The 244,737-nt window shown below is 34.6% G+C and overlaps 1 protein-coding gene across 4 annotated transcripts; it reads right to left on the bottom strand.

The window, feature by feature from the left end:
• Positions 1-14,631: 14,631 nt before the first annotated feature.
• CDH10 (cadherin 10) lies at positions 14,632-174,067 on the bottom strand. Of its 4 annotated transcripts, none has more exons than XM_009449368.5 (12): positions 173,902-174,067; positions 121,948-122,301; positions 65,329-65,623; positions 63,649-63,768; positions 63,061-63,228; positions 39,267-39,454; positions 37,502-37,755; positions 33,042-33,178; positions 26,340-26,461; positions 20,348-20,456; positions 19,109-19,360; positions 14,632-15,684 (listed from the first exon to the last, which is right to left on the bottom strand). In XM_009449368.5, the coding sequence occupies exons 2-12, from the start codon at positions 122,176-122,178 to the stop codon at positions 15,194-15,196; spliced, it is 2,367 nt and encodes a 788-aa protein (XP_009447643.1). In that variant the 5' UTR covers positions 122,179-122,301; positions 173,902-174,067; the 3' UTR covers positions 14,632-15,193. The 4 variants fall into 4 exon arrangements, with proteins under 4 accessions (XP_009447643.1, XP_009447644.1, XP_063667444.1 ...); XM_009449369.5 differs by having other exon boundaries at positions 14,632-15,678; XM_063811374.1 differs by lacking the exon at positions 33,042-33,178.
• Between the last annotated feature and the right edge of the window lie 70,670 nt (positions 174,068-244,737).

Raw genomic sequence — 244,737 nt, 5'->3', positions numbered from 1 at the left:
TGATGTCCCTTATGTTTTCATTAATTTGGAGAAGAACCTTTGTGTTTATCTTGATTTTTCTTGCTTTTTCAACAAAATTAAAAGACGTATACTAAGAAACATATCAAGGTACAAAATTAATTGTGTTCAGCATTCTATATTAGTAATTTACAGGAGCATCAATTTTATACATATGGGAGTTAAGGCATTATAAGATAATCTTTAAATAATAATTCTCTTTGTCAATAAAAACACACAAAAATTAAGTTTCACTTTTTCTTATTTCTGCCTCAAAAATAAAATTTATAAAAGAGTGCGTTGAGCGTGTGTTTTTTTCTATCTAGTCATCTACATGCTGTCTGCTCAGACTATCACTTTTAGGAAGATGATGTAAGAAAATTCAATATAGAGCTGGCATAATTGTGCATAGCTGCTGTCAAGAATTCCTAGGCAGAGACTGTCAACTTAAAAGGTTACTGTGACATTTCTAGAATATGTTTTTTCAAATATGAATGAAACATGTTGCCTTTTTGGTTGAGGGTAGGGAAGGCATGGAACCTGACATTTTTCACACTGCCAAAATTAGAAAACAAAGTATTGCAATGCCAAGATTAATCAATCACTCAACAAATATTTATGTGAAACCTATTTAGGTGCCCAATACACTGCTGGAACCCACTTTTTATCAGGTTTAAGTGTTTAATCAAATGTAACCTAAAAATCAAGGAGCTGCTTTCCTCTAAATTATATAGTCTTGCCAAGAGAATGTAACATTCATACACTGAAACTACTAAAGTACCTATATCCTTCTAGAAGAATATTTTTTATGCTCACATTAATAAAAATGCAGTCAAATTCAAGCTATAATAAAGCTTAACTCTTTGAAGAAACAGAAATATAAAATTTAATTATGTTGTTAAGATGTTAAATAATAATTATTTGCAGTGCTAGTTTTACTCTTGTAAAAGAAGTGTAGGATGATATGCCAGAAGTAGAATCAATGACTAGATTTGGCAGTCTTTTACAAAGATGCATTGATATTAGCAAAATCATTTAGGAAAGTTTCACTTAAACTATATTAGTAGTGAGAATAATGGAAACAAAGGTAAACTGTAAACTATAACACTGAAATGAATTTTACACATTGGAAAAAGCTCATTTAGAGTCCTTTTGATTGTAAAAGGAGACAGGCAGAGATCATGGCAAGAGTCTCAGATATACTTCTAAATATTTCACATCATGTGGGAGGTTTCTTCAGATAAATCTGGGGCTGGAGTTGCTGTGCTGTTCTTCCTGTGGAGTTGTAAATGTCATGTTCCAAATTCAGGAGAATTCCACAGCTGGAATTTTTTTTTAACCAACTGTCTACCAGTTTTCTATTATGTGCTTGTTAATCTTTAATCCTTTCCTATCTAAATCCTCTAATTTAATAAAGAATTGTACATTGTGCTGCTTTATATACCCTTTTAAAATAATATCATTTTTAATGAGCAAAAAATAAGCTTGAACAAATTATCTTTATTTGCCTTTTCCTTGTTTGTTTTCTGCCCTAATTACATTTATGAAGTATATTTTTTCCTTCTGTTTGATTAGTTAGTTGCCAAATCTGAAAATGAATTAGTGTAAGTAGTTCAGCTTGGAGGTAAGTAGTATATTTGTAGCCTTAAAGAATTAATAAGATTCTCAAGAGAACCATATACAAATTGCAATATGTATAATAAACATTGGAATGAAGTGAAATAAAGTTTTGTTGATATATACTTTTGTAACTATTGACAAATATATACATATATCAGATATATGTGGATACACATAGTTTATATGTATTTATAAACTGTATTGTGTATTATAAACTGTATTGTGTATTATAAACTGTATTATATATGTATTGTGTGTGTGAGTATATATGTACATATACACACATACTTTTATTATTATATCTATAGTTTGTATACAGTTTTGCTGATTTAAAATGAGGTGGTAGTTAAAGTCTATATTTTATTTTTTATAGTCATCTTTGTACCTTTGCCTCTAAGCATCTTTGCTCATTGTTTTCCATTCTCTCCACTCATTTTATTGATCTTGTTGTGGGTTCTCGATTCAAGTTAGTCTCTAAAGTTTATGGCTAGGAACATTTCAAGGTTTTCTTTGCAATTAACAGCATGGCAGTATCAGCAAGGGAAACTTGTTACAAGTAATCAGGAAAATACAAAATTAACCCTTTATACTTAATAATTATGGCCTGAAACAAACAAAGAATATGCAAAGCAAATAAACTCAAAAATTGAACTTGTCAACCAAAAAGTGAATGAGACAGAGCTCAATTCATTAAAGGCTTATTTTGCCAAAGTTGAGGGTACATCTGGAAAAAAGAAAGAAAAGTCACAGTAAGATCTGCAACCTGCGCTTTTTCCAAAAAGAGTTTTGGGAACTTCAATATTTAAAGGGAAAAGAGTAAACAGGAGGGGAAGGAAAAAAAGGAGGATGAGTAGGCAATCTGTTTGGGAACAGAAAGGAGGCAGTTTTTGCATGACTCAGTTCCCAAGCTTAACTTTCGTTTTGGCATAGGGAGTTTGGAGTCCAAAGGTTCTATTTTTCTTATACATTTCCCCCATTTTCTTCAAAATCTTTCAGAGAAAGTATTGGTCTGTATGAATTGGATAACTTTTTGCCTCCTTAAAAAACTTGAGGTTCCTGGGCCTGTCAGAAAGTGGCATTCTTAATAGGATGTGACATTCTTTACAGGATCCCTGTAAAAAACCTGCATAGACAAGGTACAAAAACAGTATTTCAAAGGGGATTTTGTCAGCCCTGTAATGTTAATCTCAATTCCACAAAGCAGTTGGTTCATACCTAAAGTATGTCATTCCAGTTAAAGCCTTGGTATAATAACTAGTGTCTCCAATTGTGTTCTATTACAAAAGGAAACAGATTCTTATTGAACTTATGCAAATACCTATATTGCTGTAAATTAAGAATACTCACAAATAGTTTCCAAATTCTGGATAAATCAGATAGATAGAAAGAAATATGTTTCAAAATTTACTCACAAGGGTATACTTTACTCAATTGTTACAAGCTATACCTTGCTCAAAAGAAAAAAAAACTTTTATTGACTCTCAGAAACAAAACAAAAAGAATCAGCAATGTTCCAAACAAAAATAAAGTCATAAAAATTATTTCATTCCTCTACTAGTTCAGTCTCATAAAATTAACTCATTCCACTTGACAGTGGTTAGTAATTCTTATGAATATATGAGCTCTTCAGTGAGAGTCCTGGAAGTATTTTCTCTAGTCTAATGGCACAATCTCTAAGATTATCCAACACCTGCACTTAAGAGCACCCATCAGAGTCCTTTATAGAAATTTCCTTTGAGAAATAGGTTTTGCATTATAACTGATGATTAACTGCTTTTGAGAAGGATCAAAATAAAATAATAATTGTCTGTGGATGACACGAAAATGTTAAACACCGTTTCATATTTAACAATGCTTTCTGTATGATTTTATTATATCAAATAATCTGAACATGTCTCTTTTGGACTTCAAGTGTCCTAACATCTAAAAAAGTTAATGAGATCAATAAGACTGAATTTAGGACATAAAATTTTGACTTTGGAGTTTTTCAAGTATCAAAGGTTTCAAATTCTTGATATTACAAAATGGGATAACAGGTCTCTATAAAAGTAAGTCATTTGACTAGCCAAAATGATAAAGATTTTAAAAAGAAAATCTACTCTTTGATAGGGAGGAGACTCATTCCCAAACAATAAGATAAAATAAAGATGGCATAATGCCTACTTAATCTGTTCCTTTTTCTTTCCCCTTTTTTGTAGTTTACTCAAAAGGTAAACAAAAATATGTTATTATCTGTTTATACTACACAAAAATCTTGTTCAAAAGAGAAAATTTTATTTTTACATAGTGTATTCTTAACATTAGAGGCAATTTTAAATAAAATCTTATAAACATATCCACCTAATCTCAGTTTGACCATAAGGTAAGATTTCAATAAACCATAATGTTTTACAATTGTTTTTCACATTCTTTCTTTTCCAACTTTCTATATCCATTCAGTTTTAGCTACCATTCTTTTTCATTTTTTCAATTTGAGTAAAACCTCAAAACTAGGTAAAATTATTCCCTTTAACAAAAAACGAGTTTCCATGCCTTCCTATTACCTTTTTACCAAAAACACATTCTATTTTCCGTTACATTTTACATATAAAATTGTTTCACTAATATTTAATTGTTTTAATAAGATATATTATTTGTAATGTTAACTCTTAGTAACTCTTATTTTTAGGGAGAGGCCTAGGAACCAAGGGGATTTATTTATTTACTTACTTACTTACTTATTTTGAGACAGAGTCTCAGTCCATTATCCAGGCTAGAGTCCAATGGTGCAATCTCTGCTCATTGCAACCTCTGCCTCCTGGGTTCCAGCTATTCTTGTGCCTTAGCCTCCCGAGTAGCTGGAATTACAGGTACACACCACCATGGTTGACTCATTTTTGTATTTTAAGTAGAGACAGGGTTTCTTCATGTTGGCCAGGCTGGTCTGGAACTCCTGATCTCAAGTGATCTACCCGTCTCGGCCTCTCAAACTGCTGGGATTACAGGTATGAACCACCATGCCCAGAAGTAAGGGATTTTAAATATGTACCAGATTCAGAGTAAGCCCACGACAAAGGACAATGCATAAAGCTAGGCTTTTTCGTGGCCCCAAAGGCTCAAATCTAAATACATAAATTTGTAGAGAAGTTAAGCAAGGATCAAAAGTATTACAGAAGCCAAGTTTTAAACCTTAAAATATCTAACAGAAACAGTATCTGAACTGCAAATTTTGAAGACATTTCTATTTTACTTTACAAATAATTTCAAAACTGTCTTTATTTACTAATGATTACTAAAGTCATATGAACTGAAAGGCATTTGAGTTAAAGTTTCTATTTTTTGATATGAGATTTGATTTAAGTGCTTACTTTTTCTTTAGGCCAATTAGTTAGAACTTTCAAATATGTTTGTGAAACATCACATACACGTGACACATATAAACACATAGACATACAGACCACACAAACAAAAGCAGTTTTTCTAGATTTATAAGATTCTTCATTTGCAAGTTTTAAATAAGAATTTTTTCATTCGTTCTTCCAATTATCTGCTTTACTGCCCTAGTCAATTGTTAGCCAGGCCACCCTAAATTTGCATGTCTAAAGACACAACACCTATGTGAAACAAGATAGAGAATTTACATCTCATAGTACAGACAGAACTAGAGAATTTAAGCTTTTCAAAAGAATTTTGGGTGTGTTAGAGGAAGATTAATAAATGGATGCCAAGGTAATATAAAATTACTTAAATTTATCATCAGATTTTATAAGAAAGCCAATTTTATTTAGATAGGGACTTTTAATTTAGTTTTGATCTTTTAAATGGAACATTAAACTCAAGGCAGGGCCCACCATGAGTATTGGATTTTGACGAAGGAAGAAACGCCATGGGGACTGGGCCACATAACAGTTTCACAGTGAATTTCGCTACAAGGAAATTCCTCCAAAGCTGGTGGGCAACCAGATGCCAATCAGCCCACTCTGTGATCAGCCCATTCCCTTGTCATTATATACACCAAAGCCAAATTTTTTACAATACAAAGTAATTTCTTGTACCCCCAAAAGCCAAAAAGATAAGGTTACGCAATCCAAAAAAAAGCAGAAGTTTGGATTTGAAAGGACTCTGTTCATTCCAACTCTTGGGATTCCCTGAGTTAAAAAAAAAAACAGCAATTTCTCTAAAAAAAGTAATCTGCAGTGCCTTTTCTGTTTTTTCTTAAGGAGGGAGAGGGGGTTAGCGTGGAGGTTAGAAGTCCCAGGCTGTTAAATTTTTTCTTTTTGTCCCCTTATGTTGTACCAAGGGTTGCAAGAGAAAGGACGGGCCTATATAAATAAATAGGGAAACAGAGGGAGCTCATGTGGCTGGCAGAGGTTTAAGAGAGAAATTTAGTTGACTGAGAGCTTCACAGAGAGAGCAAATAGAGGTCTTATAACTACATATATATTCATATATAATCTAAATGTCAGTTTTTATTGTCGACTTTTGACGATAGAGCTCTTAAAAATCCTTTCAAATTTCTTATTACTAGATTTTAGATAGAACAGTTCATATTTCTAATATTTCTGGCTTTTGAACTGCTTTAACAAAAAGTATCCTCCCAAGTACCTTAACCAAGGATATGACTTAACCTTGGACACACAAAGTGTCTCCAAAGAGGTGACAAGCAGTTTTTTTTACAAAATCCAGAATCACCCAAAAGATAGCTCAGAGAAGGACAGCGTCACTAGCTATAAATGAGGTATAACCCACACTTCTGTCCAGCCATACTCTCTGGGGTCTTCGTTTCTTGGATGACCTTCCACTCCAAAGGCCCAAAACTCTGTGAGCTTCCTGCAGATAGAAGAAGGCAGGAAATCAAAGGCTGTTCAAGGAAGGGGGAAAGATCAACAGTAAATTGGTACCCCAAAAGTCACAGAAATAAACTAAGAGATGCTGGTTCACTGACCAGCAATCAAATCCTTGCCATAGCAGTGAAAGTGCAGAATTGAATTTTAGCTATTGTGCCATAAGGTTAAGTGGCCCTTGTTCCCTGACCAGATAGCAAACCTAAGCCATGGTGGGAATTTTAACTGTTTAGATCAGATTTTTTTTTCTCTCTCTTAATTTAGCCAAGAGAATTTTTAAGGCTGGCCATGGCACTATTATATGTCCTTTTGAAATTTGATCTTTTCATTAATTATGTAGAATAATAGATCTCTATAATCTTTCAGTTAGTAGCACACAGAGAGAAAGGCTGGGAAGGCAGATTCGTTATATAAAGAAAAACCCTCAGGTAGTCAATTTTTTTAATCTTTCTTAACTGGCCAGGGTTTTTTAGAGGTGGAACTTAACTTTATACAGCTATGAGGGTTTCACTTGACATTAGAGGGAGCCAGGACGTGGTTAAATCTAAGGGAAGATAGACTAAAATTTACAAAAGAAAGAAAAAAAAAGGCCCAGTGGGGTGGCTCACACCTGTAATCCCAGCATTTTGGGAGGCTGAGGTGAGTGGATCACCTGAGGTCAGGAGTTCGACACTATCCTGGCCCACATAGTGAAACTCCATCTCTAATAAAAATACACAAAAAATTAGCCGGATGTGGTGGTGCATGCCTGTAGTCCCAGCTACTTGGGAGGCTGAGGCAGGAGAATCCTTTGAACCCAGGAGGCGGAGGTTGCAGCAAGCCAAGATTGCACCACTGCACTCCGGCCTGGATGACAGAGGGAGATTCTGTCTCAAAAAAACAAACAAACAAACAACAAACAAACAAACAAAAACAAAAAACAAAAAAACAGAAAAAAGGCAGTCACACAATTTACATAAAGTCAAGATCTCTGAGCATAAAAAGAAGTGATAGCTGACAGAACTTGACCTTTAGCTACCAAACCCCAAAATGAAGCCCCAAACCACTTACCTGGAGATGGAGCCCAAGTGGAAGCCTACTCTTGGCCATCACAGAAGCAGAAAACTCCCAGAAGAGGAGCTCAGCAGCAGAATAAACCTCAGATCTCAACCAAAAATTATTGGGAGATCAGGGATCTCTGGAGGGAGAAGCTCCCACACTTCAGCAAATCAAGTCATCTGTCAGGACAATAAGAGCTCCAGCTAGTAGCAGGGCCCTGATAGGGGAGCTGCTGTAGACCGAGGTCTAAACTTCACACTCCTTTCACAGAATGCCTTCATGGCTACCAAAATGTAACCCAACGAAAGAGTGACTGACACAGATCTCAATTGATTAGAGGTTTATCTTGCCAAGGTTGAGGATGCGTCTGGGAAATAGAAACCCAAGTCACAGTAGGACCTGTGACCAGCACTTTTTCCGAAGAAAGTTTTGAGAATTTCAATATTTAAAGGGGAAAGAGTGAGCAGGAGGGAAGCTCAGTAAATTAGCACTCAGTGAGTCTACTTTTTTTTTTTTTTTTTTGAGATAGAGTCTTGCTCTGTCACCCAGGCTGGAGTGCAGTGGCACAATCTCGGCTCACTATGACCTCCACTTCCTGGGTTCAAGCGATTCTGCTGCCTCAGCTGCCTGAGTAGCTGGGATTACAGGAGTGCCCCACCATGCCCAGCTAATTTTTGTATTTTTAGTAGACATGGGGTTTCGCCATGTTGTCCAGGCTGGACTCAAATTCCTGACCTCAGGTGATGCCACCCGCCTCAGCCTCCCAAAGTGCTGGGATACAGGTGTGAGCCAACCACCGCACCTGGTGGAGTCTACTTTTTACATGAGAAAATAAAGGAGTAGAAGGAAAAGTGAATTATGCATTCCTCTTGTGCTCAGTAAATCTGTTTTACTTAATATTAAATTTTAGTATTACCTAATTTAAGCATGTGGAATTATAGCTATCTGTTTGGGAACAAAAGAAAGTCAGTGATTCAGTTCCCAAGGTTAACTTTGCTTTTGGCATAGGGAGTTTGGGGTCCTAGGATTCTAATTTTCTTTCACAAACATTTTGGAGAGGGAGTTTGAGTTCTTAAATCTCTGGTCATCTGTTCCATTTCATCATTCTCTTTCATAACAATCTTCCTCAAAACCTTGCCTGAGTGACATTCCTCTTATTTTCCCTTTTCATAGTCTTTGAATATGAAGTTCCCCAAAACTGTGACTCAGACTTCATCTACATTAGAACAGAATCTGAAAGAGTAGTCATTCTCTGACACTAATACTTATTTTATGTTAAATCCTACTATCATTATCACTGGCACTTTGCAAAAGTTCCAAATATATTTGCAATGTAACTTCACTTTTTCTCAGATTCTTTTAAGGTTTATTTCTAATTTCTTAGAGTAATTAACCAAAATAATTACTGGCTATCATTTATTCTTAAAATGGTGGGCAAGCACTGTTGTATTTTGGGGAAAAAAATCAGTTGTCTTTGTAAGAGTTAAAGAGGAAAGGAAAATGAAACGCGGCTGGCAGTTAAAGACAGGTTTTCTTTAGTTAAAACCTGAGAGGCACTCCTGGCTGATTTCGGTCAGGTGCGCTTTCTCTTATAGACTAAGAGTATATATTGGTTTTAGGGTGAGGGGGCTTATCACAAGCTTGGAATATTTATATGTGTGGAGAAGTTTTTGACAGGATTGGAATCTCTCTGGGAGGAGGGGAGGTTATTTTGGGGCAGGCATCTTTCCGGCCTGGAGTGGGGTTATCTCAGGGCTAGCATGTCTCTGGTTGAGGAGGAGTTTGGAATGTTTTTGGTTGGAGATGTTATTTGTGGTTTATGGTCATGCTGACCTTAGCCATTAGGCTGATGCCCTTTGGTTTTAGGTGGCTTTTTATTAAGGTGAACTTTAGAATCAGGGGCTTGTCCAAGATGGCAATCCTCCTGCCCTGTCAGTCATAAAATGAACAAACAAATCACTAAGGCACCTCCTATAACTTTAAGTAGTTCACTAACTAAAGGAGGAGGCAGAAATATTGCATACATATAATATGTTTATTGCCTAAAGTTCAGCATAATATGTGATAAATTTAATAGTAAAGTATTTGTTAATTCTTCCAACAAATGTTTTTGAGCTCCTAGACAGATAGACATCATTCTATGTATTTGGTCATCATAGTGACCAAATTTACAATTAATGACATACTGTCATGAATTTTACATTCTGTCTGAGGGAGACAAAAAGTAATCGGTGTAAACAAGTAAGTTACATAACATATTGAAAAGGTGGTAGCATTGAGGAGAAAACAAATGCAATGTAAAGGAGGGACTAGGGAAATGCTATAGTTTTAAGAGTGGATAGGATAGACCTCAAATCAAAAGCAGCATTTGATCAATTGATCAAGAACTTGAGCTAGCTAGGGAGACCAGCTACAGGAAGAAGGAATGGTCAGTGTGAACACAGGAAGGCAGGAAAAAACAGTACCAAAAAGAGACCAGAGCGAAGTTAATAAATGGGAAAACAGCAGAAGAGAGGTCAAAGGGGTATGGAGAGGCTTTTGGCCATTATAAGGAGGTAGTTTTCTACTCTGACTAAAATGACAAATGACTAAACAGTTTAAAAGAAGGAAATGACCACATAGACAATTTATTTTGAAAAGATTTTTCTGACCACAATGCTGACAGTTGAGTGTAAATGGGGCAGGATGGAAAGCTATGAGTTAGGAAGCTAATTGTTCGTAATAATTGAGGAAGAAGGTATTGGTGGCGATCAGAAATAGAAACGGTGAGAAGTTGTGGGACAATGTGTGTTTTAAAAAGAAAACTAATCTTTTTGGAGGTGAGATTTGCAAGAAGCAGTATACAGGGCGACTCGAAAGTCACGGGCCTGAGCACTTCACTGGGGGGAAAGCGTTGCCAATCAGTGCTGAAGCAGATTGCAGGTGAAGCAAGTTTGGCATGTATTGGTGGGGAAATGTGTGGTACTCTTCTGGATATGTCAAGTATAAGGTGTTACTATTAGGTAGTAGTTATCTTTGGAATTTCAGGAGAAATTCAGACTTAAATAATAAATTATCTGGTCACAAGTTTTAAAATGACAATTCAAATCCTCATAGCAATGAGAGAAAAAAAACTTGAGGGAAAATATTGTTCTATAATAGGATTTCGGAATTGAGCCTCTAGGTGAGAGGGTGCAGTTAAGTATTTGACAATGAGAAATATGCCTTTTTTTTTTTTTGCTTTGAAGATTACTAACCTATTTTTTGGTTTTTGCTTTTATTTTTTTTCTTTTCTTTCATTTTTATGAAAATAGATGGGTAAGCAAAATGCAAAATTGTATTGCAGACAAGGAGAGAAGTTTGAAGACTGTCACACTGACAGTGAAAAATATAAAGGGCTCAACTGCAAGGAGAGCATCTTCACGTTAATACCACAGTAGTTTGCAGCTCTATTTATTTGTAAATCTTGTATGCTATGGGGATATTAATACATTGGAGAACTTATTGTAAAGATTAAGGGCAATCTACTTTAAGTGTATGGCAAAAAACTGACACAGTGGTGCTTAATGATTGTAACTGAAAAATTTATTTTAAAACAAGAATGGCAGTAAATTAAAGCATATTTATTTTGGGAGATTCTATAGTAAATGACGTGATAGGTATGGAAGATAAAGAAGGCCTCAAGTCTAGCTTGAACAGCCATAATTGATGGTGAGGCCATTGGAGAATGACAATAGGAAACATTTAGAAAATGTGTTGGGGAGATGTAATGAAATTATTTAGCATTATGAGTGACTATAACGTGCCAGAGACTGAGCACTGAGAATATAATGGAAGGAAAGACAGACTCTGTCCTTGAATTAAAGGAGCCCACAACATTTTTTATTAAATTCTTACTTTTCATTTTGTATGCCATTTAGTTATTTTGGGGCATATATGTAACACTGGTTATACCAGAATTGACTAGAGGCAGAGTCCATAATTCAGTCATTGCTTTTGTATCCTTGTACAAAATAATTATATGTTCTGTATAATTCAGTTCTTGCAAATTTATAAACTTTATCTCCTTTTACTGTTCACCAAAATCTATGAGGCAAATATCAAACATGATTAGTAATCAACTTCTGAATGAATGTAAGGATCACACCATCCTTCCATTCCTTCATTCATCTATTTGAGCACAAATGACCTATAATGAGTAAGGGATTTTGAAAAGTGACTCTATTTTCTTGTTAATAGCTATGTTAAGCTGAAATTTTTAATAAAGACATATGAATATGAGTGTGTATATGTGTATTTGTAAATGAAAACATAAAAGGAATAGTTTCCTTGAATATTATATGGAGTCTAACAGTCATGTTTTATATGTACATACATGTATATATAACATAGACATAAATTATATATAGACACTTAGGTAGCTATATTGATAAATGAATACAGATATATAGATATCCTTAACTTAAAAAACCTGAATGTTAGGGTTTTATAATTTTAGAAGGTCCTAGACGTCTAATTACTCACACTTAATTCATGTCTACCGATAAATATCTGCAATTCTTGAGGTTGTGTAATAGTATCTACTTCATATATGGTGAAATCTCAGCCTGAGTATGTATGTATCATTGCATACATTTTCTTTCGTATTTTGTTGATAGTAGAACCAATGAGAATTGATCAACTTAGTCACCATTTCTAATGATCAAAAGATTTATAAATCAACTTTTATTAGCTTAAGTTATGAAAAAAGAAGAGCAAAATGGTTTATTTGCTGTTTAGAAAAGTAAACAATAGGGCATAGCATGGTGGCTCACGCCTGTAATCCAAGCATTCTGGGAGGCCGAGGTACGTGGATCACTTGAATCCAGGAGTTTGAGACAAACCTGGGCAACATGGCGAAACCTCTATAGAATATAAAATAAAATAAAAAATAAAATAAGACAAAATAAAATAAAATAAAATAAAAAATTAGCCAGGGATGATGGTATACACTTGTAGTGCCAGCTATTGAGAGGCTAAGGTGGGAGGGCTGCTTAAGCTTGGGAGGTAGAGGCTGCAGTGAGCAGTGATCAAACCATTGCACTCCAGCATGGGCAAAAGAAAGAGTGAGACCCTGTCTGAAAGAAAAAAAAAAAAAAAAAGAAAAGAAAAAGAAAAATTAATAATGGTAAAAGTTAGATATTGTGTTAACTATTTTGCAATTTTTTTCATTTAATAGAAAAATCATGCAGTAATATAATGATCTATGATTTATTACATCTCTAGTGTTTAAAACATCCCTTGATTTTATAATAGCTGCTCAAAAAATATTTGACGAATGAAGGTGTAAGTAGATGAATAAAAGAAAAGCCCACATTTGTTCAATGAAATGAATGATACGAAGAGAGGGTTGTCCCAGTCCCCACACAAAAGAGATTTGGGGCGTAGAACAATCTATATATTGGGCATTCCTTTCTCTCCTTTGGGAGAGCACAATGGCAGTGAAATTACTGAGAGAGTTTTAGCAGGTAATTATAGGCATACATTTTACATTTCAGGATCACCAATTAATTTTTAACTTATCACCTTCTGTATCAACAAATAAGATAGCTGTTACTGAATAATTTCTGTGCAATATAGGCTTTATAGTGAAAAAGAAGCCTGTTACTAAATCTCCCTAAAGAGAATTATTGGAAACCTGGATTGGATGATGTTAAACATTAGTCCTTTAATTTAATAAAAACCAGAATGACACAATAAATGATAGCAAGTTCATGTTACTTTAAAATTACATAAATGAGGAAAATTAAAATTATTCAAATAAGAATTCCAATCATTAACATCAAGTATTAAAACAACCAATGCTATAAATTTTAAAACTAGTTTTAATCAAATATATATTTTGAATCATATCTAATGTAAAATTCTTACAATTTGTACTTTTTTAATTTTTCCATTGTTAGCTGATTTTGTTTTTAATGAGTAGTCCTTTTAGGATATTGAGGATTTTCTCTCCTTTTAGTTAAACATATATGATCAAACTTTTTTTGTTCCTTAAACTTTGTCCTTTTGACACCTAGCCTTCAGTAAAAATGAATGGGTTCTTGGAAAAGAGGAAATCTGCCAAATCATGTTATCGTTTAGTCTTGTCACATGACTATATTTTTAACTAGAATATATATTGTTTTCCTTTTATAATCAGGCTAACATGCAAACAAGAATATCTGTGTTCAGAGTGATGTGGGCCCTTTCAGTCTGGAAGTTGGGAAAATATCATCACTTAATAAGATTGAAATAATTCTACATTAAGGACATGTCAGTATTGCACCTTGATTCAATCCAAAAGCACAGCATTTTCACTAAGTAGAGAGCACACTGATCTTTGGTATTATTTACAATATACTCAGCAGGGAACGTGGCTTCCTAGTCTATGCCCAACAAAATGTTCCTTTTATAAATAAATCCTGTTGTGGATGTTGAGAAATAAGGAATCAGTTAGTGTCAGCTAACTTTCATGATTCTTAGGAACTCTGGATAATTAGCTGCCAGTGTTTCAATTTTTTAATTTTTATTTTCTTGCCTTCTATGGAATCATTGACAGGAAAGCAGGCTTTGTTACAAAAAAATGTATCATGCGTTTTAAAATCTTGATATAATTGTAAAGCTGTGTCTTAATGGAATATTCTGCATTATTACTGTCATTAGTAGGCATTTTCAAAGTCACCACGGGAGGTAAGTATATTTTCCATTAAAGGATTCTTTTAGTCTGAAATCTGCCTGAACTATTATTCTCCATAAACGTCAATGGCATGAATGCCATAAAAAATGAGAAAATGTTTTATTCTTTCAGGTATGATTTTAGTGAATATAAACAAAATGAAATTACTGCATTGCTGGTGTCTTGAGATATTTAGCATAAGGATGGCCATGTTTTAAGTTTGTTTAAATGGCAAATTTTTATGTGTTTTATAAATGACTATTACTTTGTATATGAAGAGTTTTCCACATATCACAGCATATCAAGACTCCCTGGAAAAATAATTCTTGCTTAAATCATATTAATTTGGTTAGCACTTTCAATACTAATGATAATGGCATTGTGTTCTTACCTGTATGTAAGGTAATTTTGTATCAAGATATTTAGTTCAGGGAGAAAGTCTTCCATCCTAGGGAAAAAAAGAAGCTACAGGCAAAGTAGTTGTAAAAACTGGTTTATTTTTTAAAAATAAATACAAAAATATAAATATAAAACATTAGCAGATAGAATTTGATGAAATGAAATTGCACAAATGTCTGTATACCAGGTTGCATATCACACCTACTAACATCACATGTACATTTTTGTTTTTTTAATTTAATGTACAGAACAGGATATACTGTAAAATTTTTCTTCACCTTTTTAAAAGCTTCATTTGCAAGGGCAGGACATGTATCTAACAGAAGCGGCTTGTTTGTGAAGTTGCTTAAGGGAGAACTATCCTGTTCATGTTTCTGAAATTATCTTTTATTTACTAAGATGGACAACACTGTATTTCCATAGCTTTGGCTCTTGGAAGTGATTAAATAAAATGTCATATATATTCCATGAGACATCCTACAGGAAAGAATTAATGTAATTAATGAACAAATTAAGAAGTAAATGAGAAAAAAAATTGTGCTGACTGGCAGGAAAATGCTCCTGAATATCAAATATTGTGAAGTGGAGACAGCATGGGTAGAGTTACTTTCTCTTGTTTGAATAGAACATATATCCTACGTTAAGAGTCTTTGTCACTTTCCCCACCACCATACATTTCTGCTAGCTTATTAAACCGAGGGCCCCATTCTCGGAGGTAATCGTAGTTTTGGTCTCCTTCAGTAGTACCTGATTCTAATGAACTCAGAGATTCAGCAATGGAATCATTTCCTTCATAGGCATAGGTTGCAAGTGAGTCGTAGGGGGGTGCGGTGGGGTCAAGATCATGCTCTTTTAGCCTTTCATTAATGAAATCCCGGACGTCCGTGTTATCTGGAGCTGTAGGAGTCCTCCGAGGAATAAATAACGTTTCTGGAATAATATCTCGCCGGAGCTTTTTTTCCTCAATGGCTGCAGGATTCCTCAGGGTGCCGATATCAAAGGCCTGGGTGTCCTCCTCTCCACCACCCTCATCGTTATAGCTCACAATGTTGTCTCTGATATCTTCTTTTGACAAGATCAGAGGCTCTTTTTTTCGCTGTCTTTTCAGAGCTGCAAACAGTACTACTATAACTTGAAAAAAGACAAGAAGATACATTAGACGTCCGTTCAAAACACTATAAATAACGAGTGGAAATACTATAAAAGAGTTTAAGTTACTCAGGCTTTCTATAACAGCTTAGACTTTCAGATTAATTTTGTGCTTCCCACAGTTTGGGAGAGGTGTCAGGGGAGACGCTGAAGGGTTTAGCAAGGGTGGGTGGTGTTTAAGATCAGTGTTTCTAATTTATTTTTAAAACAACGTAAAATATTCCTTAAATATAGTGACTTACACTTTATTTTCCTAGGAACCATTTAGTTCCTCATTGTACAGATAATATTTATCTTCTGCATTAAATAAGGAACATAAGACACTATATAAAATTTGTGTGTATAAATCTACACAAATTGAATTCAGCTTCAAGTACGACAATTTAAAAGGACAACACGATGCTTACTTTTTTCAAAGTCTTTACACCATAGCAAAAAGCAACATCCTTCACAACATACTGAGTACTGACTTCTGTTAAACAGCTTTGCTGATGAACTTACATATTTTTGTTACTTTATTAAAAGAATGCTGTAATTATTGGAAAAAAAGATCATTTAGAGTTAGATGAATTTAGAAATTTCTAAAGTTTCCATGAAAATATATACCTTGCATGAGACCCCCCCAAAAAATTGTTAGGTTATAAGATGGCAAGGAGTAAATTTCTCAAATTGCAACACTGAACTAACTCCCCCCAAAAATGTATGAATCTTGGCTAGATTCGTAAAAGAAAAGTGCATTGCTCAAAAAGGACATTTTCCCACTTCAATGAGAGACAATATTCATAATCAAAACAGTGGTAATAGCATAAATGATAAGAGAAAGTTAATATCAAATTCTTCTGATTGCATTAGAGTTTCTTACCCTTACTCATTATTCCCAAACATTTTGATCCTCAACCTTTAAAAGGATTTGAGGGAAAAAGTGTGAACTCAATTAGATAAGATAAGGATGGGAAGACTCTTACTGGATATATATACATATATATATGAAAAAATATTGATACAAGTATTTATTTAGCTTCTTAGAACACATATTTAAAGAGTATGGAATTAATTACATTATTATATGAAGGGGTATTACGTTATGTTTTCTTTTTTATTAACATGGAATGCACAGACTAGTTTGTCTTCAACCTGTGAGATAAGGCAAACAATTAACCTTTTTAATGTCATGAAAAAGAAAGTTTTAGCCATTGATAAGTGTTCTTGCCCAAGTAATTAAAAAGCAAATAGGCAGAACTTTTTAAAAAGTGTATTATTCAAGCTTTTAAGAAAATATGACATTTTATTTTGCCTAAATTCATATATTTATGCACATGAAAATGTGTAAAGATTTTAAATCTCAGATTATTTATCATCAACCAAATGACTTTGCCCAGCAAAAACTTTCTAACGTTGAGGATAATGACAACTTATTACAATTCGCTCCAAGTCCAAGTTCATTTCCCTCTTTTTTGAATGAATGTTTTTTGATTAGGGTAACAGAAATACTCACAAAAAATAGGTTTGAACTAACAAAACTAGAGAGAATGCTTAATCTGATTTTAATTCAAAAGCAGTTAAAAGCAGTCTGCTCCTGACTATAAAATGAATTATCATTGTTTGGGGGGAAAGTAAACCAGGTAAAAATCTATTTTAATACGATTTTAGTGAATATGTAAGATAGTGAGGCCTCCATCCAGCCATAATAAAAGTGGAAATACAGATTTCACTGGGAATCTCTGTATACACTGACTAATAGCAAGGTACCTTAACTCAACCACTCAGAAATTGGGTGACCTTGGAATATGTTCTGAATATTTTGAATTTTCAGTTTCATTATGCATAAAATGAAAATAATAACACCATACATGCCAGACATTTTTTTGTCAAGTGAAAAAGGTTGTCATGGCAAAGTGCCAATGACAGAGTCTGAAACAAGTAAACACGTACTAAAAACTTACTACCATTAATATTATTCTTACTAGAGACTTTCATTTTAATTACATATTTCAATAGAACAAGTTTTCTATATGATTTAAAGTATAATCCCCCAAATAAATATTTATATTATTCATATTTGCAATTGTGGATTCAACTATTGTAAAGCACATTTATTAACTTTTCCTCAATGTTTGTTGTACTAATGGTAAGTCAGATTATAAAAATAAAATTATACCAAATTCTCATTCTATGAAATAAAATGAGGTATATATTTTTTGTAGTAAAGAGAAAAGTTTTGTTCTGGATTTTATTTCATAGTAACAAATTATAAAATGTATATTTTTTAATACGCACGTTCTCATTTCCTGAACTACATAAAAATCTAATCCTGAATTATTCAGTTCATCCATTTAATGATTTATCTGTCATAAGTAATTTACCTTTCTGTTATTTAAACACACAGTGAAAGTGCATAAATGCTATGAAAAAAGTAGAAAAATGGAAACATCTATAGAATGAAGTAGACATAATTAAGTCAAATAAAGAACGTGGAAATATTTTTAATCCTTTTTTTTGTTGTTGCAGGCCTTAACTTCATATAAAAACGTGCTCTTTTTACAATCATAAAAATATTGCTACAATTTAATATTGTCTACATTATTTTAAAATTTAAAATGAATGCTAAAGTTGTATTTAACTTTATTTTGTGTATATGAAAAGTTAGCAATTATTGAATACAGGAATGCCGATGGGAAGTGCTTCTATGTCAAGTTTTTGAATTGTTATTCTAACGAATGTTATCAACTTAACCTTTGTCTTTGTTGTTTTTAGTCGTATTGAGATTGATTAATGTCCACCTTACAGAGTTGGGGTTTGAGACCCCACTATTATCTTCCATCTCTTCCAACTCCTACTTGATTCCTGCATGGAGGATGTTTCAGAAGAACCATTGCCCCAGACTCTGTTACTACACCATTCAGGAGGAAAATAATGGGCCAGCAATAAAATAATTGGGGTCCTGGCCACTGATGCGTCTCCTTTCATTTGTTCACTGGACCTAGGTTCCGAAGATCTCTTAATTCCATTAGAACATTCAGCACGGCTACCAAGAATTTTGTCTCTCAAATTTCCAAGCTCCTACACATGCCATTCTGCATTCATTGTTCTTGCCTTTTCCTTTGTTTACTGCATTGCGGTGAAAGACAGTTGTTGTTTTCTCTAAATATTTTGATTCACATTGGAATGAATTCTAGGCCCCATTAGGTAAAGTTCCGCTATTACTACAACTATAACAAAAATTCTTTATATATTCGTATATATTCCGATCAAATAAAATATTTTAATATAAGGAATATCACAAAGTTAATTTATGTCTATCTTAAAATTTGGGGTGGTTTTGGGGGAGGGATTTTAATAGCCACAATTCTTCAAAATCATACTAAAGAGCCTAGAAAATGCTCCCATTGTTTTTAAGGTTTCTTACCCAGTAGAATGATGATGCAGAGGAGGATGGCGATCAAGGCCCCGGTGCTGAGGCCGGCAGGGAGGAGCAGGGCTTCAGCACTGCAGGATTGCATGTTGCCTTGGCTGTCACAAGCACACACTCGAATGGTCAGTGTGCCTGTGCTGCTCTGAATTGGGTAATCATTGTCTGATATCACCACAGGCAAGAGATAGGTACTGATTTCATGTCTATTGAATCCATTTTTTCTGGTTAAGATTCTGGCAGTATTATCTAAAACAAAATTTAAAATATTACAAATGGTTTGGGATAGTAAATTTTTCCCAATGTGATAACCAAGGTTTAACATATAAATAAAAACATATTTATGTAAAATATAAAATTGATATACATTTTCCTAAAAAATAAGTACAATGTAATTAATATATAGATAAGACAAATAATTAGTTTGAGAAATATACTATAAATTGTTTATTTATTAGGTTTTCATGTAATTCCTCAGTACTGTTTTCAAAGTGGTACATTTTTATAAGTGAATCATTTACCAAGATTACAGATGATAACAACTGGCTTTTCTCTTTTCAAAAAACCTATTTTGCATACCAAGAGAAAAACGATACTAAATGTGTTTTTTAATTTATGTGCATCTGTGCGTGTGTGCTTACACGCATACACAACACACACCAATCCAATACTCATGAAGAAAATGGATTAGGTAAATTTCACGCATTGTTGCATGTTTTAAATCAATAACAAAGTACAAGAAGGTTTTTTAACCTTCAAGAGGCATGCGTCTTGCCATTACAACAGTACCTTTGTAACAATGCCTTGGTACTGAATCACCTCACAGGCTACTTCTCATTCTTTTCACTTCCTTATGTATATTTGGCTTTGGTGAATCTGCTGCTGCTAAATCTCACTGAAATCTGCTTAAGAGTCTCACTGAATCATTCATTTTTCTACCCTATGTGTCCTATATTATTGTTGTAAGAATTATCTCCAGCCGTTCTAATCTTGTCAAGACACAATCATTTTTTAACATCCATAAAGAGACCTCTTTCAGATATTTTATTATTTTAAAATTGAAGACAGTACACATTGCCAAAGATGGGTTTACTAAATATATCAAATACTTGATTAAAACAAAATTGTATAACTCAGATCAATAAATTGATATGGCATATATATTGCAATGGTTACACTCGGGAAATTTCCTGTTAATATCATCATAAGTCATAGTGAACAAGTTTTAAAATTTACCTTCATTATCCTGTACTGTGAAGTTTGGATTGACAGCAGCTAAACTGAAAAAAAATTTCTGTCCACCTAAAGGGTCATCTTTGTCTACTGCACTTATAGTCTGTATTAGCTGCAGAAAAAGAAAAATATATCTCATCAATATATCTCTTATCCATGGGTATAATCTGCACTTAAGATCTTCATTTTGTCTAAAGTTGTTCAAAATAATTGACTTTTTATTTTTTTAATAAATAAATAAATAAATAAATTTTAAAAAACCATGTTATAGGGTTTGAAGAAAAAAAAAAAAAAGAAATAAAAGGCTTGTTCCATGGATGTGATTTTTATTTTCATAGCCTATCCTTTAAAGATAATTTTAGTATTCTATTATTTATAATTACATGAAGCACTACTTTTATGGTAGAAAAAGAAATATGTGCTATTTAAAAACATATAGGTAGAAGTAGATATTGATTTGAGATTGTAGAGTTAACATTTCATTATAAACATGTTACTGTTTCTGTGTGAGAGTCATTGTTTCTTCTGATTTTACTTGCTTGTAATAAAGAAACTTTTGGTCCCTAAAACAAACAAACAAACAAACAAAACAAAACAAAACAAAAAAAATAATTGACTTTTATTTCATGTGACTGTATCCTTGAGTTAATCCATCTTTTTTTATTACTTTGATTTTAATAATCTCTCCCTCTCTCATCTCTATCTCTTTTGGATCATACCCTTTACTTCAAAATGGTAAATAAAAAATATATTATTTAGGGTTTTATTAATTTAGATATAAAACTTAAAATGAGATTATTTTATATGCATTTACACACTGATCTGGAAGAGTTTTTCTAATGTCAGAAAAATTTAGGAAATTATTGTCACTATGCTTTGTTTTTCCCCAAAAATAAAATGAAAAATGGTCGAGGAATGTAGAGATTTTATAGGTAATGTTATATATTACTTTTTAACAGAGTCTTAAACATTATTAGAAACCTTGACAGTCAAAGTTCAATTAACTTACACTTTCAATAAAATTGTATTTTAAAAATTCAGCATATATAATATGTGTGAATTATTTTAAAAGGGTAAACTCTGATTGATTTTATGGTAGGAGAAAACATAAGACGCGATATGGTAGCAAAGTAGACAATTTAGCCCCTGATATATAATCAGATCACTGCTTTGGACATATGATATGATTAACTAATATACAAATATGTATGTATGATGTACATATATGTAATAGGTAGGTTTTATTGCACCTATATTCCTTTTGTTCCTTAACTTATATTTATAATACAATTTGGATATTTTTTACATATTTTAATTTTGAAGACGGCCTCAAAAGTTGTTAAATATGTACACTGATGCCTACATAGTCAAATTTATGCTTAACTAAGAGCAATACACTTTTTACTGCGTTAACTCAATGTTGTGTGGATGTTGGATGAAAATATTTGTTGTTGATGTTTTGTTGGTTTAACAAGTGATTTCAAGTTAAAAACATTATGTCAAAAATTACAAGAAATAAAGAAATTATTACAACTATCTGTATTAGATTACTTTTCTTTTAAAATGTCTTAGAGCAATGAAAATGTGATATATTTGTGGTAGTAGCCTATTTAATTACAACCCTAACCATTTATTTCAAAAGGATACAAGAAATATAATTGGACGAAAGATTTATATTTATTGCCTAGAAATAGGCTGCAAGAAAAACATCATTTAAAACTTCGAATTATTTAAAAAGTACATTTTAAAAACATAGCAACATAATTATTTGACTAAATTTTAATTGTAACTTAAAATTAAATATAAGCAAGAATTATAAAAAAGCAAGAATATAAATCTATTAAAATTAATAAAGTCAAAATATTGTTAACTAATATTACTTAAGATGTGTCAATTCAGTGATAAAACATTTCTTGACTGATTTCTTATCTGTCAAATGTATTCTTAAGGATTTCATTTTCAAATAATGATTTATAAGAATATATTGAAGAGGAAAAAATGACATAAATGGAATAACATCAAAAAAGACAGTAGACTACTAGAAATCCTTAGTCATTAAGATTAATATTTTAACATTCACATACAGACACAAAAAGTGACAGAAATGTAAAAATAGGGCTAATGGCCTTTGAAAATGGAAACTCAAATGTTTCAAAATAAATATACATTTCCAACTGTATATTTTCCCTCAAAATAAATTTACAAAGTATAATTTCAATTTATTTTTTACGGATCAAAATAATGCAGTTCAAAAAACAAATGGTGACATCTTTACATATATCTATAAGAAATTTTAAAAATTAACATTAAAATCTTTAATTAAAATGTGTTATTTTAATCAAATATTATAGCACTATTGATTTAAAGATCAGTAGTTAATTTATACATTTTGAATATCATAAAAGGGGTAAGCCAAACTCATAGAGATGACACAAACAAAATAGAATCATGTGTTGCATAATCTATATTACATTACAGTATATTTTTATGACCTTAAGACTTCGCTACTGCAGATGGAGGCACTTACATCCTTTACAAGATAATAGGTTTTTTTTTTCTTTAAGACATTACTTCTAGTGTTCAATTTCTTCATATCCTGAATTTACCTCTCAATCTAGTCTTCCTTTCCATTTTCAACCATATATTAAAAATCACAGTGCTTTTGTTTTGGTAAATGTGCCATAAAGACTGGTAACAGATATCAGAACTTGGCAACAAGGAGGTAAAATTATTTTCCCTGGCTCTTTCTATAAGCATCCACTGTTTTGTTTTTGTCCTGGAGACAAACTCATTTTGGTCCATTTCCAATAAAAAAGTTTGCCATAATTAGGAAACAAACAAACAAAAACTAGTGATTTCCAGTACTCATTTTGAGCATATGAAGAAAAGTGCACAGAAAAGTCATTTACATTTTATCTCCTTAGCAACAATATAATTGATTTCTGTTTTCACTGGGCTGTTCTAAAATAATCTTAAATCAACTTGAGGAATGTTTCAGTGATCATATTATTACAGTATCTGGAACCATGAATGGGTTTTAAGATATTTAAAGTTAGAAAACTGGTTAAGTTTTCATATGTTTTAGCTTTTTCTATGGGAAGCCTTGGAGTTTCCGTTAATGAGAACATTTCCTTTGTGCTAGTAAAATGCACCCTTTTGGCCAGGCGCCGTGGCTCACGCCTGTAATCTCAGCATTTTGGGAGGTCAAGGTGGGCGGATCACAAGGTCAGGAAATCGAGACCATCCTGGCCAACATGGTGAAACCCTGCCTCTACTAAAATACAAAAAATCAGGCAGGCGTGGTGGTGCGCACCTGCAGTCCCAGCTACTTGGGAGGCCGAGGCAGGAGAATCACTTGAACCGAACCCAGGAGGCGGAGGTTGCAGTGAGCCGAGATCACGCCACTCACTGCACTCCAGCCTGGCAACAGGGAGACTCTTCCTCAAACCAAAAAAAAGAAAAAAGAAAAAAGAAAGAAAAAGAAAAAAAAAGCACCCTTGAACCCTTTTCAGTTGTTAGGGAAGTAATAAGCATAGAATTGATTTCTATTTTCACTGGGCTATTCTGAAATAATCTTAAGGAATGCTTCAGTGATCATATTATTATGGTGTCTGGAACAATGAATGGGTTTTAAGATATTTAAAGTGACAAAACTGGTTAAGTTTTCATATGTTTTAGCTTTTTCTATGGAAAATATGTAATGGGATATTTTTGGTTTCTTAAAGGCTTAGTTGCCATTTGGTTTCATATTTGTTGTTAGTTGGCATGTGGTTTGATAAGTCATTTAGATACTATTGAAGGGAAATATAAGCAGCATATACAGATTTCCTTGGGAAATCTGTGGTATTAAATTCTTTCCATGAAGATTAAAATTATTAAAATGTATTTTATTTACTTAAAATATATTTTATTGACTCCAGGAGTAGGCATGAATGAGACAAGATAGAATGAAAAATAGAAACAGCTAGCCCTCTGTCCTGTCTTTTGCTGAGGTCCTCTGACTCTCTCTGAGATGGAAAACGTGAAGGGTCAAGCAGCCTAGTTCATGCACACGAGGGGACTACTAATATTACATCAGTTAAAAGTTGCAACATTTCCAAGGAGAAATTCTACCCTTAGATCAGAAAATAGGCAAGAGCAGGGAATGGTCATTAGTTTTATTTGTCACCTCATTTTGTCCACAACCAAATGAATGGATAATTGTCCATGTCGGTGTTCTAAGTGCTACTCTTAAAGAGCAGTTAATTCAGAGGAGTGTTGGGTGGACTGAGATATACCATAAGTAACTAAAGCACACCTAGGAACCCTGACATTCTTCTGCTTTCCTAGGAGAAGGAGAGTCAGAGCTAACAAATTAATTTTAAAAACGCTCTGAACAAGAATTTTATCAAATTACCACTTTGATTTTGCCTGCTAGGATGTCATAACCTAGAATCTCATCCCTTAATATATAACAGTTTAGTTTAACCGAGGCATTTTTCAGCCTATGAGACCAAAGTGACATCTAACAAACTGGTCTTATTAGAATTTGCCTGTATGGGAGGCTATTGCACAGGCAGTCAATTCAACAAAAAATATTAATCATCCTCTTCCTATCAGGTGGGTCAAGATAGGCTAATTCCCTTTTTATTGAAATCATCTTTTGATTATTTTCCTTCAATACGCCAGCTGTTTTATAATGTCCAAAAGGTATGGAGACGTTGTGAGCCAGTTATAGTGAAAAAGAAAATAGACAGAAGGAAAATAAACAAACATACTTTCTATTTTGTATATTTTGAATACATTTGTAAATCAGTATTTATAATGACTTGAGTGCTCTGAAAAGATATCTTTTGAAAATCAAATAGAATAACCATAGAGGGAGCAATGTATGCAGCAGTAGCAAAGTGGGTAATTTATCTCTTAGAGAAAAGACTTCAGCTTATATCATGCTGAGCCTGCCAAGCAGAGGACGATTTGGAATGGTATTTTTGGGGCGTGCACTGTTTCATTAAGTAGTAAGTGGGAAGCAACTAAGTCATTTAAATATTCCAAATTAAACATTTCTATAACATTTTCAAGTTAAAAAAATGAATCAAATTGCAGCAATTTTACCATATTCAAACAACAGACAGGCTATTGAATTCTTGTTAGAATCTTCAAAAGGAAGAATTTGAATTATTCCACAATATAATTTGCATAAAAATGTAACAATGACATTGATGTTTATAAAGAGTATCAAATAATGTCAAAACATAATACAATTTCGTGATGGTTCCTTTTTTTAAATAAAACACATTTGATTCCCAATTATTATTTATACCACGCAGCTTCCTTCTGTGAAGATAGCACTCAAACCAATTAAGAGCATTCTCTTTCAGCCACATACACTGGAGCTTTTCAATCAACAAAATGAGTCCACTGAGGAAAAGACTTACAGAATTATAAACAAAGCTGATGCAGAAAAAATGTTTTAAAGTACTAAAACCAAGTCATTAAGCACTTCATATGCTGCTGTAATGATGAAATGCAATATGTAAGTCTAAGGAGGAAATTCTGCTGCCCTGATGCAAAACCGTATCTGCACACATCAGAAAAGTGATTAAATATTCTGCTGCTCCCATACATTTGTCTCTTGTTTTCCACAGCATTCGTCTCTCATCCCTCTAGCAGGTACCAGTATTTATTTAATGACACAGCAGGCGGTCTTAGGGGTTTGCTTGTCTTTGTTTTTGAAAATTTTGAAAGTAGTTATTTTTTCTTATGCTTCAACTTTTGTGGCAACAATAAAATTTTATTCACGCATTAGAACTTTACGAAGGAAATATGAAACCTGGTATATGGTTTTAAAAATATTTTCACCTTTAAAAACATCAGTTATGGTTTTTAAAAATTATATTGGGACTCTATATGAGTGTTTCCATCTCTGTGTATTCTTTCCTCTCAGGATTTTGAAAAGAAAATATTTTGCATACAGTTAAAATCTTTCCAGAGTTTTAATCCCATAGGGGCTTACCTGCCCTGGTCTGGCATTTTCACATACAAAAGTGTCATAGAACACAGCAAACTGTGGGGCATTGTCATTAACATCCAAAATTCTCACAAAAACAGCCACGCGTGTTGTCTCTTTGGGATTGTCTAGAAAAGGGGAAGAAAAATATTGTTTAGGAAGATAAATTTGTGCATCAAATTTAATTTATATAGGCATCTTGTGGATATGAAGTGCTCACATACAAATAAGCATTGCAATCATTCTACTAACATAATGAGCAAATGCAATAAAGAAAATTACTGCAGAGCCTAATTAAGTAGTCATGAATTCAGTTATTATTGGGCACAAGGGTACTATTATTATTTTGGAAAATCATGTTAAAAGTACAAGCCAGTATAATTGAGTTCACACTATATTTGTGTCCTTATTGTCCAAATATATAAAATAAGAACACTTACTTATTAAATCCTTGTTATACTTCATTATAATTATATCATTTAATTTTTAACTTTTTTTGGATGAATAAATAGTTTTTTTGTTTGTTTTTGTTTTGTTTTGTTTTTTTGAGCAGCAGCAAGATTTATTGCGAAGAGCAAAAGAACAAAGCTTCCACAGCGTGGAAGGGGACCTGAGCGGGTTGCCCGAAGAAATAGTTTTAAATAAATTGGTAACTTATCTAAGGTCCTTCGCTCATAAGTGGTAACTGTTATAAAACCTATGTCTGTGACTACTTTTATCACCAAAATGTATTTCAACAACTGCTGTCAAATTTCTGTTTGAAAATTTTATTATATGGCTACTTATTTTACAAACTAGTTGGGAAATTTATGATGAAATATGAAGATTCAAATATTTTATTAATATAGTTATTGCTGGTACCATCTCAACATTCTAGCTCAATTTTGCATTACAATCTATTGTCACAAATTAGCTCAGTAGTAAGAAATAGCATACTAATCATACCTTTTGCTATAAATGCTGAAATCAACAGCATCAAAGTTCTCACATAAAGAGATGCATTTCTGGCTGGGCACGATGGCTCATGGCTGTAATCCCAGCATTTTGGGAGACTGAGGCAGGTGCATCACTTGAGGTCAGGAGTTCGAGACCAGCCTGGCCAACATGGTGAAACCCTATCTCTATTAAAAAATACAAAAAATAGCCAGGTGTTGTGGCAAGAGCCTGTAATCCCAGCTACTTGGGAGGCTGAGGCAGGAGAATCACTTGAACCCAGGAGGCGGAAGTTGCAGTGAGCTGAGATCGTGCCACTGCATTCCAGCATGGGCGACAGAATGAGATTCCATCTCAGAAAAAAAAAAAGATGGATTTTCAAACTTGTTTTGATATGTAAATTAATAAAAATATAAATACCACTTTATTTAGCTTAGCTTTGAGTAACAACCCTGTATTGGTTATAATTGCATTTTTCTTATTATAGATTTTTCTAGGCACTTATGCTAGCTGAGAGTATGTTTACATTTTAAATTCAGTTTATATTCATCAGATTTTATGATATCAATATCTCAGTCTTTGGATACAGTTAAACTTCTGTGTACATTTTGGAAAAGTAAAGCTGAAGAGCAATATAATGCAATAAAGACTATAATTAGCTGAAAACAAAACAAAACAATAGCAGAATAGCTAGGGGACAGCAGCAACCTTATTAAATGGTCTCAACCAACATGGGCTGTGGATATCGTTTTGCCTTGTAAAATGTATCTGACGTCTTAAGGTAATCTAAATAATTTTCAGATACAAAGGTAAAATATATTGTCACATACAAATAGGAAGTATATTACTACTAAAAATAATTTATATCCCCTTGTTCTCTCCATATAATTGAATGTTACTCCAATATTAAAATCAGCACTTTAAAAAATGATATGTAAGAACAGACTGCTTAGCAGGGATATATTTACAAGGCTGAGCGAGAATAAAGAAAGGCAGACAGAATCGAAGTGTATTTATCACTTTTTGCAAGAGAAAATTTAAAATGCATCCTTTCTTCACCAATCCTTTTAAGTCTTACTGCAGTCTTCTGAACCCACATGGATTCAGTCGTCAGGTTCTAACTTCTTATTTGCTAATATGTTGTTGCATATTATCCACTTGTTCGTGTACCACGAGGTTTAGCGTTCAGGCCCTGGGGTCTAACATAGCTGCTGCTTTGATTGCCAAGTTCACCACTCATTTGTTATGTTACTTTGGCCAATTTACTCCACATATTCAATGTCTTGGTTTACTCAATATAAATCAAAGTAGAACCTCTAATCTCACAGTTACTTGTAAAATTAGGAGTTAATGCGTGAAAATTTCTTATGAAAGTATCAGTTTAATGATCAGGACACAATATGCGTTGACTATAATCATTACCATCATCTTTATTATCATTATTATATCTTCTTCACTTTCTTATATTACTTAAAAACTTATGCTTTCTTCACATAAAGTATTCACCTAATAAAAATACATTAATTAGCCTTTCTACCATTCAAGTGAGTCTGAAGAGGTGTGCATTTGAGAAGAAGTGGAGAGAGGAGGAAAAAAAAAAAAAAAAGGAGAAAAATGCTATCTCATTATTTTCTGCTTCCTCTATGCCAGACCATTTGCTAATACCCAGAGCCATGGGGTTCTCTACAAATGCACCTTTTGCTATCTACTTGTTGCTATGGAGAAAAGTGGGAAGGTATGCTTCTTCCATATTTTCTGGAATGTGCTCTTTAACCTAATTATATAGTGAGTGGACATAAGCAAAATATTTCCTTTCAATATAAAGTCTTGACATAAAAATAACCCTTGTTGGTAACAATTCACTTTCTAATGATGCCACAGAGACAGGAGAGACAAAACTTTCATAACTAAAAAATTCCGTCGTCAGCCCCTTCCCTAACACAATATAGAGATTCTCCAGGGTCTTTACAAATAACTCAAGGCTCTTAAAATCAAAAGCTAAATCCACAGGGATGAATGTGCTTTGTAAAGCATCGAGCCTGGAGCCACCTATTCAAAAAACAGTGCTTACACTAATCTTTTTTGCTGGCAGATGCTGTCGCTTATGTATAAATAAGAGTATAAAGTGTTTCAAGGAAGAATCAAACTGAATAGCAGCTGGCATATATTTACCACCTGAGTTTCTCTCAAAGTTCTTCAGGGAAACACTACTATAGCAAGAAGGTATCAGCAATAAAGGATCTTAAAATGTATGTCCTAAGGTGAAGCCATGACGATGCATCCACGGGCCTTTTCATGCCTCCACACAGAGAAATTTTAAATCATTATCTAGAAATCACAGACATTAGAAAAAATATAACTGTTTTACCTGCTTTGGGTAAGAATTCTATGAATAAGAACTACGGTGTGGATAATAGAGTTCTTTAGTCATAAACTTAGTTCTATTGTCCACAGAATGTATTGCAATGATTATAGTCAAATTTTCAGATGTAGTGAGAGGAGCTCTTTGGTTTCTATAACAAATATGCCCTAAAATCCCAAGTTTATTATTAAGTCATTGATTGTGACCTTAATTTTAGATGTTTTATTCTCCACATGGCCTTTTTTTTTTTTTTTTTAGAGGGAATCTCACTCTGTCGCCCTGGCTGCAGTGTAGTGGCGCAATCTCCACTCACCGCAAGCTCCGCCTCCAGGTTCACGCCATTCTCCTACCTCAGCCTCCCGGTAAGCTGGGACTACAGGTGCCCGCCACTACGTCCGGCTCATTTTTTTGTACTTTTTTAGTAGAGACGGGGTTTCACGGTGTTAGCCAGGATGGTCTCGATCACCTGATCTCGTGATCCGCCCGCCTTGGCCTCCCAAAGTGCTGGGATTACAGGCGTGAGCTACCGCGCCTGGCTTCCACATAGCATTTTAAAATATTTTTGAAGAAGAAAAAGAGGAGTTATTCCGTGATATGATGCACTAAATAATTACCTGGAGTGGTGCCTGCCATATGATGTGATATATTTGTATGTATGGAATGTAGAATTAAATGATTAGAAGCAAGGCCTTAAAACATATTGGTAAGAAGTACATTTGAACGTCATTGTGTCCTGCTCGGGGCGTGATGTATGACACACTGACTGTAAAGTCAGTGTTTAAAGTCTAGTAGAAAAAATTCCTTGTATGCTGTTTCCCTCTCATCCTCGTTGCATTTAATGCCCAGAACAGAATAATGGGATCCTGGCTGTTTGTGGTTTGGCAGGTAGGCATTTTTGGCAGTTGTTCTACAGATTGATTTTATTTGAGGACAAAAAAAAGATTCAGTCCTTTAAAAAAAGAAGTAATTGGCTTAGCTTTTTACAGAACTGTAATTACTTCAACTAGCTTTAGAAGTTAAATCTCACAAAATATCTGTAAGGGAAAATGCAATTCCTTGTTCACTAGGCTTGAATAAGGATATTGAATCAATCAGAGAGCACAATCATGATTCCGAAATGACCAGATTGGATCATGTTAGGTACATCTAACTATGGGGATGTGGATACAGATAGAAATAAAAGCTTTCCTTAAAAGAAAAACTTGGAAATATTTAGTTAGCCTTAAAATCAAAAGCTAAATCCACAGGGTATTGAGCTTTTATATGCCATATATAGCAATTATATGGAGAGAACAAGGGGATATAAATAGATATTTATATCTCACTATGAAAAAAATGGATCATTTGAAATTAATCTGTATTTCAGGGGCAGAGGTAAGAAAGACACTAAATCTATTACTTTGTCCTGAAGCTTTTAGTTCATTGCTGATGATCTGTCTAGCCTAATTCAATTGTTCTGGGACAGTTGGTGATTCGGCCCCATCCAATGCTTTGCCTTCCAAAGCCTGTAGTGGTTACTTCAAATAAATAACTTGACCTTGATACGTGTTTGTGGATTCAGCTTAGTAATACAGATCTAAAATTTATGGGCTTAATTTTTAAAAACGATTCTGTCCCTAATTAATGCTTATTTTAAAACGGGTCAAGAGTTGCTCTACACCACATACATCACAACATGGGAATTAGAAAATTTGAACAGGTTTGCATGTACATGTGCTGGCAGGGCTGGCTTCATGGGCATGCGACCCAAGCAGTTCCACAGGGCCTTACCCTTAAAAGAGACTCTTGCATGTTTTAATGCTCCATCTCACATTTCTTAATTTACTTTTAACAAGCACCTGACATTTTCATTGTACAATAGGCCCCATGAATTGTCCTAGTATGGGCAAGAACTTTCATTACTAGAGACAAATGTGGTTTGAATCCATCAGGTTTTAGTGAATAAAATTTTGTAAATTAGCTATGGAATCAAGTAATGAATCTAGAAATGACATGGTTTCAAATCTCAGTTGTGCTACCTCTGACATTATAACTTTGGACTAGTTACTGAAGTTCCCAGAGCCTTAGTACCTTCTCTGTTAAATGAGGTTAATAAAAATATTAGAAGAAAATAAATTCTTTTTTTTAGAATGACACCTGGCATATATGATTAAATGTGAACTCTGATTAACAATATATTCCTGGGATTCCTCATCTGTAAAAGAGAAGTAGTAATATCTACCTACAGGCTTGTTCATAAGATTAAATGGTATCATATGCAACCAGCATTTAGCATAGATCCTAATTATTAGTGTGCAAGTGACAAATTTAATATTTTTAATTTTTCCACAAATGATAATATCTTTAGTCTATAATTCAAGCTCATTTTTATTAGTTAATATTAAATATACATTTATATATATGGAAAGGTGGCAAAATATGCCATTTTGGCATAAAGATTATTTTGAGTTAAAGGTACTCAAAAAAAAAAAAACGAAAAGCAGCAGATGTAAGAAGGGTGCTCTGCTCCTCCCCTTTTCTTCCTGAAAGCAGGAGATAAAACCCCCATATAGAAGATGTCCTCTCTATACCAGAAGAAAAGTAACATTCTTATCATCAAAAATGGGAAGTGAGGCCAAGAAAATGCCATACAAATGATTCAGATTTTGTTAACAAATTTTTATCTTCATTTATGCTCTCCATATACATTTAATTACTTTTTCACTATTGCCTTTGTCATCCTAGTATAAAAACATTGCAGTTTTGCCACTTCATTGGGTCTTTCTTTATGAGAGCTCCTGTGTCATGTAAAATTTATATTAAATGCTTTTCTCCTATTAATCTGTTTTTTTTTTTTTTTTTTCAGATGGAGTCTCGCTCTGTCGCCTGGGCTGGAGTGCAGTGGCGTGATCTCAGCTCACTGCAACCTCGGCCTCCCGGGTTCACGCCATTCTCCTGCCTCAGCCTCCTGAGTAGCTGGGACTACAGGCACCCGCCACCATGCCTGGCTAATTTTTTGTATTTTAGTAGTAGAGACGGGGTTTCACTGTGTTAGCCAGGATGGTCTGGATCTCCTGACCTCGTGATCCGCCCACCTCAGCCTCCCAAAGTGCTGGGATTACAGGCGTGAGCCACCGTGCCCGGCCTGTTAATCTGTTTTATGTCAATGTTATTATGAGGCTCAGCCAAAAACTCCCAAGAAGGCAGAAATAAAATTTTTGCATCTTCTACCAATATGTATAGGTATCCCTCTATGTATTGATGTAGGAAATATTGAAAAAAAGTGTAAGTGCTGAGAAAATTAAAATTCATCTGTCCAATGACAATGAATTATTTTTAATGTAAAATAAAACCTATAAAATATGTTAAACTACATAAAATATATAAACATAAACATATCTAGATATATGTTAGATACATAAAATTCATCTTACTGATTTCAGCAGCAATAACAGTAAGATTATGCCACTGAGATAGTTCACGGTCAAGAGGTTTTGATGTATAAAGAGATCCATTTCCTGAATGAATGTTAAAGATTCTGTCAAGGTCAGTATGGCGATCCAAGGAAAATCTGAACATGGAGGGCAAGAAAAAATACATGGCAGCATTATTAATAGTTTGCAGGAAAAAATAGTGAAATGCAAACCCACACATATCACTGATAATTACATGAAAGAACACAGTGCTTATCTGGAATGTAGATTGTTTGAATGACTTTTCCTAGTTGCACACACACATTCTCCTCAAGGCATAAATTGGCACTGCTCTGCATTTCAATGCTATTCTTCTGAATCCTTGTGTTATTTAAATTATTGTCTATTGTCATATTCATTCAACTGACTTTGATATATTTGGTCACAAAACAGTTGGAATTACAGACAGTTATATTGCCAACTGACTTTATTTAGTTATTGGAAGTTCTGCTGAAGAATAATACAAAGATTTATTGCAAAAGATTATTCCCAGAAGCTATGTGTTGTTCTTAGAAAATTGGAGACAATGTTAGTTTCATCAAAGTAATAGACTATCAACTTATTATGGTGTTTAGCAGCTTCATGATATAACACCCACGTAGCTTCAGTTTCCTAGCCATGTGTATCATTATTACACATATTGCTTTTAACTTGAGATATTTTAAAAATAGAAAAGTCTGGATGGCCGGGCACAGGGGCTCACGCCTGTAATCCCAGCACCTTGGGAGGCCCAGGCGGGAGGATCATGAGGTCAGGAGTTCAAGAGCAGCCTGACCGATATGGTGAAATTTCGTCTCTATTAAAAATACAAAAATTAGCTGGGTGTGGTGGCACGTGCCTGTAGTCCCAGCTACTCAGAAGGATGAAGCAGGAGAATTGCTTGAACCCAGAGGCGGAGGTTGCAGTGAGCCAAGATTGCATGCCACTGCACTCCGCCTGGGAAACACAGCAAGACTCCGTCAAAAAAAAAAAAAAAAAAAAAAAAGGAAAAGAAAAGAAAAGTAGTTTGGGATAAGAGTTTTTAATATATCTGTGTTTTTAATATATCTGTATCAAATAAAGTCTATATGCATTTGAAAAACAACAGCAAACTGTCCTGCAACTTGATTGCCAGCATGGTGTGCTGGGCATGATTTTAAAGCCTAAAACTAGATTAACATTCTGGTTGATGTAGTTTAAATAGATCCCATTATCTTTATCAAACTACATATCTAACATTCATATATTAAGAAAATCATTGTGTCTCTCCACTTGGAATAATTATTTTATTACCGAAAGATCTAACATAAATTTCACCTCTTCCCTGTAGCCTCTCATGATGATGTAAAGTGGAAGCATTTGTCTCCTTCACTCATAAAGCAGACTTTACCACCATCTTTCCATTTACCACATTGTATTAGGAATGAATTTCATCTCACATCTCAAACAGACAATAAAACATGAAAACACCAAGCCTCAAACTCTACTAGTCACTCAATGAGTATTATTTGATTCTCATCCTGAGTCTTCTTTTCTAACAGACTAAGAACTCCTTGAGAAACATGTTAATATCTGATATGGTGATCCACAAATATTTGTTAAATGAAAGAAAGAATGACCTAATTAATTGGCATTTTGGCAAATAATAAGGTTCCTTACTTCTGTAGAAATATGACATAAAGTTGAAAAATATAAATCAATAAAAGCATCTGCTGTCATGCATCACTGATTTTGCTAAATCCATTTCATGTGTGTTCTTTCTGAATTACTTCTTGTAGTTCAGAATGAAGAAGTAATGACAAAATTTTGAACATTATGTGGCATTATCTTGCAGATACACAGAGATCACAGCTCTTTTTCAAATATGATTCAAAGTATATAGTTTGCAATTCTGCATTGGAAAGTTATGTGTGTTAACTTTCATTTTCCTTTCTAAAATAATTTCCAGAACACACATTTTAAGAAAATCCCTTTGATTACTGTATTAACATTTACAAGATATGACACAATTTATAGCATGTCAAGTATGATCCTTCCCCGAACAACATATTGCATTAGTAAGGCTATTCTATTTTTTTAATATATATATTCTAACCAAAGAGTGACATCCAAGAATTTTCATTAAATTTTCTACATCAAATTAGTATAAAGTCAAAGTATACAGCAACTTAATGGCATACCCTCAGTCATTGATAAGCAAGGGAGCTATTATTTTTGCTATAATATGTATAATATTATACCTAAGAGTATAATATACATATACATAATATAATATACATAATAGGAATATAATATGTATAATAATATACACAAGATGATTCTTTCCTCCTAGTCTTTAGACTTGCATCCTCATTAACTATTTTATTTTAAATATCCACAGATATATTTTGACATACAATAATTATATGTCCATAGGAGGATTTAAATTCTATTTCATTGTGTGGAGAAATATCTTGGTATTACAATTTAAGTATGCCACTTGATATACATTTAGATAACAATATTATATTTTATTTTGTAAAGTCTATTTTAAAATCTGAAACACAGAAGACAGCCTGCTAAACCTTAGAATCTCTACCAAGAAAATGCTTGGTAAATATTTAATGAAGAAAATTAGGCCTGTGTATTGGCTATATAAAACTTTCAAAGGAAAAAGAAAAAAAAATACAAGGAATGCAGCAATACAGATGTTGGTAAATGAATTGGGGAAGAGGCATTTATGGGAAAATCATGCTGGCATGTACAGGTTTCTTCTGCCAATATGTAACCTGTGATGCTGTGTGTGAATATAAGAAAACATATTTATGTGAAATTATAGAAATAAAAAGTAACATAGGTATTCATAAAATACATGATTTCACTTGAAGATATCGCAGACCCTATAGAATTTTTAACTGGTTGAAGTCATATGGCATATAAAATTAGAAGTTTCCTGCATGTGCTGTGGCATATGTAGGAGAAAGATAAGAGTGCACTCAGAAAGTGAACAATAACCATCTGCACTCATACTTGACTGGTTCACATAGAAAATGAGCAAGGAAAATTAGCCTGCAGAGATTTAGAAAACAAATGAAATCCAAAATACGAAATGGATTAATGGATTATAGTAAGTGTTCATTTTCATGCTGAATAGTATATGTCAATATGTGTATTTCTTTAAAGTAATAGAACAAGTGTCATTGAAACATTGATTATTTTTCATTTTCAGTTTATTACATCTCATCTGTTTTTAAGCTGTCATAAGAAGGAAAACAAGAATTGAAAAGACTCATCTTTCTAGAATGTTCTCATATTTTTTGAAAAAGGCAGAATAAATAAATAAAGCAGAATCCTCTCAACTTTGATGGCTGTGCATTAGGGGAGTTTCTAAAATCATAATATAACCCACATTGCAGCATTGCAATTACTTTTTTCTTTTTTTACAAAGACAGGGTGTTGCTTTGTCACTGGAGAGCAGTGGTGTGAATGAAGGTCATGGCAGCCTTGACCTCCTGGGCTCAAGTGATCCTCCTGTCTTAACCTCCTGAGTAGATGGGACTATAAGTGTGCACCACCATGCCCGGCTAATTTTTAAATTTTTTATAGAGACAGGGTCTCAGTATGTTCCCCAGGCTAGTTTCGAACCCCTGAGCTTAAGCAATATGTCCAACATGGCTTCCCAAAGTGCTGAGATTACAGGTGTGAACCAGCACATCCAGCCTACTTTATAACTTTAAAACTTCTCTCATTCAACCTTACATTTTATTTAATAACTTGAAAGCACAAATAAAGTAGTTTGGTTGCATGTAAACGCAGAGTTGACATAGCACCCTGGATCTGTACTAGGGATCAGAACAATGAACACCGTAAGGAGACAGGCAGGTGTAACAAGCAAGGTTTCAGTCTAAAGGGCATGATGAAAATAAGAAAACCATGAAGCTTGTGCATGCCCTGCCCCAAAAACATTCAGAGGCAATTTACTAGAAATGCCTGTGCTCACCATATTTGTATACAACTTATGGAACGACTCTTGTATCTTTCATCGCATTAAATGTTTTAAATAGAATTTCTTGATCTGTATATGTATTTCAACTGCTTTTTTTTTCATTTTAAACAACATTTTGTTTTCCTTTTTCCTTTTTTTTTTTTTTTTTTTGAGACAGATTCATCTCTGTCGCCCAGGCTGGAATGCAATGGCACGATCTTGGCTCACTGCAACCTCCGCCTCCCGGGTTCAAGTGATTCTCCTGCCTCAGCCTCCCGAGTAGCTGGGATTACAGGCACGTGCCACCAAGACCGGCTAATTTTTTGTATCTTTAGTAGAGACGGGGTTTCACCATGTTGGCCAGGCTGGTCTCGAACTCCTGACCTCGTGATCCACCCGCCTCGGCCTCCCAAAGTGCTGGGATTACAGGCGTGAGCCACCGAGCCCGGCTGTTTTCATTTTTAAAAGGCACACTTACCTAATGGGGCTGGAAATAGAATCTGGGTCCCTTGCCATTACAGTACCAATGATTGTGCCCACTTCAATATCTTCATGAACTTCAAACAGATAGGAGGACCTACTAAAAACAGGAGGTTCATCCACATCTTCTATAGAGATTTTCACTATGGTAGTATCTTTAAATGGTCCTAGGTAATAAAAACGGGGATCTACATGGGTGTTTTCTGCTTCAACTTTCAGAGTATAAAGTCTTCGGCTCTCATAGTCGAGTGGCTGTATAAAAAAATAAATCATCAAATTAGAGTGAGGGAAATTGGATGATATGCTCCCACCCAGTTACAATATGATTTTTAAGTTGTGGTTGAGTTCTCTTACATAGTTCATTAATTATAAATAAAAAAGACTGACACAAATAATATAATCTTCATGTTTCATTTACAATTCAACTTTTACTTTTTATGCATTCAATTAGTAAAACTTCGGAACATAGGAAATTGAGACTTTAAATCTTGGAAAAATTGGGATGGAAGCGGAAACCTATTTTAAAGGTGGTACCATTATAAAAAATTGGCTAATGGATGTTGCATGTGTTTGCGTGTGAATGTGCACGTGCAAAGGTGTTAGCTACTGCTAAATTTTTCTAAGTAAATACATGCAGTGATCTTTTTACATCTATGCTGTGATGTTTCCATTCAATGTAATGGGCTTATGATATTATAAAAACATTATGAAATCTTGGAGACTAATATACAACTTTCAAGTTATGTCCAATATTCAAGATAAGAAAAACCTTCTGTTTTTCTAATAAGAAAAAATTGATAGTAATTTGGTAAATAGGTTACATGTTGAAACAAAATGCCTTAAATATTCATATAGTTTAACTGTTAGAAGTATAAAATCAACTATTTTCTATCCCACCTATTCTGAAATGTATGTTTTGTTAACAGATAAATGATATTATTAGTTCAGATTCCCTCGACCTTTTATTTTTGTTTCAAAAAGAACAAGATTCTATTTGTATTACTGCTGCTGTCTGGTCTGAAAAATGACAAGACAGCTGCTTTCCCATTTGCTAGTCACTGTCCATTTAATAACAGTTGGTTTTGTACTTTGTACCTTGCAAAAGTATCTCAGGATAGTTTAATTATTAACTAATGCTTGTGTAGTTACTCTATGTATGGCATTTCATTAGGACCTAAAGTTTAATGTGCCTTATTTTTTTCTCATAATGATGGCACTTATGCTACAATAACAAACAGGTTACCTTTAGATTGTATCACTGAGCATATGTTAGCAGAAAAGTTTAATTTATATAGCAGAAGGGAAAATGTGAACAATTAAATTATGTTCCAATCCATGCTGTCTCTTCTATTAGTAACTCTAATTATTGCTTCATCATCTGGATAGATGGCATTGGACTTTTTATACCTCCAACTGGGATGATATATTGCCATTATTAGGTATTAACTACACAATTTAAAATAAAACAATGTGATTATGATGGGCTTTTATTAATGTGGCTTAGAAATATGATCACACATATATTAACTTGCCTTTTATATTTTCTAAAGTTTCAGGTTTCCTGTCTCAATCAACCAAAACATGTGGTCAAAATTTTCAAGGAGCTCTTTGGCTTTATGTCTTTCTTATGTATGCACAGTATAAATTACATTGTTGGAAAATTAGAGTAGTATTTCCCAATGGATCATTCATGATCGAAGAGTATATAATGCAATCCCTACTCCTGAAACACACAGATGCTTATTTATATGGATGCTGTGCACCTTTTTCACAGTTATGATGCCTTCCTGTGTGTCCTTCTCAGTCACGATGTCAAACATATCAGTACCGTCACCATCAATAATTCGGTATTCTACTTCAGCATTTTTCCCAGTGTCAGCATCAGTTGCTTTGACACTTCCAATGGCTGTGCCAACTGGGGAGGATTCAAGAACTCGAAGATGAATAGTGTCTGTAAAGTATAAAGAAAAGAAGAGAGAGACAGAGAGAGAGAGAGAGAGAGAGAGAGAGAGAGAGAGATTTCTCAATAGAATAGCCAAAAGCAAAACATGTATGACGCAATATAATAGATCTTAAACTCTAAATCAGATGTTGACAAATGATGAATACACATAATATGGATAACATTAAGGTCTAGGAACTTCCGGGGCTTTTGTCTGCGCATACTATGAATAGTAAGAAACAAATCCTAACAGTAGGACAAATTCTGGTTTAAAAATGAGTATGTTCATAAAAAGAAATGAGTTCATATCTTTCGCAGGAACATGGATAGAGGTAGAGGCCATTATCCTTAACACACTAATGCAGGAACAGAAAATCAAATGTCACATGTTATCACTCATAAATGGGAGCTAAATGATGAGAACTCATGGACACAAAGAGGAACAACAGACACTGGGGCCTACTTGAGGCTGGAGGGTGGGAGGAGGGAGAGGAACAGAAAAACAATAATTGCTGGGTACTAGGCCTATTATCTGGTCTATGAAATATATATCTGTACAACAAACCCCCGTGACACAAGTTTACCTATGTAACAAACCTGCACATATACCCCTGAAACTAAAATAAAAGTTAAAAAATATTAGCATGTTGTCTCTTTATTTTATTTTATTATCTTTTGAGATGGGTGTCTTGCTATGTTGCCCAGGCTGGTCTGAGCTCAAGCTATCTTCCCATCTTAATCTCTGGGATAGTTGGGATTAGAGATGCAAGCCACGCACCAACCAAGCGTGTACTTTTTCATTGCATAGATCTGCTTTGAGGGCACATATGTATTTATGTGTGTTTACACAATCACAACAAACCACAGGACATACACTGAATGTTTCTGTGTAGTTGTTTTTACTATGCTATATTTAGTTATTTACTACTCATACTTATTTCAACTGCATGGCAGAACATTACAAAATCCAATGAAATCAGCCATAATGGGTAGGAATCCTATTTCTACTTGTGACAGCAGGAACAAAGGACAGTCTGTGGAAAAAATATAAAGATGCCCTTCACAGTGTCAGAGTGAAAACACTCAATACTGACAAACTCCCCTTCATTCCAGAGAAACACAAAAATTCATGTTTTTGGTGTACCTAGATGTGCTTCCAGCATGAACAACCTCTACTGCTAATGAGATTTATGTTTCAGCACCTGATCATAAACTACATATTTCTGATGGATTAATCGACCTCAAGTACACTCTGATTATAGCACCTTCTTGCTCATAAACCTTAAGTAATTCTCCTTAATATACATAATAAAGTCCAGACCTCTTAGCTTGTCACAGTCTTGCCTGAATATGTCTCTCCTATATCATTTTGCATTTAGTCACTTCCATGAAAGATATGGACCAAACTGGGCTTTTCAAAGTTTTCTAGGCAAAACTTAATTTCCTATATTACTATTTCTTCTTTCTTTCTCTCTTTCTTTTCTTTCTTTGTTTCTTTTCTTTTTTTTTTCTTGATGGATTCTCAGTCACTCAGGCTGGAGTGCTGGAGTGCAGTGACATGATCTTGGCTCACTGCACCCTCACCTCCCGGGTTCAAGTGATCCTCGTGCCTCAGCCTCCTGAGTAGATGGGACTATAGGCACCTGGCACCACACCAGGCTAATTTTTATATTTTTAGTAGAGACCAGATTTTACCATATTAGTCAGGCTGGTCTCGAATTCCTGACCTCCGGCGATCCTCTCACCTCAACCTCCCAAAGTGCTGGGATTACAGGCATGAGCCACTGTGCCCAGCCCCTATATCACTATTTCTATATTTCTCTCACATAAAATTCCTTCCCCTTATCCTCATGTTATCGTAATGCAGTTTACCAAATCTGAGAAAATGGCACTGTTCAAAGCTGACTGTTTGTTGGGCTATGCCAAGCCAAGGAGAGAGGCTTCAGAAAAAATGAGCCAGCAGACACCTTGTTCTCAGGATTCTAGTCCCTAGAATTGGGAGAAAATACATTTGTGTGGTTTAAGCCACCCATTCTGTAAGACTTTGTTGTGGCAGCCCTAACAAATGACTACAGGCATATACATACGCTACATGTTGGAAGTCATTTCCTAAGAGGCATCATTAAAACTCAGTTTCCATCACACTGCAGTTGGTCCCTTAGCCTGTATCCTTCATTTTTTTTAATCTCCGGTAACACACCACTGAAAGCAACTCTCAACTCATTACTTTGCTACCATCTTATTGGTTCTCTTTGCCTTTGCTGATTCTTCTTGGAACACCTGTCCCCTGGATATTCTGATGGCTCCCCTGTTCTCTTCCTTCAGTTGTCTGCTCTATGGGGACCTCCTCAAGAGCTTTCACTAATAGCTTAACTGAAAATAGCCTTATCAAAAGTAGTGCTCACAATCACTTCTCCTATCATCCGTCATCACCAGGCATTCTATTATCTACTTACTTATTTGTATGGAACATAAGAATGTAACAGAAAACAGGCACTTAGCATTTTTATCTAAGAGTTCATCTGAGTGTAGTAGCCACCATATCATTATTTGTATATTATTTTATACAATAAAATAAATTATTTGTGTATTGTACATTGTATAGAAGCTTCCTACCTAGTCTACTAGCTCCTATGCTTGGCCAAATCAAATCAATTCACACACACTCTTAGTCCACATTGTAGCCATATTGCCCCTTAAAAACATTCATATTATCAAGCTTTACTCAGGGTTTCAAAATGCTTTGATTGTTCCCATTATACTTAAAAGAAAATATCCACAGACTGACCCGTCATAATTTAGATCCTCTGTCCTGTCAGTTTCTCTCAAATTAATACTATCCAATTATCTTGGTCTCTTTTAGCTTTGTCACACAAACTTTTCCTACCTCAACATTTTTTCCTTCCTTATGAAAGATTTTCAACACAACTCTGCCTGATAACCACATCCTCTTTTAATATAGTTCACTATAATTCTACCACAGCACATCATAAATTCTAACCTGTTGATTGCAAGAACTCTCTTTAAAAAATTAAATTTTATACAAGTGGCACTTCAATAAATGAATTTATTACTCCTTAGCAAAGGTGACCTTTCTAAAATACAAAAATGATATCACTGCCCCAATGAAAGCACTTATTGTTGATGTTAAGTGTTTAATTTCAATTGGTGTATAAAGTCTTATAAAATTTGATTTCTGCTAAAATCTTCATTATTACTAGTATCTATTCTCAAAGCTAGAGCAAATAGGAAATGCAGCCACAATATTTTTTCAATTAATGAGTTTTCAATTAAAAATTTTAAATATAAGGAATATTTAACAAAACAAACACAAATATATGGATGGTTAGATTGAGATATATATATAACTTGAATAAATCATTTAGAGAGTACAGATTCTTTTAGAGCTGGCATGAAACATTTAATCCAATCTAACCAAATACTAAGTTATTACACAAGTTTAAATACATTTTAATAAACCACATTCTACTAAATATTCTGACCATGCCACAATTAAGTTAAAGGTTAACACAGAAAAGATAAACTCAAATCCTTGTATTCCTGAATATTTTAAAAGAATAAAATTAAAAATAACAGATAGTATCAAGATTGTGACAATTAGAAAATATTACCAACACTTATGTGCTAATAAAATTGAGTACTTAGCCTTAGTGGAAAATTCGTAAAAATAATTAAAAATATACCAAAATCTACAAAAGAGAAAATCAAGTATGATTTAAAATATTCTACCCTTCCAAATCCAAAGAGTTCACTCAAACAGTTTTCAAGGAACATTTATGGAAAAGAAAATTCCAGTCTTATGCAAAGTGTTCTTGAAGAAAGAAAAGTGGGGCTCCTATCATAATTCATGAGAATGGTATTACCCTGATATAAAACCAGACAGGAGAAGAAGAGTCCAGTAGACATATAGTGTGGTCAAAATTCAGGCTGTACCACATGGAAATGTATAATATTTAGTAAGTTCATTTAAAAATGTTTCCGTTTACAATCACTTATGTAAAGTTTAGTTTATTACAAACACTATTCTAATCATTTTACTACTAATTAAATTCCTGACTTTGTTCAAATTTCATCTTGCCATTAAAGTCATTCTTTTCTGGAGATCTCACTTTGCATTTGACTGTCATGTCTCCTCACTCTCCTGCAATCTGTGAGAATTCTTTAATCTCTGTCTTTCATGACTGATATGGTTTGGCTGTGTCCCTGCCCAAATCTCATCTTGAATTGTAGCTCCCACAATTCCCACGTGTCATGGGAGGGACCTGGTGGGAGGTAATTGGATCATGGGAGCGGGTCTTTCCAATCCTGTTCTGGTGAGAGTGAGTAAGTCTCATGAGATCTGATGGTTTTATAAAGGGGAGTTCCCCTGAGCAATCTCTTTTGCCTGCAGCCATGTAAGATGTCCCTTGCTCTTCCGCCATGACTATGAGGCCTTCCCAGCCATGCGTAACTGTGAGTCAATTAAACCTCTTTCCTTTATAAATTACCCAGTCTTGGGTATGTCTTTATTAGCAGCATGAAAACAGACTAATACAATGACCCTGACACTTTTAAAGAATACTTGTCAAGTTACTGTGCAGAATCTCTTTCAAGGAGGGCCTGTCTGATATGTTCTTGTCATTAGATTAAAGTTATGCATTTTTGTCAAGACTATCACTGAATCAGTCTGTTCGTAGTGTATTATATCATAGCAGGGAGTATCCGATGTCAATATGTCTTAGGACTGATGATCTTAAGTCAATTAGGTGTTTCTACCAGTTTTCTCGTTTGTTAAGTTACCATTTTTTTCTTCATAATTAATATATATCTTGGTGAAGATATTTTGAGTGTATGCAAATATCCCATTTCTCCTAAAAAAAAATGCCCACTAATTTTAGCATCAATCAGTGATCTTGCTGGCAACAATTAATACCGCCATTTACTAATAGTGATTTTCAGTTTTTTTCATTCAGTTCCACGTTTATTATTTGAAATTCTTCTACAAGGAAAAGCTGCCCCTTCTCTCTCATTTATTTTTACTTATGCTTTTATTTATTTAGATCAGTATAGATTCAAAAACATTTATTTTATTTTATATTATTTATTAGAATCTAATAATATGGTTATTTATTGTTTTCTGCAAATCCTTCTAGATTCAGCCATTGGATGATTTTTTTAGGTTGGCTCTGGTGCCTTTCAACATGTCTTCATCATTCCTTCAGCAAGTTTCCTTAATTTCTGGCATCACAGAATGTTCCAAGTTCATCTTATATTTTTTGTGCCTAAGCCCTCAAATCAAACAAGTTTCCATATATGCCTGGTTGCTTCTGCTTGAGAAAGAACCATAATTGTTTCATATAGTACAGTATTAAAAATTAAAAAAATATATAACTCTTGCTTCATAATGTGTAAATATGTCAAAATATGTACATGAAAGTAATTTGTATTTGAAATAAATCTAATTATGTATTGAATATAAAAATCTAAATAACAGCAAGTTATTGTTAACATGTTAATTGACTTTCATTTTAGAAATCAACATATCTGCATCCTTGAAAAGGAATTTTGAAATCTATGATTTTTAATATTAGTATTTAAGACTTTTCAGCAAAAGAAAAAATTCTCTACAAGAATAAAATGAAAGTATTTACATAGAAACACTATAACATTAGAACTGATTATGCATGCTTTTTGTAAATTTATATTTGTAAAGTAGTTGCACATTTTTGTTTAATCATTATTGCTCAAAAAGGTCTACAATTTCATTTCTTGGCGTGAAACACAATTCTAATGCCCAAACACTGGTCAGTAATACCACTGTTTTCACATTGATATAAACTAAATTTTCTTAGAGATTTGCTGTTTCTAAGTCTGAAGAATTGAAGGGAACGTGGGAATAGGATTTCTTCTTGAGACCAAAATTAAGTGAGATATCAAAGATTAATGGGATCACAGAAACATACAAAGAAACCAACTGTTGCCTCCACTGCCCAACATTTAGAAAATTTGATAATCAATAGGAGAATAATAATTCAGGTGATTAAAATACATTGAATCATATTTGTTTTTTGACAATGCAAGCTAAATAATTCAGTTCAATATCTTAGTGACAAACAATTAATATTTGTGGATTATATGTAAAGATAAAGATAGTTGCATGAAGGTAGTAAAAAAAACTCAAGTCCAAATTGAAGGGAAATGAGAGCCTAGAGAAGTAAGTGAAAAGCTAAAAGTTTTTTTGGCCTGGGGATATTTGCCATTTTCACAACATTTATCTTTATTTTTATGGCCTCTTGAAGCAAGGAGGGGATAGACCAAAATCTAGGTTATCTACAAGGTTATTTACCGAAGCCGCAGATAGACTCCACAACAAACTAAACCTAACGAGATTTGCACTAGGTTTAAGGGCGATCCAGATGTAAGCCACCCTTGACAACATTTTAGATTTCATAGTGTAGGCTCAGATAACCCTGGTAATATCTATTTTTACAGACACAGACAGCTTTAACTGCTAGGGGAGAGGGTGACACTGTGGTATCCACAATGGATTGGGATGAAGGATCACAAAGCAGTCTAAAATTACTTGAGGGAGATTCTGTGTACAGACAAGAAAACCTCTATGCTTGTCCTAACTAAGAGGACGTTTCCTGGCTGCTTTTCCACATATCTTTTTCTCTCAAGTGTCTTTTGCAAAAGTGAGGCACATTAATATCTCTGAAACGTTTATTATATAGCTCAGTGAGAGTATAGTTGTAAACATTTAGCTCATAAAGCCAAAAAGGAATGAAAAATGATGGCATTAGTTACCCTAAAATATAGAACAACACATCAAACGCATGTTAGAGACAGAGACAGATATATATACACACACATATATATACACATATACACATATTCACATATATATATGCACACACATAAATATATTTATATATACATGCATATACATAAATACACGTAAATATATGAGTGTATATATACATATGTGGATATATAATGGACAGTTTTACCAAGCTAATAAATCTTTAATATTTTAATGGAATACCTTATTCACCATCTTTAGTAAAAATAAACTTTTGAAATTTTCCACTGAGGGCAAATTCAGCCCTGCCACAATGTTGCAGGTTTTCCTGCCTCGAAGATCACAAGATCTCCCCTTTCAATGAATATCATGTTTTTTTCCCTGTTCTCTGCATGTCTCAACATAATGCTTGCACTCAAAAATATTAAGTCATATCTGTATATTAATAAAGTTATTTTATTGCAAAAGGCAGCTTTGACCTACATCAGACAAGGATTACAGTGAGATGGTAATTTCTAAGTTTATCTTGCAAGGGACTAATTTTGATTTTTTGACATGTGCACTTTTTTTTTTTTTTTTTTTTTTTTTGAGACAGAGTCTTGCTTGGTCACCCAGGCTGGACTGCAGTGGTGCGATCTTGGCTCACTGCAACCTCCACCTCCTGGGTTCAAGTGATTCTCACGTGTCAGCCTCCTGAGTAGCTGGGATTACAGTTGTGCACCACTATGCCTGGCTAATTTTTGTATTTTTAGTATAGATAGGTTTTTGCCATGTTACCCAGGCTGGTCTCAAATTCCTGGCCTCAAGAGATCCACCTGCCTCAGCCTCCCAAAATGCTGGTATTACAGGCATGAGCTACTGTGCCCAGCCCACATGCAAAATTTGAGTTAAAAATTCTCAGTCTGCATCTTTTTTGGTTTTCACCAGCAATCCTAAATTTATAAAATAATTTTTAGCAAAAGTTTAGTTTATAAAACAATATAGATCAATATTTTAATGATCTTCAGTTAGAAAGGGATTTCTAAAACAGCAAAACAAAATTTAAAAAGGTTGATAAATCAGTCTATACTCAAACTAAAACCTTCTATAAAATAAAGACAATGTGCAGAAAGTTAATCATTTTACAAATAAAGAGAAGAAGATAGTTTCAGCACACATACTTACAAATACAGTATGTTTAAAGATCCCTAAGAAAAGGCAGAATAACCTAGTAGAGAAATTAGTCAAGGATGTTGACAGAAAACAATTTACAGTGGAGGAAACATGAAAGATCAATAAACAGAGACAACTATCCTAAAATTAAACCAGGCAAATGCAAATTAAAGCCAAGATGTGATACCATTTTATACTTATGAAATTAATAAAAGTTAAGTCTGACAATCCCAAGTGTTAAAAGTATGTGGTAGAATAGAAACTATTAAGTAGAATTGATGGATGTTATATTTGACACAATGACTTTGGGAAATGTAATTCCCTAGAGCTGCTGTAACATAGTAACAAAAACTAGGTGGCCAATAACTGTAGAAACATACTGTCTGAAAGTTCTGGAGGATACAAGTCTGATTAGGACATACTCTTAGAGAATCTTCCCTTGCTGCTTGCTACTGGAATTTGCTAGAAAGTCTTGGTGCCCCCCAGCTTGTAGCTGTATCACTACCATTGCATACCATCTCCCCCCTGTGTGTTCACTTGGCCTCCCCTATTTCTGTGTCTTAATTGCTCCTTTTCATAAATATACCATTCATATTGGATTACGGCTTTAACTCTAATAACCTCATTTTAAACTATTTTCTCTATTTCCAAATAAGCTCAAATTCTGCGGTACTGGAGGTCAGTAATTTGACATATATGTAGACATAGGTCATACAGAATTATTGTTTGTAAAATGAAAAAAAGGAAGTAAACCAAAGTGTCAAACAGCATGAGAACAGATGAATAAATCATTGTATAATCACACATCTCAACGTAATACAAAAGCAAAAAATGTGAGCTATACTTATATGGAAAAATATGGGTAAATCTTGGGAACATATTACTGAGTGAAAAAAAGCAAGTTTCAGAAAATGATGTATAGTGTGATACTATCTTTATAAACCTCAAACAAGAAGAGGTCAATATATTTTTTAAGAATACATACATTCTACTATGAATATATATACACACAGTTATATACACATACACCTCCCCAACTCCGTCCCTTTCTGTATCTATCAGTCTCAATGATCAGATACTATCACACGGTAATTAACTCTGGACTATCTAAAAAGAGAGGATGATGTATGTACATGTAAAGTATTCTTAAAATCTTTGTAATGTAATTTTTCAGGTGGTGCTACTTATAGTCTTTTGTATTTATTAAATACGACTAGAAAATTTAAAACAAACAAACACATATACAACACAAATCACTTTTTTTGTTGTTGTTTTTTTTGAGATGGCATCTCACTCTGTCATCCAGGCTGGAGTGCAGTGGAGCCATCTCAGCTTGCTGCAGCCACCACCTCCCAGGTTCAAGCAATTCTCCCATCTCAGTCTCCCAAATAGCTGGGATTACAGGCGTGTGCCATTTCACTCGGCAAATTTTTTTTTTTTTTTGTATTTTTAGTAGAAATGGGGTTTCATCATATTGGCTAGGCTCCTGACCTCAGGTGATCCACTGGATTCGGCCTCCCAAAGCACAGGGATTACAGGCATGAGCCACCGTGCCCGGCCACAAATAATTTTCAAGTTGAGAATTTAAAGTATGGGTAGCATTCCTGGCACTCAACAGAAGCAAACACAGCTCTGCTATATAAGATTTAACAGGAAAACAAAAAACAGAAAAGCAACAAAAACTCAAACATACAAAACACCCCCAAAACAAAACAACCACTAGCTGAATCCGATCAACAAAATGGCTAATGTTGCAGTCATCAGATGCAGAACAGTCCATATACAAACTCACGTTAAATATGTTTAAAGAAGTAAAAGTTGGCCGGGTGTGGTGGCTCATGCCTATAATCCCAGCACTCTGAGAGGCCGAGGTGGGCGGATCACCTGAGGTCAGGAGTTTGAGACCAGCCTGACCAACATGGAGAAACTCTGTCTTTACTAAAAATGCAAAATTAGCCGGGCGTGGTGGTGCATGCTTGCATGCCTGACTAACATGGAGAAACCTCCTTACAAAATTAGCTGGGCACGGTAGCACATGCCTGTAATCCCAGCTACTCGGAAGGCTGAGGGAGGAGAAGAGAATCGCTTGAACCTGGGAGGCGGAGGTTGCGGTGAGCTGAGATAGTGCCATTGCACTCGAGCCTGGGCAACAAGAGTGAAACTCTGTCTCAAAAAAAAGAAAAAAAAATTAAAAGTTAGCATAAAAACATGACTAGACTATAACTCTAAAAAATAACTCAGCATATTTGATATTAAACCAAACTATTAAACTAAACATAACTGAATATTAAAAACATAATCATTGAAGTTAAGAAAATAATGGATGGGTTAAAAAGATTAACATCATCCAACAAGAAAATAAATGAGCTGGAGGAAAAAAGGAAGGATGTAAATGTATTTAACAACTGCTAAGTAGGCCGTGCCAGGTGGCTCACGCCTATAATCCCAGCACTTTGGGAGGCTGAGGCGGGCGGATCACAAGGTCAGGAGTTTGAGACCAGCCTGGCCAATATGGTGAAACCCCGTCTCTACTAAAAATACAAAAATTAGCCTGGTATGGTGGCAGGCGCCTGTAGTCCCAGCTACTCAGGAAGCTGAGACAGGAGAATCATTTGAACCCAGGAGGCAGGAGTTGCAGTGAGCCGCAATTGTGCCACTGCACTCCAGTGGGCTACAGAGCGAGACTCTGTCCCAAAAACAAACCAAAAAAAAAAAAACAAAACAAAACAAAACAAAAAACTAATATGTAATTGTGAGTGTTAAAAAAAAGATTAAAATGTCACTGACATTTCAACAGCAACTCCTGATCCCACAAATTATTGAACAATATTATCAAAATTCTATGGTAACATTATTTTGAACCTTGAATGCTCACTTTAACCACCACATTAATTAAGTGTGATAACTCAATGAAGATGGTTTTAGATTCGGCATAGTCCCTTTGGATCTTTTCAAGGAACCTAGTAAAGAAAGCGTTCTAGGAACATAAGGGACTAAATCAAGTTTTAGGAATGCATGAGATCCAGAAAGTTCGAATCCAAAGCAAGAAAGTAAAATAAAATAAAATAAAATAAAAAAGTCTGGGATGACAGGCGTTCCTGACTATGAAGATTAGCCAGCCTGTGCTGGAACCAGAATACTGAGGGCTCTAAGATTGCATCTTCAGGTCTGCCAAATTGAAGCAAATGCTATAGGGCTGCTCACTAACAAATTTTCAGCAGCTGCCCACACAACACATCAAAAACACAAGCCTGTAATATCTTGGAAAACATAACCCTGCTAAAAAAGATCTAAAAGATTCATCAGTTGAAAATAATTACTTAGGAAATAAAATGTCTGCCTTTTTTCTCTTTGACCTTTGGGAGCAATGGTATGCTCTGTTATAAATTTTAGCACATGAGACCTAAATTTTACAGTTAACAGTACAGCATTTTTGAAAATTACACTAAAAAATCAGTTTGTGTCTTAAACAATAAAAAAATTTTGATACATTTAGTGCTGTAGTGAGAGTGCTCGTAGGACAGAAAGCCAAAGAAGGAGGTTGACAATGGTGAATATTAAAACAAAATAAAGGCACACGCAGAGGAAACCTTTCATAGCATGGCATTTAAATATGCAAAGATAACTAATACAGAAAACGGGGATGGGGGCAGGAAGGGAGGGTGGGGAGTGAAATTATATTTGGGGAGAACAGAATGATGGGTAACTGATGTCCATTTTCATCAATCATAAAAGCAAGTCAATGAGTAATGTATAAAAATATCTCAACAAATAACAAGAAGATATTAGTTAGAAAATTGTAGCTTAATCCTAGATGAACTAAAAAGAGTAATAAAGTTGTTATCTGTGAGAATTAGAGCTATAGATGAGAATGGAATGGACGGCTTATTTTATATATGTATATATACACACACATAGGCATACATACATGCATTTAATACTCTAGTAAAAATTGTTTTTAAAAATTAAAAAATTTCCTAATGATAGAAGAAATAATCAGTTTATGATAAAAAATTACCATATCAATGTTCTCTCCCAAAAGAGACAAAACAAAAGAAAAAAACATTCCTTTGTTCCATTAATTTTACTTTCATATGGAATTCATTGTGAATATTATCTCTGGAAATTTGTTCTCAAACATTTTATTTTTAGTTTGACTTCTTTGTGATTGTTTGATTTGTATTCTTAGGCACATGCTTAGAATCTGAAAATATGTCTGCTTTAAACTTGCCATTATAGTTCTGGTCAAATATCCCAAAATTATTTATTACTGTATTTTATTTTTCGATTGGTGCAGAGACAATATTTGTTACAAGGTGTATTTCATGTTTATGAGAGTTAGTGTTTTTCATGTTAATTTTTACTACTTTCAAGACTTAAATGGGAAAGTGATCATGCTCCACTGTTTCACATTAAAATGAATCTAAATTTTTTAAAATTTTACTGATGATACAATATAACTATATTGATGATCTATCAGTTCTTTTCCACAGTAATTTGTCTGAAGAAATATAGATGGGTTGTGTGTGTGTGCATGAATGCACATACGTACATTAATTTTTTTCTAAAGCACACATGCATATAAACACATTTATTTTTCCCTAAAACAAAAATTGATTATATGGCAACATCAGTAATTAATTCATTCAACAAATTTATATTCAGTTCCCTACATACAGAAGTTAATCGTGCTTTCTCTGGAATTATGTTTATGCTCAGAAATCATTTTTAGGACAAGATTTATTGGGTCTATTTCAAAATTGAAAAGTGAATTTCTATATTTTAAATGTATGAAACAGTGATTCATTCACACTTTCTAATTTATTTCTAAGATGAGTCTGTTGAATAGAAGTATCCTACTTTGTCAAGCAAACTGAAATTACTAATTGAGAACCAGCATGCTCTTCCTCCAAGGGTGTTTGCCATTTCGGGCAAGGAGTAGGCAGAGAACTAGAAAGCAGGCATAGATTGTTTATGCATACACTGACAAAGGCAAATGAGTGCTTAAGTTTCATTTCTCCTTAAAGACACCTATTTGCATGCTCCTTATTTTTTATCTTACAGTGATGAAGCTTTAATTATGTGGTACGCTTTCCTATCAATTCTAATTTATAGTTGTTTTAAATTCATTTCCAGGTGTCAGATTGAATCATCTGCTCCCCTTTTAATGTTTAGGCAGATAAAGATTTCTTCCTGGTGGGTACATTCTTAGTATGGTTACCCATTTAAGTGCAAAGGCATGAATGTGAGAAGGAGAGAGGTAATTGCCATTTCTATATCACATAAATAAAGTCGTATTGAAAAAGTAAAAATCTAGAAGGTAACATCGCAAAGAAAGCTTCCTAAGGACTGAGCAAAATGTGGGGCTACATAAATAAGTGCACTTTCATCCTGATACTGACAACCTCACACAACATCTGCACTGGCAGTTATTAATGATTTCAAACAATTTTGATGCATTTATGGTTTTTCGCTATTTGAGGCTGATATTCCTGGTCACTTCTTCTACCAAAATTTGATCAATAGGACCTTTGCACTTGAATATTTAAAATACTGCCAATTTGTGTACAAGAGTTAAAAATAATTGACAGCTCACGTGAGTAAGCGACTTTGGAGGAAAGATATAATAGGTGATTTAAGAGATGTGACATAGTGACTTCCTTAAGAACAACAAAATGATGCCAGAAATCAACTGGGAGGGCGACAAAGGCAAACTGCTTACCTCTAGATTTTGAGTTTAGCGACAAACAGCTGCTGTTTCTTTTTGTTGATAAAAACCAATAAAGTTCAAAGAGATATAATGTGTCCTCATCCTTTATTCTCTACCCTCATTGCTACTCACATTTACATTAAAATTCTACTTTTCCAGAGTTGAGATGAAAAAGGCATCATATATATGAATCAACAAAATAATTTAACTTTAGCTTAATTTTTTTATTTGCTTTGTGTATAATCATATTGTAACATCGCTATGCTGCATGATAATCTCGAACAATACTTGCTTTAAGAAAAATGTCATAATTATGCACGTTTATAAACCATTCCACTGTATAATGCTTAAAAGATGTTTTTTAATGAGCTTAAGAGGAAGAAATTAAAAACAAGATAAAGCTCCTTGGAGGGAACTGCAGAGTAGTTAAGGAAATTATGCAATGCTAAATGGGCATTTAGGAGAAAGCAGAGGAGAGCTGAAAGTCACACCAGAGACTGAGAAACTACTGAGGCTTTTGAATTGAAGATTCTTACCAGAGGAAAGAGAGAAACCCAAATTTGTGAGCACTGGAGATACGATCATCAACTCAGCTTTGGGCATTTAAGTTAAATTAGAGCAAAACGAGATGCTGTACCATGTCTTAGTTTCCTGTTCAAGCTACTGAAGAAAGTAACTTGACAAAGCTTTCAGCGAAGCTGCCATGGATCCCCAGAGTCCTGGAAATCTGTTTTGCTACATTTCTCAAAAATGGTCTCCAAGTTAATTGGCATCAATAGATAATACACAATGGCAATGTGTATAAACAATAAAAGCATATAGGATTCAGGGAGGTTAAGACAAACTTTAAATTAATCACTCATAAATATATTGTCCTAGGTATTCTTTACAATGGATCTCACCTGAAATTGTAAGTGTACTAAAAACTCTGCAACAACAGCTTTAATTGTGTCTAAACAGGTTTGCATAACTGGTTTTACATCTATATTTCTAAATTTATACCTACTGAGGGATACTGTCCGAGTTGTCCTAGAGGACATCATGATACAGAAGGAGTGTAAATCCCATTATGTAAGATGCCAAGTAGTTCGGTCTAAGGCAACTTTCCACTGGACTAACTGGAATGTTCCAAGTAGGTTTTTGTATAATTTCCACATACATGATTTCTCTTAGAGAATTACACAGTTCATCACAGACGGAAAATGTGTATTTCTCCTGGTTCTGTCATGCTAAACGTTTAGCCTGGCTGATATTTTACATGTCTATTTTCACTAATATCTCGTTTGCACACATCAGATTCACATGCTGTATTTCACTAGCTACTAGATAGCACTGTCTTTCTGCAGGGATCTCAATTCAAAATGCTCAAGTCCAATTGAAATCCCTGTCCCTCTCTTCAACTAAACACTTCCGGTAGAAAGCTTGAAAGTACCTTTTCATTGATATTTTACCTTTTAACCCTCAAACCTTTTATCGACTTAGTTACTAAATTGTCTTAAATGTATCTCAAATTCCTCTTCTCTTCAGCATTAGTTCAGACTGCAGCAACTCTTGCTGTTCCTATCCAGCAATGTGCTTCATTGCTATCAAAATAATTGGTCAAAACAAAGAACTGTGCCTGATGCTGTCCGAAAAAAGATCTCTTAAATAATCTATGCAGCATTTTATCTTTTTATTCAACCCTTTCATGATGCTAACAATGTCTTATCTCATAATCTCACCTCTCACAATCCCTGATTTAAACCAAATTACACACATTTCACTGAAGTCTGTTTTTATTCATTTTATCCCCTTTAACAACAATAACCACCAAAAATGTTCCTTCCCTCATTGCCCCTTATTTTTTTGCCTGGAAAATTCTTATTCATTTTAGAAGTAGTTTTAAAGAATGTTCTTTTTCATGATTCCCTTATGTCTAAAATATTTAATTATTCAGACAATCATAATTATGGCACTAATCTTATTGCATTACTCTCCAGTTATATGTGTGTACACATTTATGTTTTGTGTATATATGTATAAGTATATATAATCATATATATTTTGTGTATATATGATGAATATAAGTATATATAGTCATATATACTTATATAATTAAATACATATAGTCTTACATATACTTATATAAATATAGTCTTATATATATTTATATAATTAAATATACAGTCTTATATATATTTATATAATCAAATATACTTATATTTATACATATATACACAAAACATAAACATGTACACACATATTATATATATTTATATTTATACATACATACACAAAACAAAATATATAGAGTCATGTTTCACTTAACAGGGATACGTTCTGAGAAATGCATTGTTAGGTAATTTTGTTGCACAAACATCACAGAGTGTACTTACACAAACCTAGATGGTATCGCTTTCTACACAACTAGGCTATATGGTACAGCCTACTGCTCCTAGGCTACAAACCTGTACAGCATGTTGCTGTATTGAATACTGCAGGCAATTGTAACACAATGGTATTTGTGTGTCTAAACATAGCTAAACACAGTAAAAAATAAGTATTGGTATTCTAATCTTACGAGACCACCATCACAATAGGTGGTCCGTCATTGACTGAAATGTCACTATGGAGTGCATGACTGTATAGTTACAAAAGCAAGCAAGAAAAAGTGAGAGAGACAATGAGTAAAAGAGAAACTGAAATGAAAAAAAGTAAATGTGTGTATGTGTGTGTGTACGTGTGTCTGTGTGTATCAGAGACAGAGAGAGAGATTGTGTCTGTTTATCCTACCAAAATGCAAATTAGTTGTGAATGTATCCTGTAGGTAATTTCCTACTTTAAGACAATTACAGTTCATTTTTATTTCTTAGCACAGTTCTTGGCACATAGTAGGGCTTCAGTCAATGTTTAATACATCAATGAATGCTTTAATAACATAATTTCTTTGTAACTCCTTCAAACTATAGGCATTGGGAACATGAGGGAAAATCTGACAGAAGTTGAGGATATTTTGGTGGTCACAGTAAAAAATCACACTGTATCTAATGAACATAAATCGTAGAACAGTGCTTTTGCATGTAAGTAGGTTCATTTTTTTTTTCTAGATAATAAAACAGGGAAAAAGAGACATTTTTAATTTTATTCCCTTCTTTCTCATGCTGAAGCATCTTCCTTGGGGCATACCTGACAGTTGCTCTAGTTGAAAAGTGCTTGATAATTTTAAAATATGCAAATCAGCCTGGGGCCTACATTACCTTGGGATCCCCAGTAGAGGAGAGGTTGACTCTATTTACAAAGTGAAAATCAGCACTTATTAAATCAAATCTCTCTTGTACCAGGCAGGGATTATGATAGTCTCACAGCTCACTGAACGTACGTGTCTTAAATCCCTATGTATATCATATAGACATTTCCTTGAAAGACCTTGTCTCATGCAAACTTGTTTATCTGCCCAGGCAGTATAAGGATCCCAGAAAAGAGGTCAGTCGTGTTTGGTCCTTGGATATTGCAAAAGCACCAAGCAATAAAAGTATGATTTACCTGTCTCTGTATCAACATGCATACACATTTTAAGAATTCATGTGTCCTGCCTGAATTTTGCCCTATAATCTATGTAAAAGTAGTGAACTACAGAATTAACTAAAGTGGGATGCATCAAGGAAGATTAAATTTTTGATGTGCCAATATCTTTCTAGGTGTAGTGCTTTGAAGCACAGGCTTAAAAGCCGAATAACCTGGATCCGTAACCTGCTTCTTATTTATTTCATGAACAAGTGACTTTACATTTACATGATTCTGTATTTTTAACTAATGAAAAGGGGTAGATTTATGTTTGTGCAAAAGTAATCGCAGTTTTTGCTATTAATGGAAAAATTACTTTTGCACCCACCTAATACATTGTCTATCTCATACGGATGATGTAAAGATTGAGTTTATATTTGCACAATATTTTACAGTAGTATTTAGTACATGCTATATCAATGCCTAATACTATTATTTTTACACTGTTGCTGTTTTATTTACTTGGGCAAACCAGATAATCCTTTTTTAAGTAATTTAATGAGATAAAGTCAGTAGCCCTACAATGGCATTCAGACAAAACAAACAAACAAGCATGCATAGGCATGACATCTCTTTTGGGTTCCGCATAATTCTGGAATTGTTTACAGTTGCTTCTGAATTGGTTGTAGTTGTGTATAATCTTTAGTGTTAATTTGATGGGAAATATAATGAATTGATGTTGAAATTCTCAGGAAGTAAGATCTTCCTTCAGTTTATTTGTATACTCAAAGTCTTCCATCACCTATAATTTATCTTAATAAAAACTGTCCTTTAAGTGGGGAAATTTTTTATTAATTTTCACAACTAACATTAACCAAATGATGAAAAACTGCTTATATTTGTCACTATTCTCAATAATCCATGGGAAATATACAGTAGACAACAATAAATTCACTCTTTTGCGTGCATTTAGGATTCATCTGGATGCTTACATAATAAATATCATATCAAATCTCACTTAATTTGACATTGATTATCTATATACATAATACCCTGCATACATATGAGAGAGTCACTCAATCATACAGTGACCTTTTGCTTGGAGTTTGTAAGGATTTTTTCTCCCTCATAAAGTCTCAGCAAAGCTGACACTACATAAATGTACATGTTATTGGTCCATGACTTCTATTTGTCAACCTAAATTGTGTGCAATAATGTCTGAGTCAGTGAGTGTACAGAAGCATGATTCTATAAAAGCCAGGTTTCTCAGGAGCTCATACCCATTGTTAAGTGGAATTTGAAAACAATCTGCTTTCCTTGACTTTTGTCCCTGTGATGGGATGTATGGAAAAGCACCTACCTGTGAATAAAAGGCTCTATTTTTACTTTTTTTTTTTTTGAACTAGTATCTAGTCCTAGGCACCAACCAGTTGGCTGGGACCCTGACCACCTGCTTAATTGCTTTTGCAAACTCTTTATCTCTAGGCCTTGACCTTCTTCTCTGGTGCCTTTTTTTTTTTTCCTTGAATAGATTTGAGAGTCTTTTCAAATAGACATTCTCTGGAGTGTTAAGGCAAAGATGGAATTAGCCAGGCCTCAGTACATTAGATGTCCCTTAATCACTAACTATGGACAGACGAAAATAAATATTGTAACATTTTCTCAGGGATACTTTTTGTAAAACCTTTTGGAAACAAATACTGTTGTCCCAGTTGGTTTTGTCAAGCCCTACAATGATCAGGTTTCAGTAATGTAATCTTTTCATAGACCTTTCCAATGATCAGTTTTCACAATTTTACATAATTTTATGATTTTCTATTTTTTATGATTTTAGAGAAAGAAGGAAAAGGGGTAAACAGGACTAAAAATATTCAAGTGAAAATACCAGGCAGATAGATTTAAAGTATGGAAGTATAATATTTTTCTAACATTAGCAAAATGAAACAGAAAAAAATAAGGATTATTGAATGTTTGGTTGGAGAGCAGGAAAATTTGCTCTGGAATCCTCCTCAATGGAACTGTTATTGGTACATATGAAGTAAGTGCATTTATTTTGTATACATTTTAATATTTAGAGCAAAAGAGTAGAAAATACTTTCAGATATCAGGATTTAGGTATTAGATATTAGGATTTTAGATATCAGTTTTAAGGTGCATCCCTACCTTCTAAGCCATGGACTCATTTTTAGAATTATACTAATGTGCATATGTTAATGTTCACATATTTATATACTTTAAAAACCATGAGACTATAAAGATAACTTAGATCAGGCACACAGTTATGATTTTGTTAGTGGCAATGATGATTTATAATTATCAATGTTCCCCTGAGCGTAAAGCCCTCTAAACTCATCTCCCATCAACCTCCTCATTCTTTGGAATGTTCCAGCCACAGGAGGTTTCAGTTGTGGATAGACTCCCTTCAATTTCCAACCTCAGGATTTCCCACATGCTGATCTTTTTGCTTAGTGGATTTCTCCCTCTATTGGTGGCTAGATCCACTCTATATTGCAGTGTTCAGGTGAAATATCACCTTTTGAATGACAGCTTCTATTAGCCTTCCCCCTTCCCCAGTCACCAAATCCTGCTTACATTGGAATTGTCTCACATGTTATTCTTTTTATACAGGTCTGAACCAACCCCTTGCCAGTCAATGATGCTTTTACTTATGTATGATTTGTCTCCCCTGCTTTAATGAAAGGCAATAGGGATACAAACCAGGGCTTTTTGTTGCTATTTTGACAAACACCATATACTTGTACTTAGTTTCTAAAATGGCTGTATTAGTCTATTCTCACACTGCTGATAAAGACATACCCAAGACTGGGTAATTTATAAAGGAAAGACGTTTAATTGACTCACAGCTCCACATGGCTGGGGAGGCCTCACAAACGTGGTGTAAGGTGAATGAGGAGCAAAGTCACGTCTTACATGGCAGCAGGAAAGATAGCTTGTATAGAGGAACTCCCAATTATAACACCATCGGATCTCATGAGACTTATTCACTATCACAAGAATAGCACAGGAAAGACCACCCCCGTGATTCAGTTACCTCCCACTGGTCCCTCCCATGACACGTGGGAATTATGGGAGCTACGATTCAAGATGAGATTGGGGTGGGAACACAGCCAAACCATATCAATGGCATTTGGTGCAAGGGTGATCTCAATAAATATTTTTAAATCAATGAATTTGTGATGTACTTGAATTGCCTCTCATATGACATCAAAATTTCTCACTTAGATGCTACGGGATATTGGGCCAGATAACTCTTTGTCATTAAAATTGTAAGGATGCTTAGAAGCAGCCCTAGCTTCCACCCATTAGATTCCAGTAGTACTTGGCAGTTGACATAATCAAAAACGTCTTGGGACATTGCCAAATGTCCAGGGCCATGGCTAGGGAGGGCAAAATTATCACTGAATGAGAAACATGGTTATAAATCCACACAATAAAATAAATGAAAAAAATAAAGCAAGATATCTGAGTTTTCATTTGTCTCTGTCTCCTCCAAATGACTGAGATTGTTGATATAGCATACAGGGAAATAATGAATTTGGATCAGCCAACCTAAAGGAAAGTTTGAGTTGTGACCTAACTTTTATAATATTGAATAATAATAATAATAATGGTAATAGAGCACTAGCATTAGTCAACATTATTGGATGCATAAATACACTAAATGCCAGCCACTGAGTCCATGCTTCCTAGATATTAAATTATTTAGTCTTAGATTACTCCACAAAGAAGAGACTGCTATCCAGTGTTACTGATGACAATGAAAAATAGATGGTCAGTAACTGACCCAGGTGAAAAACCTACTGAGTGAAAATTATTGGGACTCACACAGGATGACTGCAGGGCCTGCTGCTGAGCTATCCAATATGGCAGCCACTAGCCAAGCCACTAACCATCATATAGCTATGACTACAAATGTAGTTTTTGAAATGAGATTTGATGTAAGTTGAAAATACTTGATAACTTGATATAAGCTTAAGAATTAGAGAAAAAAATTTAAAATATTTGAGTATGTTTTATATTGATGACATATTCAAAGGGTAATGTTGGGTTAAAGAAAAACATATAATTCAAATAAATGTCTCTTGCTTTTTGGAAACTTTTCCTATGTGGCTTTATCATTTCTATCCTAAGCCTCCTTTTCTTCTATACATTGGGTATAATAATAGTAATGGTGTCTATAGATTAGTTGTGAGGTTTCAATGATATGCTACATATGAAAGGCTTCATGAACTGCAGAACTCCCTCCAAAGATTGTCTATTTATTTAAATAATATTCAATATGAAATACAATTTTCCAGATGTTATATGATTTAGACAATCAAATAACATTCTAATTCTCATGAATGTGTGTTCCCAAAGGTCAGATAAGGTTGTAAATATTCATAACAAAAAAGATAACTTAGAAAATAAAAATCCATAAATTATGTTTCCATCTATAATTTAAAAATAATGGGACAGTTCAAGATCAGCCTGGGCAACATGGCGAAACCTTGTCTCTATTAAAATTACAAAAATTAGTTGGGCATGGTGGTATGAACCTGTAATCCTAGCTACTCATGAGGCTGAGGCAGGAGAATCACTTGAACCCGGGAGGTAGAGGTTGCAGTGAGCCAAGATCGCACCACTGCACTCCAGCCTGTGCCACAGAGTGAGACTCACTCTCAATAATAATAATAATAATAATAATAATAGTCATAATAATAATGAGACAAGATATGGGATGATCTAAAATCCTCTAAATGTATTGTACTATACATTCGGAGTTGGAGGTAGATTTAATTTACTTATTGAATGTGTCATTTGTAAATGGACTGTATTTTAGACACATGTGTATATATATTCCTGAAAATGTAAAATATAAGACTACTCCCAAAGGAAATTTATTACTGATAAAATACTTTTTTTCTCCAGTAATAGTTTTGCTCATTGTGGATTATGCAATTAATTAGTTATGGTTTATTGTGCTGAATTTGCATGTTCATTCTCCCGGTAAAAGGCTCGAACTAAGAGGTGATCAAAAATACATGTAAAATGTGAAATTTAAATTTTAAACAGCACACATCTTTAAACTTGTTCTAAGAAATATGCAGGATTATTATTGGTTTTATTTTTCTTACCAATATTAAAGGTAACCTGGAGCTGAAACCTAATTAATTGAAAAAAGCATAAGCACATGCCTTGCCCTATGAGTTCTGGAGCCCCAGCACCACAGCAGCAGACCTGATGGGCATACGTTAAATATCTTATCAAACAACTGTCACAAATATATAGGTACATGATTAGTCTGCTCAAGAAAATTCTATATGAATTTTGAAATCTTTCCAAATACATGCTTTTAAACAATTTAATTTGAATCATGTACTATTAATAATGAAAGTTAGGTAAAAATAGTACAGAAAAGAGAAAAAATGCTTTTAAAGAGTCAAAACAATGCTGTTAATTCTTAGACAGTAATTCCTCTGAGCAACGGCCTTTAATATAAAGATAAATATTACAAAAAAAGCTACTGCCTTTAAATTTTAATACTTTATCACAAGGTATTTAAAGTAAATTACAAACTAAAATGGGAGGGGGACCAATTCAGAGGTTAATATTCAGCATATACTGGAAATTCAGGACATAGGCTGTAGTCGAATATTTTTTTGTGTGTCACATTTCTAATGGCCCTAATTTCTATCTTTAAATACAGGATCTTTTAGCAAAGCAAAAAATTGGGAGTGTCCATTGAGACTTGATACCATCCTCTTTAGTATGCGAGCAGACATGTAATCTACCAAATTTGTACAAGAAAGAAGAATAAATGCATGTGTTTCTATGGTCAGGAGCTAAAGGTTCTTAACCTATTCCTAATCTATTTTAAGAATTTGAGAGGTCAGTTCAAAATAGATCTATGCATAGATCAGGAATACAAAATGTTATACTAAGGTTATCACTCCACACATAATAACATTAAATGCAAGTCAGATAGTTTTCGGAGGTTCTCGATCTACAGTGCTTTCTGGCTTAGTTCTTATAATTTGTCAAATTAGATTTTTTGTCGAAAAAAATTGTCCTCAATTTAGGATCCCCTTTATTTAATTTGAAACAGAAACAAACACATTTATTGTAAAATTATGCCTTTGTTTTCTAATAAACATTGTTTCCTTTTGTTAGCTGAAAGAAACAGTTCTTAAACTACAATTACAGATGCCAGGCTCACATATGAAGAGGTTTGGGATCATAGGTCTTCCTGTCTCTGAGTGAAATATGCTTGTAATATTCAATTTTATCTTTTAATAACAGTGAGTTCATCAGCATGTACACCTTTTGTTTACTTTTGTATCACATTTTCAATATGTTTTAAATTAAATGAATGACAATTGCTTTTTCTTTTCTTTTTTTTTCTTTGTCTGTCTTTTTTTACTCTAAATCTTTTGCCCGGCAGAATGACCATGAAAGGGTGCTTACTCTGGGGGAAACGTGGTGGGTTGTCATTGACATCTGTCAGCGTGATGTTCACAGTGGTTGTCCCCGATAAGCCTCCCATCTGGCCACCCATGTCTTTGGCCTGGATGACCACTTGGTATTGCTCTCTGTTTTCTCTGTTCATGTTCGGTAAAGCAGTCCTGATGATACCTTGAGAAAATATAAAAACTTCCATTATCTTCACTGAAATCTCCATTGTTATTTTATTAAGTCCACAAAAAGTATTTTTAAGCTAGTGACTTTTTGAAAGACACGTTTTGATACTCGTTTTTATTGTCTAGAAATTATAAAAGTGATTCTGCGGAAATATCATTTGTATTGTGTTACCCTTTCCTAGCAATACCACATGTGCTTAGAGTGGCCTATGCCTATATGTTCAAATATCTAAACAGAGGTTTCCATTAGTTCACTCTATCATTTAACTTTGAGTTCTTATATCTTTAAGTGTTGCATCATCACTCATCTGTGAGTATTAATGTTAAGGTTTTGTTCTTATTCTCCCTTGGTCTTTCTACTGATAAAGGTCATAAAGATGATCAAATGAACAAACAGCAGTTCATGATTCCTGACCTGTTTCAGGCTCCACAGAGAAATAGGGCTGCCCTTGAAGTATGCTGTAAATGACTCTGGCGCTGTTCCCGTATGAAGGGTCATCGGCATCTGTAGCTGTGACTTGCACCACAGAAGTACCTGAAGTATCCAAATTCAGCTTAGTTCTGCACAGTACCAGAAGGAGGAGCAAAAGCACTGGTTTTCATTGAAGACTTGAATGATTTCTGGCTTTAATAATGACCTCTTAAAGAAACTTTCATATATGATTTGGATGAATATGTATATACATTGTGTTATTACAGGTAAACTCTGAGTTCAAATACATAATATTTATTTAGTCAACATGTCTGTTTTTATGCATGCAATAAATAATTCTAGTGTATCAGAATATAATAAATACAGTCACTTTACAAATGCTCGAGTTGGATACTGAAATTCATTTTCACATAATAGATTTGTTTTGCGTAAAGGGCATATCTAATCACACAGGAGTAAGTATGTTCTTCTTCCCCCTCTCCACTAATTAACTCTAAAAATAATTAACATCTGCTCTAGAATACAATTTTATGAATAGATTAAATTCTAAATTTAGAAACAATTCAACATGATCCCAAGTTCCATGAACTACTAAAATCTATTTAATAAAGTTCAAGATATTTAAAAGGATTTTATAGTGAGATGACTGCCAAAAGTTCTTGGGATTTAATGAAGTAAATATTAAATAACAATCCCAGAACAATGCTTTTGAGAAATGTAGAGTCTGAAAATGTGCAATTATAACTGTTACAAGTAAAAAAAGCTTTAAATTTGTTTAATCAGTTTAAACAACTTCACACATATTTGAAAAGTGTCTATTTTCCTACCAAATCCAAAAATATGACTCTAAAAATGTTATCACTGTTCTCTGATGCTTTTCATTGCCTGTCATTCTATATGTAATTTAAAAAATTAATGCAGTTTTAATTTTCTTGGCCTACAGATACATCTCCCATTTATGTACATTGAAAAGATAAATTCTACTTTCTTGAATGTTATATTTCTACCTTTTTTCATGCCTTATGTTTTACAGGTTCCACAATCTAACTTGGTAATTCTGTATCAGTATGTATTTAACCATAGGTTTTCAACTGGTTTTTTTTGAAAGTAAGATTTCAAAGAATTTTAAAGATACCATCAGAGTTTTATACATAATAATTATAATGATAGGATTTTTTAATGATGTTTAATAAAAAAATTCTAATCAATTTCCTCAATTGAAATATGTAGATAGTACATATTCCAGACAAAATTTTTCGGTAAATTATGACTAGAGTATATGTGAAGATTATATAACCTCTATGGTATTCTAAATGTATTTATATTATATTTGGGATCAGAAATTTATACAACTTTTATCTGAATCCAAGGGACAAAAAAAATTATTTTCACAATTTTCTACTGAAGTTGAATGATATTTTCTTGATTTTTGAGGAGAGTGTCTACCTATATGTATTATAAAGATTCACAAATCCGTAGGAAGTGCAAATTGCATTGATCTTTTTTTTTTTCTCATTGTCTCCTAAAAGAAAAAATAAATAAATATGTACTCATGGTAGCAAATCAAAGAGGATTTCAATTAATTGATTATACTATTATAAGAATTTCTTGATTTTTAAAACACTTTTTGAATACCATCATAAACGTTGTAAATGAACTTACCTACAACAGACATTTCGGGAACACTAGCTGTATAGATTTCTTCTGGGAACGTTGGCTCATTGTCATTGATATCATGAATTTTGATCACAAACTCTGACTCTGGCTCTACTGGCCTCAGAGTTCTTCTGTTAATAGCTTGTGCGCGTAGAGTATAAAAGGCCTTTTCCTCCCTATCAATTCGCCTTGTGGCATGAATATCACCTGTTTTTTCATCAATAATAAAAAGAGTACCAGCTCCATCTCCAGATAAGATATATTTGAGTGATCCATCTCCTTTATCTTGGTCTGAATGTAGCTAGGGGAAATAAAAAAAGAGTATATCCATGATCATGTATAAAGGTGCACGATGCTGAAAGAATTCGCAGAAGGTCTTTCACATCTCATCACTGAGCAACGGGGTCGGCTATCCTACTTCTTGAAATGAGAGTTGAATAAGTTTGATCACACGCATTTATACACTTTAAAGAATATGAATAGCCTTTTATATATCAGGATACTTTTTATTCTAAATGAAAAAAATGTAATAAAATTAAACCAAGCTCCTGTCTTTGCTTGGTAAATATTCATTTTTATGGGCAAATAAATTCTGTCCCAGATATATCAATCTTGATAGGTGGGTGTAAACATTGCTCTCTCATCTCTTTCTGTGAATGAAAGATTATTTTATTCTTAAATGGTGCAAAAAAAATCTGCTATAAACTTGTTATCAGCTATCATATTTTTGTTGATGAATTAGTAATGTCTTAAGAACTGTAAGACAAGCAAAGCTGTAGGAGACAAAGTTCTTACTTTAAAAACAACATACATTATTTTTTGGTTTATACAATAGACAGTGATTACCCCCAAATATTTGTAGTACTCAGAGCAGATAGATATCTACATAACACATGTCTGTAAATTTTAAAGTTATAAATAAAATTAATGAACTATAAAATAAAATATGTTCTAGCCTCCTACCTTGTCAAATCTACCTTTTTAAAAACCTACAAGGACAAATTCTGTGCAGGAACAAGGCAATACAAGGCCTGTGTCTTGCTCCTTTTCCTGAGCCTATAACATAACCACACTGAAGCTTTGAGAATCACTTCATCACATCAAGTGGTGTGCTTTGCATGCCTTCATGTGGATATCTCAGCCCAATGTACACACCATCCTAGTGCAAATGCCAGTCCAGGAGTTCATGTGTCATGAACAAATTCCATCTAGGTTATTTTTCAACAGATGCCCTTAAGGCTAGCCAACAGGCTTAGGAGTATATATACTACTGTACTAGTGACTGAGTCTAACCTTTAGGCAATTAACTTAAAGAAGAGCCTCTTGTAAAACCTAGAAGCAAGCTCCGGAATGTTTGGGCAGGAAATAATGGGCCCCAATGACCTTGAGAATTCTGGAAATGGACAGGCAGTTGCCAGATGGGTATACCTCCTGCCCCATATAGAATTCTTACTCTGAAAAGTAAAGCGTGGCCACAGGAAGAACAGATCTTGGCTTTGAGAAACATAAGAAGTGTAAGGTTTTTTTTTCAGTGATACCACCCTACCAATAAACATTTTTACATGCTAGAATCACAGTTTTATTATGTGCAATGAGATTATGCTTCAACAAATTTTTATGTTGTTACATGTTTGATAAGAAATATTTTTAAAACTGTAGATCTTAATTTCTACAAAAATATTTATTATAACAGACATCATTATAGACATGTTTTATGTTTTAATATTTACATAAAATCTAGACATAAATCAGAATAGGCACACTGATCTACAGCCTACAGAATTAAGAATTTGAGACAATAATCTTCAATTATATGAAAAAATACAGAGTTACATATTTATCTAAATAAGTTTCATTTTTGCTCTTTACTTACACCAACACTCATTTTCATCTAATTAAGTGTAGAATTTTAAACTAATTACGTCCTATTTAAGAAGACTTTTGTTTATTTAATTGAAAGGTTCTTTTTTACTTATGAGAACTTATTTCAATGAACTTGCCCCTGAAAACATTTTTATGTAGACACCAAAAATATTTAAAATAAATACAATTTTATGTGTATTTATCTTTAATGCATGCTATTACTTGTTATCACTGGGTCTATAAAAGCAGTCTATTTTTTGGTTAATGGAAGTACTAATTAGCACCTAGGCATCAACTCTGGATAAAACTACATTTCTGGATAAACTACTTATTAATACAGACATAATAGATTAAGAAAACCCCAAATGGACATATACTTTGGAGAAAAAGATAAAGAAGTCAGGTAACAAATAGTTTCTTACTACATTTTTAGCTATTCATAAACAATAATGTAAGGTTGAGAAACTCAGGAAATAACTCCTTTTAACTAAAAAGCTTTCCGAAGTAACATGTGACTTTTATCCAGGAAACCACTCTTAAAAAAAGTCACAAGACTGATGCTTTACAGGAACTGAAAATGTACAGAGTTGCTGGGAAACTTTCCAATTATATGCATGTGCAACACAGTGGCAATTTTCCAAGTTACAGATTTAAGCACTGCATATCTCTTGTTCTATCTGAGAATTAAAATAATTCAAGAAAAATTATTGATATTATCACTAATTTGATGAGCTGTTATGGTTTACAGTAGACAGTTATATTTATTCTCTATGCATTCAATAATTTTAATTGAGAAATATTTGCTTATTCTCCTAAGAATTGTGTACTTCTTAATCCAAATCAACAATTCCAGTCAGTTTCTGTGGAAGATCCAAACATTTTGTGAAATGGAAATTCACAAGACACCCCTAAAAAAGCCCCCAGGAATCAATCAGGATTTGTTAAGCTTAAAATACCTAAATTATCAAAGAAGGAGTAGAGGTTTGAACCTGGGAAATTTTTATATGTTATTAATTTTGCATTTTAGAAAGAACACTGCATAAATATAGAATATAGATTTGGAATGAAGAAGGATCTAAGGCAAGATAGAGGTCATTAAAACTGTTTCTCCTATTCTAATCAGTTAGACATGCAAAAAAGCTGCTAAGATGGTGAGATTTTAATTTTTAGAAAGCTCAGTTTTGGAATATAAATCACAGCAGGATTTATTATCTTCACTTATACTACAGAGAGTGAAAATTAAATCTTATAATTGGACCACATACTGTGGGAGTTTCTGTTGGATTAGAAAATTGAACATGGTAGTAGGGAATCAAAGAGATGGAGTTTGCAAGTAGACTGTGGTTTTGAGAATCAGAAAATGAAAGGATTTCTACCTTCACCAATGGGAATATAATTAAGAGAAGCAAATTACAACTAAGAATTTATACAGTTTGATCCTAAGATGACAGAATTACTATACGATTTACTTGAACCACTAGAGCTTGTACTAATGATAATGTATATTTAAAAAGTCACAGAGGGAAACAAATGATCACTAGCACTAGAATAAAGGGCAAAAAGGACTGTATTTGAGGGCATGACATTAGCCTATGTTTAATGAAAGATGGTCTTTGAAAACATATTTGATACATGGACAAGTAAAGAAACTACAGGAGATATTCACTGTAATAATGAGATTATGTGGATAATCTCATTGTACATAAAACTGTGATCCTGGCATGTAAAAATGTTTATTGGTAGGGTGATACAACTAAAAAAAAACCTTACACGTCTTATGTTTTGCAAAGTCAAGACCTGTTCTTCCTGTGGCCAAGCTTTACTTTTCAGAGTAAATAAAGGAGGCAGAAAGATGAATTTCCAGATCTCCTGAGACTTGGGGAATAGCTCCTCTTCTAGATGAAACTGATGGGATACAGGAACTAAGTAATAACAGGTCTATTGATATTGATGATTTCCTAACAGTTACAGAAACAGACCAAAGGACAAAGTTCTTGAGTTATAGTCCCCTTCCTAAGCTTCCCATCTTCTTTTTAAATTTCTCTTTATTTTTTTTAATTATCTCTTATTCTGCATACTTTTTCAACAGTTGTTCTGGTATTACCACCTTCCCTCATTCTTTGCGCGTCTGTGGCACAATTTTACTTCCTATTCCAATTCATTTACTGAGTAATGATCAGACAAGGGTTAGTCTTTATAACTGCAGCTTTCTCATGACTCTTCTTTTTTGTTTTGGATATCAGGTAACAATACTTGGATTTAAAAAACAAACATTTTATTGAACGAAAGAGTTTACATTGCTGAGAAGTTGGGATCAATGGGTCACACGCCAAAAAACTTAAAGCATCTACTTTGAAAGATATGACTTATATATTGATTTGTGTTTTACTATTTTATTATGTGAGACATTAAGTTTTCTTTAAACATAAAAAAATTAGATTATTGTGGTTTTAGTTCCTCAGTAACACCTGTTCTTCAGTGTGAAACATTTGTGTCACACATTTTTAAAAAGAATTTTATGTTAATACTGACCTTTTCTTTCCTTGAGAAAAGCCTATTAAAAATTCACAACCTGCTGTGTTCCTTGTAAATTCACAACCAGATAAAGGACATGGCAAGATACATGACAACTAATGAAAATAGAACAACTGGTACTGCACTGCACATTTAAAAGTCATTTTCCCATTGTTTAACTTTTTTATTCAGACATTTAATTGTAATACATTATTACATTTGTTTATATTGAGTAATTTTAATATTTACAACTAAACGATAGATTGAATTTAAAGAAAAATTTAAACAAATTTTTCAATGAATGCCCGGTCACTTGAAATGTGTCAGATTTCTGCTAATTTTATAACATTTCTTGTAAAACATCTTTGTATAAAATGAAATTTATAAGTTAAAGCGGTCTTGCAGCCTATCTAGTTTAAGATCATTTTTTAAAAATTATTTTTAAAGAGGAGGAAAAGAATATCCAATCAATTGTTTATCCAGTGGAAATGAAATAAGCTTACACTTAAGTATATGGACAATGTTGGTAAAACATTTTAGTTTTTATCTGTTCAGTTTGCTATAGCAAACTACAATCATGTGCCACATGAAAACATTTCAATGACAGATTGCATAGACAACAGCAGTCCCATAAGTTTATGATACTGTATTTTTACTGTACATTTTCTATGTTTAGATATACAAAGACTTATCATTGTGTTATAATTGCCCACAGTACTCAGTAAAATAACATGCTGCACAGGTTTGTAACCTAGGAGCAATAGGCCCTACCATATAGCCTAGGTTTGTAGAAGGTTATACCATCTAAGATTGTGTGAGTACATTCTACAATGTTTGCACAATGACAAAATTGCCTAATGATGCATTTCTCAGAAGTTGAAGCTATGCATGATTGGACCACAGACTGGGTGGCTTATAAGCAACAGAAATATACTTCTCACTGTTCTGGAGACTGGGAAGTCCAAGACCAAGGTGCCAACAGATTCGATGTCTGGTAAGGGCCCTCTTTCTGGTTTATAGATGATACCTTCTGGCTGTGTCTTCACATGGCAGAAGGGCAAAAGGTCTTCATTGAGGATCTCTTGCTGGAGCACTAATGCTATTCATGAGATTTCCACCTTCACACCTAAGCGCCTCACAAAGGCCCCACCTCCTAAAACCATCACCTTAGGAGTTAGGATTTCAACATATAAATCTTGGCAGCGAGGCCACAAATATTCACACCATAGCAAACCTTTAACTCTTAATATAAATTCATTTTTAAGTTACATTAAATGAAGAAATATTACCAAAAAAAATCAATCTACAAAGTACAGGAAATTTCAGTAATTTGTTACCAAAAGGATAACAGATAAAATATTTTACTTTTATTTTCACCATTGGCTAGAATAAAGAAAAAATTTTAAATAGTGAAAAAACCATATCTATCAAGAGGCACTTATATTGCTTATATTATTGTGAGATTATTTCTCATTCAGAATATTGATACCATTTTAGATATTGGTAATTGTTGGTATTTGGTTTCATTCCAAAAACTGGAAAAGTAGAGATAATTAGAATTATATTTGTAGCACTACATTAGAATTATGTTTGTAATAGTTAGACTAGTTTTTAGAAAGATAAATTTCGATGAATGAATCACAAGGATTATAACATTCAGTATCTGAGTCAAACAATTTATGCTAAGTTTTTACATACATTAACCTGAAAATAACGAAATTATTGAATAGATTTTTCAATTTACAGTGATAATTTGTGCCTGATTTTCTTTCAAACAGCCAAGGTATTTTACATTTGTTGAAAAAAATGTAGAATGTGGCAAATATGCCAACCTCTCCTGGTGGTATCATTAGTATTCTGCTCTAATTGCTCCAGTTGATAAACATAATATTAAATGGAAAATAAAACACTGAATCAAATAACTTTAAATTTGCACCCAACAACAACAACAAAAAAAAACACAGGTGAAAAATTGTCCGGTATCAGAAAGCAGCTGAAAGCATGTCAAAGCCAGCAAACACAATCTGGTCAGAAATAAATAAATAGTTACTCATGTTGTTGGGGCTGAAGAAAAATGAGGAGAATGGGAGAAAACCTTGAATTAGATGGAGTATGGGAAGATTACAGAGTAATGCTGGCAATATAGTCCTCCAAGTATAGTTTGCTCCCTCCAGAGCACTGTTTCAATATTAATGTACATAAAAAAAGACCAATTTCATGAATCTCAATAAAAAAATTCTTCCTTCAAAAGTGGAAGGCCGGGTGTGGTGGCTCACGCCTGTAATCCCAGCACTTTGGGAGGCCGAGGAAGGCGGATCACGAGGTCAACAGATTGAGACCATCCTGGGCAACATGGTGAAACCCCATCTCTACTAAAAATACAAAAATTAGCTGGGCATGGTGGTGCATGTCTGTAGTCCCAGCTACGTGGGAGGTTAAGGCAGGAGAATCTCTTGAACTGGGGAGGTGGAGGTTGCAGTGAGCCAAGATCACGCCACTGCACTCCAGCCTGGAGACAGGGCAAGACTCTGTCTCAACAACAACAACAAAAATGGAAATGGAGAGGGCAAATAAAGCTTAACAATGAAATATATTATAAAAACAACTATAATAATTTGCCCATATATATGATTTAAATGGATAAGTACTTTTCTGAATAATTTCTTTTGGGCACCAGAGGCAAGTTTTGAAGATTTAAATGATGGGTGGGCACATATAGCTGCATAAATTAGTTCTTGGCAAAGAAGTTAAGTGCTTCATTCTTCACATTTGACAGGGTTCCCCAGAGATTTCCTCCAAGAGGGAAAACGTCAATAGGATCTGGATTAAATAACTAGGGATTCCTCTTTCCCATTTAGTCTTCCAAGTCTGCAGCCTATTGAAAGTTGGCCTTATGCTTGTGGCCACTTCTGACTAAAGTGTCCAATCTGGGATGGTCCTGGAGATGTAGGAGCTCTCTTTGAAGTCAACTTGAATTACTCAAGAACCTACAAGAGATCAGACTTCTTCACGAGAATGCTATATAATTCTAGAAAGCAGGTCCTGCTAAAAATGTTGCCATGTCACTTCTTGAAGCATTTCAACTAGGATATATTTATTTGCTAGCATTGGAAAGATATTAAGATTACACTAAAGGCATTTATTTATTTTAGAAACACACTTTCACAGGCATTATCTACTTCCAAGGCCAGAAATTTAAAAAATATATTTACAGGCATTAACTGCTTCAAAGGTCAACAATTTAAGTACATAAGTTAAGGAACCCTCCTTCTAAGTTCTTAAGTGGTATATAAAACACAAAATAGACACATTATTTCTCATGTATTAGCTTATCACTTGTAAAGAGAGTTATTGAGAAAATGATTTAGAGAAAGTTCATATTATTTTAGAAGCCAGGACTCTTCTTATATTTTTGAAGATCACTGAATTATGAAAATTATCTCCTTGTGGTCTGAAAATGACATTGAACGTTTTTACACCTTATTTTTTCCCCACAACTTGGAGAAGTCTTCTTAAGCATCTTGGATTTACAATATAGGGATATATGTACACAGGTGTCTAGAAAGTTGTTAAGTAAATTCACAACATTTAAAAGCAAGAGATTCACTTAAAAGAAGATCACAGAAAAATTAATAGGGAAATATAACTTCTTTGCTATGAGCGATACAAATAGCTGAGAATCATTCTTTCCTCCTTTTCACCAAGAAAGGCATAATGACAGAGAATTTTAAACGCAGGTGAGGGCTCCGTGTAAGTATTCACTAAGGAGTCTTTCAGGCCTGGCATGTGGCTCACACCTATAATCTCAGTGCTTTGGGAAGCCAAGGCAGAAGGATCTTTTGAGGCCAGGAGATCAAGACCAGTCTAGGCAACACAGACTCCTCTCTACATTTTTTTTTCTTTTAATTAGCCAGGCATGGTGGCATGCCTGTAGTCCCAACTACTTGGGACTCAACTGGGACTCATAGGCAGGATTGCTCGAGCCCGTGCATGCAAGGTTACAGTGAGGTATGATCCTGCCATGACATTCTGGGAGACAGAGTAGAACTCTGTCTTCAAAAAAAATAAAAAAAGGAAATATTTCTGTAACTGATGGAATGAAACTAAAGAAGTGATAGAAATTCAAAGGGTGGTATGTTCGGACTTTAAAAGTTTGGAGACTTTGCTACAGAGACAATATTTGAAGGTCTGTGCCTCTAAGCCTTCTAAAGGTGCTTTTATTTTTCAGAAGGTATAGGGTGACAAATACCTGACTGGATTCCTGAAGGAGAAGGACTAGGCAGCAGACTATGGTCTCGAGGGACTATGGTCAAAGAGAGGAAAGAGATAAACGAAGTTGGATCTTTACATTTATTTGATTTTTGAGACACAAACTAAAATGAGCATTTTTTAAAAAGGCTATGGATGGTATCCTTGAAAAAACTTGTGTGTGTGTGTGTGTACAAAATACACAAACAATGCTAACACAGTATCAGGGGGTACAAAGATCCTCTGAAATATAGCCAAGCAACCCTAAATTAAAATAAAAATAAGATTCTTGTTCTAGGTTAACTTTCTGTGTTTTCCCCAATAAAAAAGAATTAAGAAATCAAGATCAACACTCTCACAAGGAAAAGGGATTGCTCGATTGACTGAGAGATATTCATATCTTCATCAGATGAATATACCTATCCCCAAACATATCAATGTCATGACCCTGTGATTTGCGTCCTCCCTCATGACATTGATTTATCCACCCTAAAAATTCGTACTCATCTATAAAGATCCTATTTATCCAATTATACTTTTTACGTGTGTGTGTATATGTGTATACAATAGTATACAAAATTAAATATTTAAATTGCTTATGTATATATGTACATATAACTGAGCATGTAAGTGGGTATACATATATAATTTGTGTGCACAAATATATATACATATAAACTCTTATAACACCTGTAACAATTTTGAACTATTATTTTTGTAATTTTTTCTGAAACTAAAAGTATAGTTATTTGAAAATAAGGACCAAGTTTTCTACTCTTGTGGACTCCAAACTTTTCACAGCACATAGTACATTTTCCTTTTATCTATTTTATTTATTTATAAAAGAAAATGGACATCAGAGCCAGATGTCAAACAAATAAATAAAAAAGATGAGCAATGATTTTGGAAAGCCTGAATATTTTAAATGAAGTGAAAGAGAGCCAGAAGTTCATAATGAAACATGGGGTCAACAATTACTCTAGGTTAAAAGTATAAATCTGCACAAAGAAAATTTTAGCCTTCAAACTGAAAAAGATTGGGCTGTAAGATATACAGGACTTCCAGTTAACTATGAAATTAGATCAGTGGACTATGATATATACATGGATTACCAGAGGACGATTTAAAATTTTTAGTGAACTGCTAATAATATAAATGCTAATCCAAATTTGCGTTTGAAACTGTAAGTTAGATCATTGTAAACATCTGTAATTTATCTTAAGTGTAGGATGAGGTAGGTAAGCAACAGCAGGCCAACGTTCCCACTGTCATCATGTAGAACAGCTAAATAAATCACAGAAAATCATATTGCCAGGGCCAAATTGCTATGTAAACAAGAACTGAATAAACTGAAACCTGAGAGTAGAGAATTGTACAGATGTGAGCTGATGACTGGCAGCTGCTTTTTCCCGAGGGAATTTGCCAATTCTTGGCCAGGGGCTTGAAGGTGAGTATCTGTAACTGGCCAAGGAAAGGGCACTTCTAGGAGAAAAAAAAATAAGAGTTTTTATGGTACTGGAGTAAAAATATTGGTAAACTGAAGGTCTTCAAGCACATTGCCAGTCTTCCCCAAAAGACTTTTGTTGAATAGAGTCTGCAGGAGGCTAAAGGGCAAGGCTGAAAGCTTCTGAAAGCTGTAATATAATTACCCACATTTCCAGAGACTTGTGGTTCTTAGATTCAATTTTTTTTTTTTAAGTAAAGAGGTGAAAGTTGGAAGTCCTCCAGAGATTATGGAATTGAACTTGAGGATTTACAGAGACTTATTTTTTAACCTAAGGGCATTCAACAATTCTCAGTGCCTCTAGATACTAAACATACACACTTGGTCCCTTGACAAATGGCCATCGCTCAGGAGAAGAGAAAGTAGAAGATACACTGCTCTTCATGTCAAGCTTAAGTGGCAAAACACACAGACAAATTCCTCCTGGTGACTTCTGACAATTGTTGAAGAAGCGTAAAGCAAACAAATGTTAAGAAATTGGGTCATGCAATTGTCAGGGTTGGCAAGTCCAAAATCTACAGGGAAGGGCAGCAGATTCAAAATTCATGTAAGCGTTGATATTCCAGTCTTGAATCAGAAATCCACAGACTAGGCCACCACATGGGAACCTCAGCAGGGTTTCTTTTCTCTTTTTTTTTTTTGAGACTGAATCTTGCCCTGTCACCTAGGCTGGAGTGCAGTGGTGTGATTTCGGCTCACTGCAACCTCCACCTCCCAGCTTCAAGCGATTCTCCTGCCTCAGCCTCCTGAGTAGCTGGGATTACAGGCACCTGCCACCATGCCCCATGTATTTTTAGTAGAGATGGGGGTTCACCATGTTGGCCAGGCTGGTCTTCAAACTCCTGACCTTGGGGGATACACCTGCCTTGGCCTCCCAAAATGCTGGGATTACAGGCTTGAGCCACTGAGCCCAGCCAAGGGAACCTCAGCAGAGCTTCTATGCTATAGTCTTGAGATAGAATTCCCAGTCCTCCTCTTTTTTTTTTTTTTTTTTTTTTTTTTAGGAAACCTCAATCCTTGCTCTTAAGGCCTTCAACTTATTTGATGGGGCCCAATGGTATTATGGAGAGTAATCTGCTCTATTTGTTTACTGATTATAAATGTTAAGCAGATCTAAAAAATACCTTCATAGCCACAATGAGACTAGTTTGATCAACTGTGTACCACATCTTAGCCAACTTAACATATAAAATTAATAATCAGAGTGATAAGCAAATAAATAATCTGATAAACAAAAAGAAAACTTTCCAGTAAAAAATACCTCACTCTGGAGTCTTTGTGTTCTTTATACATATTGTTTGGTTAAAAATAAATTTTACTATACATGCAAAAAAGCACAATTAGGGGATTAATATACAAGAATAAAAGTAGAGATAGAGAGAAACCATATTTGAATAACAGATTTAGCAAACAAGGCTGAAAAATAGCTATATTTAATATATTTAAAAATGTAAAACAGGTGGAAAAATAGATAATAATTGAGATAAAATGAATCAAAAGAGCATTCTGAAACTGAAAATACAATATCTGACATTCATAAATCAACAGAGAGGTTTTACAGCAAATTGGATACAGAAAAATGTAAGTTTAATCTTTCAGAGGCCAAAACAAAAATTCCCAGGTGAAGTCGTATATATAGAATATACACAAACTGAAAGATGCAGAAAACAAAAATATGAAAATGAAAATTACATAAGGTCATTGAATGCTCGTGAAGCACAATCAAAAGTTGCAAGACATGAAATCAGATTTCTAGAAGGAGAAAGAGTAAGAACGAAGTAGAAGTTGTATTCCAAGAGGAAATAGGTAAGAAATTTTTAAAAACTGGTGAAAGATTACAGCCTACACATTCAATAAAATGGAAGAACTCCCAAAAGGATAAATGAGAAGAAAATCACACCTAACCCAGTCATACTCAAAATTTTAAATACTCAGAACATAGAGAAAACTATGAAAGTACCTAGGAGAAAGACACATTAATGTCAAAGCAGCAAACGTGGGTAATAGTTGGTGTTTCAGTAAAAATAACAGAAGCCAATACCAATGGAATGACTTTTTTTTTTTTTGAGACAAAGTCTGGATCTTGTCTCCCAGGCTGAAGTGCAATGGCACAATCTTGGCTCATTGCAACCTCCGCCTCCTGGGTTAAAGCGATTCTCCTGCCTCAGCCTCCCGAGTAGCTGGGATTATAGGCGCCTGCCACAATGCCCTGCTAATTTTTGTGTTTTTAGTAGAGACGAGGTTTCACCATGTTGGCCAGGCTGGTCTCAAACTCCTGACCTCAGGTGAGCTGCTCGCCTCAGCCTCCCAAAGTGCTGAGATTACAGGCGTGAGCCACCGCACCCAACCTGGAATGACATCTTAAAGCATTGATTAAAAAAATAACTAGCAGTATAACATTCTATATTGTATCAAAATAGGTTTCAAAGAAAGGTGAAATAAGTATATTTCTGGACAAAAACCAGGGAATTTATCCCAACAGGCATTCAGTAAAAGAAATATTAAACTGGTATTTTCAGGCCTAAGGAAAATGATCCCAGATAAAATCGCTGAAGAGAATGAAGAATACCAGAACAGCAAATATGTGGTAAATATAAATAATTGCTGAATATACAAAACAATAATAGTCATGTCTTTGGATATAGAAATAAAGTACATGAAAATAATACATAGAAGAAAAGGGGGCAAATGTTTAAAGTATTCTAAATTTCAACCAGTTTGTGAAAATACATTGAATTGTACAGTTTTTGACATGCATATTTTTCAGTATAATTCTTCTTCAATACAAAGTTACCATCTTTCATGTCTTTCCACTTTCCATTTGACCCCACCACCTTCACCCACCATCAACATCCAGGCTTATACATCTGGTTATAAATCTAAAAAAAAATTATGTATTCTGCCAAAATGGAATGTAAAGAAAACTACATAGAATAAGAAAACAAAACAAGGAAATACTAGGATTCCATAAAAGTCAATATTTTTCCAAATTTATATCAGATATTTTTTACCTTAAGATATAAAATTAAAATGAACTGTAATTCATTCAATTGAAATCTTCTCTATCTTTTTCTCCCTTTCTTAGATCTTTATACAACCTCCATCCTGAGGCTGGTGTGCATCTTTTTCATTCATATTTTATATTTTTACAATTTGGGTAAGAATACTTGTCCTTAACAGAATGCATCATTTCCATCCTCCCCACAAATCAGTCCTTCTCATTTTACTAACCTGCATGATAATCAAGCCAATTTTTCTAAATAAAAACCTAGGAGTCATTGAGTTTTTCTCCAACTTTACTCATTTATTCCATAAGAAAATCCCTTCTGACTTCTAATGTATCTCCAATTCCTTCTCACTGCCTCTGCTGTTCCCATTACAACACAAATCGTCCTAAGCCATCACCTCAGCTCTCATTTAGTCCTAAGCTTCTTTTTCCGTCATTCTATGGCTACTCTCTACCCAGTAGTGAGAATGATGATTTTTAAATGCAAAACTATGCATGGCACTCCTCTGCTCAAAACCCACCAATGGCTTCCCATCACATTACAATACAATCTAAACCCCTTAGCCCAATTTACAACATCCATATGATGTAAGCTCCTGCCTGTCACTTTGGCCTCATCCTTTTCCCTTCTTAAGCCATGTAAGCCTAAACTGGCCTTTCTGTTTCTTAAATATGCTACATTTATTTCTACCTCAGCCTTTTGCATTTGCTATTCCATGGAATGAGACTCACTCCCTCACTTATAATTTTATAGACTATTCAGCATTCCTCTTTAGTACGTTTACATTTTATTATTCCCTCGTTTCACTTGCTCTGACACATTCTTTTCAATTTGTAACAGATACTTTATATATTCTGATTTAACAATTGGGTAATATATTACTACAAATATCTTCTTCAAGTTTGAGGTATTTCTTTTAACATTGGTAACAGTTCATTTTGTACTAGAGAAATGTTTAATTTTAATATAGTCAAATTTATCAAGCATTCATTTTATGGTTACTCCTCTTTGTATCTTACTCAAAAATTATTTTTCTAAGCCAGTGTCATCAATATGGTCTCACAGTCTCTTCACTTTTATATTTTTAAAGCTTTTCTTTTGAAATTTCATTCACTTTCACCATGCAGATTTGTGTTTGTGTGAACATGTGTGTGGTGTGAGCAAAGATCTATATTTAAATAAGAATTTTCTAGAGATATTCATTTAGTCATTGATTTTTAATTCCAATTTTGTAATGGAAATATGTCTGGTATGCCCATCATCTGCTTTAGAACCTTCTATCTGTTCCATTTATCTATTGGCACCAGTATTACACTAACAACATACTCTTAGTTTCTTAAGCTTTACAACTATTACTGATATCTATCCAAATAAACATACTTCCTTATCCATCTTTTAGAAAAATCATCTTAGGGTTCTTGGTCTTTATGAAATGGATTTTTATTTATTTATTTTCCATTTTTGACATGGATTTTCTACATGGATTTTTAACATCAGTATGTTATCTTCTATTAAAAACAAAGCAAAATAATAAACAAAAACAAAGTATTCTTGCAAAATATTTGATTGGGATTGCAATGAATTTACATGAAACATATAAGTGCTTCTTGGTCTCAAATATACATATATCTCCATTTATTTAGGACATCTTAATGTCTTTCACTACAATTTTACCTTTTTGTTTGGATATGTAGCTGACTTTTGCCATACGAATTTAGCTTTCTAGAGATATTGTGCTATTGTGAGTGAGATTTCTTAATGTATTCTTTTTATGAGAATAGTCACTTCTAGTGTGCAAAACTATTATGTATTCCAGTAAATTGAATAAAGGTCATTATATATGCATATTAACTTCAATATAATAATTATAATCAATATAATAAATAAGTTTTCATTAAATGCCTTTGTATAATTTATAATTTTCTTGTGAGTTTTTCCTATAATCTGATAGAAATAGCTCACTACAGTATGTTGTTAGTAATTTTTTGCCTATTATCATATTGTTAATCTTCTTTTTCTGTTAATGTTTGATTGGTGCATCATTTTCCATTCATTAATTTCAAACTCTGTCAATGCAGATTTCCTTGTTAATATAGGCAATAATAGGTTGACTCTATAATACATAGAACTGATATTAGTTCTATTTCTCCACCCCTCAATGATTAATTTTCCTTTAAATTCAATATTTTTGTCACCACTATTATTGCCTTCTTTCCTCATAGCTACTAATTGTCTAAATTCTTATTTTTCTGTGCTCCCTTTTATTTTTTTAACTGAATCACAAATTCTTCCATAACTTCTTAAATTTCCTCATCAATCTCCTGAGGATAAATGGGTTTCATCTTGTTGGAGATAAGATAAATCTCCCAGAGCCTTCTGACAGATTCCAAAAGGGACTATTTGTGATTCAAACTTTGTTCAGAGCTGTCATCCTGTAATATTTCTTCACCAGCATCTTTGGCCTCTCAAATCTCCCATGTTTTCCTCTTTTTTGTGTTTATTCTTTGATTTTAATGTGACAACAAAATGCTGGATGTACATGGACTCTCTTGTTGGGCAAGACAGACAAGACCGAATATTATTTTTTTGGAGAATATTGAACCGACCATTTCATTAACTTCTTCTTCTTAATATTGCTATCAAGAAATATGTAGTCATTCTGATCTCTGATCTTTGTATAAGAGCCACGGATTTATTTCTTTCAGAAGCTTGTAGAGAAGCTTTTGTTGGTCCCTATTCCTGAAACTTTCTGGTATTGTTCCTCGGTGTGTGTATGTATTTATCAAAATTGCAGAAATGCTCAACAGGCCCTTTCAGTCTGCAGTCGCATGCCATTCTCTTCTGGGACAGTCTATAAATTGTTCATTGTCCCTCTGCTCCATTTTTCTTGCTCAGTCATTTTGGAATTCCTATTTATTAGATATTCGTCCTCCTGGCTTTTCCCTTTAATTTCACTGTCCCTGGCTCCTACTTTCCATCTCTTTGTCTTCTTGCTTTACTTCGTAGAGCATTTTCCTGTTATTCTCCAAGCCCTCTATTGAAATTTTTATGATTTGTACAAAATTTTAATTTCCAAAGACAATTTTTATTCTATGTGAATTCATGTTTTGTATTATATATGTAGCATATAATGTTTTCCACGGGTGGCTACAATGATACCTTCCACCCATATCTTCTTTCAGTAACTTGCCATTCCATAATCAAGAGGAAAAAGTCTATACCCCTCCTACTGAATCCCCATCAAGATGTGGAATCTAATTCCTCTTCCCTTGAATATTTTGTAATGGAGAGAACGTAAGTAGCTAAGGTGATACTGCAACATTTTTGAGGTTGGGTGGGGCAAGGTGAAGAAAGATGCCTCTGCCTTTGGAACTTGAACACTTGTACTACCACTCCCTGAGTTACCATGGACGCTATCCAGTTGTCTGGCTGCTACCAGAATTTCAGGAGCTCCTACTGGGCTGTGCAGAAACCACATGGGAAAGCCATTGGACCACATAAGGACAGAGTGAGAGTGAGAGCAGGCGTGAAAGAGCAAGACACAGAGAGAGAGAGAGAGAGAGAGAGAGAGACAGAGAGAGAGACAAGGGGGGGTGGGGGAGAGAGAGAGAGAGAGAGAGAGAGAGAAATTAAATCAGCCCTCAGGAACTCTAGCCCCTCACCTACCATTTGACTGCAACTTCGTAAGTAACTCTAAGTAAAGAAACACCCAGCCAAATCCTTTCCAAGGTCCTGAAACCCAGGAATCATGGCAGATAAAATTATTATTGTTGTGCTACATTATTAAATTTTGCAATGTTAGGCAGCAATGGCTAATTAGAAATGTAATTTATTATTATTTTATGAGTATAATGTATATAAAATTACATTGCATAATATCTTGCATGCCTGTGAAACTTGGTGCTTCCTTTGAGATTTTATTTTCTCTGCATATTCTCTAACTTTTCAAGTTGTTCTTTCTCCCTATTCGTGTGTGTGTGTGTGTGTGTGTGTGTGTGTGTGCGCGCACGTGATTTTTCTTGATGGCTTTCCTCAAATGTCTTGACTGATAATTCAACTAGTTATATATCCTATGATCCTAATATTTTTTTCTCAGAAAATTTTAGAAACTCTGTCCTTTTCTTCTAGTATCCAATATTGCTGTTGGAAAGTCTAGTCAAATCTGATTTTCATTTAATTATGGTAAAAAAGAGACTATTCTGAGAATGTGTAAAAGATCTTGTCCTTGTGGTTTTAAAATCTCATAATAATAATTATAGAAATTGCACTCTTCCTTTCACGTGGTAATATATCATCAAGTAACTTTAATCTGACCATTAATGTTTTGGAAACATTATTGTCCAACATTATGTCTTTGAAAAATATTACGTAAATTAATATTTTATCTTTGCATTTTCTAATCTTTATTTGCTTCTTGCTCTCTCTTTACATTTTATATTACAGATTTATTAGACCTCAATTAATCCCTATTTTTCCCAGAACCTCCTTTAACATTTTCTTTGATTATTTATTTTTGGAATATAATTTTTGCTTGCTTCAAATAACTCTTTTTTATAAGAATGTACTGTACTTTTTCTAGTCCCTTGAAAGATATGATTTAATTTTTCTAATGTTCTTTACTCTTCTCTGACTTATTTCTTGGTTCCCCAGAGAGTGATGCTCTATTTACTAAATGAGGTTTTTTTGTGCCACTGGATTTCCTAAAGTATCAGTGATATTTTATTATTCTTTTCTAATTTTGCAAAAGTTTCATTAGAGGCTTATGTGACTTTTCTCTTTCCTTACAAGCCTGACCATTAAATGAACACAAAGACTACAAGCTATACATATAGGACTGTCAAGCAGTTCCCAAGCAGTAGCATGGTAGCAGCTGCCAGTCTGGTTTATCACACTTCCTTAGATGTGGCCACTAAAGACACAATGAGCTCAAACAGATGTAGACATTAATTACTCTGTCGGCAGAGCAGGCAGCATAAGTTTCATGCTAGTATCAGTTTCTCTTGCCCCCTCGTTCATGGGGGTGATGTGGCATCACAACTCACTGATCATATAGTGGGTCAGTATCACAGCGGAAAGACAATGAGCCCAGGAAACCGTCAAGAGAACCTGTAGCTTAATCTATTTACCTGGAATGTATGCAAACTTCATCAGAAATGAGAGAGACAGAGATTATCATCTATCCTCAAATATCACTTGGGAGTGAGCTATTTTATTATTCTGAAATATAAATGAATCTAAGTGGATTAGCTTTCAATCTCTAGAAGTGAAAAAAAAGTGAGAAATCTATAAGCAACTGTCTTCTAGCAAGGTTAACAAACGTCTATTGGGATTGGAGAATTCTAATACAGACAGCCCATGAAAAAACATGAAGACAACGAGCTGCCATCTTTACTATACCTCAAAGATAATAAGCTTGATGCTAGGTAGAGATATCCAATTTGGAAACCACAATCACTTCTAGGAGAAACCTTATTGGATGTTTTGCTTATGTTATTAGCAGAGGTGGGTGTAAAGGCAAGAGGAGAAGCCAATCAATATAACTCATTGTTGAGAAGAAACTTAAAACAAAAATAGTGCAAATTTAAGGTAAAAATTAAACCCACTTCTATCTCAGCTTTCTTCTACATTACTAATCATTAGTGTTTATGTCTGCTCTCGTAGTTAGTATAGCCATTATGGAAACCCAATCCACTTTTAATTTATAAGTGTTGTTGATTTGATGTATCATCAGGTTGTTCCTTGTGCTTCTAATCTATACTTAATTCATTTTTTCTTTAGCTAGGAAAGCAAATAAGAGTGGGCTACAATGTTGAAGGAAGCTTAACTTTAAAAAACATGCAATTTTACTGATTCAAAATGAATTGTAGTCTCTAATTGCTTTAAGAATAATTGTGTTTGATTTATATAAATAAATAAAATGTAACTGTGAAGATTGGGTTAATTTGTATATTTTCTGTAGAATCTCAAAATTCCAAAAATATTTTAAGCATTTTTACCTGTTATTTTATATGATTAGCTCTGCAAGCCTTCTTTAATAATATTTAATTAAAATCAAAGTTATAATGAGCTCCATCCTTACTAAAAAATATCCTAAAAGTGTTACTACTACTAAAAATTAAACATCTTTCTTGGTTAAACTAACCATTAAATAGTTATTGTTTGGATGATTCTTAAAAACTTAATGACTAGAGAATTATAAGTAATAGAATTAAAATATTTACACAATTTAATAAAATATTTAATATAGCTGTATTAAAAAATCAGTCCATTTTGTATGCCTTTCATTCTATATATAATAAAGTTAATTGAGCATAATTTATTCTTCATAATTCTGTGATATTATTACACATTCAATTGGTTTCTAGAGATGTACACAAAAAGTATTTCTCTATATATTCCCAATTACTTCAAATTTTTTAAACCAAATAAAATTTAATCTGGAGTTTTTTTCATATTTTTCTTTAAAAAAGTACAGAAAGAAAACATATTGGAAGGTATTCTTTTCAACTTGCCTAGACAAACTCATTTGATGTGCTCAAAGTCTCTAAAAAATATTTGTGTGTATTGTAGTGGTCATGTGGGAGTGGGGTGGAATGATGGTGAATGGCTTTCTGTATATTCAGGATATACTATTAGTATATTCTGTAACTTTAAATAAAGATCAGAATAGAATTATTAACATCAGTTTTTTTAAATTACTTACTATAATTTAGATTATTTCTATCACTGATACCTTCCAGATAATTTTTTAATTTGAAATTTTCTGGGTTTTTTTGTATTACTTGTATTTTACTTTTGTTGCCAACTAAAAAAGGTGTGATTTTTTTCTTTCTACCAATTTAATGTCCCTAATTTACAGAATCATTCTTGTTTCCCTTTATGTAATTTTCAACTTATATCCATTTCATTTTTAGTAAAACAGAATCAATTGCTGACTGAAAAAAAAAACTCAATACATTTACATATAATTTCATGATTAATTTCATTTGTGATCCTCAGCCTCCTTCACATAACAATAAAGATAACACCATTAAAATTCCACAACTTAATCTCATTTTTTAGCTAAGCTGTTTGCTTGCATCCTTTAGTCTTGTCAAAGGAAAAGAAAATGAGATGAATTCATGATGCTTATTTCTAGTCAGTTTATAAAAGAAAAAAAATAATAAAAGCCTGAGGTTACCAGTAAGCATCTGTGTCTAATATAAGAATAAATAACTACTTCAGCTTCTGCAGCAACTGATTGTATTACGATGTTCCAATAAAACCCTCCCTGCTGAATCTAACAATTACTTAAAAATTAGTATAGTCACTAAAGAAAATAAGATGAATGGAATGGATTAAAGAGGCAACTAATGATGCATAGCAGTTTTCTCAAGCAAGAACCAAATTTAATTGTTTTTAATCCCTTTGAGAAAGCATTACAGCAGTTTTATATTTGGCTTAAAACTTTCAACCACCCCCAGAATTCAAATTTTTAGAAACAAGAGGCAAAGCATGAAAATAAAATAATTTTTTGACTATTAGAATTCCAAGTGATATTAAGTAAAATAAACAGGAAAAAGGGGAAAAAGACAAAATATATTTTGAGAATGTAGAATAATAAGTACAAGGTTAACCACAGATCACTTAAGTGTTGGAAGTCTTAAATCCTCTGTAGGACTTTCTGTAAATAATGTTGAGAATTATTTGTGTTTGGGGGCAAACTTTCTGTAATGGAGGCTGTTTAATGCTATGTTAGAGCATTTCATCATTTCAGAATATTTTGTTATATAGAAACTATATCTTTGTTTTAAGATCTCATTATTATAAACTATGACCAGGATTCTGAATTTTCCACGACATTCACAATTTCAAATATTTCCCCAGACTATAATTTGGGCTTAGCAAGCAATGACACTATGGCAAAGGAATTACAAGAAATTAAATAATAGTAACTATTCAAATGAAAATCTTTTTTAAAAATTGTAGTCTATATTTAAAATACATTTATTTAACAATCAAAATGTATTTTAAATAAGTAAAAATAATTTTAGACGGCCATACTTTATATAGAATACTGAATTCAACTTCCAAAGGATGTAAGTATATACTTGAAGATATAATAAAATACACATCAAGGAGATGAATCTAATCAAGGAAAAAAGTCAGTCAAGAAATGAAGATATCTGCATATAAGTCAAAAGAGAAAAAAGAAACAGAGAAACATTTTTAAATATTGTAAGATACATCTATATTATTACCATTTATATCAGTTTGGTTCAAGCAACGTTTACAAAGCTTGTGCAATATGTTAGAATCAGGACGTTTAATCATAAAGTCTTAGTTTTTGCTTTGCTGTGGCCTGCCAATATAAACTTCAACATATATTAGTTATTCAAATATTCCATTTCAAGATCCAGATTTTTCTGTCATTAAATTAGTTCTATCTCATTCAGCATCCCCCTTTCATTTTCAATTATTTTAGAGATTTTAGAAATCTCATCTCTTAAAAGCAGTTGCTTGGGGTGATGTCATGGGGAGGTCTGTCTAGTTTGAATTATTTGTTTTAACTTGTCTTTCTAGTAGAATAATTCTTCTAATAAAAATAGACATTGGATCCCTTATTTTGTTTTATTATTGTACACAAATAAATATGCTGTCAGGAAATAGGTATTATAGGAATTATTTTTGTTTGTTTAGTATAAATAAATTACTAAATAAAATAGGCTGTTAACATTTTACTCCTTGTGCAAATCATTTCCATAAATCTGTTTTAGTCAAGTTGTATCAGGCAGCCAATTTTAGCAATAAATAAGCCCTTGTTGGAATTTACTACTTGGTTCTGACATTGTTCAGCTACAAATATGTGTAAACAAATGTATATCTGGGCACATAAGAGAAACATTCACAACAAATTATCTTTTTAATCCAACTGAATGCATAGCTACAATATTCATAAATTTATCTTAGATTAATATCCAATCAACAACACTTCCTTCAAACATTTCACTACTGAACTGATTCACACTGCAGTACTTTATGCTGAGATCTCTGTATATGGGAAGAGAAAATTGAAAATGTTTTTGGTCAACTGAAAACATGGGAAAAAAGAGAAAAATAGATTTGTTCTGATATTGTGAAATTGTGGTTAAAATATTACCACAACTGATGAGTCTGCATGATAATGAAACAGGTGACAACAATAATTCATAAGTTTTTAATTATAGGACTGATTGAAAATGATGCTTTGAAAGAAAAGGCCAAGTTTCATACAAAGTAAATGTTAAAGTCTAGTTCAAAATTACTATCAAAAATGCAAGTGAACATTTTCATTTGGAATCATTGAACTGATTAAAATGCAAATGCCCCTATCAGTTTCTTTATTTTATGAGCCAGATTTGGGTTGCTATATGGCTTTTGGCCAGAAGACAAATGAAATGTGGTCATACTTTCTGTGTTTTAAAGTGTGACTTTATACTATTTTGCTTTCATATCACTGCTCTTAAATAACTTACCAGTTTTCATTATTTTGTCTCCAAATTTGTGAACACCTGACTATTTGTGTCTTTCCTTTAACTTTTTAATTTAACATGTTGGCTGATTTCACTTCAGTAATCCACGATCCCAGATGCTCAACTTAAAGTGAGATTTCTTCTTTTTTATTCTCCAGAGTAAGTTTAAATAAGATGATAATGTTTCATTTGGAAATATTTGCAATTGTGTGTGTGTGTGTGTGTATGTGTGTGTGTGTGTGTGTGTGTGTGTGTGTGTTTCAACATTCTACACATTTCCTCTGGCTTGCATGCTTCCTGCATATTAAACAGATCTGTAGGGAAATATGTTGGGAAAGAAGCCCAACCACCAACCCACCAAGGCACATGGCCAACATGTAATTACAACTTACACTGACTTCCACTTCTTACTATTTCCTTTAGATTTTTCTTTTCATTTATATAATTAAAACTGCATTGAATTAAATATGCTTTTTGATAGAAACTATTGTGTTTTTTCATTGAGGTGTGCCCTAAGTTTGAATAATGCTGGGCATTTGAATAAAACTTGATAGATTTTAAAGGATTTGCATATTTATTACCTAATTTTGATTCTCAAATTACAGCTTGTATAAATAGAGACTATTATTTTATTTAAAACTATAAAAACTGAGACTGTAGGAGATTACATCATGTTTTCAAGGAATCTTGGCTGCTAATCCATGCTGGAGTTGAAACTCCAGGGTTCTTTTCTCTATAAATGGTTGTCAGTGTATTTTTAGACCAAAGCAACTTCAGCCTTTAAAATGTATTGCTGATAGATAGATGTATTCAATCAGAAACCTGTCCACAAAAATAAAATAAAGTTGTTACTCTGTGGTGTTTTACATATATTTACTAATATGCTTTTTTTTACTATAGTGAAATAATCCAAATTTCCTGATTATATAATACTAGACTTGAATTCTAGCTGTGTAATTTATTAGCTAAATTGATAGATATTATAGGCCACTTCCCTAAGCTTCAGTTTCCTCTTATTAAAATAGGAATGACAATCGTTGTCTTGCAATAGTGTTGAGTAGATTGGAAATTCAGTATTTAAAGTGCCTAGCAATAGCTGGCACACACTATGCTCTCAATAAGCGGTAACCAGTATTAAATTAATTATTTTATGTTTAGAAGTACTACAAATATTTTATTTTTAAAAAGAAAGTGCTAATATTATGTCAACATATGTGTAGTAAAAATGAGTGGAACAGAATATGTTTGGGGTTAAAAAGAGTAATCTCTGGAGGACTAACAAAAATTTCATATCCTATACTAGTCATTGCAAATATATGTATTTGGTATTAATTTGAGTTTATTTCATAATCAAGACAAATAAAATTAAAAATAATTATATGAGAAAATTGTGAGGATACACTTCAGTGAGAAGAGGCAAAAGACAATACTGGATCAGTTTCTAGCAATGTTACAGTAAATTTACTCTGAACTTAATTTAAGGGTAATTTGCCTGGCAATTAGCTCAAAGTGAGCCATCGTTTGTGACCCTACTGCATTTTTCAGTTCCCCTTTCCCTCCCTGTAGTAATTCTACAAGGCATATACCAACTTACAGTCATCCCTTCTCTCCCACAATTAGGTTAAAATGAAAGAATTAGAACAAAAGCTATAAAGTGTCTCAAAACTACCCACGTTAAGATTAAATGCAGATTATTTGGAATAATGGAAAATTAAAGCAAAGTAAAACCACAGCATAAGACAACCAACAGTAAGATCAGTTCATCTCTAGGAAATCCTGAAGAAGCTCAAGCTTGGAGCAACAAAACATAATTTTGTAAATAAACCGCAGGACACTTATCACAGTAATTAATTAAAGATTGGGATTCAGAACATTAAGAGAGGCCAGGCTTATGTTTTCCCACTATGAACCATGCACAGAAACTTAAAAAATAAAAACAAAAACAAACAAAAAACATATGTGATCAAGAATTTAGTCAAATTTGATTGGAGTCTTTCTTGGTAGGCCCAATAAATGGTTTGTTATTGTTGTTTCTAATTTGCTGGATGCATATAATAAAATACTGTGCAACAGTTAGATGCAATAATATAGATGTAGAAGTTATGATACTATAAATCTTTAATATATATATTGTTAAGAAAAATGAGAAAATAGAAAAAATGAGAAACAATGAAACTGCATTCATGTAAATTTAAAAATACACTGCTAAAACTATATTCACAATTTTTGTCACCATGCCATATTCAAATTATACATCCATAATTTAAAACATTCTTCTTAAAGAGATTTAAACAGACTTAAATATGTCAAGAAGTATTATCTCCCCCTCCTGTACTTATGAGTGTATTTTTTCCTTCTTTTATTTTTATCAGCACTGTTGATAGAGAATTACAGAGTCTAATGGTGTTTCAAATTTAATTTCACTCAACTACTCTGTTTTTAGTTTTGATCAAACTGGAAACCAAAGAAATTAAATGATTTTCCTATAATCATACTGATATTTAGAGGGAGAGCATAAATTCAACTTGTCTTATGATATACCCTACGGAAAAAAAAATCTACAAGACTATTTGACTGTATTTTATCTTATTATTTCACTATAAGCCACTGTAAAACTTGATTGTCTATTTATTCTACAAAAATTTCTGTAGTTAATATCATATGTGATGTAGAAAGACAAAAAATAATTCCCTGTAAGTTAAACAGAGAGAGAACATCTATTCTCACTCTTTCCACGTAACCTAACACTAGAGATCCTAACCACTGGGATTAGTAAATAGAAATACAATCACAGGTGTGCTAATTGGAGATGGAAAAAAAAACCTTTTTTTAAGAAAACTTTGAAACACTTACAAACTTATAGAAAGGTAAAACTAATGTATAAATAACTTATTTTTTCCTCAACCATTTGACAGCAAGTTGTCAACTTGATGAATGACCATTGCTGAGCAATTCAGTTGGCATTTCTTACAAAAGGATATTCTTACCCGATCTCAAATCCTCTATGAGCATTGCTAATGTAATATTAATTTGTTATCATAATCCAATTACCATATTCCATTTAAACTTCACCAGTTGTTCCAATAATATCTTGTGTGGTACAAATAACCACCTCAAATCATATGCTACATTTAGTTGTCTTGACTTTCAGCATCTTTGAGGCTGGAAGAGTATCAGTCCTTCCTCAACTTGAAGATTTAGGCGACTGCAATAATTACAGATGAGTTGTACTGTTGTATCTACCTCAGTTTAGGTTTGATGTTTCCTCATGTTTATATTTGGGTTAGGCATTTAGAGCAGGATTATCACAGAAACGGTGCTATGTTCTTTCTGTATCCTGTTGAGAGGTGCGTTTCCACTTATGCCTTTACAGACAGTGATATTCAATTTGGTTGACTAAGTCCTCCACTAGAAAGATTTACATTTTCCCTTCATAATTAATACACCTTTTATAGAAGCTTAAAAAAAAAAAAACTATGTAAATAGCCGGACGCGGTGGCTCACGCCTGTAATCCCAGCACTTTGGCAGGTCGAGGTGGGCGGATCACGAGGTCAGGAGATGGAGACCATCCTGTAACACGGTGAAACCCCGTCTCTACTAAAAAAAAAAAAAAAAAAAAAAAAAAAAAAATTAGCCGGCGTGGTGGCGGGCAGGCGCCTGTGGTCCCAGCTACTCCGGAGGCTGAGGCAGGAGAAAGGCCTGAACCTGGGAGGCGGAGCTTGCAGTGAGCCGAGATCGTGCCACTGCACTCCAGCCTGGGCGACAGAGCGAGACTCCGCGCCCCCCACAAAAAAAAAAAAAAGAAAGAAAGAGAAAAAAAAACTATGTAAATATCCCACTCTTCATAAAATGTTCTAATCAATCAATTAATAAATTATATCTGTATAGAATAATGGTTTTCTATCTTCTCCAATGGGTTGTAACCCATCACTAATATTTATTTTTATGTTCAAATCATATTAATCTGCTTCTGAATACTTTAGACAGGTTCCATTTATTCTTTGAGCACTTACTTGCTTTTCGGCCCAAGAAGGGTTGAGTTTATCTTGTACATACAGTGGACCACCAGTGAAATCATCTATATCTCAAAAGATCTCTGGTTCCTCTTAGTCAAAAATGATATTTAGAAACAAATATCTCTGTAATATGTGTATTCATTGCTATTGGGACACTGCTTTCCCCAGACCCTCTTCATTGGACACAACAAAGAAATATTTGTACACACGCATACTATATGTAGATATATTTCTTTTTGTTGTTGTTGAGATAGCTCTGAATGTAGGTTGTACCAAAATGTCGAATGCTTTATCTGGACCTACTTTTGTGAAGAAAAGTAGAGAATACTAATTGGCATATAGAAACATTACTGGTGGTGGCATTCGTCCTTCTTACAGGGTCTACATGGTGTGTTTTCAGTTCAGTGAAGGCTGAATAATTAATCTTTACAAAGGAATCACTTCTATAATGAAGTCAAGAAGATTTTTCCTCTTCATAATGGTAGAAGTCAGATCCTGGCATGGCATTCTTGGGTTCCGTGCTGCTGATGGAGCTGAAACCTCTGCCCCTACAGGGGTTGTTAAAAGCGAGCAAGTCCCCCACGGCCCCCTCCAGGACATTTTCATATCAATCTGAATAAATATGTTTAAAACATGAATTCACATCAGTATTTCTAATTGCTATCCAATAGCACAAAAGTGATTCTAATTTTCTTCCTTTTCTTATTTGCAACTTTCTTCTATCAGAGAAAGAATACTTGTTACAATGATCCTATATGTATTAACTTATTAGATCAATCCTCCTGCATGTAACAAATCTCCCATGTCTTCCACCTCTCTCAGGATACTTCATCTAGTAATTCCTGCCCAGGCTCTGAAACCTCATGCTGGACCCTCCTGTGCAAGGCTGCCCTGCTCATTCTGCTCTCATCTGATCCTCTCACTGGGCCAGTCCATTGAGTATATGCCCACCATACCCTTTTCTGACTCTGAATGCCCTCACCAGTCCAAATCCCTGTACAGTAAATTTCCTTACCTCTCCTGACTCTCTACATCAGCTCCCATCTCTAAGAATGCCTCCTTTACCCTAATTTAGTTCTGAAACCCCATTCTATGCAATAGGGTCCTTTTCAACCTGGAAAGTGGATGTATAGGTTAATCTTCTTCAATAGAACTGAATTGTTTAGGAAAGAAGAGAAGAAAAAGGGAGGAGGAAAGAAAGAGATGCAAAATTGTCTTTATTCAGACAACATGATGATGTGTGTACAAAATCCTAAGAAATCTGTATTTTAAAAAACTTCTATAGTTGCTAAATAAATTAAGATCACAGTACACAGAGTCAAAATAAATACAAAATATAAATTTCTATGTACTAACATTATATTCTTGGAAACTGAACTCTAACATACCATGCCTTTTACAATAGCACAGAGAACATAAAACACTGATGATAAATGTAACAGGATAATATGTAAAATCTCTACACTAAAATCTGTACAAAATTGTTGAATGAAAGAAGTGCAAAATCAATGGAAAGATATAACATCTTCATAGATAAGAAGACTCAATGTTAAAATTTATTATGGACTAGATGTTTTTGACCCCCATCAAATTTAAATGTTAAAGCCCTAATTCCCAGAATAATTAGATTTGGAGATAGGTCCTCTAAGGAAGTAATTGAGGTTAAATGAGGTCCTAAGAGTGGGACCCTGATCCTATAAGATTAGTATCTTTATAACAAGACAGGGAGAACTCTCGCTCTCTGTCTCTATCTCTCTCTTACACACACACACACACACACACACACACACACACCTTGGAAAGGATATGGGAGGACATAGCAAGAAGGCAACCATCTGCAAGTCAGGAAGACAGCACTCATCAAAAACAATCCTGGGGCACCTTGATCTGGAACTATTAGCCTCCAGAACAATGAGAAAATAAATTTCTCATTTAAGTGACTCAATCTATGGGATTTTGTTATGGCAGCCCAAGCAGACTAATACAAAGTACTAGTTCTGTCCAACTTGGTTTACAGATCCAATAAGATTCAAATAACATCATAGTTTTTTGTTTTGTTTTGTTTTTGAGACAGAGTCTCACCCTCTTGCCCAGGCTGGAGTGGAGTGGTGCGATTTCAGCTCACTGCAATCTCTGTCTTTCGGGTTAAAGTCATTCTCATGCCTCAGCCTACCGAGCACCTGGGATTACAGACATGCACCACCACACCTGGCTAATTTTGTATTTTTAGTAGAGGCAGGATTTCACCATGTTGGCCAGGCTGATCTCGAACTCCTGACCTCAAGTGATCTATCTGTCTTGGCCTCCCAAAGTGCTGGGAGTACTGGAGTGAGCCACCGCTCCCGGCCCCTAGCATGTTTTAAATATATTTTTGGTAAAGGTAAAATGTATGTGAAAATGCAAAAGATATAGAATTATTTTTAAAATACTTGGACAATAAAACACAGTTGGTGCCTTACTTTTGAAGCTACAGTAATTAAGATAATGTGTTATTGGCCTAGCTATATATATAGAATAACCGAACAGAATTGTTCATTCATAATTAGACCCCAAAGTATATAGTCAGTCGACTTTTGTCCAAGGTATGAGAACATTTCAATAAGGACAGGAAAGTTGTTTTCACAAATTATGCTAGAACAACTGGTTCTGTATATGGGAAACAAACAAATAAAAAAATCACCTACTTATATATTATTATGCTATATACAAAAATATATTTACGTTCTAATGAAAATCTAAAACTATGTATTTTCTAGAAGCCAATACAGAAGAATAACCTTATGATCTTAAGGTAATAAAGGATTTGTTAGAGAGGACCCAAAAAGCACTAACTATAAAAAAATAATAAAATGGACTGCACTAAAATTAAAACTTCTCCTCAATGTAAAGAAAATGAATGAGCAAGTCAGAGACTGGGGGTAAAATCATTTAGAATGCCTACATATTTGGTAAATATCTTATATCCAGAATATATAAACTCTTATAACCCAATTATAAAATCGCAACTGTCCAATAAAATATTTGGGCAAACCTCAGAAACATCTTGAATAAACTGATATATACAAATAGCCATTAAGCCATTTTATTAAGCCATATTAAGGATGCTCAACATCCTTAGTCATCAGAGAAACGCAAATAAAAACTACATTACACTGCTATTATATACCTTTTAGAATGACTCATTGAAAGACTCTAACAACACCAATATTATCTAGGACACTGACTAATAGGAATTCTCATGTACTAATTGTGACAGTGTAAATTTTTACATATATCCACCTGAGAAAATGAGAATGTTCTCATTAAGTTAACACATCCCTAGGCCATGACCCAGAACTCCATTTCTACACATCTGGAAAAAAAAAAAAGAAACTGTATGTGCACAAAAGGACCCAAAATGCCCATTAACAGGAAACGAGATACACAAACTATGATATACTAATATTGTGGAAGAGCACTCACTCAGCAATAAACAGGAATGAACCACTGATTAAAATAATAGCATACAAGATCCTCAAAAAATACGCTGAGAAAAAGAAGCTGGATATGTAAGAGTATATGCTCCAAAGGTCCATTTAAATAAAATTTTAAATGAAAGAATATTAATTCCTGTTCAATGAAATCAGAAAGGTGGTTGCCTATTGAAATAGGAAATGGACTGGGAAGACACAGAGGGAAATTTCAGGGTAATGAAAATGATTTGTATTTTCATGTAATTGCAAATGTATATGTATTTGTCAAAACTCATCAAAGTACACTCCATGTCAGTGTACTTTGCTATATGTAAATTATACTTCAAAAATGTAATAAAGTACTTCTCATAAGGACATTTAGAGAGAAAATTTAAATAAGCAAATAAGTAGTATCCCTTCTTCCTATAACTATGTATGCATTTTTTTCTTTCTTTCCCTTTTGTCAGCAGTGTTGATATAAAAATGTACACTTCAATGATGTCTCAAATTTAGTCTCACCCAAAAAATTCAATTTTTAATCATGATCAAAACAGGAATGCAAGAAATTAAATGATTTTCCCATAATTTTATAGAGAGTAGCAGAGGGTGAAACTGAGGGTTCATGATCTATTCTCCAGAAAAATATCCACAAGACTGTTTGCCTGAATTATTTTGAGTTTTTAATGTAAGTAGCTTCAAAACTTTAAGAGTCTTGTTATAAAAATAAACAAAAAACATAGGATAGAAACCAGAGAGAAAATATTAATATGTTGGAAATATGACATCCATAAAGAAATATTGGGCATGGAGAACATATTCTTAATTTACATAAAAAGTAAAATTATTCAAAACTAAAGAATTTTAAGCAGGCAGCACAATTAAAAAAAGATCAAAGAAATGTAATAGATATTTCTCCAAAGAAGACATCCAAATGGCCAGTAAGTACATAAAAAGATACTCAATATCACCAGTCATTAGGGAAATGCAAATCAAACCACAATGAAACATCATCTCATACCCATAAGGATAGTTATTTCAACAACAAAAACCAGAAAACAAGTGTTGTCAAGAATCAGGTGAAATTGGAACCCTTGTGCATTGCTGGTGGGAATACAGAATGGTTCAACTGCTGTGGAAAACAATATGATACTTCACATAGGTAATTCACATAGAATTACCACATGATCCAGTAATTCCACTTTTGGGTATATACACAAGAGATTGAAAGCAGGAATTTGAGCAGATATTTGTATAGCAATGTTCATACCAGCATTATTCACTATAGCCAAAAGGTGGAAACAATCCAGATGTTGATCAACAGATGAATGGATAAAGAAAATATGGTATATACACAATACAACATGATTCAGACTAAAAGAAAGGATTTCTTGTCCAGGAGCGGTGGTTCACACCTGTAATCCCAGCACTTTGGGAGGCTAAGGTGGGTGGATCACGAGGTCAGGAGTTCAAAACTAGCCTGGCCAAGATAATGAAACCCTGTCTCTACTAAAAATTCAAAAATTAGCTGTCCGTGGTGGCAGGCACCTGTAATCCCAGCTACTCGGGAGGCTGAGGCAGGAGAATGGCATGAACACAAGAGGCAGAGCTTGCATTGAGCCGAGATCGCATCACTGCACTCCAGCCTGGGCAACAGAGCGAGACTCTGTCTCAAAAAAAAAAAGAGAAAGGGTTCCTGAGACATGCTACAACGTGAATAAATCTTGAAAACATATAATTCCACTTATATGAATTACTTAGAATAAGCAAATTTATAGAGACAGAAAATAGCATAGTGGTTACTATGGGTGAGGGAGATAAAGGGGAGTTATTGTTTAATTTGTACAGTGTCCATTTGAAATGATAAAAATATTCTAGATAGTAGTGATGTTTGCACAATGCTGTAAATTAATAAACTGTACACTTAAAAATGGTTAAAAGGTACATATTATGCTGTGGTTGTGTATATTTTTTACAATAATAAAATAAAAAAATCATAGGAATTTTAGTAGCATATTGATTTAATAAACTTGATTTATAATGCCTTTTTCTACATATGCTAAAATAAATGCTACATATGTATGCGTGTGAAAAACTCATTGAAATATTTTGAAAATAATTTTCATAAAAATAATGGGTTTTCCTCCAAATCAGTAATTTCCAAAATAATCTGTAAAAATTTATTTAAAAATTACTGCATACTTTTTCTTCAAAATAATTTATTTTTAAAATAAAATTTTAGCAGACAACATTTCTGATATATACACTTTTTTCAAATCTTTTTCCTTATTGGGGAGATTCACTGTCATCAGTGTGCATCTTAATGTGAACAAATGTGTGCTTTTTTTTTTTTATTGATGGAGTCTTGCTCTGTCGCCCAGGCTGGAGTGCAGTGGCGTGATCTTTGTTCACTGCAACCTCTGCCTCCTGCCTTCAAGAAATTCTGCTGTCTCAGCCTCCCGAGTTGCATGGGACGACAGGCGCATGCCACGACGCCCGGCTAATTTTTTTGTATTTTTAGTAGAGACGGGGTTTCACCATATTGGACGGGCTGTTCTCGAACTCCTAACCTCAGATGATCTGCCCGCCTCAGCCTCTCAAAGTCCTGGTATTACAGGCGTGAGCCACTGCGCCCGGCCAACAAGTGTGTGTTTTCTATGAGATTTGTTTTTGTCTGAAATTGATCCAATTTTCTGTTAAATTGGGAATCACCCTCTTAGAGATATTAATTTGTAGAAACTTTTGCATACGATTTTAACACCAGTAAAGTATTTCTATTCAACTTTGTTTTAACTGAAACAATAAGTTAAAGACAAGAAGAAACAGTAAGTCAAACAATAAGACAAAAATAATCATCTTGTTTGTGCATAGATTTACTAGCCTCAGTTCTGCCTTCAAGGATAGAGCGTTACTACAGTTGTACGAAATCCCTTTCAAGGATGCTTCACAGAGATGCCTAGCTCCGTTAGTGTGGGATAGAAGTGGAAGGTAAGGGCCTGGCCGTTTCAGTTCAAAGAGGGACAATTCTGGTAGGATATTTAAGCTCTAGAGACCCCAGAAGGTAGGTGGAGGCTGTAGAGATTGCATCACTGCCCAACTGTTGACGTTATCAAACTCCTATCCACAGATGTTTATACAAAGAGCATTCCCGAATATATATTCTGATAGGCTATATCCTGCAACACCCATACTCAAAATGTACACTGCTTATTACCTTACTGTAAAATATATATATGTGTGTGTATATATATATACTAGAATAAAATGGCCTCTGCATTTCTATCTAATCAAATCTTTAAAACTGTCTCTATGAAATATACAGAAAATGTCTGCTTATGATAGTTTTGTACTTCACATTTTTTATCTAATTTGCTTTGGAAGCTTTCAAATTTTACCTCATAGAAATAAGCTCGTTTTGAGAATGATTTGAAATATTTTTTGTTTTTTCAAAAAAAAATTATAACCCGGCTAGACTCACTTCAGTGTGTAGTGTGAATGTACTACGACCTCTGGTTTTGAAGTCCTGCTGGCTTATTATCTATTTTAATAAAGACTTGTTCCTGATGACGTGTTTTAAAATTTGGTCTGGATAAAGTAGAGGAATGGTGTCCATCAGCCCATTCTTTCATTTAGAGGTTTCATATTCTTCACAATGGAATTTTCTGTCAGTGAAGAGCAAATTTAAGAGTTTTACGGAGAACCAATATTTTCTTTTCATGGAATCTCTGACAACCAGCATCTCAGTAATCTGAGGACTGTATACATGGGGTAAATATATTAATAATTCATATGCTTCAGTGCATTTTAATAGTTATGTTCACGATGAGCCTTGAAGATTGTAGAGATAAAGGGCAAAACATTTTTAAGAAGTTGGAAAAAATTTAAGAAAAAAGCAGGATGTGAGAAATAATAGGGACAACTTCAATTAAGCTAAGAAAAGACTGATTAATGCTACAAGCCACAGGGGTCAACAGTAAGAAAATGCCTCAGAGAAAGGAATAACTGAGGGGTTATATGACAAGAAAATAAATTAATTTGAGTCAGATGTCAGGAAAGCATTATTACCCAGTCTGGAGTCAAGGTCAATGTAAGAACAACAAAGCAATTCAGAAGAAATTTTATATTGGCCATGAGAGCTAAATTTAAGACACTGACTAGAATGGAGCAGCAGGAAGGCAAAAAGTGGAGGAGATTTACTAAGCATTTATAATATGCTAGACAGAAAACCTACATAAGGTAGTCCATACATTATTACATTCAATTCTATAATAGCAATAGTTCTATGAAAAAAAGTAATGCTATGTGTCAATGAGCTGGCAAATCTTTAACAACTAGCTCTCTGGGAGCAGAAATCCTGACTCGTAGTGTTTGCCAATTTCTGTGGTATAAACACTGCACCATACCCGATTTAAAACTACCCCCATGACCTCAGCTGGGCATGTAAAAATCCTAAAAAATTAACAATAGACTCTTGCAAGTAAGCATGAGCCAGCTCCAGCACACCACACCATTGCTATGTATGTTTTACAAATGAAAACACTGCTACAAATAAAAAAAAAAATCGACAGAAGGGTGGACTCAAATTTATGTAAAATTTTTCTGGTTTAAAATCCACGTTTTTACTAATCTACTATTCAGGAAACAAACAAATAAACAAACAAAAACAAAATTTGTTGTCTAGATTTCTTTTGTGAAGTCTATATTATCTTGGAGCTCTGTCTGAAGAAGAAATCAAAATTAACTTGGAACTTACAAGGACCCGGGAAAGCCAAGGAGCAGAGCTAGATGAGTGAAGTCTGCCATCTTCTGGGAATGCGGAATGACACCTTTGAACCATGCCTTTCAACTTCCAGGTAAAGAAGTAGCAATGCACAGAGAGAATTTCCCACTTCCTTTTTAAAACAGACTAAAGGAATTCGCAGATCTAGAAGGAAAAATGCCAGCACCTTCTTTGAAGAAACCAAGAGATAGCCGGAAGCTATCTGCGTGCTGTAAATTTTAAAATATCAGGAGAAAAAGACACGGGGAGAGGATTTCTGGACCTGAGGATCTTAAAAAAAGAAAAGCTGACAGAATTCAGTTTGACAAAACAATTAATATTAAATGCCCCTCCCCCCCAAAAAATCAACACTATCTTATTTAGAAAAAAGAGAAAGGTTATATTGGCTGATGGCAGGGGCATAGTGGATCAGTTCTGGCAGAAAAATAGCAAGGTAAAATGAATCAAAGAGTAGAATCGTATTTTCAGGAAGCCATGTATGTATGAGACTAAAAGAGGAGAAAATTTACAGTATAAGTAGTCTTAGAGCCACCAATTTCAGCTGACAATAAAGAAGAAAGCAAGCACACATAAATCTTGTGTCTTTCTCACACCATATTCACATAGACAGAGAATTCCTCACTCTTGCCTGTGCCTCACATATGATCTGTAAAAAACTGGGACAGAAAAGCTTTACTTTATTCAGTCATAAGGACCTGGTCAGAATCTGTATAATTGTACTTAGAAAAAGAAAAAACAAAAAAGGAGAAGACGAGAAGACAGAACAAAAAGACGTACACAAAAAAATAAAAAATAAAGATCACCAGAAAATAATGATAAAACAAATATAAATTGATTTCCAAAAGTAACAAGAACATGTGCTTTTATCTAACAAGACTCCAAATATTGATATGAGTTCATAGAAGATAGTGCAATAAAATAAAAGATACTGCAATACAATGAAAGATAAATATATAAATAGAGCTCGGGAAAAAATTTGAAGAGTTAAAAAATAGTGACAGAAATAAAGACATGATTGTAAACAGTTAAAAAGACGTAGAAATTGTTGTAAACATAGTAAATGAAAGAGAATACAAGACGAAGAAATCAAGCAAAGGGAATTATAAAAATAGAGTAAAAAGATTTAGAGAGAAAAATGAAGCAATGAAAGGAGTTGTTTCCAAGAGTACCAGAATAATGAGGAAAGAAAGTTTAAAGACAAAAGCAGGCCGGGCGCGGTGGCTCACGTCTGTAATCCCAGCACTTTGGGAGGCCGAGGCAGGCGGATCACGAGGTCAGGAGATTGAGACCATCCTGGCTAACACGGTGAAACCCCGACTCTACTAAAAATACAGAAAATTAGCCGAGCGTGGTGGCGGGCACCTGTAGTCCCAGCTACTCGGGAGGCTGAGGCAGGAGAATGGCGTGAACCCGGGAGGCGGAGCTTGCAGTGAGCGGAGATCGCGCCACTGCAGTCCAGCCTGGGCGACAGAGCGAGACTCCATCTCAAAAAAAAAAAAAAAAAAAGAAAGAAACAGCCATTCATATAACAACACAGTTCAATTTTCAATTATCATAATATATATATTTATATCTTGTATATATTCATATATTTACTTAATTTTTATCGCATTAAATATTTATAACCATTTTCATATTATATATATTTATATTTATATATATTTCACATTATATAAAAAATATATAGATTTTTGAGACGGATTCTCTCTCTGTCGCCCAGGCTGGAGTGCAGTGGCGCGATCTCCACTCACTGCAAGCTCTGCCTCCCGGGTTCACGCCATTCTCCTGCCTCAACCTCCCGAGTAGCTGGGACTACAGGCGCCTGCCACCACACCCGGCTAATTTTTTTGTATTTTTAGTAGAGACGGGGTTTCACCATGTTAGCCAGAATGGTCTCGATCTCCTGACCTCGTGATCCGCCCGCCTCGGCCTCTCCAAAGTGCTGGGATTACAGGCGTGAGCCACTGCGCCCGGCCTATCATAGTATATTAACTTGAGTAATTGCATGCTAGCTTTGCAGTCCTCAAGCCACTACATAAATAACAGTGATTATGATTAGTGACCAAATATGTCACTTTTTTCAAAATCCATCAGTGATTGATCACTGCGTATCTATTATTCAATTCATTTACAGATACTTAAATGTGTAGTTGCATTGTCTGGTTGGTTCTCAGTGATAAACTCACATGACATTTTACAAAAATGGATAATTGGAAGAGGATATTGGCCAAAATAGATGAAAGTGTAGCAAACCAAATATGACATTCTTGCAAGTAAAATTCGAATCAAACACAAGTGCAGCTGTAGAACAAATTACAACCACGGGAATATTGACAGTGTCACTACTTGAGATCTGATGCCACTCCAGATCTGATGCCAACTGAACAGTGAACAAGATATTGACATATTGAATAATGTGGATGTAAAGAAAAGAATGAAATGTCACAAAGGAAGTAACGCCAGAACAAAATATCCTATTGAAGGAACTTCAGAGATGTTTGACAACAAACTCAGAAAGGAGTATGACAATTTGCTAAGGCAAAAAGCAGATGCATAAAACATGATACTCTACATCATGTTTTATGATGAGAAGAAGGCAAGCACTATTTAAACTATGCTTAAGTTTTGTTTTTATTTTTGCTCTTGTCTTGAAACAGGGTATCTGTTTGTCGCCCAGGCTGGAATGCAGCTCAAGTGATTCTCCCACCTCAGTCTCCCAAACAGACTACAAGCTACACACCAATAGCACCAGATATTTCTCACTTCTCCTTCCCCTTCCCCCTCCCCTTCCCCTTGCCTTTCCCTTCTTTCCTTCTTCCCTTCCCTCCTCCTCCTCATCCTCTTCCCTCCCTCCCTCTTTCCTCTTCCCTCCCTTCCTTCCTTCCTTCTTTCCTTCTTTCCTTTCTCTCTTTTGTAGATACAAGTTCTGACAACATTGCCAGGCTGGTCTTAAAATCCTGGGCTCAAGAAATCCTCCTGCCTTGATTTCCCAAGATGTTGGGATTACAGGCATAAACCACCAGGCCCAGCCAAGTTTCTTTTTTCTTTTTTAATAAAGAAACAAAACACTTTAATCCTCAATATTTCTACTGTGTCAAATTATAGCATACTCAATAATAGTTGCTTAATATGTTTTTTCATTTTCTATACATTTATGACCAATAGTAGAAGAGTTTTAGAGCTTTGACTAAAAAATTTAAAGGTAGTAGAGCACTTGTGATTTTCTCAATTAATTATTAAGATATATCACTTTGCATGGGTTTCAGTGTGCACAGACGTTCTATGGTCTCGCACTGCCATACAAAAAGAGGACTTTCTGTAGTAGAATTCCTGAAGAAACCACTAAGAAGGGATCAACAAACTACTTTTTTTGTAAAGAGGAAGATAGTAAATATTTTAGATTTTGAAGCCCACATATATCAATATCATCTTTCTCTTTTCTTTTCTAACCCTGCCAAATAAGATGCAAAAATCATTCTTAGATCAAGGGCCTTCTAGATTTAGCCCACTAGTCATAGGTCACCAACTTCCGAACTAACATAACAAAATAAAGACTTAGAGTTAATGGGCAAATACTAAGATATTATTTTTTAAATTTAATTAGTTCAAAAGATGATAGGAAAAAAAAAACAGAGAACAAAAGTAGATGGTACAAATAGAAAACAAATAGATTGTAAATTCAAACGTAACCCATGAAAGATACCTTAAATGTAAATAGTACAAATACTTCAATATATTATTTAGAAATGAAGTTAATCACCATTACACAAGTCTGTTTTCAGGTAAATTTTTCATGGTCACTCAAACGGATCTGAGACAAGGAGGTTAATTTCACATTCAAAATGTCTCCTGCTGGTCCAGCACCAGTACCATGGCTCATGCCTATAATCCCAGCACTTTGAGAGGCTGAGGCAGGCGGATCACCTGAGGTCAGGAGCTCCAGACCAGCTTGGCCAACATGGCAAAAACCCCTCTCTACTAAAAATATAAAAATTAGCCACGCATGGTGGCATACACCTGTAATCTTAGCTACTCAGGAGGCTGAGGCATGAGAATCGCTTGAACCCGGGAGGCAGAGGTTGCAGAGAGCTGTGGTCACGCCACTGCACTCCAGCCTGGGCAACAACAACAACAAAAAAAAAAAAAAGAAAAAAAAGAAAAAAAAGAAAAGTCTCCTGCATCCTCAGTCTGTAATTTTAGAGTAGTTTATTGTTTCCATCTTTTACGAATTACGTTAAGATACTTTACCTAAATATCAACTTAATGCTTAATGAACACTTGGCTCTATTATATTGCTTTAAAATGTTTGGGTTTCTGTTAAAATATAATATTTTTGAAAGCCAGAAGTAGATACCACTGGTCATAGCATTTCCTCAGCATCTAGCTGAGGTTCTCAAATAAACATTTTTATTGAATGAGTGAATAAATAAATATAAATGAACAAACATACGTTCACTTAAATGTAAGGAGTGCCTGCTTTACTTTTTGTAACATTGTTTCCAGTGATGGAAATATTCCTTTCCAATAGTATTTCCATGTGCTTTTATATTCTTTATATTTAAATACCTGTGCAAGTTTTATAGTGTGTTTAGATATCTTAATGTTTAGCCATTATTCTGTTCTTGAGAGTTTGAATAGGTTTCTATTGTATATTTTATAAATAGCACTTCTATAAACATTTTTTTTCTCTTTGGAATTAACTTCCAAAATGTTCAAAATGCTATTATTGGATCAAATATATAAAAACTTACTGTTTGTTACCTATTGTCTGAAATATTGACTCCTGCTGATTTGAATTAACCCAAAGAGCTATCATTCCTGCATATCGGTTTCCTACAAACCTGCCAATAACATTTTTACGTATTTTTATAACTTTAATTATTTTAGGGCATTTATTTTTCTCATGTGGAGAGACAATTTGACTTTTCTATGTGATAATCTCTCATCTGTATTTCTTCAATTTTATCAGCTATAAACCAAAATTAAATTTCCTTATTGCTAGTGACAATAGCAATTAAGGTGAGGGTGACTTTTCCATTACTGAGTTGTTCCTGATGTGTATTACGTTGATATCTCATAATACTTTATATCACCTTTTAGCATTTATTTTATTATTTTAGATTGTTTTTTCAACTTAGAGCCACGTGCTTTAGAAGATTATTATGTAACTTGACTTAAATTCTGGTAGGTTAAACCTCTTCACCATCTTTTTCTTTGAAAAATGTCTTCTTGAAATGTCTTATTCGATCACTGGGCTAGAAAATACAAGAAGAGACTGAGACATCTTGCAGTGCTCAAAATAAGAAAGTAAAAGTGCTCAAAACCCAAAACGATAGGGCAGAGTTCCCAATGGCCAAAGCTGGATCAATCTGAGTAACAAAGTCAGTCAAATAGTATTAGATTATAACCTAAAGCAAAAAGTAAATATCCAGGTGTAAATGTGAATATAAATAAATTACTAAATAAATAAATGAACAGGGGAGAAGAGACAAATATCCTACACAAGAATTTCAGGTAATTTTGTAAATCTACCCTTCAAAAAGTTAGAGAAAAATTGGCAGTCCCTTAAGAGTGGACTATGCTTAGTGACTAGTTTCCAAAAGGACAGTATAGAAAGCAGCATGCCAGTGGAGACCTTACCTAGGTTTCAAGGTTAACATGATCACTAATGAGCAATATTGAAAACATCTGTCCATGCCATGATATGATGTGCTGAGAATGGCATTTTTACCTCAGTGGTCTTCCTCCCAAAGCCCACAACCACAGTCTGTCCATTAGCTAAAATATTTTAAAAAAACCCAAACTGAGAGATATTCTACAAAACACTCTAGTACACCTCAATGTCAAAGTGATTTAAAAAAAAAAAAAAAAAACTGTGAAGCTTCCACAGCATAAAAGAATTTAAGGATACATGATGGCTAAATGCACTATAGTTTTCTGGTGGAATTCTAGAGGTGAGAAAGGTCATTAGGGAAGAAACATGAAAATCTGAATAAACCACAGAATTTATTTAATAACAATGTATACCTATTGGCTGATTATTTGTGACAAAAGTACTAAAGTAACTGAAAATGATCGCAAGAGGGGAAGTGAGTTGTGGGATATACAGGACCTTCATACTATCCTGTAACTTTTCTACAAACCTGAAAGTATCATAAAATATAGTTGTTCATTAATACGTTTTTCAAAATTTTAATTGCATAGATTTTCCATCACTCTTTATTACAACAATATTCATCTCATTTCCTTGCCTGCATACATGCAAGAAGATATGACAGTAAAATAAACTCTGGCAGGAAATATTAGATAAACCAACTGATCTGTTAATGTTTCTCTTTCACTACCTATAGTAAATAATTAAGAATATAGAATTTATAAGTCAAACATCATAATATTCTTATCAGGTATATGTCTGGTTTAGAAATTGATTTAATTTATGAATTTCCTAGATTTAGATTTCTTCCAACTCCTAAATTAATTCTAAACCTGTATTCTGTTGAGAGAATCTAAGCTGTCACCTTGTTCCTGAGGCTATAGGACGGCCATGCTCCTCTCATATATGTTATAAAAATTGAAGTCCTTACAATATAACAAGACCATTTTTACTGGGCCCCACACAAATAATAAGGACTGAAATCTTTGTTCAGTGTTGTTAAAGAGCACAATGATCAACACGGTCACAATCTACTAAATAACTAAATGTCATTAGAAGCCAATTCCATATGCTAACCCATACTGTCACTATTCTTCAGCATTGAAGAGCCTGACCTTCACTTGTAATGTCTCTATGAGGAAATGTGTAATGGAGATGACAAATACCTGCCTCACCCCACCACAGTGCTGGTGAGGAGAGGACACTTTCCATTGTCCCTTCAGAGGGAGCAGAAGAGTGAAGCTCAACAAATGGGGCAGCAGCTAGATCTTTCATAAAATAGGTGTCCAAAATGAGAAGATTTCCTTAATGCCAATGAATACATTGTAACCAAGAAAATGGTTTTCACAAGCTTTATTATTTTTTGCCTAAGTTGGGTAACATGGAACTGACTCAGAAATGTTCATAGAGTTCACCCTTTTAAGCTAAAAAGTAATTACATGTTTTTAGCAAGTCCTGTCTTCAGCAGTTGGTTTATTGAAAGAAGCATCTTCATCTTCTTCATCTAGCTGTAGATGACCAGAAGACACATGGATTCTGGCCATGGAGACTTTATGCCTTTGCCATACAAACAGTAATAGTCTGGTTTAAGAATCTCTGCTTCAGAATCACTGGATTCACCAGCTACATATCTTTCTGCTATACTCTGATCCATTAGAACTGCTGGAAACTCTTGCTCTGCAAATATATATGCATTACTGTTTTGTTTGTCAAAATCAGTATTTAATAAGTGCTAAAAATGAGGTTTACTAAAACTAAGGCTAGAAACAAGGAGAATTCAAGTATCTCTATAACCATTGAAGAAAACAAATCAGTAGCTCATTTTTTTCTACAACAAAACTGTGGCATTATAGGATATCTTTAATGAATTCTGTCTACCATTCATGAAAGCAATAATTCCATCTCACAGAAATTATTTAAGACAATGGAAAACATGTTGATACTGCCTACCTGATTTTATGTGGCTAATATAAGTTTGCCATCTAAATCCAACAAAAAGAGTTAAAGAAAATGCATTTTACAGGGAAATATCTTGCATAAAAAATGAAAAAATTTATAAAACTCAAAAATTTTAAACAAGCAAATGGAAGATAATAATTTTAAAAAGTTATAATTACCAATATTGACTTCTTCCAGATCTTCAAATTTGGTTCAAATGAGAAATATTATTTAAGGTAATCACTCAGGTTAATTTACTAAAGGGGAAATAAACAGGTCAATAGAGTTATAAATATATATGAAAAGATTTCATATTCATTTATGAGTAAAAAGAAGACACTATGATTAAAAGGCAATTCCTTCTTCTGCTAAAGGTATCTTTAAAAACAACCTTAAGATACTTTATAATTAATAGTAAAATGGTAAACATTTTCTCTGAAATCAGGAACAAAATAAGAATTCTCCCTATCATATTTTTATTCGATATTGTATTAGATTCTTTATTCATGCAGAAAGACAAGGAAAATAAAAAAAAATGTATATATAAATATACATCTATGTATATAGATATATATTTTTTCTTGATTACACTAACACTGTTCCCTGCCAGATACTGCTGCACGTATTTGCTCCTTTCTAGCAAGACTTTCTAAAGTTTGCTCACATGTGCTTTCTCCACTTTTTCTCGCTGTATGCCCTTTTAAATCCACTGCAAAAAGAATGCTGGACTCACTACATCATGAAATTACAAGCATCAAGCACACTTATAACCTCATGGAAACCAAAGTTAACAGTCAATTCAAACCTCTCCTCATTCTTGACTTAGCAGCAGCTTTTGACAAGGTTGACACATTCTCTTCTCCTTACATTTTCTTTGTCTTCTAAGAGGTTTTCCTGCAGCTCAAGAAATATTTATTCTCAGTTTCATTCATTGTTTTTTCTTCTCTCTCTCTCTACCATACACATGTCTCAATGAGGGTTTGCCCCTGAAAATGGACCTAGTTCTTCTCTCACTACACTCACATTTTTTACATATTATCTAGTCCCATGACATTAAATACCATACAGAAGGTAATTACTGCTAAGAGGTTCCAATTTACAATTCAAAACTTCATGTATCTTACTCTATGTAAAGCTGAAATCTGTTTTTTTCTCCCTAATGCTCTAAAGCTTCAAATAAAAGCAGATTTATAGTCTCCAGTTGCTAAGGCTAATCTTTGACTTAGGAGTCATCCTTAACAACACTCCCAAAAACTCCATATATAATACTTGAGAAATTTCTGTTGTATCAACTTTAAAGCCAGAAGACAGAGTGAAAATTCTATTTTTTTAACTTTTATTTTAAGTTCAGAGGTACCTGTGCAGGTTTGTTATATAGGTAAACCCATGTCATGGGGGTTTGTTATACAGATTATTATATAGACTATATATAATTTTTGAGTTTTATAAAATTATTCATTTTTATACAAGATATTTCCCTGTTAAATACCTTTTGTTTAACTATTTTTATTGGATTTAGATGGCAAAGTTATATTAACCATATAAAATCAGATAGGCAGTATCAACATGTTTTCCATTCTCTTAAATAATTTGTGTGAGATGGAATTATTGCTTCCATGAATGGTTAGAAGAATTTACTAAAGATATTCTATGATACCTTAGTTTTGTTGTAGAAAAAAATGAGTTACTGGTTTGTTATACAGATTATTTCATCACCCAGGTATTAAGCCGAGTATCCATTAGTTAAAACTTAGTATAATATCAACCTTCTGCTAAAAATTCTACAGTATCTTCCCATGTAACATAGAGTAAAAGTCAGAATTTATATAAGACCCTACATATTAGTTTCCTATTCCTATTGTAAGAAATAACCACAAACCCAATGAATTGAAACAACACAAATTAATTTTCTTATAGCTGTTAAATGTCAGAAGTCTAAAACCAAGGAGATGATAGGGTTGCATTCCTTCTGGAAGCTTCAAAGGAGACTCTGCTTCCTTGCCTTTTCTAGCTGTCTGCATTCTGTGGCTTGTGTCCCCTTCCTTCATCTCCAAAGTGCATCATTTCAACCTCTACTTCCATTGTCACATCTCTTTTTTCTAAAATTGACTCTCTTGCTTCACTCTTAACAGAGACCCATGAGTTATGTTGGGATCATTCATGTAACCCAGGATACTTGCTTCACATCAAGATTCTTAATTTGATCACATTTGCATAGTCTCTTCAGACATTTGAAGTGACATGCTCACAGTTGTGAGGATTAGGGTGTGGCCATCCTTGGGGGCCATTATTCAGTCTACCACACCCTAGGGATTCTGGGCACCCCCCGACCCGTTACCTCTTTTCCTACCTCTTCTCCTACCACTTTCCTCTTGCTTCCTTTGCTTCAGCTACAGTTGACCCATTGCTTTCCTCAAATATTCACTAGAACCTCTCAATTTAAAGCATTTGCAGTAATTATTTCTTCTTCATGAAAATAGTAACCCCTTGATAACTGCTGGTCTCATTCACTTCCTTCCAGTCCTTTGCTCAAATATCACCTTCTCCGTGAGGAAGCATTGATCACCATGACCTGTTCTGCCCTATTCCCAATATTCCTTATCTTGCTACATCTCTTCTTTTCTGATTGCACTTACATTTGTAACAACTATAAGAATAATATGTCTCACGTTTATTTTGAATTTCCTGTATTTCTCACTAAAAATGCAAGCTTCGTGAGGACAGGATGGTTGCCTTCCATGCAGTGATGTGACTGAGTGACCTAGAGATTGCCCAGAAAATACTTGGTGTTCCACGCCTGTTATGAATTTGTGAATGAAGCAATCCACAAGAAAACAATAGACATCCTGAAGAAACTATTGGTAAAACACTTGAAAAACTTCAATACGTGGTTATAATCATCCAGAAGAAGTGTCAAAGTAACCGAAACTTGAACTGTTTACTAAATTCTAGAACAGATAACCCAGGATGGAACCCTTAAAAATTGTGTTTATTTCATTATCTGCTTGGATTTATTTTTGGTAACACAAAAAGTAAATGTTTTGATCTAAAAAAACTTAATTACAAAGATGGAAGATTACTGATATTGAGAAAAATGAGAATAAAAAAGATATTTTTAAAATTCTAAAAATAAGAAGTTAAGATGTTGACATCAAATAACAGGAACTCATTCACTGCTGGTGGAAGTTTTACTGGTTACAACTTAGGAAGTACTATGACAACTTCTGAAAAGATTAAAGCTAGGTTCATACTATAGAACAGCAATTTTACTTCAGATTATATACTAATGTATATGAGTATCAGGATACATGTACAGAAATGATCGTAGGAGCATTGTTGGTAACAGTCAAAACTAGGGGAAGAGGCCACTCCATATATACATTGATATTGCATAACATATCCATTGATATGTGATCCATATTAATAGGATTGTACTGAATTCAAATACGTTTATGTAGAAAGATACGCTACACAACAATATTTGGCAAAAGAAGAAAGACAAAAGATTATCTGAACTATGATTACGCTTAAATTTCAAAAATAGCCAAAATTCTAGTATTTTATTTAGAAATACCTATATAGACATTCAAACTATAAAGAAAAACAGACACTATTATCACAAAATAAAGCTTAATAGCACCTCTTGGAAGGAAAAATGGTGTTGCTATTAATACACCACAAAGAGGGATTCCTGGGGGGCTAGAAATTTTCCATTTCCTGGCCTGGTAAGAGGACACATCCATTGATTTGTATTTATTTGTTAAAGTGTATACATGTTTTATGTAAATTGAAATATGCATTATTTAAAACATTTTTAAAACATAAAGGTCAATTAATAAAGACAGACTGTGGATCAAAAAAAAACACTACCATGTCAATAGAAAGATTGACAAAGGATCTGAACACATTTGCAAAATGCAAAATGCTTCAAACACATAGATGCTCATTCTCACTTAGCATGAACAATAAAATGTCACTCGTAAATCTTTTCACTTATAAACCAAAATAAATAAAAATGATAATGGTGATACAGTGATTTGCTACAGTTGTGGAAAAATAGTTACATTCCTAGTCATTGGTTTAGGTTGAAACAACCTCAATGGAGAGTAATATAAAATCCCTATCAAAGTTTAAAACTTTTCAAGACTATGCTTCAGCATTTCTACTTGTAGTCATATTTCCTAAAGATATAACTCTGTGTCAAAGAGCACCTGTCATATTGCTATATTAGTAATTTTTTTTAAAAAAACTAAACGTCCTTTAAAAATGTTAAAACAATTACAGTGCACCCATTAGAAAGAATATTATTCAGCTACTCAAAAAGAGAAAAACATCTTTATGTACTGTAATGCAGTGAGTCCCAGGTTACATTTTTTAGTTAAAAAAAAAAAACAAAAGCAGATTCCATTAACATCTCACATCTCATAAAGTACACTGCCATGTTTCCAAAAAAAAGATAACACACGTCTTTACATGTTTCTCTTGGAATATGTAACAAAAAACTGGAAATATATATTTTTTTAAAGAAGAAAACTAGGGATATCTGAGGATCAAGATGAGAATCTTAGTTTTAACTGTATACCTTTTCTGTATAAAGTGCATGCATCATCAATTCCAAATATAAATTAAATAATAAACACATAATGGCTATGAAAATTAATTGGATTTTTCTGTGAAATAGTCAAAATAGCTCTATTACATATGCAATCTTAGTTTTGTATTTAACTAGAAAAAAATCTGCTAATTTATTAATCAGTGCACTACTTAAAAATATAACTGTTTTGATGTGGTAATATATATTAATAAATGTAAGAATATTCTTTTTTTTTTTTTTTTTTTTTTTGAGACGGAGTCTCACTTTGTTGCCTAGGCTGGAGTGCAGTGGCGCAGTCTCCACTCACTGCAATCTCCGCCTCCCGGCTTCAAGCAATTTTCTGCCTCAGCCTCCCGAATAGCTGGGATTACAGGCACGTGCCACCAAGCCCAGCTAATTTTTGTATTTTTAGTAGAGATGGGGTTTCCTCATCTTGGCCAGGCTGGTCTTGAACTCCTGACCTCGTGATCCACCTGCCTCGGCCCCCCAAAGTGCTGGGATTACAGGTGTGAGCCACCGTGCCCGGCCAAGAATATTCTTAATAATGGTGAATGAGGTATAATGTTGATTCTAATCCTGGAGTCATACATTCAGGGTCAGAAGTCCATTTTTACAACTTTCTTGATTCTTACCACTAGAAAACTTAGACAATGAAGGCACATTTTTTTTCTTAATTATAAATGAAAGATAATTGGAACTACCTCATGAGGTTGTTGAAATCCTAAAATAATAAAATAAACTTTAAAGGTATCATTATCAGGCTACATCAAGTTTCAAAATATTATATATCTCATTTAACTGTACCCCCAAAATTTTATGTGATAGCAATTATACCAATATTTTCTTCCAGAAGAACGTTAAATACTGGTGATGAGAAAGGTCTTTTTAAAAACTGGTGATTTAAATTAGCATGTCTTTTTTTCTGATTATGTATGATGGTGACTTTGAGCTTAATAGTTATATTTAATTACAATTTTTAACAAAAAGAGTGAGCTCACCTGATGTTCACGTTCACATCCTTTCTTTTCCTTTTTTTTTTTTTTTTTTTTTGGTGTGTGTGTGAGAGAGAGAGAGAGAGAGAGAGAGACAGAGTCTTGCTCTGTTGCCAGGCTGGAGTGCAGTGGCACAATCTCGGCTCACTACAACCTCCGCCTCCAGGGTTTACAGGATTCCCCTTCCTCAGCCCCCTGAGAAGCTGGGACTACAGGCACGTGCCACCACGTCTGGCTAATTTTTTGTATTTTAGTAGAGACGGGGTTTCACCATGTTGGCCAGGCTGGTCTTGATCTCCTGACCTAGTGATCCACCCACCTTGGCCTCCCGAAGTGCTGGGATTACAGGTGTGAGCTACCGTGCCCAACCTCACATCCCTTTTTACTATCCACATCATAATATATCTTACCTTTCTAGTTGTCTAGTTGTTCATCATTTCAAATGTAGCCTTTTTTTTTTTTTTTTTTCCCTGATACAAGGTCTCACTCTGTCATCCAGGCTGGAGTGCAGTGGCATGATCATGGCTCACTGCAGCCTCAAACTCCGAGGCTCAGGTGATCTTTTCACCTCACCCTTTCTGGTAGCTGGGACTACAGGCACGTGCCACCATGCCTGGATAATTTTTTCTATTTTTAGTAGAGACAGTGTTTTGCCATGTTGCCCAGGCTGATCTCGAACTCCCAGTCTCAAGCAATCTTCGCTTCGGTCTCCCAAAGTGCTGGGATTGCAGACGTGAGCCACTGCACCCGGCCCACTTAATTTTTAATCTTAATAATACGACTCTGAAAACCTAGGAAGTAGGCTTTTTCCAGTCTAACTCAAAGCCATCTTATTCTCATTTGCCCAGATTATTACAACTAGTCTCTCCTGGGTCCACACTGATCTCGAAATTGCTACATCTGTCCCTGTAATGAGTTTGTATCACTCAACAAGATCAGTCATGAATTCCTTGGAACGTTTTGCTTCTTTGGCCTCTAGAAGGGTCATAGTCTCCTTCCCTCCACCAATACACAAACATACTTTTTCTTTAAAACAACAACAACAACAACAACAACAACAACAACAACAACAACAACAACAACGGAGTTTAGCTTTTGTTACCCAGGCTGGAGTGCAGTAGCGCAATCTTGGCTCACTGCAACCTCTGCCTCCCAGGTTCAAGCAATTCTCCTGCCTCAGCCTCCCAAGTAGCTGGGATTACAAGCTCCCGCTACCACGCCCAGCTAATTTTTTGTATTTTTAGTAGAGACAGGGTTCACCATATTGTCCAGGCTGGTCTCAAACTCCTGACTTCAGGTGATCCACCTGTCTCAGCCTGCCAAAGTGCCGGGATGACAGGCGTGAGCCACCGCTCCCAGCCCAAACATACTTTTCCTTGGATTTTCTCTACATCTAGGAGTAAACATAATCAAAGGTCATTTCCTAGATTTTTGTTTTTTTCTCTTTATTGTGTCCCTTCAGAAGCTCAGTTATCACAGGGGCGGAAGCCTAGTCCTCTCATGATTCACAGTTCTGTCCCTCCGCTCTGCTAGACTCAGGAAAATCAAACAAACTAGATTTGGTGCTAAGCCTATGATGCAGACTTGCAAATAGCGACAGAGGAGTGTCAAAGAAAATTGAAAAAGCTCAGTCGTCTTGCACTTTTTTTGGGGTGGTATTTGAAAATGACACCACTGAATGCTGAGAAATTTGATGATGTAAGTTAAGCTAAACTGCAGCCAAATTTAAATTCCTTTAGAAAATTTGATATAATAGTATACATTCTTACAGCTCAATTTCCTACTTGATAATATACCTCTAATCTTGGGCTAGGATTTAACATTTTAATTCAAAGTTCTACATTTAATAGCTTTATGTAATCTATAAATGCATAGTATATTTTTAAACATGAAGTTAGTGAGATAATTTTGCTAAAGGGGGAATCTGAAATTTACATTAAATTCCCTTTGCCTACTGTGGATTAGAGCTCTAAAGAGAGAAGCAAAGGTTTTAAGTTATAGTTTAACAAAGTTGCTGCTCCCCTCTCAATTTTAATCCACCTACCTGAAAATTTACATGCTTTATTAACTCCTTTTTTTTTTTTTTGAGACGGAGTTTAGCTCTTTTTGCCGAGGCTGGAGTGGTGCAATGGGGCAATCTCAACTCACTGCAACCTCCGCCTCCCGGGTTCAAGCGATTCTCCTGCCTCAGCCTCCCATGTAGCTGGGACAACAGCCATACACCACCATGCCCGGATAATTCTTTTGTATTTTTAGTAGAAACAAGGTTTCACTATGTTGGTCAGGCTGGTCTTGAACTCCTGACCTCAGGTGATCCACCCGCCTTGGCCTCCCAAAGTGCTGGGATTACAGGCGAGAGTCATCGCATCCAGTCTATGTTAACTCTTAATTAAAATTACCAGGAGTCATGGAACACAGTTCAGTGATTAATAACAATAATAATAATAGTAAAACAATAAGATAGCCCATATTCTTTAATAAAATGGATGTAGACATTTAGCTATATGAAGTGAATATTTAAGAACTTACTTTAGGAAACTTATTAAAGTGCTCCCTCCTATTCATGCTTTCATATGAAACAAGTGAGAATATGAATATATGAACATATGCCAATTATGAGACATTGATGAGCAAACACAATAACAAACATCCCTCTGTTTCATTTACTTTATAGAAAAGAGCATTATTCTTCAATACAATGGGTACAAAATTTAATTGCACATATAATTATGTATTGTCTCCAAGAAAGAAAATGAGAGAGCTCTGGTAGATATTCATAATATCATATTAATAATAACCATGCTTCATTGCCATTACACATGTACTTGTGTGAATTATGTGAATTATGCAAATATGAATTATTGATAAATTATATTGAGATACCTTCTGCAGAGAAAAATTTATGTGAGATTTAGTACAGTTTTCATTTACCAAGATTTCTCTTGAGCTTTTACTAAAAATCACTGACTCCATTTTCATATAATCTTAATATTCTTGACTATATATTTTAAAAATTCTGTATGTGAAAAAATGATTGGCTAAATTATAGATATAAATGTTTTATTTTACTTTGAATATTTTGATGGAATAAAGTTTTTCAAATTTATGACAGAGAATTTTGAGTGCAAAATGTATGCATTCAAGATTTTCCTGAATACTTTGCTAAAATGATATAGTGAGATTTGAAGATGTATTTTCCCTACATAACTGCTAGCTAAAATATTATTGTATTGAGAGATACATACATTGTATGCTTTGAGAATTAAAAACAAAGAGGTGGTCTGCTCTGAAAATATTATCACAGTTTTCTGCAAGACATGCCTCTATAAATGCTTTTATTACTTCTTACTTGAAGTCCCTAGAGATTTTAATATAGGTTTACATTTTGCATGTGTGTGTGATCTTTACATATTAGAGAAGTAATGTCTATATTCATGCAAATGTCCACTCATCAGGAAGATATTTATAATCATTTAATCCAAAGGAGTCTCTGTCAATGTCTATCACATCAACCTGATTAATGTTTTCCAGAAATTTTTCTAAGTAAAATTTCCTAATGCATTTATCTCTTCATGTCCTATTCATTATATGGTTGCAATGGACATGGTTCAAATAAAAAATAACTGTGTCCCAATATCCCTGTATCCCCTACCCCATCTAACCACTAAAAGCAGGTTTATATTTAGTAAACAGTTGTTTTTTATGTAGGTCCTTTTGGTCATGTTTGGATAATTTTTTTAAATTACTTGGGAACGTTTAGTCTCAAGAACAGTCTCATTTCAGTTATGAAGTAGAGTGTTTTCTACATACTGAACTCTCATATAATGCAAAGATTTTCCACTTGTGCACTTGAGATTTATTTTAGCCTAGGAAGTCTGCAGTGGTGGAGGTCAGAACAGCTTCTCCTCCGACTTCATTCCAGCTACTCCTTCTCCAGCTGTGGCCAGTTGACATGACTGTGTCCATATTATCAAAAGTAAAAGGGACACAGTCTAATCTGGTGGACACAGTTGCTATTTCTGGACTTTATTGATATTTAAATTTGAGTTAGTCTCTCATGGATCAGTTTCTACAGTTTCAGAGAGATCCTCTAGAAATTTTCAATTATAATTTCCTTATGAGGTATTTCACAGCAAAAATACATTCCCAAGGAATAAACAGATCAATAAAACAATAAAAACATGCTTTTTGAGTCTTCAATCTTAACATTTAGTAACATTGATTCGTACAGCAAAAACCCTCAAACTGTTTTATTTTCACTGTATTTACAAGTACTGCAGAAATAGGACATGGGAATATTTGTTGACTATTGTTTTGTTCTTGGTTTTGGAGTCTGTGCTATATCTGAAACAAAAGAGCCCCATAACTTGCTGTTATTCTTATTATTTGCTGTCTTTGAGCAGAGAGCTTATATTTTCCCCACTGTGTGCATAATACTGGAGTGGTACCTAGAAGGTCCTCCATATATTTACTGAAAGAAGGAATAAACACTTCATGCATAGTGGGTGTTTGGAGCCGACAAGTCTATAGAGAAGGATGACCACGAGGCTGGAGAAAAATATATGGTTTAAGACTGGACATAAGCAGGAGGTCAGGAGATCTTGTTAGAAGTCTACACTGTGGGAAACAAACAGTAATGGTAACTCTGAAGGGAAGAATATAATTGAGAGCATATTTAGAAGTATTGACAGCATATTTAGAAGTAAGAACCCATTAAGAAATAAAATTAGTACTGTTAGGAAAAGGCAAGAGAGATTTTACTTTACTGACTTAGAATCAGATTTATGGTTGCCCCTTTATGTTACTGATTTTTTTTTTTTGGTGTTTTGGGATTTTTCTCAATTTTTGGTTTTGATCAAAATCACCTGAGACTAATTATAATATTAATTATAGACAAAGTTTGTGCAGTAAATATAGAACTAGTGATTTGCTTAGAACTGCATATTTGTTACAACTAAAAGTAAATTCAAGGCTTTACACTTTAATATCATTATTTACTTTAGATTTGAAGATATGGAAGCTGAAGAATTTGAAATTATCTGCTCAATGCAACTGGATTGAGCAATAGGAAACTGATTAGAAACTACATGTAAAAATATATTAAACTAATAAAAAATAGGAGTTTATAATCGCAATGTTCCTTGAATTTAAATTTGGAAATTTTAAAATATTTATAGACGGTTTCACTACGGAGGTAACATATTTCAAAAGTAGGTTCCTTGAAGTTCAACATGTGAAGCTCTTGCCTTGGAAGATAAAGAGAGGGGAGTGAGTATATAGGAAATACCTACATATTCCAATAAATTCCAGTATACAGGAAGATTCTTAAAGGTCAGTGTTATGATTAGATCATGGAAAAAATGGAAAAAGAAAGCTCTTACACTAAATATATTTTGTTTAGAATGAATTTAACAGAATGATTTACGGGAAAATGCTTCTATTTATGGCGATCTCAACAAATAAATGTTTTGAATTGAGCATGGTTGACTTTGTTTCTTACAAAACAAAGGGAGTTGTGGCAGTGACAATTAGCCAATGGGCTTTATTACTCTCCGTTCCCTTTCTCTCTCCTCCTCTTAATTTTTTTTTCTAAATGAGTTTTTAAATACACATATAATTTATATTTATAATGTAATATTAGAAGTGAGTACAATAATAGAAATTATTTAGTATCTATATATAGTATATATTATGTTAGTGTATTAGTGTATATAATACACTATAATCATGCCCTTTGATTTCATGGATAAGAAAATGAAGGCCAAGAGAAGTTGATAAACCAAGGGGAGAGAAACAGTGGCAAAAACAATGTCACATTCTAGGTTTTCTGATTGACAGTTGTATGTTTTCTTAAGCTCCTCTCTACTTTAACCCAATGAGCAGTAATGGGATTTTCGTTTTGCTTTAACCACATAGCAGTAATGGGTTTCTATCTGAGAAATTATAGGCATCAATTCTTCCTAGGGTCTGGTTAGCTAATTGTTTAGGTATTTAAAAAATTTTTTCTTCCTCTCCACATAGGTCCTTTTTAGTCTTGTCCTCATCAAACCAGTGTAAGTCTCTCCATTGCTAGTGGGAGAGTGCTTTGTGAGCTCCCAAAATATTCCCCACTACAGAGAGATACCTGTCACTATGTTTCCATATGTCTAGTGATTGGAACACATATTACTCCGACATCTAAACCAACCCAGAGGCATTGAAACACTTATCACCATATCACATGTCTACTTTAAAGGATGTAAAAACTGGAATAATTTCTGAAAGAAAATATGACTGTGATAAATTCCTTATAAATAATGATGGAGAGAATATGTGGGGGATTTTAAGTTTTTTATACTTCATGAGGAAAATATATTTTAGCCTCGTTATATTTATTGTAATGTTTGTTTATTAAAATATCATATGTTAAACATTGCCTTTTTGTCATATCCTCATGTGTATGTTTATCTCTTAAATAAGATTGTAATTGTATAAGTAATTAATGTAATACAAATAATAAGGCAATTAATACAATACTATAGTATAGACAAAAAATGTTAAAGCATCTATTTCACAGATTATGACATGAATAAACCACAGAAACTACAAAATTGATTGAAATGTGAGCTAAAATCTAGACACTCTGGCCATTAAAAGCAGACTCAGAGAAGTGTGAAAGTTACAACACCTAAATCATTTCTGTTAACTCTAGTAGTTCAGCACAGTCTACATGGAAAAGAACTGATGAACACATTCATAAATTCCTTACAGCAATACTCATTAAAGAGTTTTCTAATTTGTTTTCATAAAGCAGAGTAGGAAGCATAAAATTTGAGTTGTATATCAAGATGCATATATCTTAAGTTTACCAACTTAATTGTCTTCAGTGATTACAACTTCTAGACTAGTCTTCTCTGCCAAAGAGCCAAATGCCACCAGATGGCAGAGGGAATTCAATTTAATATGACTCAGGTTGATTCAGTCAGCTAAATAGTTATTAAGATCTACTCTAAGAGCTTAATACTCTCTTACTACTCTAAGAGATATGAAGTACAGTTCTTGATTTCAAGGTGTTGATATTTTATGAGATAAAAATAAAAATAAATAAGAAGTAGCTTGACTATGAGAGTATATAATGTAATGATAATTCAATTTACCAACATTTATTAGATCATCATAAAGTACTAGATGAAGGGAAATAGATGCAAACAAGCTAACTGCTATGTACAGGAAGAACCAAAGAAAACTATTTATAGTTTCTACAGCCCAGATTTCAGTTATTATCTTTCTAAGCAGTTAGTTTCATAAACTAAAAGTTGTCTATGAGAGCAACCTTCACTTTCTATTCCCAGGCTTTAAATCAATAAGATCTATGAAAAGCCTGCTACTTTGTGCTTTCTGGTAAGATTCCTTTGGTTGCTGTTTCTTTTCCTTTTCTTTCTAGTCAACATGATATTTAACCTTTAATATCATCTTTCTCATTTTACCAGATATTTTAAAAGGTCTGAAATGAGTGCAATATGACAAAACATATCAGTGTTTTAAAATCACTGAAAATGTTGTCTCAAAAAAGGGTTTTTAGAAGAAAAAACCTTTCACACAATTTTAATTATTTGAATGAAGATATTATAGTTAAGGTTAATGCAAGAATTGTCAAGGCAGTGATGTATGCATGATAATTGTGTAGTGTTAACATGTGATTTATGTTAGTCTACTTAATTTCCTTTTATTCCTTTGACATAGTCTCACAATCTATAAAAATAATAATATTGACTATTAAAACGAATTTTTTCGTAAGCTCTCAAGTCAACTAAGGCATTATCTAACTTCAATTAGATTCAGATAGTGTCAAGAAAGAAAATTTGAACTGAATACAACATAGTGTGTAAAAGCATTCATTAGTACTTTTATGTTAAGCTTCTCATTTCATTTCCAACCACAACTAATTATCCTCACTAACTTTATAATTCTGTAGAATGAAAACTCTTCCTGTCCACCTCATATTGCAATAGCTAAACTATTTTTACTTGCTTTTCTTCCTATTCATTTTTCTTTATACAAATGCACCCATAGTGTGACCTAAGAAAAATAAATAACATTCATACCTAGAATAAATTCTTATAATAAGCAACATTTTTGTCCTTGAATCGTATTTTGATGACATTTGCTTTCTCGTTCTGTAGAAGATTAAACAACTTTGAAATGTTTTTGCTTCCTCACTGAACTCAATAGCAATGTGAAATATATATATATATATACACATATGTATTTTCATTTAAATGACTGTATTTACATATAGCTTTCTCACTATCATTGCTTTCTAACCATAAATTCTAAAATTGCAGTTTTGAGTACCTCTTTAACCCATAAGTTATTGGGCAGAATTAATTCTAATAAATAAATTTATGCATTTATCATTTCATATTCATTCCACAGTTTTTATCAAATTAGAATTCGTGTTCCATAAACAAAAATGCTTTAGAGAGATTTAAAGAATCAGATTTATAAAAATGATGGTTTGATGACCTTCAAATTTTCATCAGTAAAATATATAAAGAGCAAATATAAACACGTGCCATTTTAACACAAGCTTACCTTGCCTACGTACTGATAATCAGATCCTGTATATTCTTCAAGTAAGAAAAATTGATTCCACATCCAACCACGTTTTTGACGATGGAGAATTTTGCCATCACTCCTTGGTACACGTGAACTTAAAATTCTTTGCTGTGGCACAGGCGTCCTTCTGAACATTATTTCTGGAGAGCAGAAATGTGGCAGGCATACCCAGAATAGAAACAGTAGCAAAAATTGATGTATTGTCATAGTTCACTTCTTGACAAATCCCAGTGCAGATGAAGAGAAGTGGTGCTATTTTACCCAGTTGATTTTACTGTGTTTCAACTGGTTTCCAACATTTCATCAATGCTTTGTTCATGTTTCCCAAAGCTTCAAACAAACAAACAAACAAACAAAGAAAGTTAGTTGACAACATTATCATTATTACTTTTCATTTAAAATTTAAAGTGATGATAGTTTATTAATAACAACCAAAACATTCATTTTCTTTATTTTTCATACAATAACGAATAGTTTTGAGAAATATTACTTGTCTAGCAATATGTCTACAATGTACAAAAATATAATTGTAAATGTTTATTTCCACCAAATTCTAAAGAAAAGACATTATTAGGCTTTTTTTTTCTTTTGGCACTTTAACAGTTTTTAGTAATTACATTGCTATATACACAGGAGATATAGTTCATTCTGCATGTCAATTTTTTCAGAGTAATTTAATGCAAATTATAATTTTGAAAACAAAACTGATTTAAATAACCTACAGGAATCATGCCTTCTGTTGTACAATTTTATATTTTAATGTTTTTAAACAGCAGCATAATTTCTTCAAATTTAATCCTACTCAGAGGTAAAAGTAAAGGCACAAACAAAACAAAACAAAACAAAACAAAACAAATGAGAAAACTAGGAATGCCTTCCTTTGAAGTGCTCTCCTCTCTTCCCTGTTAGGTTAGCCTGGGGAACACCTAGAGTTTCCTTGAGTAGAAAGTAATCACTACTACAGTGAACCAATTTGTAATATAATTAAATCTAGCAGATAATCTGCTTCTAACTACCTCTACTGCCTGGTCCAGAACTCCACTATACCCCAGGCTGACTATGGTAACAGCCTACTGACTGTTCTCTACACCCTCCGTGCCACTATTTTCTCAACAAAATTTCCTTAGAAATCTATTAAAATTTAAGTCGGATCATGTCATTTTTTTTTCACAAAACACTCCAGTGGTTTCTTATCCCACTGTGATGGAAACCAAAATCTGTCCAATAATACTGCACTCAATTTCATCACTGCTGGCCACCTCTCTGACCATGTTTCACTTTAACCCTCCACCACATCCCCCTAAACTGACTCTTCTCCAGCCACCGTGTCCTTCTTGCTTCACCATGCAATACATTTTACATGCTCCCTTCCTTAACCAGCAACTTCCTACTTGTTCTCTGTGCCTAGAATGATTTTCCTGTAGATGTTCACCTAGCTAGATCCTCTGTTTCCTTCAGGTCTTTCTTTAAAACCGCCCCTGACATTTCATATATTCCAGTATACTCCATGTATTTTATTTATTTATTTATTTATTGTGTACATATTCTGTTTTTCTTCTACAATCCCATGTAGGAAGATAATTTTACTCTTTTCTTCATTACTGTATCACAGTGCATAAAAAAGAATCTTGTCTATAATAGATGTTCAATAAACAATTTGAATGTATGAGTAAATGAATGAATGAATTGCAAGTCAATGCAAATATTTGACTACCATTACCTGCTATATGTTTTTGTGCCCAAGCATTTATGTATAGAGATATATATTTTTGAATTACAGTAATTTTTATATTATTCTTCACTTATATTATTGTGAATATACTTATTTTGTTTTGTCTGTGTGTGTGTCAATTGTCTTTTGTTTCCTAATATGTATGGATTTTATTTCAGGATATAATAAAGTATGTGTTATAAAAAGTGATTTGAGAACCAAAAGGATTGAGTTTCACTTCTCTAATATGGCAATGCATTATAAGTACTCCTGCTTTTACATTTATGCTTACATCCACAGTAATTTGTTAGCAATCTCTTTACTTTTTGTTTCATTATTCAGAAGACTTAAAAGTTAATATAAATGTTTCAAAGAAATAAGATTAATAGTGAAGCAGTGTCTCCCTTGAGTGTATCAAATGACAGTGGAGTCGTCCACAATGCCTGAAGACGTACAGCATGATAGATGGAAATTGTATTTCAATATGTCATGTAATACTCTACTTGGAGTTTAGAAATTATCTGATGCATAAAATGGTCTTACATCACAAAGCACTGAAACTCAAATTGATTGGATTCTAAGTAATAGGAACATTTACCAAAATAGTGGCTTTTATATGTATTAGGATGTGCCAGACGGTATTCTCCAGAAATGTACACTATTCCCAAGAGGCAGGGGAGAGTTTGTGTAAGTGAGGGTTTCTGCTTTCTTCTACAAAAGCTTTAAAACTTATTGAAGAAACAGTCATTCTCATTTCATCTCTTTTTACATTTTTAAAAATTGTCAGCAATTCTATGATGCATTGGTGATCATTTTCAATACAGTTATAACCTTCCCTAGTGTGAAAAGCCTACTCACCAATGTTTTGGAAAAGAGTAGGTGGGGACTATAGCTATAAAAGTTGCTATTGAATAATTGGACCCCACATGCATGAGATCATTTCCTTTGTTATTGTTCTAGTTTCAATTATTTAATGATAAATGTCCTGAAGAATCCCCAGTAAAATGCATTATTTAATACTGATGCAAGATAATTAGAAAGTATATAAAATACATTTTACATAAAGACTACAGTATTTGACAAAAACATTTCGAACAATGACACGGTTAAATAAAAATAGAAAATTATATGAAACAAATCTAACATTTAATTTCTCTGCAGTTAGTTCTTCCTAGTTATGTTCTAAGTAACTAGGAGCCTACATATTAGACATTTCAAAACATTGTGACTTTATTATAAATATCAATAATAATCATCCTTCCAGTAACCTAACCCAAATTACAGAGTATCTTTGGCATTTCCATTTAGCCAAGTGTACCTTTTACATGGTCAGTCAATGCATTGCATTGCTGCTTTTTCCACCCTATGGCTCTCAGCTGTCTTTTTTTTTTGTCAGTGTGTCATCACACTATTTTAAACGATTATCATTTCATGCAAACAGCATACAATAACTACTAACGGCCATTTTCCTTAACCTCAATCTTTCTTATTTAAAATATATCCTACAGGGTGTTAGCTAAATTAATTTTCTGAAGCCCACTTCTCCAAGGCTCAAATCAATTAAAATTTTTGAACATGTCTACCACTGGGAAGATTAACATCAAAACTTTATATTTCATTTCAATATCTGAAACCAGATAATTTTTAAAACATCATTTTGCAATACTTCTAGTTGTTTTAATTTCAACCCTGATATGTAACTTCTTATATGTATAAACTATCTCCCCACTAATATACAATTCTGAATAATATCCAGGTGATTAGAAACATATTGAATTTTCCTCGATAGTAAAAACTGGTATATACAGATGTATCAGTATATGTCTCTTTAATTAACTGATATATTTATAAAAGCCTCTCTAAATATGTTGGACTATTTATGATGAGAAATAAAAGCTAAATTTTAGGATATAAAAATATTACATAAGGGAGCTGTTGTGCTTGCTTGAAATTATTAACAGAATTATAATGAAAAGGAATCAGGTGGGTTGAAACTATTATTAAACTACCTCTCTGACTAAAAATGCTAAAATTAATGAAATTCTATAATTTCAGTTCCAGTTAATTTTATTTTCAGAAAATATTTTCAAAACTATATTTCTTTATTTTAATATCAAAAATAATTTAATATGAATATCCTATGAACTTTAAGAATTATTAAAACATCCTTCAGCCATTCTGCAATCCCATATTTCCTTCAGACCAGTGCTCCTCCAATTTTAATATATATTCACAACTCCTGGGTCACTTGTTAAATATCTATGTTCTCATTCAGTGGGTCTGGTGTGGGGCATAAGATGCAACATTTCTAATATGTTCACCTATAATGCCAATGCAGGTGGACCACGTGCTTTGACTGGCAAAGCTGTAGACCTCCCTCAAACCTAAAATCAACCTCAGAGTGTTTTTATAACTTTTTCCTATTTAGTGCTTCAGCCCCCAGACACGTAGCCTACTACAATGACGGGAATATAAGCTATATGGCGACTGCAGTCAGAAGATCAAAACATTATTTCTAAATACTCTAAGGCCTTTTTCCATGTTTTTTTAACCAGAAGAGTTTGTTTACTTCAAGCTACAGTAGATAGGATAGCAATTTTTCTCTTAATCATGCTGTAAACTATGTTTTTCTTTATATGTTCATTTTAAAGCATTTGTCTCACTGGGTCTCATTTCATTTTTACAATTACAGGACTTTCATTATTCTTCTGAAATACTTATCACAAATATTATTTTCTCTATAACCTGTTAATTTTATTATATAGGCAGCCAAGAACAGCAGATCACAGAATATAATATAATGGGCATTTTGGCACATCTCAATTACTAATTAAGTCTCCACACATCACAGATGATCAATTAAGCTACAATCTATTCTTGGCTAATAAAAGGAATTAGTCCTTCTTCAGTCAATTTATTATGTTGATTAGGATCCTAATGTACCAGCTTTAAAAAATATATATATTATTTATAAGAGTAATCGAAAATGCTAAAGATTATAGATATAAAAGTCCCTGGAGATGGACAATTTTAATCCTCTTAAAGTTTCATAGACCAAATACAGTCTAATAACATTTCAACACTGAAAAATAAAGGAAAATTTTTCAGATGTGTTTATACAATTAAAATGAGTCAGTGCATACTAAATACTTCCTTTTTATTCAGCTGATACCATTTTATGCATCTAGTCTAAAGCACCATGTGAGATAATTGAATCAAAGCATTACACTAAGGACTCAAATAATATGAGTCCATATGCTTGATCATATTATCCAAGAGTTCATTACACATTACCTACTGTGCTCTATTGTCATAGAAAATGTATAATTCTACATTGAATATTTATCACTCTATTTTAAGTATTCTGCATATGTATTTCTGTTTAGACTGTAAGTTTGAGGCAGGGTTTTATGTCTTCCATGCAAAGCTAGCAATATAGAGAATAATGCAAAGTGTTAAACAAGTATTTTTAAATTGGATTGAATATTATAATTATTTGTAAAACATTTCAATACAAAAGAAACTTGCTTTGTTGTTATTTTTAAAAAAAAAGGTGAAGGACCATTTTATGCCTATATCTTATTTGTATTTAACACGACAGAACTCACATAAGACATTAACCAAAAAGGCAATCAATATATCAGTGTTGAATGAAATATACAACACAAAGGTTTGGTAGTCTTAGATAAGTTATCAACCATTGCTAGGATTGTTATCAATGCAGAAGAATCCCAAGAAGCTCTGGTCCTTGCTATTCTTTTCAGACTAAAATTCTCCTTCAAGCAAAACCGTTTGAAATTAGTTTTATTCTCTAGGAATGTGACCTGCACACAAACTGGTAATACACCTCTCCAGCTATACTATGTGCTAACATCTTTATGTGATAATTTGCAAAACCAGATATCAACCATATAAATTTGGGGTCAGTGGGTAGATAAAACATATGGCAGGGATAAAGAGGATTGTTGAATGAGGCACATAACTTCATGTGGCCATTATCTCTAAGATCCCTGCTAATAGGCTAAAGAATAGCATCCAAGAGTTCTTGCTACTCTCTGAGCAACCTTTTTAACTCAGCAGCAAATGTGACAGTCCCAGATGTAACTTGATCCACAAGCAAGTTAGCAGTGCTAATACAGATGTGACATTGCACCTGCTGCCTCCTGAAAGTCTCATTTTACTGTAGCTAGGATTTATTTCATTATGTGGAGAATGGTAGCAAGAATGCTCTGAGGGTTACTTAAAGATGTTTGTATAAAAGCCACCTGGTACCCAGTTTTCTTTGATCCAGGACTTGAACTGCTTCTGTAAAACAATGAGTGAAGAGATAGGAAGAGAGAGTTTGGGAGATTATTAGGATTTCCTTCCCAAGATGGTTTGTCATTCTTCACTTAATTCATTATTATTAGGACATCAAGAAAAAGAGCCATAGCTTGGAGAAAGAATCCATTAAAGATTATTTTTCTTCTAAGTTACTTCTAAGAAAACCATTTGTGCACGTACTAATGAATGGTGTGTAAACTAACTTACTATGCACTTTAGTGTGTTCAACTATGAGAATGTGTAGAACATGCATCAGACTGGCATAAACTGTTCTGCAAAATATGTTTCTGCTGTTATACCTGAAGGTGCAAAAATATACATGACACTCATTTGTGAAAAGCAATCAAAAGTATAAACATAGAGATATAAGATTGGCCATTAACAATCTCCTTAAATGCATAAATATAGATCTTTACGCAAGGATAAGCACAGGAATCATAAGACAAATCTTTGTGGCATGTATTTGTGAGACAGTCAAGGTTAAGAATAAGAAGCAGAAAAAAAATTATCAGCACTAATTTTTGACTCTAATTATGGTTTAATATTTGCACAATACTAAAAACCCACTTTTAGATGGCCCGTCTTATCTCTATGTGTAGTCCCATTTTATAAAAAAAGGATTATCTCCTAAATTATGCATGTGTAGCTGAAATATAAAATTGGAATAATGTTCCATTAGTTAAATTTCATTTTCCTGAGGGCAGAAAGGGGCCAGACTGTAATTAATTCTTTATTTTTTAAAATGCGACTCAATTCTAAATTATACTTACATTGTAGTTTTCAACTTACCAAAAAAGACAATACAAGACTTATTCCTCATTTTCTAATATCCATTTTTTGATTCTTAAAGGGATCAATCCCAAAATATAGAATATAGAATCCGAAACATGTTATTAGTTGTGTAAATCCTTCAATTATTGAGCTATAATACAGTGAGCACCTCAGTGAACCAGTTATTGAAGAAATCATTGTGTTTTTTTCTTCACATCTCAACAGAGCAAGTTTGGGATTTTCTTTCTATAAATAGGGTCATTGATGCTGAGAATTATTCCTTCAGCAATGTCTATGGAGCTCTATCTCAACGGAGCCATGAATTCTGTTGTGTGGAATCTGTAAAATGTAAACAAAATTGAAGTGGTTCTCACAATCCAAGAATTAACAATGGGAATCCATGAAAAGAGCACCTAATCCAAACACGGGTGGTCTGAGAAATCTTTTTGGAGGAAACCACATCCTACCTGGCACAAATGAAAGAGCAGAGCGTCAGTGTGCGTGCATGTGTGTGTGTGTGTGTGTGTGTGTTCTGTACATGCATGCAGATGTACGTGTTTGCAAACACGGACAGGAGTTAAAATGAGTTGTGGCAACACAATAGAGAGAAACTGCGTTTCATGAATTGACATAATGGATCATAGGTATGTAATGGGTTATAAGAAAAGGAAAGAATGTGCAAAGCTCAGGGGGGGAAAGAAATATATACATTAAGGAAATAAAATTATTTTGCATGACACTTCTAAGGTGACTAAGTTCAAAAACAGATTTAGGTCTAGGTCTGATACAATGTGGAGTTCAAAGCAGCTAATCCTTTAGCCACAATTTTTTCTACTGTAGACAGTGTTGGGTTATGTCTTTGATGGGCCCTAGGCAGTTTGTATATGCTTTTTTTTCCTTAAAAAAATAAAAGAAGAAAGAAAATACATTTTACAACTGCATTTAAGCAAAGAGCCATATATTAATATTATATGTTAGAGAATTTTCTTTCATCTAAAAGTTCAGTTTTTTATTTTAAAATAAATTAAACCATTTTCATGGGCCTCCAAAAGTATCATGGGCACTCAGCTGGGTGCCTACTGGGCTTAATGGAAAAGTCAACCATGTCCTTAGCAGCAAACATATCATCATGGACTTTTGTATCCAGCTTTGGAAATCAAATTTTTCTCCCATGGGTTAATATGACAGATAAGGAAACAGTTTAAGAGTAATGTTATGTGATTTGCTCAGTCTCAAACAGTTAGTGTCATAACCAGAAATATAACTTGGGTCACCAGATTCCCTTTACACTGTTCTGAAATCTCCTACATAATTTAGTAATGAATAGATGTTACTATGATTAAAATTTACATGCTAATGCCCTTATCTAGGAGACATCTCAGCTAGCTTCCAGTTTGCTGAACACAGATAAGACAGACCCACTGGGAGTTGGAAGCGTATGAACTACAGACCATGAATATACTTAGACACACAAAATAAGGGTCCAAGAAAAGAATACTAGTTCAAAACATTTAAAAATGTGTGGGATATCTAAATTCCACAGATTGCTTTGATTGCAAACATATCATTGATATGTTGAATTTTAAGTATAAATTTGCTATTCAAATGCCCTTGAGAATAAAGATTCAATAGCTATTTTTTTTTTCTTTTTTAAGAATTGTGCCAGTGGAAGGAAAGCTTGAATGGGTTAAAGTCGTAAATTAGTTGATAAAAAGATATTTTAAAAATTACCTTTAAAAGTGTGGACACATTAAGTGGTTTCTTCTCCAACACTCATTAAATTCACACCCGACCCTAACCCTACCATTATCATCCCCTGCTACTACTCTTGCAATTCCAACTAAATCACAGTTTGCAGTTTTTCATGCAGTAGGTTTTATGACCACCCACTTTAACAAATTTTGGTTTTTGTGTATGTATGTCTGACTTTTTTTGTAGTGCTCACTAATGGTGAAATCATTACTTTTAAATATGTTTAACCATTAGAAAGTATTAGAGTTTATAAGTCTGATTCAGTGAATAATTTGGTGCACAAATCCAGTATAATACTAAACTAATCACTACAACAAAAATTCACACTTATTAAAGGCAGTGAAATTTGTAAGCTTTCAGACATTACAAGAGATTATGCATTAGTCCTTGCACCAATTATATATTTGATCTATATTCAGTCACAATTACTGTGGGAACCAGAGAGATTTATCATTTCAGCAAGTATTTAGTGGGTTAAGATCACTGCCAGAAACAAAGCAGTACATCTAAATTCTGGACCATTAAGCCACAATCTGTAAACTGCCATTCATTCAGTTTAATTGCAAAATAGTATGTCAAGCAGAGTGCTGCCCAGCATTTCCTGTCTTCCTTGAATAGCTGGTATACCTTTTGTGTATACGCGCTCTGTGTTTAAATGATATTTCCTGAATTTGTGCATGGTGATACTTACTACATGATGTTACAGCACTTTTTACCTATTTCCCCAATTAGACATTCCCAACTTGGGAAAATGTATTATTGCATTGCATTGCATGTGTGTGTATATGTGTATATGTGTATGTTCCCTTAATGACCTTTAATGGACTGAGTTAATCAAAGAAAAAATTTCTTTTTGAGTTTATTTTAACTTACTCTCCTGTCTCCTACCACAATCTAGGAATATGCAGTAGTAGATGCTAGAGATAAGAAGATGGGAAAGAGATTAAGGAAAAAATAGTTTATTTAGATTGAGTCTCCTCACTTTCTTACTCCCCTAACTCAGCTATGGAATAAAAATATGGAGTCATAAGGGAAGAATATGTCTCAAGGCCTAATTTTCTAGAATACATGCTTCCTGAATACATTCACTATCCTGATTTCTTTTCTAAAATGTTTATTCACCCTTTTCAAGACAATCTATTGATCATTTTAATAACTTATCTTGGGATTACAGTGGCTTTGTCTGATAATGAAACTCTAAAAACTAGAAGATTTCAATTTTTTAAATAAGAGGAATCAGACAGCCACTAGGGTAGAAGTAAAACAGCTGTGATATATCAAGAGGAACAAAGAACACAACACGATAAGAAAGTACAAGTCTCTGTATAACTACCGGTGTCAGTTTCTGCCTTCATCACCTTTAGTTGTAAAGACCATTCAATTCAATCTGCACATTTTCTCTTTGGAGTCTAACACAATCCAAACAGGGACTATATATGTAGAATATAAAGAATAAAAAACACTTCCCAACACATTTTATGTATGTATCATTACTCTGACACCAAAACGATAAAACATTATTACAAAGAGGAGAAAATCAACAACAAAACAAAATTGAAAAACAACCTTTGTGAAGACAGATACACAAATCTTCACCAAAATATTAGCAAGTGGAAGCAATATGTAAAACATATAATACATCATGACTTCACCTTAGTATAATGTTGGCTCAACATTCAAATGCCAATCATTGTTGTAACTGTCATATCAACAGATTTTTTAAAACTATGACCATTTCAATAGATGAAGAAAAAACATTAGACAAAATCTGACATCCTTCATGATAAAAATTATCCATAAAGTATGACTGAAACTAACTTCCTCAAGTCTTATATAGCAGACCCATAAAATCCTACAACTAGCGTACTTGCTGGAAAAAAAAAAAAAATGCTAACGTTTCCCCCGTATATTCCGGAACAAAGTGTAGATAAGATACCTACTTTTGCCACTTGTATTCAACTTTAAACTGGTTGTCCTAGCCAAAGCAGTGAGGCAAAGAAAAAAGAAATGGAAATCATACATATTGAAAAGGAAAAAATAAAACTGTGTCTATTTGCAAATGGCATGATCCTGAACATGGAACATCCCAGAGAAGTTACATTAAAAGCTACCAATCTAATCAATGAGTCCAGTAAGTTGACAGGAATATGCGATCAAACAAAACAATTAAAGTTTTACATAAAAACAATTAATACTTCTAGATTGAAATAAAAATAAAAATTAAAAATGTCTGGCATGTGGCTCACTCCTGTATTCGAAACCCTTTGGGAGGCAGAGGCAGGAGGACTACTTGAGGCCAGGAGTTCAAGACCAGCCTGTGCAACATAGTGAGACCCCATATCTACAAAAAAATTTAAAAATTAGCCACATGTAGTGGTACATGCCTGTAGTAGCTACTCTGGAGATTGATGTGGGAGGATTGCTTGAGCCCAGAAGTTCACAACTGCAGTGAGCTATAATCATGTAATTGCCCTCCAGCCTGGGTGATGTAGCAAAATCCTGTCTCTAAAAATACAATACAATAAAAAAAATTTACCAATGTGCAATAAAATTGGGTAGAAATTAAACAAAATGTATGCAAGATCACTATGCTGAAACTTTTGTCTTTTGTAATTGGTAAAGATTTCTTTGAGATGATACCTAAATCATGATACATAAAAGAAAAAAACTGACAAATTGCATTTGATGAAAATTAAAAGCAAAAGTCTCTTCAAAGACACAATAAAATGAAAGATAAGTTAGAAACTCTTGGCTGGGCACGATGGCTCACACCTGTAATCCCAGCACTTTGGGAGGCTGAGGCCAGCAGATCACCTGAGGTCAGGAGTTCAAGACCAGCCTAACCAACATGGTGAAACCCCATATCTACTAAAAAATACAAAAATTAGCTGGGCGTGGTGGCAGGTGCCTTAATCCCAGCTACTTGGGAGGCAGGGGCAGAAGAATCCTTTGAAGCCAGGAGGCAGAGGTTGCAGTGAGCCGAGGTCAAGCCATTGCAGTCAAACCTGGGGAACAAGAGCGAGATGTCTCTCAAAAAAACAAACAAACAAACAAACAAACAAACAAAAAAAAAAAAAAAAAACAAAAAAAAAAGAAAGTCAAAAACTCTTAGAAAATAATTGAAAATGTGCCTCTGATAAACCCTTTTTTCGTACTGTATAAAGAATTGCCAAATCTCCATAAATGAAAACAAATAACCCAATTGAAAACAGGGAAAGAACTTGAACAGACATCTTTAGCAAAGAAAATATATAGATGGAAAATAAGCATATAAAGACTTGCTCAACATCATTCAACCGTATGGAACAAAAATTTGAAAATGAAGACTGCAATGCATACCACTACATTAAATTAAAATAGCTAAAATAACATTTTAAGAAGACATTACCAAGTGTTGGAAAGGATATAGAGCAGGGATATAGTATAGGTCTATGACCTGTTAGGAACCGGGCCACACAGCAGGAGGTGAAGAGCCTGTGACCAAGCATTAGCACCTGAGTTGCACCTCCTGTCAGATCCAATCAGCAGTAGAGGGAGGGGGGATTAGCTTCTCATAGGAGTAGGAACTTTATTATGAACTGCACAAGCAAGGGATCTAGTTTGCACACTCCTTATGAGAATCTCATGGCTGATTGCCTGACAATCTGAGGTGGAACAGTCATCCTGAAATGATTCCCCCAACACCTCCTCCCATCCATAGAAAAGCTGTCTTCCACGAAGTGGGTCGTTGGCACCAAAAAGGTTGGAGACCACTGATATAGAGTAATTGAAACTTCTATACCTTGCTGGTGGGAATGCAAAATATCATAGACACTTTAGAAAACAAATTTGTGGTTCTTAAGATGTTACATGTGTACTAATCATTTGATACATTATTCCTACCCTAGGTACTTGTTGAGGAAAAATAAGAAAATTTGTTCACATAAAACTTTTTACGAATGATTATAACTTCTTTATTTATAATCATCAATTGGGAACAACCCAAATGTCCTCAAATGGGTGAATGGGTAAACAAACTTTGGTGCAACCATACAATGACATACTACTTATTAATGTAATGGAACGAACAATTGACACATGGATGAATCTCAAATGCTTTATGCTAAATAGAATAAGCCAGCCTCAAAACCATATACAATGTATGGTTTTATTTATATGGCATTCTTGCAAAAGCAAAAGCATAGGGATACAAGAGAGATCGGTGATGGTTAATGTCTAGTCACCACAAAGTGACAAGAGGTAACTCCCTGGGGAGATGGAAATGTTCTCCATGTTGACTACAGTGGTAGTTATAAAACTGTAGGCATTTATCAAAATTCATAGAACTTTACCCTAGAAAGGATGAATTTTACTATCTGTAAATTTTACTTCCCTGCAAATGGCCCAAAGTTGCATGAAATGATGCTCAGCATCACTAATCAGGGGAATGCAAATCAAAATCACAATGAGCTATCATCTAACACCTGCTAAGATGACTATTACAGGCCTGGCGCAGTGGCTCACACCTGTAATCCCAGCACTTTGGGAGGTCAAGGTGGGTGGATCACTTGAGGTCAGGAGTTCGAGACCAGCCTGGCCAACAAGGTGAAAGCTCGTCTCTACTAAAAATACAAAAATTAGCCAGGCATGGTGGCATGTCCCTGTAATCCCAGCTACTTGAGAGGCTGAGGCAGGAGAATCGCTTCAACCTGGGAGATGGAAGTTGCAGAGAACCGAGATCACACCACTGCACTCCAGCCTGGGTGACAGAATGAGACTCTGTCTCCAAAAACAAAAAACAAACAAACAAACAAAAGATGGCTTTATTTAAAAGGATGAATGCAATGTATAAAAACCATTTTTACCTTCATTGTATTTTTGTTATCAAATATTATTTTAATAATTGAAAACGTTTAAACGTTTAAGAGCATGTAATTTTATGAATTACACAGGAAGCAAAACTTACTACGTATCCATTATATATCTAAATATGCAGCATCCAGAAAAAAGCATTCATTTAAAACTGTTATTTAGATCAATGGTTTCTTTATTCTACTCTGAGACATTGGCGTTTCGAATAAAAAGATGCCCTAAATTGAATGTTCCATTTTGTTTCCTGTTATTCTTTGATTCTAGCTAGTTATCAGTTGTCAAAACAACAGACTAAGCCTAACACCTAACAGCATGTCAAATATATATATTTTTAATCTCTATAACGTCATCAGAACTTTATTTCCTCAGCTTGGCCTGGACACCCTCAGCTTCAGCAAACAGGGAGTCAGTGCAACAGTGCATAAAATATGAGGGCTCTGAAAGCCTGGGCCTGCTTAGGGGAGTGTGTAATTTAATAAAGTGTTCATTGATGTCAGCACATGGGCTCATCAGACTCATGTTGATGCCGATGCCTGCAGCACAGAGACTCCTAGTCCTAATTAGATGACTGAAGTAAGATTACATTTTCCCTTGGAGAAGGCACAAGGGTGGGAGAGTTACTCTCAAAGGGATTTAGATTTACAAGTATATGATGGAACAGAACAAAAATAGGGAAAGGCACACTTTAGGGAAACCAACGAGGGAAATGAACTTAACAGAGTCGCATTATTTATAAGAAGGAAAGTTAAAAAACCACCGTCAGGTGTCTGTTGTTCCTACTTTATTCACACAGAAAGTCTGACATAAATTATAAATAAGGAAAAATATTTTTATGACTTATACGCTAAGCTTACAATGATCCCTGGTAAATCCCAGAGAAATTTTAGCAATATGACTTGGAATTTTAAGTATTATATTATACAGTTTATTGTCTAGGGATGTCTGTTAGTTTTTTATGACTTTTAAAATTCTATCTGAAAAGGTCAAATTAATGATTTCTCAAAAAATTAAATTATGTATTATTCACAGAGCAAGGACATTTTATCTCAGATGACACAATGAAAATTTTGTCATAATGAGGAAAAAGCAAATATGTACCATTTTTGTGAGTGTTTCATTAATATTTTAAATGTTTTATCTCCTAGCCTAATATAAATAGGAGAGATTATCTGATGATTAAACATTATTAACTAAGTATTGCTATATAGATAATTTTATATTTTAAAGCAGGCCCTCTATTTTTTGTTTAATTTGACAGCATCAACCCAGCCATTTTGACCTTCCTGACAATGTTCAAATCCTCATTCTTTGCTACTGAAATATCCTTGGCTAGAAATATTAATCTTCGGAGGAAAAACACTAGTGTATGTAAGATAATATTTCATATTTTTAAACAGTAGTATAGCCATGTTCTTATATTAAAAAAAGATTGCCAACAGAATTATCCCATTTTAAACCACTGGTAATGAGACAGAATATGGAGCAGTAACACAGTAACAGTTTCTGTTGGCAAATCGAGTCATCTTCTATGACTTTTCTTATTCTATTTGTCAACATGTGTTTTTCTTAGTGGCTTAAAATTTATTTACATTCTGAATGTTTGTTTTTTTTTTATTTTGAGATGGAGTCTCACTCTGTCACCAAGCTGGAGTGTAGTGGCGCCATCTTGGCTCCCTGCAACCTCTGGATCCTGGGTTCAAGCGATTCTCCTGACTCAGCCTCCCGAGTAACTGGGACTAGAGGTGCGCACCACCATGCCCAGCTAATTTTTGTATTTTTAGTAGAGACGGGGTTTCACCATGTTGGCCAGGATGGTCTCAATCTCTTGACCTCATGATCCGCCTGCCTCGACCTCCCAAAGTGCCAGAATTACAGGCGTGAGCCACCGCACCTGGCCTACATTCTGAATGTTTTAACAAAAGGTTTCAAAATATAAAGTAGTAGTAAAAATTACATTATCCTAATGTTTCAGTGAAAACACATTTAAAAATTTTTAATCATCCCATCACTTAATTAATTTGTTTAATGAACAATTGTTTAATACTTCACATGAACCAGATACTTTGCTATATAATGAGGATATAATGGCACAAGAGCACTGGTTTAAAGAAAGCTTAAATTTCAACAGGGTGAAATAGATATCTTAGCAATATAAAATGAATAAGCTGCAATTTCAAAGTTATTAAAATGTGTACATTGAAAAATTTCCCATAACACATTATGCATAGCTGCACCCCACTTAACATTATTCTTTGAGCTGGAGGCTTTGGATATAAAGCTCCAAGGGTGTGGACAGAATTAGAATAAAGGTGTGATTATATAGTTCTGAGTTTCAAATTGTATTTTCTTCAGTGGATTTGCAGAATCAGTGCTTGAAAATCACTAATTGTTGAATTTTTAAAGCTTTACTCAAAACCTCAGTATGGACAAAACTAAGAATAAAATGTAGGAGAATTCCCATCCCACTGGGAAGGGGGAAACAATTACGGATTCTGAAGAATGGCTCTCAGGGAAATAAATAGAATGCAGATCATCAAAGAGGGTCAAGCTATTGAGTCCTGGTTGATTTTTTCCCCTTCCATGCCTCTAGTCAACATCCTTGAGGCTTGGTGGAACGATAGTTGGGGGGAAGTTAGAAGAAGCACAGGCTGCGTGGAAAGTAAGAAATGGTTGATGAAACTGTCTAGGTAAATGAGTAAGAGGACAACCTCACAGAGCTCCACACAGTCCAGCGTGTGCTGAAGATGTGACTCAGAGTAACAGAACAAAATTTGGAAGGGAGGGAGGAAAAGACAAGAAAGCTTGGACAACAGACTTCAGCAGGAGATTATGACAGGACACTATGAGAATATGTTAAGACAACCACACTGCATCAGATGCCAGCACAATTCTGAAAGTGTCTATCAAAATGAACGCTTCTTAAATGATTACAGTATAAGTGTATTGAAGGACTAGCTACTGTACAACAGAGACCCAGAGGAATCCAGGAGATTGTGTGTCACCAGTGCAAGGCTGTGCAAGTTTCCCTACAATGTTTTGATTTCTGCTCTTTCTTCTTAGATCTCTCCTATACCTTTTCCGACCTGGCTGGAGTCATCCTCACAACTGCTGATACTCTCCTAATTCCCCACTAGCTGGCTTCACATCGATGATCAGGCACCCGTCATAATGACTAATCGTGCTGCTCACTGCCTGTCGGATGTTCATCCAAGTCTTCCCCTGCCATTCACAGAATTCACGCTACAGCATCTGGTCACCATTACAACGTGCAAGCCAAGGTACGGAGTAGAAGAGCAGGGAGGGAAACGCAGTAAAAGTTACTCCCTCGTATATGGCAAGGAGGCCCTGGGCCCAGAAACGCTCCATATTATTACGCATACAGGAGAGGTATTTAGCTAGTTGATCATTGTTTGGAGGGCCTAATTTTATCCTGAGACAGTTCTGCAAAATAAAGTTTCTTATGTTGCCAATTATTCCATGACAACTGCTTAGCAATGTACTTTCACAAATGCTAAATTAATTTTTAAAATATTGTGAAGTAGATTCCTAATGACATAAACGGGAAAATGAGGCAAAGAATCCTAAACATACATGTGTTGGACTGTAGAAAAGAACATTAAATAGCTTCTTAAATATAAACTTAATTTTTAATCTTAGTTACAATATTTTAGAGTACATTTAAAAATTGTATTGACTAGGATTATCTTTATTTTTGCTTCCATTATGCTAATTGTATTTGATTAAATTTAGAGAGATTTAAATATTAATGTGTTTTTTTCATATTATAAATATGAATGTTTGGCCTCTATTTCAAAATACACATGAATAAAACATTAGGTTTCCTCTGAATGGCAATGTTAAACTGCTCTACCGAATGGAATTATGATCTGTGAATATAGAGATTATATATTGATTTAATTTATTTCTGGTGAAATCTTCATACTAACATCAATAAATATTTCCTGGCAATATTCTCATCCTTGGCATTTTATTGTTCTCAGTTCAAATCCTCAAGAAGATTTTAAATGCCTTGTACCTATGTGCACTGAGGGGATAGGGAAGACAGTTTGGAGATGTGAAGAAGTTAGAAAAATGTAAACAGGTTAGGGCCGGAGAAAGGGGGGAAGCTGCACCTTTAATTGATGTCCTCCTAAGACTGTAACAATTGCTCCTTTGCAGTCACTGAAGGCTACAAGGTACAATATGTAGTGAGGCTCAGCAATCAGTATTTAGTAAAAGAAAACAGAAAAAGAACAATATCCCTCTTCAGTACCATCATTTGCTGAGTGGCTATTACACGCCAAACACATTTATGCATAGCTTGAACATTGTTTCTCATCTTATATTATTTGTTGCTCCAGGAAAGGACTATTTATTCCTTACCTTTTTATACCCAGGATTTAGCATAGATCCCTGTAGAGACAGTTGCTCAATAAGTTCCTGGAAAATAATATATTGTTATTCTTCCCTCACGGGGTGCCCATGACTAGGCCATATTAAGTATCCACCCCTTTAATTGATACACCAAACAATGCTGATGAATTAAGTAATGTGATTAACATAATATAGCTTGTAACTGGTTAAACTGGGATTTTTTAAAGTCTTGGCCTGATGTGGGGGGTCCATGGGTGTAACCCTAACAATTTGGGAGGTGAGAGGATCGCTTGACACCAAGAGTTTGAGACCAGCCTGGACAACACAGGGAGACTCTATCTCTATTAAAAAATAAAATTAAAATTAAAAAAAGTCTTTCTCTGTCTCCCTTATTATGTTGTCTTCAAACAATAGACTGTTCATAACTTGTAAAATATCGAAAAACATAGTTATAGCGAGAGAATAAAATAGGATTATTAGAAAAATTGTTAAATAAGTTTTGTCTCCTATTTTCAGAGTAGATTTTTGTTAACAATGAACTTTTAAGAGGGTCCCCCACCAATGGTCCCTTCCTCCTGGTATGCAAACCATATGTGATCCCATCTTCTTGCATGCGCACCGATCTAGTAACTTGCTGCTAACCGACATAATTCAGCAAAGGTGAAGAGATACATTCCCATGATTCAGTTACAAAAGATGGCAACTTACATCTTGCTAGGAGACTCTCTATTGCCTTCTCAGCTTGCATGCTTTGACGCACAAGCCACCATGTTGAAGAGGATCATGGAGTCAAGAACTGACTGTGGCTGAAGGCCAATAGCCATCAAGAAACTGAGGACCTCAGTCCAATGACCCATAGAAACGGGAACCTGCCAACAACCATCCATTGAGCAACACCTCAGATGAAACCTTAATTGCAACCGGCAAGAAATCTTAAAGCAGTGGATCCAAGCAAAGCCTGCCTGCATTCCTGACCTACAGAACTTGTGAGATAATGGATGTAGGTTGTTTTAAACAGCTAAATTTTGTGATAGTACGTTACACATTAATAGGTACCTAACACAATAACAATCAAACAAATTAATAAGAATTCAATATCATAGATATCTTATTCTTTTAATAAGAATTAGATATTCTACATTTTAGCAAAAGGTATCAGTTGCTTATGATCATATGTGTGTGAAGGGACAAAGTGTCTTAGTGGCCCACTGGAAGTAAGAATAGTTCCCTGAACTACAATAAATGCCATAATCAGTGTGGTTTCAATTGCAATACGATATTCCAAAAAGGACATTTCATAAAGTTTTACAATTTTGTTTTGGTGAAAAATTTATTGCTTATCAGCTTATCTCACAGATATACTTCTTTTCTGCATATTTACGACTGTGAATATAGAAAATGTATTTCAACTGACAGTACGGTTGAATTAAAAATAGTTTACTCAGTGTCACAAAATAATGGAGGTTATCCAATTGAGAAACCTCAATAATTGATCAATGTGTTAATGGTACACATTAATGCTTTTTGTATTTCTTTATTATTGGGGGTAAAAGCTACAGAAACACACTGGCCATTAGAAAGTCAGAAGTCAACTGAGAAAAGCTCTCAGGTTTATATACATAATTCTTATGGCAAAAATAACTTTTGGAGGAGTTATTTGTTTCATTTGTTCACATTTACTGGTGTGCTCCTATTTAATCAATACAGTAAGATTAATATGACATAAATGGAACTTTTGAAATGTAAGGTAGTTTTTCAATCTATCATAAAATATTTGTGGTAATCAGAGCCCCTGATGGAATATTACTATTGTATTTTCAATTTTTTAAAAGATGACTAGACTTCTTCTCAAGATTGTGCAGTATGCTATTTGCAACACATTGAGGACACAGCCCTCTGAGAGATGTAATCCAAACCGACTGCTTCAGAAACATACTAGTAACTGATTTGAGTGTCATTGTCATTATCTAGGATAATTCTAGAGTACTTCCATATAGAAAAAAATGTTAAATAATGCAATATAATGATTTTCATTCCATTCCTACTGAAGGTACCTCTTTCTTAAGAGAAAAAAAAATGGATAACTGAAGTGCAAATCAGCCATAGGGAATATGTGGAGAGTATCAGCACTGCCTGTAGCTATTTCATGTTTTGTTCAAATATAGTTGTGGTGAGTAAAAGTACCTTTTAAAAACTCAGGAAAAACAATGCATACGTATTCTCTGCTGTTAATATATCTATGAGCAAGAATAAATAACACGTGGTTACATAAGACTCATTTTCATGCTTTTACAGCCTTCCTAGAAAAAAAGGAAGACTATGTCGTCTTTATTGTCTATGTGTTCTCTTTCTTTCCTGTGTAATAGTTTTCACATTTTCCTTCATTGTTTTCACTGTATTTTTCTGCTATTGTTTGGCTTGCAAGCATCCTCTTTGCTGGGAAAAAAAAAAAAAAAGGAAATGACAGCTTTTATTTACCGTAAAAGTGAAAGAATGTCCTTGAAAGTATTTGGGGCAGCTGGAGAAGAGTCTCAGAAGTACAAATGGGGACAATGTTGCTACCTAGGACACTGTGGCAATTGTCTCAAGCTTTAAATAAACTTTGAGGCACATGAATTAATGGTCACTGAAGAATGAGTTTCTCATGAACATATATTCTGTGGTACGGATAAAATATTTTCCCTAGTTTTTGCATAGAAAGGACTTTTTCGAACTGGGTATTTATTGCTCCCTTACCCCACTAAAAACACCTTCTATATTTCTATTGATTTATTCAATATTCTATGTTCTATGTATTTATTCAATAAATAAATGTTGAATGAAGCATTCATTTAAGAATGGGACAAGGACAAATTCGACTTTGCATCTGAAGAATTACCTATTTAGAGAGATACCCAAACATCAAAACCAAGAGTTCATTTTGTGAGTTAAAAATGTGCATTCCGGAACAGTATAACTAAGTCAAAGCAGACAGATAAAGAACATAGTCTGATAATAATGTTGATAAAGGTGCTTTCTGGTTCTATTTTATGGTCAGTGTCATTATATATCTATAATGCAATCATGATGGATCCAAAAATGTTAAAACAATAATTACTCTCTATTGATAGGAAAAACTCTGTAAGTTCTACGGATAGGCTATATCCTTGCAATGAACATTTATGAAGTAGAAAAATGCAAACAAGTATGGATAATGTTATGCTTGAATAATGGAATCTGGCATTACACAGCACACAATATATTCCTTAATTACTTCTAAAACCATACATAAATAGAAACATATCTCCAGAGCTTGCACCCTTTCAGTGTTATCCATGCTCCCTCCTGATCCAATGTTACAGAATTTGGAAAACACTAATTGGGTGCAGATTTCACTGTAATTGATGATGTGCATATTAAATAATAGCAGGCTGATAAATTAAGTATTTGAGGAAATGACTAGCATGACATTGCAGAAGCCAATAAAATGGGTCAGGGATGAATGTCTCCATTGTTTTCTCTGTCACTGCCTTTTACAAATTCTCATTGTTGGGGCCACCATCAGATGAAGACAGAATTTAGTTTTGGTTTCCAGACCGAGTAAACAGAACCAGTGACAATTATTAGCGTACTCATGCCTGCAATAGTTATCTTTGCCAACTAGATTAAAATTTGATATTTGGGAGTATTTTATATGTACCCATGTAAACTGGGGCATAGTACAAGACTCATGTTTATGTCGCATTTGCTTCTTCATTTTGCCATCTAATTATTCTGTGAAAATCCAAGGCGGCAGGACTTATTTTTTCTGTGGTTCTCTCCTGTACTCCTATTGGTCAGAGCAGTAGCAGATGACGATGTACAGGCTCTGGTTTTACCCATTGTGCCATCTTCAGCTGCAGGAGTCAAGCACCAGGAGCATCTACATATTCTGTTGTCTCTGGTGAGTGTGGCCACCTCCCCAACACGTAGACATCCACTCTCAACTATGCTTTCTTCTCAACTTGCCCACATTACCCACAATCCATGATAATACTGTTCTCGCCTGTTTCTCTAAACTCCTTTCTCACTGATTTCTCTTGATCAAGTATCATCTGGCACAATAGCCTCCATTCATTTTTACCAAAACACCAAGCTCATTTCTGCATCAGAATTTTTGCACTTGCTGTTCCTTTTGCATGGAAATCTCTTCTGCTCACTTTTCACATATTTCAAATATTTTATATTTCTTTTCGCATTTTTCAGTTCTCAAATATCACCTCGTTGACACTAAAAACTGACCTTCAAAGACATTCTTGATCAGTTTATCTTGTTTATTTTATTCACGTTATCACAATGTGATTTTTATAGTATTTAACTGTTAATCATCTGTCACTAAAATACATTCTACATGAGTACAGGAAACTAGTTTTGATTGTTCCCTTGGGAGCCACACTGCACAGAACAGTGCTCAGTATATTGTAGGTATGGAAAAAACGGAAGGAAACAGATAATATGTGAATAACTTCAATTCTTTCTAAGACTATGGAGCTTGCCTATAAACTCCTACATCTTTCATGGATGGTTTTTGCTCTCTGAAGCCTGAAGTGTTGGTGAATATAATTCCCAAATAATACCAACAGAGCTCTCTAACCTTCACTTAATTTCCAGGTACCATAGGATTCTTACTGCCATGCCTACTTATTAGACTGGCCCTCTTCATAGAAATTAAATCATATATGCAATTCAACAAAGTGACCAAAGCTGAGCACAGCATATGTTTTGGAAATTCTGCCTTGAGGCATGAGGAGGTCCTTACTGTGATCAACCTTAGTAGGTGTTCATTTCCCAGATCCTTTGGCAATTAGAAGTCGTGAGCCTTACCATAGTGTTTTAGTATTTTTCATTTATCCCTTCTCATTGCCAAGGTGTTAGCATGTCTTGTGTTTTAATTACCCCAAATCATATAAATTATAGCCATATTCTTTTTATGGAATGTTGACTGTAATTATTTTATGTTCTTTAAAAAAAGTATATATTTCATTGCATTACATAAATTTAGTTCTTTCAGAAAGTTAAAAAAAAGAAAGAGGAAGGTGTATGCGAAATAATTTTTAGGAAGAGGTATCTAGCCTTGGCAAACAAAGTAAACTTCCATTTTCTCATTTTTCTGTTGCAAAGACAAAGTAATATTTAAATGTTCATTAATTAAGGAACTAAGTGAATAACTTCTGCATTTCCCAAGGCTCACAAGAACCAGAATTTGTTTTTTCTGCAACGAATTTGGATTATGGTTAACACTGTAATTTTTAAAGAATTTTTACATTGTAGGAAAGAACACTGAATATAGATACTACACTTGGGGGTCGGATTTAGGTTAAAAGGTTAAAAAAGGAATGAAGGCATAAAATATATAGAAAAATGAATGGTAGAAATAAATGGCAGCATTGATAAATGTGAATAAAGCTCATACAAAGAAAAGGCTATTAGTAGATTGCAATTTTTTTTTCAAAATCTGCACATACCTCATACTTTCTATATTTAAAAAAAGATTTCTACAATCAATTGTTCTTGTTCTGTGAGTACTTGGACATGAGGCAAAATAAAACTTATTCTCCAGAATAAACATTCTCAGGCACTCAGATGCTTTCATTGATTCCAGATAAGTAGGAGTATCAAATTCATATTTCTATTAGACCACTGGACTAAGGCCAAAGTCTTGTGTTTATCAATTTGTATGCCAGCTAAGTTCACTCTGTGGCATGACCATAAATTATACTGGTCCTCAGAGTGCATATACTATTTTTCCTCTAGCAGTTATCTTATCAATATATCTTTTTTAAAAAAATTCAAGGACATTTAAGCGAGAAGTAATTTTAGAAAAGCACAAATCTCTCATTGTTATAATTCCATTGAATTTAACACCTCATCTTTTGAAAACACATATTCCTTCAGTCAAAAATCTTTACATCAGTTATTACAAAAGGGAATGGTCAATCCAGCCCCTTGCAGGTGCATCAAGCTGTATTCAAAATGAGTATATATCAGAGTTTATCAAGTGTGGCACTCTTGATACTTGGACTAGACAATTCTTTGTTAGGGAGGTGAATCTTGTGCATTGTAGGATGGTTAGCAGCGCCCCAGCCTCTACCTACACCATGCCAGTAGCAATGCACCCCTCCTGCTTTCGCCCCGATCATGGCAGACAAAAAAATGTCTCCAGATACTGCCAAATGCTATCTGGAGGGAACGGAGAAAAATTACCCCAAATGGAGAACCACAAAATTGTAATATTACCTAGAATATTTGTATTGAGATCAATAACTTAAGAACCAAAAGCAAACTTTAAACAAAATGTATAAGTAGGACCTGGCTGAAGTCTGGAGTAGGCATTAAGCATATGTTTGTTAATTAATTTGTAAGCAAACTTACAATGTAAGCAAAGTATTTATAGGATACTGTTGTGTTTTCCCAATTCTAAGCTATTTTTATAAAAGCTTAAAGCTCAAAACTCATTAGTTAATCTAATCCAAATTAGTAATTGTATAAATGCAAAAAAATGAGTCTTCATAAAGGTAAATTATTTCCTTAAGGGTTCTTCCTAGCATAAGTGATCCAAAAACCCAAAATGTTAGTCTTCAGTCTCCAACAAAATTACCTTAAACATTCTGTACACTCTCAAACATACACATAGGCTGTCTTCCACAATGCACTGAAACTCAGGAAAAGATCACCAACCTTATTTGGATTGAAGTGTGTACTTGATTGATAGGGCTTAGTAAGTTCTATCTTGCAATAATTGACAAAGAGACTAGCTAGAAAAGCTGGCACTTGAGGTATGAGGGAGAAAGTAGAGGGCAGAGTGCTTAGCTTCATTGGAGCTCAAAAAGTCAATTTCTCTAACCAATAGTAGACAAAATATATAATTTTTAGAGATTCTACTTTAAAAGTCTATCTGTCTACCTTAGCTTGCACTTTGATTTTCATTGGAATGAGTTAACTCAACATTCTTTCTGAAATAATGTCTCTGTTTTTGTGTATGGGGCAAGTTGTGAAAAAGAAATGTCATTTGTGGAATTTCTGGCAACTTAGCCATCTTTGGTTACATCTTTTTCAATACTTACAATACTTTCACATATTAAAAAAGAAACAGCTGCTACTCATTTACAATATGGAAATTATAATTTCTGAATTATAATTTGCTGATCATTAGTAAAATTTGCTGATAAAATTAGTTGACTATTTGAAAAAGAATTGGCTCCTCATAGCCTATGCATGCCAATATAAATTGTAAATGACTTTAAGAGCAAATGTAAAAGTAATACTATTTTTTAAAAAGCTCTAAGAAAATACCATTTAATATTTATTAGATCTTAGGATAAAAACAGAACAAAAGAATAAAGAAATATCTGACCACAAATTAATGGAAGATGTAACAAAGGAATAATCAAACAGCTGCTTCTAACTCTTCATTTGTTCCTCTTTAGGATTACATATCCATACTCCTTTGCTATGTACCTCCCAGAGCCTCCTTGCAGAAGAGATGATACCCACCTCCCCGCCTGATGCACTTGGATCACTTTGTCATTATCAATATAACCATAAACCCAATTGGTCATCGTGTGAAGGGGTTGTTTACAAAGCCATATGGTTTTAGAATTGTAAGGAATCTTAGCAATCAGTCTGTTCTCCACCCTCTACTTTACATATCAGTGTCAAAAATGTTATGTGATTTTATCTGTATCATGTGCTAAAAGGGTAGATTACACTCCTCAATTCAAGAGTGTCCAATTTCAATGTGTGTTTGGTTAGGGGTTCATTTTTTGGTTTTCAGAATTTTTTCATTGTTAAATGTGAAATATGAGGTAGTTCATCATCTGTTCAGAAATCCACTCAAAGAATGGACCATTATTATTAGCATAATTATGGATAAAACTGATGTAAAATCATTTAACATGGATGTGATTGCAAAATTTCTGGGTCTCTGGAAACTGCACTCTCATGAATATGACTGAAGGATAACTTGTTACGAAGCAAAAGTTGAAATCATTTGAAGAGACAATGCTGTTGTAGAGTAAATCATGTAAAGGTGATTGCTGAGTGTTTCATTGCCATTTGTTTTTTAAATCCTTTCAATTAACAAGATGTTTACTTAATAATTTAAATATTACTCTTAAAACTCATGTGATTATTCTACAGCCTTGCACAAATATTAAGTGGATAAGCATGAAGCCTTTTTCTTTTCTGTACTTTCTATTTTTGTTAAAGTTCTACATGTGTATCAGCTATTCCTTTTAAATGCTGGCTCCTTAATTTTATTTGACATAGAGATTTCAAACAAGTACTCGTTCTAGCTAACTGATTAAACAAATAGTCCAGTAACTGGCACTGGTCACTTTAAAGAATCATAAAGAGGAAAAAGTTATATTGTGTAATTATCTAAATAATGCTTAAACTCTCCACAACAGTGTAATCAAATGTTTATACATAATCATGAAACTCCTTTGTTTAATTTGACTTCCTGGTCTTTGTAGAGCTTATTTTATACTGGTATTAAATGACATATTAAGAAGCACCTAGAAGCATTGTATATTATTTAATTTTGAATTTTTTACAAACTGCAAAGGCATCTATGTCAAACATCTGATTTTAATAATTATTTTAATTGTTTTAATGTGTTCTATAGTATCATTGAGTCATATACTAAAGTAGTCAATCATAAAACAGCCATGACACTCCTTTCTTCTCTCCTATTTCTCTACTTTTGAAATGGTAATGTCTACCCTGTGCCTGTCCCACCACTGCACGTTGGACGTACATAACATGTTTGATTCCACAGATGCATAATTGCAGAGCAATCTCCTTCAAGATGAATGGTACCTCTAGTCTCATCTATATCTGATTTAGATGATTTTTTTTTTCTTTTGAGACGTAGTCTCACTCTGCCACCCAGGCTGGAGTGCAGTGGCGCAATCTCGGCTCACTGCAAGTTCCACCTCCCGGGTTCACGCCATTCTCCTGCCTCAGCCTCCCAAGTAGCTGGGACTACAGGCACCCACCACCACGCCCGGCTAATTTTTTGTATTTTTAGTAGAGACGAGGTTTCACCGTGTTAGCCAGGATGGTCTGGATCTCCTGACCTCGTGATCTGCCCGCCTCGGCCTCACAAAGTGCTGGGATTGCAGGCGTGAGCCACCGTGCCCGGCCTGATTTAGATGATATTTAGATTAGACATTGGACTTAGATTTTAAAGTTGATGCTGGAACGAGTTAAGATTTTCAAGGCTATGCGGTAAAGTAAATGTATTTTGCCTGCACGAAGGACATGAATTTTGGAGGGCCAGATGCAAAATGCTGAATATTTATAAATATTAATTGTCTGAATATTTATGTTCCTAAAAAATTCATATGTTGGAATCCTAACCCCCAAGATAATGATATTACAAGGAAGAGTCTAGGAGATGATTGGGTCATGATTGGGATTAGTACTCATAAAAGTGACCCCAGGCCACTAGCTAACTCCCACTACTACGTGTGGTCACAAGGAGGAGGAGCTGTCTCTGTACCAGAAAGAGGGCCTCGCCGTATACTGACTCTGCTCTCCTTCATCTTGGAGTTTCCAGCCTTCAGAACCGTGAGAAATACATTTCTAATGTTTAAAAGCTACCCACTTTATGGTAGGTTGTCATTGTAACCAGAAGGGACTAAGAAAGTCACCATTGAGGTTTGTTCACAAAAAGAAATACCTTGTAGCAGTAAAATAAATGATATATATTTACACACATCAGAATAAATACTTCTGCAAAAATCTACCTTAAATTATCTCTTTTTTAGTTCTACCTTACTAACTTCAGCTCATAAAGCTCTTATCTCCTCACACATGTTAATAGGCATAATATTTTTTATTAAACACATCAATAGTTTTTCTAAAGTCAACAACTTGTTTTCTGACGTCCTTTTGTGAGCTCAAAATGCAGTCATTATTTACATCTATTATAGTTTGACAAAACAATATACATTAAAAGAAGATTGCACATCTTTCTAAGATGTACATAAGCTCCCTCAATAATTACATCTCCAAATTGGTTGAGAAAAAAAATTATTAAAAAGCAGTTATTCATTTTTGTCTAAAATGAATCAGCCTTAATGATTAGTAAATTAAGATAAGACCTTGAATAATATATATAAAATGTGATTGCATCCTTTTTCTCTTCAAAATCTGGTTATTGAATAAAGAGAGATCTCTGAAAGTGAAAACAGACCTAAGCTCTGTGTCTGATTTAAAATCATACAAGTTCAACTATTTTTCCATATATATACTAAGGACAGTACATATACTTGTTAAAGTTGTACTTTTCTGACCTTTATATATTGTTTAGAATTGCTTTGGGAAATCAACTTTGAATATGCCAGTTGTATACTACCACACTTATAGGGCAGAACAGGTTTTTTTTTCATCCTCTTCTCATTGCCCCTGTTTTGTTAAGCGGTGCCCATACCAGTCTGTATTCATATTAGACATAAAGAATGTTGACAGAAGAGGCACAAACAAAATAAACAAATCCCATAAAGCAGCAATCAATTTAGCTGACTGACTAGCTCTGGACAGCTTGTTTCAACTTTTGAAGGTTTATGGAAAACTCTTTTTAGTTCCATCTTATCGTCAAGGTCTAACTGCCAGCATAATATACAAGACACTTGGACCTATCAGCATTTGACTTAATATTTTGAGATTGAAACTGGGATATATCTGCCAGCATGCAGCAAATATTGGTAGGCCTGATGCAGTTTAATTCAGGAGGGAGCCTCCATCGGCTGTCTCCTCAAGGACATCAGAACTGCCAGGTCATGAGAGCCCTTAGTGTGCCTCTAAGAGCCCTCACTCTGCCTCTCACCTACAGTGCCAATGAGTGTCAGAGAAGCAGTGTGCACAAGGAGTCCCAAAGAAGAAACTGAGTCTCCTTGAGATCTCTGGGACTGGCTGCCATCTAGAAACCCCACAGAATCCCCATATCCATTTATTTATTCATGCATTTGACCAAGGCATATCTACTAAGAGGACACAGAGCTAAACAAATCAAACAACCTTCTCAGCCATAAAAAGCTCGCTTCCATTTTAGTGGAAAGAGTCAGACAAGTACAATAAATAAGTAACACAGCAGAAACAAAACCAGCAAACTCACTGTCAGCAAGAAGCTTGATTTCACTGAGAGGATATCAACAATAACCACATGGAAAAAGTAAAATACAGAGTATATTGCATGTAATAAATGTTCAGAAAACACCGAAACAGGAAAACGGCATAGGCAATGTGGAGAGATTTCTATTTTAAATTGGAAAGTCTGGGGAAGCCTTCCTGAAAGAGTCATTTTGACTAAAGAACTGAAGGAAAAGAGAGAAAGCCTAGTTGATCTCTCTCTCTCTTTCTCTCTCTTTCTCATCTATAGAGACAGATAGACATATTTATGTGTGTGTGCATACACACATATATAATCCATTTATATGCACACATATAATTCATTTAGCATTATATACATGATATACGTGTGTATACACACACACACAGATATAAACATCTTTCATGCGTAAGGGACAGCAACAAATAAAGGCCCCACCCAAGGTAGAGACATGATGGAATGTTATATGACCAGCCTAAAACTAGTATGACTGGAGTGGTGTGAGTCCTGAGAGAACGAAAGAAGATGAGGTTAGAGAGGAAATGCAGATCCAAGTGCATTGGCTTCTTGCCAGCTCTTGCAACGTCTTTGGCTTTTACACCAAGAGAGACATTTGCACAGAAGACTAACACGATCTCATTTACTTGGGTTGAGAGAGATTGAGGTGCAGCAAGCACAGAAACAAGCAGACCTGCTTGAAGGCTACTCAATTCAGTTAGAACAAAGACTTCAGAAAATGTCAGCACAAACTCAAACTCACAAGTCACAGCTGACCTTTGACAAAACATATTAATTTGATGTGCGAATGATTGTTGACAAAATTTTTCAGCTTCTAAATGTTATGGGAAAGAGTATGCATGATAAATCAAGAATATATCTGATCGCAATTTGGCTGCGAGAATTGGCAAGGAGGGAGAAGAAAGGGCCTGGGGGAAGAAGGGACATTTTCCTGGCTAGCCACAGCAAATTCATCAGCTCTGTTGATATTGAAGGATCAGTTTTAGCAGGCTGCAGAATTTGGAATGCATTAGCATGGATGAAAATTTGTAGTTCAGATTACCTTATTCAGATCACTCTAGTGTTCTGATTAGAGAATGGATTACCATTCTAAAGCCCAGCCAGTTTTGACAGTGATAATCATGAGGCAGTTAAAATCTGCTAATATAAACTTTTGAATACAGACTCTAACTCCTCTTCAGGTCCCCAGGACTTAACAAAATCCTAGGACAGATGCGGTATTTATTGGTGGTGGTAGCAGGGAGGCTCTCAATATTCAAGAGACAGCAGGCATTACTTCATGTATTTTAATCACAAAGAAATAAAAGTATAGGTAGTTAGGGGAAACAACCCTCTAATGTCAGGTTTATATTTTACTCTCATATTTTTAAAAATAAAATCTTCACTTAGTATCATTCTGTTTTGTAAATTTTTAAAAAGTTAGAAATTATTTAATTTAATCCTTTTATTTTCAAGAGGATTCTGAGACCACATAACGTGATGTGACTAGCATACTTGACCTCAGTGGTAACACTTTCTAGGGCACATAAAACTGTGAGACGGCTTCAAAAAGTGTAGTTCTTATAATGCCAATTGTAGGGAAAAGGGAGAAAATGCTATGCCTCTGCCAGAAATGAGAATTATTTCACCTTTCCTTTGTGTCATGCAGGAAGAAGATACGACTGGGAACTAGAGCTACTGGATCAGAGCAGCCTCACAGCACCCATTCTGCAGCCAATTCCAAGCCAGCAGTCCTGCAGATGCAGGGAAGCTAGTCAGGCACGCTCCTGGTGGGGGTACTAGTTTTATTTAACAGTCTTGAACAGCTGGAGAGCACAATGCTAACGACCATTTGAGCATGAAAGTGTCTGATGATTGCATATAAAATATGACATGCAATGAGGAAAAAGGGTAATAACAATATACCACAGAACAAACGTACAGCGCCAGGCCAAAATGTGTAAATCGCATAACAAATTTTAAAAGAGAACTGTCATTGTAATGTGCATTCTTAAAGTGGACTATTTCTTTCAAATCAGAAATAATTTAAACAATCAGAGAAATTCTCTCTTTTCAATCACCTCAAACATATGTAATTGGAAAATGATGCAATATTAGCAATAGAGAAATAAGAACATCCCCAAAGAGAGATTTTCAGGTCCAGCAGGAGTTTTTCAAATGGCATTTAAACATCATGTGAACAAAAATATTTATGAATTGAAGCAACACAGAGGTCTGAATATCTCTTACCTTGCAGAAAAGGAATGCTATCAGAAACAAAGCAAGTAGAAGGCAGTGCTGAATTCCAAATGCAATTGCAGGGTGAGCTGTTTTTAAATAACAGCATATGTGTTTTTAGGGATTTGCCTCGCAGCATGTGTCTCTTTTTTTCACATAACTGTCAACTATACCAGTGATGAAAATGAAAAATGTATCACTCAAAACTTTTTTTTGTTTTCTGAACTGTACCTTATCTAGTGAGAAATGAAAGTTCTCTCTCTCTTTTTTCCCTAAGAAATACATTCCTGTAACATTTCTATACTATCAAAGTATAACAGCAGGTTGAAGGAAACACAGGACATAGCCAGATACCCACACAGCAACTGTTTTTTGCTTGTTTTGTTTTCTGAGAGCTCAGTACGTACTCTGAGGTCTAGTAGAGAAAAAGACTCTGTCATCAAGGAGCGGTGTCCTGTGGTGAGAAGAAACAACTTATAAACCAATAACACTCCTCTTCTCTGCACTGTTTCCTCCATAGCACTTATTACAAATAAGCCATATGAAATGTTTTTGTTATTCACATTGTATTGTCTGATGCCACCCTTGAAAGTAAACTCTATGAGGTCATAGATTTTCATCTATTTTATATATGGATTTTTCCTCACTGCCTCAAACAATATTTAAATAAATCAGATAATAATTATCAAATATTCCTGTTAATTCTACAAATTATGGGTAAACAACATGTACTAAGAGATAGGAAAATTTAATTCCCTCTGAGACATGTAAAGAGACTAATGATGAGGTGACACACTGGGTATGGTGATCTCTAGGTCCTAGAAAGTTTCCGTGTCAGAATATGAAATTGCATGGCTAAAGTCTAAATGACTTCATTTTGTTTCTTGTCTCATTAACCACCCCTAAAGTATTTCTTAAAGTAATTTTGTAGTTTCATTTCTGAGATTCCAGGTTCAGAATGGAATTTAGAACCAATTCTTCTAAGTGCCAATGTTTGATGAAAGCAAACTAAAATCAAGAGGTAGTAAGGCATATATTGAAGGTCCCTTGATTGGTGAAAAAGGCAAGTCTGGAATCCATATGCTGAAATGCTCATTCTTTGTATCATTAGCTTCTATCAACCATGTGCCTGCATGTTCTCACACAAAGAACTGTATTACCTCAAAGAAATACAATAGAGCTGGAAAATGCTAACAGGAAGACAACTAAACTATCATTAAAGAAAAGAAGCAGCTTTGTAAAGGAAGACCTTAAATATTAGCATCTTCAATCTGGAAACTCTGACATCTATTAAATCATGAAGAAGGTGAAGAGTGTAGAAGCCAAGCTATCCACAAACTTCAATTATACTAGGTCTTAGGGCACCCTTTGAAGTTTAAAAGAGATAAATATAGGAAAATAATGGGAAGTGCCATACTACTTTATTTATTAGGTAGAGTGCTCATGGAAGTAACACAGGCTGAAAATATAATAGGTTCATAAAAGGTTTAGATAAAAAACATGCAATAAATCAATTCCAGACTATTAAAGGGAATTGGCCCAATATACTGTTACTACCACTTTTATCTTTGTCAAAGTACAGAACTCTCCTTGCTCTTTAGTTATATTGGAAGTGCCTGAGTTTGAACATTGTTGCACTGATATTAAAAAACCAGGTGTCTTAGTAATATGAACTAAATAGCAAGAGTAGATGTGGAGCAATACTCTACACATAAGGCCAAGGTGAAATTTCCAAATGACCATTATAGCAATGTGATTAGATTTAATAAACTCTCTCTGAACACACATTTTTCTCAAGTGTGTGTATTACGTCTTTAAATTTAGATGCGAGATCTGACTGAGATCAATCTATTTATCTATCTGTATATATATATATTCATATATATTCATATATATGAATATATATGTGTATATATATATTCACAATTCACAAACATGAAAATGTACCAAAGGCTATTTCCCTTCTAGGTGTACAGTTTAGATTTTGGTACATGGTTTTAGGTTTTGGTACATGGCATCATTTTGAAGCATCTTAGGCTCCTGGTATCAGGGATTTATAAAGTTCTCCTACATCACAAAATTCATTACATTTTTAAGTATTAATCTTTGTTGCAGAATAAAATACTTTCATTATATATTACTCTCATATAGTAATCATGATCTGAAAAAATTTTACTATCCTTTAAGAGAGAATTTATTTATCTTGGGCTCTTACATTGAATCATGTTCTCTTATCATGATTCCTACTGCTACATTACTATGAATTAATTGTAGAATAATGTTGCTGGAACACATGTAAATTAAGCCTAAAACCTTATCATATAAACATTTGTGCTTATAATACTTACAAAGTCAACGCAAAAAATAAAAATAACTGCAAACACAAATCACAAAACCAATGGCCATTCAAATTCATGTTAATTTCATGGATCAGATTCTTTTGGTTCCCAAAACAATGTGGTTGACGACTATGTGAATAGGCACTGGGAGCTAACAGAGAGAGTTTTAGACATTGGTAGGCTTGAAGTAAACTCTTGATTCATTTTTTCTCTATATGGGAAAATTTTTACATAATTCTCATAATTCACCATTACATAATTTGAAGCTTATTTGGCAAAAACTGATAAAATATATAGTATGTCTTTATCTGTTCCTTTTTCAGAGGCCTCAAGGAGGCATGAAAGGGACAATAATCACGATGGAAAAGCAGGTCCTAAAACATGAAAGTAATTTGATAGAAGAGTTACCCACGTTAAGCATGATTATATTAAACACATTCATAGTATCACATGAAAGTTTTCCAAAGTCATACAACTTGAATCAGGTTTGAGAAACACTATTTTATATCATAACTTTGATGTAGATTTCTAATAGTAAATTTTTATTAAAAAATATGATCTAGCTGGGTGTACTGGCATACACCTGTAATCCCAGCTACTCGGGAGGCTGAGGCATGAATCACTTAAATCTGGGAAGCAGAGGTTGCAGTGAGCGGAGAACATGCCACTGCACTCCAGCCTGGGCAACAGAGCAAGACTCTGTCTCAAAAACCTATATATATATATATATATATATATATATATATATATATGTGTGTGTGTGTGTGTGTGTGTGTATAAGTACATATATATAAGTGTATATATATAAGTGTATATATATGTGTATATATAAGTGTATATATAAGTGTATATATGTGTATATATGTGTATATATATAATTTTATTGAAAAATTAATCCATACTCATAAAAACAATTTCTAAAAAAATTAAGTACAGTGAAAAACAATCCTCTAGATGCAGACATGCAAATCCCTTACCCTTCTACCCAGAAGCAACCATTGTGACCATTTTCCTGTATATAATTAAAAATATTCTATGCACATTAAGTAATATCACCATATGCCTTATTTGCCCTACTAGTAACATTTTAAAAAGTAAACTATTATATAATGCTAAAAGGATGACATGAAGTTCACTGAGGAATTTATGGCTACTTTTAAGTTAGTTTTAGTGACATTTTCTTACACATAATACTAATCTTCTCACTACTGTGAATACATTTTGACAACTCGATTTTACATATTAATAAAATAAAACAGTGTTTAAAATATGACATATTTGGTGTACTCTTAAATGCTTAAATCCTACTTAATTTTAGGGCAATTTTCTCTCATTGAAAAGGAAAAAAATAAGTCACCAATAAATATAAATTTTATAAAAAGAAAAATATAGAGTGAAATAATAGATCACATATTTTTTCCTCTCAGGAATACATGCATGTATATTTAAACATGCAATAGCGGTTAAGAATGGAGGAGCAGGGACCATATTATAAGAGTTTCATTCTGGCTCTCTTCTTTACTAGCTTTGTGATTTGTGAAAGTCATCTAAACTTCTTTGAGCCTCAGGTCCCTCGTTTGTAAAATGGAGGTGATAATATCACCTGCCTCCTTTAACATGATGATGAAAGGGAATACTAGAGGCAAATCACTCTGTACATTGTCTAGTATGTAGAAAGTGCTCCATAAATAATAGCTATCCTTTATTTATTTGTTTTAACACATTTTAATAGCAGAAAAAACATCTACATATAATCAGTATTAGTGAAAGCACAACGATAGCTTTACATATACGAACAGTATGTACTGCACAGCACACATGCACGCCACACACACACTAATATAGTATATGTATTATCTCAGTTAATTAGAAAAAAATAAACTCATGAAGTTGATATTGTCCAAGTTTTTATTTTATAGTGAGGAAAACTTTGACTACTCTTATGGCATCGTGGTAATAACACAGGAATGGGAATTTTAAGTGTAAGCTCTACATCATATTTTGCTGATGACCAGCTACAAGATTAAGAGCAAATTGTTTTCCCAGGGGAAATAAAAACCACAGAGTTTGAAATAAATACTGCCTCCCCTGGTTACACAGATGAGCCTGAACTGAGGTATGATTTAAACAAAACTATCTTGCACATCAAAGACTCATCAGTGTGAACATCAGTAGTTTTAGCGGCTACAAAACACCAGAACACCAACAGCATAGACTAGAGACAATTAGACTTCCATCAGTGGGAGAAGATGCTATACAGCAATCAACCCAAAACCATGATATTTTAAACATATTAAAGACATTTTAAAGCTATCTTTACTGGAAATGTAGTGGAGACAAACTGCAGACACCAAGTGGTAATTCAATATACATATGAATTTGTGAGCACATATGAGAAAAATGCTAGGAGTGCAGAACAGTTTAATTCCATTGCCACCCCTCAGGTTGGCTTATCTGAAAGAAAAGCTTCTGGTTGACTTTGAAAGTATTTGGGTGTATATTAACACCAACAGCCATGCATATAAAATGACAAGAACAGAGGTTGATACTTTTTTACCCTATTTGTCTCTTTGAACTTCTTTTAAGTGAAATTTTTAAATAATACCTCTTTTATAAACTTTTTCATTATGTCTGAACCCTTTAAGCTTGTATTCAAGTTTCTTCACAAATGTATTTTCTCAGTATAAACCCAGGTTGGTGTCTCAGTAACCAATTAAACTTCCATATTCATTCCTGCCTTTGCTCACAGAAATACAAATTCTAGAACACTTGCCGCCCCCCTACCCCACTCCCCACCTTGACACACATACACACACACACACACACACATACACACACACATTCTATGTATTTTCCAAGCCAAGGTCAAGTAAAAATTCCATGACCTCCATTACTTCAGTTTTCTTACTTATACTGATGATCCTAGTACTTTATTTGTTTCTTATAGTGCTTAATTATATGCCACCAAGTACTTCCATGCATTATTTTATTTCTCAAAGATATGTCTCTTAGTTTTTCTACTATATTCATCTCATTGAGGCAAAGTTCTGTAGAGAATATGTGTTTAAAACAATAAATGGCTATAAAGCAAGAATCAATTTAACAAAAATCAAATAATTTGTATTTCTCAAAATGAGTAATATCCTCTACAATAAGCCTACTTTAAGGAATAAATACTTGTCATTTTCAATGTATTTAGAAAACTTTCTCTTTTAGAACTGATTTTAGATTCAGTTTATGAGCTTGGATATAAAAACATCTCAGTATTTTCTAGTTACAATTATGAACATCTCAATATTTTCTAGTTACAATTATGAATCTACCCAAACCACCCAGCAAGAATTTTAAAATATATTTCACCATACCATAACTTCAAAAATTCTGATTCAATAGGTCTTAGGGTGAGGCCAGTTGTACATATTAAGTGAAAAGGATAACAAAGAAATAAATAAAAAGCAAACTCATCAGGTGAAGAAAAAAACTGCTTTAAAGTTTCTCCTCTTAAAAAGATAATTGCTTTAGCTTAAAGAAGGAAGTGATAGAGTTTGGCTTTGTGTTCCCACCCAAATCTTATCTCAAATTGTAATCCCCAGGTGTTGAGGAAGGGGCCTGGTGGGAGGTGACTGGATCATGGGGGCAGTTTCCCCATGTTGTTCTCATGATAGTGCATGAGTCTCAAGAGATCTGATGGTTTTATAAGGGGCTCTTCCCTCTTCGTTCCTTCACAGGCTCTCTTGCCTGCTGCCATGTAAGACATGCCTACTTCCTCTTCTGCCGTGATTGTAAGATTCCTGAGGCCTCCCCAGCTATGCAGAACTATGAGTCAATTAAATCTCTTTTCTTTATAAATTACCCAGTCATGAGCAGTTCTTTATAGCAGTGTGAGAATGGACTAATATAGAATATTTTCCAGTGGAAAGAAAAACACCTTTTGTGTCTCTCATGAGTCATTTAATCTTTCAGTTACTCAATGTTAGTATACCTGTCTGTAAAATGCAAACCATAATATATGTTCTACTTATATGGTGCATGAGTTTCCTCACTGAACATTTGCTACTATGTGGGAGATACTAGGCTGTGAGTTGGGGATGTAAATAAAAATCAGAATGATCTTGGTTTTAAGAAAGTAAAAATATGCAAAAGGAATAAGGCATGCAAAAAACAACACAGAGCAGATGATGATCGACAGTAAAGAGAGGTATAAATTAAGAGTGATGAGTTTTCCAAAGCCAGAGAGCCCTAGTGGCTGGAGAACTCAGGGAATATTTTAAGGAGGCCACACACAGGGGCTCACTCCTGTAATCCCAGCACTTTGTAATCCCAGCTGAGGCCGGCAGATCACTTGAGGCCAGGAGTTTGAGACCAGCCTGGCCAACATGGTGGAACCCCATCTCTACTAAAGATAGAAAAAATTAGCCTGGCATGGTAGCTTCTGCCTGTAATCCCAGCTACGTGAGAGGCTGAGGCATGAGAATTGCTTGAACCCAGGAGGCGGAAGCTGCAGTGATCCGAGATTGCGCCACGGCACTCCAGCCCTGGTGACAAAAAGAGATCATCTTAAAAAAAAAAGAAAAGAATATCAAGAATATCTTAAGGAAAAAGAAACATTTGAAAACTCAAGTGTGAGTTTTAGCAGCCAGAACCTGAGGGCAGACTGATCAATAGAAACAAAATGAGAGAGATTAAAATAATAATAATAAAATAAACAGAACTCCTAGAAATAAAAACTGGTCTATTTGTCAATATCATGAGGCAAATTACAAGAGAGGCAGAGAAGCTACAATGAAGAAAGTATTAGAACAGATTAAAAAAATTGACTATTACCTAGTAAGCAGTAATACATGCTGATAATATTTAATAGGCATTTGTAATTGCAAAAAAAAATACTCTGCCAAGTGCTTTGTAAGTTTCATTTAATCCTTTCAGCAAAGTTAGGAGGCAGCAACATTATTGTCGCATCTTCTAGACAAGGGAACTGAGGTGTAGCTAGATTGAATACTTTGGCCAAATTTTCAAACTCCTTCCTTGGTGGAAGTGGTAAAACTCTTAGTAGATCTGCCTCAAGTCTGCAGTGAGAGCAATTTACCACTATGCAGTACTGCCTCTGGAAATGGGATTGTACCAAGGGTAAATACTGAGCTAGTGAGTAACACAAAGTGTCACTGCCTTAAGGACTTAGGTTAATCTCATCCCTGAAGGAAAGCTAACACTGTATGTCATCAACTTTAATTCTTATAATATCCTGTATGTTACTTTTCTGTGAAATTTTCACAGTATATTGTAATTTCTGACCTCTGGAAAACACCAGAAGTCATTTGAGGGCAGGAGGTCTGAATATGGCTTATTTTTTATCATATCTTATTGCCTAACATGTTGCCTTCTTTATAATTAAAAATCAGTACATATTACTGAATGGATAATTGTGGGGAAAAAAATCAATTAAGAAAAATATATTTCAGGAAGAATTGGAGAGGGAAGAGATACAGGCATGCAGATCAGCTCAGCCAGGTCTTTGGATTTGCAGACAGCCATGCCTCCTGGTTCATCAGCTTCATCTTTTAATACCCAGTGAAAGAGTACTCACCTTTCAAGTCCCTCTTCAGCTTCCTGTGAGTAAAAGACCATGTTCCCTCATCCACATTTTCCTGAAACTCCAATCATATCGCAAGCAGAACACTAAATAATTGACAATGTACTTACTTTTAAACGTGGCTCTCTCCTACTATATTTCCATTTCATTGAGAAAGGGGACAAAAAAATCTCATCTACATCCATTTCTCAAGTTCCTAGCACACTTTATAATATATATATTAAAACTCTAAAATGTTGTTGACTTGTGAAGGAAAGATGTAATTTGAACCTCTTCTTTAGTGTGGAGTTGGAATCAAAAGGAAAGGATCATTTTTTAAATACAGATAGAATTAAAATCATTTGTCAAATAATTCTATTTGAGAGGAAAAAAGTTGAAATTTACAGAAAATACATTTTTTGCCTTAAGTTAGTGGAAAATGAAAAGCAGATCAAAAATGGTCCCAGGGTGAAGGTTGACTATGAAAATCTCCCTTATCACTTGAGAATAATTATCTTGTATAAACAGGTTTGCTATATTTTAGACAAAAATTGAGAAGGAAGTAGATATTTCTAGCTAAAATTATTTTGGGTTGTTTCTTGGTTTTTACTTACTTTGGGAGGTGCTTTCATATGCTTCTTTCTATATTTATGATCCATTTACTGTTTATTCTGCAAAAAACCTTTGCCCTAAAATACAGCACTAAATATGACTATGACATCATCAAAAGGTTGCATGCAAATTTTAAACATTTCTATACTCTTATATACACCATTTCAATTTCTGTTTCCCCTTTGAAGTTGAAATAAATGCTTTATATATTCATTTGAAATAATACCTAGTGTGCAGCACTGCTGAGAAAAAAACTCCATCAGTCTTTTGAGAATAAAAGCAAATCAATAGTAATATCTCTCAGAATAGAAGCACTTTTGTTGACAGAAGGAGCATGGTTTAATGGGAAGCAAAGTAATCTTTGTTTTCAGTCAGACTATTGGGCTGTGCATGAGAAATGGCATGCTCTGACCACTTGTTCTATATTAAAGGGCAGTATGGCAGATTCAAAATAGAGAAAATAATTTGCCTAATAGCAATGGACAACTCATAGCTTTAACACATAACTTAGAGATCATTATTATAAGATTTGTATGCAATTTTATAAATTTGTCTTTAGTTCCTATTTAGGACTATTCTGTTAATTAAATCAAATCATCCCAGTGCCCCAAAGATGGGTGATACAGAACCTATTCACATGGTATCCTGTAATTGTGATTAAGCTATTCCATGTCCAACATCACAACTGAAGTTTTACTCAGGTTTTGATGATGATGATGATGATGATAATGATGATGAGGAGGACAATGTTGATACTTTAGGATGTAACATAAATGTATCCAGATCAATTGATAAATAGATACCACTACAGATATAGTTATACATATAGAAATAAAGTAGGGAAAAATTTGTGCTTATATATTCCTATGAGCTATATACAAAGACAATTTATTTTGATCAAATTTATTCATGTTTACCTTCAGATAATAAAGTAAAGAAAATAACGAGGAGTAAGACCACATAAGCAATCAATGACTATTCTTGACTTAAATACCTAGGTCAATGCTTATTTTCATTTTCTAGAAAATAATTGTATTATTTTCTTTTTAAGTATAGGTACATACTAGTAAAATTACAAGCAGTAATTATAGGTCTTCCTCTTCTGCAAGTATATTACTACTTTATAAAAAACCCAGTCAAAGAGGCTTGATATTTGGTGAATACGTATGTTACACAAAGTAAAAATGAATTGTTTTAGAATGTATAAAAAAATGTAAACAAATTTGTCTCTTTGAACTTCCAATGAACCCACTGAAAAATGCATTCAATGACCAGAGTTTGCTGGTATTAGTTCTCTGCTTTTCTTGTAGGCAGCATATTTACATTTAAGTTTTACAAAATGCAAAAATAACAATAATTCAGCCCCTGGTTTCTTTGTGTGGAACACCAGAGGATTCTGAAAGGAATTTTTCCTTGAGAAGGTTAAATGTATGAGTCATTAGAGCTTACTTGTAACTGCAAAGTAATACATTTTAGTTTAAAAATGATATCTTGCCTCAAAAATATTGTTTAAAAGATTTCATGCAGATTTTGTAAAACATTTGCTATAATTCATGTCAATATGTAAACATTAAATGGCATTCATTTAAAAATGATTCATTTTCAATGTCATCTTATAACCCTTAATGTAAATTCACATCGGTTTCAATGCTTCCAAGTGCAATGTTCACTTGGAAAAACGTCTAAAGCCAGAAAACATTGTGTACTATAGAACAATAATTCTCAACATGACCACAAGGTGGCTCTCAACACCGAAATATGTTATTTTCCCTCTGGACAAGTGAATAGAATTTTACCAGAAATATTAGCAGCAATTTACCCTATAAATGGGTCAATACTTCAAAAACATAAATCCATCTCAACCCTCTGATCACGTTGTGAAGCCTAATTTATATTGTTTTAAACTTCAGACATTCAAAAAAACACATCAAATGGCTGAAAACCTTTAAAGAATTTGAAGGATTTTGAAAAGAAATGATTATTTCAGTAGCCTGCATAATTAATTATTCAATAACCATTTCTTGGGCTTTAAAAATTAATTTCTCCTCTAATTTTGCACAATGTTATTCTCACTTTACTTCCAACTAAATGAAAGCAAAATAGATGCAAGTTAAACTTTTTCTCTAGTATGATTAAAGAATGTGAAAATTAAAGAGAAAGTATGTCAAAGTTTTTAGCCTTTGTAAAGTCCAATTCTAAAAGTATATATACATTTAGATGATCAATTATACTAAATGTAAAATGTGTGTAATATTAATAGAATATTTTAAATTAGCCATCCTGATGAATAAGCCATGAGGTTAAATTATTTTGCCAAATATTATAGTGAAGTTGTGAAAAAAAAAGAATCCTATAAAATGGCCACAGCATTTAATTAAGATGATAAGAAAAAGATAACTGTGACTCTGATTAAGCAGATAATACATGATTAAAGAGATAATAAATGTAAATATATAGCTATGGCAAATACGAGCATTATCTTTACTATGCTCACCAAAGTATAACTTTCAGCTAGGTTTAGGAGTCTCTATTATAGCTTACCTCATCTTTACAAGTTATTGGACAAGATGAAGTGCTAAGTATGCCCTACCAGTATGTGAATGTATATAAATAATATATTAATTATCCCTGAGCTATAAATAAAACGGAAAGAAAAAAACTGTGATATAATTCTGGATTTTTAAAATAAAGCTTTTAAAAACATATTTATGAACCCATATAAATGTATATTTTATGACCTCAGTGTATGTTTTCATGTGTTTATGTAATCCGTAGAAACCATTCCAGATGCTTTTTAAATTAACATATAAATAGAGCCAAAAAGGAAAAAAAAAACAGAAACAGTGGTTTCAAATTGATCTTCGTATCACCTTGAATGTGAAGAATGAAAAGAATGAATGATCTAAATAAAACCTGTTAAATTGTTCACATTTTGCAGCAGGTTCTATGTCTTCATCAGACAGTTTCAGGGACCTCGTCTAGGTAATCGGTAGTCCACTGACCTTTCAGCTTGTAATATACACTGCAGAATTATTCTTGAGATTTATAGGTATCAAAACTTTAATGGAATAATTTCTGTAATGCACTGCCTCTGTTCATCACTCTTTTTCTAATTCTCATTACTCTGACCTCAAGAAGGAGAATCTGTGAAAGGAAACATTACTGCAGTGTATTCAGAAATGGCTCATGTTTCACCTGAGTGAGTTTATGTGGCTCATGGACCTCACAACAGTTAGTCTCACTCTTTCTTATGCTTTTTTCCTCCTCTCGAGTCTTTCCTATCGTTTTCAAAATTCGTATCCATCAATTCCCTAGTTCATGCAATGCCTCTCTGAGAATGCAATTTCAGTTTTCAGGTTACATTCAAGTCTTTATGCAACTGACATTTTCACATCATTAGAGAATGAATATATTTATAAAAGTTTTATATTGAGCCCTTTCCAATTACAATCATAGACTTATGAGCCCTTTCCAATTATAGTAATAGATAAGTCAACTGTGTGCCTGGAAATGTTATGGTTCAAACTCCCATTTTTCCAAAAATAAAATTCAGAATGAAGAATTTATTACATTGTCTGTAGAATTAGTAAGAGAATTAGACTTAAAACACCAAGAATTTCTCACTTCAAGTACAAAATTATTACATAATACAAGTTAAAATATTTAAATATTTTAAAGTTGTAGCCCTAATGATATTAAGTGCTGTGGTAAAAATACAACACACTCAATATTCATTAAGCATAGGTCACATGAATTAACATCTAATAATAATACCAATGACAGTAATAGATAGCACTAGAACACCTATTGTGTATTAGGCATTGTTGTTAGACACTATAGTAATTGCTTATTTTAATCATGACAATTGTCCTATGATGTAAGTATAATTATTAACCCCATTTTACAGATAGAAAAAACTACCAGTGACATTAAATATGAAACATATGGTAAGTGGCACAGCTAGGATTTAAATCCAGACAGTCTGGTGCCACGATCCATGCTTTTATCTGTCAAAGGACCTTGTGAGAGCACTTACGTTAGGGTGATTGCATTTTCTAAGAAAGGAAATCTCAGTGCTTCTAGAATGTAGGCTTATCACTGTGTAGTCTCCTATTAAACATGACCTTCCTCTGGTGTCCTCACAAAAACAGACTATTATATAGAAGAGTCTTTTTCACAGAGTGACCAAGTTTTAAACACAGTGGCTTCTATGAAGTGCTTATTTTCATTACTTTAGGAGTAAGGAAGCTCCTGTTCATAAAAATTGTCTGTATACCCAACTCCCATAACACACAATATACCTATATAACAAACCTGCACATGTACCCCTGAACCTAAAATAAAAGTTAAAAAAAGAAAGAAAACAAAAAAATTAGCAATAGAAATTTGGGATACATTTGGCCTCCTGATACATAATTTTCCTGTAGGTTTCTTGATGGGGATGGGTATATTAGTCTCAACTTTGGGCCCTTGCTTTATCCCACATAGTCCCCTGTGTCTGCAAGATGATAACTGGCTGTTGCAAATTTGAAGTGCACCATGGATCACCAACCAAAAGGCTGCTCCTAACGGAAGCACCAATTCAAAATCCATTCTCAGGGGTTGACTAAAGAAATCTTAGGCTACACAAAAATGTTATCTTGAACCAAACTGCTAACTCTGATATTTTCTTTAATGATATGGTATGGCTATAAATGCAACAATGCAGCTTTAAAAATATAGATAAGTGAGATCCTTATATTAGTCACTTTAAAAGCACCTAGTACTTATCTTTCTTGTATTTATCAAAGCTGGAATATAACAAGTCATGTGATTATTCATACAATGGCTCACAGTAGCAGAGACTTTTGTTTCTTTCTCCCTCTTTCCCTGTCTTCCCAAGTTTGTCTTTCTGGATGCTTGCACAGTGTCTGGCTTATGGTAGGCACTTAAATAATACTTGGCAAATGAAGGAATGAAAGAATGGATGAATAAATAAAATGCTTTTGAGGGGTTTCTTCAGCGCTATATCTAATGGAAGATGAAAACTTAAGACTGTGGTAGGTGGAGGAATACATGACTGCCCATGATGTTCTACCATCTAATTCTACTACTATTTCATGAAAATGGAAACATTTAGAACACAACTACTGATATTTCCATTGTAAATTATATTACATTTAATTATAAATATCTCAGATTAGAACCTGCCTCTTCTCAAGGACAAAATTTGTACTAAATTCATCCTTGTATCTCCAGGTGTGACAGAAGGGAATGGGTCACAGTAACTTCCCCCAAAATGAGTGAAATTAATTAGGAGCTAAAGAATAATTGAGCAAATTATTGTATAGATAACAGGATACCAGTTAAATTAATAATAGAAGCTGCAAAATAAAAAGTATAACACATATAATAATAAATAGCAACATATGATAGCCTAAAATCAAAAGAGAGTTATTTAATGATTGTGAATTTTGAATTCATAGTACTGAGCCCCCAAGTACTATCAAAAATTTCAAATTTCCCTAAGGGTGTTTCTGAAAACAGTGGCTCCTATGCAAAGTTTCATTTTGCTTCAATGAAGCACAAGGCTCTCCCTCATTCACACTTTTTTCTTCTTTGACCTACCTAGAAACAGGCTTGATCTAGCCTCTACTTATAAAGCAAAGTGATTAACTTCATTGCTCTTAAGTCAAGAGTATGGTTGCCATTCATCTATTTTCTCATCTCCACTGGGCTGGATTTCAGATTTCATACTCTATATGATGGCAAATCTAAGTCCAAGGGGAGAAAAAAAATTAGTAAAGAAAATATTTTTCTCAACTTAGATTTTAGGAGTATTTCATTTCTGCCGTTTTTTTAAGTATCGATAGCAAGTACTTATGCCTATTTCCAAGTTAGTGAAGGCTTATTAATTAATTTTTAAAATATTATGTAGAACTATCTAGTATTAACTATTGAAAATTAGGGTATATATTTTAAAAGACAGTTAGCTAGAAGACAAGAAAGTCTCAGAAAAAGTAGAGTTCTCATTTATCATTTTTAATTGCATACAGCAAGAAGGGGGGAAGTCACTTCTTTAGTGTAGAAATTCTGTAGAAAACCTCCACTCTTCACTCAGTAGTTGAAAACAAAAAAAGGAAAAAGAGACAAACTGACAGTGCCTCTAAGTATATGTCTGTGCTTAGGATTCATTTTTTAACTCATCTCCAAAGGAATAACTAAAGTCTTGGTTGAGGGGGTAGATAAATAAAGATTTTCTGTAAGTTTCTACTCATGGAGAAATATTCAAATTTAGGCAGCCAAATGCAGGCAGAATAAATCTGCATGTTGCTGTTTTTCACTCTTCAGGCACTACATGTTGAAAAATCACTCTGGTGACAAAATATGGTTCAAGACTACAGAGCAGGACTAACCCCCAACTTATAATGCTTTAAGAAGAAGTCAAAAAAGAAAAGAAAATATATTATAGTTGACTAAGCTAATAGATAATCATTGGATAATCAGCTTCTTATTTGATGTAATAAGTTGACATATATTTTACTACAATAGTTTCTTTTTTTCAGGTCATCACCAAAGCAAATCAATATCACACTGTTGGTTTTGAAAGTATGTAATTCATGTTTTTGATCTTATTAGCAATAGATTTAAACCACTTGAGTTAGATGTATAAAAATTTTAATGTTTTGGTTTAAGGAAAATATTTTATATAAAATAATTGATGAATACACTTTAGAGGTTGAAGATTTATATGGAAACACAAAACCCTTAAAATTCCTCAGGTAGCTTAAATATTTTCAAATCTACCAAAAAATAAGCCTACTAATTTAAAATTTACCTTTAGAAGACAAATTATTTGGAAACATTATGGTGCCTCATTTAAATTTGAAGTTTGCTTCAGTAATTATGAAAATATTCCTTAATTCAGAAGTCCCAGAATTTACAAGGGATTCAAAGGAAGTTTATTTGACTTAATTTTATTGAGAGTGGAGCTATATTTTTACGAAAGGAGAAACAGTTACATTTTAAAAGTTTGTATTAATATCATGTACAAAATTTACTCCAAATTTTCCAATTACTAGGGCAAATATATGGGCTGCCTTTGATCTATTCAGATAATGATATTGAATTTCAACTTTAATTCTTGTATTTATACATATTACATTAACCATAGAGAGAATTCCCAGTATAACTCAAGGTAGAATATTTACTATATTCAGTTTATTGATTATTTCATTTTGTTACATATTATGCCTACCTCAATTATTGTTACAGTTTCTGTTTCCCAAATTTCCAACTGGAAACAAAAGCAATGGTAGTTCTTTACAACATTTGCTCATTATATACCAGATTTCATTTTTAGATTCCAAACTGGTAATACTTGTTTCTTGCAGCAAAGAAGAATCAACATGTCTAATGAAACATTGCTTTCTAGAAACATGTAATTTATGTTTATTTTAAAAATCAGGGCTCTGTCAAACCATTTCAATATCCTCTCTTATAGTAAATCAGTAAAGATTCCTAATCAATAACTTATGCATTGAGCATAATAATTCATGTCTGTACATTCTACATTCTGATAATTTGGAAGAGTCATTTCAATAATAAATGCTGAATTCCCACACTTGGCTTGCTAGTGCAGTAAACTACACTGGTGCCAATTTCAACTCCTTAGAAGCCTCAGTGTTATAAAATTTATAAAAGAGTTGCTTTCATTTAAAAGAATAGATTCTAGCCAACTGAACTGTCATATACTTTGTGCTATAATGCAAAGGATAGTGTAATAAATGTAATGTATAATGTGGCAGATGATAGAATACTGGCCATAAAAATCACAAGATTTACAGAAATATAACTTTACAACAGGGCAATTTTTTTTAAAGCACATGGGAAATTTATTCAAGGAGTTTTGTAATTGTTTTAAATGAGGAAGGAGAGAAAAGGAAAAAAGAGAGGGAGATGGAAATAGATATAGATTTACAGAAAGAGAGATGGGGTAGAAGAGAGAGAGAGGGAGAAGATGACCTGCTAAATTTATGGGGATCAGCAGGGCTCTGAAGTGTTTAGAAATGTCATTTATTGCTGAATTTCCTGTTGTGAAGCAATGTTGTATTATATCTTATAGTCTATTGTTTAATTCTGTCCTGAAGCTTGAAATGTCATTTAACTTTAATTCATATCATCACATCATATAGAGTATGTTGAATCAAGACTGCTTTCTTGAAAAAAAAAAGGTTGAAAATTGAAATCATGTGATTTGGTAAAGTGCTTATAATGTTTCTGACAAACTCTCTAAGGATACAAAACCCTTTACTGAAAGGCATTTTTATATGAAGGCATTTCAATCTCCCACAGGCAGGCATTATTTTGAAGGAATGCTACATTTTATTTCCTAAAATGATGTAAAATGTGATTTTATTGTATTCCTTCTTATTTAATTTGCAGCTTTCCCTTTCTTTAGTTCCATAATGTTTAACCAATGTCTCTTAGTCATAAAGTGTATAGGTCATCACATACATTGCAAGAAAGAAATCAGATAAAAATATAAAGAAACTGATGAAAATAAAGCACTTCCATTCTTAAAAAAATCAACAGTTACTTTTTTGTGAGAACTTGCATGGATAATAGAGTTAAGCAAAAGTTGTATTAATAATTTTTAAACAGGTCAGATTATTTCAACTCATCATTGTTAATATTTCATTAAGAATAATACATTCCCAGAAATCTACAAATTTAATGTGATGGGTCTTATTTTTTGACACATGTGTCTACAGTTAGTTCAAGTGAGTGATGACAAGAAGGTATGGGAAAAGCAAAATGGCCATATACGCTTTAGGTGCCCTTCTATTCAAGAAAGACAGGACAACTGGATTGTAAAAGGGCTCAAGGGCTCATACTAAAATGTCAAGTGAGGTGAGACTGCTCTACAGTCAGAAAAGAGGAGGGCACGGGTGACCCAGAGCTGATATTGTTATCTTAGAAAACAGGCATTGCTTGGTAATTGTTTGAAATTGTTTCTTGTTCTTATGCATGAAAAAAAAATCTGTAATTTTGAAGGTTGAGCTTATTGGGGTAAATGCAGAAAATTATATGAATGCTCTGTGAATATCATCCAAAGGTTTCAACTAGAAAGAAAAAAGGCAGATTTTCTTTTAAATTTAGGACTTGTATTTTTTCTGTAGATTTCAGATTATTGTAATTATGACAAAACAATATATTTTTGTGAACTCATTGGTCTGTGTAAGTGTCAAGAAAAGATAAATAGATTTGTCTGTGCTAACTTTCAGTTTTTCAAATATGCATCTATAGTGTCATTCCGAGAATGCTTCTTTTTACTACTTAAAATATCATAATATGAACCATATATTGTACTTAGTATAACGCTTAATCAATTTTACCATTGCTCAGTATACGTTTAAGAAGGATGAGGAAATTTTTCTTGCTACTTGGTTTTTAACTTCAATCTATTCCAGACATGACTGTTAAATACAATATGGTTAGTAAGTTGTCTCTTTTGAAACCCTATTCCAGATAATATGTTGGGTTAATTGAAAGTAGAGTTTTCAAACATAGACCTGAAATTTAGAGATCAAATATCTGCATAAAATTACTTATAATTGGCATAAATAATTTTACTGTTTTTCTATTTATAATTTCAGTATTTTACAAGTACTTCTAATGTGACAGCAGTATTAGAATGTAATTTGCATAGTAGAAATCAGAATATAATGTGGCTAATGCTTTTAATACCCAAGGGCTACACTAGAGATAGTTGGGTTTGCATCACTGGTTTGTATTAATTGCTTACTATGAAACACTATTACTGATAATAACACTTAACAAGAATATGGTTCACTTTGCTGCTGATTCAGCATCATCAGAGCCAATACTGCTGCTGTGCTGCAGCCTAGTGGAATGATTTGGTATAAAAATGACATATTCCAGTAAGACGTGTTATCACTTGCTGCAAAGTAGGTTAAGAGACATAGGAAATCAGTCATAAGCACAGAAATCCCCCAGATAGTATATACTTCGCCTCAGTTATTTGCTTATATAAAAAATTAAGTAAAGGTCAAGAAATTCACCCTATTTTTTATGCAAGATTCATATATTTTGGAATTAACCTTTCCAGTTTCAAGTAGTCTATTTTTCAACAAGAAAAAAAAAAAACATACCTCTTCCAGATTACACTAACTTTGTAAATAATGTGTCAGAAATATCACTCTAAATTAAAATCAATTTTTTATCCTCTCTTTTTCTTTTTTAAAGAAAATCCCAGTGTGGGTAAAAATCTAACAATGAAATATTAAATTGATTACCTGCATAGCACTGTTCTAATTAATAAACAGTTTCTATAAACATCAAGGAACATCACCTAGAGCATTAATCAGGTACCAAACAATTTAATCATTGACTTCACACATATGCATATGTAGGTGGATGCTCATACAGTTTACCTTCTTTTTTCCCATTTCCCAGAGATTTTGGTTTTGTTTGTTGTTTTTTTTTCCCCAAACCTTTAAGTGTATGAAATTCTATTCTTTGATTGAAGTCAGGGAAGGCGTATGCATTCACCAGAGAAGTCAATTTGTTCACAGCAAGTATTTGAAACCCAAGAAGTATCTGATTTAATGAAAGCAGACATTGACTCACACTTTAATAACACAACCAAAAAAAAAAGTGAAAGAAGCATTTCTTTATATTTTGATCATCAGAATGGGTTTGCATCTGACGTGTCCCTAAGGCACAGATCCACGCTGTTTACACTTGTGCACTCTCCAGTCTCTTCACCACATCCCTCCCCAAATAAACCATTACTTCCTTATGCATTGCACATTGAATACATATGTGCCACATTTAGTACACTGGGGGGAGCGGGGGGCAGATTATCTATGCGACTTAGCATTTACCTATGTTTGTAGGACATAACCTCTTCCTTTCTTCTTCATCACTTTTAACTAAAAATGAACATACGGCTCTGTCAATGACATAATGTTTTCATGAAAGTTCTACTAATTAAAAATCCTCACCATACCAGACCTAAAAAATGAGCACACTCTTGCCAAGTGTTATTCACCACAGAGAAGCTCTTGTAGCTACGTTTTAAAGGAAGATAGAGAGGGGGATGGTATGGAGGGAGAAAGTCTACTAACATATGCATTGAAGTATAACAGTTGTCAACATCAGAAGGACAGATTATTTTTAATACAGATCCTTCAAGAAAAAAAAAAGAGGAGAAAAAATAATGTATCTCCAAAGAGCTGAGAAGTAATGGATGTGCAGTTTTGGATAATAGAAGCTTTCACTGGAATGAAGGAATGAAGGACCACAATTATAGGAAACATCTGTTTTTTCAAAGCAAAAGATGATAGGTCAGTTTTAAAACAATATTTGTCTTTGTACCTGTAGACTCCCCTTTTTTCATAATAAGGAGACAGTAGGTTTTTATTTTAGTGGCATAAAAACAATTTCAGACTACTGCTTTTGCCCATAGTTACAGTGCTATCAATAGTTACTTGTTGGGGACATGCATTTATACTTGCAATATGCTGCATTAATTTAACACCACATAAAATATGGATTTTATTGCAGCAGAAACAATAAATGCTGCAACTGCTGACTACATGCATTTACTCTCCCTCTCTTTACCTCTCCCCCCCAATACTTCTGACTCAGATATAAAATTGAAAATAAGAATTCTGCCTATTCTATTTCTGATGAATGTCAATCTATTGTATTTATGTAGATGCTTAGTGACCATTGACAGTTTCAAGGAATCTGTCTTCTGCCTGTCATTTCTCTTTATATTGAACGTACAATGAACTATGACTACGAATAAGTGCAGAGTGAATCCATTCATATGGAATGCAAAGTAATGTTAGATGATGTTAGAGTTCACAGTAACAATGTTATCTCTTGAACTGATTTTTAAAATAAAAATGAACAAGTCTGGGCATGACAAATTCACTTCATAACATATTTTTTAGCATTTGTTCCAAGTGAATGAATTCACAAACTCTAATATCATGACCCACTGTTGAGCATAACATATAATTTATCCAGTTTTACATTGCCTATATAGATATTCGAAGCAGTTGTTTCTAGAATTAAATATATAGAGTTGTATGCTTATTTAAGTATTAAAGATAATTATTTTGAAATAATTGCTAAACACAACTTAGAAACAAACATTTATCTCCTCCCTCTCCCCCCCACCCCTCAAGTGGAGGAATATATAATACCTTAACGGAGTTAAAAGAAAGAGGTGAAATCTTCCTACCTTTTTTATCAGCTTCTGGATAATGGAAGTTGGTTCCAGCCAAAATAACCCAGGAGAAATTGTCACTATGTCCCCTTTTTGTTTGTTTTCGGCTGTTATTTTCTATCACTGATTCTACTTCAATCTAACTCAAGCTCTTTCTCGGCATCACTTTTAACTCTGGACAGCAGGGAACCGAAGAAAACGGGGGCGAGCTCTCTCTGATTGGCTTTCATTCAGTGCTTCTGATTAAGGGGAAAGGAAAAAAAAAAAAGGAAAGGGGGGAAAAAAGCTCTTCCTCACACGGAGAGAAAGGTTCTGCTGATAGAGCTGCAGCACTCGCCATGGGAAGGTTAGAGACTGTGGAAGTGCTGGCTTCTGCGAGCACACAGCGATTTGCAAGTGAATGCGAGGGGAGGGCGCATCCGAGAGGAGGGCTTTGCTTGAAAGGCGTCCCCTCCCCCGCAGGGCAGAAAGACTCTCTGTTTCAAGGCTAAGGTAATCAGCCCAATCTAATCCGCCTGTGTCCGTAATACAATCTCAGGAACAGGACTGCTTCTTGCAATTTTTTTTTAAAAAAGATAGTTCATCTGGAATATATATTCCTGCACCATCCTTACACCAGACTACCGAAATCCAAGTATTATCAGAGCGCCAAGTCAAATTGCAACCAGATTTGATATGTTACCAGAGTGATTTTTCGTTGTGATTTTAAATGTTTATTTTTTGCTTTCAGGGAACTTTCTCGGCTTGATTTTCCAAATCCCTTCTCTTGTTGCTTATTGTCACAGGAGTGCATACCTCGCTCATCATTTTGGAATGTCCGCGAGCCAGTCTTCTCTGCCTAATCTTTGCATTTTAAATACTTTATAGATAAAATATTTAATTAAAAATGTAAATATGTAATTAGTGTTATTAAAATATTTAGACTTTGAACTTGACACAGTCTCCCTTTTTTTCTTTTTAACGTTGTTTTTTCTCATAAATACGAGTTTCATACCCAAATGAGTGTGTGGACAGATGTAAATACATTTGGATTGTTCTATCTACTTAAACATCTAACTGTCTCGCTATTTATCAATCTCCACATCAAATTGCAATCAACCAAACCTTACCAAAGGATGTCAGTATAGCTCCACAAAGTAATTAACATCTTTGCATTTTTCCGGCTACAGGTAGATTCCTTTTAAAGTGCCATCCATAAATAAATTATATACACATATACATACATATATGCATATAAATACATATATGTCAATTATAGTTTTAAAGCTAGAGGAGAAATTACGAAGATCATTTTGGGCTGTTATTATTTTTTTTTGGCAGATAAAAATGCTCAGAATGTTAAATTGTCACAGGACTAACTGGAGGCGGGGTCAAAGCTGTAATACCACACTCCTACTTCCAGTTTAGTATTGTTTCCGGTTGCCATACTGCCTCCTCTGTAACTGTTTGATCATTCTAACAGTCAACAGGCCCCTTACATAATCAGCACAATGAAAAAGGAAGAAACTCAATCTGAGGGGCAAAAAAGAAGTGAGAGGGATATTCAAAATTAGGTTCCAAAAAGGTTTTAATGTATCACAGTGTTATTATATGATGAATTTTACCAATTAGTTTTATATTTGAAAACACCAAACATTTCCACTGAGCTGAACAGCTAAATGATATTTAGAGCAGAAATGGACCTTTGAAACTCTTAATTTTACAGACGATGGCATTAAGATCGGGAAAATTCTATGGCCCCTCTAAAGTTTGATAATAATAGAGCTAGAATTCTGAATTATCACCGTATCATTTGCCCATAGTTTTTGTTATGTTTTGTATGTTTTCTTCGACAGGGTGCCTTAATTTCAGAGTCAAGTGAAAATAGATATTCAGTTTTTTACCTCTGATACGTATATTTGTGTGTATTTGTGTTTGCCTGGTATATGTGTGTATTCAATATAATACTGTTATTGACATGTTAAATTAGCTATCAAGAGAAATTTATAATATTTAATTAAATGCAGCAGGTTAGGTACACACACACACATTGTTCTCTTATTAAATTAACTATTTCCATATGTTTGTTTAGTGCTAATTTCAAAATGTATGACTACATAATGTGAAGAATTTGGGGGTTACATTTAAATGGGTCGAGAAAATAACCAAAGGCTAAGATCTGAGGTAAATTGCTATTTTATTAATTAGAATACATGTTGAAATGATGTATTCCCAAAATAACATTTTCTGAATTATATAGTTTATGCTTCTCTTACATAAGTTTTTGGTTGGTGTGTTTATTCTGCCCTGTCTAGTCATCAGAAACTCAGCTTCCTTCTGTCTTGATGCTCAATGTTTTTAAGGAATTGAACTCATTTATATGATCCGGGAGAGATCACCCCACATCTACCTTCTAGAAAAAGGAATAAAAGGAACAAGAGAAAGTTGCTCCCGTCCTTTGAAAAATGTGACCCTGAACATGTACATGTCACTTTCATGATCTCATTGGGTGGAATTTAGACACTTGGTCACACATTGTTGCTAGGGAGGCTGGGGATGTGGTATTTACTCTCACTATTTGCCCAGCTAAAGTCACTGGTGCTATTAGGGAGGTGACAGAATTGGGTACAAACAGCAGGATTGTCTATTATATTCATGTATTATAGAGTAGTATATTTGGTATAATGTACTTTTTTGGAGAAAAGCAAATTTTTATTCTAGTTTAAAATTAAAATTATGTTATAATGCTAGTGAAAGGTATCTATACAAAAAACGTTAATAATATTTTAACATTTATGAAACAATTGTCAGTTATTGCATTTTTTCTTTTTTTGATCAAGTAATATAATTAATAAATAATAGGCAAAGCATCCATGTATTCCAAAGTTCAGGGGATCTAGTTATAGATGTGAGAGAATGAAGAGGAAAACATTTGAACAATAAATGAATTAAACCCATTCACATTTTTCTTAATGCTCATCTTAGAAAGACTCTATATCTGAGATCAAATGCCATCCTGTCGAATATACGCCCTAGTAATTAAAATTAAAATAAAGAATAAACAGAACATTGACTAAAATGTAAAACTTCTGACAATGGGTTTTGTTTTATTAAACAATATTATTTTTCGTTTTCTTTATTTCACAATATAAATGAGTTAACTTAGGATTCTGCAAGTTTTTCTATTTCTTTATAATTTTCCCTCTAAATCTTATCTGAAATAGTCTCGTGAATTAGGGTTTTCCTGTTGTTACCAATATCAGGAAACTGGTAGCACATGGGAAGTGAAATGAATAAATGAAATGTAAAAGGGACAGTAAACTCTCAATGAAATGAATGGGTCAATATCTCGCAGAAATGTCCTTTAATATGAGGAGAGGCCATATATCAACTACAAGCAAATAAAAGTTAATGAAAACTTTTGCAAATATATTTCTATATACAACTTTTAAAACTAAATAGGAAATTGCACAGAAAATACCTTACTACAATCATACGGCACTAAGAAAATTTGAAAGCATTCTATTATTAATATAATAATGGAACTCTGACGGCTGATCTCTTCATTGCAAATGTGAAAGATCCAATTTGAGTAAAATCAATTAAATGAAACAACCTTCCATTTTGTATGAAACTATTACATGCCTAGAAGTTGTCATGCTGTTGCTAAACAATAAGCTTAACTGCACAAGACGTTACTTGCTGAGCAGCTATGTGCTTATTTTAAAACACTAGCTTCTTAGCCACCCTTTCCTCGGTTTCTTTGAATGTTATGAAAAATAATATCAATTTCCATTTTCTGTTAGGAAGTTACTGAAACCTAGTTATCTCACTAAGTCTATGAAACAAAAGTAAAGAGTGTCCACATTGCTTCACTCTCCATAAATATGTTGGCAGAATAATAATTTGTCATAGTCTGTTTGACAACATTTTTGCTAAACTCCTTCTAGTCTGCCTTAAAGGACTGTACAGACTTGGAAAATTAAAAATCACATTTTCCTTACAGCTAGTGTTTGAGGTAGGAGTGGAGGGTGATTCATATTCAGTTTTTCAGATGCCCTCATCATCTTTAATTAGAAACAGAGTTAAATAAGCAGAAAGGCAAGATGCAAGGTATTTATTTCACTACCATAGTAGCTGAGGAAGCATGGTTTTGCAGTTACCATAATCTGGGGGCAGTATTGGGAGCTTTTTTTGGGGGAGGGGGGGACGGAGTCTAGTTCTGTCACCCAGGTTGGAGTGCAGTGGCATGATCTCAGCTTACTGCAACCTCTGCCTCCTGGGTTCAAGTGATTCTCCGCCTCAGCCTCCTGAGTAGCTGGGATTACAGGTGCCTGCCACCGTGCCCAGCTAATTCTTGTATTTTTTTATAGAGACAGGGTTTCACTGTGTTGGCCACGCTGGTCTCAGACTCCTGACCTCGTGATCCGCCTGCCTGGGACTTCCAAAGTGCTGTGATTACAGATGTGAGCCTCCGCGCCCCGGCCTGGGAGCTTTTTGAACCAGGACAATGAATGTGTGATCCTGGGAGCTAGAAGTACTTTGATCTTCACCTAGTCCCTCTCTTTCTACTTAGGTTGTTAACCACACATCATTCAAAATTAAATTGTTATTTGTCTAAAATAATGAGAGCGGTTTCTGTTATCTGCAACTGAACTGTTACTGATATTTTTCTATTTAATCATATCTCAACATTTCAAAAGTCCTATAACTTGAGGGTGGAAAAAGGGAGAATCAATCCTGAGAAAAAAATGAAGTGTCAAATAGTTAGCTATGTTTTAAAAAATGTAATCATTCTGACAAACAATCAATAGTTAATTAAAGAACATATGATCTTAAATTTATTTTTGTCCTCATGCCCCTTCTCTTTAGAAGTTACTATGCTCTCTGTGCTTTAGGTATAAAGGATACTGCTTGCTTTCTTGACTTTTTTGGGAACGCAGAGAACAATACCTCAAAGTATGGTGCTTTGGTGTACTGAGCATGTTTCAATTAAAGGAAATTGAAAGGCCTTAGAAACTGCCTCAGAAGCAAGGACTTCTTCACCTTCTCTTGTTTCTTCCCCTCAAGTGTTCTCTCTGGAACTTCCCTTATCTAACTGCAGGGAGCCGAAGGCCCAAAGGCCCCTGGGACGTGACCAACTCAGCATTCCACTGGAGGCTGTATGATCAAACAGCAAACTGTTTATCATGAATGCAGGATTTGAGCAAACTCAGGACTGCTCCTGCCAACAGAAGGTTTGCTGGAGGCCATCACTCCCTGGTGCTGAGGTTATCTACTGCGACATCTAGAGAATACAGTCTCACAAGCCTACTCTAGACTGAGCAGCTGACCCCTTCTTCCACCCCACTTCTCACTTTCTCTTTTGCCTCATAAAGTTGACTCTTCTGTTTTCTCCACTTGGAGTTTAGTTCGTACTGTACTTCTGCCATTATCTCCTTATTATGCTGCTGGACAGCAGGCTGAGCCTAAAAATCTGAAAGGATCGGCCAGGTGTGGTGGCTTACACCTGTAATCCCAGCCGTTTGGGATGCTGAGGAGGGCGGATCACGAGGTCAAGAGATCGAGACCATCGTGGCCAACATGGTGAAACTCTGTCTCTACTAAAAATACAAAAATTAGCTCGGTGTTGTAGCATGTGCCTGTAGTCCCAGCTACTCGGGAGGCTGAGGCAGGAGAGTCGCTTGAACCTGAGAGGTGGAGGTTGCAGTGAGCCCAAATTGCACCACTGCACTCCAGCCTGGTGACAGAGCGAGATTCCATCTCAAAAAGAAAGAAAGAAAGAAAGAAAGAATCTGTTGTTCCACCCACAGCTCCAACTGAAAATAAAAAACAGGAGAGGGAGGATAAAAATTGGCCTATACCACCTTCTCCATTTGTAGAAACATCTGTACCGCCTCCTTCAGTAGCAGAAATAGAAACCCCAATACAAATAATTTTACGCTCTGCTGTCATAGCTGGAGAGCCCTTAGGACCTCACACTTTTCCTATTTCCGTAAGGCCTAATCCAAACAATCCACAGCAGGTTATTCATGAACACACTCCGCTAGAGTTTAAGTTGTTGAAGGAATTAAAAGCGACTGTGGTAAATAATGGCATACAGAGCCCATTCACCTTAGGATTGCTAGAATCTGTGTTTGGTGCTATGCATTTTTACCCTTTGATGTGAGATACTTGGCATGAACTTGCTTGTCCGCTAGTGCATATCTGACATGGAATTTAAATTGGCAAGAAATGTGTGCAGACCAGGCTAAACAGAACCATGTTGCTGGACACACAGACATTACAGAGGATATGCTGTTAGGTAATGGCCCTTATTCAGACCTGGAACGTCAAATGGCACTTGCAGACACTGCTCATCAGCAGTGTGCACAGGCCGCTAAACGTGCCTGGGCCACAATTCCTGAAGAACGAGTCCCAGTAAAATCCTTTTAACATATCATACAAGGGAAGCAGGAACCTATATGCAATTTCTTGCAAGATTACAAGAGGCAGTGAAGTGTCAAGATTACAAGAGGCGGCTGCAGAAATGCTAACCTTAACTCTAGCTTTTAAGAATGCAAATGCGGATTGTAAACATGCACTGGCACTGGTGAGGCATACAAGAAACTTGGGAAATTTTCTCAGAGCTTGTCAAGATGTAGGAAGCGAGCTTCATGGCTCTGCAATGTTAGCACAAGCAATGGCTAATTTAGCAGTTGACAAATCTAAAAGGAGCCAAGGATCCAACCCTAAAATGAGAAAATGTTATAATTGTGGAAAAGCTTTTATAAAGGAATGCCACCAGATCTCAGGACAGAAAGGACCTTACAATGCAGTGCCCCACCCAGCAGAAAAAAAACGCAAGGACTTTGTCCTTGCTGTAACAAAGGAAATCACTGGGCTAATCAGTGCCACTCAAAATTTCATCAAAACGGCACCCCCCTGCTGGAAAACAAGACAGGGGCGTTCCCAGTCCAGCCCTCAACCCTATTTCAGGGCTGGGTTCCCGGAGGCACATGGATTCCTTCACCCCAGGAACACCAGGAAGTGCAGGATTAGATCTACCTGCCAGAGAAAGAATCCCGTTAGTTGGTGGAGACAAACCTATCAAAGTTCCTACTGGCATTTGGGGACCTTTACCAACAGAATATATGGGATTAATTTTAGGCAAGTCTGCCTTAACTTGCAAAGCATTACTGTATTCCCAGGAGTGATTGACTCCAATTATGAAGGAGACATTCAAGTAGTTTTAATGTCACAAGATCTTTGGATTTTTGAACCGAGAGAATATGTTGCTCAATTATTGCTTATTCCCTGCAAATTCTACTCTTCTCCATGAAAGGTGAAATGAGAAAATAAAGGATTTGGGAGCACAACTACACAGGAAATCTATCTATCCCAACCCATAGCCTCTAATAGACCCATCTGTGTATTTCAAATTAAAGGAAAGAAATTTTGTGGGCTTATGGATATGGGAGCTGATGTATCAGTAAGATCTAAAGACAATTGGCCCCCATCCTGGCCCTTGCAATCAACTTCTACATCTCTAGTGGGAGTAGGAACAGCTCAGAGTGTTCAACAGAGCGCTGAGATTTTACCTTGCCTTGGTCCGGATGGACAGTCATGTACTTTTCAGCCTTATGCTGCAAGTATAGCCATGAATTTATGGGATCAAGACTTACTTACAGCATGGGATAGGAGACTTACAAATGAATACTTTGATAACCCAGGATTTAAAATGTTGAAGAACATGAGATATCAGAGTGGAAAAGGTTTGGGGAAGTTTCTACATGAAATCCTAACCTGATATCAGTACTGAAAAAACAGATGGAAAAGGGCTAGAATGTCACGATTTCTGACGGGGGGTCATTGATATTTCTCCTCCACCCACGGCCTTACCATTAGAATGGCTTAGTGACAAAACTGTGTGGGTGGATAAATGGCTCCTAACACAGGAGAAGCTAGATCGACTTAATCTCTTGGTAAACGAGCAGCTGAATGCAGGACATATAGAAAAGTCAGTTCGCTCCTGGAATTCTCCAGTGTTTGTTATTACAAAAAGGTCCGAAAGCAATAATGACCTCTGGTGCTTCAGCTCAAGGCTCAGAGCTAATTGCAGTCATTCAGGTTTTACAGCTCACAGCTTCAGATCCTATCAACATAGTCTGTGATTCAGCTTATGCTGTAAATGTAGCCAGTCACATAGAAAGTGCTACAGTTAAAAGTACACTGGACGCAGAACTGCTTAATATGTTTCACTTATTCTCATATGCTGCATGCTGCATGCCAAACAGGTGAGACAGCTGGTCATTTACAGCGACACTGTCTGTCATCATTTGCTCATATGGGGACACCTAAACAATTAAAAACTGACAATGGACCCACTTATACTAGTCATACTTTTCAAAATTTCTTACAGCTTTGGACTATAACCCATAAAACAGGAATTCCTTATAATCCTAGAGGACAAAGCATTAGAGAGCGGGCACATCAAGCATTATAACGCATGTTGAAAAAACAAAAAGGGGGTACAGAGGACAACTACCACCTCAATCAAAACTACATTTAGCTTTATTTACTGTAAATTTTCTGACTCCTGGTATGGATGGTAAGACTCCAGCAGAAAGACATTGGCAAGTGTTAGAGGAAAAGAGGAAAGTTTACCCGAAAGTGTTATGGAAATCCCCAGAAGAAGGACAATGGAAAGTTCCGGTGGATTTACTGACATGGAGATGAGGGTATGCTTGTGTTTTCACAGGAGATGGACAAGCCATGTGGGTGCCCTCAGGATGTGTGCAATCATGGAATGGGAGACTGGAGGAACCCAGGGTGGCCAGCCATGGGCCTAGTCCCTCCAGTATGAGCCATGAGTCAGCCGAGCCTGAGTGCAAACACAGAGAGAAGGCCAACGAGAGTCACAACACAGTTCTACTGTTACATTTGTAAAGAATATCACCACTCAATTTACAGTTTGTGTTTTTAATCCTTATGTCTTTTTGGCCGCTAAGAAGGACCGGCTCCAGGTAAACAATATTCAGTTGACCTGCAGATCTTGCCAGTTATAACACTGCATTAATCATAGCACATTGAAAACACATAATATCTCTACTTTGATGATTTTAGGTTGCATCCCTGGGCTAGGGATTCCTGTTAATCTGTCCAGAGACTTGGGCTGCCACACCTGCTTTGCATTTTGTGAAACTTCTAACTCAGCTTACTCATCGTGTCTTTAGATCCTTAGACATGATAATTTTTGCTCTTGTTTCCTTGGTCACACTAATAACTTCTGTTGTGATATCTTCTGTAGCTTTGCATAGTTCTGTTCAAACAGCTCAGTACTTGGATAACTGGACACATACAGCTAACCAAGCATGGCTACTTCACAATAGAATTAACACTGACCTACAAACTGAAGTGGCAATGTTAAAATCCATGGTTCTATGGTTAGGGGAACAAGTACAAAGCCTGCAATTGCAGCAGCAATTGCATTGTCATTTTAATCACATCAATATTTGTGTAACCAACTTAGAATATAACCAAAGTGAGTATCCATGGGACCTTGTGAAAGACCATCTGCAGGGAGCTTCCACATCCAACATCACCTTTGATATTGGTGAATTATAAAACAAAATTCTTGATTTAAATAGGAAAACTCAAGTACTTCAGTCTTCTTTAGAAGACTGGACCGAATTCCAGCAAGGCCTGGAGAGCCTCAACCCCTAGACCTATCTAAGGTACCACATTAACATCTTATATATAGTTCTTGGATTAATGTTTTTTTGTCTCTGTCTTCTGTTTATAGTCTGTAAAATCAGATGGACTGCCAATCAGAGAATGAGAGCTGCCCAGCCTGGCCTTACATTCTTTCAATTAATTAATAAACCGAAAGGGGGATATGCAGGGAGCCGAAGTCCCTTGGGATGTGACCAACTCATCATTTCACTGGAGGTTATATGATCAAACAGCGAACTGTTTATTGTGAATGCAGGAATTGAGCAAACTCATGACCGCTCCTGCTGACAGAAGGTTTGCTGGAAGCAATCACTCCCTGGTGCCGAGGTTATTTACTGAGATGTCTAGAGAATACAGTCTTGCAAGCCTACTCTGGACTGAGCAGCTGACCCCTTCTTCCACCCCTCTTCTCACTATCTCTTTTTTTTCTTTTTTTTTTAATTATACTTTAAGTTCTAGGATACATGTGCACAACATGCAGGTTTGTTACATAGGTATATATGTGCCGTATTGGTTTGCTGCATCCATTAACTCATCATTTACATTAGGTATTTCTCCTAATGCTATCCCTTCCCCATCCCCCACCCCACCCTACCACAGGCCCAGGTGTGTGATGTTCCCCGCCCTGTGTCCAAGTGTTCTCATTGTTCAATTCCCACCTGTAAGTGAGAATATGCGGTGTTTGTTTTTCTGTCCTTGCGATAGTTTGCTCAGAATGATGGTGTCCAGTTTCATCCATGTTGCTACAAAGGACATGAACTCATCCTTTTTTATGGCTGCATAGCATTCCATGGTGTATATATGCCATATTTTCTTAATCCAGTCTATTATTGATGTACATATGGGTTGGTTCCAAGTCTTTGCTATTGTGAATAGTGCCACAATAAACATACGTGTGCATGTGTCTTTATAGTAGCATGATTTATGATCCTTTGGGTATATACCTAGTGATGGGATCACTGGGTCAAATGGTATTTCTATTTCTAGATCCTTGAGGAATCTCCACACTGTCTTCCACAATGTTTGGACTAGTTTACACTCCCACCAACAGTGAAAAAGCATTCCTATTTCTCCACATCCTCTACAGCACCTGTTGTTTCCTGACTTTTTAATAATCGCCATTCTAACTGATGCCAGATGGTATCTCATTTTGGTTTTGATTTGCATTTCTCTGATGACCAGTGATGATGAGCATTTCTTCATGTGTCTGTTGGCTGCATAAATGTCTTCTTTTGAGAAGTGTCTGTTCATGTCCTTTGCCCACTTTTTGATGGGGTTGTTTGATTTTTTCTTGTAAATCTGTTTAAGTTCTTTGTAGGATCTTGATATTAGCCCTTTGTCAGATGGGTAGATTGCAAAAATTTTCTCCCATTCTGTAAGTTGCCTGTTCACTCTGATGGTAGTTTCTTTTGCTGTGCAGAAGCTCTTTAGTTTAATTAGATCCCATTTGTCAATTTTGGCTTTTGTTGCCATTGCTTTTGGTGTTTTAGTCGTGAAGTCCTTGCCCATGCCTATGTCCTGAATGGTATTGCCTAAGTTTTCTTCTAGGGTTTTTATGGTTTTAGGTCTAACATTTAAGTCTTTAATCCATCTTGAATTAATTTTTGTATAAGGTCTAAGGAAGGGATCCAGTTTCAGCTTTCTACGTATGGCTAGCCAGTTTTCCCAGCACCATTTATTAAATAGGGAATCCTTTCCCCATTTCTTGTTTTTGTCAGGTTTGCCAAAGATCAGATGGCTGTAGATGTGTGGTGTTATTTCTGAGGCCTCTGTTCTGTTCCATTGGTCTATATCTCTGTTTTGGTACCAGTACCATGCTGTTTTGGTTACTGTAGCCTTGTAGTATAGTTTGAAGTCAGGTAGCGTGATGCCTCCAGCTTTGTTCTTTTTGTTTAGGATTGTCTTGGTAATGTGGGCTCTTTTTTGGTTCCATATGAACTTTAAAGTAGTTTTTTCCAATTCTGTGAAGAAAGTCATTGGCAGCTTGATGGGGATGGCATTGAATCTATAAATTACCTCGGGAAGTATGGCCATTTTCACAATATTGATTCTTCCTATCCATGAGCATGGAATGTTCTTCCATTTGTTTGTGTGCTCTTTTATTTCATTGAGCAGTGGTCTGTAGTTCTCCTTGAAGAGGTCCTTCATATCCCTTGTAAGTTGGATTCCTAGGTATTTTATTCTCTTTGTAGCAATTGTGAATGGGAGTTCACTCATGATTTGGCACTCTGTTTGTCTGTTATTGGTGTATAAGAATGCTTGTGATTTTTGCACATTGATTTTGTATCTTGAGAGTTAGCTGAAGTTGCTTATCTGCTGAAGGAGATTTTGGGCTGAGACTATGGGGTTTCCTAAATATACATACATGTCATCTGCAAACGGACAATTTGACTTCCTCTTTTCCTGATTGAATACCTTTATTTTTTTCTCTTCCTGATTGCCCTGGCCAGAACTTCCAACACTGTGTTGAATAGGAGTGGTGAGAGAGGGCATCCCTGTCTTGTGCCAGTTTTCAAAGGGAATGCTTCCAGTTTTTGCCCATGCAGTATGATACCGGCTGTGGGTTTGTCATAGATAGCTCTCCTTATTTTGAGATACGTTCCATCAATACCTAGTTTACTGAGAGTTTTTAGCATGAAGGCTGTTGAATTTTTTTGAAGGCGTTTTCTGCATCTATTGAGATAATCATGTGGTTTCTGTCTTTGGTTCTGTTTATGTGATGGATTACATTTATTGATTTGCATATGTTGAACCAGCCTTGCATCCCAGGGATGAAGCCCACTTGATCATCGTGGATAAGCTTTTTGATGTGCTGCTGGATTCGGTTTGCCAGTATTTTATTGAGGATTTACCATCAATGTTCATCAGGGCTACTGGTCTAAAATTCTCTTTTTTTGTTGTGTCTCTGCCAGACCTTGGCATCAGGATGATGCTGGCCTCATAAAATGAGTTAGGGAGGATTCCCTCTTTTTCTTTTGATTAGAATAGTATCAGAAGGAATAGTACCAGCTCCTCTTTGTACCTCTGTTAGAATTCGGCTGTGAATCCATCTGGTCCTGGAATTTTTTTGGTTGGTAGGCTACTAATTATTGCCTCAATTTCAGAGCCTGTTATTGGTCTATTCAGGGATTCAACTTCTTCCTGATTTAGTATTGGGAAGGTCTATGTGCCCAGGAATTTATCCATTTCTTCTAGATTTTTTGTTTGTTTGCCTAGAGGTGTTTATAGTATTCTCTGATGGTAGTTTGAATTTCTTCGGGATTTGTGGTGATATCCCCTTTATCATTTTTTATTGCATCTATTTGATTCTTCTCTTTTTTCTTTATTAGTCTTGCTAGTCTTTTCAAAAAACCAGCTCCTGGATTCGTTGATTTTTTGAAGGGTTTTTTTTCTGACTCTGTCTCCTTCAGTTCTATTCTGATCTTAGTTATTTCTTGCCTTCTGCTAGCTTTTGAATTTGTTTGCTCTTGCTTCTCTAGTTCTTTTAATTGTGATGTTAGCATGTCGATTTTAGATCTTTTCTGCTTTCTCTTGTGGGTACTTATTGCTGGAAATTTCCCTGTACACGCTGCTTTAAATGTGTCCCAGAAGTTCTGGTACATTGTGTCTTTGTTCTCATTGGTTTCAAAGAACATCTTCATTTCTTCCTTCATTTTGCTATTTATCCAGTAGTCATTCAGGAGCAGGTTGTTCAGTTTCCATGTACTTGTGTGGTTTTGAGTTGGTTTTTAATCCTGAGTTCTATTTTGATTGCACTATGGTCTGGGAGACAATTTGTTGTGATTTCTGTTCTTTTACATTTGATTTGCTGAGGAGTGCTTTACTTGCAACTATGTGGTCAATTTTGGATTAAGTGTGATGTGGTGCTGAGAAGAATGTATATTCTGTGGATTTGGGGTGAAGAGCTCTGTAGAGATCTGTTAGGTCTTCTCGGTGCAGAGCTGAGTTCAAGTCCTGGATATCCTTGTTAAGCTTCTGTCTCGTTGAGCTGTCTAATATTGAGAGTGGGGTGTTAAAGTGTCCCATTATTATTGTGTGGAAGTCTAAGTCTCTTTTTAGGTCTCTAAGGTCTTGCTTTATGAATCTGGCTGCTCCTGTATTGGGTGCATATATATTTAGGATAGTTAGCTCTTCTTGTTGAATGGATCTCTTTACCATGAGGTTACGGCCTTCTTTGTCTCTTTTGATCTTTGTTGGTTTCAAGTCTGTTTTATCAGAGACTAGGATTGCAACCCCTGCTTTTTTTTTTTTTTTTTTTGCTTTCCATTTGCTTGGTAGATCTTCCTTCATCCCTTTATTTTGAGCCTATGTGTGTCTCTGCATGTGAAATGGGTCTCCTGAATACAGCACGCTGACGGGTCTTGACTCTTTATCCAATTTGCCAGTCTGAGTCTTTTAATTGGGGCCTTTAACCCATTTACATTTAAAGTTAATACTGTTATGTGTGAATTTGATCCTGTCATTATGATGTTAACTGGTTATTTTGCCCGTTAGTTGATGCAGTTTCTTTCTAGCATCAATGATCTTTACAATTTGGCATGTTTTTGCAGTGGCTGGTACTGGTTTTTCCTTTCTACATTTAGTGCTTCCTTCAGGAGCTCTTGTAAGGCAGGCCTGGTGGTGACAAAATCTCTCAGTATTTGCTTGTCTGTAAAGGATTTTATTTCTCCTTCACTTATGAAGCTTAGTTGGGCTGGATATGAAATTCTGAGTTGAACATTCTTTTCTTTAAGAATGTTGAATATTGGCCCCTACACTCTTCTGGCTTGTAGGGTTTCTGAAGAGAGATCTGCAGTTAGTCTGGTGGTCTTCCGTTTGTGGGTAACTTGACCTTTCTCTCTGGCTGCCCTTAACATTTTTTCCTTTTTTTCAACCTTTGTGAATTTGATGATTATATGTCTTGGGGTTGCTCTTCTGGAGGAGAATCTTTGTGCTTTTCTCTGTATTTCCTGAATTTGAATGTTGGCCTGCCTTGCTAGGTTGGAGAAGTTCTCCTGGATAATATCCTGAAGAGTGTTTTCCAACTTGGTTCCATTCTCCCCATCACTTTCAGGGACACCAATCAAACGTAGATTTGTTCTTTTCACATAGTCCCATATTTCTTGGAGGATTTGTTCATTTCTTTTTATTCTTTTTTCTCTAAACTTCTCTTCTTGCTTCACTTCATTAATTTGATCTTCAATCACTGATACCCTTTCTTCCACTTGATCAAATCCACTACTGAAGCTTGTGCATGCATCACTTAGTTCTCATGCCATGGTTTTCAGCTCCATCAGGTCATTTAAGATCTTCTCTACACTGTTTATTCCACTTAGCCATTTGTCTAATCTTTTTTCAAAGTTTTTATCTTTCTTGCAATGGGTTCGAACATCCTTCTTTAGCTCAGAGAAGTTTGTTATTACCAACTTTCTGAAGCCTACTTCTGTCAACTCATCATTCTCTGTCCAGCTTTGTTCCGTTGCTGGCGAGGAGCTGCGATCCTTTGGAGGAGAAGGGGTGCTCTGGTTTTTACAATTTTCATCTTTTCTGCTCTGGTTTCTCCCCATCTTTGTGGTTTTATCTACCTTTGGTCTTTGATGATGGTGACCTACAGATGGGGTTTTGGCGTGGATGTCCTTTTTGTTGATGTTGATGCTATTCCTTTCTGTTTGTTAGTTTTCCTTCTAACAGTCAGGTCCCTCAGCTGCAGGTCCATTGAAGTTTGCTGGAGGTCCACTCCAGACCCTGTTTGCCTGGGTATCACCAGCAGAGGCTGCAGAACAGCAAATATTGCAGAACAGCAAATACTACTGCCTGATCCTTCCTCTGGAAGCTTCGTTTCAGAGGGGCACCTGGCTGTGTGAGGTGTCAGTCAGCCCCTACTGGGAGATGTCTCCAAGTTAGGCTACACAGGGTTCAGGGATCCACTTGAGGAGGCAGTCTGTCCATTCTCAGATCTCAAACACCATGCTGGGAGAACCATTGCTCTCTTCAGATCTGTCAGTCAGGGACTTTTAAGTCTGCAAAAGTTTCTGCTGCCTTTTGTTCAGCTATGCCCTGCCCCCAGAGGTGGAGTCTACAGAGGCAGGCAGGCCTCCTTGAGCTGCGGTGGGCTCCACTCAGTTCGAGCTTCCCGGCTGCTTTGTTTACCTACTCAAGCCTCAGCAATGGCAGACACCCCTCCCCCAGCCAGGCTTGCCACCTCGCAGTTCAATCTGGGACTAGCAGTGAGCAAGGTTCCATGGGAGTGGGACCCACTGAGCCATGCACGGGATATAATCTCCTGGTGTGCCATTTGCTAAGACCATTGGGAAAGCTCAGTGTTTAGGTGGCTTCAGTTTAGGTGTTTAGCTCAGTGTCTTGATTTTCCCAGTACAGTCTGTCATGGCTTCCCTTGGCTAAGAAAGGGAAATCCCCTGACCCCTTGCACTTCTCTGGTGAGGCGTGACCCACCCTGCTTTGGCTCGCCCTCCATGGGCTGTACCCACTGTCTGACAAGTCCCAGTGAGATGAATCAGGTACCTCAGTTGGAAATGCAGAAATCACCCATCTTCTGCATCAATCATGCTGGGAGCTTCAGACCGAAGCTGTTTCTATTTGGCTATCTTGGAACAGCCTCACTTTATCTTTTGCCTAATTAATATGGAGGGCTGTGTAAAGCTCAGGGCCCTTGTCCACTAGAGGCAAGATGCACCCTGTCCCCTTTTTCCAAGTATACTTTTTTGCCTCTTGTCTTTTATTCCCACGTTCACCCCCTCTTTGTTCAGTCCCACTAGGTCCATGTGGGTTACATAGTGGCACCCCAAACAGCAACAGAATTGGGTGCTCTACATCTAACTGAGGAAAGCTTCTTCCATAAGAAATGCAATTATCTTAAGATCCCATCCCTAGAAATCTCATCAAATAACCAATAAAGATTAATCACCCCACCAGAGAAGAGAAAAGACTAAAAGTTGTCACTGTGCCCAGGCAGACTTTTCATCTGTTTTTCCGAGAGTTGCTCAGAAAGATTACCTGGGACACTTTTTCTGTATAAAGTTCAACCTTTGATAACAGTGAAGTTCTACCTCTTGCTTTTTCACTACTTCTCCCAGAACTCAGAGGAGCTTTGTCCCAGCCAATTGTCTGTTCTTTGGGCTCATTCATTTCTCTTGAAAGTCATTTCCTACCCCTCAGAAATGCCTTCATCTCCCATTTCCTTCTCCTCTATGCTATTTAAGCCTCAACCATCTGGCCCTTCATTGAGTCTCATATTTTATATGGCTCCTGTGCTTATATAAGTTAATAAATTTTTATGTCTTTCTCCTGTTAATCTGTCCATTGCCAGTTCATTGCAGCAGACTCAAACCTTCAGAGGGGGAAGAAAAATTATCTTTACCCCTATACTTTCTTAGATAAAATCTGAATCACACTGCTTGGTCTTTTTTCTATTTTTAATGTTAAAATATTTAATTACATATGAAAAGATTTACAAGTAAATTAAATGCTATTTTCATAGGAAAAGTGACAAAATGTAGAGTGAATAATTCTTACATTGATTGAAAATTAAATTCTTACTCAAACTGACTACTTCAACCCATACCTAAATAAGGTCAGTGGCCTAGTTTAAATTTTGAAACATTGGTGAAGTGAAAATAATTCATTGTTTGGCTGTGATATAACTTTATGCCTGTGAAATCGAGTTTTAAAAAATCTTTGATATTAAAAAAAGTGACAAATCATGATCTAGTGTATTTGTAATTGTGTTTAGTGAACATAGATATAATCTTTTATTTTTATACTTTAGGCTGTAATTTTAATGCAGAAACTAGGCTTTGGTGCTAAAACTAGTGTTTTAATCAATATTCCCATTCTGAAAAGCCATTCTAAGAATTCTTAGATGCTTCTTAATAAAAGGCAATATTTAAAAATAAATAAATATGTATTACAAAACACCAGACAAACCACAACTATAATTTTTATTTCTTCTCTCTTAAAATACTATTTCATTACTTTTATGCTTTTTCTTCTCTTATTATTTGTCAAGGACTATTAATTGTGTGAGATTATTACTTACATGTAAACCAACAAATCACCTTGCCCATTTCATGGATGTTGACAGAAGATATGAGACTTCTGAGTAAGAGACAAAGGGCACAGGAAGACATTTTCTTTTCCCCCAATATCCCATAGGGACCATACCTGAGATGGACTCAAGTAGATATTGCACATAGAATGGGTTTGCATATTAGCTGAGGGACCACAGCTAGGGAAATGCAGCATTTTATTATAATGGTTTGTGAACAATACTGTATGAATTTTGTTCCCAATGAAGTCCTCGTCTTCATTTTATTATGCTGTCAACTTAAAAAAAAAGACTCCAGAGGAAATTACCTTTAAATATGTTTGGTTTATTCAGGATTAAGTTATAAGGATAATAATCCAGAATGCATGAAATAGCAAGCCCTCAGTGCATTTAGTGAGGGTGAAAGAAGGGTGAGGGGAGCTTTTTAATAAAAGAGATTCATGTAAGCTACTTAGAAAGAGAGTTCATTGGTTCTAGATGTTCAAACCCAGAGATGTCAGTTCATATATTAAAATGCTGTTTGTTACTGGGAAAGTCTCCTTCCCAGGACATCTTATGTGAATTACTGCAGTCCCAGTCTAGTGATAACCCTAGCAAAGCAGGAGATGCACGAAGGGTTTCTTGCGGGGTTTGTTTGTTTGTTTGTTTTGAAACTCCTTGTAAACAGTTTTTTTTTTTTTAACTTTTAAGTTCAGTGGTACAAGTGCAGGTTTGTTGCTAGGTAAATTTGTGTCATGGGGGTTTGTTGTACAGATTATTTCATCATCCCAGTATTAAACCTAGTATCCATTAGTTGTTTTTCCTGATCCTTTCCTTCCTCCTTCCCTCTGCCTCCAAAAGGCCCCAGTGTGTATTGTTCCACTCTATGTGACCATGTGTTCTCATCATTTAGCTCCCACTTATAGGTGAAAACATGTAATATTTGGTTTTCTGTTCCTGTGTTAGTTTGCTAAGGATAATGGCCTCCAGCTCCATCCATATCCCTGCAAAGGACATGATCTCATTCTTTTTTATGGCTGTATACTATTCCACAGTGTATATGTAGTATATATTCTCAAATATGTAAGTGTACACCTCCTTTCCTTTGGGCCCTACTGTCTCTATTTTGTCTGGGTCTGACAAAAGAGATTTCATCTTGGTATATGAAACATTCACTGTACAATATGCAAACTTTTTGCCTGTCTGATGGTGACACTATATCATCCAAGACTATTCTTATGTCAATGTCCTTAAGACAGTTCAGGAAAAAAAGGATGTAGTACAGAAACATATGGAAAATTGTCTCACAGGATCCCACCTCATTTTATGCAATGCAGGTTCTAGGTTCCTTATTAGAAAGTGTATCTCCTTCTTCTCTTCTGACTGTATGTCATTCACCTAGACCATGAAGGGTTTATATTTGACCATTCCTCAAGTCAGAAATTGATGCTGACATAGGCATAACATTAAAAAGGCCACTAATTCTCTCAACATACTACAGCCACATTGACCACCACAGCAATGTATGGCTGGACAGACTATAGGTTCCATAAGGCAATGGGAGGCCGAGGGTGAGAATATTAGATAAGAAATTCAGATTTCAAAGTATCTATTCAATCAGATTATCAAATACACTAGGAAGTATGTTTAATAAAACCAACATAATCATTCTCATGATATTTAATACTTACTTCACTTTGACTCAGTATAAAGGTACCATGTAGATTTATTTCTTTTCCATTTCTTTTTATAATCTTACATCAACTGAAAACCAATTATGAAATTATGATTTTTGTCCCCTACACAGTATTCTTTTCTCTTTAAGCTACTTAATTCATTGTTCTTCCAATTTTACGATTTAAATGGTGGGAAAGAGTGTGAGATGAAATTTTATTTTTCAAAGGTCTATTCTTTAATCTCTTTTCACCCTTCCTAACCTTTGCTCTTTCCTTTTCCCCTCTCTAAATGTCTGTAACAACCTCTTTACTCTTAACCTGGAGCTCAGGCTGAGATATCCCGCCAAGAATATGCAAGCTCAGTGGAATGCCACTCCTCTTCCCGCTCTAGACAGTGAATCTCCGACTTCGTCATTCATAGTGAGTTCTTAATCTTGCCTCAATGTGTCTGCTCGGAAACTTACCTATACTCAGCATGTGGCCACCCCAATCCTTAGGAAAATTCAAAAGAACATGAATATTCTACCTCTAGAATCAATTTTATGACCTGGAACAACATTTCTTGAAATGGTAGTTCAGGGAAAAAAGCATTAGCCTCACCTGGAAGTTGGGATCACCGTCACAGTTTCTGATTTAGTAGGTCTGAGACTTTTCATTCATACTATGATCAGCATTCTGTGCTTTCAAAAGTCTCAAGATGATTCTGGGAACCAAAATTTGAGAACCCTTGCCCTACAACAATTGCTTTAGTCTAGAAAAGAAAGCACCTCTGAATTAAAACTCATGGTTCATATATGAGAGATTTGTTTATGCAATCACTTATTTTTACACATATATATCATATGCAGAATCACTGCAAAATATTATGCTATTTATGAGATTGTGGAGGACAGCTATAATCACAATCCTGACTAAATAAGGATTTAACCATGTAATGAGAGAGACAAATGAAGACAAGTGATACATAAAAGTAAATGAAAGGGAAGAAAGGAAGGAATTTTGCCGTGTGTGATGAATATAGATACAGTTACTCTAGAGGTTTCAAAATAGAGTATTACAACTCTGATGAATGTCAGCTTTGGTTTTCATTTCAGCAGGCAGCATCCTAGGGGAAGGACAGCAGTGAAAACTCCTGGGTTGTGATGTTCCATCCTAGCAGTATGTTGATAATACAGAGTCCCACAGGAGTTGCCAAGAGAACAGACCAGAAGAAGGAGGGGCTCTTTACTCCTTTCTAATAATCTCCAATTGATGATGGTAGCTTGCTTTGCATACAAATGTCTGCCCTTTCCCCAGTCCCTCTTGTAACAGTGCCTCCCCTGTGTAATCCTTAGTGTGACATCACAGAAGAAAAAGAAGAGGGAATTAAGACAAGGAGAGGAAACAGAAGGAAAAGAAGTTGTATAAAGTCAGATTCTAAAACTAAAGGAAACCAGAAATGTCTTCTTCTTTATTGACAGGGTTAGCTTTAGAAATGTGCATCTTGCGTAGTTGCATAGGGCCTCGTGCTCCCAAAGGCCCCTTCTTGGTTTAATGCACTGAGATTGCATCCCAGAATTTCCTAAGATTTTTAACAAAGGGCTCCACGTTTTCATTTTGCATTGGGGCACACCATTTTGTAGCCTATCTGCTTATTCACTGGCTGATAATGCCAATGCAGTAGGATGGCTCCATGGACTAAAAAGGTCCTTCACAGGTGAATGTTTGCACAGTAATCAATGTTGACATTTAACAGACAAACAACATTGATAAATCCATTTGTCATTAGTAAACAAGGACAATAATGTGTACTTGACTCCTATTAAGCTGGGCCTGCCTCTGTGTATCATTTGATCTCTAGTATCAAGGCAGTGGCCTAAGGTTTCTATGAAATCAGCAGGTAAAATTTTGTTCTTTTATGTATTCAGCTATTTATTCTCCAGCCATTTATTGAATAGCTACACTTTGCCAGATATTCTGCTGAGCACTGGGGATATAATGGAAATCAGTACCTCATTCAGTTCTCACCCTCACAGAGTTCACACTCTAGCAGGAGAAAAGAATCATTTAATCATACACATGGTTATATAATTGTACATCGTTATATGTGCTCTAAAGGAAGGCACTTGATTCTTTTGCAGCTGATGAAGGTCTTGACCTAAATGGGAACAACATAGAAAGGGAGGGGCTGAAAAGAGGGTCAGAGAAGTTTCCTTGATAAAATGAGGCTTAGGGTAAAACAGGAAACACAGTAGAATGCCATTTGCCCCACTGACTTTTAGAAGAAATCATTTTGTGCATTGCCTGGTAACACTTGAATCCTACCCTCCTAACACCTAATTGGCCAAGAGATTTCACTGGTGCAAATATCTGTAACCACTACATGGTAGATAACCAAATTATCAGACATATCATGCAAACACATACTCTTCTAGTTGCAGTAAAAGATCTTACTCATCCTGTAATACATTAGAAAAGAGCATAACAGAACCCGATTATTATAATGCACCAAAGGTTATATCTACAAAGTCCCTGTGAAAGAACGTTAATCTTTGTCAACTTTTTGTCCAATTTTTAGCACTAGCAAAATGAAATAAAAACAAAACAACTATTGAACTATATATGTTCATTCTTTGTTATCAAGCCATCTTTCAGGAAAACCATGGGGGAAAAATCTGTGTTTATAAAGAGTTCATTTATACAAGGAATTATGCCATTGTTTCTTTAATTTTTATTCTTTTTTAATACCATGGTCTCTGCATAAAAATACTCTTTGGCTGAAAAGTCACCAAGATTAATCAAGTATTTAATTTTTTTTAAACATAATTTGATTTAGCTCACAGTTAAACTGAGACACAAAATAAATATTCTGATTTAGAAGAGTTTTATTTTTAGATAAAAATTTATCTTAAATTTTATTACTTAATTGATGCAGTAACTATTCAACTAGATACAAGATTTCAAGCTAAGTATAGCAGCTTAACATTTTTCTTTTCTTATCCTGACTCAATTAAAACAAATGAATTAGAAGTCTTTACAAAAAATACACAATCAAAAGCAAAATTTGGGTGATTTGTCAAAATAATTAGCAATTCAAATACTGCCTTGTATAAAATACTATATTAAAATTAAGAGCAAAATAAATCAAATCATAAGGATCACTTGTGAAAGTCCTGAGCCTGTTTCTGTAAAAATACTGTTCCAAAGGTAGCATTTTTTAAAGTGTGCATTTTATCAATTTTATTTTTTTAGTTGTCATCTTGTAGTATAGCAAAATTTTCTTTCTCCAAACTGAAAAGAAAATGACCAATATTTAAGAAAAGCAAGAGAACAGCATCATTTAACAAAATGAGTAAGTGATAAACATAGAATTCCAAACAGAGAGATACATTTAAGATGCAAAACTATCAGTGACTTTTAATGTTAATGCTCATAACCATAAAACATATAAATATGTTTGTACAGACATGATATTCAGAGCATTATAGCTATTAAAGTATGTTAAATATTATTACTATTATTACATTTTTATTTCTCAAAAAAATTCCCTTCTGAATCTGCACCCTGAGCTGAACTTTCCTGCTCTCATCTCCTTTCCTAGGCCTTTTAGACATATTTGCTATTTTTGAATAAGTTCATGATTATGCTGATATTAATCCATTCGGCTCCCTACATCTTACACTAGGGTTGAGAGGAAAGATTAGCAAATAGAGATGATCTGAATTCCAGAGGTAAGGTGCAGGGCCCTAGAAAATAGTGGGAAAGAACTGAGTTTGAATTGGAGGCCCAAGATAGAGAGCTCTCTGAACTTGGGCTCATCACTGAAAACTTCTAGTCCTGGCTTGGCACAGGCGGTTGTCACCATAATCAGGGGCTACTATTTTTCATAAAACTAGCATGGAGAATAAGGTAGACTATACTAAAACAGGACATTATGATCCTCTAACCCCCCATTTGATCCTAAAGCCCCACATATATATTCTTAAGTGCCTCCATGTTTGTCTCAAGAATCTACATAACCTTTTAATTAACTTTCATTTTTTTCTAAATTTTCTTTAACAAGAAAATTATACATGAATAATTGACAAATAAAGCCATTGACAAAATAAAGACATTAATATGCAGCCAAACACAGATCAGAAAGCGAGAATGTTTATTGTTTCAGTAGTGTTGATACAGCAAGATGAATAATAGGTAATATGTGGATGTATTTAAATTCCGTACAATATATTGTCACACATAAATGGCTATGTAGTGTCATGAAGGGAAGTGAATTGCAGGTAATTATTACTAGAGCTTTGAAAATCTCTATAATGATGATTATGCTTTATCCTTTGTGTTCACCTTGATGCTTACAGTCTATAGTGCAGGCAAGATTGCTTGTGCCTTTTTGAAGCTGATCAGTAGAAAAAAACACTTAGATGTTTATGTGCAATCCCTCAAAAATATAATGTTGAGCCAAAAGTTAAGTAACAATCAGGTTAAATTTAAGACAATACAGAGGGAATGAATGCAGATAATTACTAGAATGAGTGTTAACACTTTTCAATTAGAAGGCATTGATGTACAATACTCTTAGTAGGAAATGTTTGCATTTCATTTGTTTAACTCAGCCCCTCTTTCCCATACATACTTTGAAATATTTGTCAAGAGCTTAATCTAGTGTAAAGCTAATTTGCTATTGTGTTTTCTTATATTTTTTTTTTAGAGATGAGGGTCTCGCTATATTGCCCAGGCTGATCTTGAACCCCTGGCCCCAAGCAGTCCTACCACCTCAGCCTTCCAAAGTGATGAGATTACAGGTGTGAGCCACTATGCCTGGCCAGTTTTCTTTTTATATAAAAAAATGTAAATTTCTTCTGGCTCTAAACTTTCAGTATAATATATATTTTTTTCTTTACTTAACCTATCCGTCCTTGTGTGAATATGGAAGATGTGGTTTGCAGACAGATTGCTATACTAAGAAACATATGACATAAAATATTTTACCACACCTGTTTTACTTCTGTTCTTATATTTAAACAAAATCACAAATATTTTGAGTACTATTTACTGTTTACAATATTGAATCTACTATCCCTGGTCACAAATATGTTTTAGTTATTAAATACACCTGACATTTCTTCACTGTGCAAATATTTCTTTAATACCTCCTAGATCTCAAGCACCATTATAGGTCTTGGGTATGCATCAGTAAACACAACATACAAAGACTCTGTTCTTGAGAAAATTTCCTTTGACTAAGGAGAGACAAACAGCAAGCAAAGAAGCATATAATAAAACAGACGGTGATATCAGCTATAGGTAAAAATGAAGCAGGGGAAGGTAGGCAGAATAGTGGCCCCCAAAGATATCCACATCCTAATCTCCGTAACCTGTGAATATAGTAACATACATAGCGAAAGTGATGTTGCAGATTTAAGTTAAAAATTTTGGTCGGGTGAGCTGGCTCACGCCTGTAATCCCAGCACTTTGGGAGGCAGAGGTGGGGAGATCACGAGGTCAGGAGTTCGAAACCAGCCTGGTCAACAATATGGTGAAACCCCGTCTCTACTAAAAAATACAGAAATTGGACTGGTGTGGTGGCACGTGACTGTAGTCCCAGCTACTCGGGAGGCTGAGGCAGAAGAATGGCTTGAACCCAGGAGGCAGAGGTTGCAGTGAGCCGAGATTGTGCCACTGCTCTCCAGCCTGGGCAACACAGCGGGACTCCATCTCAAAAAAAAAAAAAAAAAAAAAAAAAAGAGAAAAACCAACCAACCAAACAAAAAAAACCCTTGAGATCCAGTGAGTTTTTGTTGTTGTTGTTGTTAGTTTTTTGCTTTGCATGATTCTGAAGGGCCCAATATAATCGCAGAAGTCTTTAAAGCAAAGAACGTTTCTCAGCTCAGAAAATAAAGACAGAAGAGAACCAGAGTGACAATAGCATAAGAAGGACTTTCAGCGCATTGCAGCTGGCTTTTCATATGGAGGAGTCAAGAACTGTGGCCAGTCTCTAAAAGCTGCAAAATACAAGAGAACACATTCTGAGAGTCCCCAGACAGGAATGCGGTCTTTGCTGATACTTGATTTTAGCCCAGTGAACCACACCCCCACTCCATGTAGCACTTCTGGCCTACAGAGCAGCAGATAATAAATTTGTGCTATCGAGGCCACCAAATTTGAGGTATTTTGTTACAGTAGCAATAGGAAACTAATACAGGAGATCAGTAGAGAATGGTAGGTATATGCCACTTTGTGTTGCATGGTCAGGGAAGGAGTCCTTGGTGAGGTGATGCTTGAGCAGAACTGAATGAAGTGACGAAGTCAGCCATCTGCATACACATGCGAAGAGCCTTATGGGCAGAGGAAGCAGCAGATGAACATGTCCTGAAACAGAAATATGCTCAGTTGTTTGGGAAATAGCAAGGAGAACATAATGACTGAAAATCAGTAAATCAGTGACAGAGAATTAGGCAATGAGATGAGTGCCAGCATCAAGAAGCCAGACATTCTGGGGCCTGATATGTCCTGGCAGTTTATTCTGATTGAGATGAGAAGCTCTTGGAGGTCTGGGGGAGAGGAAACACACCATTTGAAAAGGATCATTTTGGTTACCCAGTGGAGATCAGACTATAGGAAAGGCAGGAGTAGGAGTGAGCAATCTGAAGATCAAACAAGAGGTTTGTCCAAACAGAAGATGGCATCTTGGATGAGTTGATGAGAAATAGATAGATATATTTTGGAGCTAGATGTAATAAGATTTGCTAATGGATTAGACGTTAGTGTTAGAGGAAAAAAGGGGAGAATGATTGCAACGGCTAAATAGAGTTGCCCTACTGAGATCACAACAAAGGATGGAATTAATTTGGGGACAATCAAAATATTTGCAAAGGTTTCTTTTAGGACTTTAAAACATTTCTTATTTTTCCATACTGCACATATGTTGAATTTATCTGTCTTTTACCCTACCTCCAACAGTGCACATGACTATTTCATTAATTCACATACTCCACAATGCTACCTTAGAAGAGGCATCATTATTTTCATGCTTAAATAGCCACGGCTGTGCTGTTCACTCAGAAAATTGTATCTTCAGAGTTTTCTGCCTGTCTTCCTAACCACTTTGCAAACTAAACATTTTTCACTTGAGTACTTTCTAGTCAACGTTTTTTTTTTTTTTGGCTAAAACATAATTTGAAAATCTAAATAAGAATGATATTTGAAGGTATATGCAAATTCATTGAGATGAGAAACTTCTGCGCTTGGATTCTTCTTAGCAGTGGTAGTTGGTTCCTAGGTAATGTTATGTGGGGATGAGCAATTTTGGCTTGTTAGATGGTAGGTTTTGAACATTAATCATGACTACTATAATTTGCATTATTTAAAAATGTCAACTTTATATATTAGACATACACCATACTAGGATTGAGGCTTAAGTTTGCACATTTAATATTAAATTAAAAAGTAAGTTAGAATAAAATCAAAGATAATTTAAATCTAAACAAAATATTTACAGCAATTGCCACTTTGTTGAAAAGTAAATCTAAATAATAAACTATCTCTCAACTATACAAAGTAGCCATACATAAATATAAAATTTTAAATTGTATATAAAATAATTAGTTTAACATAACTGAAATGTTCATGTCTCATATTTTATTACAGCAAAGTAGTATTTTTAACATTTACTGATAAACTCCCGTTAAATTACCTACTGTAAAAATAATTTTAATATAATTATTTTGATTATATATTTTATGGATTATTACCAAATACCAGAAGTATTATCAAGGGTTTATGAATTCTTTATCCTTCTTTTTTTTATTACTATTTTTGGTTTATAAATTCATAAAGGACAAATAATATTATTTGTCTGGGCATTAGCTTTCTACAGGCTAATTTATGTTTTTATATGATTCATTGTGTTAATCTTAACTTTTGATGATATCACGAATCCATACCTAGGTAAATTTTTCTAAGCATGTCGTACGGAGAATGCCATATAGATGAAAAACAAAGAATGTTTTTTAAATGTAAAATAGTTAATAAATGTTAGTACAAGCCAAGTTATGACCTAATTACTGAATTAATAATATAATAACAAGATATACTTACTAATTGTCTAAGCATAAAAATATAATTTATTCCAGAAATATACCTCATTCTATTTCACAAAAATATGGATATTTTACAAAATTTCGATATTTTTTATAATAATAGTATTAAATTATAATCTTGTTCATGTATTGAAATTATCTAAAAATCTGATGCAGAATAGCTCCTTTTAATGTCATTTAAAAAATTAATGTGTGATATGGTCAGTAGCCAAGCAGAGGAGACTGTAGCGTTACTTGTGTTAAGATCATCATTTATCAACAAAATTTTTTCTTTTCCTAGGACATAAAATTTAGAGATGTCAAGATAAAAATGTGCAGTTTTCTTTTCCAAATATTTAGCTAACATAATAATTTAATTATGTATGTCTTATTTTTCCTCAACAAAAGAAATCAGAGAATTACTAATTTTAATTTATTCCATACATTTGTTACAAGGCATTTAGTTATAGGTGAAATCATGTGTTTTGTAACTTAGTATTTGTCCAGCACTTTAACTTAACAAAATTTTTCTGATGTATTATAACAAGCATTTGAGAAAAGACTACTTCTGATATTCAACAGTGTTCTCTGATTCCTGCTTTATTTTCCTTTCATTTTCAGTCTGTGACTATATTGTGTAACCTTTGCAACATATTGATTGTTAACTAACTCATTAAATCATACCTTAGGTCTGTTTGGAACCCTGAAAATAAACTTCTTGGCCGGGCGCAGTGGCTCACGCCTGTAATCCCAGCACTTTGGGAGGCCGAGGCGGGCGGATCACGAGGTCAGGAGATCGAGACCATCCTGGCTAACACAGTGAAACCCCATCTCTATTAAAAATACAAAAAATTAGCTGGGCGTGGTGGCGGGAGCCTGTAGTCTCAGCTACTAAGGAGGCTGAAGCAGAAGAATGGCGTGAACCTGGGAGGCGGAGCTTGCAGTGAGCTGAGATCAAGCCACTGCACTCCAGCCTGGGCGACAGAGTGAGACTCCATCTCAAAAAAAAAAAAAAAAGAAAAGAAAAAAAAAAAGAAAAGAAACTTCTCCAAAATCATTGTTTGAGAGTTGAGTAAACTGAGTCAGAAAAATATTAATCTTTGATCCATACAAAATGGCAATTTAAGCAAAATTGGGATCCTTGTCAAACAACTGCATAGGTAGACGTTCATTTATTCTTGCTCATGCTGTCACAGGATGAGAAGCACACTTAATCCCATATCTTTTGGAGTCTAAGGCACTTTCTAACTGCAGTTGTGTTGTGTGTTGAAAGTAGAGGATTAAATTTTTGAGAACACCTTTGTGTAGAGTCCTTTGAGTGATGCTCATTGATATCCTTTGGAGATTCTGCAGTTTTTCCTTTCTCTTTTTCTTTTTCTTTCTTTCTTTCTTTTTTTTTTTTTGTGAAAGACTAAAACATACTTTAGTGATCTATTTTTACATTTCCATTTACACTCTCTTATCCCATTCATCAAATTTAAGAAAACAAATATTCCCATTTTCAGAATTACTTTCCAAGGGTAAGGTACAGATCTGTGGGTGATGGATGGAATTAAGAGTGCAGTGGAAATAAACCAGTGACCTTAGCTATTTTGTTTTGATTTACTGTGACCTCACCAATTGAGAAACCAGTTTTTAGTACAATGTAGAATTATTGTGACTTTGCTGGCTGTAACTTATTTGACAAAGGTTAAGGCACATGGGCCAATGTAGCCTAGAAAGAAGCTTTCATCACAATAATTTTTTCCCTAAACTAGAGTTCTAAAGTATTATTCTTTTTTGTCCAGTACATGTTTCAATTCCCAAAAGATATTTTTATCTCCTTATCTACAAAAAGCACAGTAGAACACAGAATAATAAGTCCATTAGGAGCTAAAATAATGCAGAGTTTTAGTTTAAGGTAATATACATATTTCAAAGAACAAATAAACAACAACAACAAAAGCAAATGAGGACTTTAGGAGGCCAGTAGCCTTTATTTTTCATCTGTAAACTCGAAACCAGCAGAGGGTTTTTGATTTCAGTTCCTTTACTTTCATGGCTTCCCTAAAAAACCATTTACGAGCTTTCTCCTCTCTCTCCCCAAATCTAAGTTCTGGAAGGTTCTAACATGTGGTACTGAATGACCTTAGGAGGTAAATGAAGGCCTTTAGGAGATAATTAGCCCAAGCTTTAAAGGCTCGGGATGTTTGCTTTTGTTTGTTTGTTTTGCCTATGTTTCCACTTTAAAAATCCACAAGGAGTTGGGAATTAAGGAGACTTACACCAGCATCATATTCTTTTATATATTTTTTTCTACACGGAGTTTCGCTCTGTCCCCCAGGTGGAGTGCAGTGGCATGATCTTGGCTCACTGCAGGCTCTGCCTCCCAGGTTCAAGTGATTCTCCTGCTTCAGCCTCTCAAATAGTTGGGATTACAGGCATGAGCCATCACTCCCAGCTAATATTTGTATTTTTAGTAGAGACGGGGGTTTGCCATAATGGCCAGGGTGGTCTTGAACTCCTGACCTCAAATGATCCACCCGCCTCGGTGTCCCAAGGTGCTGGGATTACAGGCATGAGCCACCACGCCTGGCCCAGTGTCATATTCTTATAGCAGAACTATATTCAAGCATAGAGTTATTACCAGACATTTTGTCTACTCAATGTTATTATCAGTATAAAAGTACTTTTGTAGTTTTGAAGTGTTAATATTAATAAAAATCTTAAAATAATTTGTTTCCAATAAAATTCCAACACGGGCAGTTTGAATAATGCTCCATATGCATGCCTTCAGGAAGAACTTCTTCTAAGATCATTTCTTCCAAATATTGTTTCAATTATATTACATGACAAAATTCAGCTATAAATTGAACACCATCTGACAATATCTTTTATTTTTTCCTCTCATTTACATTTTCATTACTGGTCAATTATAAATGTAAAACTGCCAAATAATCACTCACTCTGTGAATGACATTTTTAGGGGAATGAAAGAGAATATATAAAATAACACAGTATGTATAAAATTTTATGTAATATAGAGCTGTGTTTCGCTGCTTTAAAAATACCAGCTTTGTTATCTGTGGCCGTATCAACAAAACTACTTAAATTTCTTTTTAAATGAAGTCAACTTGTTTTTAAAATGCTAAATAGTATTTTTGATGGCTTTTGGAAAAAAAAATCCATTGATTTTTTTTTAGTCCTGAGTTAAGCAAATTTTGATTTAATATAGACACTGGATCTAGTCAGAGAAAACAGCATGTTTCATTTAGAAAGGGATACTGCAAATGAAATATTTATACGTATCTTTGGTGCTTAATTGATAGTACTTAAACTGAGATATATTTATTTCAGAGGAAATATATTAATCTCAAGATATTTGCTGAGTTAAAATGGCAGAGTCCTGTATGTTTTTCACTTTTTCCCCCTCATCTTGGTGACAATGCAAGTGATAAATGGTGGTTACTGGAATTTATCTTGCTGATGGGAAAACAGATAAAATATTTTGTCATATTTTACATTAGAGAATGTGTGCAGTAGTTCTCGTGTTAGCATTATTCTGTTGTCATGCAGTGGCTGTGTGACATGGTACAAATGACTTAAACTCTTTCCACCTCCATTTTCTCATGTGTAAAATGGAGGAAAAATAATCCTGTTTCTTTTAGCGTTACTTTCAGTAGATACTATTAACATTTAAATATTCCAATAAACTAAAAATGCATTTGAAATTTTTAAAAATTTTCTTGGAATGAACCAGGTAATCTTCCTAAATAATGCAAAACATTGTTGCTCTCATCATGTGCTTGCTAATCTGGCCCAGATTTTCTGAAAATCAATGGGTTCAATAGAATGTGGTAACACCTTTCTTTTATTTTGGCTTACTTAAAAATATCATTTTTGGCCAGTTTTGATGGCTCCTGTCTGTAATTCCAGCACTTTGGGAGGCCAAGGCGGGCAGATCACTTGAGGCCAAAAGTTCAAGGCAAGCCTGGCAAACATGCTGAGACCCTGTTATTACTAAACGTACAAAAATTAGGCAGGCATGGTGGTGCACACCTGTAGCCCCAGCTACTCAGGAGGCTGAGGCATGATATTCCCTTGAACCTGGAGGTGGAGGTTATAATAAACCAAGATTATGCCACTGCACTGCAGCCTGAGTGACACAGCAAGACTGTCTCAAACAACAAAAAAATCATTTTTATTTCAAAAAGTCTTGAAAACAAAAACTAGCATATTATCTTTGAAAATACACATAGATTTTTTATTTCTGATTTTTAAAATGACTATAAATATTAGCTACCAGTAAATCAAACATAGCTTCAATCTATTGAAAATGAGTTACTATTAGTTTTAGAATAATTTTAAATTAGTTTCATGTTCTGAAGGACATGTAGATCTATTTGAAATGTTATATATTCCCTTTCAATAAATTCGATTATTTAATAAAAAGATAGCCATAAAACTTTGTTTCTTAGAGTACTCATAAAGAAAAGCCTTGAAATATATAAAATGAAATTTTTTGTATTAATAAATACTATATACATATGTATTTCCTTGAAAACTAATTTGTGTGTATACTTATTTATGTATTAATTTATGATTACATATTTATATGAGCACATGTAATTTTTAAAAATAGTTTGTAGTTATTTTGCTTCCAAGGAAGGAGCTAATTTGGTTGCATGATTATCATTATAAGATAACTATAAGAGAAGCTTCCCATATAGTGGTTCAACTGGGATGCAAGACTAAAAAAGATGAGCATTAGCTAAATATTTCTGCATAAAGAAAATAAAGTGGAGGTAGAGGCCCATTTAAACCTCTCTGGAGGAAGTCTCCCTAGACTGAGCTGGTCTGAAGTAGATGTCAAATGGGATTTTGGATGAGGAATGCTGTCATGTAGTAAGAGAACTCTATCCTCAGTATATTTAACAACATATTAAATCAACATTGCTCAGTGACATAGTTTGTATGGTCACCCTCTCCCAATCTCATGTTAAAATGCGATCCCTAGTGTTGAAGATGGGGCCAGGTAGAAGGTGTTTTGGTCATGGGGGTGGATCCCTCATGAACGGCTTTGTGCCTTTCCCATGGTAATAAGTGAATTCTCACACCACTCATTCACATGAGGGCTGGTTGTTTAAAAGAGCCTGGAACTTCCTCCTCTCTTTGTTGCTCTCTTTCTCAGCATGTGATATGCCTGCTGCACCTTCACCTTACACCATGATTGTAAGCTCCCTCAGGCCTCACCAGAAGCAGATGCTGGCATCATACTTGTACAGTCTGCAGACTGTGAGCCAAAATAAACCTCTTTTCTTTATAAACTATCCAGTTTCAGACATTTCTTTATAGCAATGCAAAATGGACTAATAGTCAGTAACGTCATGTAGGATGGGATTTGTATTTAGAATACACTAAGATGTATGCTATAGTGTTGTTTTAAGACAGAAATAAAAGTTTTTGAGAGTACAGACAATCATATCTGACTCTCAACATGTGAGTGTATGTGTGAGCATTTGTGTGTGTTTGAGGGTCTGTGTGTTTCCCATGTAGTTCAAAATCAGAGAGTACATTTATAAGAACTGAAATAACTTATGAAACCTAGTCTTTTAAACATACGGTAAGCATTCCATATCTGTGGGTTCTGTGTCATTGATTTACTGACCCTGGATTAAAATCATTCAGAAAAATATCAACATAGTTTCAAAAAGCAAGACTTCAGTTTACTGCATGCAGAGTACTACATTGAATTCACATGAATAAAATGATGTAGGCATGTCATAGGAATACTAAGTAATATAGAGATTATTTAAAATATAGAGGAGAATGTGTGTAGGTTATATTCAAATACTATATTATTTTATTTAAGAGACTTGAGTATCCCCCAATTTTGGTATATATGGGAGTTCTGAAAAAAATCTGCCACAGATACTAAGAGACAACTGTATGTATCAAAATTCATAATTCACAGAAATATTTATTAAATTACTTTTTATCTCCTTTTTATGAACTGCCTGCATTTTCTGTAGTTTCTCTCATATGCACTCATTACCCTCTCAACCTACATCTACCCAAAAATATCTCCCAAATCCTTTAGCTGAGAGTACTAATAATGTATTCTTCTTTCCTTTTTTTCTTATTCATTATGTAAACTTTATATATTTGTCTTTTCATCTTAACTTGGGCCATTCCAAGTCCAAAAAAATTATCTTTGTATCTATCTACACTAGTGATTGGCAGTTTTAGGCACACATATACCCTGAGAAAGAATCGAATAACAGTCTTGATTTTTCTTTGATCACTTCAGCAGCAAAGGAGTATCTTTAACTCTAACGGAGCAGAAAAATAAGATATTCTTCAACACCACACATCGTGGCCATTTCGGCATTCAGCTTTTTGCCTGTTCATGCTTCGCAACCTGCTCATTTTTTGAGTTATTTTTTTCTATGAAAGGCCCATTAAGTGTTAGGAAGAATAAGGCAATGGATAAAAGATTGGATCCTGCAGTCAAAATTCCAGACTCCAAATATTGGCTTTGCCATCAACTAGTTGCGGCAGTCTCTCGGCAACTCATTTTTCTTCTCTGCAAGATGGGATAAAAATAGTTCCTACTTCGTAGCTAGGTTTTGATAATTAAACGACATAATTTCTACACAGGAACAAGGTAGTTAATTGATATAAAAGGAAACTATGTAACTTCATTTTCACCATATACACAAAACATGAAAATTACCTGTGTTACAGAACCAAGGATTAAAAACTCAGCAGATGTGCCATGAGGTTTAAATAATTACAATATTTAAATTATAAATTATTTAAATCCCTTATTTTCTTCTATTGTTAATAACAGCAACATTTAATTTTTTTATTTTTCAAATGTAAATTTAGGTATATACAGCCCATAGAATAATAGCAAAAGGGAAAATGACATTTTAATACATGATTTCCCACCTATACCATAGTATCATGGGGCATGCCTCAATAACTTAACAGATGAGAATAATATTTATCGTCATCCTTCTCTTCCTCCTTAGAAAAACAGAGGAACTATGAGTTTAGAGGAAGTAAAAAAATGAAATCAAAATCTAAAAGGGCAAATAAACCCAGCCAATTTTTTCATATTCAGATACAAAATACACTTTTTCTGCTTGGGATTAAAAAGAAAATACAAAAAAAAAGTTTCTACATTTAACAACTTCAAATTAAAGCTTGTCCTAATTCTACCAATTATTCCTAACATATATTTTAGCAATTAAAAGTGCATTGATCAAAACCTAGTGTTTCTCCTTGCATTTTTTATTTAGTTATATTCTGAATTTACGTAAACCTCTGTGTTTGGTTAGAACTCATATAGTTAAATATGCACTAATTCAAAAATTGTAATTTCATTGTCCTATTACAATAATCACAAACATGTCCATTAAAAAAATCTGTTTTTTTCTTTCCATAATCATCAAGATATGGCCTACAAATTTTTCCAGATTTGTTTTCACCTAAAAAAGATCAGAAGATGGCTTCTGCGAAGAGAGAGATATGGTAAAATACAGGAGGATATGATGACAACTTAACTTAATCAAATGAATATTTTCAACTTCTTATCTAAATCATAAGCTGAATTTAATATGGTGTTTGTACAAATTATTTCACAGTTTTCAGATGCTGGAAAGTCAGTGTCTAGGGCGAGAATGTGTAGTATATAAGGGTATTTATTATGGTAAGCTAAATAAAGCACCATCCCATTTATCTTTGATCATAATCTAATTATTGTAATTGTTTCAAGGATCCACAGTTTAAAAGGTTAGTATAATAATTATTTTTTGGAAAAAAAGATTTGGTTTTAATTTTTCCCCAAGGGAAAATTTCTATATTTTCCAGTGCTAACTCTTCTGTTTAGTAGAAGACAGGCATTTTATCCAGATAGTTGAGGCAAAGCACAAAACTGATAAAGCTTGTTATCATTTCAAATTAAATTTGAAGTTTTGGAAATTTGATTTCTCACCAGCCTACTCATTTCACATTGAATTTTTTAGCCACAGTGGTGTACTCAATTTGATACCTTTTGCATGTCTTAAAATATCTATGCAACCTTCATTATGGATATCAGTGATGTACAGGTTAAACATCCTTAATTTGAAAATGTGAGCCAGGCATGTTGGCTCACACCTGCAATCCCAGCACTTTGGGAGGCGGAGGTGGGCAGATCACCCGAGGGTCAAGAATTTGAGACCAGCCTGTCCAACATGGAGAAACCCTATCACTACTAAAAATACAAAATTAGCCGGTCGTGGGGGAGCATGCCTGTAATCCCAGCTACTGGGGGGACTGAGTCAGGAAGCTGCTTGAACCCGGGAGGCGGATGTTGTGGTGAGCTGAGATTGTGCCATTGCACTCCAGTCTGGGCAACAAGAGTGAAACTCTGTCAAAAAAAAAAAAAAAAAGAAAAAGAAAAAGAAAAAGAAAAAGAAAAAAAAAGAAAAAGAAAAAGAAAAAGAGAAAATCTGAAATCCACAATGCTTCAAAAATCCGAAGGTTTTTTGATATGGCACCACAAGTGGAAAATTCCACACCTGACAGGTCACAATCAAAACACAAAGGTATAACACACAGTTTATTCAGTATCCCCAAGGGAAAATTAAAATTACCTTCAGGCTACACGTATAAGTTGTATATGAAACACAAATAAATTTTGTGTTTAGACTTGGGTCTCATCCTCAAAATAGCTCATTATATATGTGTAAATATCCCAAGCCTTAAAAAAAATTAAAAATTTAAAACATTTTTGGTTCCAAGCATTTTGGATAAAGGATGCACAACCTGTATCACATAGGATTAGTATTCCAGAAATATTAAATTTTTGTCATTGAAGGTGTGGCAATAAACAGAAACACGCAGATTAAATTCACTTTTAGTACATACCCAGAGTATACTGGGAAAAATATAATAGAATTATAGCTAAATTAGCAAAAATTTTGAAAACAAATATGTTTGCAACATTAAAATATTATCCCAGAGGAAAAAATAATGACATTGATAGAACAACTTATGAGCTACAGAACATTCTCAGTTACATTTTCCAGAGGGAGAAACTGAGACTAGAAAATTTAAAAAATGAGTCAAAGTCACATAGCCAAGCATTATGTCAGAACTGCAACTTATTTCTATTTGAGTATAGAACTTAAGCTCTTTCATTACCACTATGAACTATTTAAAAAATAAACTTAAACTTTGTACTTATCTTGAAGAAGTTTGCTCTCAAGTTGAGATGGCATGAGTAATATATATGACTCAAAAAGTGAGAAAGCCAAGTCAGTATGAAAAGTAGTGCTAAATCATGTTTTAAATATCAGTGAGTGTTAACAGTCGTTGAAGAATTCTTTCTTTGGAATATAGAAATTGAATTTGATCTTAAAGGAATAAATAATTTGGATAGATTAGTATGCATGCTTGGGCAAATATCACTTGTAGTTATTTGGAACAGTGCAAATTAAAGGGTATATAGTGTCTCCTTAAAATGTAGTTGGAAGAAATTTCATTTCTTTTACAAATGTGTGTGTGTGTGAGTGTGTGTGTATGTGTATGGAGGGGTGCAGATGTTTGTGTATATAAGCATGCATATCTGTAAACATATAAATGTTTGTGAGTATAATTTGTATACAAAATGAAATGAATTTAAAATAAATCTCCAAATTTGGAGACCAACTACCATCAAATTTTATTGTTATTTGTGTCAGCGAAATATTTGTTAACATTTTAAATAAAATGTCAGCAGGAAGATCTGGTTTAATAGTAGCAACATAGTTCAGTATCAGCTGGTATCAGCAAAATCTGCTCATAGAGAGAAATAATAACATTGGGACAAAATGTAAAATTAAATAAATGAAAAAAACATTGTCCTCAACTATTTGAAGAAAAACCATTAGAAAGTCACTCGAATAAAAGCACTGGAAGGAAAACCAAAACATAAAATTTTGTGTAAATGCAACCCTTGAAAAAAAGGGAAGCACACTAAGAGAAATACATTCTTATAATGTTTTAACCTGATTGAAATGCCATGTCAATGAGGCCTAAGTTGGCTAGCAGTCAAGCAGAAAGATCCCACGCTATTAATTCAGGGTGTTAAATGACAGAGTTCTGGGCTGCCAGAGTCACTGGAAATTGAAGAAGGAAATCCTGAAAAGAAGGTAGCCACCCACAGGAGACAATTCTAAAACTTGCATACAAGTCACTTTAAATCCTTCAGTGAACTCTGACCTGCACTTAAACACTATTTATTCATGGTTACGCTAAAAGCCCAGACTTCACCACTACAAAATATATTTATGTAACAAAATGGCACTTGTACCCCCCAAATCCATAAAAATAAAATAAAACTTTTAAAAAAGGAGACAAAATATCCCATCAGAAAGTAATCATTGGAAGGCTAAAAGAGCTGAGCTGTGGGACAAAAAGCGTATGAAGCTTGACATGGTTTTGCTGGGCACCCACTGAAATCTCATCTTGAATTGTAGTTCCTATAATCCCCATATGTCGTGGGAGGAACCTAGTGGGTGGTAATCATCTAACATGGGAAAGTTTGGCAATTCCTAGAGACTTGTTGAATGGCTTTGACCAAACTGCTGATAATAATATGGACAATGAATTCCAGGCTGAGGTGGTTTAAGTGTTAAGCCTGCAGGTGAACAGAACTCAAGAGTTGAAGTGTGGGAGCCTTTCCCTAGATTCCAGAGGATGTAGGAAAAAGCCTGGATGTCCAGGCAGAAGCCTGCTCAGGGGTGGAGCCCTCATGGAGAAACTCTCCTAGGGCAATGCAGAGTGCAAATGTGGGGTTGGAGCCCCCACGCAGAGTCTCCACTGCCAGTTCTTGAAAGCAGCCATGGGAACTGAACCCTACAAAGCCACAGGGGTGGGACTTCTCAAGACCTTGGGAGCCCACCTCTTGCCTCGGTGTGCCATCGATGTGAGAAATGGAGGCAAAGGAGATTAATTTGGAGCTTTAAGATTTGTAATGACTGCCTTGTATGGAGCCTGTAGTCTCTTTCTTTGGACCAATTCCTCCATTTTGCAATGTGAATATATACCCAATGCATGCACCCCCATTTTATCTTGGAAGTAACTAACCTGTTTCTTATTTTACAGGCTCATAGGTGGAAGGGACTTGCCTTGTCTCAGATGAGACTTTGGACTTTGGACTTTTGAGTTAATGCTGGAATAAGTGAGGACATTGAGGGACTGTTGGGAAGATATGATTGGATTTTGCAATGTGAGAAAGACATAAGGTTTGGGAGAGACCAAAAGCAGAATGATATGCTATGCTATGCTATACTATATGATATGATATGATGGTATGATACAATATGATATGATATGAGATTATATAGATCTGTGTTCTTACCCAAATTTCATGTTGAATTGCAATCTCCAATATTCTAGGTGAGTCCTGGTGTGAGGTGATTGGATCATGAGGGCAAGTTTCCCACTTGGTACTGCAGAACTGTGAGACAATTAAAACTCCTTTCTTTGTAAATTACCTAATCTCCAGTATTTCTTTATAGAACTGAGAGAATAAACTAATACATAAAGTAACAAATATGTAATCAAAAGTCAAAAGAAAAAGCAGTTAATATTAATTGAAATTTAGATGACATGAATGTTAGAATTAACAGACAAGAACTTTAAATATGTGGTAAGCAATATCCTAAAATAGCCCATCAAGATTCACTGTCCTAATTCTGGGGATTATAATATGAAGAGATATCACACCAATGATTATGGCATATAACATTGCAAAAGAAATTTAGCACATATAATTAAGGTCTATAGTTGTGGAGGTTAATTTTATGTATCAAATTGGAAGGTATTTCTGGATGATGGTAACATTTAAGTTAATTAAATTTGAGTAAGTAGATTGCCCACCATAATGTGAGTGGGCCTGATTGAGCTAACTGTAGGCCTGAATAAAACAAAAAACAGGCCTCCCCAAGCAAGGGGAAATTCTCCAGCATACTGTCTTCAGACTTAATCTGTACCATCAGCTTTCCTGTGTCCCCACTCCATTGGCCTTCAGACTGTAAATGCACCATAGGTTCTCCTAGGTCTCCAGTCTGTCCGGCCTTCAGATTGGCAATGCCTCATCAGCTCTACCGGGTCTGAAGCCTGCTGGCCCATATTGCAGATTTGGACTCACCAGCCTCCATAATCATGTCAGCCAATTCCTTATAACATATCTCTTCATATGCTTGTATATCCTATTGATTCTCATTTTTGGGATAACCTTGGTTAATATACTAATCAATTGATTTTGCTTTAAACAAATGAGAGTTTAGCCAAGTGGACCTAATCTGAGCAAATTAGCCCTTTAGAAGTAGATAGTCTTCCTGGATGGTAGCAGAGTGATTTGAAACACAAGAAAGATTTTACATACCAGTTCTGGTTTTCAAGATAGAGGGACTACATGTAAAAGGCTAGAAAGGAATATCCATGATCTCAGAAGGATGTCTAGAAGTTGAAAATACCACAGTCTAAGAGACAGGAAAACAATGGGTACATCAGTCCTACAACTGGAAATAAATTAATTCTGCTAAAACCAAAAATGAACTTAGAAGGAATTTATTTCCCATGGCACATGGACAAGAGCCCGTGCACTGGCACCTTAATTTTAGCAGGAGTAAGTTCATATTTTCAATAATAACATTGAGTGTAAATGAAGTAAATGCTTCAATCAAAAGACATAGATTAGCTGTGTGAACAGAAAAAAACAAGGCCCAACCATCTGTGGCCTATAAGAAACACAATTCACCTATAAAGACACACATAGACTAAAAATAAAGAGATGGAAAAATATATTCCATACAAATGGAAACCATAAAATAGCAGGAATAGCTATATTTATATTAGACAAAATAAATTTTAAGACAAAACTGTAAGACACAAAGAAGGTTATTATTAATCAATAATAACAGAATCAATTCATTAAGAGGTTAAATCAATAGTAAATGTATATGCATCTAACACTGGAGCACCAAGATATTTAAAGCAAATATTATTAGAGCTAAAGAGATAGACCCCAATATGATAAGACCTGGAGACTTCAACATTTAATTTTCAGCATTGGACAGATCATCAGACAGGAAATCAACAAAAGAACATTGGACTTAATCTGCATTATAGACCAAATGGACCTAATGAGTATTTACAGAAAATTTCATTCAATGGCTGCAGGATGTGTATTCTGCAAAATTAGAAATGAAAAAGGAGACATTACAAATGATACCACAGAAATTCAAAGGATCACGAGAGGCTATTCTGAACAACCATATGCCAATAAATTGGAAAATCTAGAGGAAATGGAAAAATTCCTAGACGTGTACAACATACCAAGACTGAATCATAAAGAAATCCAAAACCTGAGCAAAGACAAGAAACTAGTTTGAAGTTGTAATAAAAAGTTTCTCAGTAAAGAAGAGCCCCTAACCTGATGGTTTAACTGCTGAGTTCTACCAAACATTAAAGAAGAAATATTATCAAAGATATTTAAGCTATTCAGAAAAATAGAGGAGGAGGGACTTCTTCCAAATTCATTCAATGAGGCCAACATTACCCTGATGCCAAAACCAGACAAAGACATATCAAAAATAGAAAACAGTGGGCCAATATTTCTGATTAATATTGATGTAAAAATCCTCAATGAAATACCAGAAAATGAAATTGAATAATGCATTAGAAGGATTAGCCACCATGACCAAGTAAGATTTATCTCTGGGGTGCAAGGATGGCTCAACATATGCAAATCAATCAATGTGCTACATTACATTAACAGAATGAAGGACAAAAAAGCCATATGATAATTTCAATTAATGCTGAAAAATCATTTAATAAAATTCAATATTGTTCATGACTAAAAAAAAAAAAAAAAAAAAACTCAAAAAGCTGGTAATGGAAGAAACACACCACAACATAATAAAAGCCACATACAACAGACCCACAGCTAGTATCATACTGAATGGGGAAAAACTGAAAGCCTTTTCTCTACAATCTGAAACAAAGCAAGCATGCCTACTTTAACCACTGTTGTTTCACATAGTACTGGAAATCCTAGCTAGAGCAACTAGACAATAGAAAGAAATAAATGGCCTCCAAATTGGAAAGGAAGTCAAATTATCTGTGTTTGCAGATCATATGATTTTATCGGTGGAAAACCCTAAAGACTCCACCAGAAACTACTAGAACTAATAAATTTACTAACGTTGAAGGATACAAAATCAACATACCAAAATCAATAACACTTTCATCAAAGGATGCTTGGGTTTTCACTTCACCAGCCAGAACCTCTGTGGGCAGTAGTGCCCCTGCTCGAGATTTGCTTGGGCGTGCTGGGTTCATTTTGCTTACTCAGTCTGCCAGGCTGCACTCAACTTGCACTACCAGCCTGGATCCCATGCTTGTTAAAGGGGAGCAAGGTGCAGAGTGGTGAGGGGTGTCTGAGCAAGCGAGCATGGGGTCTAGTCACTGTGTACATTCAGGCATGCCGGCTGCAGTGGGGTGGGTAATTTCAGGTGCTGGCACAGGCTCCAGCTCCTTGTGAGGCTGTGGTGGATCAGGCATACCACAGTCAGCTTCCACAGCTGGCTCTGGGGAATGCATTTCTGACTGGAAGCTTGGAGATGCCAGGAACTGCAGCTACTCAAAGAAGGTATTACAGCCCTGGCTCAGGGAGCTCCTAGGTCTGGGCTCCCCAAAGTGCTGCAGCTTTTCTGTCCTCCTTTCTTCTATCCCTCTCATTGCCCACAAACTGGTGAGTAAGGGGCGTGTTTCAACCCTGTTCGTGTTACAGGTCTTTCAGCCCCACCCTCAGTGGGTCCCAAATTCTTGATCTGTGTCCAGGAAAAAAAGAGGTATGCAGATAAGTGGAGGGTGAGCCATACAAAGAGGTGTTTTATTGAACTTCAGAACAGCTCAGAGGAGAACCACAGTGGGTAGCTCTTCTCTGCAGGCAGGTCATCCTGACAAGTGTCTAGCTCTCAGCAGAGAGGAGGCTCACAGTGGGTAACTCCTCTCCACAGGGAGGGCATCCCAATAAGTGCTCAGCCTTCAGCAGAGAGGAGACCCACAGTGGGTAGCTGGGTGGTTCCTCTCTGCAGGCCTGTTGTCCCATCATCTGCTCAGCTCTCAGCAGAGAGGAAACCCATAGTGGGTAGCTTGTCTCTGCAGGCAGATCATCCCATCATCTGCCCAAGTCTGGCTGAGTCTGGGGTTTTTATGGGCCTCAGAGGGGAAAAAGTGTGTCCATGGGTGGTGGGCCCTGAAAAAGCACCATAAATTCTTACTCTGGTTCACAGAACTGGCAGCCTGGCCCACAGGCCTCAGGGAGTCTCTGGCTTGAAAGTGGGGTTTCACCTGGGACCTGCCTTTTTTCACCCAGGAGCCTGTCTGCCTTGCCTCCTATTACCATTAACTTGCTCTCCACAGTGTCCACAGGGTCTAAAGTCCAGAGGGGGCCTAGGAGGCAGAGGGCTGTCATGTCAGTGCTGCCCTGAGCAGATGCACACACGGCCAGGTTGTGACACTGACCTGGGCTTGGCCACAACTTTGCTCCAAAATTAGAGTGGATGCCAGGAGCAGAAAAAGCCCAGGAAGTGGGAGCAGGCACTTCCGAGCTTGTAGGGGTAAGGGGGTTTCCCAGGCTCCAGAGAGTGCAGAGATGCCTGGGTCCATAGCCATGGCTGGGGGCCTACAGCTGCAACAGGGTGGGTGGGGCTCCCACCCCTCCAACTTGGAAGGGGGTGGGGCTTCTGCCTATCGCCCGCCAGCAGACAGCCCTGGCCACTCCTCCCCTGCTGCAGCCAGCATCTTTGCAGCAGCTGCTCCAGATGGACCTCCACTGCCATCACTTTTACATGTCAACAGTGAACAATCTGAAAAAGAAATCAATCAAGTAATCCTATTTTTAATAGCCACAAATAAAATTATATATCAAGAAATTAATGTAAACAAAGAAGTGAAAGATCCCTACAATAAAAACTATAAAACATTAATGAAGGAGATTGAAGAAGATACATAAAAATGAGAAGATATTCCATGTTTATAAATTGATAGAATAAATATTGTTAAAATGTCCATACTACTTGTATTAGTCCGTTCTTGCAATGCTATAAAGAAATACTTGAAACTGGGTAATTTATAGTTAAAAGAGATTTAATTGGCTCATGGTTACAAAGGCTATACAGGAAGCATGACTGGGGAAGCCTTAGGAAACTTTCAATCATGGCATAAGGGAAAGCAGGTATATCTTAAATTATTAGAGAAGGAGAGAAAAGGGGGAAGTGCTACACAATTTTAAGCAACCAAATCTCATGATAACTCACTATCACAAGAACAACAAGGAGGAAATCTGCCTCCATGATCCAATCACCACCCACTAGGTCCCTCCTACATTGGAGGTTACAATTTGACATGAGGTTGGGTGGAAACGCAAACCCAAACCATATCACTACCCAAAGTAATTGAAATATTCAATGGAATTCCTTGCAAAACACCAAAGACATTCTTCACAAAAGTAGAAAAAAAGTTTCTAAAATTCATATGGAACCACAAAAGACCCAAAATAGCCAAAGCTATCCTGAGCAAAGATTAAAAAAAAAAAAAAAAACTGGAGGAATCATATTACCTTTCTTCAAATTATCCTACTGACCTATAGTAACCAAAACAGCATGGTACTGGAATAAAAACAGGTACACAGAACAATAGAACAGGATTGAGAACCCACAAACAAATCTATACCTCTACAGTAAAGTCATTTTTAACAATGGTGCCAAGAACACACATTAGGGAAAAAACAGTTACTTCAATAAATGGTGCTGGGAAAGCTAAATAGCAACATGCTGAAGAATGAAACTAGACCCCTATCTCTCATCTTATACAAAAATCAAATCAAAATAGATTAAAGACTTAAAACTAAGATCTCAAACTATGAAACTACTACAAGGAAATCTTGGCTTAACTCTCCAGGAAGCAGATTGGGCAAAAATTTATTTAGTAAAACCCCACAAGCACAGGCAACAAAAGCAAGCATACATAAGTGGGATCTCAAGTTAAAAAGCTTCTTCACAACCGAGAAAACAATCAACAAAGTGAAGAGACAACTCACAGAATGAGAGAACACATTTGCAAACTACTCATCTGACAAGGAATTAATAACCAGAATATATAAGGAGCTCAAATTTCAATGATCTGATCAAAAAGTGGGCAAGGAATCTGAGTAGACATTTCTCAAAAGAAGACATACAGGTTCCAAACTGGCATGTGAAGAGATGCTCAGCATCACCAATCATCAGAGAAATGGAAATCAAAGCTATAGTGAGATATTATCTCACTCCAGTTAAAATAGCTTTTATCCAAAAGTCAGGCAATAATAAATGCTGGTGAGGATGTGGAGAAAAGGGAACCCTCATACACTGTTAGTGGGAATGTAAATTAGGATGACCACTAGGAAAAACAGTCTGGTGGTTCCTCAAAAAAACTAAAAATAGAGCTACCATATGATCCAGTAACCCTACTGCTGGGTATGTACCAAGAAGAAAGGAAATCAGTATATTGAAGAGATATCTGCACTGTCATTTTTGTTGCTGTTCTGTTCACTGTAGTCAAGATTTGGAAGCAACCTAAGAGTCCATAAAGAGATGAATGGAAGAAAATGTGGTATTTATACGCAATGGAGTACTATTGAGCCATAAAAAAGAATTAGATTCAGTGATTTGCAACAACATGTGTGGAACTGGAGCTCCTTTTGTTAGGTAAAATAAGCCAGGCATAGTAAGAAAAACGTTGCATGTTTTTACTTACTTGTGGGATCTAAAAGTCAAAACAATGAAACTCAGAGAGATAGATAGCAGAATAATGGTTACCAGAGGCTGGAAGTATAGTGGGGGATTGGGTGGGAGGCGAAGATTTTTAATGGGTACAAAAAAATAGAAAGAATGAATAAGACCTAATATTTGATATCAAAACAGGGTGACTGTAGTCAAGTATAATTTAATTATACATTTTAAAGTAGCTCAAAGGATATAATTGTGTTGTTAGTAACACAAAGGATAAATGCTTTAGGGGATGAATAGCCCATTATTCATGCTGTGATTGTCATGCATTGCATGCCTGTAACAAAATATCTCATATACTCCGTAAATATATATACCTATCATGTATCTGCAAAAATTAAACATAAATAATTAAATAAAAGACAAACGGACATACGGCACAATCATAAAGAAATTAGATGGGCCAGGAGCAGTGGCTCATGCGTGTAATCCTAACACTTTGGGAGGCTGAGGTAGGAGGATCACTTGAGGTCAGGATTTGGAGGCTGTGATTGCACCACTGCATTCCAGACTGCAGCAGAGCGAGACTTCATCTATATTGAAAAAGTGTGGGTTCAAGAAAACAGGGAAAAAAGCACCAAGAACAGAGTCAATTCTGATTCAGAAAGAATTGCTGAAAGAACGATACATGTCCGTGCAGAAAAAATATAAAGCTTGGAGTAAAGAGATGGGCTTTCAGACTTCAACCTGCTACTAACTAACTAACCTTGTAAAAATCAGTTCTTCTCTCTGGACCTTCCTAACATGAAGAACTTGGCCTGGATGATTGTTATAATTTTTATATTTTGTTTGATAATTAGCTATTTTATATAATAAAGTAATAAATAATATACTCTAAAATACCTTTATGAGGATATTTTTTAGGTTGGCCTTATTTCCCTTTAATTATGTAACAGCAGTACTTGAATTGTGAAGTCTTTTTTCCTAAAAAAATATAGATCCTATAGTTTACATTTAGAAATTTAAGGTATAAAGCTATAATGAGTAAGATGCTCTGAGTTTCCCATTCACAAGACTAGTGGTTGTGTATTCCAGGGAAAGAGATGTCAAGCTATATACAATCAGAGAAAGAAGAATTAAAAATGAAGTATAGAACTGAGGGCGGTGAAAGGGCAGAAGGTTTGGAATTATAACCACAATTTGTAGGTTGCAGTGCAATCTTCGTATTAGTAATAGCTTACCCACGTGATACGGTTATGTCCCTCTGGCAAAGAACTCCTTATGGAGGGCAGATGGCATGTTATTTTCTGGGTGTCAGGACCTAAGAATGTCTGTTTTACTCAGTTTATTTTATATAAACATTTCTTCTTCTGTTGAAATATTACACTATATGCTGCAGAAAGCAGAAGGAATGATGACGCAGCATAAAAATTTGAAACAGTAATAAGAAGCCATGGCAGCAGGTGCACTTGGCTAGAGAGTGAAGAAGGCACAGTGTGGCACAGACAGCAGGAGATTAGATGAAATGCACAGACATTTTACAGGGATAAAAATTTGGTAACAAATAAATTTGAGAAGGGATCACAACAATACGACTCTGGATTGGGTGCTGAGAACAGAAGTAGTATCTATATGGAATAGAAAGCTAAGTGCTCAGAAAGAAAATAAAAGCAAAAGATAGAAGAGATACAGTTAGCATGTCACTATAATTAAGCAGTCAGAGATATTACCATAACTACCTGTAGAGTAATGAAGAGATCTGTGAATTATGATCCACAGGGCAAATCTGGCTGATGGTCTAAATGACTAAAAATCCAAACAGAGTCAGAAAAACAATCAAAATCCAAATAAGAATATGTCACAGGAGCTATACATTGCTGCAAAGTCTTAAATATTTACTATCTGGCCTTTAACTGCAAAAGTCAGTCTCCCACTAGAGTAGTCAGTTAGCAAATATATAATTAATCAACACATTTCTTTGACTCATTTTCTTTGATTCATTAATGAATACATTTAACACTTACCTGTTGACAGACATAGCTTGCTGTGTGCTAGAGCAATGCTGATAAAGTAACCACCTAAAACACTGTACTCCTCAGTACAGTGAATCAGGAGTAGAATTCAAGGTCTACTCAGATTCCTTGACCATTTTTAAATCAGATCATTAGAAATTTCCTGAAGAGATGTTTGAGCTTCTTATATATTCTAGTTATTAATTCCTTGTCAGATGAGTAGTTTGCAAATATTTTCTCTCATTCTGTTGGTTGTCTCTTCACTTTGTTGATTGTTTTCTTGGTTGTGTACTCCTGTTGGTAAAGGAATAGAAAATCAACAAATCTTTAGAAAGTAATTACAATAATGACAAGCTCTGAAAAGAAGCATATATGTTTTCTAACAGGGAGCAATGTATAAATGGATTTTCCCTAACCTGGGAAAGTATTGATGGCTTTCATGAGGAAGTGGTCAAGAAACTGAGGGCTGCCAGATAAATATGAGCTAGGCAGGGTGAAGAGGAAGGAAGGATAGTCTGGAGAGATGGAATAACACGTGTGAAAGCTTTCAGGAATAAAACAGCTTTGATACATTTGAAGAAAGTAATAAGGCCAATGTGTTTGAAATACAGAGAATGAGGCAGCACCCTGTGGGCTATGAGTGGTTGATAATATTTTTTGTCTACCTAGCTCATGGGTGGATCTAACCTAATCCAGACTTTTAGTCTTTAGCCCAAAGATAAACAGCAGACAAGAGACCCAGGTTAGCAGCCCAGTGGTTGGCTTAGAGAGGTGCACACTTAAATTATGTTGAGACCATCTTATCTCCTTGGGACATTTACCAGAATGATGTATCAGGAAACATACTTTTTCTTCCTCTGGAAATTCAAGCTATAATAGCATGTATGTTTGGAAATGCCAATGGGCATCTCAAAATCATATTCAGGTGTCGCCCTGAGAACAATGCCTATTCAAAGAGAGGAAGAGGAAGGGGAAGAGGAAGAAGGAGAAGGAGAAGAAAAAGGAGAAGGATGAGGAGGAAGAGGAGGAGAAGGAGGAAGAAGAGAGAGAGAGAAACTGAATCAAATTCCTGAGGTTATAAATAGGACACTTATTCAGCCATGACAGAAGATTATATAATTGATTATTTACTGGCTTGATGAAACAATAATTTAGTTGTTTATTAAATCTTTTGTGGTGGTTTTTTTTTTTTTTACTGTTAGTTAAAAGAGTCTTTAAGAATTCTGGATTTTATAAACTGAGACTGTGTAATTTACCCTATGTTTCCTATAGTGGTTTTCCTAAATTTCTCATTTTGAAGCAAATAGGAAAAAAATGAAAGAAAGCAGAAATTCATGTGAAAGTTTTTTTTTTCCAGAATGCTATTGTTTTATCTTTCCTGGATGAAAAAGAAGGAAATATACTTAGGTGTACTTGTTCATTCAATATATATTTATGAAGCACCTATTATGAACCTGATATTTATTTAGATGCTAAGCACATAAAAGGAAATAAAACAAAAAAATTCCCTGATCTCATGGAACACCTGCTTTAGTGAACCTAAGTTTAAATACAGGCACACCTTGTTTTATTGTGCTTTGTTTTACTGTGTTTCACAGGTATTGTGATTTAAGTTTGTGGCAACCTTGTGTCGAGTAAATCTATTGTTGCTGTTGGTGTCATTTTCCCAACAGCAGACATTCTTTTCAAGTCCCTGTGTTACATTTTAATAATTCTTGCCAAAGAATGACAAACTTGCTAAATGTCCTATGTGCTCTCACTACTCCATCAACTGGCTGTTTTCCATTTTTTCCTCCCTCTCCTTGGGCCTTCCTATCCCCTGAGACACAATATTTAAGTTAAACCAGTTAATAACCCTACAATGGCCCCTAAATGTTGAAGTGAAATGAAAAGTCACACATCTCTCACTTTCACTCAAACCTAGAAATGACTCAGCTTAGTGAAGAAGGCATGTTGAAAGCTGAGATAGCCTGTAAGATAGGCCTCATGTGCCAACCATTTGGCCAAGTTGTGAATGCAAAACAAATGTTTTTGAAGGAAATTTAAAGTGCTACTCCAGTGAACACACAAATGGTAAGAAAGCAAAACAGCCTTATTTCTGATATGGAGAAAGTTTTAGTAGTCTGGGTAGAAGATCAACCAGCCACAACATTTCTTTCAGGAAAAGCCTACTCCAGAGTATGGTCCTAATTCTCAATTTTATGAAGGCTGACAGAAGTAAGAAAGCTGCAGAAGAAAAGTTTGAATCTAGCAGAGGCTGGTTCATGAGGCTTAAGGAAATAAGCTATCTCCATAATATAAAAGTACAAGGTGAAACAGTAAGTGCTTATGTAGTAACCACAGCATGTTATCCAGATCATCTAGCTAAGATAAATTATGAAGGTGGCTACACTACACAACAGATTTTCAGTGTGAATAAGACAGTCTTCTGTTGGAAGAAGATACCATCTAACACTTCCATAGTTAGACAGAAAAAGTAAATGCCTGGCTTCAGAGCTTTAAACAAGGCTGATGCTCTTGTTAGGAGACAACACAGTTGGGATCAACTGTATTAGTCAGTCCTTGCATTGCTATAAAGACATAACCGAGACTGGGCAGTTTATAAAGAAAAGAGGTTTAATTGGCTCATGGTTCTTCAGGCTGTACAGGAAGCACAGTGGCTTCTGGGGAGGCCTCAGGAAAGTTACAATCATGGCTGAAGGCAAAGGGGAAGCAGGTACTCCTTACATGGCTGGCACATAAGAGAGAGATGGGGGGAGGTGCCATACACTTTCAAACAATCAGATTTCCTGAGCACTCTATCACAAGAACAGCACCAAAGGGATGATGCTAACCTTTCATAACTGATACACCCCCATAATTGAATCACCTCCCACTCAAGCCCCACCTCCAACATTTGGGATTATGATTAAATATGAGATTTGGGTGGGGACACAGATCCAAACCATATTTGTGACTTCCAATTGAAGTCAAGGCTATAGTGTTAAGGCCTTTAAGAATTATGCTAAATGTAATTTGAGTGTTATCTATGAATAGGATAGCAATGTCTAGATGATAGCATATTTGTTTACATAGTGGTTTACTAAATATTTTAAGCCCACTGTTGAGACCTACTGCTCAGAATAAAATATTTCTTTTGAAGTGTTACTGCTCATTGACAATATACCTAGTCATCCAAGAGATCTGATGGAAATTTACAAGGAGATTAATTCTGTTTTCCTGCTTGCTAACACAACATCAATTCTGTAGCTCATGGATCAAGGAGTAATTTTAACACTTAAACCTCATTATTTAAGAAATAGTTTTTTAAGGCTATGGTTTCCATAGATAGTAATTCTTCTCTTGGATCTGGGCAAAGTAAACAGAAAACCTTCTGGGAAGGATTCACGATTTTAGATGTCATTAAGAACACTTGTGATTCATGGGAAGAGGTAAAAAAATAAACAGTAATAGGAATTTGAAAGCAGTTGGCTCCACAACTCATAAATGACTTTGAGAAGTTCAAGACTTCAGTGGAAGAAGTTACTGCAGATATGGTACAAATAGCAAGAGAATTATAATTAGATATAAAGCCTTGAGATGTGACTGAATTGTTGCAATCTCATGGTAAAATGTGAACAAATGAGGGGTTGCTTCTTATGGATGAACAAAGAAAGTGGTTACTTGAGATGGAATTTATTCTGGGTAAAGATGCCATGAAAATTGTTCAAATGACAACAAAGCATTTTGAATATTACATAAACCTAGTTGATGAAGCAGTGGAAATGTTTGTAAAGATTGACCTCCAATTTGAAAAAAGTTTTACTACAGCTGGAATGTTGTCAAACATCACCACATTCCACAGAAAAATCTTTCATTAAAGGAAGCGGAAGCCTATTGCAAACTTCATTGCTGTCTTATCTTAAGAAAGTGCCCCAGACACCACAACCTTCAGCAGCTACCACCTTGATCAGTGAGCAGCCATCAACATCAGGGCAAGACACTCCACTAGCAAAAAGATTATGACTCACTGAAGGCTCAGATGATTGCTAGCATACTTTAGTGGTAAAAGATTTTGAAATTAAGGTATGTATATTGTTTTTTGGACATAATGATATTATACACTGAATAGACTACAGTATAACATAACTCTATATAACCTTGGAAATAAAAAGAAATATGTCACTTGCTTTTTGCTGTGATCTGGAACCAAATACACAATATCTTGAAGATATGCCTGTATTGAGAATATCTTATTTTAAATGTAAAATAAGTTAATGATAATACAGTATGGTTTTTCATGAATTGGATAGAAAAACATTGTGATTTATCAACATCACTTTCATAATTAAATTTTCATTTCTCTGATTAGGTCTTAGAAAGAAATGAGCCAAAATAAATAGTCTCTGGCTTCTGAAATGACTACCTTTTCAAGACATAAGTACTGGGGTGGTTGTTTTGATCTATTAGAAACTTGAGCTTCTGCAATTTGTATCATGTTATAAGTCCTAAATATGTTACTCTGATTCCTCTTGGACAAAATATAAATGGGGACTGGTCTATCTGAAACATTGGTTCTGGAGTAGCCAGTGGATAATCTACCATCAGAGATCTCTTCCCAGGAAAAATCCCTGACCTGGTTTGATAATGCAAAAGTAGACAGTTTGTGTTACTTATATCCTTATTCATAAACTTGTTTGTAATGTACAGTTAGTGGTATATGTTAAGGCACAGTCCATACAAGTGCACCAGAGTCCAGATTCAGGCCACTGGAATTAGTATGAAGGTCCAGGAGCAAAAGAAACCTAGATTAAAGCAATTTTTATGAGTTTGACTCAACTGTAGCTTGTGATTTGATCATATGTGGAAAACATGAAGAAAGGGTCATTCTTCGCTTTCTGATCCATTTCACAGGGTAGGTATCAAAGTAAAATTTCTGTGTGTGCTTATATTAAAAGACAAATTTTAACTAGTGAAATATGGATTACAAGATACGAATTAAGTTTTGAAAAGTTAAATTACCCTAATGTATTATAATTTCACTTTGATTTGCCTGGCCCTGCCTTTATTCTCTACCCCAACTCCCACCTCTGATCCATTGTAAGCTCCTAGAAGTAAGGGACTTGGATTTGTTTAATAAACTATACCTAATTCTTAGAACCACACTGAGCACCTTTTAGGTAAAAGATGCATTTAAATCATTAAATGAAAGAATGAATAAGACACCTAATTTAAAATATTAACATATTTTAAAAATAACATTCGACATTCAAAAATACATGTCTAGAGATGTTATTCTAGAAATATTTTGTGAATAATTGCAACATTTCAGCTCACAAATAATTGAAACAAATAATCTTTTTATAATTTTCTTTTATTTTTAGTTTTTGTGGGTACATATAGGTATATATTTTTATAGAGTCCATGAGATATTTTGATACAAGCATGGGATGAGTAATAATCACATAATAAAAAGTTGAGTGTCCTTTCAAGCATTTATCCTTTGTGTTACAAGCAATCTAATTATACCATTTTAGTTATTTAAAAATGTACAGTTAAATTATTTATTGACTATAGTCATTCTGTTGTGCTATCAAAACTAGGTCTTATTTATTCTTTCTGTTTTTTTTGTTTACCCGTTAACAATCCCTACTCCTACTTTCCACCCACCTACTACCCTTCCCAGCCTCTGGTAACCATCTTTCTATTCTTTATCTTCATAAGTTCAATTGTTTTGATTTTTAGATACCACAAATGAGTGAGAACATGTGAAGTTTGTTTTTCTGTTCCTGGCTTAATTTACTTAACATAATGACCTCCAGTTCCATTCATGTTGTTACAAATGACTGAATCTCATTTTTTTAATAGCTGAATAGTACTTCACTGTGTCTAAGTACCACATTTTCTTTATCCATTCATTTGTTGATGGACACTTAGGTTGCTCCCAAATCTTGGTTATTGTTAACTATGCTAAAACAAACATGAGAATGCAGATATCTCTTCAATATGCTGATATCCTCTGGGTATATACCCAGCAGTAGAGTTACTGGTTCATTTGTAGCTGTATTTTTCATTTTTGGGGGAACCTTCAAACTGTTCTCCACCGTCGTTGTACTATGAAAACTTACATTTCCAATGAAAATGTATGAAGGTTCCCTTTTCTCCCCATCCTCACCAGTGTTTGCTATTTCTTAACTTTTGGATAAAAGCCATTTTAACTGAAGTGAAATGATATCTCACTGTAAGTTTTGACTTCCATTTCTCTGATGATCAGTGATGCTGAGTACCTCTTCATATGCCTGTTTGGAATCTGTATGTCTTCTTTTGAGAAATGTCTACAGAGACCCTTTGTCTATTTTTTTCAATGAGATCACTAGAAGTTTCCTAAAGAGGTGTTTGGGTTCCATATACTCTGGTTATCAATCCCTTGTCAGATGGGTAGTTTGCAAATATTTTCTCTCATTCTGTGGATTGTCTCTTCACTTTGTTGATTGTTTCCTTCGTTGTACGGTAGCTTTCTAACTTGGTGTGATCTCATTTGTTCATTTTTGCTTTGGTTGCTTGTGCTTGTGGGGTATTACTCAAATTTTTACCCACACCAATGTCCTGAAGAGTTTCCTCAATACGTTTTTGTAGTAGTTTCATAGTTTGAGATCTTAGATTTAAGTCTTTAATCAACTTTGATTTTTTTAAATAAGGCAAGTGACAGGGTAGAGCCCTATCTAGACTAGATGTTTAATTCTTCTGCATATTGCTATTTAGTTTTCCCAGCCCCGTTTATTGAAGTTACTGTTTTTTCCCCAATGTATGTTCTTGACCCCTTTGTCAAAAATGAGTTCAATGTAGGTGTGTGGATTTATTTGTCCATTCTCTATTCTATTCCTTTGGTCTATGTGTCTGTTTTTATGCCAGTACCATGCTGTTTTGGTTACTATAGCTCTGTGGTATAATTTGAAGAAAGGTAATGCAATTCCTCCAGTTTTGATATTTTTGTTCAGGATAGCTTTGGTTATCCTGGTCTTTTGTCATTCCATATACATTTTAGGATTGTTTTCTCTATTTCTGTGAAGAATGTCACTGGTATTTTGATAGGGATTGCATTGAATCTGTAGATTGCTTTGGGTACTGCGCAGATTTTAACAATATTGTTTCTCTAATTCATGAACATGAAATATCTTCCATTTTTTGGTGTCCTCTCAAATTTATTTCATTAGTGTTTTATAGGTTTTGTTGTAGAGATCTTTCACTTATTTGGTTATGTTAACTCCTAGGTATGTAATTTTATTGGTGGCTATTGTTTATGATATTATTTTATTGATTTCTTTTTCAGATTGTTCAGTGTTGGCATTTAGAAATGCTACTAATTTATGTATGTTGATTTTGTATCCTGCAGGTTTAGTGAATTTATAAGTTATAATATTTTCCTGATAATAGTCTTTAGAGTTTTCTAAATATATGATTATATTATCTGCTAACATGGACAGTTTTTCTTCCTTTCCAATTTGGATGCTATTTATTTCTTTCTCTTGTCTAATTGCTCTAGCTAAGACTTCCAGTACTATGTGAATAACAGTGGTGAAAATGGGCATCCTTGTGTTTCAGATGTAATAGAAAAGGCTTTGAGTTTTTCCTCATAATACATGTGGGTCTGTCATATATGGCCTTTATTACATTGAAGTGTGTTTCTTTTATATGCATGTTTTTGAAGGTTTTTATCATGAAGTGATGTTGAACTTTTTCCATCCCTTTATTTTCAGTCTATGTGTATCTTTATGTATGAAGTGTATTTCTTATAGGCAACAGATCATTGAGTACTTTTTTTATCCATTCAGCCCCTCTCTGTCTTTTGATTGGAGAGTTTGGTGCATTTGCATTCAATGTTATTATTGATAAGTAAAGACTTACTCTTGCAATTTTATTACTCATTTTTTGATTGTTTTGTGGTTTTTCTCTTCCTTCTCTTCCTGTCTTCCTTTTAATGAAGATAATTTTATCTAGCAGTATGCTTTGATTTGTTGTTTTTTATTTTTGTGTATTCATTGTATATTTTCTGATTTGAGATAACCATTAGGTTTCCAAATACTATCTCATAACCTATTATTTTAAACTGATGAGAAATTAATTCTGATTGCATAACAAAAACACAAAATAAAACTAATGATAACCCTATTCTTTATCTTTATTTTCCAGCTTTTAAACTTTTTCTGTTTCTCTTTATGTCTTATTGTACCGTCTGTATCTTGAGCAGTTGCTGTAATTATTTTTTTTTATTGGTTCATCATTTAGTCTTTCTACTTTAGTCAAGACAATTTTACACACCAAAATTACGGTGTTACATCATTCTGTGTTTTTGCATGTTCTTATTATTAGCAGTGAGCTTTAAATCTTCAAATGATTTTTTTGTTGTTGTTCATTAATGTCCTTTTCTTTCTGACTGAAGTACTCCCTTTAGCATTTCTGGTGGGACAGGTCTGGTGTTGATGAAATTACTCAACTATTGTTTGTCTGGGAATATCTGTATTTCTCCTTCATGTACAGAGAATATATTCACTGGATATACTATTGTAGGGTAAAAGTTTTTTTCCTTCAATACCTTAAATATGTTGTGACACCCTCTTCTGGCCTATATGGCTTCCATTAAAAAGTCTGCTGCCAGACATATTGGAGCTCCGTTATATGTTATAGGTTTCTTTTCTCTTGCTGCTTTTATAATTCTTCATTTATCCTTGACATTTGGGAATTTGATTATTCAATCCCTTGTGGTAGTCTTCTTTGGGTTAAATCTGCTTGGTGTCCTATAACTTTTTTTGTAATTTAATGTTGATATCTTTATCTTGATTTGGGATATTCTATATCATCCCTTTGAATAAGCTTTCTGCTCCTATTTTTTTCTCTACTTCGTCTTGAAGGCCAATAACTCTTAGATTTGCCCTTTGGGGTCTGTTTTCTAGATCTTGTAGGTGTGCTTCATTGTTTTTTATTTTTTATTATTTTGTCTCCTCTGACTGTATTTTCAAATAGCCTGTCTTCAAGCTCACTAATTCTTTCTTCTTCCTGATGAATTCTGCTATTAGGACACTGTGATGAATTTTTCAGCATGTCAGTTGCATTTTTCAACCCTAGAATTTCTGCTTCATTCTTTTTAATAATTTCAATCTCTTTGTTAAATTTATCTCATATAATTCTGATTCTCTCCTCTGTACTATCTGAAATTTGTTTGAATATCCTTAAAACAGCACATTTAATTTTCTGCCTGAAAGGTCATGTATGACTGTTTCTCCAGGATTCATCCCTGGTGCCTTATTTAGTTCATTTGATTAGGTCATGTTTTCCTGGAAGATGTTGATGCTTGTAGATGTTTTTTATTGCCTGGGCATTGAAAAATAGATATTTATTGTAGTTTTAACAGTCTGGGCTTATTTGTGTTTGTCTTTCTTTTGAGGACTTTCCAGGTATTTGGAGGGACTTGGGATTCAAGCCCAATAACACTGTGGTTTTTTCAAACTTGTAGCAGTACTGTCTTGATGGTCTTGGTTGAGTTCTGGAAGAGATCTCTGGGTTACCAAGCAGAAACCCTTGTTTTTGTTTTGTTTTCTTTTGTTTTTTCATTTACTTTTTCCCAAACCTACAATCTCTCTGTCTTTACTGAGCACCCTGGAAACAGGGAGTGTGGTGATGCAAGCACCCCTGTAGCCATTATTGCCATGATGCCCAGGGCTCTTTGCTTTAGAGTGGCAAGTTCCCCCAGGCCCTTGGAGTATCCCAGGGATTAGAGTAAAAAACTTTAGCAATTTATTTAATATTCTATTCTACTACAGCTAAGCTGGCACTCAAACCACATGATGAAGTCATTCTTACTCTCCCCTTTTCACAGGCAGAAGAGCCTGTCCATGTGGCCACTACTACCACTGGCCCATGGCGAGTTCTGCCAGGTTTCTGAAGATCTTTGCTTCAAGCCCTAGGGCATCTGCATCAGCTTGTGGTAAATGCTGCCAGGCTTGGAACTCACCCTCCAGTAGAGTGGTCTCCTTTCTGGCCCAGGGCAGGTCTAGAAATGCTGTCCAAGAGCATAAGGTCAATACTTTTGCCTATGATCCAAGACCATTAATATGCATACCTATTATTTGAAGGAAAGGAGTCACAAACACCAGTGTTTTCCACAAACACATCAGTGGTGACTGACATATTGTTAAGATTTGTTTATTATAAAAGCTTATTGCTACCTTAAAATGAGTGGAGTTTGGCCTGGAAAATATAGAAGAACAGAGAACAACAACAAAAACAAGTAAACATAATCCAAATCTGAGAGGCATGGGAAACCTTAAAATGTTCAGTGAGAAGTCTAATCTTGATCTCAGTGAGGAGCTCGAACAGCCTTAATAACGGTTTGTCACCCAAATGATGTTCAAAAGTGCTGAAGTTAATAATGCATCTAATCCAGAAATAAAGCATCCTTTGAGATAACCAGCTCGGCTATTCTTAGATTGCCAATGGAGCTCTTTTTTTTTTTTAATTATACTTTAAGTTTTAGGTTACATGTGCACAATGTGCAGATTAGTTACATATGTATACATGTGCCATGTTGGTATGCTGCACCCATTAACTTGTCATTTAACATTAGGTATATCTCCCAATGCTATCCCTCCCCACTCCCCCCACCCCACAACAGGCCCCAGTGTGTGATATTCCCTTTCCTGTGTCCATCTGTTCTCATTGTTCAATTCCCACCTATGAGTGAGAGCTTGCAGTGTTTGGTTTTTTGTCCTTGCAATAGTTTGCTGGGAATGATGGTTTCCAGCTTCATCCATGTCCCTACAAAGGACATGAACTCATCATTTTTTATGGCTGCATAGTATTCCATGGTGTATATGTGCCACATTTTCTTAATTCAGTCTATCATTGTTGGACATTTGGGTCGGTTCCAAGTCTTTGCTATTGTGAATAGTGCCGCAATAGACATACGTGTGCATGTACCTTTATAGCAGCATGATTTATAATCCTTTGGGTATATACCCAGTAATGGGATTGCTGGGTCTAATGGTATTTCTAGTTCTAGATCCCTGAGGAATTGCCACACTGACTTGCACAATGGTTGAACTAGTTTACAATCCCACCAACAGTGTAAAAGTGTTCCTATTTCTCCAATGGAGCTCTTATGTTTCCATGTAGAACAGTAGCAACAGCAACAAACTTGGTAGAGACTTATCTTAGATCTTTCTGTGCTGATCCAGTACATGATCCACCATGACAATGAGTAGGTGCACTGGAGGAATGAGTTGACGTTGAGAGTCAGTTCTGTTATGAAAACCTGTGTGTCATGTGCAAAAGGGGCCCAGCATCCACTAGGAGCTACTGGCAGTGGCTCATTGATCTTCCCATTTACTGCACATGAGCTGGAGTAGAGTTTTGCTCAATGATGAAGTATAAATGTGGAGTGTGGATCCCAGGAGATGATAATGGTCATACTGAGTTTAAAATAATTCTGTTTCATTGCATGGCTTTGCAAAGCATTATAAATAACCAGATGCTGAGTATTATGTACAAAGCATAGAAAGAGATTTGGACATGTGAGGCTCTCTACGTAAAAAGCAATTAACTCATGTTCTTGACATGTCTATCGAAATGCCACTTGCTAGCACAACATTGACTGTTGAGTGCCTTTTCTGTAGAATTTATATTCTTTCCCCACACTGGGAATCACCAGAGTAACCTTTTTACTCTGTTTTCTTAGCTCTCATCCTACCTCCTTCTGCTCCTTGCCGTCTGTCTCTTTTCATTTGTGAATTTGATTAGTTTATAGGGAAGAACATAGAGTCAGTGCCCTCCAAAGTTTAACTAAAAAGCCTGAAAGCTCATGTATTTAAAACAGCACACATAATGTAAATAACCTATATCTATGAACTATATCCCTTTACGACAGAGATTAAGTTAAAAACGTAGTGTTTAAGTTTGACGTGAGACTTGAGTACTCAAATAATATCACATGGGGGAAATGCCACATTTTTTTGCAGTCTACTTCACTGCTAGTAAGGAAAGACCAATTAAAAAATAGGGATCAGTAAATATGTTGTCTTGATAATCTAGGGTAAAGGATATGTTTGCATATAGATTCTTTGCTGTATTAGCTCAGCTGAACTTTATCTTTTCCCTTGACACCCTGCTGATTTCCAGCATATGTGTGTGTAATCACTAGTGTGTGACCTTCTACTGTTTGCCACTTAAATATCTGTTCCCTTGCTTTTTGCCAGCTGTACTAAGCAATGTTCTCAGGTATATTTTTGGTCCTGTCAGCAATTTAAGCATCAGAAAAAACATAGCTGTGGGTATCTCAAAAATTATCCTTTCCTTTCCCATTGTGTTCTCCATTCCACTTTTGAATATAATTGATTACAAGTCTAATGAATGATCTTACTATTGTTAATACAGTAACCTTTTTCTTCAATTTAAATTCAGCATCCAAACTACATATCTTCAAAAGGGATATATCCACGCAAAGAAGGAGGAGAAATAAAATGCACAATAAATATTTGAGATAAAATCCTTGATAGTCACTTGAAAATTTATTTGCTGTATTTTCTCCTATTTCTCCCTTTGCCCTAAGCAACATAACCTGAACTAGTTACAATATGAAGAGAATGTCAATATTAATTGGAGTTTTTTGACTTCATCAGGAAACAATGAAAAATCAGAAGCTCTTAAAGCAGTAAGTTTCATCTTCTGGGAGGTTAATTTCCTTCGGAAGTTATATTAACTCCTTCTCACCACATGGGCATTATGTACTCTTAGTGTTACTGTTGTCTTTATAAATAGCCCTCCAGTGGTCCTAAATAGTAATTAAAGCTTTGCAATATGCCTAAATTGTTAAAGTATAAAAAGAGTAATTTAGATATGTGAAGAGTGTAGCTTGACAAATTACAATGATCACTTCTTTTCTTTCAGATTGAACATTTTTCCCCCCAAGTACATTTTCCTCTTCCTTGAACAGGATAAATTTCAACTGGCAGGGCCACTAATAGTCTCAGTTTCACTATCTAATGATAACTGTATTCAGATGCAATGGTCTTTGACAAATTGAATTCTAATGTTTAATGTATGCAGATCTTCTTTGTTCTGAATGTGGGAAGATGGAATTCCGTGCTTCAAGCTGACAGCAGTAGTTTGCATAGTACTGATTTTAAGACTATCTTGTGATATATAATCTACTTCTATACCACAGAAGAGGATTTAAAGCTTGGGACACGTGTCTGCATCTCACTATTTGACGTTTCCGCAAAAATAATATTAAACTTTCCCCATTGACTCAATATAGGGTTCGTAGAATATGAGTGTTTTAGAGTGAATTAGAGTGTTCCCTCAATTTGATAACTCTTTTTTTTTTTTCAGATGGAGTCTCACTCTGTCACCAGGCTAGAGTGCAGTGGTGCAATCTTGGCTCACTGCAAACTCCACCTCCTGGGTTCTAGCGATTTTCATGCCTCAGCCTCCTGAGTAGCTGGGATTACAGGCATGCACCACCACACCCAGCTAATTTCTGTATTTTTGTAGAGACGGGGTTTCACCGTGTTGGCCAAGATGGTCTCAGTCTCTGACCTCGTGATCTGCCTGCCTTGGCCTCCCAAAGTGCTGGGATTACAAGAGTGAGCGACCATGCCTAGTCCAATTTTTTTAAAACTGAAAATTTTGTAATTATTTTTTCTCACTGTTAAGTCTTATAAATCCTTGTTATATTTATCTTAGAACCCTCAATTTTCTTTTAAACCCACACATGCATTGTGCATGCACACACTAACACACATACAAAACTAGCATTCCCATGATTTCCGAATTCACTTTATGTACCTATACAGATACTTCTTAATTTACAATGGGGCTATGTTCCAATAAACATGTTGCTGGCTGAAAATATTGTAAGTTGAAATGTATAAAATATACCTAATGAATTGAACATCATAGCTTAGCTTAGCCTAACTTATACATGCTCAGAACACTTACACTAACCTACAGATGGGCAAAGCCTATGTTAACACAAAGCCTATTTTATAACAAAGTTTTCAATATCTTATGTAATTTATTGAATACTAAACTGAAAGTGAAAAACAGAATGGTTATAACGGAATAAAAAGATAACCTGCAGAAAGAAAGAAAATATTTTCAAAGTCATTCATTTGACAAGGAATTAATATTCAGAATACACAAGAAACTCAAACAGCTCAACAACAAAGAAAAAAATTGAATAAAAATTGGCAAATTAGCCAAATAGACATCTCTCAAAAGAAGACATACAAATGGCCAAGAGGTATATGAGAAAATACTCAACATCGTTAATCATCAGGGAAATGCAAATTAAAACCACAATGAGATATAATCTCCCTCTAGTTACAATGGCTATTATAAAATAGACAAAAGATAACAAATGCATAGAAAGGGGAACTCTTATACACTGTGGTGGAAATGGAAATTAGTATAGCCATTATAGAAAACACTATTGGCTAGGTACAGTGGCTCACTCCTGTAATCCCAGCACTTTGGGAGGCCAAGGCAGGCAGATGACCTAAGGTCAGGAGTTTGAGACCAGCCTGGCCAACATGGTGAAACCCTGTCTCTACTAAAAATACAAAAAATTCACCAGGCATGGTGGTGCATGCCTGTAATCCCAGCTACTTGGATGGCTGAGGCAGGAGAACCACTTGAACCCAAGAGGGGGACGTTGCAGTGAGTTGAGATGCTGGGAAGGGAAATGGAGAGGAAGAACAGTACGAAATTGGTTAACAGATAAAAAATTACAGCTAGATAATAGGAATCAGTTTTACTACTGCTTTAAGCACTGTAGGTGACTATAAAAAAATTTATTTTATATTTTCAGGCCAGGAATGGTGGCTCATGCCTATAATTGTAGCACTTTGGGAGGCCGGGGCGAGTGGGTCACCTGAAGTCAGGAGTTCCAGACCAGCCTGGCCAACATGGCAAAACCCTGTCTCTACTGAAAATGCAAATAGTGCCCGGGTATGGTGGCATGCCCCTGTAATCCCAGCTACTTGGGAGGCTGAGGTGGGATAATTGCTTGAACGTGGGAGGCGGAGGCTGCAGTGAGCCGACATTGCACCACTTCATTCCAGCCTGGGCAACAGGGCTAGACCCTGTCTCAAAAAAAAAAAAAAATTTTATATTTTCAAATAACTAAAAGAGCAAATTTTGAATGATTCCAACACAAATAAATAATAAATGCTTGAGGTGATGAATGTGCTAGTTACACTGATTAGATCATTGCACATTGTATATACATGTACCAAATATTACACTGTACCCCATAAATATGTACAATTCCTATATATTAATTAAAAATAATTTCAAAAAGCAAAAAAAAAAAACCGTCAGAATGGTTGTATAGCTACTTGAAGTATGGTTTTGTTTTTGTAAATTCAAAAAATTGTTGACCCATCATCAGTCAGAGATCCATCCATATGCACTGTACACATATATCTTTAATATCTTCTTGCTTCTGTTTTATAATATTATTTTGCCAATATTACGTTTTTGTGACATCATTCATTTATTTTTAAAGATTAAAATTATACTTTAATAAAATGAATTATGTGTCATTGTCTAATTTTAATTTGTAAATAAATTTTCTTTTATGGCCTATTTGTCCATGTGTTTAAGAGTGACTGGGTTTCATTCTAGATGTAAATTCATTTTCCCTTTTGCATCTATCTCTTTGTGTTTTACTCTCAGTGTCTAGAAGTTTTGGCAATTACTTCAACCAACCACAGTTTCTATCAGTCCAAAAGCAGCATGGGGACTTTGTCCCTTGGTGACAGTAGATATTTGTAGATGTAGACACCAAGCCATCGGGGTGGTTTGTCTCAGTCCCCACCTCTCCCAGGTCCCCCAAATAATTCATAGTCTCAGGGAATGATGAGCTGGCAGCAGCTTTTCCATTCTTTTCTCAGCAAGTGGTTCTCACCCCAGATGCCTGTTTTAGAGTACAGAGCCTTGTTTTGTTTTTGTGCTTTAAATGGAATTATTTACTTTTATTACAGAGAAAGCTTTTCTTCTGATCTCTGTTGCCTGCTGGCTGGGGGTCAGGAAGCTTGAAACCTTGGCCCCATGCTCTGAGGTATGTTTGAGTTCTGAATATGGATTATGGAAATGGTTACCTTATAGTTGAACAAAGCAAGTTCTTTTCTACTCTCAGGTTATTAATTGAAACTATCATGATGTATGTGTGTGTGTGTATGTATATGTATTTAGGTTTGGGAGTTATACTCAAATTATGGTTTTAAAGTATCATCTTTATTGAAAGTCATGCAGATTGTTATTATGCAGTGAAATTTATTGTATAGTTTCAAATTCTGCCACTGTAGCTATGAATAAAGCTGTTTTTGAAATCATCAGTAAACACTAAACTAAGCTCTATATCTAAGAAAAACTTTGTATTTTGTACTATTTTTATAGAACAGTGTGTGTGTTTTTCTCTGTTAACTTTATTTTGAGTAACCTGATAACATTAGCTATAGATTGAGTCTACAAATAATAATCCTAGAAATTCAGTGAATAATAATGTTGATTAGTGTTATAAAAATTCCTTGATATTAAGATTCATAGAAAGTGATCATTCCTTTGGCAAATTGTTACATGGGGAACTAAATATTGTCTCTAAACATTCAGATTCGCAATCCAAACAAGAAGATAAAAATAAAAATAAAGACTTTTAAATATGTTCAGTTATGTTCGTCTTACATATTTAGTTTTTTTCAGTTGAGTGATCACTGATTTGCTGGAATAAAATTTTCTGTTCAGGGTTAAATAGGCTTAAAATTTTTAAACCATGAAAATATAAAAATAAAACTTTAAATTTGCATTGTGTAAATAGAACAATATGCATAATTTACTACTGGAAGGAAACATTTTTATTTTAACCTATTTTATTTATAGATAATGATATGATCGCTGTTTATATTTGTTATCTCTTATATATTTGAAATAACATAAATAAGAAAATTGTATATTTGAACTATTAAGTGTATTTGAAGATGCATTCATTAGTATTAAATATTTCATGAGTGGTGAGTAAAATACTCTCTCTTGATTAATATTATCATATATTAAACTGGTAACATTATTCAGATAATTGTTTTTTAGTATTTTCTCAGCTAGAAATTAGCAGTAATTGAAGCAGAAGTCTTATCTGATGATTATATTTTTGAAAAACATTATAAATGACATAATCCCAGAAAAATTTTAAAACCATTTGTATATGGTGTAGTGCTCTTATATATGTTTCTTCCTAAAAAAAGTCGATAAATGATATTTATTTAGAGATTTTGAGACTTCTAAAATACTTGCCTTCAATTATATCAAGAAATCTCAGATAATTTTTTTCTTGCCAAAACTTGTGCATGCCTCTTTATCCAGAATTAATTAAATTTAAAATTTTCTCCCTATTTTTCCTATTTCTGCTTAGGCTAATTAAATGAGTTACTAAACTTCCTAGTTAGATAGAAGGCATCTAGTGTTTTAATCTTTCTGTGCTACAAATAGTATCTAATAGGGTCTTCTACAATTCAGATTGAAAGGTATAAATTAGTCTTTGCTGTCCTCTGTATCTAATTTCTACAATAAGTTATAAATATGTTTTTCAAATTGAGAATCATAAGATAATCAGATAACCAGTAATCAGTAACTTTAACCATATGATATATAATATATAGTTATATATGTATATATATTAAGATTTTAAGATTTATGGGCATGGAATAAATATTTTAATTCTACCAATAAGAAGCTTAAATGTTTTATTTTCCAATATTATAAAAAGTAATACAAATATCACTATATCAAGAAAAAATACAGATATCGACATAATTAAACTGTTATCTATCTTTTCATACATACATACATACATTCATATTTCTAAATCCTCATGGAGGACTAATGAAACAAGTGTAAGTCATAGCTAAAATGTTTCAGAAAAGAAAAAAAAATTGTAGGTCTTGCTCTACCTAACATAAAATCATAGAAATAACAGACTCAAAATAGTAGGGCACTATTAAAATGAGTTATAAGGAATTGCTATGATTTAAATCTCTCCTCCCAATTTTATGTGTTGCAAACAATGCGCAATGCAATAGTGTTGGGGATGGGACTTTGAAAGGTGTTTGGGTCATTAAGGGTCTGCCTTCAGGAAAGGATTAATTAATTATACAAAGGCTTGCAGGAGTGAGCTCTTATGCTCTTCTCCCATGTGAGAAACAGCATTCAAGGCGCCATCTTGGATACGGAGACCAGGCCCTTTTAAATTTGCCTGTGTCTTGATCTTGGACTTTCCCGCCTCTGGAAATGTGCGTAAATAAATTTCTGTCTTTATAAATGACCCAGTCTGTGGTATTTTGTTATATCAGAATGAAATGGACTAAACAGAAATCAATGCAATGAAATAGGCTAATGTAACACAGAAAACATCACAAATGAATGAAAGATAACTATTTAAAAGTAGCATTTGTTCCATGGAAAATTTGTAATAGAAGTTTTACATTAAGCCTTATCCAGTAGGTTAGTCAATTGTCAGTTCAGGCTTCAATAACAACTACCATACACTACATGGCTCTAAGCTGCAAACTTTATTTCTCACAATTCTGGAGGCTGGGAAGTCCAAGAATAAGGTGCCGGGCTCACTCAGTTCTTGGCATGGGCCATCCTCCTAATTTTCAGAAGGAGGCCTTCTTGCTGTATACTCACATGACACAGAGAGAAATCTTCTTCCTAAAAGAATTCTAATCCCATCATGAGCACTCCTCATGACCTAATAATCTTCCAAAGCTCCCACCTCCAAACACCATCACACTGGGGTTTAGGGCTTCAACATATAAATTTTGGGGAGACACAAACATTCAGTCCATAGCACAACACTCAGCATCAAACAAGTAAGTACATAAGTGCATAAATGAACACTATTCAAAAAGTTAAACGTAGCCAACGAAATTACAACTATTATGTTCTGCCTTCTATTAAAAATAAACAAACTTGGCTGGGCGTGGTGGCTCATGCCTCTAATCCCAGCACTTTGGGAAGCTGAGGTGGGTGGATCACATGAGGTCAGGAGTTTGTGACCAGCCTGGCCAACACGGTGAAATTGTGTCCCTACCAAAAATAAAAATAATTAGCTGCACGTGGGCACCTGTCATCCCAGCTACTCAGAAGGCTGAGGCAGGAGAATTGCTTGAATCCGGGAGGCGGAGGTTGCAGTGAGCCAAGATCATGCCATTGCACTCCAGCCTCGGTGACAAGAGGGAAGCTCAGTCTCAATAAATAAATTAAATAAATAAATAAATGAATAAATAAATAAACAAACGCTAAACAGAACATTAACAAGCTCCCACTAGCCTTCAAAAAATGAAAAGAAAAATCAGTGGATGCTTGTTGGATATGACAACCTATGAAGGAAATATAACTAAAACCAGTATCACCAAAGTTAACATATATACACTAGGAAAAACTGTGCAAGAAAATACAAAGAACAAATAGTTAGAACACAAACATTCTTGATTACCATCACCTAGAGAAAAATTTATGGGGTTTGTCAATTCTGAGAAGAGGAATCAAAGATGTTCAACACAACAGTATTCAAAGTATGATTTATAAAAACAAAATATTTCTTTTATAACTGGGACATTTGAAAATAATTTATAATTTTAAAATAAGATACATCCTAAAGAAGGTGTAGGGTAAACATTGCAGTATTAATAGTGTATGTAGTAGCCCACATTTATTAAGCATCCAATATGTGATTTGTGTTTTTCTAAGATTTGAGTTATATGTATTAGCAATTTGTCTTCAAAACATCCTTATGAAGTAGGCACTATTAGTATTCTCACTTTGAGGCACATAAAAATTCAAAACATTTTTTTATAATTAGTGCAGTGGAAAAACCTAGGTTCATCATCAAGGTGTCCGGTTCTAGAGGACACGAGACTCTTAAACACAGGGCAGTGCTTGCAAGGTATAACAATAATATTTACCACTTATGAACACTACATATTTGCTAGGGATTATGGTAACCATTTATACGTGGTATTTCAAGTAATCTCTAGAGGAAAGTTTATTTTCTTCTTAGACTAAGACAGAAACCAAAACCCAAATAGTTTAAGTAAATGTCCAAAGCAGAAAGACCTGCTAAACATAGAAACTGTCTGTGAAATAGCAAAACCTTGCACACTCATGCCCTTTACATTTTGGGATATTTTTTTCAATATTTCACTAAAGCAAAATGAGGGTACAGTAGCCCCTTCATGTCTGTGGGTTCTGTATCCCTGGATTCAACCAATGGCAGATCAAAAATATTTGAATAAAGAAACAATTTTAAAAAACAATAAAAATAATACAAATAAAATATGATAAAACAAATATTTACAAAATATTTACATTGTATTAGGTATTATAAGTAGCCTAGGGGTGATGTATATACGATGTGCGGAGTTGTATATAGGAGGATGTGCAGAGGTTGTACACAAATATTACATCTTTCTATATAAAGGACTTGAGCATCCTTGGATTTTGGTATTGGTGGGAAGTCCTGGAACCAATACCCCATGAATACTGAGGAACTACTGTATGTCTAACTGAAAAAAAAAGTCTTTAAGATTATGTTATTTCATTTGTATGAAACGCTACTAAAAATGGTAAGAAATGGAAACAAAATGCTATGTTCATGAATGTACTTGGCAACCATGATTGTGAAAAAAATAAAATAATTCAAATGTCTAACCATAGAGAAATATCAAATTCACATACTGACTGAAGCATAGCTACTGGAAATCAGGTGTTCAAAGAGGATATAATGATATATATATTTATTCATTTTCTCTATATAAGTGTGCTCAGAGACAATGATTGAGGGAAGAATACAAGAACTATTAACAGTGGTTAATGTAATATTTTGCCATGTAATATAATTTTTTCTTTGAGATTTCTCAATTTTTTTTGAAGTTTTCTGGTCTCAACTAATTTATTTCGCATATGTGAACCAGGGGACAAGAAGAATGAGAATCATAATAGGAGTATGCCACAAAGGAAGCATAAATAGTTAAATAAGTAATACTTTTTTTGAAAAAGGTTTATTTTCTATCCTACAATGGACATCTCAAGACAATTGGGTAGTCCACTGAGTCTCTAAATTAGAACACAGTTGGATGTTTCTGACAATGTTCAGATTTTGTTTTCATCTTCTGAGATGCTGAGATTCACTAGGGAAACCTAGCATTCCAAATGTGTTAGAAAATACATAATGTGTCAACACATTGTGACATGGGAGTGATACTAGTAAAAGCTGTTTGAGTCTATTAATAACACAAAACCAGTTCATTCTAATAGCAGAAAAATATGAGTAAATTTCAGGTTTCCTTCCTTCTCTCTTTCTTTTTTTCTTATTTGCTTTTGTAGTATTACTTTATAAATTAAGAAAAATGACGTAATTTTCTAAAAGTTGTAGGAGGCTTTGTGTGGAAATTTCTGCTCCCTTTGAAGCTCGTTATTCAGCATTATATACCGAACTATTTTAGCCATGCATTGTTTTTTACTCATTTGCTTTTTTTTCTGTCTCCCTTGCATCATCTGTGATGCTCGCATTCAGATGGCAAATGAAAGAATACTTTGCAAAGTTCATGAATTGGCACAACTTTGGTTCATAAAAGTTATTTTCTGACTAATTTGCTGTTTTTCATTACACCTTTTCTGAAAGTGACAGAGAAAAGAGAGAACAGGATCAATAATAGATAAGTGAATATGACCTTACCAACATGTGTCCTCAATTGGAAAATGTTCACAGGTGTAATGAATCAGTCAGCATCTTACTTCATTCATAGGTGAAATGATTGACCTGTCTCTCCCAACTTCACCTCCATTACCTTTGAGGACAAGGGGCACTGAAGATGTGCTTAATGATTATTGGCTGCAGTATGTTAGTTGTTACTAGCCATCTTTATTGTTTGTTATTGCTTAGGCCTAAATCACCTTTAGTAATAAAAAAATTGTTTAGAAACATCAAATATATCTATTTTTTCCTACTGACAGAACTCTGAAGGTTCTAATTTTGGCTAACATATCGAATCACTTCCATTTTGTCAATAGACATTTTGGAGAGATGACATTGAAACCTATCTGGATGTATACTGATTATTGCAGTTTCTACAGAATTACGTGTAACTAATGAGATGTATGACAAGGTGACCCAGTGATAGTGATGATAGTGATAACAAAGGGACTAGAAATCCCAGCACAGTTGTCACCTCAATTTAGTGAGAAAAAAGAAAGCTCTGAAGGATTTTTTTTCTCCCTTGAGTAGCTTGTTTTCTTAGTTTGCTCCTTCATTATTATTATGAATTGCAATTAATTTATTTCCTCAGTCTAATCCTTAATACGCTAAGATATGTCAAATGTGTCCAATTGCATTGAACAATTTGAATACATTCTATTTTAATCTTATTGACTATATTGATCTCATTCTACTCCTCAAACAACACGGCCAAAAATATGCAATCCATTTCAGCAAATGAAACCTCTGGGTGAAGGTTAATTACAAGGCTCCTAAATGAAACAACTGAAAAGAGACAATGATCAATTGAAAATAGACCCTAATAGAGTATGTATGTGCATTTTTCCTTTCACCATAAGGGTTGGAATTATAAGCCACAGATGCCAGTTCCCAGTTACTCATGCCAGCTGGGGGTACATTTGCCCCCACTCTTTCCCATTGGATTTGAAAACTGCTCAATTATCCTTGTATTCCAAGGTCTGTGCTTGCAGCAGGGCTCTGAGATCTAAATTCTTTCACAGATACGGAGATGGGTTCAGTTTACGTGTCTAAAGAGATAATGTTTTAAATGCTCATAAGTATTTGACTTCCACATAGTAAGAAAAAGAAACATTTACATCTATCAAATTAAAAAGAATGCAGTAAGTGTGGTGTGTGTGTGTTATAGGGAAGGTTGGGGAGAGAGGAGCAAACTGGCACTTTTTCAGGGACAATCTAGCTATTTGCTATTCCACAGTTGCTTCTGGAGTCTGCGGTGGCAGCTGGTAGTGCTTCTCTGATGGCCGTGCTTCCAGGAAACAGCAGAACTAAGACAACCTAAAACAATAAACGCAATGCTATTAACAAATTACTGCCCCTTCCCCCTTTCTACCGATTTCTTTCCAGAAAACATCTGTCTTCTCGGTCTCCTTTCTGTATGCATAAATTCACCTCTAAAGTTCACAGCTTCTTGAGCATTTTTCTATTCTCTATTTAAAAAATGTGTTTTTCTCACAATCATCTGACAACCTTTCAGTAGCAGAGGTTGTCTGTACTACTTAGTTTTACTTTCTCTATCAAGAATACTGTTTACATACTAGGCAACGACCAATTAGATCAAAAATTATTAGGGGCAATAATATAAGATAATCTTATTAGAGAAATTTTGCTTTAATAAACTCTCCCACTTCCTAGAGCCCATTCTACAACTTCCTGGCTTGTACTGGCATAATTTATTTTATTTTCGTTTTATAATATTACTATGTTTTTCTTTTCTGTGCACTTTTTCTATTACAAGAATCATGACTTCCACTTGTTTTCCACACATCCAT

Source organism: Pan troglodytes, chromosome 4, assembly GCF_028858775.2.
Source record: "Pan troglodytes isolate AG18354 chromosome 4, NHGRI_mPanTro3-v2.0_pri, whole genome shotgun sequence".
In the NCBI taxonomy this organism is placed as follows: Eukaryota; Metazoa; Chordata; class Mammalia; order Primates; family Hominidae; genus Pan; species Pan troglodytes.
The sequence above is the reverse complement of the archived record's forward strand: the minus strand, read 5'-3'. Positions and strand labels throughout refer to the sequence as shown.

What these genes read in the sequence shown, in the direction of transcription:
- CDH10 (XM_009449368.5), bottom strand. Translation starts at nt 122,178, where the DNA reads ATGACAATACATCAATTTTTGCTACTGTTTCTATTCTGGGTATGCCTG. An exon ending in TCTATTTCCAGCCCCATTAG is followed by an intron (nt 33,179 to 37,501) that starts GTAAGTGTGCCT and finishes CTCCATGTTCAG; the next exon opens with ATTTTCCTTGGATCGCCATA. An exon ending in CACAGTACAGGATAATGAAG is followed by an intron (nt 19,361 to 20,347) that starts GTAAATTTTAAA and finishes ATTTTGTTTTAG; the next exon opens with ATAATACTGCCAGAATCTTA.